This window comes from Anomaloglossus baeobatrachus, chromosome 2 (genome assembly GCF_048569485.1).
Source record: "Anomaloglossus baeobatrachus isolate aAnoBae1 chromosome 2, aAnoBae1.hap1, whole genome shotgun sequence".
In the NCBI taxonomy this organism is placed as follows: domain Eukaryota; kingdom Metazoa; phylum Chordata; class Amphibia; order Anura; family Aromobatidae; genus Anomaloglossus; species Anomaloglossus baeobatrachus.
In genome coordinates, this window is record NC_134354.1 from 336,167,118 (window position 1) to 336,406,193 (window position 239,076).

Sequence of the window (239,076 nt, forward strand, 5' to 3'; positions counted from 1 at the left end):
GCCAAAGAGGGAAAAAAAAAACCCAAAAAAACCAGAAAACAAGGAGAGCCAAGTACTGATCCCCTAGAAAATGAAACTTTGGCTATGCTAAAAAGTACGGCACAGGAGGATCACTTAGACAATTTTGGGGCAAGCGTTGCAAATAGATTGCGTCTCATAAATAATCGTTGCAAACAATCTACATGCATGACGGCCATTTGTTCACTGTTAGCTGGCTTTGAGGAAGATGTGCCCTTCCCAACAGGAGGTGAGCTTGCCTGTGCCATTGAAAATATTTTTCTACGAAAACAGGCAAAAACACCAAATGTAGCATCAACTACAACAAGTGCCACCTTCACACCATCTAGTGCCACCATTCCAACACCACCTGCCCCTTATTCCTTTGTTCGTCCCTCCCCCTACCCAGACTTTCCTACCGCATTTGGGGTGAGACCTGGCACCCCATATTATCAATCCCAATTAAGGCGTGAGGTTCCCCCAAAAAACATAGAAGCAAATACCCCTCAAATTACTGGACCATCACAAAGCTTGGAAGCCATGACCAACCTTTATTCGGAAGACTTTTTTAATCTGTAAATTAAAATTCCCCCAAAAATTTGATGCTTAACAGCTATGTTTAGACTGTAAATAAAAAAATAAAGGGTCCTATCCAAAAGAATTATTTAATGTTTGAAAAAAAAATCTTAAAAAATGTGTATGTTTATTTTTACACTGTCATGTTAAGAACACTGTAAAATAAAAAAATACTAGTTTTCAATTTAAACCTTTTTGTTAAATAAATTTTGAAAAACAGTTTTGACTTTGTGTGTGTGTGTTAACTTCTTATTTTGTTTCATCCAAATTGTGACACAGTAAATAATTACATCATTTTTCATTTAACACATATTTATTTCACATAACATAAACATAATATAAACATGTTGCATTTGAGGTATTAATTAGGGGTGACAAGATGTGCGTTCCATTGAGCGTGAAAAAAAAATCTTCAACATCTTGTCTTTCATTCGGGGTCCTGTCTTCTCTGCTGGTCTGGCTGCTCAACACCGACACTGGAGTATTGCCAGTGCACGGCACCTTCCGGGCTCATAAAGTAGTCAGTGAAGGTCTCTCTCACAGAGACACCAGAATTACTAGGCCGACCAGAAACGGTCAATACTGGCATAAAGCTTCGTGCCTGTGCTTCTTCAACTACATCACTGGTGTAGTGACGAGCAAAATTGTGGAGAGCACAGCACGCTTTTATGACAGCATCAACCGTGTTTGGTTTTAACTGGATGGCTGTGTGAAAGATTCTCCACTGACTACTCATGATTCCAAAGGTGCACTCCACATATCTACGTGCACGACTCAGCCGATAGTTAAAAATCCTACGCCGGTTATCCAGTCCCCTCCGTGGGTATGGGCGCAGCAGGTTTGTTCGTAAAGGGAAGGCCTCATCCGATACCATCACAAAGGGGACTGGATCTGTGGAGCCCGGCAAAGGTTGTGGGGCTGGGAGCGTTACGCAATCTTGAAGAATTTGCAGACCAATCTGTGATGTTCTCAACACCCGAGAATCCCCCGTACTGCCATAAGCACCAACATCGATGGCCACAAAGTTGCAATAGGCATCCGCCACCGCCATGAGGACCACAGAAAAATATTTTTTGTAATTAAAAAAATTGGATCCTGATCGCGGTGGCTTCTGCACTCTTACATGTTTGCCATCGACGGCACCTATGCAGTTGGGGAAGTTGGCCACAGTCTTAAAGCCTGCCGCAACCTGCAGCCAAGTCTCCTCGGTTGGGGAAGGCATCACTATGGGCTGCAACTTCTGCCAGATCACGTTGCATGTGCACCTCACAATTTCGGAAATGGTTGATTTACCAACCCGAAATTGAAGATGCAGGGATGCAAAACTCTCTCCAGTGGCCAGAAATCTGGAAAAGAAAAGAAAATGAAATGAAAACCAGTTTGGGACTTTTTTCAAAATTTACATACATTGCAATTTAATTAAACCAATGCGCAGCAGTGACCTCATTAGCGATCTCGCTGTGTGTGACACTGGGCAGCGATCTGGCCCCTGCTGTGAGAACGCTGTTCGTTACACACAGCTCGGCTTCATTTTTTAGTTGTTGCTCTCCCGATGTGAACCACACATCGCTGTGTGTGACAGCGAGATAGAAACAATCTGATTGTGCAGTGAGCCGGCCTCGGCGGACGCTGGTAAGCAAGGTAACTATCGGTGAACCAGCCTGGTTATCTGATATTTACCTTAGTTAATATCTTCCGCCGCTCTCACGTTGCCAGTGCCGGCTCACTGCACGCATCGCTGGAGTACACATCGGGTAAATAAGCAAAGCGGTTTGCTTATTAACCCGATGTGTACTCTGGCTAGGTGTGCAGGGAGCCAGCGCTAGGCGGTGTGCGCTGGTAAGTAAGGTAAATATCGGTTAACCAAGCGCTTGGTGACCCAATATTTACCGAAGTTACCAACCACAGCATAGCTGACACGCATCGCTGCTGGCTGGGTGCTGGTCAATGGTCGCTGGTGAGATCTGCCTGATTGACAGCTCACCAGCGACCATGTTGCGATGCACCAGCGATCATGACAAGGTACAAATCGCTGGTGTGATCGCTAGAGCGTTACTGGATGCGTTGTGACAAGACGACATTACATATAAAGGTGTTGGCTGTGCATTGTCCTCAAGTTCAGGCTGCATTGTGTAACCGCTATATTGACTTTAATGTTGCCATGTTTTTAGAGAAATTAAATTACGTGCAACATGAACATTTTCCAGCAAAACAAAATCTACGTAATTCCCAGTGTCACATGAGGAGTGTGGCCAAAATGCCGAGATTCATCATGAAAGGGTGCAGATTCCTGTAGCAGACACACAAAAAACCAAAAACATTGATTGGTATATATTACGTTACAACTTACCGCAAGGTGATGAGCAGCCTTTCCTCAGCTGAGATAGACCTTCGCATCACAGTGTCCTTGTATGTTAGGTCCGTTTTGACAATTGCTAGTAGATGATCAAAAGAGTTGATGGGGAGCCGACAAAAAGACATGAATTTGTCTGGATAACTATTTAAAAAAAAAAAATAAAAAAACAATAACAACCAGAGATGCATATAGAAATATGGTATAACATACACATATACATATGTAGCAACATAAAAAAAGTAGGTTTTGCTCACCGCCTTAAATCTCTGTACAGTGAGGCAAAATGGCCTTTCTCCTCACGTGCCATGACAAGAGGATGCACCCACATCTTTTTTGTCATTGCCTACAACATATTGTATTGGTTAATAGAGCACAACACCCAAAACATAAACATGATCAAATTTGGGGAAAAAGTTACCTGGCGTCTACGACGGCGAAGTAATAACAGTAGAATAATGAGCAGCCGACTTCGTTGGGCCCTGCGTAGACGTATCTGTCCTGTGGGGTGCGGCATTTTTTCAGCCAAGATCACACTGTTTCCACAATGGAGAATGTAGAGAATGTGGAGAAGAAGGAAATGACATCGCAGGTTTTTTTTTTCCCCAAGGTCTGTTTTCAACAAACTTTATTGAACAGTGTGTTGGAAAAGGTGCCATGGAAAACGCATGGAAAACGCATGGAAAACGCATGGAAAACGCATGCGTTTTAGATGCGTTTTTTTACTAAGACGCATTGTTTACAATTGCTCCCTCTGCCAGAGGGTGCGTTTTTTTCTGCACTGAAAAATACGCAACGTGCGCACATAGCCTAAGTGTTGAAGCAGGTCTCCCCCTGACCAAGGGCAGTATTTGGTGGGTAATCATGCTTGCTACTCTCTTACCAATTTAAACTTATTTACAATTCCCTTTTAGGTATTTCTTTACAAAGTGCTGCAGATATCAATTCTGCAAGGAGATGTTTATGTCACATCTGATGAATACTGTATTACATTAGAATAGCAAAGTCAAAGAAGGGAATTTTGTTTACTTACCGTAAATTCCTTTTCTTCTAGCTCCAATTGGGAGACCCAGACAATTGGGTGTATAGCTTCTGCCTCCGGAGGCCACACAAAGTATTACACTTAAAAGTGTAAAGCCCCTCCCCTTCTGCCTATACACCCCCCGTGCCTCACAGGCTCCTCAGTTTTGGTGCAAAAGCAAGAAGGAGGAAAAGTTATAAATTGGTTTAAAGTAAATTCGATCCGAAGAAATTTCGGAGAACTGAAACCATTCAACATGAACAACATGTGTACACAAAGAACAACAGCCCGAAGGGAACAGGGGCGGGTGCTGGGTCTCCCAATTGGAGCTAGAAGAAAAAAAATTTACGGTAAGTAAACAAAATTCCCTTCTTCTTTGTCGCTCCATTGGGAGACCCAGACAATTGGGACGTCCAAAAGCAGTCCCTGGGTGGGTAAAGTAAAACCTCGCAATAGAGCCGTAAAAACGGCCCCTTCCTACAGGTGGGCAACCGCCGCCTGAAGGACTCGCCTACCTAGGCTGGCATCTGCCGAAGCATAGGTATGCACCTGATAGTGTTTCGTGAAAGTGTGCAGGCTCGACCAGGTAGCTGCCTGACACCTGCTGAGCCGCAGCCTGGTGCCGCAAAGCCCAGGACGCACCCACGGCTCTGGTAGAATGGGCCCTCAGCCCTGAGGGAACCGGAAGCCCAGAAGATCGGTAAGCTTCGAGAATTGGTTCCTTGATCCACCGAGCCAGGGTTGATTTGGAAGCCTGTGACCCTTTACGCTGGCCAGCGACAAGGACAAAGAGTGCATCCGAGCGGCGCAGGGGCGCCGTACGAGAAATGTAGAGTCTGAGTGCTCTCACCAGATCTAACAAGTGCAAATCCCTTTCACATTGGTGAACTGGATGAGGACAAAAAGAGGGTAAGGAGATATCCTGATTGAGATGAAAGGGGGATACCACCTTAGGGAGAAATTCCGGAACCGGACGCAGAACCACCTTGTCCTGGTGAAACACCAGGAAAGGGGCTTTGCATGACAGCGCTGCTAGCTCAGACACTCTCCGAAGTGATGTGACTGCTACTAGGAAGGCCACTTTCTGCGAAAGGCGTGAGAGAGAAATGTCCCTCATTGGCTCGAAAGGTGGTTTCTGAAGAGCCATCAGCACCCTGTTCAGATCCCAGGGTTCTAACGGCCGCTTGTAAGGAGGGACTATGTGACAAACCTCCTGCAGGAACGTGCGTACCTGTGGAAGTCTGGCTAGGCGCTTCTGAAAGAACACAGAGAGCACTGAGACTTGTCCCTTAAGGGAGCCGAGCGACAAACCTTTTTCCAATCCGGATTGAAGGAAGGAAAGAAAAGTGGGCAAGGCAAATGGCCAGGGAGAAAAACCCTGATCAGAGCACCAAGATAAGAATATCCTCCACGTCCTGTGGTAGATCTTGGCGGACGTTGGTTTCCTAGCCTGTCTCATAGTGGCAATGACCTCTTGAGATAACCCTGAAGACGCTAGGATCCAGGACTCAATGGCCACACAGTCAGGATGAGGGCCGCAGAATTCAGATGGAAAAACGGCCCTTGAGACAGCAAGTCTGGTTGGTCTGGTAGTGCCCACGGTTGGCCCACCGTGAGATGCCACAGATCCGGGTACCACGACCTCCTCGGCCAGTCTGGAGCGACGAGGATGGCGCGGCGGCAGTCGGACCTGATCTTGCGTAACACTCTGGGCAACAGTGCCAGAGGAGGAAACACATAAGGGAGTTGAAACTGCGACCAATCCTGAACTAAGGCGTCTGCCGCCAGAGCTCTGTGATCTTGAGACCGTGCCATGAATGTCGGGACCTTGTTGTTGTGCCGGGACGCCATTAGGTCGACGTCCGGCATCCCCCAGCGGCAACAGATCTCCTGAAACACGTCCGGGTGAAGGGACCATTCCCCTGCGTCCATGCCCTGGCGACTGAGAAAGTCTGCTTCCCAGTTTTCTACGCCCGGGATGTGAACTGCGGATATGGTGGAGGCTGTGGCTTCCACCCATAGCAGAATCCGCCGGACTTCCTGGAAGGCTTGCCGACTGCGTGTTCCGCCTTGGTGGTTGATGTATGCCACCGCTGTGGAGTTGTCCGACTGAATTCGGATCTGCTTGCCTTCCAGCCACGGCTGGAACGCCTTTAAGGCAAGATACACTGCCCTTATCTCCAGAACATTGATCTGAAGGGAGGACTCTGGCTGAGTCCAAGTACCCTGAGCCCTGTGGTGGAGAAAGACCGCTCCCCACCCTGACAGGCTCGCGTCCATCGTGACCACAGCCCATGATGGGGGCAGGAAGGACTTCCCCTTCGACAGAGAAGTGGGAAGAAGCCACCGCTGAAGGGAAGCCTTGGCTGCCCGAGAAGAAGGGAATTTTGTTACTTACCGTAAATTCCTTTTCTTCTAGCTCCTATTGGGAGACCCAGACGATTAGCACTGCCTCCGGAGGCCACACAAAGCAATTACACTAAAAAGTGTAAGGCCCCTCCCCTTCTGGCTATACACCCCCAGTGGGATCACTGGCTCACCAGTTTTAGTGCAAAAGCAAGAAGGAGGAAAGCCAATAACTGGTTTAAACAAATTCTCTCCGAAATAACCTCGGAGAACTGAAAACCATTCAACATGAACAACATGTGTACCCGAAAAACAACCAAAAATCCCGAAGGACAACAGGGCGGGTGCTGGGTCTCCCAATAGGAGCTAGAAGAAAAGGAATTTACGGTAAGTAACAAAATTCCCTTCTTCTTCGGCGCTCCATTGGGAGACCCAGACGATTGGGACGTCCAAAAGCTGTCCCTGGGTGGGTAAAGAAATACCTCATGTTAGAGCTGCGAAGACAGTCCTTCCTACGGGGAGGCAACTGCCGCCTGCAGGACTCTTCTACCTAGGCTGGCGTCCGCCGAAGCGTAGGTATGCACCTGATAATGTTTGGTGAAAGTGTGCAGACTCGACCAGGTAGCTGCCTGGCACACCTGTTGAGCCGTAGCCTGGTGACGCAATGCCCAGGACGCACCCACGGCTCTGGTAGAATGGGCCTTCAGCCCTGATGGAACCGGAAGCCCAGCAGAACGGTAGGCCTCAAGAATTGGTTCTTTGATCCATCGAGCCAGGGTGGCCTTAGAAGCCTGCGACCCCTTGCGCTTACCAGCGACAAGGACAAAGAGTGCATCCGAACGGCGCAGGGGCGCCGTGCGGGAAATGTAGATTCTGAGTGCTCGCACCAGATCTAACAAATGTAAATCCTTCTCATACCGATGAACTGCATGAGGACAAAAAGAAGGCAAAGAGATATCCTGATTAAGATGAAAAGAGGATACCACCTTCGGGAGAAACTCCTGAATGGGGCGCAGCACTACCTTGTCCTGGTGGAAGACCAGGAAGGGAGCCTTGGATGACAGCGCTGCTAGCTCAGACACTCTCCGAAGAGATGTGATCGCTACCAGAAAAACCACTTTCTGTGACAGTCTAGAAAGTGAAACCTCCCTCAGAGGCTCGAAGGGCGGCTTCTGGAGGGCAACTAGCACCCTGTTCAGGTCCCATGGATCTAATGGTCGCTTGTACGGGGGTACGATATGACAAACCCCCTGCAGGAACGTGCGCACCTTAGAGAGTCGTGCTAGACGTTTCTGAAAAAAGACGGATAGCGCCGAGACTTGCCCCTTTAAGGGAGCCGAGCGACAAACCTTTTTCTAACCCAGATTGTAGGAAAGAAAGAAAGGTAGGCAATGCAAATGGCCAGGGAGACACTCCCTGAGCAGAGCACCAGGATAAGAATATCCTCCACGTTCTGTGGTAGATCTTAGCGGACGTGGGCTTCCTAGCCTGTCTCATGGTGGCAACGACCCCTTGGGATAATCCTGAAGACGCTAGGATCCAGGACTCAATGGCCACACAGTCAGGTTCAGGGCCGCGGAATTCCGATGGAAAAACGGCCCTTGGGACAGTAAGTCTGGTCGGTCTGGTAGTGCCCACGGTTGGCCGACCGTGAGATGCCACAGATCCGGATACCACGCCCTCCGTGGCCAGTCTGGGGCGACGAGTATGACGCGGCTGCAGTCGGATCTGATCTTGCGTAGCACCCTGAGCAAGAGTGCCAGAGGTGGAAACACATAAGGGAGCCGGAACTGCGACCAATCTTGCACTAAGGCGTCTGCCGCCAGAGCTCTGTGATCGCGAGACCGTGCCATGAAGGTCGGGACCTTGTTGTTGTGCCGGGAAGCCATTAGATCGACGTCCGGCCTTCCCCAGCGGCGACAGATTTCCTGAAACACTTCCGGGTGAAGGGACCATTCCCCTGCGTCCATGCCCTGGCGACTGAGGAAGTCTGCTTCCCAGTTTTCTACGCCGGGGATGTGAACTGCGGATATGGTGGAGGCCGTGGCTTCCACCCACATCAGGATCCGCCGGACTTCCTGGAAGGCTTGCCGACTGCGAGTCCCCCCTTGGTGGTTGATGTATGCCACCGCTGTGGACTTGTCCGACTGAACTCGGATCTGCTTTCCTTCCAGCCACTGCTGGAAGGCTAGTAGGGCAAGATACACTGCTCTGATCTCCAGAACATTGATCGGAAGGGTGGACTCCTGCTGAGTCCACGTACCCTGAGCCCTGTGGTGGAGAAAAACTGCTCCCCACCCTGAGAGACTCGCGTCCGTCGTGACCACCGCCCAGGACGGTGGTAGGAAGGATCTTCCCTGTGATAATGAGGTGGGAAGAAGCCACCACTGCAGAGAGTCTTTGGCCGTCTGGGAAAGGGAGACTTTCCTGTCCAGGGATGTTGACTTCCCGTCCCATTGGCGGAGAATGTCCCATTGAAGTGGGCGCAGATGAAACTGCGAAAACGGAACCGCCTCCATTGCCGCCACCATCTTCCCGAGGAAGTGCATGAGGCGTCTTAAGGAATGCGACTGACTTTGAAGGAGAGCCTGCACCCCAGTCTGTAGTGACCTCTGCTTGTCCAGCGGAAGCTTCACTATCGCTGAGAGAGTATGAAACTCCATGCCAAGATACGTTAGCGATTGGGTCGGTGACAGATTTCACTTTGAGAAGTTGATGATCCACCCGAACGTCTGGAGAGTCTCCAGTGCAACATTCAGGCTGAGTTGGCATGCCTCCTGAGAGGGTGCCTGGACAAGTAGATCGTCCAAATAAGGGATCACAGAGTGTCCCTGAGAGTGCAAGACTGCTACCACTGCCGCCATGACCTTGGTGAACACCCGTGGGGCTGTCGCCAGACCAAATGGCAGAGCTACGAACTGGAGATGGTCGTCTCCTATCACGAAGCGTAGAAAACGTTGGTGCTCTGTAGCAATCGGCACGTGGAGATAAGCATCTTTGATGTCTATTGATGCTAGGAAATCTCCTTGAGACATTGAGGCAATGACTGAGCGGAGGGATTCCATCCGGAACCGCCTGGCGTTCACATGCTTGTTGAGCAGTTTTAGGTCCAGAACAGGACGGAATGAGCCGTCCTTTTTTGGCACCACAAAGAGATTGGAGTAAAAACCTTGTCCTTGTTCCTGAAGAGGAACAGGGACCACCACTCCTTCTGCTCTTAGAGAATTCACCGCCTGCAGAAGGGCATCTGCTCGGTCGGGATGTGGGGAAGTTCTGAAGAACCGAGGCGGAGGACGAGAACTGAACTCTATCCTGTACCCGTGAGACAAAATGTCTGTTACCCACCGGTCTTTGACCTGTGGCAGCCAAATGTCGCAAAAGCGGGAGAGCCTGCCACCGACCGAGGATGCGGAGGGAGGCGGCCGAAAGTCATGAGGCAGCCGCCTTGGAAGCGGTACCTCCGGCTGCTTTCTTGGGGCGTGAGTGAGCCCGCCAGGAATCAGAGCTCCTTTGCTCTTTGAGTCCCTTTGGACGAGGCAAACTGGGGCTTGCCCGAGCCTCGAAAGGACCGAAACTTTGACTGCCACTTCCTCTGTTGAGGTTTGCTTGATCTGGGCTGGGGTAAGGAAGAGTCCTTACCTTTGGACTGTTTAATGATTTCCGCCAATTGCTCACCAAACAGTCTGTCTCCAGATAATGGCAAGCTGGTTAAACATTTTTTAGAAGCAGAATCTGCTTTCCATTCCTTTAACCACAAGGCTCTGCGCAAAACTACAGAGTTGGCGGAAGCCATTGCGGTACGGCTCGTAGAGTCCAGTACCGCATTAATAGCGTAGGTCGCAAACGCAGACATTTGCGTAGTTAAGGACGCCACTTGCGGCACTGCTGGACGTATGAAAGAGTCCACCTGTGCCAAACCAGCTGAAATAGCTTGGAGCGCCCACACGGCCGCGAATGCTGGAGCAAACGACGCGCCAATAGCTTCATAGACAGATTTCAACCAAAGGTCCATCTGTCTGTCATTGGCATCTTTAAGTGAAGCCCCATCCTCCACTGCAACTATGGATCTAGCTGCAAGCCTGGATATTGGAGGGTCCACTTTTGGACACTGGGTCCAGCGTTTGACCACGTCAGGGGGAAAGGGATAACGTGTATCCTTCAGACGTTTGGAAAAACGCTTGTCCGGATAAGCATGGTGTTTCTGGATTGATGCTCTGAAGTCAGAGTGGTCCAGAAAGGTGCTCAATTTACGCTTGGGATACAGGAAATGGAATTTCTCCTGCTGGGCAGCTGCCTCCTCTGCTGAAGGGGCTGGGGGAGAAATATCCAACAGCCTATTGATGGCCGCTATAAGGTCATTTACCATGGCGTCACCATCTGGCGTATCCAAATTGAGTGCGGTGTCAGGGCTAGACTCCTGATCACCCACCTCTGTCTCATCATATAGAGACCCTTCTCGCTGAGACCCTGACCCGCGTGATGACGTGGAGGGTCTCTCCCAGCGAGCTCGCTTAGGCGGCCTGGGACTGTCATCGGAGTCAGAGCCCTCAGCCAGTGATGCCTGAGACCCCCGTGAAGTACGGATTAGTTCCAACTGAGGGGGACCGGGGAACATAGGGACAGTAGTGTCCATGGTCTGAGCAACTGGCCTGGACTGCAAGGTCTCCAGGATTTTTGTCATAGTCACAGACATTTTATCAGCAAAGACTGCAAATTCTGTCCCCGTCACCGGGGCAGGGTTCACAGGCGACTCTGCCTGGGCTACTACCACCATAGGCTCTGGCTGACGAAGTGCCACTGGGACTGAACATTGCACACAATGAGGGTCGTTGGAGCCTGCTGGTAGATTAGCCCCACATGCTGTACAAGCAGTGTATACAGCCCGTGCCTTGGCACCCTTGCGTTTTGTGGATGACATGTTGTTGTCTTCCCAGAGCAATATAGGGTATACAGCCAAGAAGCGACCGTACAGTGCAGTATATATATAAAGATATCTGGTACAGGAAAAAGTACACCAATACACACTGTGGCACAAGAGGGGCCAGCACTAAAGTGCTGCTTACCGCCCGCTAAACGCGGGTGTGTGGTCGCCAGAAATCCCTAGTCTTGGGTCTCCCAGAGCCTGTGTCCGTCCTCCAGCCAGAACTGCATGCAGGAATGGCTGCCGGCGTCCTGTGGAGGGGGGGGGGGCGGGCCCTGGGCGTGCCAGACCAAAAGCGGGAAACCTGCGTCCCACTGTGCCAAGTGAGAGGGCTGGAGCATGTAAATAAGGCTCCAGCCCTCGGCGCTGAGTAAACGTACAGCGTCTCTCCCCTTCCCTGATTGACAGGGAGGGGGCGGGAACGAAGCGGAGCTAGGCCGCAAAAGCCGGGGACTAAATTTATAAGCGCCGCCGCCGTAAAAGCGCGGTCGGCGCTAAGTCCCCGGCGCACTACAAGTCCCAGCCGCGCCGCCGCTCCGAGAGTGGCCGGCGCGGTAGTTCCCAGCAAATGAAGTCACACAGCTAAGCTGCTGTGACTCAAACCCCAGCGTTACTGTCCCCGGCGCACTAACACACCCAGCAAGTCTGGTGTGTGCGTGCCCGCCTGAACGGGGACACAGAGTACCTGAAAGTTGCAGGGCCTTGTCCCTGAATGGTACACAGCTCCTTATCCATCAGGTTCAACTGGGTCTGTGGATGGAGCCCGGCCTCAGGGCTTGGGGGCCGGTAAGATCCCACTTCCACAGAGCCCCTCAGGGGGATGGGGAAGGAAAGCAGCATGTGGGCTCCAGCCTCCGTACCCGCAATGGGTACCTCAACCTTACGAACCACAAGTGGGGTAAGAAGGGAGCATGCTGGGGGCCGTATATGGGCCCTCTTGTCTTCCATCCGACATAGTCAGCAGCTACTGCTGACTAAACAGTGGAGCTATGCGTGGATGTCTGACCTCCTTCGCACAAAGCAGAAAACTGGTGAGCCAGTGATCCCACTGGGGGTGTATAGCCAGAAGGGGAGGGGCCTTACACTTTTTAGTGTAATTGCTTTGTGTGGCCTCCGGAGGCAGTGCTAATCGTCTGGGTCTCCCAATGGAGCGCCGAAGAAAGGGAGACGTTCCTGTCGAGGGACGTCGACTTCCTGTCCCATTTGCGGAGAATGTCCCATTGAAGTGGACGCAGATGAAACTGCGCAAAAGGAACTGCCTCCATTGCTGCTACCATCTTCCCTAGGAAGTGCATGAGGCGCCTCAAGGGGTGTGACTGGCCTTGAAGGAGAGATTGCACCCCTGTCTGTAGTGAACGCTGTTTGTCCAGCGGAAGCTTCACTATCGCTGAGAGAGTATGAAACTCCATGCCAAGATATGTCAGTGATTGGGCCGGTGTCAGATTTGACTTTGGAAAATTGATGATCCACCCGAAACTCTGGAGAGTCTCCAGAGCAATGTTCAGGCTGTGTTGGCATGCCACTTGAGAGGGTGCCTTGACAAGCAGATCGTCTAAGTAAGGGATCACCGAGTGTCCCTGAGAGTGCAGAACTGCTACTACTGTTGCCATGACCTTGGTGAAGACCCGTGGGGCTGTCGCCAGGCCGAAAGGCAGTGCTACGAACTGAAGGTGTTCGTGCCCTATGGCGAAACGCAGGAAGCGCTGATGCTCTGGAGCAATCGGTACGTGGAGATAAGCATCTTTGATGTCGATTGATGCTAGGAAATCTCCTTGGGACATTGAGGTGATGACGGAGCGGAGCGATTCCATCCGGAACCGCCTGGTTTTTACGTGTTTGTTGAGCAGTTTTAGGTCCAGAACAGGACGGAAGGATCCGTCCTTTTTCGGCACCACGAACAAGTTGGAGTAAAAACCGTGACCCTGTTGCTGAAAAGGAACAGGGATCACCACTCCTTCTGCCTTCAGAGTGCACACCGCCTGAAGAAGAGCATCGGCTCGCTCGGGGGGCGGAGATGTTCTGAAGAATCGAGTCGGAGGACGAGAGCTGAACTCTATCCTGTAACCGTGAGACAGAATGTCTCTCACCCAATGGTCTTTTACCTGTGGCAGCCAGGCGCCGCAAAAGCGGGAAAGCCTGCCACCGACCGAGGATGCGGTGTGAGGAGGCCGAAAGTCATGAGGAGGCCGCTTTGGGAGCGGATCCTCCGGCGGTCTTTTTTGGACGTGACTTAGACCGCCATGAATCGGAGTTCCTCTGATCCTTCTGAGGCCTTTTGGACGAGGAGAATTGAGACCTGCCCGCGGACCGAAAGGACCGAAACCTCGATTGTACCTTCCGTGGTTGAGGTCTGTTTGGTTTGGACTGGGGTAAGGATGAGTCCTTTCCCTTGGATTGTTTAATGATTTCATCCAATCGCTCACCAAACAGGCGGTCGCCAGAAAATGGCAAACCGGTTAAGAACTTTTTGGAAGCAGAGTCTGCCTTCCATTCACGTAGCCACATGGCCCTGCGGACTGCCACCGAATTGGCGGATGCTACCGCCGTACGGCTCGCAGAGTCCAGGACAGCATTAATGGCGTAGGACGCAAACGCCGACGCCTGAGAGGTTAAGGACACCACTTGCGGAGCAGACGTACGTGTGACTGCATTAATCTGCGCATGACAAGCTGAGATAGCTTGGAGTGCCCATACGGCTGCGAATGCTGGAGCAAAAGACGCGCCGATAGCTTCATAGATGGATTTCAACCAGAGCTCCATCTGTCTGTCAGTGGCATCTTTGAGTGAAGCCCCATCTTCCACTGCAACTATGGATCTAGCCGCCAGTCTGGAGACTGGAGGATCCACCTTGGGATACTGAGCCCAGCCCTTGACCACGTCAGGGGGGGAAGGGATAACGTGTATCCTTAAGGCGCTTGGAAAAACGCTTATCTGGACAAGCTCAGTGTTTCTGGACTGCCTCTCTGAAGTCAGAGTGATCCAGAAACGTACTCAATGTACGCTTGGGAAACCTGAAACGGAATTTCTCCTGCTGAGAAGCTGACTCCTCAATTGGAGGAGCTGGGGGAGAAATATCCAACACCTGATTGATGGACGCTATAAGGTCATTCACTATGGCGTCACCTTCAGGTGTATCTAGGTTGAGAGCGGCCTCAGGATCAGAATCCTGATCTGCTACCTCCGCTTCATCATCCAGAGAGTCCTCCTGCTGAGACCCTGAACAGTGTGATGAAGTCGAGGGAATTTCCCAGCGAGCCCGCTTAGGCGACCTGGGACTGCGGTCCGTGTCAGAGACCTCACCCTGGGACCTATGGGTCACCCCAGGAACACTTTGCTGCTCCAACTGAGGGGGGCCTGGGGTCAATGATTCAACATTGCCCGGGGCCTGAGTCACCCGTCTGGACTGTAAGGCTTCTAGTATCTTAGCAGACCATTTATCCATACTCGCAGACAGTTTGTCAGCAAATACTGCAAACTCCGTCCCTGTCACCTGGACAGTGGTAGCAGGTGGTTCCACCTGGGCCACCAGTAACAGAGGCTCCGGCTGAGTAAGTGCCACAGGGGCCGAGCATTGCACACAATGAGGATCGGTGGAACCTGCCGGTAGTATAGCCGCACATGAGGTACAGGTTGCAAAGTAAGCCTGTGCTTTGGCACCCTTGCTTTTTGCGGACGACATGCTGTTGTCTCCTCTGAGTACAATCCAGGAGGGTATATAGCCAAAAATCAACAGTGCGACCGTACAGTGTAAATGTATAGTGTATATATATATATATATATATATATATATATATATATATATATATATATATATATATATATATATATATATATATATATATATATATATATATATATATATATATATATATATATATATATATATATATATATATATATATATATATATATATACACACTTCGGCACTCAGTGGGGCCAGCACCACAGGTGCTGCTTACCGACCGCTCAAAGCGGTTGTGTGATCACCAGATTCCCTGCCTGGGCCTCCCAGAGCCGTGTTGTCTCTCCTCTCCAGCGTCAGAAGTGCTGACAGGAATGGCTGCCGGCGTTCTGTGGGGAGGAGGGGGCCGTGGGCGTGCCCTAGAAAGTGCGGGAATCTGATGCCCCACTGTGCTGAGTGAGGGGGGAGGAGGCTACAAAGTATGCTCCAGCCCTCAGCGCTGACGTCCTGTGCAGCGTCCCTCCCTTCCCCTGACTGGCAGGCCTGGGGGCGGGAATATGCGATACTAGGCCGCAAAAGCCGGGGACTAAAGTTATAAGCGCGGCCGGCAAATAAGCGCGGTCGGCGCGGTAGTCCCCGGCGCACTAACACACCCAGCAGTGCTGCAGTGTGTATGGCACAAGCGCTCCATGCGCGGTCCCCCAAGGGGACACAGAGTACCTCACAGTAGCAGGGCCTTGTCCCTGACGATACCCGGCTCCTGTCCAGCAGATTCCCCAGGGGCTGCGGAGGGAGCACTGTCCCAGTGCCTGGAGACCGATTAGGATCCCACTTCACCCAGAGCCCATTAAGGGATGGGGAAGGAAAACAGCATGTGGCTCCTGCCTATGTACCCGCAAGGGGTACCTCAACCTTAACAGCCCCGCCGACCAGAGTGGGGTGAGAAGGGAGCATGCTGGGGGCCCTGTTATGGGCCCTCTTTTCTTCCATCCGACATAGTCAGCAGCTGCTGCTGACTAAGATGTGGAGCTATGCGTGGATGTCAGCCTCCTTCGCACAAAGCATAAAAACTGAGGAGCCCGTGAGGCACGGGGGGGTGTATAGGCAGAAGGGGAGGGGCTTTACACTTTTTAGTGTAATACTTTGTGTGGCCTCCGGAGGCAGAAGCTATACACCCAATTGTCTGGGTCTCCCAATGGAGCGACAAAGAAATTGGAGTTTACATGGCCGACAAAATATATAGAGAGGTTGAAAGAACAAATGCAATATGTCCTGCAGTGTTTTGCTATAATTTAAGTTCCATAATAAAAATTACCTTTGTTTCACAATCTGTAAGGCCTGAACGTTGCACTTTGTAGGTGTATAAATATTTCGATATAAGATCAATGGTTAAGAGTTCTTTAAATCACTATACAGAGTGTCCACCCATATCTAGTCCAATGCCATTATCATGAGAACGGTGGCAGCTATAGGCATAGAAGTGGTGTCTAGGTATTGTAAAGTAGCCATGCGCTGCGCAATGAAACCACCACCTGGTGGAAAACAACGGAGTTAGCATTTTTATCTTGAGAACGGAACGAGAGAGAAAAAAAGTGAATTATAAAGTTGTTGGGCATCATCAATTCAACACGAATCGACACCTTGCATACAGAAATTTTATGATTAGAACGTGTAAAAAACTCACAAGGCTGCGGACGTGAAGCGATACCTCATGGGGACCTTCCTACAAGTCATTGGGTATGGTGGCTGCATGGAGTGGCCTCCACGCTCACCTGACCTGACCCCATTGGACTTCTTTCTGTGAGGTCACATCAAACAACAGATGTATGCGACACCCTCCACCAACATCTCAGGACCTACGACGACGTATCACAGATGCTTATGCAAACGTGGCACCTACCATATTGCACAACATGCAGCAAACTACAGTATGCTGTGCAGATGTGCATTGCAGCTGACAGTGGCCACTTTGAGCATGATCATTTAATGATGCCCTACAACAGTGATGGCGAACCTATGGCAGAGCCCATTCTGTTGGCACGCGTGCTGTCGCCCGATCCTGCAGTTTTGGTCTGCTAGTGCAGTCGCGCCGGCAGATCAAATCTGTGTTGGAGCGGAGGAGACATTTCTCCTCCGCTCTGACACTCCTCCTCTCCCAGGCTGCAGGTGTGTTGCCTAGGAGACGGAGGCGCGTCAGAGCGGCGCCAGCGCCGTCTGCTGGCCGCGTGGGAACTGAGCAGCGTGCAGCAAGGTAAGTTGTGTGTTGCTTTTTTTTTTTTATAACTCGTGTGCGGCAGCGCCAGCATGGGGTGGGGCAACGCACATGGCAGCGTGGGGCGGGAGAGGGGCAACGCACATGGCAGCGTGGGGCGGGAGAGGGGCAACGCACATGGCAGCGTGGGGCGGGAGAGGGGCAACGCACATGGCGGGGCGGGAGAGGCGCAACGCACATGGCGGGGCGGGGGTGGGGGAACGCACATGGCGGGGTGGGGGAACGCACATGGCGGGGTGGGGGTGGGGGAATGCACATGGCGGGGTGGGGGTGGGGGAACGCACATGGCGGGGTGGGGGAAACGCACATGCCAGGATGGAGGAAACATGCATGCCAGGATGGAGGAAACATGCATGCCAGGATGGAGGAAACATGCATGCCAGGATGGAGGAAACATGCATGCCAGGATGGAGGAAACATGCATGCCAGGATGGAGGAAACATGCCACGATAGGGTACATTTACCAGGAAGGGGTACATTTACCTGGATGGGGTACATTTACCTGGATTGGGAACATTTACCAGGAACGGGGTACATGCCGGGATGGGGGAACATTTACAAGGATGGGCAATATGTCAGGATGGGGTACATTTACCAGCATGGGGGAACATGCCAGAATGGGTAACATTTACCAGGATGGAGGACATTTACCAGGATGGGCCCATGATGGGGACAAATATACCAGAATGTAGAAAATATATATCAGGATGGGGGACATGTTTACCAGGAAGTGGCCCAGGAAGGGGGACAGAACTACACAATGAAGGGGAGGGGAGCCACTCGTACATCTTTATGGGATTTCAAGATGTTCAGACTTTGAAATGTAGATGTGGATTACAGGGTGAAATCTGATTGCATTCCAGGCTAAAATCTCTGTCTAATATGCTGCAATTTTTTTCCAGAAAGATCAATCCAACTGCTGTGTCTGGAAAGGGCAGGGGCTCAGCTCCAATGTGTGGTAAGCATGAGCGTGATGCCCCCTGCTGAAGAGAAGACGGCAAAGGTAAGATTATAATCAATTCTTTATATAATAGGATTGGTTGGCACTTCGGAAAAAAAAATTGGGTTTAGGGCTACAGTTTGGGCACTCTGTCTGTAAAAGGTTCGCCATGACTGCCCTACAACAACTTTTTTTCTCTCTCGTTCGGTTTAAGATAAAAATGCTAACTCCGTTGTTTTCCACCAGGTGGCGCTATAAGTGGTTTCATTGCGTAGCGCATGGCTACTTTACTAGACCTAGACACCACTTCTATGCCTATAGCTAACGCCGTTCTCAAGTTAATTGTGGTGGACAGGATATGGGTGGACACACTGTATTTTGCCGAATATGCAGCATGATAAATTTTAGGCCTATTAAGCAATTACAAATGATCATTACATTGCTCAGATACCAAATTTCACAAAGAATAGTTATGTAACCGTAGATTCACAAGTGGCTTGGCCTAGAAAATGCTGCACACTGCGCTCCTCATGACATCTACAAGTGTCACAAGACCATGCTTTTCACCTCCATGTCTTCTAATCATACCAAATGATGTGAAGCTGTACAGATTGCATAACTCGTATTTCAGCTCACCTTTTCTCAATACAAACATGTTAATTTCTCATTTAAAAGTTGTCCACTACTCTTACATTGATAACCTATCCTTAGGATAAATAATAGAACATTCAGCTCACCAACTTCAGATCTCCTTACCGCGTCACAGACGAAAAACCGGGCAGCCTCAAACAATCATAGAATGGTGTCCAGCACAGGAAGAAAGGCATTCACCAGGAAAGGATTTCCATGTGTACGAAGTATATACAACGTGGATAACAGACAGCCCCTAAACAGGGGGAAAAAAAAAAAAAAATACATCTTTTAACCGAATCACTTGGTCTTAGTCATGTAACGAACTAATACAAACATCGGGCTTAAGTAAAACCTTCCACTCACTAGTAATTAGCACTATATGTGTAATGACCCCTGGTGCAGCTCCTGTTAACACTCTACAGTTTACATTTAAAACCTGCATTAACCGGAATCCAAAAAAAACTGAAGATTAGAAACATTATGCTAGAAGAATAATTATAAACAAGCTCAATTTGTTAGAATACAAATTTGTTAAAACTGTAATCTACTACATCGTATTAATACCAGTCACCTTCATGTCGGCACGGCAGAAGGACATGACCTCAGGTGAATTTCTGTTCAAATAAACATGTGCTGTATCATTATAACATAGCAGAGAGCAATGAGCATACAAACTGCAATCAGCCCTCACTACACCAAATACCAATGAGCCATTACTACATGATCATTGTACATTCCACTGATATCCATACTTAGAAATTCCCATCTATTAACCTGTACTATACTATACATACACACATTTTTATAAATATATATATATATATATATATATATATATATATATATATATATATATATATATATATATATATATATATATATATATATATATATTTTATAAAAATGTGTGTATTATATATATTACACACACACACTGTTTTTGCACTTATGAGTGATCACTAATTGGGGCTTAGTTTTATAAAATAATTTCATATACTTGATATAATAGTTATAAAAATGTGATAAGTGCAACAAAGTAACCCATATAAATATAGTCCCTTCCTAAATTTATGCAACTTGTTATTAAACTGTTGCTATGTGGGTATACATATTCTTATAGATCTCAATTGTATTAATTTCCTACTACCACACACAATACTTAATGTTTATTTTTAGTTATACTCATCTTTGGCATATTTTTGATACTATATAATCAGAGTCCTCCTTATCTTACTTAGGATACATATTTATATGTAGCTACTAGTCCCTTACCTTGTTTGTACAATATGTATCACCCTAACCCCATTAAACCTCATCAATACACTTAGCAATTTGTGAATTTTAGACAAAAATTTAAAAGGTTTAAATTAGGGGCTGTCTGTTATCCACTTTGTATATACACTTAGTACACATGGAATAAAGTCACATGGAAATCTTTCCCGGAGAATGCCTTTCTTCCTGTGCTGGACACCATGACTATCCTTAGGATAGATTACCAATGTCTGATTGGCTGGGGTCCAACACCCCGCCGATCAGCCATAATCTGTGTCGGCGGCAGGCAGCCAGAAATACTCAGTTCCAGAGCGGCCCAGTTATCCGATAGCGGCCAAGATCGGGTACTGATTTCAATGTGAGGCGGATGTGCAGTAACCGGCCGAAGCCACTACCAGTTGACGGGGGAAATCCGGATCTCAGCATTTCTGACTGCCTGCCGCCAGCACCAATAACGGATGATTGACAGGGGTGTCCGACCCTGGCGGATGAGACATAGAGGACAGGCTATCAATGTAAATGTAGTGACAACCTGTAAGGATTAAATCAGATATGGTGTTAAATCAAAAGAAAGATCTGTTTATACTGAAGAAAGAACAGCTTATGAAAAGAAAAAAAAAAAAAAGGTTTATTCCAAAAGACATTTTCTTTAAAAGATGTTTCACATCCATCTCAGGTAAAATCAATTCAAACATTGATAGCAAATGACATGAAAAATTTTATATAGTCATGCACACCCATACCACACTTATAAAAATAAAGCAATTTGCTCTTTATGACTTTGGGTATTAAAAAATAAAATTATTTTTCACAAGTATAAGTCTGAAGAACAGTGCATGGAACAATGGTTTGGAATTCGTAAGCAATATGTTAGTGCCAAGGGGTAGACTCGAAATAAGGGATCAAATGTATTAAAATATATAGGAGGGAGAAGTGACTACAGGCAGATCATGTTTATGAACTTCAATACACAGGAAAGTAGAACACATGAATACAGCAAAAGGAGATCCCAAACTTTCCAGGAAGGATGCTAATACATTATGGAACCAATTAAGTCTTCTAAAGTGGCAACGAGGTAAATTCTGTTTTCATACAGCCAACCGATGATCAACACTGTCCCGAAGCTCAGAATGTTAGCTACGATCTTTAACTAGAAGAACAGTGTGCTGTCCTCCACTGGACACAGACAAGACTTCTCTGTTCTCCAACTGCTTCCCAGTCATTTCATAGGGGCTCCAAACATCATCCTCTTCACCTGTGCCTAGTTGCTGGTTGGTGCCCATACCCCAGGAGAAGACTCGGCCTAGTAAAGAAATAGAATCCAAGATTAACAACAGGGTAAAGCATAAGGTTACTCCAAATACTAGCACAAAACCTTCATTTTAATTTAGTGCGGTCCTCGTTTATTAGTTTCCTCAACACAGGATTAAAAGAAGAGTTTTCAAATTCAATTCAATATGATCTCCAGCAGACAAACAAATACCTACCGTCTTTAGCTACAGCATAGCTGACCGAAGCTCCACAGGCCACAGTAGCAATCTTTGGTAACTTAGAAATAAGAGTAGGCTCGTTTCTCTCAATAGCATTCTCTCCAAGGCCAAGCCTTCCATATTCAGCACGGCCAAGACTATATGCATTTCCTTTAAAGAAGAATCAATAAAATTAGACATTTGGTATCAAGGCCTGGCACCTGTAGCAAATATTTAAAAAGTGTTTTAGTACGAACCTTCAGAATCGACACAAACTGTGTGATGCTGCCCTCCAGAAAAGCCCACCCAGGATTTCGTGGAGTTTTTGAATGATGTCAAGTTCTGGGGTGCATAGCAAGCGTTAGTAGTTTTCGTCCCTGTTAAAAGTAAGTTACATGATATTGAGGTGGGAAGAAAAAAAAAAAAAAAAAAAAACCCACGAAAAGAAGGGAATTTTGTTTACTTACCGTAAATTCCTTTTCTTCTAGCTCCTATTGGGAGACCCAGACAATTGGGTGTATAGCTTCTGCCTCCGGAGGCCACACAAAGTATTACACTTTAAAAAGTGTAACGCCTCCCCTCTGCCTATACACCCTCCCGTGCATCACGGGCTCCTCAGTTTTGGTGCAAAAGCAGGAAGGAGGAAACGTATAAATTGGTCTAAGGCAAATTCAATCCGAAGGATGTTCGGAGAACTGAACCATGAACCAAAAGAACAATTCAACATGAACAACATGTGTACACAAAAGAACAGCCCGAAGGGAACAGGGGCGGGTGCTGGGTCTCCCAATAGGAGCTAGAAGAAAAGGAATTTACTTACCGTAAACAAAATTCCCTTCTTCTTTGTCGCTCCATTGGGAGACCCAGACAATTGGGACGTCCAAAAGCAGTCCCTGGGTGGGTAAAAGAATACCTCGATAAAAAGAGCCGAAAAAACGGCCCCCTCTTACAGGTGGGCAACCGCCGCCTGAAGGACTCGCCTACCTAGGCTGGCATCTGCCGAAGCATATGCATGCACCTGATAGTGTTTCGTGAAAGTGTGCAGACTCGACCAGGTAGCCGCCTGACACACCTGCTGAGCCATAGCCTGGTGCCGCAATGCCCAGGATGCACCCACGGCTCTGGTAGAATGGGCTTTCAGCCCTGAAGGAATCGGAAGCCCAGAAGAACGGTAGTTTTCAAGAATCGGTTCCTTGATCCACCGAGCCAAGGTTGACTTGGAAGCCTGCGACCCCCTACGCTGGCCAGCGATAAGGACAAAGAGCGCATCAGAACGGCGCAGGGGCGCCGTGCGAGAAATGTAGAGCCGGAGTGCTCTCACTAGATCTAACAAATGCAAATCCTTTTCACATTGGTGAACTGGATGAGGGCAAAAAGAAGGTAAGGAGATATCCTGATTGAGATGAAAAGGGGATACCACCTTAGGAAGAAATTCCGGGACCGGACGCAGAACCACCTTATCCTGGTGAAAAACCAGGAAGGGGGCTTTGCATGACACTGCAAGCTCAGACACTCTCCGGAGTGATGTAACTGCCACTAGAAAGGCCACCTTCTGCGAAAGACGTGATAGAGAGACATCCCGCAGTGGCTCGAAAGGTGGTTTCTGAAGAGCCTTTAGCACTCTGTTAAGATCCCATGATTCCAGCGGCCTCTTGTAAGGTGGGACTATGTGGCAAACTTCCTGCAGGAACGTGCGGACCTGCGGAAGCCTGGCTAGACGCTTTTGAAAAAACACGGAAAGCGCCGATACTTGTCCCTTGAGAGAGCCGAGAGACAAACCCTTGTCCATTCCGGATTGCAGGAATGAAAGAAAAGTGGGCAAGGCAAACGGCCAGGGAGTAAAACCCTGATCAGAGCACCAGGATAAGAAGATCCTCCAAGTCCTGTGATAGATCTTGGCGGACGTTGGTTTCCTGGCCTGTCTCATAGTGGCAAAGACATCTTGAGATAACCCTGAGGACGCTAGGAGCCAGGACTCAATGGCCACACAGTCAGGTTGAGGGCCGCAGAATTCAGATGGAAAAATGGCCCTTGAGACAGCAAGTCTGGTCGGTCTGGGAGTGCCCACGGTTGACCCACCGTGAGGTGCCACAGATCCGGGTACCACGACCTCCTCGGCCAGTCTGGAGCGACGAGGATGGAGCGGCGGCAGTCGGACCTGATCTTGCGTAACACTCTGGGCAGCATCGCCAGAGGAGGAAATACATAAGGCAGTCGAAACTGCGACCAATCCTGAACTAATGCGTCCGCCGCCAGAGCTCTGTGATCTTGAGACCGTGCCATGAATGCCGGGACTTTGTTGTTGTGTCGAGACGCCATGAGGTCGACGTCCGGCACTCCCCAGCGGCGACAGATCTCTTGAAACACGTCCGGGTGAAGAGACCATTCCCCTGCGTCCATGCCCTGGCGACTGAGAAAGTCTGCTTCCCAGTTTTCTACGCCCGGGATGTGAACTGCGGAGATGGTGGAGGCTGTGGCCTCCGCCCACAGCAGAATCCGCCGAACTTCTTGGAAGGCTTGACGACTGCGTGTGCCGCCCTGGTGGTTGATGTACGCGACCGCCGTGGCGTTGTCCGACTGTATGCGGATCTGCCTGCCCTCCAGCCACCGATGGAACGCCATTAGGGCTAGATACACTGCCCTTATCTCCAGAACATTGATCTGAAGGGAAGACTATCGGAGTCCAGGTTCCCTGAGCCCTGTGGTGGAGAAAAACCGCTCCCCACCCTGACAGACTCGCGTCCGTCGTGACCACAGCCCAGGATGGGGGCAGGAAGGATTTTCCCCTTGACAAAGAAGTGGGAAGAAGCCACCAATGAAGAGAGGTTTTGGTTGCCAGTGAAAGAGATACGTTCCTGTCTAGGGACGTCGACCTCCTGTCCCATTTGCGGAGAATGTCCCATTGAAGTGGACGCAGATGAAACTGCGCAAAGGGAACTGCCTCCATTGCTGCCACCATCTTCCCTAGGAAGTGCATGAGGCGCCGCAAGGGGTGTGACTGACCCCGAAGAAGAGATTGCACCCCTGTCTGTAGCGAACGCTGTTTGTCCAGCGGAAGCTTGACTATCGCTGAGAGAGTATGAAACTCCATCCCAAGGTAAGTCAGTGATTGGGTCGGTGTCAATTTTGACTTTGGGAAATTGATGATCCACCCGAACCTCTGGAGAGTCTCCAGAGCAATGGTCAGGCTGTGTTGGCATGCCGCCCGGGAGGGAGCCTTGACTAGGAGATCGTCTAAGTAAGGGATCACCGAGTGGCCCTGAGAGTGTAGGACCGCCACCACGGATGCCATGACCTTGGTGAAGACCCGTGGGGCTGTCGCCAGGCCGAAAGGCAGTGCCACAAACTGAAGGTGTTCGTCCCCGATGGCGAAACGCAGGAAGCGTTGATGCTCCGGTGCAATCGGCACATGGAGATAAGCATCCCTGATGTCGATTGATGCTAGGAAGTCTCCTTGGGACATCGAAGCGATGACAGAGCGGAGAGATTCCATCCGAAACCGTCTGGTTCTCACGTGTCTGTTGAGCAGTTTGAGGTCCAGAATGGGACGGAATGATCCGTTCTTTTTTGGCACCACGAACAAGTTGGAGTAAAAACCGTGACCACGTTCTTGAAGGGGAACGGGGATCACAACTCCTTCTGTCTTCAGAGTGTTCACCGCCTGAAAAAGTGCATCGGCTTGCTCGGGGGGCGGGGATGTTCTGAAGAAACGAGACGGAGGACGAGAGCTGAGCTCTATCCTGTAACCGTGAGACAGAATGTCTCTCACCCATCGGTCTTGGACATGTGGCCACCAGGCGTCGCAAAAGCGGGAGAGCCTGCCACCGACTGAGGATGCGGTTTGGGGAGGCCGAAAGTCATGAGGAGGCCGCCTTGGAGACGGTGCCTCCGGCGGTCTTTGGAGGACGTGACTTAGACCGCCATGCATCAGAGTTCCTCTGGCCCTTCTGTGGCCTGTTGGACGTGGATGATTGGGACCTGGCTGAGGGCCGAAAGGACCAAAAAAGGGAATTTTGTTTACTTACCGTAAATTCCTTTTCTTCTAGCTCTAATTGGGAGACCCAGACAATTGGGTGTATAGGCTATGCCTCCGGAGGCCGCACAAAGTATTACACTCAAAAGTGTTAAGCCCCTCCCCTTCTGCCTATACACCCCCCGTGCTCCCACGGGCTCCTCAGTTTTGGTGCAAAAGCAAGAAGGAGGAAAAAGAATTATAAACTGGTTTAAAGTAACTTCAATCCGAAGGAATATCGGAGAACTGAAACCATTCAACATGAACAACATGTGTACACAAAAAAACAGGGGCGGGTGCTGGGTCTCCCAATTAGAGCTAGAAGAAAAGGAATTTACGGTAAGTAAACAAAATTCCCTTCTTCTTTGTCGCTCTATTGGGAGACCCAGACAATTGGGACGTCCAAAAGCAGTCCCTGGGTGGGTAAAATAATACCTCGTAAGAGAGCCGTAAAACGGCCCTTTCCTACAGGTGGGCAACCGCCGCCTGAAGGACTCGTCTATCTAGGCTGGCATCCGCCGAAGCATAGGTATGCACCTGATAGTGTTTCGTGAAAGTGTGCAGGCTCGACCAGGTAGCCGCCTGACACACCTGCTGAGCCGCAGCCTGGTGCCTCAAAGCCCAGGACGCGCCCACGGCTCTGGTAGAATGGGCCCTCAGCCCTGATGGAACCGGAAGCCCAGCCGAACGGTAAGCTTCGATAATTGGCTCCTTGATCCACCGAGCCAGGGTTGATTTGGAAACCTGTGACCCTTTACGCTGGCCAGCGACAAGGACAAAGAGTGCATCCGAGCGGCGCAAGGGCGCCGTACGAGAAATGTAGAGTCTGAGTGCTCTCATTAGATCTAACAAGTGCAAATCCTTTTCACATTGGTGAACTGGATGAGGATAAAAAGAAGGTAAGGAGATATCCTGATTGAGATGAAAGGAGGATACCACCTTAGGGAGAAAATTCGGAACCGGACGTAGAACCACCTTGTCCTGGTGAAACACCAGGAAAGGGGCTTTGCACGACAATGCTGCTAGCTCAGACACTCTCCGAAGAGAAGTGACTGCTACTAGAAAAAACCACTTTCTGCGAAAGTTGTGAGAGGGAAATATCTCTCATTGGCTCGAATGGTGGTTTCTGAAGAACCATCAGAACCCTGTTTAGATCCCAGGGTTCTAACAGCCTCTTGTAAGGTGGAACGATGTGACAAACCCCCTGCAGGAACGTGCGTACCTGTGGAAGCCTGGCTAGGCGCTTCTGGAAAAACACAGAGAGCGCTGAGACTTGTCCCTTAAGGGAGCCGAGCGACAAACCCTTTTCCAGTCCAGATTGAAAGAAGGACAGAAAAGTGGGCAAGGCAAAAGGCCAGGGAGAAAAAACCCTGAGCAGAGCACCACGACAGGAAAATTTTTCACGTCCTGTGGTAGATCTTGGCGGACGTTGGTTTCCTAGCCTGTCTCATAGTGGCAAAGACGTCTTGAGATAACCCTGAAGACGCTAGGGTCCAGGACTCAATGGCCACACAGTCAGGTTGAGGGCCGCAGAATTCAGATGGAAAAAACGGCCCTCGAGATAGCCAGTCTGTTTGGTCTGGTAGAGTCCACGGTCGGCCGACCGTGAGATGCCACAGATCCGGGTACCACGACCACCTTGGCCAGTCTGGAGCGACGAGGATGGCGCGGCGGCAGTCGGTCCTGATCTTGCGTAACACTCTGGGCAACAGTGCCAGCGGAGGAAACACATAAGGGAGCTGAAACTGCGACCAATCCTGAACTAAGGCGTCTGCCGCCAGAGCTCTGGGATCTTGAGACCGTGCCATGAACATTGGTACCTTATTGTTGTGCCGGGACGCCATGAGGTCGACGTCCGGCACCCCCCAGCCGCAACAGATCTCCTGAAACACGTCCGGGTGAAGGGACCATTCCCCTGCGTCCATGCCCTGGCAACTGAAATAATCTGCTTCCCAGTTTTCCACGCCTGGGATGTGAACTGCGGATATGGTGGATGCCGTGGCTTCCACCCACATCAAAATCCGCCGGACTTCCTGGAAGGCTTGCCGGCTGCGTGTGTCGCCTTGGTGGTTGAAGTATGCCACCGCTGTGGAATTGTCCGACTGAATTCGGATCTGCTTGCCCTCCAGCCACTGCTGGAACGCTTTCTGGGCAAGATACACTGCCCGTATGTCCAGAACGTTGAACTGAAGCGAGGACTCTTGCTGGGTCCACGTACCCTGAGCCCTGTGGTGGAGAAAAACCGCTCCCCACCCTGACAGACTCGCGTCTGTCGTGACTACTTCCCAGGATGGGGGTAGGAAGGATATCCCCTTCGATAATGAAGTGGGAAGGAGCCACCACCGAAGGGAAGCTTTGGTCGCCTGAGAGAGGGAGACGGTCCTGTCGAGGGACGTCGGTTTCCTGTCCCATTTGCGTAGGATGTCCCATTGAAGGGGACGCAGGTGAAACTGCGCGAAAGGGACTGCCTCCATTGCTGCCACCATCTTCCCCAGGAAGTGCATGAGGCGCCTCAAGGAGTGTGACTGGCCTTGAAGGAGAGATTGTACCCCTTTCTGTAGTGACTACTGCTTGATCAGCGGAAGCTTCACTATCGCTGAGAGGGTATGAAACTCCATGCCAAGATATGTCAGCGATTGGGCCGGTGTCAGATTTGACTTTGTAAAATTGATGATCCACCCGACACCCTGGAGAGTCTCCAGGGAAGCGTCGAGGCTGCGTTGGCATGCCTCTTGAGAGGGTGCCTTGATCAGTATCCAAGTACGGGATCACCGAGTGACCCTGAGAGTGGAGGACCGCTACTACAGTAGCCATAACCTTGGTAAAAACCCGTGGGGCTGTTGCCAGGCCAAACGGCAGTGCCACGAACTGCAGGTGTTCATTTCCTATGGCGAAGCGCAAGAAGCGCTGGTGCTCTGGAGCAATCGGTACGTGGAGATAAGCATCTTTGATATCGATCGACGCAAGGAAATCTCCTTGGGACATTGAGGCGATGACGGAGCGGGGGGATTCCATCCTGAACCGTCTGGTTTTTACATGTTTGTTGAGCAGTTTCAGGTCCAGGACCGGGCAGAAAGACCCGTCCTCCTTTGGGACCACAAACAAGTTGGAGTAAAAACCGTGGCTCAGTTGCTGAAGAGGAACCGGGATCACCACTCCTTCTGTCTTCAGAGTGCGCAGCGCCTGCAGAAGAGCCTCGGCTCGCTAGTGAGGCGGGGGATGACCTGAAGAATCGAGTCGGGGGACGAGAGATGAACTCTATCTTGTAACCGTGAGACAGAATGTCTCTCACCCAGCGGTCTTTTATTTGTGGCAGCCAGGTGTCGCAAAAGCGGGAAAGCCTGCCACCGACCGAGGATGCTACTAGAGGAGGTCGAAAGTCATGAGGAAGCCGCTTTGTTAGCGGCGCCTCCGGTGGCCTTTTAAGGACGTGACTTAGACCGCCATGCATCAGAGTTCCTTTGTACTTTCTGAGACCTTTTGGACGAGGAGAATTGGGACCTGCCCGCGCCCTGAAAGGACCGAAACCTCGACTGCCCTCTCCTCCGTTGGAGTATGTCCTGTTTGGACTGGGGTAAGGATGTATCCTTTCCCTTGGATTGTTTGATGATTTCATCCTGACGCTCGCCAAACAGCCTGTCGCCAGAAATTGGCAAACTGGTTAAGCGCTTTTTGGAAGCAGAATCTGCCTTCCATTCCCGTAGCCACAAGGCCCTGCGGAGTACCACCGAATTGGCGGCCGCGACCGCCGTACGGCTCGCAGAGTCCAGGACAGCAATAATAGCGTAAGACGCAATTGCCGAGGTCTGGGTGGTAATGGATGCCACTTGTGGCGCGGCCGTGCATGTGGCTGCTTCAATTTGTGCTTGACCTGCTGAGATAGCTTGTAGCGCCCATACAGCTGCGAATGCTGGGGCAAAAGAAGCTCCGATAGCTTCATAGATGGATTTCAACCAGAGCTCCATCTGCCTGTCAGTGGCATCCTTGAGCGAGGCCCCCTCGTCCACTGCAAGAATGGATCTAGCCGCCAGTCTGGAGATTGGAGGATCCACTTTGGGACACTGAGTCCAACCTTTAACCACGTCAGGGGGAAAAAGATAACGTGTATCCTTAAGGCGCTTAGAAAAAACGCTTATCTGGACAAGCATGATGAGTCTGGACTGCCTCTCTGAAATCAGAGTGGTCTAGAAACATACTCGGTGTAAGAGAAGCTGACTCCTCCGCCGGAGGAGCTGAGGGAGAAATATCCAGCATTTGATCGATGGACGCACTAAGAACGTTCAGTATGGCGTCCCCGTCTGGAGTATTAAGATTGAGAGCGCCCTCAGGATCAGAATCCTGATCAGCTGTCTCCGCATTATCACCAGAGATTCCCCCCGCTGAGACCCTGAACCATATGATGTCGAGGGAAATTCTAAGCGAGCCCGCTTAGTCGGTCTGGGGCTGGGGTTTAAGTCAGAACCCTCAGCCTGGGATGTATGAGATACCCCGGGAGGACATTGTTGGTCCAACTGAGGGGGGCCAGGGAACAATGATTCAACAGAGTCCCTTTGCTGAGATACCGGCCTGGACTGCAAGGCTTCTAGTATCTTAGCCGTAGTCTCAGAGAGTTTTGCAAACTCCGTCCCCGTCACTAGGACAGTGTCAACAGGTGGCTCCCCCTGGGCCCCTCTTAGCAAAGGCCCTGGCTAAAGAAGTGTCACCGGGGCCGAACATGCACACAATGAGGGTCAATGGAACCTGCCGGCAGCTGGGTCGTACAAGCGCCGCAGGCAGCATAATAAGCCTGTGTTTTTGGCACCCCTGCCTTTTGTGGGCGCCATGCTATTGTTTTCCCTGAGTAACACACTAGGGTATATAGCCAGAATGAACTGTGCTCCTACAGTGTAAAATATATACTAAAAACAAATAATGTATCAGTACACTGCAGCACCATGAGGCTAGCACCACAGGTGCTGCTTACCATCCGCCTAAAGCGGTTATGGAGGCCACCAGAGACCGTGTCTGGGTCTCTCAGGATTTGTCCCTCTCTGCAGCGTCGTAGGAGCTGACAGGAAATGGCTGCGGCGTCCTGACGAGAGGAGGGAGCCGTGGGCGTAGCCGAGGTGCTCACACTGTGCACAGTGAGGGGGGTGGAGTATGGAAATCATATTCCAGCCCTCAGTGCTGCTCTTCCGTGCAGCGTCCCGCCCTTCCCCTGCCTGTCAGGGCTGAGGGCGGGAGAAAGGGAAACTAGGCCGCAAGCCAAGCCGGGGACTCGAGTATAAGCGTGGCCGCCGTAAAAGCGCGGCCAACGCCGAAGTCCCCGGCGAACTACAAGTCCCAGCCGCGCCGCAGTGTCCCATGGCAGTGGCGGTTAGCGCGGTAGCCCCTACATATAAACACACTCAGCGACGCTGAGTGTGTAATGGCACAGTTTAACCCGGTCCCCCAGTGCACTAGCACACCCAGCAAAGCTGAGGTGTTGCCGTGCGCGGTCCCCACAGGGATACAGAGTACCTTCACGTAGCAGGGCCATGTCCCTGAACGGTACCCGGCTCCTATCCAGCAGTCTCCACAGGAGTTGTGGATGAAGCACGGTCTCAGTGCCTGGAGACCGATAGGATCCCACTTCACCCAGAGCCCTGAGGGGGATGGGGAAGGAAAACAGCATGTGGGCTCCAGCCTCCGTACCCGCAATGGATACCTCAACCTTAACAACACCGCCGACAAGAGTGGGGTGAGAAGGGAGCATGCTGGGGGCCCTATATGGGCCCACTTTTCTTCCAACCGACATAGTCAGCAGCTGCTGCTGACTAATCTGTGGAGCTGTGCTGTGCGTGTCTGCCTCCTTCGCACAAAGCAAAAAACTGAGAAGCCCGTGGGAGCACGGGGGGTGTATAGGCAGAAGGGGAGGGGCTTAACACTTTTGAGTGTAATACTTTGTGCGGCCTCCGGAGGCATAGCCTATACACCCAATTGTCTGGGTCTCCCAATAGAGCGACAAAGAAACCTCGATTGAATTTTTCGTTGCTGAGGTCTGTTTGGTTTGGACTGGGGTAAGGACGAGTCCTTTCCTTTGGATTGCTTAATAATTTCATCCAATCGCTCGCCAAACAAACGGTCGCCAGAAAATGGCAAACCGGTTAAGAACTTCTTGGAAGCAGAGTCTGCCTTCCATTCGCGTAGCCACATGGCCCTGCGGACTGCCACCGAATTGGCGGACGCTACCGCTGTACGGCTCGCAGAGTCCAGGACTGCATTCATGGCGTAGGATGAAAATACCGACGCCTGAGAAGTCAAAGACGCAACTTGCGGAGCAGAGGTACGTGTGACCGCATTAATCTCAGACAGATAAGCTGAGATAGCGTGGAGTGCCCACACTGCTGCAAAGGCTGGGGCAAAAGACGCACCTGTGGCTTCATAGATGGATTTCATCAGGAGTTCTATCTGCCTGTCAGTGGCATCCTTGAGCGATGAACAATCTGCCACTGATACTACGGATCTAGCCGCCAGTCTAGAGACTGGAGGATCCACCTTGGGACATTGAGCCCAACCCTTAACTACGTCAGAGGGGAAGGGGTAACGTGTGTCATTAAGACGCTTAGAAAAGCGCTTGTCCGGAAATGCTCTGTGCTTCTGGACAGCATCTCTGAAGTTAGAGTGATCGAAAAACGCACTCCATGTACGTTTGGGAAACCTGAACTGGTGTTTCTCCTGCTGAGAAGCAGACTCCTCTACAGGTGGAGGCGGGGGAGATAGATCTAACACCTGGTTGATGGACGCTATAAGGTCATTTACTATGGCGTCCCCTTCCGGTGTATCAAGATTGAGAGCAACGTCAGGGTCAGAGCCCTGAACTGCGACCTCCGCTTCATCCTCAAGTTGAGACCCCGAACAGTGTGATGAAGTCGGGGAAGGTTCCCAGCGAGCCCGCTTAGCCGGTCTGGGACTGCGGTCCGTGTCGGAGTCCTCCCCGTGAGACCTAGGTGTCACCCCAGGAGCACGCTGCTGCGCAGACCGAGAGGGGCCTGGGGGCGATGAACTCACAGTGCCCGAGGCCTGTGTAATAACCGGTCTGGACTGCAAGGTTTCTAGTATCTTAGCAGACCATCTGTCCATAGACTGAGCCATGGATTGTGAAAGCGACTCAGAGTTTCTCAGCCAAAACTGCAAACTCTGTCCCTGCCACCTGGACAGTGGAAGCAGGGGGTTCTACCTGAGCCGAGGGTCCCACCAGTGCCCGAGGCTCCGGCTGAGCGAGTGCAACAGGGGCCGAGCATTGCTCACAGTGAGGGTAGGTGGAACCTGCAGGTAACATAGCCGCACAAGAGGTACAGGTTGCAAAGAAGGGAATTTTGTTTACTTACCGTAAATTCCTTTTCTTCTAGCTCTAATTGGGAGACCCAGACAATTGGGTGTATAGGCTATGCCTCCGGAGGCCGCACAAAGTACTACACTTAAAAGTGTTGAGCCCGTGGGAGCACGGGGGGGTGTATAGGCAGAAGGGGAGGGGCCTAACACTTTTAAGTGTAGTACTTTGTGCGGCCTCCGGAGGCATAGCCTATACACCCAATTGTCTGGGTCTCCCAATTAGAGCTAGAAGAAAAGGAATTTACGGTAAGTAAACAAAATTCCCTTCTTTTTCGCTCTATTGGGAGACCCAGACAATTGGGACGTCCAAAAGCAGTCCCTGGGTGGGTAAAATAATACCTCGTAAGAGAGCCGTAAAACGGCCCTTTCCTACAGGTGGGCAACCGCCGCCTGAAGGACTCGTCTACCTAGGCTGGCATCCGCCGCAGCATAGGTATGCACCTGATAGTGCTTCGTGAAAGTGTGCAGGCTCGACCAGGTAGCTGCCTGACACACCTGTTGAGCCGTAGCCTGGTGCCTCAAAGCCCAGGACGCTCCCACGGCTCTGGTAGAATGGGCCTTCAGCCCTGAGGGAACCGGAAGCCCAGCCGAACGGTAAGCTTCGATAATTGGCTCCTTGATCCACCGAGCCAGGGTTGATTTGGAAGCCTGTGACCCTTTACGCTGGCCAGCGACAAGGACAAAGAGTGCATCCGAGCGGCGCAGGGGCGCCGTACGAGAAATGTAGAGTCTGAGTGCTCTCACCAGATCTAACAAGTGCAAATCCTTTTCACATTGGTGAACTGGATGAGGATAAAAAGAGGGTAAGGAAATGAAGGGAATTTTGTTACTTACCGTAAATTCCTTTTCTTCTAGCTCCAATTGGGAGACCCAGACGATTGGGTGTATAGCTACTGCCTCCGGAGGCCACACAAAGCATTACACTAAAAAGTGTAAGGCCCCTCCCCTTCTGGCTATACACCCCCCGTGGGATCACGGGCTGATCAGTTTTAGTGCAAAAGCAAGAAGGAGGAAAGCCAATAACTGGTTAAACAAATTCAATCCGAAGGAACATCGGAGAACTGAAACCATTCAACATGAACAACATGTGTACCCGAACAAACCAAAAATCCCGAAGGAAACAGGGGCGGGTGCTGGGTCTCCCAATTGGAGCTAGAAGAAAAGGAATTTACGGTAAGTAACAAAATTCCCTTCTTCTTCGGCGCTCCATTGGGAGACCCAGACGATTGGGACGTCCAAAAGCAGTCCCTGGGTGGGTAAATGAATACCTCAAGTTTGGACTGTAAAAACAGCCCTTCCCTACATGGAGGCAACCTCCGCCTGCAGGACTCATCTACTTAGGCTGGCATCCGCCTAAGCGTAGGCATGCACCTGAAAATGCTTGGTGAAGGTGTGCAGACTCGACCAGGTAGCCGCCTGGCACACCTGCTGAGCCGTAGCCTGGTGCCGTAATGCCCAGGACGCACCCACGGCTCTGGTAGAATGGGCCTTCAGCCCTGATGGAACCGGAAGCCCAGTAGAACGGTAGGCTTCAAGGATTGGTTCCTTGATCCATCGAGCCAGGGTGGATTTTGCAGCCTGCGACCCCTTGCGCTGACCAGTGACAAGGACAAAGAGTGCATCCGAGCGGCGCAGGGGCGCCGTGCGGGAATGTAGATTCTGGGTGCTCTACACCAGATCCAACAATGGAAAGTCATTACATATCGATGAAATGGATAAAAGGAAGGTAAGGAGATATCCTGATTGTGATAAAAAGGGGATACCACCTTAGGGAGAAACTCTGGGATCGGGCGCAGCACTAGCTTATCTTGGTGAACACCAGGAAGGGAGCTTTGGATGACCGCGCTGCTAGTTCGGACACTCTCCGAAGAGACGTGACCGCTACCAGAAAGGCCACTTTCTGTGAAAGTCGAGAAAGTGAAACATCCCTCAGAGGCTCGAAGGGCGGCTCCTGGAGAGCAATTAATACCCTGTTCAGATCCCATGGGTCTAACGGCCTCTTGAACGGAGGGACAATGTGATAACCCCCCTGCAGGAACGTGCGTACCTGAGGAAGTCGTACTAGGCGCTTCTGAAAGAATACCGACAGCGCTGCGACTTGTCCTTTAAGGGAGCCGAGCGACAAACCTTTTCCCAATCCAGATGCAGGAAGGGAGGAAAAAGGAGACAATGCAAATGGCCAGGGAGACACTCTCTAAGCAGAGCACCAAGATAAGAATAACTTCCACGTCTTGTGGTAGATCTTGGCAGACGTCGGCTTCCTAGCCCGTCTCATGGTGGCAATGACGTCTTGAGATAATCCTGAAGACGCTAGGATCTCGGACTCGATGGCCACACAGTCAGGTTCAGGGCCGTAGAATTCAGTGGAAAAAACGGCCCTTGGGACAGTAAGTCTGGCCGGTCTGAGTAGTGCCCACGGTTGGCCGACCGTGAGATGCCACAGATCCGGGAACCACGACCTCCTCGGCCAGTCTGGGACGACGAGGATGGCGCGGCGGCAAGCGGAGCTGAGCTTGCGTAGCACTCTGGGCAACAGTGCCAGAGGTGGAAACACATAGGGTAGCTGGAACTGCGACCAATCCTGAACTAGGGCGCCTGCCGCCAGAGCTCTTTGCTCGTGAGACCGCGCCATGAAAATCGGGACCTTGTTGTTGTGCAGAGACGCCATTAGGTCGACGTCCGGCATCCCCCAGCGGCTACAGATTTCCTGACACCATTCTGGGTGCAGAGGCCATTCCCCTGCGTCCATGCCCTGGCGACTGAGGAAGTCTGCTTCCCAATTTTCTACGCCCGGGATGTGAACTGCGGAAATGGTGGATGCTCTGTCTCCCACCCACATCAGAATCCGCCGGATTGCCTGGTAGGCTTGGCGATGCGTGTTCCGCCTTGGTGGGTGATGTATGCCACCGCTGTGGAATTGTCCGACTGAATTCGGATCTGTTTTCCTTCCAGCCACTGCTGGAAGGCTTGCAGGGCAAGATACACTGCCCAGATTTCCAGAACATTGATCTGAAGGATGGACTCCTCTGAAGAGAGTCCTTGACCGTCTGAGAAGGGAGACGTTCCTGTCTAGGGACGTCGACTCCCCAACCCATTGGCAAAGCATGTCCCATTGAAGTGGACGCAGATGAAACTGCGCGAAAGTGACTGCCTCTGCATGAGGCGACTTAAGGGGTGTGACTGGCCTTGAAGGAGAGACTGCACCCCCGTCTGTAGTGAACGCTGCTTGTCCAGCGGAAGCTTCACTATCGCTGAGGGAGTGTGAAACTCCATGCCCAGATATGTCAGCGATTGGGTCGGTGCCCGATTTAACCTTGAAAAGTTGATGATCCACCCGAAACTCTGGAGAGTCTCCAGCGCCACGTTCAGGCTGTGTTGGCATGCCTCTTGAGAGGGTGCCTTGACAAGTGGATCGTCCCAGTAAGGATCACAGAGTGACCCTGAGAGTGCAGGACTGCTCCCACTGCTGCCCTGAACTTGGTGAAAACCCGTAGGGCTGTCGCCAGACCGAAGGGCAGGGCTACGAACTGAAGATGCTCGTCTTCAATAACGAAATGTAGCAAACGCTGGTGCTCTGGAGCAATCGGCACGTGGAGATAAGCATCCTGATGTCTATTGATGCTAGGAAATCTCCTTGAGACATTGAGGCAATGACGAAGCGGAGGGTTACATCCGGAACCGCCTGGCCTTCACGTGCTTGGTGAGCAGTTTTAGGTCCAGAACGGAACGGAAAGAGACACCCTTTTTTGGCACCCCAATCAGATTGGAGGAAAAAACCGTGTCTTGTTCCTGAAGAGGAACAGGGATTACCACTCCTTCTGCCTGCAGAAGAGCATCGGCTCGGTGGGGGGGGGGGGGGGGGGAAGTTCTGAAGAATCGAGCCGGAGGACGAGAACAGAGCTCTATCCTGTACACGTGAGACACAATGTCTCTCCCCCACCGGTCTGTGACCTGTGGCAGCTAAATGTCGCCAAGCGGGAGAGTCTGCCACCAACCGCGGATGCGGAGAGAGAGAGCTGAAAGTCATGAGGAGACCGCCTTGGTAGCGGTTCCTCCGGCTGCCTTCCTTGGGCGTGATTGAGCCCGGCCGGAATCTGAGCCCCTCTGAGCCTTTTGAGCCCTTTTGGACGAGGACAATTGGGACCTGCCCGAGCCTGGGAAGGACCGAAACCTCGACTGTCCCCCCAGGACAGCATTACTAGGGTAAGTCGCAATGCAGACATTGCGAGGTTAAGGACACCACCTGCGGCACAGATGTACATGTGCTCAAGACCAGCTGTGCAAGACCAGCTGAAATAGCTTAGAGTGCCCATACGGCTGCGAATGCCGGAGCAACCGACACGCTGATAGCTTCACAGACAGATTTCAACCAGAGGTCCATCTGTCTGTCAATGGCATCTTTAAGTGAAGTCCCATCTCCACTGCAACTATGGATCTAGCCGCAAGCCTGGAGATTGGGGGATCCACCTTTGGACCCTGGGTCCAGCGCTTTACCACGTCAGGGGGAAGGGATAACGTGTATCCTTAATACGTTTGGAGAAAACGCTTATCTGGTAAGCGTGGTGTTTCTGAACTGCTTCTCTGAAGTCAGCGTGGCCAGAAAAGTACTCAATATACGCATGAGATACTGAAAAAGGATTTCTCCTGCTGTGAAGCTGACTCCTCCACTGGGGGAGCTGAGGGAGAAATATCCAACATTCCATTGATGGACGCTATAAGATCATTCACTATGGCGTCACCATCCGGTGTATCCGGATTGAGAGCGGTGTCAGGACCAAAGCCCTGATCAGCTACGTCTGCCTCATCATACAGAGAGTCCTCCTGCTGGGACCCTGACCAGTGATGAAGCCGAGTGCCGCACCCAGCGAGCTAGCTTAGGCTGTCTGGGACTGTCGTCCGTGTCAGAGCCTTCACCCTGGAATGCCTGGGACCCCCCCGGAGCACTGATTATGTTCCAAATGAGGGTGGCCAGGGAGCATTAATCAAGATTGCCCATGGCCTGTCTGGACTGCAAAGTCTCTATCCCATGACAATCTATCGGCCGAAACTGCAACTCCGTCCCTGTCCCTGGACAGGGTTCACAGGTGGTTCCTTTGGCCACCTCTAGTAGAGACCCCGGCTGACCAAGTGCTACAGGGGAGCATTGCACACAATGGGGGTCAGTGGAACCTGCCGGTGGAACAGTATCACATGCAGTAAAAGCAGCATAGAAAGCCTGTGTTGCTTTTTTGCTGCTGTATTCTAACCATCTATGCAATGTATAGCATACAAGCATAAACACTTCAGCACATGCAATACAAGCAGCATAGAAAGCCTGTGCCTTGGCACCCTTGCTTTTTTGCTGCTGTTGTCCAGCCCTCTAGGAGAATATAGCCAAGAGTAGCGACCGTACAGTGCAATGTATAGCATACAAGCATAAGTACAAATGAACACTTCAGCACATGCAATACAAGCAGCATAGAAAACCTGTGCCTTAGCACCCTTGCTTTTTTGCTGCTGTTATCTCGCCATCTAGGAGGGCATATAGCCAAAGATAGCGACCTACAGTGCAGTGTATAGCATACAAGCATAAAATACAAATGGACACTTCGGTATTTAGTGGGGTCAGCACTTCAGGTGCTGCTTACCGCCCGCCTATAACGCGGGTGTGTGGTCGCCAGAGCCCTGTGACTGGTTGCCCAGAGCATGTCTCCGTTCCCCAGCTCGGACTGCGTGCAGGAATGGCTGCCGGCGTCCTGTGAAGAGGGGCGGGCCGTGGGCGTGCCCCAGACAAGAGCGGGAAACTGGCGTCCCACTGTGTCCAGTGAAGGGGGCTGGAGAATGCAAAGCAGACTCCAGCCCTCGGCGCTGACTGTCTGTACAGCGTCCCGCCTCTCCCCTGACTGGCAGGGCTGGAGGCGGGAACGAAACGAAAACTAGGCCGCAAAGCCGGTGACTCGAGTAATAAGCGCGGCCGTCCATGTGCACGGCCAGCGCGGAAGTCCCCGGCGCACCACAAGTCCCAGCCGCGCCACAATGTAAAAAACACCCAGCAGTGGCCGGCGCGGCAGTTCTCAATACATAAAGTCACTCAGCAAAGCTGTAGTGAATAATAGCACGAGCGCTCCGCGCTGTTGCCCCCGGCGCACTAACACTCCCAGCAATGCTGGTGTGTGTGTGCGCGCTTGCCCGGGGACAAAGAGTACCTTAATGTAGCAGGGCCTGTCCCTGACGATACTCAGCTCCATATCCAGCAGGTTCTCTGGGTCTGTGGATGGAGCCCGGTCTCAGTGCCTGGAGACCTGTAAGATCCCACTTCGCCCAGAGCCCTGAGGGGGGATGGGGAAGGAAAACAGCATGTGGGCTCCAGCCTCCGTACCCGCAATGGGTACCTCAACCTTAACAAACACCCGACAAAAGTGGGGTGAGAAGGGAGCATGCTGGGGGCCCCATATGGGCCCACTTTTCTTCCAACCGACATAGTCAGCAGCTGCTGCTGACTAAAAACAGTGGAGCTATGCGTGGATGTCTGACCTCCTTCGCACAAAGCTTGAAAACTGATCAGCCCGTGATCCCACGGGGGGTGTATAGCCAGAAGGGGAGGGGCCTTACACTTTTTAGTGTAATGCTTTGTGTGGCCTCCGGAGGCAGTAGCTATACACCCAATCGTCTGGGTCTCCCAATGGAGAGCCGAAGAAATCCTGATTGAGATGAAAGGGGGATACCACCTTAGGGAGAAATTCCGGAACCGGACGTAGAACCACCTTGTCCTGGTGAAAAACCAGAAAAGGGGCTTTGCACGACAACGCTGCTAGCTCAGACACTCTCCGAAGAGAAGTGACTGCTACTAGAAAAACCACTTTCTGCGAAAGTCGTGAGAGAGAGATATCTCTCATTGGCTCGAATGGTGGTTTCTGAAGAACCATCAGCACCCTGTTTAGATCCCAGGGTTCTAACGGCCGCTTGTAAGGTGGAACGATGTGACAAACTCCCTGCAGGAACGTGCGTACCTGTGGAAGTCTAGCTAGGCGCTTCTGGAAAAACACAGAGAGCGCTGAAACTTGTCCCTTAAGGGAACCGAGCGACAAACCCTTTTCCAGTCCAGATTGAAGGAAGGACAGAAAAGTAGGTAATGCAAATGGCCAGGGAGAAAAACCCTGAGCAGAGCACCACAACAGGAAAATTTTCCACGTCCTGTGATAAATCTTGGCGGACGTTGGTTTCCTAGCCTGTCTCATAGTGGCAATGACTTTTTGAGATAACCCTGAAGACGCTAGGATCCAGGACTCAATGGCCACACAGTCAGGTTGAGGGCCGCAGAATTCAGATTGAAAAACGGCCATTGAGACAGCAAGTCTGGTCGGTCTGGTAGTGCCCACGGTTGGCCGACCGTGAGATGCCACAGATCCGGGTACCACGACCTCCTCGGCCAGTCTGGAGCGACGAGGATGGCGCGGCGGCAGTCGGCCCTGATCTTGCGTAACACTCTGGGCAACAGTGCCAGCGGAGGAAACACATAAGGGAGCTGAAACTGCGACCAATCCTGAACTAAGGCGTCTGCCGCCAGCGCTCTGGGATCTTGAGACCGTGCCATGAACGTTGGTACCTTGTTGTTGTGCCGGGACGCCATGAGGTCGACGTCCGGCACCCCCCAGCGGCAACAGATCTCCTGAAACACGTCCGGGTGAAGGGACCATTCCCCTGCGTCCATGCCCTGGCGACTGAGAAAGTCTGCTTCCCAGTTTTCCACGCCTGGGATGTGAACTGCGGATATGGTGGAGGCCGTGGCTTCCACCCACATCAAAATCCGCCGGACTTCCTGGAAGGCTTGTCGACTGCGTGTGCCGCCTTGGTGGTTGATGTAAGCCACCGCTGTGGAATTGTCCGACTGAATTCGGATCTGCTTGCCTTCCAGCCACTGCTGGAACGCTTTCAGGGCAAGATACACTGCCCGAATTTCCAGAACATTGATCTGAAGCGAGGACTCTTGCTGGGTCCACGTACCCGGAGCCCTGTGGTGGAGAAAAACCGCTCCCCACCCTGACAGACTCGCGTCCGTCGTGACCACCTCCCAGGATGGGGGTAGGAAGGATTTCCCCTTCGACAATGAAGTGGGAAGAAGCCACCACCGAAGGGAAGCTTTGGTCGCCTGAGAGAGGGAGACGGTCCTGTCGAGGGACGTCGGCTTCCTGTCCCATTTGCGTAGGATGTCCCATTGAAGAGGACGCAGGTGAAACTGCGCGAAAGGGACTGCTTCCATTGCTGCCACCATCTTCCCCAGGAAGTGCATGAGGCGCCTCAAGGGGTGTGACTGGCCTTGAAGGAGAGATTGTACCCCTGTCTGTAGTGACCGCTGCTTGATCAGCGGAAGCTTCACTATTGCTGAGAGGGTATGAAACTCCATGCCAAGGTATGTGAGCGATTGGGCCGGTGTCAGATTTGACTTTGGAAAATTGATGATCCACCCGACACCCTGGAGAGTCTCCAGGGTAGCGTCGAGGCTGTGTTGGCATGCCTCTTGAAAGGGTGCCTTGATCAACAGATCGTCCAAGTACGGGATCACCGAGTGACCCTGAGAATGGAGGACCGCTACTACAGTAGCCATAACCTTGGTGAAAACCCGTGGGGCTGTTGCCAGGCCGAATGGCAGTGCCACGAACTGCAGGTGTTCGTTTCCTATGGCGAAGCGCAAGAAGCGCTGGTGCTCTGGGGCAATCGGAACGTGGAGATAAGCATCTTTGATATCGATCGATGCAAGGAAATCTCCTTGGGACATTGAGGCGATGACGGAGCGAAGGGATTCCATCCGGAACCGCCTGGTCTTTACGTGTTTGTTGAGAAGTTTCAGGTCTAGGACAGGACGGAAAGACCCGTCCTTCTTTGGGACCACAAACAAGTTGGAGTAAAAACCGTGGCCCTGTTGATGAAGAGGAACAGGGACCACCACTCCTTCTGCCTTCAGAGTGCCCAGCGCCTGCAGAAGAGCCTCGGCTCTCTCGGGAGGCGGAGAAGACCTGAAGAATCGAGTCGGGGGACGAGAGGTGAACTCTATCTTGTAACCGTGAGACAGAATGTCTCTCACCCAGCGGTCTTTTATTTGTGGCAGCCAGGCGTCGCAAAAGCGGGAGAGCCTGCCACCGACCGAGGATGCTACTAGAGGAGGTCGAAAGTCATGAGGAAGCCGCCTTGTTAGCGGTGCCTCCAATGTTCTTTTTAGGACGTGACTTAGACCGCCATGCATCAGAGTTCCTTTGTTCTTTCTGAGACCTTTTGGACGAGGAGAATTGGGACCTGCCCGCGCCCCGAAAGGACCGAAACCTCGCCTGCCCTCTCCTCTGTTGGGGAATGTTCTGTTTGGGCTGGGGTAAGGATGTATCCTTTCCCTTGGATTGTTTGATGATTTCATCCAGACGCTCGCCAAACAGCCTGTCGCCAGAAATTGGCAAACTGGTTAAGCGCTTTTTTGGAAGCAGAATCTGCCTTCCATTCCCGTAGCCACAAGGCCCTGCGGAGTACCACCGAATTGGCGGTCGCCACTGCCGTACGGCTCACAGAGTCCAGGACAGCATTAATAGCGTAAGACGCAATTGCCGAGGTCTGGGTGGTAATGGATGCCACTTGTGGCGCGGCCGTGCAAGTGGCTGCTTCAATTTGCGCTTGACCTGCTGAGATAGCTTGCAGCGCCCATACGGCTGCGAATGCTGGGGCAAAAGAAGCTCCGATAGCTTCATAGATGGATTTCAACCAGAGCTCCATCTGCCTGTCAGTGGCATCTTTGAGCGAGGCCCCATCTTCCACTGCAAGTATGGATCTAGCCGCCAGTCTGGAGATTGGAGGATCCACTTTGGGACACTGAGTCCAACCTTTAACCACGTCCGGGGGGAAAGGATAACGTGTATCCTTAAGGCGCTTAGAAAAACGCTTATCTGGACAAGCATGGTGATTCTGGATTGCCTCTCTGAAATCAGAGTGGTCTAGAAACATACTCTGTGTCCGCTTGGGAAACCTGAAACGAAATTTCTCCTGCTGAGAAGCTGACTCCTCCGCCGGAGGGGCTGAGGGAGAAATATCCAGCAACTGATGGATGGACGCAATAAGATCGTTCACTATGGCGTCCCCGTCTGGAGTATTAAGATTGAGAGCGCTCTCAGGATCAGAATCCTGATCAGCTGTCTCCACATCATCAACCAAAGATTCCCCCCGCTGAGACCCTAAACAATATGATGTCGAGGGAAATTCTAAGTGAGCCCGCTTAGTCAATCTGGGGCTGGGGTCTAAGTCAGAACCCTCAGCCTGGGATGTAGGAGATACCCCGGGAGGACATTGTTGGTCCAACTGAGGGGGGCCCGGGAACAACGATTCAACAGGGTCCCGTTGCTGAGATACCGGCCTGGACTGCAAGGCTTCTAGTATCTTAGCCATAGTCTCAGAGAGTTTAGCAAACTCAGTCCCCGTCACCTGGACAGTGTCAACAGGTGTCTCCCCCTGGGCCCCTCTTAGCATAGGCTCCGGCTGAAGAAGTGGCACAGGGGTCGAACACTGCACACAATGAGGGTCAGTGGAACCTGCCGGTAGTGGGGTCTTACAAGCGGCGCAGGCAGCATAATAAGCCTGTGTTTTGGCACCCCTGCCTTTTGTGGGCGCCATGCTATAGTTTTCCTTGAGTTACACAAAAGGGTATATAGCCAGAATGCACTGTGCTCATACAGTGTAAAGTATATATGATACACAAATAATGTACCAATACACTACAGCACCATGGGGCTAGCACCAACAGGTGCTGCTTACCAGCCGCCTAAAGCGGTTGTGAGGCCACCAGAGACCGTGTCTGGGTCTCCCAGGACTTGTCCCTCTTCTGCAGCGTCGGTGGAGCTGACAGGAATGGCTGCGGCGTCCTGACGAGATGAGGGCGTGGCCGAGAGAGCGCGAACTGGTGCTCACACCGTACACAGTGAGGGGGGTGGAGTATGTAAATCATACTCCAGCCCTCAGAGCTGCTCGCTCCGTGCAGCGTCCCGCCCTTCCCCCTGCCTGTCAGGGCTGAGGGCGGGGGAAAAGTAAACTAGGCCGCAAGGAAGCCGGGGACTCTAGTAATAAACGCGGCCGCCGTAAAAGCGCGGCCGGCGTGAAAGTCCCCGGCGAACTACAAGTCCCAGCCGCGCCGCAGTGTCCCATGGCAGCGGCGGTTAGTGCGGTAGCCCTTACATATAAAACACACTCAGCGACGCTGAGTGTGTAATGGCACATATAGACCCGGTCAGCGCCACGGTCCCCGGTGCACTAGCACACCCAGCAAAGCTGAGGTGATGCCGTGCGCGGTCCCCACAGGGATACAGAGTACCTCCAAGATGCAGGGCCATGTCCCTGAACGATACTCGGCTCCTATCCATCAGGCTCCACAGGAGTTGTGGATGGAGCACGGTCTCAGTGCCTGGAGACCGGTAAGATCCCACTTCACCCAGAGCCCAGAGGGGGATGGGGAAGGAAAGCAGCATGTGGGCTCCAGCCTCCGTACCCGCAATGGACACCTCAACAACACCGCCGACAAGAGTGGGGTGAGAAGGGAGCATGCTGGGGGCCCTATATGGGCCCACTTTTCTTCCATCCGACATAGTCAGCAGCTGCTGCTGACTAATCTGTGGAGCTGTGCTGTGTGTGTCTGACCTCCTTCGCACAAAGCAAAAAACTGAGCAGCCCGTGGGAGCACGGGGGGTGTATAGGCAGAAGGGGAGGGGCCTAACACTTTTAAGTGTAGTACTTTGTGCGGCCTCCGGAGGCATAGCCTATACACCCAATTGTCTGGGTCTCCCAATAGAGCGAAAAAGAAATAACCCTGTGTCTTGGCACCCTTGCTCTTTGCAGACGACATGCTGTTGTCTCCACGGAGAGTGATCACTGAGGGTATATAGCCAAAAGCAAAACAGTGCGGCCGAACAGAGAAAATGTATACATATATATATATATATATATATACACACACACACACACTTCGGCACCCCAGGGGGACCAGCACCGGGTAACCGGTGTGGCTTACCGACCGGCCAAAGCGGTTGTGTGTCCACCAGATTCCCTGCCTTGGGCCTCCCAGAGCTACAGAGCTCGTTCTGAAATCCTCCACCGGCAGAAGTGATTGTAAGAATGGCTGCCGGAGCTCTCAGGGGAGGAGGGAGCCGTGGGCGGCGACTAATAAAGTGCGGGAATCTGGTGCCCCACAGTGATCAGTGAGGGGGGAGAACACCTAAGTATGCTCCAGCCCTCACTGCCGACGTCCAGTCGACCGTCCCGCCCTTACCCCTGACTGGCAGGCCCGGGGGCGGGAGTTATGGTACTAGGCCGCATGAAGCCGGGGACTAAAGTTAATAACGCGGCCGGCAAACAGGCGCGGTCGGCGCGGTAGTCCCGGTCGTCACAAAAAAACAGCAGCCGCTGCAGCGTCTGTGACACAGGCGATCCATGCACCTTCCCCAAGGGGACACAGAGTACCTTTAGATGGAGGGCCTTGTCCCTGATGATACCAAGTCTCCTGTCCGGCAAATTTCCCCAGGGGCTGCGGAGGGAGCCCGGTCCCAGTGAATGGTGACCGGATAGGATCCCACTTCTCCCAGAGCCTCTAAGGGATGGGGAAGGAAAACGGCATGTGGCTCCAGCCTCTGTACCCGCAATGGGTACCTCAACCTTAACAGCACCGCCGACTCAGTGGGGTGAGAAGGGAGCATGCCGGGGGCCCTGTGGGGGCCCTCTTTTCTTCCATCCGATACAATCAGCAGCTGCTGCTGACTAAAATGGGAGCTTGAGTGAATGTGTGCCTCCTTCAACACAAAGCATAAAACTGAAAAGCCCGTGATGCACGGGAGGGTGTATAGGCAGAAGGGAGGGGTTACACTTTTTAAAGTGTAATACTTTGTGTGGCCTCCGGAGGCAGAAGCTATACACCCAATTGTCTGGGTCTCCCAATGGAGCGACAAAGAAATGCAGACTTTGTACCACTGCTTGAGCCACGGGTCTTGTAAAAGCCAACAGTAGGTTTGGGAGATGATCTCAAGTTTAAAAGGTCAAACAAGCTCAACTTTATTAAATACTAGCTCATAGCTGGCATGCGAATCGACATGGAGGTCTGTGCACATTACTGAGCTAGCCCCAGGCTCATCCATACAGTCTTAAAAAGTCATGCATCTCATCAGTAGAAAAAACAAAAACAAAACTGATCAGATATTTCTTGGTCCAGTCTTGATGTTTCTACTTGTGTCTGCCCAATACTTTTGCACATCTTGAGGCCTACCCCATTATAATGCCCTGAGGTGTCATCCAATAAGCATTCAACTTTGTAAAGCTTGTAGTTCAAAATCTCCATAAAATAAATGCTATGGTTAAAATACTCACTTGCCCAATTGTGCAGTGTAACTTGTAAGACAAAAACAACTCACCTAATTGATGATAGTTGGAAAGGCCAAAACCATAAACATGGCCCTCTTGTGAGATGGCAAAAGTAAAGTATGCACCACAGAATATGTCCTGGAAAAGAACTCGCCCACACCCTTTAGCCTTCAAATAGACACACTGAGGCATTAATAGCCGCTCTGCAGGAAGACAATATTGGTTAAATACATAAAAATCATCTGGAAGTGAATTGGAAGTTATGTAGAAGTCAAAAGAAAACAGATACACAATATCCAGAGTAGAAGAGCTCTTCTAAACACCATTAATGAAGAGGCAACCAACCAAAAATATACAAGACGGTACCAAATAGAACAACCAGCATATAAAAGAAGGGAATTTTGTTTACTTACCGTAAATTCCTTTTCTTCTAGCTCCTATTGGGAGACCCAGACAATTGGGTGTATAGCTTCTGCCTCCGGAGGCCACATAAAGTATTACACTAAAAAGTGTAACCCCTCCCCTCTGCCTATACACCCTCCCGTGGATCACGGGCTCCTCAGTTTTGGTGCAAAAGCAGGAAGGAGGAAAACTTATAAATTGGTCTGGGGTAAATTCAATCCGAAGGATGTTCGGAGAACTGAAACCATAACCAAAAGAACAATTCAACATGAACAACATGTGTACACAAAAGAACAACCAGCCCGAAGGGCACAGGGGCGGGTGCTGGGTCTCCCAATAGGAGCTAGAAGAAAAGGAATTTACGGTAAGTAAACAAAATTCCCTTCTTTGTCGCTCCATTGGGAGACCCAGACAATTGGGACGTCCAAAAGCAGTCCCTGGGTGGGTAAAAGAATACCTGAATAAAAGAGCCGAAAAAGACCCCTTCCTACAGGTGGGCAACCGCCGCCTGAAGGACTCGCCTACCTAGACTGGCATCTGCAGAAGCATAGGTATGCACTTGATAGTGTTTTGTGAAGGTGTGCAGACTAGACCAGGTAGCTGCCTGACACACCTGCTGAGCCGTAGCCCGGTGTCGCAATGCCCAGGACGCACCCACGGCTCTGGTAGAATGGGCTTTCAGCCCCGAAGGAAGAGGAAGCCCCGAAGAACGGTAGGCTTCAAGAATTGGTTCCTTGATCCACCGAGCCAAAGTTGACTTGGAAGCCTGTGAACCTTTACGCTGGCCAGCGACCAGGACAAAGAGCGCATCTGAACGTCGCAGGGGCGCCGTGCGAGACACGTAGAGCCGGAGTGCTCTCACTAGATCTAATGAATGCAAATCCTTTTCACACTGGTGAACTGGATGAGGGCAAAATGACGGTAAGGAGATATCCTGATTGAGATGAAAAGGAGATACCACCTTAGGGAGAAACTCCGGGACAGGACGCAGAACCACCTTATCCTGGTGAAAAACCAGGAAAGGGGATTTGCATGACAGCGCTGCAAGCTCCGACCCTCTTCGGAGTGAGGTAATTGCCACAAGAAATGCCACCTTCTGCGAAAGACGTGATAAAGAGACATCCCGCAGCGGCTCGAAAGGTGGTTTTTGAAGAGCCTGACAGCAGGTCTGTGCGGTCTGGAAGCGCCCACGGCTGACCCACCGTGAGAGGCCACAGATCCGGGTACCACGACCGCCTCGGCCAATCTGGAGCGACGAGAATGGCGCGGCGACAGTCGGATCTGATCTTGCGTAACACTCTGCGCAACATCGCTAGAGGAGGAAACACATAAGGGAGTCGAAACTGCGACCAATCCTGAACTAACGCGTCCGCCGCCAGAGCTCTGTGATCTTGAGACCGTGCCATGAAGGTCAGGACCTTGTTGTTGTGCCGTGATGCCATGAGATCGACGTCCGGCGTTCCCCAGCGGCGACAGACCTCTCGAAACTCGTCTGGGTGAAGAGACCATTCCCCCGCATCCATGCCCTGACGACTGAGAAAGTCTGCTTCCCAGTTTTCTACGCCCGGGATGTGAACTGTGGAGATGGTGGAGGCTGTGGCCTCCGCCCACAGCAGAATCCGCCGGACTTCCTGGAAGGCTTGACGGCTGCGCGTGCCGCCCTGGTGGTTGATGTACGCGACCGCCGTGGCGTTGTCCGACTGTATGCGGATCTGCCTGCCCTCCAGCCACCGATGGAACGCCTTTAGGGCTAGATACACTGCCCTTATCTCCAGAACATTGATCTGAAGGGAAGACTATCGGAGTCCAGGTTCCCTGAGCCCTGTGGTGGAGAAAAACCGCTCCCCACCCTGACAGGCTCGCGTCCGTCGTGACCACAGCCCAGGATGGGGGCAGGAAGGATTTTCCCTGCGATAGAGAAGTGGGAAGAAGCCACCACTGAAGAGAGTTTTTTGGCTGCAAGGGAAAGAGACGTTCCTGTCGAGGGACGTCGACCTCCTGTCCCATTTGCGGAGAATGTCCCATTGGAATGGGCGCAGATGGAACTGCGCGAAGGGCACTGCCTCCATTGCTGCCACCATCTTCCCCAGGAAGTGCATGAGGCGCCTCAAGGGGTGTGACTGACCCCGAAGAAGAGATTGCACCCCTGTCTGCAGAGAAAGCTGTTTGTCCAGCGGTAGCTTGACTACCGCTGAGTGAGTATGAAACTCCATCCCGAGGTAAGTCAGTGATTGGGTCGGTGTCAACTTGGACTTTGGGAAGTTGATAAGCCACCCGAACTGCTGGAGAGTCTCCAGAGCGACGGTCAGGCTGTGTTGACACGCCACCCGGGAAGGTGCCCTGACTAGGAGATCGTCTAAGTAAGGGATCAGCGAGTGGCCCTGAGAGTGTAGGACCGCCACAACGGATGCCATGACCTTGGTGAAGACCCGTGGGGCTGTCGCCAGGCCGAAAGTCAGTGCCACGAACTGAAGGTGTTCGTTCCCGATGGCGAAACGCAGGAAGCGTTGATGCTCGGGTGCGATCGGCACATGGAGATAAGCATCCTTGATGTCGATTGATGCTAGGAAGTCTCCTTGTGACATCAAAGCGATGACCGAGCGGAGAGATTCCATTCGAAACCTTCTGGTGCTCACATGCCTGTTGAGCAGTTTGAGGTCCAGAACGGGACGGAATGATCCGTCCTTCTTTGGCACCACGAACAAGTTGGCGTAGAAGCCGTGACCATGTTCCTGAGGGGGAACGGGAATCACCACTCCTTCTGACTTCAGAACGCCCACAGCCTGAAAAAGTGCGCCGGCCCGAGATGGGGGCGGAGATGTTCTGAAGAAACGAGTCGGAGGACGAGAGCTGAGCTCTATCCTGTAACCGTGAGACAGAATGTCTCTCACCCATCGGTCTTGGACATGTGGCCACCAGGCGTCGCAAAAGCGGGAGAGCCTGCCACCGACCGAGGATGCGGCTAGGGGATGCCGAGAGTCATGAGGAGGCCGCCTTGGAGGCAGTGCCTCCGGCGGTTTTTTGGGGGCGTGACTTAGACCGCCACGCATAAGAGTTCCTCTGGCCCTTCTCTGGCCTGTTGGACGAGGAGGATTGGGACTTGGCTGAGGGCCGAAAGGACCGAAACCTCGGTTGCATTTCCGTTGCTGAGGTCTCTTCGGTTTGGACTGGGGTAAGGACGAGTCCTTTCCCTTGGATTCCTTAATAATTTCATCCAATCATTCGCCAAACAATCGGTCGCCAGAAAACGGCAAACCGGTTAAGAACTTCTTGGAAGCAGAGTCTGCCTTCAATTCGCGTAGCCACATGGCTCTGCGGACTACCACCGAATTAGCGGATGCTACCGCTCTACGGCTAGCAGAGTCCAGGACGGCGTTCATGGCGTAGGACGAAAAAGCCGACGCCTGAGAAGTCAAAGACGCAACTTGCGGAGCAGAGGTACGTGTGACCGCATTAATCTCAGACAGACAAGCTGAGATAGCTTGGAGTGCCCACGCGGCTGCAAAGGCCGGGGCAAAAGACGCACCTGTGGCTTCATAGATGGATTTCACCAGGAGCTCTATCTGCCTGTCAGTGGCATCCTTGAGCGATGAGCCATCTGCAACTGATACTACAGATCTAGCCGCCAGTCTAGAGACTGGAGGATCCACCTTGGGACATTGAGCCCAACCCTTAACTACGTCAGAGGGGAAGGGGTAACGTGTGTCATTAAGGCGCTTAGTAAAGCGCTTGTCCGGAAATGCTCTGTGCTTCTGGACAGCATCTCTGAAGTTGGAGTGATCGAAAAACTCACTCCGTGTACGTTTGGGAAACCTAAACTGGTGTTTCTCCTGCTGCGAAGCCGACTCCTCTATAGGTGGAGTTGGGGGAGAGAGATCCAGCACCTGGTTGATGGACGATATAAGGTCATTTACTATGGCGTCCCCTTCAGGTGTATCAAGATTGAGAGCAACGTCAGGGTCAGAGCCCTGAGCTGCGACGTCCGCCTCATCCTCCAGAGAGTCCTCAAGCTGAGACCCCGAACAGTGTGATGAAGTCGGGGAAGATTCCCAGCGAGCCCGCTTAGCCGGTCTGGGACTGTGGTCCGTGCAGGAGTCCTCCACGTGAGACCTAGGGGCCACCCCGGGAGCACGCTGCGGCGCAGACCGAGAGGGGCCTGGAGGCGATGATCCAACAGTGCCCGGGGCCTGTGTAAGGACCGGTCTGGACTGCAAGGCTTCTAGTAGCTTGGCAGACCATTTGTCCATAGACTGAGCCATGGATTGTGAAAGCGACTCAGAGTTTCTCAGCAAAAAACTGCAAACTCTGTCCCTGCCGCCTGGACAGGGGAAGCAGGAGGGTCTGCCTGAGCCGAGGGGCCCACTAGTGACCGAGGATCCGGCTGAGCAAGTGCAAAAGGGGTCGAGCATTGCTCACAGTGAGGGTAGGTGGAACCCGCAGGTAACATAGCCCCACAAGAGGTACAGGTTGCAAAAAAAAAAAAAAAAAAAAAAAAAAAACAACCCTTTGCCTTAGCGCCCTTGCTCCTTGTGGACGACATGCTGTTGTCTCCTAGGAGAGTAATCACTGAGGGTATAGAGCCAAGCAAACAAACCGGCCGAACAGAGAAAATATATACAAATTATATATATATATATATATATATATATATATATATATATATATATATATATAATATATAATATATATATATATATATGGAATTGGTCGGTGGTTGACCTCCACCTTGCTATGCACCCCAATTTGGGATGTATTCCATCTGTCTGGATTTTGGCGGTTGGTGACTGTTCACATTAAGTCATCAGGCTTTGTCCACAGGCTATTTACTTCATGCAGCATTTGCTTGGACCTGTCCCGCCCACAGCCATGACTCAGTCATGGGTACGGGATTGAAATAGACCAGGTGAGTGCTGCTAAGAGCAGTTCTACTATTCATATGTGAGGCCGTATGGCACATTTTATAAAAATATTTTAGTGTAGGACTGCTTCAAATGAGATTTGCCGTGACGTGGCGAAGCAGCTCAAGAAATTGCAATTTTTTGCCAAAAATCTCAAAATTTTTAAAATAAGTACAGTTTGGAATGTTTAGTGCCGCAGTGCACATTTGGTGCTGGCTTTTTGTTTTTTCTTCATTGAATTGGTCGGTGGTTGACCTCCACCTTGCTATGCACCCCAATTTGGGATGTATTCCATCTGTCTGGATTTTGGCGGTTGGTGACTGTTCACATTAAGTCATCAGGCTTTGTCCACAGGCTATTTACTTCATGCAGCATTTGCTTGGACCTGTCCCGCCCACAGCCATGACTCAGTCATGGGTACGGGATTGAAATAGACCAGGTGAGTGCTGCTAAGAGCAGTTCTACTATTCATATGTGAGGCCGTATGGCACATTTTATAAAAATATTTTAGTGTAGGACTGCTTCAAATGAGATTTGCCGTGACGTGGCGAAGCAGCTCAAGAAATTGCAATTTTTTGCCAAAAATCTCAAAATTTTTAAAATAAGTACAGTTTGGAATGTTTAGTGCCGCAGTGCACATTTGGTGCTGGCTTTTTGTTTTTTCTTCATTGAATTGGTCGGTGGTTGACCTCCACCTTGCTATGCACCCCAATTTGGGATGTATTCCATCTGTCTGGATTTTGGCGGTTGGTGACTGTTCACATTAAGTCATCAGGCTTTGTCCACAGGCTATTTACTTCATGCAGCATTTGCTTGGACCTGTCCCGCCCACAGCCATGACTCAGTCATGGGTACGGGATTGAAATAGACCAGGTGAGTGCTGCTAAGAGCAGTTCTACTATTCATATGTGAGGCCGTATGGCACATTTTATAAAAATATTTTAGTGTAGGACTGCTTCAAATGAGATTTGCCGTGACGTGGCGAAGCAGCTCAAGAAATTGCAATTTTTTGCCAAAAATCTCAAAATTTTTAAAATAAGTACAGTTTGGAATGTTTAGTGCCGCAGTGCACATTTGGTGCTGGCTTTTTGTTTTTTCTTCATTGAATTGGTCGGTGGTTGACCTCCACCTTGCTATGCACCCCAATTTGGGATGTATTCCATCTGTCTGGATTTTGGCGGTTGGTGACTGTTCACATTAAGTCATCAGGCTTTGTCCACAGGCTATTTACTTCATGCAGCATTTGCTTGGACCTGTCCCGCCCACAGCCATGACTCAGTCATGGGTACGGGATTGAAATAGACCAGGTGAGTGCTGCTAAGAGCAGTTCTACTATTCATATGTGAGGCCGTATGGCACATTTTATAAAAATATTTTAGTGTAGGACTGCTTCAAATGAGATTTGCCGTGACGTGGCGAAGCAGCTCAAGAAATTGCAATTTTTTGCCAAAAATCTCAAAATTTTTAAAATAAGTACAGTTTGGAATGTTTAGTGCCGCAGTGCACATTTGGTGCTGGCTTTTTGTTTTTTCTTCATTGAATTGGTCGGTGGTTGACCTCCACCTTGCTATGCACCCCAATTTGGGATGTATTCCATCTGTCTGGATTTTGGCGGTTGGTGACTGTTCACATTAAGTCATCAGGCTTTGTCCACAGGCTATTTACTTCATGCAGCATTTGCTTGGACCTGTCCCGCCCACAGCCATGACTCAGTCATGGGTACGGGATTGAAATAGACCAGGTGAGTGCTGCTAAGAGCAGTTCTACTATTCATATGTGAGGCCGTATGGCACATTTTATAAAAATATTTTAGTGTAGGACTGCTTCAAATGAGATTTGCCGTGACGTGGCGAAGCAGCTCAAGAAATTGCAATTTTTTGCCAAAAATCTCAAAATTTTTAAAATAAGTACAGTTTGGAATGTTTAGTGCCGCAGTGCACATTTGGTGCTGGCTTTTTGTTTTTTCTTCATTGAATTGGTCGGTGGTTGACCTCCACCTTGCTATGCACCCCAATTTGGGATGTATTCCATCTGTCTGGATTTTGGCGGTTGGTGACTGTTCACATTAAGTCATCAGGCTTTGTCCACAGGCTATTTACTTCATGCAGCATTTGCTTGGACCTGTCCCGCCCACAGCCATGACTCAGTCATGGGTACGGGATTGAAATAGACCAGGTGAGTGCTGCTAAGAGCAGTTCTACTATTCATATGTGAGGCCGTATGGCACATTTTATAAAAATATTTTAGTGTAGGACTGCTTCAAATGAGATTTGCCGTGACGTGGCGAAGCAGCTCAAGAAATTGCAATTTTTTGCCAAAAATCTCAAAATTTTTAAAATAAGTACAGTTTGGAATGTTTAGTGCCGCAGTGCACATTTGGTGCTGGCTTTTTGTTTTTTCTTCATTGAATTGGTCGGTGGTTGACCTCCACCTTGCTATGCACCCCAATTTGGGATGTATTCCATCTGTCTGGATTTTGGCGGTTGGTGACTGTTCACATTAAGTCATCAGGCTTTGTCCACAGGCTATTTACTTCATGCAGCATTTGCTTGGACCTGTCCCGCCCACAGCCATGACTCAGTCATGGGTACGGGATTGAAATAGACCAGGTGAGTGCTGCTAAGAGCAGTTCTACTATTCATATGTGAGGCCGTATGGCACATTTTATAAAAATATTTTAGTGTAGGACTGCTTCAAATGAGATTTGCCGTGACGTGGCGAAGCAGCTCAAGAAATTGCAATTTTTTGCCAAAAATCTCAAAATTTTTAAAATAAGTACAGTTTGGAATGTTTAGTGCCGCAGTGCACATTTGGTGCTGGCTTTTTGTTTTTTCTTCATTGAATTGGTCGGTGGTTGACCTCCACCTTGCTATGCACCCCAATTTGGGATGTATTCCATCTGTCTGGATTTTGGCGGTTGGTGACTGTTCACATTAAGTCATCAGGCTTTGTCCACAGGCTATTTACTTCATGCAGCATTTGCTTGGACCTGTCCCGCCCACAGCCATGACTCAGTCATGGGTACGGGATTGAAATAGACCAGGTGAGTGCTGCTAAGAGCAGTTCTACTATTCATATGTGAGGCCGTATGGCACATTTTATAAAAATATTTTAGTGTAGGACTGCTTCAAATGAGATTTGCCGTGACGTGGCGAAGCAGCTCAAGAAATTGCAATTTTTTGCCAAAAATCTCAAAATTTTTAAAATAAGTACAGTTTGGAATGTTTAGTGCCGCAGTGCACATTTGGTGCTGGCTTTTTGTTTTTTCTTCATTGAATTGGTCGGTGGTTGACCTCCACCTTGCTATGCACCCCAATTTGGGATGTATTCCATCTGTCTGGATTTTGGCGGTTGGTGACTGTTCACATTAAGTCATCAGGCTTTGTCCACAGGCTATTTACTTCATGCAGCATTTGCTTGGACCTGTCCCGCCCACAGCCATGACTCAGTCATGGGTACGGGATTGAAATAGACCAGGTGAGTGCTGCTAAGAGCAGTTCTACTATTCATATGTGAGGCCGTATGGCACATTTTATAAAAATATTTTAGTGTAGGACTGCTTCAAATGAGATTTGCCGTGACGTGGCGAAGCAGCTCAAGAAATTGCAATTTTTTGCCAAAAATCTCAAAATTTTTAAAATAAGTACAGTTTGGAATGTTTAGTGCCGCAGTGCACATTTGGTGCTGGCTTTTTGTTTTTTCTTCATTGAATTGGTCGGTGGTTGACCTCCACCTTGCTATGCACCCCAATTTGGGATGTATTCCATCTGTCTGGATTTTGGCGGTTGGTGACTGTTCACATTAAGTCATCAGGCTTTGTCCACAGGCTATTTACTTCATGCAGCATTTGCTTGGACCTGTCCCGCCCACAGCCATGACTCAGTCATGGGTACGGGATTGAAATAGACCAGGTGAGTGCTGCTAAGAGCAGTTCTACTATTCATATGTGAGGCCGTATGGCACATTTTATAAAAATATTTTAGTGTAGGACTGCTTCAAATGAGATTTGCCGTGACGTGGCGAAGCAGCTCAAGAAATTGCAATTTTTTGCCAAAAATCTCAAAATTTTTAAAATAAGTACAGTTTGGAATGTTTAGTGCCGCAGTGCACATTTGGTGCTGGCTTTTTGTTTTTTCTTCATTGAATTGGTCGGTGGTTGACCTCCACCTTGCTATGCACCCCAATTTGGGATGTATTCCATCTGTCTGGATTTTGGCGGTTGGTGACTGTTCACATTAAGTCATCAGGCTTTGTCCACAGGCTATTTACTTCATGCAGCATTTGCTTGGACCTGTCCCGCCCACAGCCATGACTCAGTCATGGGTACGGGATTGAAATAGACCAGGTGAGTGCTGCTAAGAGCAGTTCTACTATTCATATGTGAGGCCGTATGGCACATTTTATAAAAATATTTTAGTGTAGGACTGCTTCAAATGAGATTTGCCGTGACGTGGCGAAGCAGCTCAAGAAATTGCAATTTTTTGCCAAAAATCTCAAAATTTTTAAAATAAGTACAGTTTGGAATGTTTAGTGCCGCAGTGCACATTTGGTGCTGGCTTTTTGTTTTTTCTTCATTGAATTGGTCGGTGGTTGACCTCCACCTTGCTATGCACCCCAATTTGGGATGTATTCCATCTGTCTGGATTTTGGCGGTTGGTGACTGTTCACATTAAGTCATCAGGCTTTGTCCACAGGCTATTTACTTCATGCAGCATTTGCTTGGACCTGTCCCGCCCACAGCCATGACTCAGTCATGGGTACGGGATTGAAATAGACCAGGTGAGTGCTGCTAAGAGCAGTTCTACTATTCATATGTGAGGCCGTATGGCACATTTTATAAAAATATTTTAGTGTAGGACTGCTTCAAATGAGATTTGCCGTGACGTGGCGAAGCAGCTCAAGAAATTGCAATTTTTTGCCAAAAATCTCAAAATTTTTAAAATAAGTACAGTTTGGAATGTTTAGTGCCGCAGTGCACATTTGGTGCTGGCTTTTTGTTTTTTCTTCATTGAATTGGTCGGTGGTTGACCTCCACCTTGCTATGCACCCCAATTTGGGATGTATTCCATCTGTCTGGATTTTGGCGGTTGGTGACTGTTCACATTAAGTCATCAGGCTTTGTCCACAGGCTATTTACTTCATGCAGCATTTGCTTGGACCTGTCCCGCCCACAGCCATGACTCAGTCATGGGTACGGGATTGAAATAGACCAGGTGAGTGCTGCTAAGAGCAGTTCTACTATTCATATGTGAGGCCGTATGGCACATTTTATAAAAATATTTTAGTGTAGGACTGCTTCAAATGAGATTTGCCGTGACGTGGCGAAGCAGCTCAAGAAATTGCAATTTTTTGCCAAAAATCTCAAAATTTTTAAAATAAGTACAGTTTGGAATGTTTAGTGCCGCAGTGCACATTTGGTGCTGGCTTTTTGTTTTTTCTTCATTGAATTGGTCGGTGGTTGACCTCCACCTTGCTATGCACCCCAATTTGGGATGTATTCCATCTGTCTGGATTTTGGCGGTTGGTGACTGTTCACATTAAGTCATCAGGCTTTGTCCACAGGCTATTTACTTCATGCAGCATTTGCTTGGACCTGTCCCGCCCACAGCCATGACTCAGTCATGGGTACGGGATTGAAATAGACCAGGTGAGTGCTGCTAAGAGCAGTTCTACTATTCATATGTGAGGCCGTATGGCACATTTTATAAAAATATTTTAGTGTAGGACTGCTTCAAATGAGATTTGCCGTGACGTGGCGAAGCAGCTCAAGAAATTGCAATTTTTTGCCAAAAATCTCAAAATTTTTAAAATAAGTACAGTTTGGAATGTTTAGTGCCGCAGTGCACATTTGGTGCTGGCTTTTTGTTTTTTCTTCATTGAATTGGTCGGTGGTTGACCTCCACCTTGCTATGCACCCCAATTTGGGATGTATTCCATCTGTCTGGATTTTGGCGGTTGGTGACTGTTCACATTAAGTCATCAGGCTTTGTCCACAGGCTATTTACTTCATGCAGCATTTGCTTGGACCTGTCCCGCCCACAGCCATGACTCAGTCATGGGTACGGGATTGAAATAGACCAGGTGAGTGCTGCTAAGAGCAGTTCTACTATTCATATGTGAGGCCGTATGGCACATTTTATAAAAATATTTTAGTGTAGGACTGCTTCAAATGAGATTTGCCGTGACGTGGCGAAGCAGCTCAAGAAATTGCAATTTTTTGCCAAAAATCTCAAAATTTTTAAAATAAGTACAGTTTGGAATGTTTAGTGCCGCAGTGCACATTTGGTGCTGGCTTTTTGTTTTTTCTTCATATATATATATATATATATATATATATATATATATATATATATATATATATATATATATATATATATATATATATATATATATATATATATATATATATATATATATATATATATATATATATATACATATACAATATAATAATATATATATATATATATATATATATATATATATATATATATATATATATATATATATATATATATATATATATATAATATAATAATATATATATATATATATATATATATATATATATATATATATATAATATAATAATATATATATATAGATAGATAGATATAGAGATATATATATATATATATATAGATATAGAGATAGAGATATATATATCTATATCTATATCTATATCTATATCTATATCTATATACACTCCGGCACCCTAGGGGGACCAGCACCGGGTGACCGGTGTGGCTTACCGACCGCCCAAAGCGGAGTGTGTGTCCACCAGATTCCCTGCCTTAGGTCTCCCAGCTCGTTCCTGAAATCCTCCACCGGCAGAATGTTGTATAAAAATGGCTGCCGGAGCTCTCAGGGGAGGAGGGAGCCGTGGGCGGCGACTATTAAAGTGCGGGAATCTGGGGCCCTACAGTGATCAGTGAGGGGGGGGGGAGGAAACCTAAAGTATGCTCCAGCCCTCACTGCCGACGTCAGGTCGACCTTCCCGCCCTTACCCCTGACTGGCAGGCCCGGGGGCGGGAGTTATGGTACTAGGCCGCAATGAAGCCGGGGACTAAATTTAATACCGCGGCCGACAAACAGGCGCGGTCGGCGCGGAAGTCCCGGTCGTCACAAAACCAGCAGCTGCTACAGCGTCTGTGAAACAAGCGCTCCATGCACCGTCCCCATGGGGACACAGAGTACCTTTAGATGCAGGGCTCTGTCCCTGAGGATACATAGACTCCTGTCCGGCAGATTCCCACAGGGGCTGCGGAGGGAGCCCGGTCCCAGTGAATGGTGACCGGATAGGATCCCACTTCTCCCAGAGCCTCTAAGGGATGGTGAAGGAAAACGGCATGTGGCTCCAGCCTCTGTACCCGCAATGGGTACCTCAACCTTAACAGCACCGCCGACTTAGTGGGGTGAGAAGGGAGCATGCCGGGGGCCCTGTGGGGGCCCTCTTTTCTTCCAACCGATAAAATCAGCAGCTGCTGCCTAAAATGGAGATGGATGAGTGGATGTGTGCCTCCTTCCACACAAAGCATAAAACTGAGGAGCCCGTGATCCACGGGAGGGTGTATAGGCAGAGGGGAGGGGTTACACTTTTTAGTGTAATACTTTGTGTGGCCTCCGGAGGCAGAAGCTATACACCCAATTGTCTGGGTCTCCCAATGGAGCGACAAAGAAAGGGACTGTTCATACCAAGTACAGTGGAACCTTTGTTAACGAGAACAATCAGTTCTGGGAGTGTGCTTGTTAACCTAGTTACTCGTTCAGCAAAGCAATATTTCCCATAGGAAATCATTGCAATGGAGACAATTCGTTCTACACCTTAAATGTCCCATCCTGGTTCCCTATTGTGCCATCAGAGAGAGAGAGAGACACACACACACACACACACACACACACACACACACACACACACCTCACCTTCCGTTCCATCGCCGGTCTGCTGGCACTTGCAGTTCGTCGGTACAGGATGTGTTTCGGGTAACCATCGCGACGAGGGAGAAACTTCCACTGCCAGAGCGCTGACGTCAAAAGGCAGGAGCTCCTTGCCTCCGATTGGCCAGCGCACTGCCTTTGAGTAGCGGCTGACAGCAGAGGAACCATCGTTGCGATGGCTGCTGATACACATCCTGTAGCGGCGATCTACAAGAACCGGCCGGCAATGGAACAGAAGGTACACATATTAGGCTCACCTTCCCTTCCGTTCCATCGCCGGCCTCATGGTTCTTGTAGTTCACCGGTACAAGAGGTGTATCGGGTAACCATCGCAACGAGGGAGGAACTACCGCTGCCAGAGCAAGTTCCTACCTCGTCACGATGGGTACCAATACACATCCTGTAGCGGCGAACTAAAAGAACCATGAGGCCGGCGATGGAACAGAAGGTAGAGGTGAGCATTTGTTTGCGTGTGTTTTTGCGTGCTTGCGTGTGTTTGTGTGGACTGCAAAAGTGGGTTAGAGTGCGGTGGATGTACGGAACCGGAAGTGTGTGCAGTGAGTATTTTGCTCGTTCAGCAAAGTTTGCTCGTAAACAGAGTTGCCAATTTACAGCAAGCTTTGCTCGTTAAGCAAAATACTCGTTAACTGGGTTACTCGTTAAGCGACGTTCCACTGTACAGGTGCCCAGGGCATGCTTTAAGGTGCACCTTTCCACCTACAGTGGACCTTTGGATTATGAGTAACCCAGTCTGTGAGCGTTCCGCTAGACGAGCAAACCTTTTCACAGATTTGTAACTTTGTTTATGAGCAGGAACGCTCAATACTAGCAAATGCTTATTGCGCACACTTCCGGTTCCGTCCCTGCGCTCTGATCCACCCCGGCTCTGTGTAAACCTGGAGGTAACTTTCTGGTACCGTTGCTTCACCAGTGATATTTCCGGCTCAACTGTGTTACATTCCCGTGAGTGACTTTTGTTCTGCCCTGTACCATCCTGACCTCAGTCTTCCCTTAACCTCCATCTCCCTCCGGACCTGACCTGTGTCTACCATCTTGTCCTGGTCTCATCCTTCGTTCATTTGTCTCTTTGCCCATTTGCCTCTGACCTGTGTCCCCATTCTAGTCCTCATGCCCTCTAGTGGGCTTACCGGCTTACTCCTCTTAGGTGAGCTTCAGTGCTTCCCTTCAGGGCAGCGTTACATTAGACCAGGCTTGGTTTACTATCCTATTGCCCCCCCAGTGGTTGGTCAGGTAACTACTCCCTTAGTTAGCTCCAGTGTCTCCTCAGTATGTTACAATTCCATTGTACAGTACTGTATAGTATACACGATATTCTGTATACTATACAACAATTTGCATTTGTAGATACAGTACTGTACCTTCTGCTATTTTTTGAGTTGTGGAATGATCTGTTTGAGTTTCAATTATTTATGGGAAAATTCGCTTTGATATAAGAGTAACTTGATTTAAGAGCACACTCCCGGAATTAATTATGCTCGGGATCCAAGGTTCCACTGTACTAGAGGGTAGAGGGTAGAGGATAGAGATAGAGATATATACATACATACACACACACACACACACACACACACACCGTATTTTTCGGACTATAAGACGCACCCTGGTTTTAGAGGAAGAAAATAGGAAAATAAAAATTTAAGCAAAAAATGTGGTCATGACACTTATGGGGCGAGGATCTGCTGCTGACACTATTATGGGGGTAATGTCCCCAAATTCTCTGCTAAGGTACCCCATCCTGGTATATGCCCTCATCCTGCCATATGGCCCCATGCTCCCATATGGCCCCATGCTCCCATATGGCATGTATCCTGTATCACACAAAAAACGTTTATTAAACTCACCTTTCCTCGCTCCATGCAGCATCGCTCCTCCCCCGGTCTGTGGCGGCAGCAGCACCGCTTACTTCCGTGCAGCACACCATCTCCTCCTGTCTGCCGGTCAGCTGACCTGCGTGACTAGCAGCACACAGCGATGACATCATCGCTGTGCTCACTGCTTTCTACACAGATCATCCGACCGGCAGACTGGAGGAGATCACGGTGCTGCACGGAAGTGTCCGGTGAGTATGCCGTACTTATTCACTGCTCCCCGTGCTGATGGTGCACGGGGGGCAGTGAATACAGCGGCACATGATCACTCCAGACTGTAGTTGCCAGGGGTGATCACGGCCGGCTGTTAATTATGCGCGCACCCCCCGCCCATCACCCCGCCCTCCTGTCAGTGACAGCTGCAGCGCTGAGAGATGGGCGTGCATATGAAATGAGCGGGCCCACGTGGTCACGGCAGTGTGTCTTATGGTCCGAAAAATACGGTGTATATCTATCTATCTATCTATATATATATATATATCTATCTATCTCTATATATATTTATTATGTTCTCAGCACGGGAACAACTAAGATCCTGCGCAGAACCCTCAAACTCCCAGGCCTCTGGTAGAGGACCCGAGAATGAGGAAGGACAAAACCACCCACAGGGGGTGAGAAGGTAATTTTTTATTTATTTTTTTTCTAAAACATTAATAAATTATATATATATATATATATATATATATATATATATATATATATATATATATATATATATATATATATATATATATATATATATATATATATATATATATATATATATATATATATATATATATATATATATATATATATATATATATATATATATATATATATATATTACACACACACACAATTAGAACTTATATATGCAATTAGAATATTAACCCCTTAACGACCGCGGGCCGTAAAATTACGTCCTAAATGACATAATCTTACTGCCCGCGGTCCTCCGGCGGCAGCATGCCGCGATCGGCACATATCTCAGCTGATTTTCACAGCTGAGATGTGTGCCTGCTAGGCACGAGCAGAATCGTTATCTGCTCGTGCCGATTAACCCCTTATATGGCGCTGTCAATACATGACAGCGCCATTATAAGCGCAATCGCGGTAAAGTTTTACTTACCGCCGAAACCGGAAGTCACGTGACGCGATCACGTGACTCCCGATAGTTGTCATGGTAGTACAGGGTCATGTGATGACTCCTGTACTACACATGAATTGGTTTCACTTTCGCTGTGCCCGGGGCACAGCAAAAGAGAAAGACAGCGTATCTGCTGTTTACAGCCTTCCAGCTGTGATCAGCAGATACTGCAGAGCGATCGGAATGCTGATCGCAATAGCCCCTAGGGGGACTAGTAAAATAAAAAAAAAAAAAGTAAAAAAAAAAACAAAAAAACCTAAAAGTTCAAATCACCCCCCATTCGCCCCATTGAAAATTAAAGGGTTAAAAAAATAAAAAATATACACACATTTGGTATCGCCGCGTTCAGAAACGCCCGATCTATCAAAATATAAAATCAATTAATCTGATCAGTAAACGGCGTAGCGGCAAAAAAATTCCAAACGCCAAAACGACGTTTTTTTGTCGCCACAACTTTTGCGCAAAATGCAATAAGAGGCGATCAAAACGTAGCATCTGCGCAAAAATGGTACCGTTAAAAACGTCAGCTCGAGACGCAAAAAATAAGCCGTCATTGAGCCTAAGATCCCGAAAAATGAGAACGCTACGGGTCACGGAATATGGCGTAAAACGTGCGCCACTTTTTTTCGGACAAACTTCCGATTTTTTTTTAACCCCTTATATAAAAGTAAACCTATACATGTTTGGTGTCTACGAACTCGCACTGACCTGAGGCATCACACCCACACATCAGTTTTACCATATAGTGAACACAGTGAATAAAATATCTCAAAAACCATAGTGCTATCGCACTTTTTTTGCAATTTTTCAGCATTTGGAATTTTTTTGCCATTTTCTAGTACACAATATGGTAAAACTGATTGTTTCATTTAAAAGTACAGCTCGTTCCGCAAAAAATGAGCCCTCACATGACCATATTGACTGAAAAATAAAAAAGTTACGTCTCTCAGAAAAAGAATGGCGAAAAAAAAAACGGAAAGCGAAAAATCGGCCGGTCGTGAAAGGGTTAAAGAAGAAAAAAAAAAAAAAAAAAAAAAAAAAAAAAAACAAAAAACAAAAACCAATCATGTTCTCCTAAGGGTGTTACCGGCTGGTCTTCAGAGAAGCATTGTCATGACAAACTGAGTTTTCTGAGAATTTAGTGAGTTTTTTTTACCTCAATATTTGTAAGCTAAAACCAGTAGTGGTTAAATACAAAAGTGGTGACGCATTTCTATACCGTTCCTCTGTTTCACTCCTGGTTTTCACTACAAATACTCAAATCCTGAGGTAAAAATAAAAAAAAAAAAAACAAAAAAAAACCAAACACTTAATGTGTGAACATGGCATTACAGACATCACCTGCCTTTTTTGGAGCAAGTTCGACTTCTGATCCACGATGTACCATATTTTTAAGGATTATAAGACTCCCTTTCTTCGGCGCTCCATTGGGAGACCCAGACGATTGGGTGTATAGCTACTGCCTCCGGAGGCCACACAAAGCATTACACTAAAAAGTGTAAGGCCCCTCCCCTTCTGGCTATACACCCCCAGTGGGATCACTGGCTCACCAGTTTTCTGCTTTGTGCGAAGGAGGTCAGACATCCACGCATAGCTCCACTGTTTAGTCAGCAGTAGCTGCTGACTATGTCGGATGGAAGAAAAGAGGGCCCATACTAGGGCCCCCAGCATGCTCCCTTCTTACCCCACTTGTGGTATGTAAGGTTGAGGTACCCATTGCGGGTACAGAGGCTGGAGCCCACATGCTGTTTTCCTTCCCCATCCCCCTGAGGGGCTCTGAGGAAGTGGGATCTTACCGGCCCCCAAGCCCTGAGGCCGGGCTCCATCCACAGACCCAGTGAACCTGCTGGATACGGAGCTGGGTACCGTTCAGGGACAAGGCCCTGCAACTTTCAGGTACTCTGTGTCCCCGTACAGACAGGCACGCACACGCCAGACTTGCTGGGTGTGTTAGTGCGCCGGGGACAGTAACGCTGGGGTTTGAGTCACAGCAGCTTAGCTGTGTGACTTCATGTGCTGGGAACTACCGCGCCGGCCACTCTCAGAGCGGCGGCGCGGCTGGGACTTGTAGTGCGCCGGGGACTTAGCACCGACCGCGCTTTTACGGCGGCGGCGGCGCTTATAAATTTAGTCCCCGGCTTTTGCGGCCTAGCTCCGCTTCGTTCCCGCCCCCTCCCTGTCAATCAGGGAATGGGACAGACGCTGTGCAATCGTCAGCGCCGAGGGCTGGAGCCTTATTTACATGCTCCAGCCCTCTCACTAGGCACAGTGGGACGCAGGTTTCCCGCTTTTGGTCTGAGCACGCCCAGGGCCCGCCCCCCCCTCCACAGGACGCCGGCAGCCATTCCTGCATGCAGTCTGGCTGGAGGACGGACACAGGCTCTGGGAGACCCAGACTAGGGATTTCTGGCGACCACACACCCGCGTTTAGCGGGCGGTAAGCAGCACATTAGTGCTGGCCCCACTAGTGTCACAGTGTTGTATTGGTGTACTTTTTCCTGTACCAGATTATATATATATATATACTGCACTGTACGGTCGCTTCTTGGCTGTATACCCCTATATTGCTCTGAGGAGACAGCAACATGTCATCCACAAAACGCAAGGGTGCCAAGGCACGGGCTGCATACACTGCTTGTACAGCATGTGGGGCTAATCTACCAGCAGGCTCCAACGACTCATTGTGTGCAATGTTCAGTCCCAGTGGCACTTCGTCAGCCAGAGCCTATGGTGGTGGTAGCCCACTGTGACTATGACAAAAATCCTGGAGACCTTGCAGTCCAGGCCAGTTGCTCAGACCATAGACACTGCTGTGTCTATGTTCCCCGGTCCCCCTCAGTTGGAACTAATCCGTACTTCAAGGGGGTCCCAGGCATCACAGGCTGAGGGCTCTGACTCTGATGACAGTCCCAGGCCGCCTAAGCGAGCTCGCTGGGAGAGACCCTCCACGTCATCACGCGGGTCAGGGTCTCAGCGAGAAGGGTCTCTATATGATGAGACAGAGGTGGGTGATCAGGAGTCTGGTCCTGACACCGCACTCAATTTGGATACGCCAGATGGTGACGCCATGGTAAATGACCTTATAGCGGCCATCAATAGGCTGTTGGATATTTCTCCCCCAGCCCCTTCAGCAGAGGAGGCAGCTGCTCAGCAGGAGAAATTCCATTTCCTGTATCCCAAGCGTAAATTGAGTACTTTTCTGGACCACTCTGACTTCAGAGAATCAATCCAGAAACACCATGCTTATCCGGACAAGCGTTTTTCCAAACGTCTGAAGGATACACGTTATCCCTTTCCCCCTGACGTGGTCAAACGCTGGACCCAGTGTCCAAAAGTGGACCCTCCAATATCCAGGCTTGCAGCTAGATCCATAGTTGCAGTGGAGGATGGGGCTTCACTTAAAGATGCCAATGACAGACAGATGGACCTTTGGTTGAAATCTGTCTATGAAGCTATTGGCGCGTCGTTTGCTCCAGCATTCGCGGCCGTGTGGGCGCTCCAAGCTATTTCAGCTGGTTTGGCACAGGTGGACTCTTTCTTAAGTCCAGCAGTGCCGCAAGTGGCGTCCTTAACTACGCAAATGACTGCGTTTGCGACCTACGCTATCAATGCGGTACTAGACTCTACGAGCCGTACCTCAATGGCATCCGCCAACTCTGTAGTTTTGCGCAGAGCCTTGTGGTTAAAAATGGAAAGCAGATTCTGCTTCTAAAAAATGTTTAACCAGCTTGCCATTATCTGGAGACAGACTGTTTGGTGAGCAATTGGCGGAAATCATTAAACAGTCCAAAGGTAAGGACTCTTCCTTACCCCAGCCCAGATCAAGCAAACCTCAACAGAGGAAGTGGCAGTCAAAGTTTCGGTCCTTTCGAGGCTCGGGCAAGCCCCAATTCTCCTCGTCCAAAGGGACTCAGAAAGAGCAAAGGAGCTCTGATTCCTGGCGGGCTCACTCACGCCCCAAGAAAGCAGCCGGAGGTACCGCTTCCAAGGCGGCTGCCTCATGACTTTCGGCCGCCTCCCTCCGCATCCTCGGTCGGTGGCAGGCTCTCCCGCTTTTGCGACATTTGGCTGCCACAGGTCAAAGACCGGTGGGTAACAGACATTTTGTCTCACGGGTACAGGATAGAGTTCAGTTCTCGTCCTCCGCCTCGGTTCTTCAGAACTTCCCCACATCCCGACCGAGCAGATGCCCTTCTGCAGGCGGTGCATTCTCTAAGAGCAGAAGGAGTGGTGGTCCCTGTTCCTCTTCGGGAACAAGGACAAGGTTTTTACTCCAATCTCTTTGTGGTGCCAAAAAAGGACGGCTCATTCCGTCCTGTTCTGGACCTAAAACTGCTCAACAAGCATGTGAACGCCAGGCGGTTCCGGATGGAATCCCTCCGCTCAGTCATTGCCTCAATGTCTCAAGGAGATTTCCTGGCATCAATAGACATCAAAGATGCTTATCTCCACGTGCCGATTGCTACAGAGCACCAACGTTTTCTACGCTTCGTGATAGGAGACGACCATCTTCAGTTCGTAGCTCTGCCATTTGGTCTGGCGACAGCCCCACGGGTGTTCACCAAGGTCATGGCGGCAGTGGTAGCAGTCTTGCACTCTCAGGGACACTCTGTGATCCCTTACTTGGACGATCTACTTGTCAAGGCACCCTCTCAGGAGGCATGCCAACTCAGCCTGAATGTTGCACTGGAGACTCTCCAGACGTTCGGGTGGATCATCAACTTCTCAAAGTCAACTCTGTTACCGACCCAATCACTGACGTATCTTGGCATGGAGTTTCATACTCTCTCAGCGATAGTGAAGCTTCCGCTGGACAAGCAGCGGTCACTACAGACTGGGGTGCAGGCTCTCCTTCAAAGTCAGTCGCACTCCTTAAGACGCCTCATGCACTTCCTCGGGAAGATGGTGGCGGCAATGGAGGCGGTTCCGTTTGCGCAGTTTCATCTGCGCCCACTTCAATGGGACATTCTCCGCCAATGGGACGGGAAGTCAACATCCCTGGACAGGAAAGTCTCCCTTTCCCAGACGGCCAAGGACTCTCTGCAGTGGTGGCTTCTTCCCACCTCATTATCACAGGGAAGATCCTTCCTACCACCGTCCTGGGCGGTGGTCACGACAGACGCGAGTCTGTCAGGGTGGGGAGCAGTTTTTCTCCACCACAGGGCTCAGGGTACGTGGACCCAGCAGGAGTCCACCCTTCAGATCAATGTTCTGGAAATCAGAGCAGTGTATCTTGCCCTACTAGCCTTCCAGCAGTGGCTGGAAGGAAGGCAGATCCGAATTCAGTCGGACAACTCCACAGCGGTGGCATACATCAACCACCAAGGGGGGACACGCAGTCGGCAAGCCTTCCAGGAAGTCCGGCGGATTCTGATGTGGGTGGAAGCCACGGCCTCCACCATATCCGCAGTTCACATCCCCGGCGTAGAAAACTGGGAAGCAGACTTCCTCAGTCGCCAGGGCATGGACGCAGGGGAATGGTCCCTTCACCCGGACGTGTTTCAGGAAATCTGTCGCCGCTGGGGAAGGCCGGACGTCGACTTAATAGCGTCCCGGCACAACAACAAGGTCCCAACCTTCATGGCACGGTCTCGCGATCACAGAGCTCTGGCGGCAGACGCCTTAGTGCAAGATTGGTCGCAGTTCCGGCTCCCTTATGTGTTTCCACCTCTGGCACTCTTGCCCAGAGTGCTACGCAAGATCAGATCCGACTGCAGCCGCGTCATACTCGTCGCCCCAGACTGGCCAAGGAGGGCGTGGTATCCGGATCTGTGGCATCTCACGGTCGGCCAACCGTGGGCACTACCAGACCGACCAGACTTGCTGTCCCAAGGGCCGTTTTTCCATCGGAATTCTGCGGCCCTGAACCTGACTGTGTGGCCATTGAGTCCTGGATCCTAGCGTCTTCAGGATTATATCAAGAGGTCATTGCCACCATGAGACAGGCTAGGAAGCCCACGTCCGCTAAGATCTACCACAGAACGTGGAGGATATTCTTATCCTGGTGCTCTGCTCAGGGAGTGTCTCCCTGGCCATTTGCATTGCCTACATTTCTTTCTTTCCTGCAATCTGGGTTAGAAAAAGGTTTGTCGCTCGGCTCCCTTAAAGGGCAAGTCTCGGCGCTATCCGTCTTTTTTCAGAAGCGTCTAGCACGACTTTCTAAGGTACGCACGTTCCTGCAGGGGGTTTGTCATATCGTACCCCCGTACAAGCGGCCGTTAGATCCATGGGATCTGAACAGGGTACTAGTTGCCCTCCAGAAGCCGCCCTTCGAGCCTCTGAGGGAGGTTTCACTTTCTAGACTATCACAGAAAGTGGCTTTTCTGGTAGCGATCACATCTCTTCGGAGAGTGTCTGAGCTAGCAGTGCTGTCATCCAAGGCTCCCTTCCTGGTCTTCCACCAGGACAAGGTAGTGCTGCGACCCATTCAGGAGTTTCTCCCGAAGGTGGTATCCTCTTTTCATCTTAATCAGGATATCTCTTTGCCTTCTTTTTGTCCTCATGCAGTTCATCGGTATGAGAAGGATTTACATTTGTTAGATCTGGTGAGAGCACTCAGAATCTACATTTCCCGCACGGCGCCCCTGCGCCGTTCGGATGCACTCTTTGTCCTTGTCGCTGGTAAGCGCAAAGGGTCGCAGGCTTCTAAGGCCACCCTGGCTCGATGGATCAAAGAACCAATTCTTGAAGCCTACCGTTCTGCTGGGCTTCCGTTTCCATCAGGGCTGAAGGCCCATTCTACCAGAGCCGTGGGTGCGTCCTGGGCATTACGACAAGAGGCTACGGCTCAACAGGTGTGCCAGGCAGCTACCTGGTCGAGTCTGCACACTTTCACCAAACATTATCAGGTGCATACCTATGCTTCGGCGGACGCCAGCCTAGGTAGAAGAGTCCTGCAGGCGGCAGTTGCCTCCCCGTAGGGGAGGGCTGTCTTCGCAGCTCTGACATGAGGTATTCTTTACCCACCCAGGGACAGCTTTTGGACGTCCCAATCGTCTGGGTCTCCCAATGGAGCGCCGAAGAAGAAGGGAATTTTGTTACTTACCGTAAATTCCTTTTCTTCTAGCTCCTATTGGGAGACCCAGCACCCGCCCTGTTGTCCTTCGGGATTTTTGGTTGTTTTCGGGTACACATGTTGTTCATGTTGAATGGTTTTCAGTTCTCCGATGTTACTTCGGAGTGAATTTGTTTAAACCAGTTATTGGCTTTCCTCCTTCTTGCTTTTGCACTAAAACTGGTGAGCCAGTGATCCCACTGGGGGTGTATAGCCAGAAGGGGAGGGGCCTTACACTTTTTAGTGTAATGCTTTGTGTGGCCTCCGGAGGCAGTAGCTATACACCCAATCGTCTGGGTCTCCCAATAGGAGCTAGAAGAAAAGGAATTTACGGTAAGTAACAAAATTCCCTTCTTTCCTCCCAAACATTTGAAAGGAAAATGAGCAGTATGTCTTATAGGGCTGCTTCTCACTTGCGAGTTTCTCGCAGTAGAGCAATGCGAGAAAAACTTGCATTGGAATCGGACACATGTTAGTGAATGATTCAGCTCGCATTTGCGATTTGTTTTCCTCAGTCCAAATCGGTGTGAGAAAAAAAAAAAATCACTGCATGCTACTTTTTTTGCGAGTTTCTCGAACCATTTTTCTCAATGATTCCCTATGGAAGCGGATTAAAAGTAGGATCACACACGCGCACCAGCGTTCACATTTGCGAGTGTGGCAGGAACTATGCTCATTAAATATTCAACAGATGAATGTGACATCACATTCCCAAAGGTAAATTAACTGACACATGTGTAATCACTTTTATCTAGTTAAGATGTTGCAGGAAACCAGCATCGCAAACGCGACACACACGGGTCGCACACGCAAGACAAATCATTAATTTATTCAGAAATAGCATCGCAGTTGCGTTGCACTCGCACCTAACGTGAACTAAAATCAGCCGAGTTTTTTTCAGTCCAGTCGGACCGATTTTACTCGCATAGATGTGTTTCCAGCCATAATCCAAGTGTTGCTTACTGGCAGTAGTTGAGAGGGGTAGCAGGAGAAATGCTGCGGGCCCTGTAGATGCCATCCTGAGAAGGACGGCGGACTTCAAATAATGGCGCCTAGAGTCAGCGTGTGCGCAGCTGGAGCTCTCAGCTCAAGATTTCATCTGTGAATGCATCACCCCCAGTCCATTGATCTCCCAGCAGCGGACTTAGAGAAAATGGCACCTGGAGGCGACGTGTGTGCAGATGAGATCTTGAGCCAAGAGCTCCATTTGCGCATGCGCCGACTCTGGGCGCCATTTCTTTGAAGCCCACACCACCGACTGTTCCTGTAAGTTGCCTATCTTAGCCCGTAGCATTGTCTTACTCCACCACCGCCCCTGCCTCCTGTGACCTCGCTCCACCACCGCCCGCTCCCAGTAAGACACAATCGGATTGTAAGACAGAACCCATTTTACCTCCCCCCCACCCCCCTCTAAATTTGGGGTGTGTCTTATAATCCAATGCATATCTCCCCTCTTCCCACCTTAATAAAAATATTTTAAATCAGCAGACCTAATTACAACAGAATTCACTGGAGGTTGCACGGCTGACCGCGTGCAATTGGGTCTTTCCACGCCCAATATCAAGCCCAATATCAAGGAAGGAGCCTGAAATAAAGCTTTTCAAAAACCCCTAGCTAGGGAATCAAGACACTCCCATCTTGGCCAATAGATTCATAATGCTAAACTAACCTAGGCCTTTACGTCCTCCTCGATTGGTGAATCTCTCCGGTACCCTGCCAAGTTGACCCTGCTCACCACAGCCAGATGTGTACAGATGCCCGTCTGAGGTAAGCATCACAAGATGATCATTCCCTTTAATTTTGGAAAGTTAAAAAGAAAACATAGTTAATACCAACAAACAGTAGAATACATAAGCAGACAACTATGGCATAGCGAATAATATAACAAAAGATGCTATGTGCAATACACTTTGCAGCAATGTAACCAGACTACTGAATTATGCCAATAGTAACCTTGGCCAGTTACTCTCCTGCAATCTTTAACAGTCACTCACCTGAGGCTATTTTGACAACTGGTGCATTTATATGAACTTGTATGGGCACCATACTTTTCTTCATTGGCTCCAATAAACCAATAACTCCATTGTTATCCTACAAGAAGAGTAAAGAATCAAACGCTCGATATACAGCAAAACACAGGGAATGGAGAAGAGCTACAGACTAAAGAGACGTTACACGACTACTGCAGCCGCTCTCAGCTCTGCCAACATTGTACACATCTGTTTAACAGGTTATGAAGGAAAAAAGGCATTTTTCCCCAAACATGCCTAATTTTTAGTTTTGTAAGCCATTGGGAAAAGCACCTTAAAATATTTTTTTGGAAACATTTGTATTTTTCAAAAGATAGTGTGCATGCATTTCTTAAAGGGATTTATCACTTTCTCAATAGTGCAGCTTTCCTCACAAACGGACCAGCACTTCTGTCCATAATATGGCTGCTGGTGGAGGAGCACGTGACCAGACCATCTTCTCCAACTGTAAGACATCTGGGAAAGCCGCTTTTTTGCGGATTGTCATGTGCTCCTCCACCAGCTGCCATTTCCTGGACAGTTTGAGAGGAAAGCAGCACTAACAGAAAGTGGACAACCCCGTTAAATGCACCATTGCCCATTCTGCCAACTGCCTTTTGAGCAAATGTAGTTTAGCAGATGTGTTGACTCCAATATCATTAGAAGTGTTGTGAATGGCACCAAACACCTGCAAAATGACTAACAATTTAGACCCTAAAGAAATTACACTAAATTTTCACTCTAGCTTACTTTAATTTTAAATTAAGTTTGATGTAGGATTAATTACTCTAATTGTCTGCATTCAGAATAGAAGTGTGAAGTGCACAGATCCAGCCCCCATAACCAGCGTGCAGGGAAGCAGGTCTACATTAGTACGTGCAGTCAGTGGAGCCGCACAGCGTTCTAAGGAGACTGTAGGCTTCATGCCCTCGGGTGGGCACTTGTAAGTAAAGAAGACACTATGGCCCCCGAAACAAGCAGGACTAGCTTTACAAGGCAGGATAGGCACTATGGGCATGTGGTGAATGGGACTGAATGAAGGCTACAATCACACACACAGCTCATGTGCTGGTTTTATGAGCGAAAAAAAGTGGGTCCAAAAAGAGAAGCAAAGCATCAGTCTTTAATGCATTGTCTCATCAAAGCCAGGGCTGCCAAGAATAAGAAAGTATAAGATTTGCAAAGAAAGAAGGGAATTTTGTTTACTTACCGTAAATTCCTTTTCTTCTAGCTCTAATTGGGAGACCCAGACAATTGGGTGTATAGCTACTGCCTCCGGAGGCCACACAAAGTATTACACTTAAAAGTGTAAGGCCCCTCCCCTTCTGCCTATACACCCCCCGTGGGATCACGGCTGCTCAGTTTTAGTGCAAAAGCAAGAAGGAGGAAAGCCAATAAACTGGTTTAAGCAAATTCAATCCGAAGGAATATCGGAGAACTGAAACCATTCAACATGACTAACATGTATACCCCAAAAAAAAAAAAACAGGGGCGGGTGCTGGGTCTCCCAATTAGAGCTAGAAGAAAAGGAATTTACGGTAAGTAAACAAAATTCCCTTCTTCTTCGTCGCTCTATTGGGAGACCCAGACAATTGGGATGTCCAAAAGCAATCCCTGGGTGGGTAAAATAATACCTCGTGATAGGCCGTAAAATGGCCTTTTCCTACATGGGGGCAACCGCCGCCTGCAGGACTCTTCTACCTAGGCTGGCGTCCGCCGAAGCATAGGTATGCACCTGATAATGCTTGGTAAAAGCGTGCAGACTCGACCAGGTAGCCGCCTGGCACACCTGCTGGGCCGAAGCCTGGTGCCGTAATGCCCGGGACGCACCCACGGCTCTGGCAAAATGGGCCTTCAGCCCTGAGGGAACCGGAAGCCCCGCAGAACGGTAGACTTCAAGAACTGGTTCGTTGATCCACCGAGTCAGGGTGGATTTGGAAGCTTGCAACCCCTTACGCTGACCAGCGACAAGGACAAGAGTGCCTCCGAGTGGCGCCGGAGCGCCATGCGGGAAAAGTAGGTTCTGAGAGCTCTCACCAGATCCAACAAAAGCAAATCCCGATCACATTGATGAACTGGATGACAAGACGGTAAGGAGATATCCCGATTGAGAAGACAGGGGGATACCACCTTAGGGAGAACTCCTGAATCGGGCGCAGAACCACCTTGTCCTGGTGAAAACACCAGGAAGGGAGATTTGCAAGACAGCGCTGCTAGCTTGGCCACTCTCCGAGGAGACGTGACCGCCACTAGAAAAGGCCACTGTCCGTGAAAGGCGAGTAAGGGAAACATCCCTCATAGGCTCGAAAAGCGGCTTCTGGAGAGCTATTAGAACCCTGTTCAGATCCCAGGGCTCTAACGGCTGCTTGTAAGGAGGGACGATCTGACAAACCCCTTGCAGGAACGTGCGTACCTGTTGGAGTCTGGCCAGGCGCTTCTGAAAAGACACAGAGCGCAGAGACTTGTCCCTTAAGGGAGCCGAGCGACCAACCTTTTTCCAACCTGGATTGCAGGAAGGAAAGGAAAGTAGTCAATGCCAATGGCCAGGGAGAAACGTCCTGAGCCGAGCACCAAGCTAAGAATATCTTCCACGTCCTGTGGTAGATCTTGGTAGAGCTTGGTTTCCTAGCCTATCCCATGGAGGCAATGACCTCTTGAGATAATCCTGAAGACGCTAGGATCCAGGACTCAATGGCCACACAGTCAGGTTCAGGGCCGCAGAATTCAGATGGAAAAACGGCCCTTGAGACAGCAAGTCTGGCCGGTCTGGTAGTGCCCACGGTTGTCCTACCGTGAGATGCCACATATCCGGGAACCACGACCTCCTCGGCCAGTCTGGAGCGACGAGGATGGCGCGGCGGCAGTCGGACCTGATCTTGCGTAGCACTCTGGGCAACAGCGCCAGAGGTGGGCACACATAAGGGAGCCGGAACTGCAACCAATCTTGAACTAAGGCGTCCGCCGCCAGAGCTCTGTGATCGTGAGACCGTGCCGTGAAAGCTGGGACCTTGTTGTTGTGCCGGGACGCCATTAGGTCGACGTCCGGCATCCCCCAGCGGCGACAGATCTCCTGAAACGCGTCCGGGTGAAGAGACCATTCCCCTGCGTCCATACCCTGGCGACTGAGGAAGTCTGCTTCCCAGTTTTCTACGCCCGGGATGTGAACTGCGGATATGGTGGATGCCGTGTCTTCCCCCCACGTCAGAAACCGCCGGACTTCCTGGAAGGCTTGCCGACTGCGTGTCCCCCCTTGGTGGTTGATGCATGCCACCGCTGTGGGGTTGTCCGCCTGAATTCGGATCTGCTTGCCTTCCAGCCACTGCTGGAAGGCTCGTAGGGCAAAATACACTGCTCTGATTTCCAGAACATTGATCTGAAGGGTGGACTCCTGCTGAGTCCACGTACCTTGAGCCCTGTGGAGGAGAAAAATTGCTCCCCACCCTGAAGACAATGAGGTGGGAAGAAGCCACCACCGAAGAGACTCCTTGGCCGCCTGAGAAAGAGAAACGTCCCTGTCGAGGGGACGTCGACTCCCCGTCCCATTGGCGGAGAATGTCCCCTTGTAGTGGACGCAGAAGAAACTGCGCGAAAGGGACTGCCTCTAATGCTGCTACCATCTTCTCTAGGAAGTGCATGAGGCGTCTCAAGGGGTGCGACTGGCCTTGACGGAGAGATTGCACCCCTGTCTGAAGTGAACGCTGTTTGCCCAGCGGAAGTTTCACTATCGGTGATAGAGTATGAAACCCCATGCCAAGATATGTTAGCGATTGGGTCGGGGTCAGAATTGACTTTGAAAAGTTGATGATCTACCCGAAACTCTGGAGAGTCTCCAGCGCAACGATCAGGCTGTGTTGGCATGCCTCTTGAGAGGGTGCCTTGACGAGTAGATCGTCCAAGCAAGGGATCACAGAGTGACCATGAGAGCGCAGGACTGCTACTACTGCAGCCATGACCTTGGTGAAGACCCGTGGGGCTGTCGCCAGCCCGAAAGGCAGGGCTACGAACTAAAGGTGTTAGTTTCCTATAACGAAGCGTAGAAACGCTGGTGCTCTGGAGCATGTCCATTGATGCTAGGAACTCTTGAGACATTGAGGCGATGACGGAGCGGAGGGATTCCATCCGGAACCGCCTGGTCTTCACATGCTTGTTGAGCAGTTTTTTAGGTCCAGAACAGGACGGAAAGACCCGTCCCTTTTGTGGCACCACAAACAAATTGGAGTAAAAACCGTGACCTTGGTCCTGGAGAGGAACAGAGATCACCACTCCTTCTGCCTTTAGAGAGCACCCGCCTGCAGACGAGCACCGGCTCGGTCGGGAGGTGGAGAAGTTCTGAAGAATCGGGTCGGAGGACGAGAACTGAACTCGATCCTGTACTCTTGAGACAGAATGTCTCTCACCCAACGGTCTTTGACCTGTGGCAGCTAAATGTCCCCAAAGCGGGCGAGCCTGCCACCGACCGAGGATGCGGAGAGAGGAGGCCGACAGTCATGAGGAAGCTGCCTTGGTAGCGGTTCCTCCGGCTGCCTTCTTTGGGCGTGACTGAGCCCGCCAAGAATCTGAGCTCCTCTGAACCTTTTGAGTCCTTTTAGACGAGGACAATTGGGCCCTGCCAGAGCCTCGAAAGGACCGAAACCTCGACTGTCCCCTCCTCTGTTGGGGTTTGTTAGGTTTGGGCTGGGGTAAGGAAGAATCCTTAGACTTGGACTGTTTAACGATTTCATCTAATCTCTCACGAAACAGTCTGTCACAGAAAATGGCAATTAAGCCCTTTTTTGGAAGCAGCATCTGCCTCCATTCCCTTAACCCCAAGGCTCTGCGTACAACCACGGAGTTGGCGGACGCCCCTACCGTACTGCTCGTAGAGTCCAGGACAGCATTAATAGCGTAAGACGCAAATGCAGACATTTGAGAGGTTAAGGACGCTACTTGCGGAACAGATGTACGTGTGACGATGTCAATCTGTGCCAGACCAGCTAAACTAATTTGTAGTGCCCATACGGCTGCGAATGCTGGAGCAAACGACGCGCCGATAGTTTCATAGATGGATTTCAACCAGAGCTCCATCTGTGTCAGTGGCATCTTTAAGGGAAGCCCCATCTTCCACTGCAACTATGGATCTAGTCGCCAGCCTGGAGATTGGAGGATCCACCTTTGGACACTGGGTCCAGCTCTTGACCACGTCAGGTGGAAAGGGATAACTTGTATCCTTAATACGTTTGGAGAAACGCTTATCTGGATAAGCGTGGTGTTTCTGAACTGCCTCTCTGAAGTCAGAGTGGCCAGAAAAGTACTCAATTTACGCTTGAGATACTGAAATGGAATTTCTCCTGCTGTGAAGCTGACTCCTCCACTGGAGGAGCTGAGGGAGAAATATCCAACATTCCATTGATGGACGCTATAAGATCATTCACCATGGCGTCACCATCCGGTGTGTCCGGCTTGAGAGCGGTCTCAGGATCAGAGTCCTGATCAGCTACGTCTGCCTCATCATTAGAGTCCTCCTGCTGGGACCCTGACCAGTGATGAAGCCGAGTGCCGCTCCCAGCGAGCTCGCTTAGGCTGTCTGGGACTGTTGTCCGTGTCAGAGCCTTCACCCTGGGATGCATGGGACCTCCCCGGAGCACTGATTTGTTCCAAATGAGGGTGGCCCGGGAGCATTGAATCAACATTGCCCATGGTCTGTCTGGACTGCAAAGTCTCTAAGATGTTAGTCATAGTCACAGACAATCTATCAGCCGAAACTGCCCCTCCGTCCCTTTCCCTGGACAGGGTTCACAGGTGGTTCCTTTGGCCACCTCTAGCAGAGACCCCGGCTGAGCGAGTGCTACAGGGGAGCATTGCACACAATGGGGGTCAGTGGAACCTGCCGGTGGAACGGTATCACATGCAGTACAAGCAGCGTAGAAAGCCTGTGCCTTGGCACCCTTGCTTTTTTGCTGCTGTTGTCTAGCCATCTAGGATAGTATATAGCCAAGAATAGCGACCGTACAGTGCAATGTATAGCATACAAGCATAAAGTACAAATGAACACTTCAGCACATGCAATACACGCAGCATAGAAAGCTTGTGCCTTAGCACCCTTGCTTTTTGCTGCTCTTGTCTAGCCATCTAGGAGGGTATATATCCAAGAATAGCGACCGTACAGTGCAGTGTATAGCATACAAGCATAAAGTACAAATGACCACTTCGGCATTAGTGGGGTCAGCACTTCAGGTGCTGCTTACCGCCCGCACAAAGGCGGGTGTGTGGTCGCCAGAATCCTGTGACTGGTTGCCCAGAGCTTGTCTCCCTTCTCCAGCTCGGACTGCATGCAGGAATGGCCGCCGGCGTCCTGTGAAGAGGGGCGGGCCGTGGGCGTGCCCCAGACAAGAGCGGGAAACTGGCGTCCCACTGTGTCCAGTGAGGGGGCTGGAGAATGCAAAGCAGACTCCAGCTCTCGGCGCTGACTTTCTGTACAGCGTCCCGCCCCTCCCCTGACTGGCAGGGCTGGGGGCGGGAACGAAACGAAAACTAGGCCGCAAAGCCGGGGACTCGAGTAATAAGCGCGGCCGTCCTATGCACGGCCAGCGCGGAAGTCCCCGGCGCACCACAAGTCCCAGCCGCGCCACAGTGTAAAACACCCAGCAGCGGCCGGCGCGGCAGTTCCTAATACATAAATTCACTCAGCTAAGCTGCAGTGAATAAAAGCACAAGCGCTCCGCGCTGTTGTCCCCGGCGCACTAACACTCCCAGCAATGCTGGTGTGTGTGTGCGCGATGTGTACGGAGACACAGAGTACCTTAATGTAGCAGGGCCCTGTCCCTGACGATACTCAGCTCCATATCCAGCAGGTTCTCTGGGTCTGTGGATGGAGCCCGGTCTCAGTGCCTGGAGACCTGTAAGATCCCACTTCACCCAGAGCCCTGAGGGGGATAAGGAAGGAAAGCAGCATGTGGGCTCCAGCCTCCGTACCCGCAATGGATACCTCAACCTTACAAACACCGCCGACAGAAAGTGGGGTGAGAAGGGAGCATGCTGGGGGCCCTAGTATGGGCCCTCTTTTCTTCCAACCGACATAGTCAGCAGCTGCTGCTGACTAAAAACAGTGGAGCTATGCGTGGATGTCTGACCTCCTTCGCACAAAGCATGAAAACTGAGCAGCCGTGATCCCACGGGGGGTGTATAGGCAGAAGGGGAGGGGCCTTACACTTTTAAGTGTAATACTTTGTGTGGCCTCCGGAGGCAGTAGCTATACACCCAATTGTCTGGGTCTCCCAATAGAGCGACGAAGAAAATACATTAAAATTCAATTCCAGCCTTAATGGGTTTGGCCATATTGTTATTATTAATGGCCTATCATAAGAATAGGATATCAATATCTGATGTGGGGGTGCAGAACCTAGCTCCCCTGCAAGTCAGCTGTTACCGGCACCAGCTGGAACAGAACACAGCAGCTCAGTCATTTCTATAGATCCAGCCCCTATTCACTTGCAGTACCTGGCTGTCATAGAAATGACTAAGCTGCTGTGGTCCAGCATCATCTGAAGACTTCCAGCTGGTGCCGGTAACCGCTAACTAGCAGGGGTGCTATTGTCAGGGGTACTAGGCGACCATCGGGGTACAATGTCACACACTCACATTAATAAAAGGCCATTGATATAAAAAAGGGGCCAAACCCTATAGCTTGGGTAATGGGGAGGGAACTCATGTCTAATTGAAGAGGCCCAATTCAATATAGGAGACTTATTTGCAAGGCAATGTTGCATGGAGAAAAAAGAAAAAAAAAAAAAAAACCAGCAAAGTAAATCATACTAGTAACTTTTCCCTCCAGCTTATAGCAACTGGAGAAATAGACATGAACCGCACAGCCAAAAATCATCAGTTGATCTAATGCCGCTAAGCACAAATGTATACACCTGAATGAGGTTCTTGGTTTAACATTCTGATCAGACTGTATGAACCCCACTGCCACATCACGGCGTGAGTCCCCAACTTATATGACACCTTAAAAAGCTGTGGAGCCCAGTGCTAACCACCGCCTCAGCAGGGCAGGTGACCTGGTGCCTCAACACCCATGCTGCAAGGATGAGCCCCCATGACTCCAGGCCAAGCGTTTTTAATTAGCAGATTTCAAGGCGTCCTTCTGTCTTTCTGCTCTCAGTTCACATATTGGCAGCTTTTGGAAGGTGATGGTGCTGTGTGGCGGCCACTGTTGTAACGGTTTTTGTGTGGGTGGGGTCTGGAGTCATGGGGACTCAGCCTTGCCTCATGAATGCTGTGAGGCACCAGGTCACCTACCCTGCTGGTGCACTGTCGCTTTGGTGGTGGTTGGCATGCAGCGCCGCACCTTTAAGTCTTCAAATAGGTTAGGGACCCACTCAGAGGGTCCCTAACCTCATATTCAGGTGCATACATTTTTGACTAGCGGCATTCGATCAACTGAGGATTGGCTGTGCAGGTCATGTATGTCTACAGTTATTGCATAAGGCTGGGTAAATGGGCTACACAAGAAATTCAGGCTTGTCAGGCTGCATTCTTCGCAGTACAGATGACATTTTCCGTGGTACCAGCTTTGTTTCTATACAATCTTTTGGTAGGTTTTTAATTTTAAGTAGCATTCATAATATGGGTTATGATACAGTTTTACACCTTGGGTAGTTACAGATAAGGCAATAAATGTGCACTTATTACTTTAGGTTGCACATAAAATTGCATTTTTGTGGCAAAAACACCTAGGTTACTTACCGGTAGCCGGTTTTTCCAGAACCCATGACAGCACCATGTGATTATATGGGTGCTGTCATGGGGGAGGGGAAAAACACCCAGGTTACTTACCGGTAGCCGGTTTTTCCAGAACCCATGACAGCACCACGTGATTATATGGGTGATGTCATGGGTGAGGGGAAAAACACCCAGGTTACTTACCGGTAGCCGGTTTTTGCAGAACCCATGACAGCACCCATATAAATCACGTGGTGCTGTCATGGGTGAGGGGAAAATACATATATGTATTTTTTTTTTTTAAATTACATTTTGTGTCCTATTTTATTGTTTGCCCATTGGCTCTATAAAGTAATATGGTCTTACAATTACCAACAAGTAGTAATTCTGACCAACACCTTGTAATAATTCCCCCCCCCCAAATCCTGACTCTCATTTTGTAGTCACATGCCGTCTGTGTTGGCTCGCTGATGTCAGCTGCTGGCCTCCAATTGGCCGGTATTTGTCTTGTTTTGAGGTGCAGAAAGCGGTCTGTGCACCACAATACACTTCAGTGAATGCGTGTTCAAGGACACATTCAACTTAAAAGAAGCTCTGGTGTCAGCAGCCCCATGGATCGGGCCATGATTGTGACAGGCGCTCTAGCACCTGCGAGACGCATGAAGCAGCCTCAGGGACTACGTGTGGTCTGTGTGTGTTTGAGACCCCTGATCTTGGTCATCTCATTCCGCCATTGAGTAACCTACTCAGTACTAATGGGCAAGAACCCAAAACAGTATTCTGCAAAACCTAAAACATACACATTAGCTTGTGCCACCTGATAAAAGGTCATGTAAACCTTATATGTCAGGCATCACGTTACAGCCCAGCTACCTAGAGTTTACATCCTTCAGGACAAGAGATAATGAACATTTTCCAGGCATTGCCTGCAAGACTGTCTACACAAGCCCGATATTGGCAAAGAGAAACAGCACCTTAGAAAGTCGAATCCGACTAAAGAAAATTCTGCAATGCAAGAATATTTATATTTGGAGAGAAAGTGGATTCCAGAAAGCAAGAAGTCATATCATGCAGACCAAACAAGCAAAAGTTACCCTGAAAGATCCAAAGATGAACACCCGTCCATCTGCCGTCAGTGCTGCAGTGTGACTGTCTCCTGCCGAAACCTGCACCACCTTTTCAGCCAAATCAACCTCTGCTGGTTGAGTTTCTGATCCTTCTTCTGTGGTGTCCCGGCCCAGTGCCCCTTCATCATTACAGCCAAAGGTATAAATCTATTTAAATAGATATACATTGCATAAATGTTAACCAAGTGACCTGGTTCAATAAAACTTTTATAGTAGCATTTTGATGTAAACTCACACTCCCAGACACTCCAAGACACACGGTGTGCATTCCTCCTGCTTCAGCCTGGACTATTGGCTCTGGAAGAGATACCAGTGCTGGCTTTTTTCGTTCCATGACATCTTCTCCTAAACCCAGCTGACCTACATCACCTTGGCCAAGGGTCAGCACAATGCCTCCTGCAGATTTGTGGGAGCTGTGAGTAACTACTGAAATAGAGAAAAAGAAAATTAAAACAAGAGTAAAAGCAACCTTTATTTTAAAGTCTCTATTCAGGTATACACTAGCACCTGATCAGATATGAAGTACTGTATTCAGAAAAGCAACAGCACACTGTGCAAAACTATGTCTGTATGACATCTAGCGTGGACCAAGTACATGTCCAAAGAATAAATCCCACCAGGAGCCATGCACTAAACTCCGTTGATTTGCTGACTTAACTATACAGCTGTGCCGCCACAAGCCAGCAAAGCCATCTGGAGAGACGCCTTAAAGGGAACCCATCGTGTGCAATATGCACCCAGGACCCACGAGCAGTTCTGTGTGCATATTGCTAATTCCTACCTAATTGTATACACTACCATAGATAAAGAGATCTTTAGAAAAAGGATTTGTAAAGATCCTTTATGAGATGCAAATGAGCACAAGGACTAGTCGCAAGGGTGTTGCTACCCTGTGGGCATGCTAAGAGGGCGGACTAGTTGTGAGAAGCAACACCCTTGCAACTAGTCCCTGCACTTATTAACATATCATAAAGGATATTTAGAAATAAAGAGATCTTTAGAAAAAGTATTTCTAAAGATCCTTTATGATAGGCTACTAAGCACAGGGACGGCGTTTCTTCCTTCAACTAGTCCGCCCTCTTAGCATGCCCACAGTGAAGTAATGCCCTTACCACTAGTCCCCGTGCTCATTAGCATAAGATATAAGATCTTTATAAATACTTTTTCTAAAGATCTCTCTCTCTCTCTCTATCTATGCTAGTGTATACAGGGACAGTTAGGCAGGGATTAGCAATATACACCCAGAACTGCTCATGGTTCTGGGTGCATATTGGACCTGACAGGTTCCCTTTAAACATTAGTGAGTGTCTTCCAGCAGATCTTACCATGTTACACCACTAACCACCAACTAATTTTCATTGCAGTTGAATGGCTGAGAAACTATTTCTAGTGTGCCATTTGTAAAATTAGCTGGCAAATGTGGTGAGCTTTTATCAATAAACCCTCCCCAACGTCTCCCATTTCATCCCTGCTGACAGATCTAGTGTGCCATTAGGCCACCATTTGTGCCACTGAAATCCAGCTCACATGCAATTACCCGAGTGACACGTCCCACTTGGGAGGGTTTGTGCCATTCTTGTTTACCAAGATTGGAGTGGTGGACTGTACATGATGAAATGGTATATAAAAAAAAAAGAGCAAGTTGTGATGTATTATTCATATTAAGACACTAAAATAGGGTCAATCATGATAAATAGGACTTAAATGATTATGGGCAAAAATCGCAGGACATATTAGAGAAAAAAAAGAGGAGAAAAAAGCGATCATAAGAGCCCAAAAGACCAATAGACAGGAATTACAGTACAATGTACTTTTTATTAGTATTTTATTATGTATTTTTCATATAAATACAACAAGTGTGAGTGTGGGCAGAAAAAACATACGCCGATATATACATACAGCGGTTCTGTCAATACAATTCATAACATAAGGCTGCACATTCCTGCAACTTGTATGAAATATTCAAAGGGAGGACTCTAGTACCTGTACATACAAGGCACTCCAATTAATATCATGTACATATACAAATCCAATAGCACGGTCCTTATAATATGTATATATATGCCAAGGATACATAGATAACCATATATTTTATATTGGAGAACCTAAAAGCATGCAAAAGCACAGAGTCCCCCATCTCATTCATGGTTACAACTCAAGGTTCATAAAGCAGTCATTTTACGGGACGCCACTAGGTGTCACTATAACCATGTGAGTGTATATAACTCTCACCTGGTTAGTAGTAGCTCCCCATCTAACACTAAGCGTATTTGCATCAATAGATACGATCAGTCAATATGGACCGGAGCTAACCACTAGATAATACACAGAAGAGCAGCCATAAAAAACAAACAATCTATTTACTTACAATGAGTAGATTCCCCGCTGATGGTGATAAGGCTCCCGACACGTATTTCAGTTCACTACCTTCGTCAGGGGGCGTATCTAATCAACCAAGAGGAGGCTTTTTATATCTCCCGCCTCCAATTACCAACAGATACTTCCGTGACGCACCCGTCGTCATGGCTACTTGCCGACGCCAGTCAGGCCGCCGCGTCACCAGCCATCCGGCCCAGGACACCACGTGGCCCGTGAACAGAAGACCGGTAGAGACGCAGCAGCCGGACCAGCGCCGGCAGCCAATGACGGCCGTGCGTACATGTATCGGGTAATAGTATACAAAGTGCAAAAATCGTGAAGTGCATAATTAAATATAAATGTGGACATATTAACACCATGGAGGGAATATACATATATAGATATAGACGGCCATCAGAAAGAACATCATTTTAGCAAAGCAGACACATGTGTGCATATATACACACACACATGCATGCCACTCATAATAAATGGCATGAACAAGGAAGAACAAGTATAGGTATAGCAAAAAATACAAAACAGCCAATAGTGAATTGAAAAATCACAATTAGGATGTAACATCTCATACTTCTGTCTCTCATCACTATGGCTGCCACTAAAGGTGCTGCTTAGCATCGCTCTTTCATCCAGGTAGCCAGATATTGCAGCCGTCCTCACAATTATATGTAAGAGTATGAACACAGGTCCTGTAGATCAATATAAGTACTACGTCCATAGGATCACCACACTTTGCACTTTGTATATTATTACCCGATACATGTACGCACGGCCGTCATTAGCTGCCGGCGCTGGTCCGGCTGCTGCGTCTCTACCGGTCTTCTGTTCACGGGCCACGTGGTGTCCTGGGCCGGATGGCTGGTGACGCGGCGGCCTGACTGGCGTCGGCAAGTAGCCATGACGACGGGTGCGTCACGGAAGTATCTGTTGGTAATTGGAGGCGGGAGATATAAAAAGCCTCCTCTTGGTTGATTAGATACGCCCCCTGACGAAGGTAGTGAACTGAAACATGTGTCGGGAGCCTTATCACCATCAGCGGGGAATCTATTCATTGTAAGTAAATAGATTGTTTTTTATGGCTGCTCTTCTGTGTATTATCTAGTGGTTAGCTCCGGTCCATATTGACTGATCGTATCTATTGATGCAAATACGCTTAGTGTTAGATGGGGAGCTACTACTAACCAGGTGAGAGTTATATACACTCACATGGTTATAGTGACACCTAGTGGCGTCCCGTAAAATGACTGCTTTATGAACCTTGAGTTGTAACCATGAATGAGATGGGGGACTCTGTGCTTTTGCATGCTTTTAGGTTCTCCAATATAAAATATATGGTTATCTATGTATCCTTGGCATATATATATACATATTATAAGGACCGTGCTATTGGATTTGTATATGTACATGATATTAATTGGAGTGCCTTGTATGTACAGGTACTAGAGTCCTCCCTTTGAATATTTCATACAAGTTGCAGGAATGTGCAGCCTTATGTTATGAATTGTATTGACAGAACCGCTGTATGTATATATCGGCGTATGTTTTTTCTGCCCACACTCACACTTGTTGTATTTATATGAAAAATACATAATAAAATACTAATAAAAAGTACATTGTACTGTAATTCCTGTCTATTGGTCTTTTGGGCTCTTATGATCGCTTTTTTCTCCTCTTTTTTCTCTATGATGAAATGGTAGAAGAGTTCAAGAGCACCACAGTGCACAAATCATACAAGGGAAGATAGACGTGTACACGTTTCACTCTGACATGTTCATTTTCCAAGAGGAGCCCCCCCGTCCTCCAAGAGGCTGACCAATATCCAGATAAGCGTCCCCCAACTACCCGCACATCAGAGATGCTTGCAGCTTCAAATACTAGGTTGTTTTTTTTTAATAAATTAGAAATCATGTTTGGGGGTTGACCAAGGCAAGCCATCTTAAGAACCATTCCAAGCTGTGCAGAGGTAATGTATGACCCCAATGTTTACCATGCACGTTTTCTCCACAGCTCCAGTTTGTTTATGTTCAGTAATCATCCATTAGAACGGCTCGAATAGCAATCTGTCGACTAAGCGACTGCAGACAATGGTTTGGTTTTTTTACATTGATTTCTTTTATGGAAAACAGATCCGTGAAGTAACAATGCGTTTTGCTTTCATTTTCAAAACAAAGCCCAGATGGCTGTTCTAATATACCAGTATATACAGATATATATCTATACACACACATACACATGAAATCATTTTTGTTAGCCAGACAAACATCTGGATTATGTGAATTTAGCCCTACACAGATCCAGACTTAGATTAGGGGATGACACGAAAGGCTCACATCCGCTCTGGTTAGTTAGGGGGGGGCGATAGTGGACCCCTGAGGTCACTACAACCAGTGAGCTTGGAGTGGCAGGCACATTAAGAGAGGTGTCCCCGTCGGAGTCTGTGTGATACCTCTTTATCCCACTTACACTTGGTTTTCTTGATCTCGGTTGTGCCATTACTTTCTTCAGCAGGAGCGCTCCTTTTCAGGTTTTTCTTTACTTTCATGTTAAATGTTCGGGTTTCTATGGAAGAACACAAGTTTAGTTTTTCCTGTATATAAGCCCACAGACATTTAGCAGACTTCCTATAATATAATGTTAGGGAGTGCCACCATACATTAGTCAGTGTTATGGCCTCCATGTTGGCCTAATATGGGATAAACATGTGTTTTTTTTTTGTTAAATGACTTATGAATGAACCATCATTTAAGCAGACAGATTTCATTAAAGAGTTACAAGTCTATAAATAGTTTTCTATTTTAGTTTGTGTTTTTTCAGTGTATGGCTGAACCTGTCTCATTCAGTGAGTGTTCAACCTTCCCACTAATGGGAATATCCACCATAAGGGCCCATTCACACAGGACTATAACAGCAGAAAGTGTTCAGAAGGGAGCTGCCTCCCACTCATCAGCCCGTGTAACCATGCTGCCAACGATGAGCAATATTAGCAGCTGAATGGACTGTTTTCCCCAGAGTAAACACCATTGTTGCAGACAGCACTTCGCCATGTGAGTACCAATAACATATACACTATGTGGGAAAAGAAAACCCAATACTATTACAGATTATTCTGTTCCCATAAAGTGGTCAGCCCATGTGAAAGCGAGCGATCACCTTGTATGTAGGTAACCGGGGCTTATTTATGTGGGAGTGTGCAATGTACTCGCACTCCTGGGGCTGTCATGTCACTTTCAAACTGATCACTTAATCACTCTTCTGCTTTTTCAATTACTACATTAGTCACCAATGCTGCTCCTGACTTAAACCAAGTGGGAAGTAAGCTACTTCTACAAAGTATTATAGTCACCAGTCATCAGCATTAAATCAGTACAGGTCCAACACCCCCACCAGTCAGCGGTGATAAGCTGCAACACCCAATGCACATTGATTGGAGATGCAACAGAGCAGCTCGATCCACATTTATATCAGGCCACTACCAGAGTGTGTACCAGCTAATCAGTGGCCATTCCATGTAGAAGACTACCACCAATCTGACATAGATAGCCTGACATATATATTTGGACAGGTCAACCACTTTAAAGGGCCAATATGACAGATTTATGACATTTGTTTACAAATGTCACTAGACAGAGTTATTCCAGAACCTAAGGCTTTTATTGCCAGTCTAATGTATTGGGAACCAGTAGTCTGATTGTCTGGAGAGAAGTCACTGCCCATGACTGATCTTAAGGTGGTGTCACACATAGCGACGCAGCAGCGATCACGACCAGCGATCTGACCTTACCAGGATCGCTGCTGCATTGTTACATGGTCGCTGGTGAGCTGTCAAACAGGCAGATCTCACCAGCGATTAGTGACCAGCCCCCAGCGACGCGTGGAAGCGTAACCAAGGTAAATATCGGGTAACCAAGGAAAGCACTTCTCTTGTTACCCGATATTTACCTTAGTTTACTAGCGTCCGCCGCTCTCACGCTGCCAGTGTCGGCTCCCTGTTCCCTGCACTCCTAGCCAGAGTACACATCGGGTTAATTACCCGATGTGTACTCCAGCTACGTGTGCAGGGAGCCGGCACTGGCAACGTGAGAGCGGCGGTGCTAGTAACTATCGGGTAACCAAGGAAAGGGCTTCTTGGTTACCCGATGTTTACCGTGGTTACAGGTTACCGCAGGCTGCCAGACGCCAGCTCCCTGCTCCCTTCAGTTCGTCGCTCTCTCGCTGTCACACACAGCGATGTGTGCTTCAAAGCGGGAGAGCAACGTCCAAAAAATGAAGCAGGACATTCAGCAATGACCGGCGACCTCACAGCAGGAGCCAGGTCGTTGCTGGATGTCACACACAGCGACGGGACGTCGCTGCTACGTCACATAAAATGGTGACTTAGCGATGACGACAACGACGTCGCTGCTATGTGTGACACCACCTTTAAGCTGGGGTCACACATAGCGACGCAGCAGCGATCACAACGGGCGACCTGACCTTATCAGGATCGCTGCTGCGTCGTTACATGGTCGCTGGTGAGCTGTCAAACAGGCAGATCTCACCAGCGACCAGCCATCAGCGACACACGGAAGCGATGCTGCGCTTGGTAACTAAGGTAAATATCGGGTAACGAAGGAAAGGACTTCTCTTGGTTACCCGATATTTACCTTAGTTACTAGCGTCTGCTCTCACGCTGCCAGTGCCGGCTCCCTGTTCCCTGCACTCCTAGTCAGAGTACACATCGGGTTAATTACCCGATGTGTAATCCGGCTACGTGTGCAGGGAACAGAGCCGGCACTGGCAGCGTGAGAGCAGCGGACGCTGGTAACGAAGGTAAATATTGGGTAACCAAGGAAAGGGCTTCTTGGTTACCCGATGTTTACCGTGGTTACAGCTTACCGCAGGCTGCCAGAAGTCTGCTCCTGCTCCCTGCTCGCTTCAGTTCGTCGCTCACTCGCTGTCACACACAGTGTGTGCTTCACAGCGGGAAAGCAATGAGCAAAAAATGAAGCAGGAGATTCAGCAACGACCGGCGACCTCACAGCAGGGGCCAGGACGTTGCTGGATGTCACACACAGCGACAGCGACGGGACGTCGCTACGTCACAGAAAATGGTGTCGTTGCTGTGTGTGACACCACCTTTAGGCTGAAAATTGCATTGTTCTCCTGGAAGTTAGCCGCTTGACTAATGGGGGACTGGGTCAGGGCACCTTGGCGCCCCGGCCACCCCCCAGGGTCAGGGCGCCCCGGCCACCCCCCAGGGTCAGGGCGCCCCGGCCACCCCCCAGGGTCAGGGCACCTCGGCCACCCCCCAGGGTCAGGTCGCCTCGGCAGTGTTACTTTGCACCCTTCCCAATGTTCAAGCATTGATATACCGTAACTCCATCTAGAGCCATGCGCAGTGCTCCTCCTCATGACAGCTGTCGCTCATGCCTGGATAAGGCACACAGCTCAGGACCCCGGCCTGTACATGGAGTAGAGGACAGTACAGCAGACCGGGAAACACCGTCGTTCAGGCCTCGGTACGTCCCTGCCCTGCTATGTCCGTGCCCCGCCCGCGGATTACCTGGCTGCCCACGCTTCTGTGCGCTCCGGCTCCCTGCTGCCACTTTATCGCGCCTGACTCCTTTAAGCAGCTGTTAGACACGTGCAGCGCTCCCGTGTGACGTAATACCGTGCGCGACTCTGGAGGAAGCGCGAAGCCGACAAGAATCTCCGCCCACGGCAGAAGCACGTGATCAGTATAGTGTACTAGTGATGGCGGCGCCGGCCCCAGGTAGCCCGTGGCTCTGCTGTTTGCACAGGGCCAGACATGATGTAACACATGCAGCCACTCCGCTGTATCCGTGCATTAGCGGCTGCAGTGTAACCCCCATACTGTGCCGCACAAGCAGGGGGTAGTGCCCTCCCCTGTACTGCCCGGATGTTAGGGGAGGGGGCGCTCAGCTCCAGTTTCCACCCCAACACGTGGGACCGGCACAATCGTCCACCATCTCTCAGCATCGTGTCTGCCTGGTGAGCTGCCATCTCCGACTGACACGAGCAGCTGGGGTAAGGGGCGCCGCAGGGGACATTGTATGGAGGGGATTGTATACAAGGGGCATTATATAGAGAGGAGAATGGCGGGGGACATTGTAAGATGGTGGAGAACACTGTATGGTGGGGGGACACTGTATGGTGGGGGGATTGTGTGGAAGAGCAACATTTTAAGGTGGTGGGAACACTATGGTGGGGAAGATTGTTCAGAGGGGACATTGTGTGGAGAGCATTTTATAGGGGGGCATTGTATGGCATAGGAGCTTCTATAGTGGGGATTGTATGGTAGAGGGGACATTGTGTGGAAGAGGAATATTGTAAGGTAATAGGAACATTGTATGGAGGGCTTTGTATAGAGGGGACATTGTGTGGAGAGCATTGTATAGGGGGGATTGTATATAGGGGACATTGTGTGGAGAGAATTGTATAGAGGGGACATTGTGTGGAGAGCATTGTATAGGGGGGATTGTATAGAGGGGATATTGTGTGGAGAGCATTGTATAGAGGGGATATTGTGTGGAGAGCATTGTATAGGGGGATTGTATAGAGGGGATATTGTGTGGAGAGCATTGTATAGGGGGATTGTATAGAGGGGACAGTGTGTGGAGAGCATTGTATAGGGGGGATTGTATAGAGGGTACAGTGTGGAGAGCATTGTATAGGGGGGCTTGTATAGAGGGGACAGTGTGGAGAGCATTGTATAGGGGGGCTTGTATAGAGGGGACATTGTGTGGAGAGCATTGTATAGGGGGGATTGTATATAGGGGACATTGTGTGGAGAGAATTGTATAGAGGGGACATTGTGTGGAGAGCATTGTATAGGGGGGATTGTATAGAGGGGATATTGTGTGGAGAGCATTGTATAGAGGGGATATTGTGTGGAGAGCATTGTATAGGGGGATTGTATAGAGGGGACAGTGTGTGGAGAGCATTGTATAGGGGGGATTGTATAGAGGGGACAGTGTGTGGAGAGCATTGTATAGGGGGGATTGTATAGAGGGGACAGTGTGTGGAGAGCATTATATAGGGGGATTGTATAGAGGGGACAGTGTGGAGAGCATTGTATAGGGGGGCTTGTATAGAGGGTACAGTGTGGAGAGCATTGTATAGGGGGGCTTGTATAGAGGGGACAGTGTGTGGAGAGCATTGTATAGGGGGGCTTGTATAGAGGGGACAGTGTGTGGAGAGCATTGTATAGGGGGGCTTGTATAGAGGGGACAGTGTGTGGAGAGCATTGTATAGGGGGGATTGTATAGAGGGGACAGTGTGTGGAGAGCATTGTATAGGGGGGCTTGTATAGAGGGGACAGTGTGTGGAGAGCATTGTATAGGGGGGCTTGTATAGAGGGGACAGTGTGTGGAGAGCATTGTATAGGGGGGCTTGTATAGAGGGGACAGTGTGTGGAGAGCATTGTATAGGGGGGCTTGTATAGAGGGGACAGTGTGTGGAGAGCATTGTATAGGGGGGATTGTATAGAAGGGACAGTGTGTGGAGAGCATTGTATAGGGGGGATTGTATAGAGGGGACAGTGTGTGGAGAGCATTGTATAGGGGGGATTGTATAGAGGGGACAGTGTGTGGAGAGCATTGTATAGGGGGGATTGTATAGAGGGGACAGTGTGTGGAGAGCATTGTATAGGGGGGATTGTATAGAGGGGACAGTGTGTGGAGAGCATTGTATAGGGGGGATTGTATAGAGGGGACAGTGTGTGGAGAGCATTGTATAGGGGGGATTGTATAGAGGGGACAGTGTGTGGAGAGCATTGTATAGGGGGGATTGTATAGAGGGGACAGTGTGTGGAGAGCATTGTATAGGGGGGATTGTATAGAGGGGACAGTGTGTGGAGAGCATTGTATAGGGGGGATTGTATAGAGGGGACAGTGTGTGGAGAGCATTGTATAGGGGGGATTGTATAGAGGGGACAGTGTGTGGAGAGCATTGTATAGGGGGGATTGTATAGAGGGGACAGTGTGTGGAGAGCATTGTATAGGGGGGATTGTATAGAGGGGACAGTGTGTGGAGAGCATTGTATAGGGGGGATTGTATAGAGGGGACAGTGTGTGGAGAGCATTGTATAGGGGGGATTGTATAGAGGGGACAGTGTGTGGAGAGCATTGTATAGGGGGGATTGTATAGAGGGGACAGTGTGTGGAGAGCATTGTATAGGGGGGATTGTATAGAGGGGACAGTGTGTGGAGAGCATTGTATAGGGGGGATTGTATAGAGGGGGCAGTGTGTGGAGAGCATTGTATAGGGGGGATTGTATAGAGGGGGCAGTGTGTGGAGAGCATTGTATAGGGGGGATTGTATAGAGGGGGCAGTGTGTGGAGAGCATTGTATAGAGGGGACATTGTGTGGAGAGCATTGTATAGGGGGGACAGTGTATAGAGGGGACATTGTGTGGAGAGCATTGTATAGAGGGGACATTGTGTGGAGAGCATTGTATAGGGGGGACATTGTATAGAGGGGACATTGTGTGGAGAGCATTGTATAGGGGGGACATTGTGTGGAGAGCATTGTATAGGGGGGGACAGTGTATAGAGGGGACATTGTGTGAAGAGCATTGTATAGAGGGGACATTGTGTGGAGAGCATTGTATAGAGGGGACATTGTGTGGAGAGCATTGTATAGAGGGGACATTGTGTGGAGAGCATTGTATAGGGGGGACAGTGTATAGAGGGGACATTGTGTGGAGAGCATTGTATAGAGGGGACATTGTGTGGAGAGCATTGTATAGGGGGGACATTGTATAGAGGGGACATTGTGTGGAGAGCATTGTATAGAGGGGACATTGTGTGGAGAGCATTGTATAGGGGGGACAGTGTATAGAGGGGACATTGTGTGGAGAGCATTGTATAGAGGGGACATTGTGTGGAGAGCATTGTATAGGGGGGACATTGTGTGGAGAGCATTGTATAGGGGGGACATTGTGTGGAGAGCATTGTATTGGGGGGACATTGTATGGAGGGTCCTGCCAGTGTTTTTGTAGGCACCTACCATGTACCGTAGTGGCACAGCGGGCACTATGACAGTATACACAGGTCCACTGTTGCCATTCTGATGATTCCCTGTTCCTTGTGCTGCGGAGCAGAGAGCCGTGTACAGTAAGGGTCTCTTGGTTTGGGGTGGTCCCTATCAGGCAGGCTGTGGCATGTTTAGCAGCGATTGCCCCCCCCCCCCCGTCACTAAGTGACTGCACGGCGTCTGATGAGTTTAGGCAGTTTCCTCGTATCCATTGTGTACAGTATGTCCTCCATCAGCCTCTGTCTAAGGCTACATGCGCACGCTGCGTTTTTTGCTGTGTTTTTGGCTGCAGTTTTGTTGTCAGAACTTTCTGACATATGACTTCCCAGCAAAGTCTATGAGGAGTCAGATTTGCTGCGCATATTGCAGTTTGTCAGCGTTTTATTTGTCAATAGTTTGTGACAAAAAAAAGCAGCATGTTCATTCTTCCTGCGTTTTTGTCAACATTTGTCACAAAAACGCATGATGTGAAAAACGCATCTACAACTACAAGCCTTTTTTGTGACATTTCCAGGCTCTCTCTGACAAGGTGCCGTTTGGGCTGCATTTTGCCTGCAGTTTTGGCTGCAGTTTGTGAACACAAAAAGATGCAGCGTGCGCATGTAGCCTAAGGCTTAGTTCCCACCATGAGTATTTGGAGTGTTTTTGATGCTGCGGATTTTCTGCAGTGTTATGTTTTGATTGCTGTATTTTCTTGTTCTTATGTCATGATGTAAATAAAGCTGCTGTGTTTTGGAAGCCTCTTGTCACTTAGGCTAAGTTCATACTTGCGTTGTTTGCATCAGTCACAATCCATCACCTTGAGGAATTACGGTATCCTGCAAAATATTTTGTAGGAATCCGTTTTTTTCCCCATAGACTTCTATTAGCGACGGATTGTTACTGATGGCCCTGCTTTGCATCCGCTGCGTGATGGATCAGTCGTTTACTGACCGTCAGGCGGGAGCAACACTAAATGTAACGTTTGTGTGCAACGGATCGTTATTTTGCAGCATCAGTCACATCAGTTGTGCCACTATCTGCAACACATCTGTTGCATCAGTCACTCAACTGATTGTGATGGATGCAAAACAACACAAGTGTGATCTTAGCCTTAGGCTCCTTTCATATTGCGTTTTTCCCTACGTCCACAGGTGCCGTCGGAGGATCCGTCCGAACCGCCCCTCCCCCACTCTGCAAAGCTTGTTCCGGACGCATGCGCCCGGCAGGGCCATTCACTGTAATGGAGAGCACTGCGTTAGCATGTGCTCTGTTTTGTGCCATTTTTGCACATATACGTTTTCTGCAGACGGACACCCGAACATAGTGGACTACGTTCGGGTGTCCGTCTGTAGAAAACGTATATGTGCAAAAATGGCACAAAACAGAGAGCACACGCTAACGCAGTGCGTTCCATTACAGTGAATGGCCCTGCTGGGCGCATGCATCCGGAACACGCTTTGCAGAGTGGGGGAGGGGCGGTTCGGACGGATCCTCCGACGGCACCTGTGGACGTAGGGAAAAACGCTATGTGAAAGGAGCCTTAGTTTGATAGTCATGTACAGATTTCCTGCATTTGTAGTGCGTAGTGGCTGCAAAAACACACTAAAATCGCTTGTACATTGTTTACCTGTAGCCTTTCTTTGTACATTGTTTACCTTAGTCTGTGGGTATAATCTGCAAATAAAACACCTTTAGGGTATGTGCGCACGTTGCGTACTAGCCCAGCACCGTAAAAGGTGCGCTTCAGAGCGCAGCTGAAAAGCTCCGTTCTGAAGCGCATGGTGCCGGCGAGAACGTGCGCTCTGCCTGCAGCTCCTCCCATAGACAGAGCAGGAGCTGCCGGCAAAGCGCACGGAAGAAGTGACATGTCACTTTTTGCGCAGCGCTTCGGCAGTAGCCGAAGCGCTGCGCTCTAAAACGCCACGTGCGCACGGCCCCTGCACAATCTCCATAGACTGTGCAGGGGACGCAGGACGCAAGCAGTTACGCTGCGCTGCAAAGCGCAGCGTAACTGCATGAATTTACGCAACGTGCGCACATAGCCTTACTGTCAGATATTGACATGGTGCAGATATAAAGCCCACCGCAGGCTAGTGTACGCTGCAGAGAGCCCTGGGGCGGGAGATTTCTACAACTGTAAGGCTACTTTCACACATCCGGTTTGAGCAGTGCGGCTCAATCCTGCTGTGAAACCTATGCAACGGATGCGGCGAAAACACCGCATCCTTTGCATAAGTTTTTACATGCGGCCAGTCTGTTTTTTTCCGGTTGCGGCATGCTACTGAGCACGCGCAGTGAAAGAAACCGCATGTGGCGGCCGGATGCGGTTATTTCCACATCGCACCGCATCCGGCGTCCATAGGCATGCATTGAAAAATGCGCCGCAGCGGTCGGATGCGGCGCGATGCGGTTTTTTTGCCAGAGCAAAAAACGTGCCAGGGAACGTTCCATCCGGCCACGGCATCGGCTAAATCTGCCGCATGCGGCAAAAACCGGACCGAACGCAAGCCCATGCGGCACAATACGGCACTAATGTAAGTCTATGCAAGAAAACCCGCAACCGGCGGCAAAAAAAACGGTTGCGGTTTTTCTGCAGAGCGCCGTATTGTGCCGCAGAGCAAAAACCGGATGTGTGAAAGTAGCCCAAGATGCAATGTTTTGGGGTTTTTTGTTTTTTTTATTATTATTTTGCTGATTGAAAGTCTGTGGCATAAAGTATTCATCATGGGAACATTAGAGCCCTGGGTGTAAGTCCCCATCCTGATTACTGCAAGTACCACAGGGTGCCGAATATTTCCATCATCGTTACATTATTCTTCATGTGTTACATTTGTTCTGCAGATTTTATAAATTCTTGGTAAATACCCACAGACCCTACATGGCAGCTTATGGTTTCTAGAGTTTTAGCAGCTTTTTCCAAAGGGAACCTGTCGGGGTGACCACTTCTGAGTTTAGTGGTGTGGTTACGGCTAGTTTCACACTTGCGTTGTTTTCCTTCAGTCGCAATCCGCCGTTTTGGAAAACAGCGGAATCCGTTAACGGATTCCGCTGCTTCCCATAGACTTGTATGGATGACTGATTGCGACTGATGGACCTGTATTACTTCCGCTGGCCGATGCTGCATTGCTTCCACCAGGTGGAAGGAACGCAGCATGTAACGTTTTTTGAGCAGCGGAATCCTTAGGATTTCGCTGCACATGCTCTCTCTGGCTCCTTGCACACGTAACCAGGGTACACATCGGATTACTAAGCAAAGCGCTTTGCTTAGTAACCCGATATTTACCCTGGCTATGTGTGCAAGGAGCCAGCGCTAAGCAGTGTACGCTGGTAACCAAGGTAAATATCGGGTAACCAAGCAAAGTGCTTTGCTTAGTTACCCGATATTTACCCTGGCTACGTGTGCAGGGAGCCCGACACTTCCCTGCTCGGCTCCTCCCCCTTCCACACTCCACTCCGCATGTACACACACTCACCTGTACCCAGCCATGCAGTCCTCGCAGCACTAATGTCCTCAGCGCCATGGCCCCGCTCGGCTCCACCCACCCCGCACACATTGTCGGCGGCCCAACGATCAGCTGATCACTTGGCGGCCGGCTGCTGTGAGTGATCAGCTGATCGTTCACAAAAAAAAGCAGATTCCGTTGTTTTGTATGATTTGTTGCATCTGTTGTGCCACTATATGCAAAACATCCGTTGCATCAATCAATCAACGCAATGCAACGGATGCCGTTCAATGCAAGTATGAAACTAGCCTAACAATAATACCGGTCGGGGTGACCACTTCTGAGTTTAGTGGTGTGGCTGTGTAGATCTGTAATAAATAGACCGGTCTTGTAGTAATCCCATGTGTTTGTGTGGATACTCTGCACATTGACACACCACCAATGCGGTTCCAGGCTATCCGTATGTGACTTCAAAGCTTATTTCTCAGTGAATTCCTACAAAAAGTGTGTCCTTATTGTTGCATTAGGACCTACACAGCCATACTTTCAATAATAGTTATGCGGACTGCTTCCCTTTAAACACAAGCCTGCATTTCTTTACTACCCCCAATCTCCTCTAGGAGCCATATATATAGTTCTTTATGTGCAGTGAGCAGAAAGTCACTGCACCTTGTTTCTGGAAGGTGAACCGTGCCTTCCTTGTTTACATAATTCTCCCTAAGTATGTATTGCTTTTATAATGAAGGAACATGCATCTTTTCATACATGAATGTGATTGATTGCAATACACACAGTAATGTGCACCTTAATGTTTTGTTTGTTCCTTCTTGTTGTTGACTTCCTAAGTGATTGAACAAGATGCTATAGTTATGTCATTAATGTTTCTTCACGTTTTCAGCCATTCTCATTTTCTGGGTTCACATTGCCCTGTTGTAGATAGAGAAGTTTCTCTATCTGTGTCCTGCAATTAGGCCTGCAAGAAATAAGCCATAAGGCCCTGTGCACACTAGCAAATGGAATTTTCTTAAGAAAATTCCGCACCCTCTGGAAGTATACAGCACCTGCGGTAAAAAAATGCAGCAAACCGCATGCATTTTTGCTGCGGATTTTCCGCAGGTTGGTCCCTGCGTTATTTTACCATTATCTATGGAAAAACCGCAGGTACCTGCAGAAAATAAGTGACATGCTCATTCTTTTTGCTGCAGAAATTCTGCTGAAAAAACCGTATAGTGCGCACACCATTTTTTATTTACCATAGGTTTTGCTGGGGAAGGACTGCAGAAAGGTTATGAACATTTTCTGCAGCAATTCAAGCAGCAAAACCACAGCAAAAACCGCAGCGTGCGCACAAGGCTTTAGACTGTTATTCATACTTGCATATGACACATAACCTGCTTTTTTTCCATGAAACTGATGCACCATGATGTTCGCACTGTGGCTGGACAGTAATGAGTATTATTGTGAATGCTCAGTACTACATGCACTGATGTGACTGTTCTTCCCAATAGATTGTCCTACGTCCTCATTTGACATCATGAAGTACATCCTAGTGACAGGTGGTGTGATATCTGGTATTGGAAAGGGAATCATTGCAAGCAGCATAGGGACGATCCTGAAATCCAGCTCCCTGCATGTCACTTCAATCAAGATTGATCCGTACATTAACATTGACGCTGGCACCTTCTCCCCTTACGAACACGGTATGTGGAATGGTTAACCCTTGTGACCCATAGTTAGCATCAGGCTGCATGTAGTACAGTTCACATGATAACCCTAAATATAAAGGGAACCTGTCACATCACTCACGCTGCCCAAACCATGCAGAGCGTGAATAAGGGCAGGCGGCACAATTGCGTATTTGTTGGGTGATCAGCAGTCAGTTTTCACTGCCTGACTATTGGGTAATGAGTGTTTATAGAAACCCACTTTCACAGCAAGTGGAAATGCACCTTAACCCCTTAACGACCGCGGGCAGTAATATTGCGTCGTAGCGGTCATAGTGTTACTGCCCGTGGTCTGCCACCGGCAGCATGCAGCGATCGGTGCACATCTCAGCTGATTTTTACAGCTGAGATGTGTGCCTGCCAGGCCCGAGCAGAATCGTTATCTGCCCGTGCCTTTTAACCCCTTAAATGGTGCTGTCAATTTGTGACAGCTCCATTGTAAGTGCATCAGCGGTAAACATTTACTTACCGGCCGATACCGGAAGTCACGTGATCCATAGAGTCCCCTAGGGGGACTAGTAAAATAAAAAAAAAAAGTTTTAAAAAAAACCCCTAAAGTTCAAATCGCCCCACTTTCGCCCCATTGAAAATCAAAGGGTTAAAAAATATACACATTTGGCATCGCCGCATTCAGAGATGCCCGATCTATCAAGATATAAAATCAGTTAATCTGATTGGAATTTTTTTGCCGCTACACCGTTTACCAAACGCCAAAATTAAGTTTTTTGGTTGCTGCAAGTTTTGCGCAAAATGCAATAACGGGCGATCAAAATGTAGCATCTGCGCAAAAATGGTACAGTTAAAAACGTCAGCTCCAGACGCAAAAATAAGCCATCACTTAACCATAGATCCTGAAAAATGAGAATGCTGCAGGTCACGGAATATGGCGTAAAGCGTGTGCCAGTTTTTTCGGACAAACTTCAGATTTTTTTTAACCCCTTACATAACAGTAAACCTATACATGTTGTCTACGAACTCGCACCGACCAGAGGCATCACACTGACACATCAGTTTTACCATATAGTGAGCACAATGAATAAAATATCTCAAAAACAATAGTGCTATCGCACTTTTTTTGCAATTTTTCCGCATTTGGAATTTTTTTGCCGTTTTCCAGTACACTACATGGTAAAACTCATGGTTTCATTTAAAAGTACAGCTCGTTCCACAAAAAATGACCATATTGACTGAAAAATAAAAAAGTTGTGTGTCTTGGAAGAACAATGGCGGGAAAAAAAAACGGAAAGCGAAAAATTGGCCGGTCGTGAAGGGGTTAAATTAGTTAAAGGAAACCTGTCAAGTGTAATATGCAGCTAGGACCGCAAGCAGTTCCGGGTATATATTGCTAATCAGTGCCTACCCGTCCCTGTAAACACTAGCATAGATAAAAAGATCTTTAGAAAAAGGATTTGTAAAGATCTTTTACCGTATGCTAATGAGTGTGGGGACTAGTTTCCTGGTGTTAGTTCCTCTGGCTAGTTGGCTCCATTAGCATGTTAGTACGTCCCTGTGGGTCCCTGTGGGAGTGCTATCATGCTAATGAATGTGCAGCATCACAGGATGATCTCACTCACCTCTCCGCCGCCATCACCGCCTGACTGGGAATTACGGCTCAGTGCGCATGACCCTGAAGTTTGGGTCATGCGCACTACTACAGTTTGAAGCCAGGACATGTACACCCAGCTTCACAGTGCACATGACCCAAACTCCGGAGTCATGCGCACTGAGCCGAAATCCCCCGTCGGGCGGCGGCGAAGTGAGTGAGATCATCATGTGACGCTGTGCATTCATTAGCATGATAGTACACCCCTGTGGGCATGCTAACATACTAATGGAGCCGACTAGCCGGGGAACTAACTCCCAGGGGGCTAGTGCCTCGCGCTCATTAGCCTACGATATAAGATCTTTAGAAATCCTTTTTCTATAGATCTCTTTATCTATGCTAGTGTATACAGGGACGGTTAGGCAGGGATTAGAGAGATGCATCCAGAACTGCTCATGGTTCTGGGTGCATATTACACCTGACAGGTTCCCTTTAACATCATTTTAGGATTTCTGGAATGAAAATGATTCAAGGTATGTTAGTTAAGGATGCCTGCACACACAGTGGTTAGTGCCATTTGATAAAAGATTGTAAGAGCCTTGCAGCTTTATTGAAGAATTATTATGGAGATAGTGACCTTATTCCAGCCAATGGGTCTTGAGCTATAATTGTGATTATTTAGCCTTTGGATATTAAAGGGAACCTGTCACCAGAATTTTCACTATTAAACTAAAAGAATCCCCTTCTGCATTCTATAAAGGTTCATCTTGCTACCGGCCCCCCTTTCATACCTAAATAACAACTTTATAAAATATTACCTTTTTCTATGGTAATGAGGTTTGCTGGCCCCGGAGGCGGGCTGTATTTCGTCTGTTATCCCCCCTCCTGCCGCTGTTCGCTGTCCCCCAGTGTTCATTTACATAGATGAGGCCGCCACCCTCATCTTCCGCAGTGCTTCGGAAGTCTCGCGCAAGAGCAGTGGCACTATCGTGGGACTGAGCACTGTTTTCAAAAAAAGGTAAACGGGGATGATAAAAATAAGCAATGGCCAGCACAAGCGCATAACGGTAGAGGCAGTGGTAAAAGCGCGGGCATGAGATTATGGACTGGTACTTGGATGACGCTGGTGATGACATTCACAGTGCCGCCCATAATCTCGCGCCTGCGCAGTAACCTCACCGGCGCTCGCGTTTTGAAAACAGTGCTCAGTCCCGCGATAGTGCCACTGCACATGCGCGAGACTCCTGGAGCACTGCGGAACATGAGGGCGGCGGCCTCATCTATGTACATGAACACTGGGGGACGGCGAACAGCGGCAGGAGGGGGAATAACTGACGAAATACAGCCCGCTCACGGGGCCAGCAAACCTAATCACCATAGCAAAAGGTAATATTTTATAAAGTTGTTATTTTAGGTATGAAAGGGGGGCCGGTAGCAAGCTGAACCGTTATAGAATGCAGCCCATGAGCTGCAGAAGGGGATTCTTTTAGTTTAATAGCGAAAATTCTGGTGACAGGTTCCCTTTAACCAAAGCAAGGTTCCTTTTGCATTAAAGGGAACCTGTCTCCAGTTTTTTGCCCTATAAGCTGCGGCCACCACCACTGGGCTCTTATATACAGTATTCTAGCATGCTGTATATAAGAATCCAGGCCGCGGGGTATAACCTAAAAAACACTTTATCATACTAGAAGGTCGCTCCGGTGCAGACTGGTTGGATAAGTGGCGCCGTTTTCCAGGACCGGTGCCTCCCCATTCGGCCATCTTGGTCTTCCTTATTCTGAAGCCTGGGTACATAACGCGTCTACATCATCCACACGCGCCGGCATTGAGGTCCTGCGCAGGCGCACTTTTATCTAAAGTGATTTTTACGTTCTACACAGCGGCCTGGGCTCTTATATACAGCATGTTAGAATACTGGTGGTGGCCGCAGCTTATAGGCCAAAAACCTGGAGACAGGTTCCCTTTAATGAGTTGCGTGCCCTTGCTTATAAAAACACACAATCAGCCAAACTGTACCACTCAAATTTCCCTCGGTTTAGAGAATTGCATAATTTGGCAGATTGACTCCTGTGTATAGCCCAATATATTGGGTGTATTTGGGTACTCGACATATTGGACACGTTCCTTGCTTTATAGCCTGTCATGACTAGTGTACTTGTATTTTATTATTATTATTATTTATTATTATTATAGCGCTATTTTTCCATGGCGCTTTACAAGTGAAAGAGTGTATACGTACAACAATCATTAACAGTACAAGACAGACTGGTATAGGAGGAGAGAGGACCCTGCCCGCGAGGGCTCACAGTCTACAGGGAACGGGTGATGGTACAATAGGTGAGGACAGAGCTGGTTGCACAGTGGTCTACTGGACTGAGGGTTATTGCAGGTTGTAGGCTTGCTGGAATACCAGCAATAACCTAAAGCAAACGCCATGCTCTCCTTGTTTGCTTGTGGGTGTAGTTGAATTGCAGTATATTTTGTGGTTAATCTCTAACAAGTAAGAACACAATAGTTTCAGAGTTTGCAAGATATTTTAGGGCCTTGAGATTTGCCCTCTCTACCAAGGTACAAGATGACAGATATAGGAGTCTAGAGCTGAATTTTTCCAGTAACTATTGGACTTATATGTGGAAACAGTAGTCTCTAGTAGTAATGGTGCTCACTACTGCTCTCATGATGCGACTTAAGTACTAAGTATAATATTTACTCATCTATACAGCGCCATTGCACAGTTAGCATGAACAACTAAAGGGTACTTTACATGCTGCGACATCGCTAGCGATCCCGTTAGCGATGTGAAATTCTAGATCGCAAGTGCGATCTTTCGAGATCGCACATGCGTAAAATGACCTATGTGCGATCCCGAAAGATCGCACTTGCGATCTAGAATTTCACATCGCTAACGAGATCGCTAGCGATGTCGCAGCGTGTAAAGTAGTCTTAACAAGCATTTAATAATAGCTCTCGCATATGAGGCCTTCCCATTTTATCCAAGAAAAAAAGATCTGTATATACCATATATAACTGTATAACCAACATGTTGTGCTTAGTGATAAGTGAGCACTACTGTGCTCAGTACTCATAACAAGCAGTTTGATGCTCCAAAAGACACCACTCGTTTACAGAGAATAATGGAAGTCAATGGGTAAGGCTGCTTTCACACATCCGGTTTGAGCGGTGCGGCTCAATCCGGCTGTGCAAACTATGCAACGGATGCAGTGAAAACACTGCATCCTTTGCAAGCGTCCGGTTTTTGCCGCTTGCGGCATGCTACTGAGCATGCGCAGTGGCAAAAACCGCATGCGGCAGCCGGATGTGGTTTTTGCCGCATCTGGCATCCATAGGGATGCATTGGAAAAAGCGCCGCATCGGCCGGATGCTGCGCAATGCGTTTTTTTTTTTTTTGCCGGAGCAAAAAACGTGCCAGGGAACGTTCCATCCGGCCGCCGCATCGGCTAAATCTGCCGCATGCGGCAAAAACCGGACGGAACGCGAGCCCATGCGGCACTAATTAAAGTCTATGCAGGAAAAACGCAACCGGCAGCAAAAAAAACCGGTTCCGTTTTTCCTGGAAAGTGCAGGATTGTGCCGCATTGCAGAAACCGGAGGTGTGAAAGCAGCCTCACTCTACCATTATACTCTATAAAGGAGTCTAGCACAGTGAGAATCAAACGGCTTGTGACGAGCACCCAAGCATGTTAGTGCTCACTCATCACTAGCTGCAATGTAATCTGTTGGCTATCAATCACTTCATTTGCCTCAAAGACCATATAACTGACTTCAGTCAACCTTCTGAGGTGTTACAGCTTGTGCCCACAGTGGAACACACACCTTGTTCTCAGCCATACTGCCTCCTAGATATAGCTTGTGCCCACAGTGGAACACACACCTTGTTCTCAGATTGCGTCCATACTGCCTCCTAGATATAGCTTGTGCCCACAGTGGAACACACACCTTGTTCTCAGCCATACTGCCTCCTAGATATAGCTTGTGCCCATAGTGAAACACACACCTTGTTCTCAGAATGCGGCCATACTGCCTCCTAGATATAGCTTGTGCCCATATTGGAACACACACCTTGTTCTCAGAATGCGGCCATACTGCCTCCTAGATATAGCTTGTGCCCATATTGGAACACACACCTTGTTCTCAGAATGCGGCCATACTGCCTCCTAGATACAGCTTGTACACAGTGGAACACACACCTTGTTCTCAGAATGCGGCCATATTGCCTCCTAGATATAGCTTGTGCCCATATTGGAACACACACCTTGTTCTCAGAATGCGGCCATACTGCCTCCTAGATATAGCTTGTGCCCACAGTGGAACACACACCTTGTTCTCAGAATGCGGCCATATTGCCTCCTAGATATAGCTTGTGCCCATATTGGAACACACACCTTGTTCTCAGAATGCGGCCATACTGCCTCCTAGATATAGCTTGTGCCCATATTGGAACACACACCTTGTTCTCAGATTGCGTCCATACTGCCCCCTAGATACAGCTTGTACACAGTGGAACACACACCTTGTTCTCAGAATGCGGCCATACTGCCTCCTAGATATAGCTTGTGCCCATATTGGAACACACACCTTGTTCTCAGAATGCGGCCATACTGCCTCCTAGATACAGCTTGTACACAGTGGAACACACACCTTGTTCTCAGAATGCGGCCATACTGCCTCCTAGATATAGCATGTGCCCGCAGTGGAGCACACACCTTGTTCTCAGAATGCGGCCATACTGCTTCCTAGGTATAGCTTGTGCCGATAAAACAAATCCAGAAATAACCTTGTCTGATATGGCAGATTTTTTTTTTGCAAATTATGGTGGAAAATAAGTATTTGGTCAATAACAAAAGTTCATCTCCATATTTTGTTATATATCCTTTGTTGGCAATGACAGAGGTGAAACGTTTTCTGTAAGTCTTCACAAGGTTCGCGCACACTATTGGTGGTATGTTGGCCTTTTCCTCCATGCAAACCTCCTCTAGAGCAGTGATGTTTTGGGCCTGTCACTAGGCAACACAGACTTTCAACTCTCTCCAAAGGTTTTCTATGGGGTTGAGATCTGGAGACTGGCTAGGCCACTGCAGCACTTTCATATGCTTCTTATGAAGCCACTCCTTCATTGCCCTGGTGGTGTGCTTGGGATCATTATCATGCTGAAAGACCCAGCCACGTTTCATCTTCAATGCCCTTGCTGATGGAAGGAGGTTTGCACTCAGAATCTCTCAATACATGGCCCCATTCATTCTTCCAAGTACATGGATCAGTCATCCTGGTCTCTTTGCAGAGAAACAGCCCCAAAGCATGATGTTGCCACCCCCATGCTTAACAGCAGGTATGGTGTTCCTTGGATGCAACGCAGCATTCTGTCTCCTCCAAACACGAGTTGTTGTGTTTCTAGAAAAAAAATTCTACTTTTAGTTTCATATGACCATATGACATTCTCCCAATACTCTTCTGTACAATCCAAATGCTCTCTAGCAAACGTCAGACGGGCCTGGAGATGTACTGGCTTAAGCGGGGGAACATGTCTGGCACTGCAGGATCTGAGTCCCTGGCGGCGTAGTGTGTTACCGATGGTATCCTTTATCACGGTGGTCCCAGCACTATGCAGGTCATTCACTAGGTCCCCTCGTGTGGGTCTGCGATTTTTTTTTTTTTTTTTTTTTTGCTCCCTGTTCTTGTGATCACTTTGACCCCACGGGGGGAGATCTTGCGTTGAGCCCCAGATCGAGGGAGATTATGGTCTTGTATGTCTTCCGTTTTCTTATTATTGCTCCCACAGTTGATTTCATCACACCAAGCTGCTTGCCTATTGCAGATTCAGTCTTCACAGCCTGGTGCAGGGCTACAATTTTGTTTCTGGTGTCCTTCGACAGCTCTTTGGTCTTCACCATAGTGGAGTTTGGAGTGTGAATTTTTGAGGTTGCGGACAGGTGTCTTTTCTTTATCGTTCCTTATGGGAGACCCAAACCATGGGGTGTATAGCTTCTGCCTCCGGAGGACACACAAAGTACTACACTCAAACGTGTAGCTCCTCCCTCCAGGCTATATACACCCCCTGGATGACAATCTACCTAGTTCAATGCTTTGTGTCAGGAGCATCACACACACATGCATTTTCTGATATTTTTTTTTTTCATTTTTATTTTAATTTTAAAGATTTGGAAGAAAAGCGGGTCCAGTCTGGACTCCCGGCATGTCCCTTCACACCCCACTCTGTCGGCGGTGCTGTTAAGGTTGACTTTATAAGGCTGGAGCCTTCACATGCCGCGCTCCTTCACATCCTCTGAGAGGCTCTGGGTTGAAGTGGGAGCCGTCACGGTCCTCTCTGCTTGCAGGAGACCGGTCTCCATCCGCAGCCCTGTCTGGTTCCTGCTGGAAGGAGCGTTAACCCCCACTCAGGGACTGGCCCTGCGTCTCAAAAGCTAAGTATTGAGACGTTTTTCAGGGGTCCCGGGTACTTTTATTAGGGGGACAGTATGTGTTTTATCGTTACTGTAAATTCCGGCCGGTTCCGGGGGTTTCCCCTGAGAACCGCGCCGAAGATGCCTGCTCGTCGGCCGCATTTTAAAATCTAGGCCCCGGCTTCAGTTTGGGCCTAGTTTCGGTTTCGGCTTCTCTGCATGTTTTGCATACAGCGCCGCCCACCGCCCGGCCAGCAGAGGGGAGGGCACTCCTCTCTGGGGAGATGTTCCCTCCCCTGTATCTCTCCCTGTATCTCTCTGCCCTCCGTTTTTCCCGCTCTTGGGCTTATACACGCCCCCCCTCCTTCTCCCAGCGCCATTTTCTCAGCATTCTTACACTGGAAGGCGCTGGATGCTGCAGCTGCATACTATTAGGAAGGCTGACTCTTCACTGGGGCTTTGAGCTGTGGAATCCGGAGGGCACACAGAGGGCGGGCTGGTAAGCCACAACCTTCGGTTGTGGACTTTTTATTACACTCTCAGGACATTCTACAGGAGTGTATTCTTGCTGCAGAGCTTCCACCTCAGCAGCATGTCTGTCACCCGAAGCAAGGCTGCAAACATGTACGCTATATGCACTGCATGTAAGCTCATTCTGCCAGAGCCAAGCACATACCCACATTGTGATGCCTGTGCTAACATGGTTGTGTCTCAGCCTGGAGCCTCAGGGGTCCCTCCGGCTGCTCCGGCCCCGGTGGCTGAACCCCCGGCTTGGGTAGCATCCTTTACACAAGCTATTTCCCAGTCTTTTGCCGACTCCATGGGGCAGCTGTCCCGGACACTGCTGACCATGCATCAGCCCCCGTCCCAGGGTGCTTCTGCTGCTCCTAGCTCTGCAGAGCTCTCAGAGCAGGTCCTAGGACCCCGTCCCCCTAAACGGAGACGCAGGGACCCTTCTCCTTCCTCTTCCCACGGCTCTGATTCACGTGCCGAGGTGCAGGGCGAGGAGGATTCGTTTACTGTGGGCTCAGACGCTTCCTCTATGTACCCCATTGACTTGTCTGAGGGGGATGCGGATGTTAGTGACTTGATTGCGTCCATTAACTCCGTACTGAACCTCAACCCACAAGAGTCAGAGGAACAACCCTCTCTGGTAGAAATACACCAGTTTACCTCACCTAAGAGAGCTATGAGTATGTTTTTTAACCACTCCAGCTTTCACACCACTGTTACCAAGCCCAGGGCCTGTCCTGACAAACGTTTTCCGAAGCGCAGTTCAGATGACCGTTTTCCTTTTCCACCAGAGGTGGTTAAGGAATGGGCCCAGTCCCCAAAGGTAGACCCTCCGGTGTCCAGAATCTCAGCCCGCACAGTCGTAGCTATGGCTGATGGCACTTCTCTTAAGGATCCCACTGACCGCCAGGTTGACCTTCTGGCCAAGTCTGTTTATGAGGCGGCAGGAGCCTCGTTCTCCCCGTCTTTTGCGGCAGTGTGGGCTCTTAAGGCAGTCTCTGCCCCTCTGGCGGAGATACATTCCCTCTTCAGGGACTCTATTCCTGAGACGGATGCCTTAACTTCTCAAGCTTCGGCTTTTGCATCCTACGCCATGTCTGCCATCCTGGAGGCTTCTCACCGCACGGCGGTGGCCTCCGCTAACTCCCTCGCGATCCGCAGGATCTTGTGGCTTCGAGAGTGGAAAGCAGACGCTTCCTCTAAGAAGTACCTTGCGAGTCTCCCTTTTGCTGGGTCCCGGCTGTTTGGGGAACAGCTGGATGACATAATTAAGGAAGCTACTGGCGGGAAGAGTACTTCCTTGCCACAAACTAAAGCCAAGAAACCTGTCCAGGGCAGGAACCAATCGAGGTTTCGTTCCTTTCGTTCCTCTAACTGGTCATCCTCTAAGCCCTCGACCTCGTCCACTACCGCAGCCAAGGATCATAGATCCAACTGGCGCGCAAAGCCGCGTCCTCAAAAGACCGGAGGAGCCGCTGCCACTAAGGCAGCCTCCTCGTGACTATCTGGCTGCGCCAGCAACGTCCTTGGTCGGTGGCAGGCTCTCCCACTTTGGCGACGTGTGGTTTCAACACGTCTCCGATCAGTGGGTGCGGGATATCATCTCCCACGGCTACAGGATAGAATTTTCTTCCAGCCCGCCAAACAGATTTTTTCTGTCCACCCCCCCCGGCTCCAAAGCCGCCGCCTTCTCTCAGGCCGTGGCATCCCTGCAGGCCAACGGTGTAATTGTTCCGGTTCCCGCCCGGGAACGGTTCAGCGGTTTCTACTCAAACCTCTTTCTAGTCCCCAAAAAGGACGGTTCCTTCCGGCCCATCCTGGATCTCAAGCTTCTCAACAAGCATGTTCAGGTGCGGCACTTTCGCATGGAATCTCTGAGATCGGTCATTGCCTCAATGACCCAGGGAGATTTTCTGGCATCCATCGACATCAGAGATGCCTATCTGCATGTGCCTATTGCGGTTTCACACCAGCGTTGGCTACGCTTTGCGATCGGAGAGGAACATTTCCAATTCGTGGCTCTCCCCTTCGGCTTAGCCACGGCCCCTCGAGTATTCACCAAGGTCATGGCAGCAGTGGTTGCGGTCCTGCACCTCCAGGAGTTGGCAGTGATTCCTTACCTGGACGACCTTCTAGTCAAGGCCTCATCCAGTGCAGACTGCCAGCGGAGTGTCTCTCTCACTCTCGCCACGCTAGTTCAGTTCGGGTGGCTTGTCAACCTGCCCAAGTCCACTCTGATCCCGACCCAGGTGCTTTTGTACCTAGGGATGCAATTCGAGACTCTGCCGGCACTTGTCAAGTTGCCCTTAGTCAAACAGCAGTCCCTTCGTCTGGCGGTGCGCTCTCTGCTGAGGCACCGCCGTCATTCCATCAGACACCTCATGCAGGTGCTGGGTCAGATGGTGGCGTCCATGGAAGCGGTTCCCTTTGCCCAGTTCTATCTGCGTCCCCTGCAGCTGGAAATTCTCCGCTGTTGGGACAAGCGGATCTCTTCCTTGCACAGGCTGGTGGCTCTGTCGTCACAGACCAGGAGCTCCCTTCAGTGGTGGCTTCGGCCCCTCTCTCTGTCACAGGGACGCTCCTTCCTGACTCCGTCCTGGGTGATCCTCACCACGGATGCCAGCCTCTCCGGTTGGGGAGCAGTATTTCTCCATCACCGAGCACAGGGCACTTGGACTCCGTCCGAATCAGCCCTCTCTATCAATGTGCTGGAGATCAGAGCTGTGTTTCTAGCTCTCCTAGCCTTTCACCACCTGTTGGCGGGCAGGCACATTCGAGTTCAGTCGGACAACGCGACAGCGGTTGCCTACATCAATCACCAGGGCGGGACTCACAGCCGTCTGGCGATGTTGGAGGTTCAACGAATCCTCCAGTGGACGGAGGACTCCAAGTCCACCATATCTGCAGTCCACATCCCAGGCGTGGAAAACTGGGAGGCCGATTACCTCAGCCGTCAAACCGTGGACAGCGGCGAGTGGGCCCTGCATCCGTCAGTGTTCAGATCAATCTGCCGCAAGTGGGGCACTCCGGAAGTGGATCTAATGGCATCCCGGCACAACAACAAGGTTCTGGTGTACGTGGCTCGCTCCCACGATCCTCAAGCCTTCGCAGCAGACGCACTGGTTCAAGATTGGTCTCAGTTCCGTCTGGCCTATGTGTTTCCCCCTCTAGCGCTCTTGCCCAGGGTTCTGCGCAAGATCAGAATGGAGGGCCGTCGAGTCATACTCATGGCTCCAGACTGGCCCAGGCGAGCTTGGTACCCAGACCTGCTCCGTCTGTCCGTAGAGGTGCCGTGGCATCTCCCGGACCGCCCAGACCTTCTCTCTCAAGGTCCGTTCTTCCGCCAGAATTCTGCGGCTCTCAGATTGACGGCATGGCTCTTGAGTCCTGGATCCTGACGGCTTCAGGCATTCCCTCTGAGGTCATCTCCACCATGACTCAGGCTCGGAAGTCTTCCTCGGCCAAGATTTACCACAGGACTTGTAGGATTTTCCTGTCCAGGTGTCGCTCTTCCGACCATGCTCCTTGGCCGTTTTCCTTGCCGACCATCCTGTCTTTTCTACAGTCCGGTCTACAGCTAGGACTATCCCTCAATTCCCTCAAGGGACAGGTGTCGGCTCTGTCGGTATTGTTCCAGCGGCGTATCGCCCGACTGGCTCAGGTGCGCACCTTCATGCAGGGCGCATCTCACATCATTCCTCCTTACTGGCGGCCCTTGGATTCCTGGGACCTTAATCTGGTCCTCACGGCCTTACAGAAACCCCCCTTTGAGCCTCTCAGGGAGGTCCCCTTGTTTAGACTTTCACAGAAAGTTGTTTTTCTAGTAGCCATAACTTCTCTCAGGAGAGTCTCTGATTTGGCTGCGCTCTCTTCGGAATCCCCCTTTTTGGTGTTTCACCAAGACAAGGTGGTTCTTTGTCCAACTCCGGATTTTCTCCCTAAGGTGGTGTCTCCTTTCCACCTTAACCAGGACATTTCATTGCCTTCTCTTTGTCCGGCCCCTGTGCATCGCTTTGAAAAGGCGTTGCATACCTTGGATTTGGTGCGGGCGCTCCGAATCTGTGTCACGCACCGCCGTTTTTAGGTGGTGCACCTCTCTTTTTGTGCTAACCACTGGTCAGCGCAAGGGTCTCGCTGCTTCTAAACCGACCCTAGCTCGTTGGATCAGGTCGGCTATCACCGATGCCTACCAGTGCTCTCAGGTGCCTCCCCCGCCAGGGATTAAGGCGCACTCGACCAGAGCTGTCGGTGCCTCCTGGGCTTTCAGGCACCAGGCTACGGCTCAGCAGGTTTGTCAGGCTGCCACGTGGTCCAGTCTGCACACTTTTTCGAAGCACTACCAAGTGCATGCTCATGCTTCGGCAGATGCGAGCTTGGGCAGATGCATTCTTCAGGCGGCTGTCGCCCATTTGTGAAGTTAGGTTTTGCCTACTTCTCAGTTTGGTTTATTCCCACCCATGGACTGCTTTGGAACGTCCCATGGTTTGGGTCTCCCATAAGGAACGATAAACAAAAATAGAATTTTGTTTACTTACCGTAAATTCTTTTTCTTATAGTTCCGACATGGGAGACCCAGCACCCTCCCTGTTGCCTGTTGGCAGTTTTTTGTTCCGTGTGTTTCACCGGCTGTTGTTAGTAGACAGAGTTCCGGTTATTCCGAGTTTTACTCTATCTCTACTTATGGGTGGATGTCCTCCTTCAGCGTTTGCACTGAACTGGGTAGATTGTCATCCAGGCGGTGTATATAGCCCGGAGGGAGGAGCTACACGTTTGAGTGTAGTACTTTGTGTGTCCTCCGGAGGCAGAAGCTATACACCCCATGGTTTGGGTCTCCCATGTCGGAACTATAAGAAAAAGAATTTACGGTAAGTAAACAAAATTCTCTTTTTTTATACTGATAACAAGTTCAAATAGGTGCCATTATTACAGGTAATGAGTGGAGAACAGAGGAGCCTCTTAAAGAAGTTACAGGTCTGTGAGAGCCAGAAATCGTGCATGTTTTTAGGTGACTACTTATTTTCCACCGTAATTAGCAAAAAAAAAAAATCTTCCGCAATCAGAGAAGGTGATTTTCTGGATCTGTTTTCTCTTTTTGTCTCTCATAGTTGTGGTCACCTATGATGTCAATTACAGGCCTCTCTCATCTTTTCTTCATCGTTCCTTATGGGAGACCCAGACCATGGGTGTATAGCTTCTGCCTCCGGAGGACACACAAAGTACTACACTAAAAGTGTAGCTCCTCCCTCCGAGCACATACACCCCCTGGATGACAAATCTAACCAGTTCAATGTTTTGTGTTCAGGAGGTCACACACACACATGCATTCTCTGATTTTTGATTTTTGATTTCAAAGATTTGGAAGAAAAGCGGGTCCAGTCTGGACTCCCGGCATGTCCCTTCTCACCCCACTGTGTCGGCGGTGCTGTTAAGGTTGACTTTACAAGGCTGGAGCCTTCACGTGCCGCGCTCCTTCACCATCCCCTGAGGCTCTGGCTTGAAGTGGGAGCCATCACGGTTCTCTCTGCTTTGCAGGAGACCGGTCTCCATCCGCAGCCCTGTCAGGATCCTGCCGGACGGAGCGTTTACCCCCCCCCCAGGGACCTGGCCCTGCGTCTCATAAGCTAAGTATTGAGACGTTATTCAGGGGTCCCGGGTATATTTATTGTGGGGAGAGTGTGTTTTGTCACTTTGCTGTGATTTCCGGCCGGTTCTCTGTTTTTTTCCTGAGAACCGCGCCGAAGGTGCCTGCTCGTCGGCCGCATGGAAAAATCTAGGCCCCGGCTTCAGATGCGGCCTAGTTTCGTTTTCAGTGCCCCTGCATGTCAGTCATGCAGGGGAACAGGGCGGCGCCGCCCACCGGCCGTTCAGCAGAGGGGAGGACACTCCTCTCTGAGGAGATGTTTCCCTCCCCTGTATCTCTCCTTGGCCCTCCGGTTCCCGCTCTTGGGCTAAAACCCCGCCCCCCCCCTCCTCACTCCGGCGCCATTTTATCAGCGTTCACTCACTGATCGGCGCTGGCTGCTGCAACTTCTGCATCTACTGGGGGTCCGAGCTGTGGAATCCGGAGGGCACACAAAAACCGGTCTGGTAAGCCACAACCTCTGGTTGTGGGCTTTTATACACTGACAGGGGGTCATTCTAAAGGAGTGTATTCTTTACTGCAGAGCCTCCACCTCAGCAGCATGTCTCTCACTAGGAGCAAGGCTGCAAGGCTTTATTCTATATGCACTGCATGTCAGCTCATTCTGCCTGAACCGAGCACATATCCACATTGTGATGCCTGCTCTAACATGGTGGTGCCTCAGCCTGGAGCCTCCTCAGGGGTCCCTCCGGCTACTCCGGCCCCGGTGGCTGAACCCCCGGCTTGGGTAGCATCGTTTTCTAGAGCCATCTCCCAGTCTTTTGCCGACTCCATGGGACAGCTGTCCCGGACTCTGCTGACCATGCATCAGCCCCTTTCTCAGGGCGCCTCTGCTGCTCCGACTCGCTCTGCAGAGCTAACAGAGCATGTTTTATCTGTTCCCGGACCCCGTCCTCCTAAACGGAGACGCAGGGACTCTTCTCCTTCCTCGTCCCACGGCTCTGATTCACGAGCTGAATTGCAGGGCGAGGAGGATACTTTTACTGTGGGCTCGGACGCTACCTCTATGTAAGGAGCTCTCTTCAGTGGTGGCTTCGGCCCCTCTCTCTGTCTCAGGGACGCTCCTTCCTGACTCCGTCCTGGGTGATCCTCACCACGGACGCCAGCCTATCCGGCTGGGGAGCAGTATTTCTCCACCACCGAGCACAGGGCACTTGGACTCCGTCCGAATCAGCCCTCTCGATCAATGTGCTGGAAATCAGGGCTGTACTTCTAGCTCTCGTAGCTTTTCACCACCTGTTGGCGGGCAAGCACATTCGAGTCCAGTCGGACAACGCGACAGCAGTTGCCTACATCAATCACCAGGGCGGGACTCGCAGCCGCCTGGCGATGTTGGAGGTTCATCGCATCCTTCAGTGGACGGAGGACTCCAAGTCCACCATATCCGCAGTCCACATCCCAGGCGTAGAAAACTGGGAGGCAGATTATCTCAGCCGCCAAACCGTGGACAGCGGCGAGTGGGCCCTGCATCCGGCAGTGTTCCGGTCAATCTGCCGCAAGTGGGGCACTCCGGAAGTGAATCTAATGGCATACCGGCACAACAACAAGGTCCCGGTTTACGTGGCTCGCTCCCACGATCCTCAGGCCTTGGCAGCGGACGCGCTGGTTCAAGATTGGTCCCAGTTCCATCTGGCCTACTTGTTTCCCCCTCTAGCTCTCTTGCCCAGAGTCCTGCGCAAGATCAGAATGGAGGGCCGTCGGGTTATAATCATTGCTCCAGACTGGCCCAGGCGAGCTTGGTACCCAGACCTGCTCCATCTGTCCGTAGAAATGCCGTGGCATCTCCCGGACCGCCCAGACCTTCTCTCTCAAGGTCCGTTTTTCCGCCAGAATTCTGCGGCTCTCAGATTGACGGCGTGGCTCTTGAGTCCTGGATCCTGACGGCTTCAGGCATTCCTTCCGAGGTCATCTCCACTATGACTCAGGCTCGGAAGTCTTCCTCGGCCAGAATTTACCACAGGACTTGTAGGATTTTCCTGTCCTGGTGTCGCTCTTCCGGCCATGCTCCTTGGCCGTTTTCTTTGCCGACCATCCTGTCCTTTCTACAGTCCGGTCTGCAGCTAGGACTATCCCTCAATTCCCTCAAGGGACAGGTCTCAGCTCTGTCAGTGTTGTTCCAGCGGCGTATCGCCCGACTGGCCCAGGTGCGCACCTTCATACAGGGCGCATCTCACATCATTCCTCCTTACCGGCGGCCTTTGGATCCCTGGGACCTTAATCTGGTCCTCACGGCCTTACAGAAACCCCCCTTTGAGCCTCTTAGGGAGGTTTCTTTGTTTCGACTTTCACAGAAAGTGGTCTTTCTGGTAGCCATAACTTCTCTCAGGAGAGTCTCTGATTTGGCTGCTCTCTCTTCGGAGTCACCCTTTTTGGTTTTTCACCAAGACAAGGTGGTTCTCCGTCCGACTCCGGACTTTCTCCCTAAGGTGGTGTCTCCTTTCCACCTTAACCAGGACATTTCATTGCCTTCCCTTTGTCTGGCCCCTGTGCATCGCTTTGAGAAAGCGCTGCATACTTTGGATTTGATCCCAACAGGAAGCAATATGAATTTTTTCATCCCAAAAAAGGAGTATATAATGTCTCAATAATTCAAAAATGATTTTATTGACATTCAAATATTAGAACAACACCACACAATAAAAATAGTAAATTGCAGTCAAAAGAGTGTGTGTATCAGGGTGTAGCGGTATCAAAATTGCACATAATGTCCAATAAAGTGTCCCGTGCTGAATCTGAATTTACCAGAAGATATCGTTTCAGATTCCTGGATAGTCAAGGTACTTTTGTGAGGCAGGCTTCAGCACAATGATAGCAATAATATCATTGCATATATTTGCATAGCTCCGGGATATTCAATGTTGTGCTGAAATGTGCCTATAGGCCCTCCTCCCATGCTGAATCAAGGTCACTCCATTCAATGTTGCCGCGTATGTGCATCATACAGTAATACTGCGTGTCATATGAAATAATTTATGTAGCAAACAAGGAGTGCAGTGAGCCGAATCAGCATGAGAAGGCGTATCGATTTCCTCCAATCAAATACAAAATTTGTTATAAAGCCCATAGGGATATGTGCTATATCCATATATACATAGTCAAAATTACATATCACCCCAAATTCTTGGTTAACCAATATAATCAGTGCGTATAGGCAAATATGATATGTAAAACAGAGCACAAAAAATCCCTATATTTGAGCTTTGTTGCCAACAGAAACCCCGGAGGTATTGATACTGTGCTGAAACATGCCTATCATAACCTTCCTCCCATACTGAATCGCAGTCGCTCCATCCAAGGTTGCTGTTTGTGTGTGAGGACACCCGTGCTCGACCACAGCGCACTAATGATAACAATTACAGCAAACAAGGAGTGGAGGGAGTCAGATCAGCCAGGAAGGTATGTAAATTGAATCCATCGGACACATAGGATTGTGTGCAAGGTTTCAAATGCTAGATCACAATGCCGCACTCCAGCCGCCACCTAGATGGCCGCTGTAATCACTGATGGGAGCCGGCAAAATGCAGGATCTCCACTATAACATGCTGGCATGACATCATGCAAATAAAGCAGAATTACCTTAATGCGTGCACCGCTAACACCCGATCCCCGACACGTGTTTCGCTCCCGGCTTCTACAGGGGGCATGTCGGGTCACGGTAGCCGCAGGGATTATATACGCTGAACCCACCTATCCGGGATCCTTTGGGCGCTTGCGTGAATCCGTCACCTCCTATCATGAAAGGAACTTCCTGCCAGGCGATAGTGGAACGCACTCTGCGTGTCAAGCACCGGATGTGTGCAGCGACGCAGGAGCGTCCCCCATTCATATGCCTATTATTCAGTCCGAGGAGGATTTTGCAAGCGCTCCGTCCCAAAAATATTAGTTATATCTATACAAGTAAATCATCCCTCCACTCCTTGTTTGCTGTAATTGTTATCATTAGTGCGCTGTGGTCGAGCACGGGTGTCCTCACACACAAACAGCAACCTTGGATGGAGCGACTGCGATTCAGTATGGGAGGAAGGTTATGATAGGCATGTTTCAGCACAGTATCAATACCTCCGGGGTTTCTGTTGGCAACAAAGCTCAAATATAGGGATTTTTTGTGCTCTGTTTTACATATCATATTTGCCTATACGCACTGATTATATTGGTTAACCAAGAATTTGGGGTGATATGTAATTTTGACTATGTATATATGGATATAGCACATATCCCTATGGGCTTTATAACAAATTTTGTATTTGATTGGAGGAAATCGATACGCCTTCTCATGCTGATTCGGCTCACTGCACTCCTTGTTTGCTACATAAATTATTTCATATGACACGCAGTATTACTGTATGATGCACATACGCGGCAACATTGAATGGAGTGACCTTGATTCAGCATGGGAGGAGGGCCTATAGGCACATTTCAGCACAACATTGAATATCCCGGAGCTATGCAAATATATGCAATGATATTATTGCTATCATTGTGCTGAAGCCTGCCTCACAAAAGTACCTTGACTATCCAGGAATCTGAAACGATATCTTCTGGTAAATTCAGATTCAGCACGGGACACTTTATTGGACATTATGTGCAATTTTGATACCGCTACACCCTGATACACACACTCTTTTGACTGCAATTTACTATTTTTATTGTGTGGTGTTGTTCTAATATTTGAATGTCAATAAAATCATTTTTGAATTATTGAGACATTATATACTCCTTTTTTGGGATGAAAAAATTCATATTTCTTCCTGTTGGGATTTAGTCTGATTATTGGAGTGTCCATAGATGGATTTGACCCATTGTGTGGTATTATACTTTGGATTTGGTGCGGGCGCTCCGGATCTATGTGTCACGCACCGCCGCTCTCAGGCGGTGCACCTCTCTTTTTGTGCTAACCACGGGTCAGCGCTAGGGTCTCTCGGCTTCTAAACCGACCCTAGCTCGTTGGATTAGGTCGGCCATATCCGATGCCTACCAATGTTCTCAGGTGCCCCCTCCGCCAGGGATTAAGGCGCACTCGACCAGAGCTGTCGGTGCCTCCTGGGCTTTCAGGCACCAGGCTACGGCTCAGCAGGTTTGTCAGGCTGCCACTTGGTCTAGTCTGCACACCTTTTCGAAGCACTACCAAGTGCATGCTCATGCTTCGGCAGATGCGAGCTTGGGCAGACGCATCCTTCAGGCGGCTGTCGCCCATTGCTTTGAGACGTCCCATGGTCTGGGTCTCCCATAAGGAACGATGAAGAAAAAGAGAATTTTGTTTACTTACCGTAAATTCTTTCTTATAGTTCCGACATGGGAGACCCAGCACCCTCCCTGTTGCCTGTTGGCAGTTCTTGTTCCGTGTGTTTTCACCGGCTGTTGTAGACAGAGGTTCCGGTTATTCCGGGTTTTACTCTGTCTCTACTTGTGGGTGGATGTCCTCCTTCAGCTTTTGCACTAAACTGGTTAGATTTGTCATCCAGGGGGTGTATGTGCTCGGAGGGAGGAGCTACACTTTTAGTGTAGTACTTTGTGTGTCCTCCGGAGGCAGAAGCTATACACCCATGGTCTGGGTCTCCCATGTCGGAACTATAAGAAAAAGAATTTACGGTAAGTAACAAAATTCTCTTTTTTAACTGGGAGAACTTGCACAATTGGTGGCTGACTAAATACTTTTTTTTTTTTTCCCCCACTGTAGAAGAATAAATTCACATGTGGGTTTGTAGTGCGGTTTCTGCAATTTCTGAACAATGAGGCAGTGTGCACACAGTGCGTTTGTGATGCAGATTTGTCACATATCTACATGTTTATCATTATGCCAGCAAAGTTAATGAGAATTTTTAAGTGTTGTGCACATGTTGCTTATTTTTTCCATGCAGATTTGGTGCAGAATATAATCTACAACGTGTCAATTGTTACGTTTTTCTCCTGCGATTTTTAGCCCTGCCATCCATTGACTTCATTAAGAAAAACGCACCAATAAAGCATTTTGGTTTTGGTGCGGTTTTCTGCCATAAGGTGCAGATTTAATGCAGACAATTTCTGCACCAAATACTCCTCATGCGCACAAAGCCTAAATGTCAGTAAAATATTGTAAATCTGCACAGAAATACTCGTGCCACATGCAAGTTCCATCCGAGGCCCTAGGAGACCCGCAGTGGCCCTGTACATGACCATTCACTGTGCGATGGCTCTTCATGCCTGTCAATGCTGTCTCTTTATTTTCTGTAGGGGAAGTGTTTGTGCTCGATGATGGAGGAGAAGTGGACCTGGACCTTGGAAACTACGAGCGCTTTCTGGACATCAGACTTACCAAAGACAACAATTTAACCACCGGAAAGATTTACCAGTCTGTCATTAACAAAGAAAGAAAAGGAGACTATCTGGGGAAAACTGTGCAAGGTGAGAGCATGCGGGGAGCGCTGCTAGTGCCTGTACATTGCGGGAATGCTGCGGTGTTCACTGACGTGCGGCTGATCTATAGCTCCCAGCACTGGGCACTGACACCCCTAATGAGCGTGTATCTCCAGTCTGCAGTCAGGGCAACTCTGGGGGCCATGCAGTGGATGACAATCTAGCTGATATTTGTGTCTTTGAGGAGGACGTCATGTTGGAGATGAGCAGTATGTGTGACATTTTGTGTTTGCAGTGGTCCCTCACATCACAGATGCCATCCAGGAGTGGGTGATACGGCAGGCATTGATTCCTGTAGATGAGGATGGCGCGGAACCAGAAGTCTGTGTAATTGAGGTACACAAAGGGTTTTCTTCTCACTTTTATTTCCTTTCTTAGTCTGACGCCATCTTTTCCACACTTTGTGACTGGCTCTGTGCAAACTAATCCCTTACTTTATGATTGATCTACGGGGCCAGTGAATCTGCAGGGTTAGGGTAGTTTTTCTGCAGAAATTGAGGCTTGTCCTCCGCTGACTTCTGATGGTCCTCAGACAGTTTGTAGATTGTCAGCTTGTGATTAGGAATTATTATAGGCCTAAAATGTGCATGTGGATTTGTTTTCTATCATAACCATGCTACAAGAGAATTGTAATAAAGGTGAGGCTTTTTTTGTACCTGGGAGGGTACACGTTAGAAAGCTGTCCACCGAACAGTGCTTCAGCTAGTGATTCATGTGACGGCCATCACCCTCATCCGAGAGAGACACCTCTCCGGCAGCGGCTTACTTCTTATAGATGGACTCCGTCTCTCCATGACATGATTTTCACAGGTGGCCAGTCCACATGCATTAGACAGTCAGCCAATATCAGCAGGTTCTGCAGACATGCGTCTAATGTGTACGGGTCCATAAAGGGAATCTGTCACCAGGCTTTTTGCTGCCCCATCTGAGAGCAGCATGATGTATGATCAGTGACTTGCTCCTGCTTTGATAAAATCACTATGTGATCCAGCAGTTCTCTGAATGCTGAGCTCTGTATAACCTTGCCCACATCATTGATTGGCAGCTTTCTTTCTACACAGAAAGTTGTGATGGGGGTGGGATTATAGAGAGCTCCTAAATATGGAGGACGACAGGGCAGCAGGTTTACCAGTCCTCTAGTGATAAAACTGTGATTGTATGGAAACTACAGCATGCAGCCTTCCCTGCAATCTGGGTCTCTGCCTCTACATTCCGCTGCTTTCATATTGGGTAGAAAAAAACCTGCCGCCAGTGTCTATAAATCTGGGTTTGGCATTGCATTTGCAGCACTTTGCTATGCAATATACAGCCGTACGGCATGTGATTAGCCTCTGTATTTGTTGTCTTCCAGCTCGGAGGGACCGTGGGTGACATTGAAAGTATGCCCTTTGTAGAAGCTTTCCGACAGTTCCAGTTCAAGGCTCGAAGAGAGAACTTCTGTAATATTCATGTCAGTCTTGTACCTCAGGTAAGATCACAAGTGACTGATGGCAGGGAGGGCTTTCTTTATAGGGCACATGTCGTTTTTTGTTTTTTTGTTTTTATTTTATACCCTGAATGTTTTTAGTCTTAAATGACAATAAACCTCTTGGGCATGGTACAAAAATGATGGTGTAATGGGCTAGATTTTGTTTGTTGGCAGCATTCTCTAGTGGGACACTGACTCCTTATGTTCTTTGATTGTGTTATATATGGTGATTGTTACGGAGACTGGTGACTTATCTATTTTCCTCTTCTGGGATCTTCACTTATTAAACATTTATGGTCCTATTTGGATTACATATAAATCGCCACCACCGCTGTTCAGGTGTATACATTTTTGCGTAGCACCATTAGATTTCTGGATGTGCGGTCCATGTCTTTCTCTACAGCTATGTCGCTTCTACAAAAGTGTGGTGTTTTGGGGTTTTTTTGTTGCCAGACACTGTACTTTGTTAGTGGTTAATTTAGGCTGAAATAATTTGCTTTTATTTACAAAAATTCAGTGGGTGAAATAAGTATTGAACACATCAATTTTCTAAATTAATATATTTCTAAAGGTGTGATTGACATGAATGTCTCACAAGATGCCAGTAACAACCCATCCAATCCACACAGGCAAAGAAATCAAACCATACATGTCCATAATAATCCATTTTTTTTTTTTTTAAATACTTCCAGCCAAGTGCCACTGGAGAGCAGAAAACCAAGCCCACTCAGAACAGCGTGCGGGAGCTACGTGGGCTCGGCCTGTCGCCAGACTTAGTAAGTAGGTGGTTACTGCTGCAAGTATGTTATAATCAGCAGAACTGTGTGGTTTTTGATTACTTACAGACTACACCAGGGGTGGGCAATTAATTTTCCTGAGGGGCCACATGAGAGACCGTGACGTGTGAAGGGCCAATACAATAAGCTGAAATTAATTCAGCTTAATATTATAATTTTATATTGTATGATTTAACAAGCAGAATTAAGTATGCTGACATCCCCCTATGTACTGTATGAGCACTCACGAAATCCCCTATATACACTATGAGCATCCACATGGCCCATCTATGTAAGTAAGCCCACACACAGCCCCTGTATATGCAGTATGAGCCCCCATATGCTCCTCCATATACAGTATGAGCCATCACATAGCCACACTATACAGTATAAGTCCCTCACATAGCCTCCTAAATAAAGCATGAGCCCTCACCAAGTCTCCAAAATACAGTATGACCCCTCACATAGCCTTCTCTATTTATATTATGAGCCCCCACACAGCCTCCTATATGCGGCACGAGCCCCCACACAGCCTCCTATATGCGGCACGAGCCCCCACACAGCCTCCTATATGCGGCACGAGCCCCCACACAGCCTCCTATATGCGGCACGAGCCCCCACACAGCCTCCTATATGCGGCACGAGCCCCCACACAGCCTCCTATATGCGGCACGAGCCCCCACACAGCCTCCTATATGCGGCACGAGCCCCCACACAGCCTCCTATATGCGGCACGAGCCCCCACACAGCCTCCTATATGCGGCACGAGCCCCCACACAGCCTCCTATATGCGGCACGAGCCCCCACACAGCCTCCTATATGCGGCACGAGCCCCCACACAGCCTCCTATATGCGGCACGAGCCCCCACACAGCCTCCTATATGCGGCACGAGCCCCCACACAGCCTCCTATATGCGGCACGAGCCCCCACACAGCCTCCTATATGCGGCACGAGCCCCCACACAGCCTCCTATATGCGGCACGAGCCCCCACACAGCCTCCTATATGCGGCACGAGCCCCCACACAGCCTCCTATATGCGGCACGAGCCCCCACACAGCCTCCTATATGCGGCACGAGCCCCCACACAGCCTCCTATATGCGGCACGAGCCCCCACACAGCCTCCTATATGCGGCACGAGCCCCCACACAGCCTCCTATATGCGGCACGAGCCCCCACACAGCCTCCTATATGCGGCACGAGCCCCCACACAGCCTCCTATATGCGGCACGAGCCCCCACACAGCCTCCTATATGCGGCACGAGCCCCCACACAGCCTCCTATATGCGGCACGAGCCCCCACACAGCCTCCTATATGCGGCACGAGCCCCCACACAGCCTCCTATATGCGGCACGAGCCCCCACACAGCCTCCTATATGCGGCACGAGCCCCCACACAGCCTCCTATATGCGGCACGAGCCCCCACACAGCCTCCTATATGCGGCACGAGCCCCCACACAGCCTCCTATATGCGGCACGAGCCCCCACACAGCCTCCTATATGCGGCACGAGCCCCCACACAGCCTCCTATATGCGGCACGAGCCCCCACACAGCCTCCTATATGCGGCACGAGCCCCCACACAGCCTCCTATATGCGGCACGAGCCCCCACACAGCCTCCTATATGCGGCACGAGCCCCCCCCACAGCCTCCTATATGCGGCACGAGCCCCCCCACAGCCTCCTATATGCGGCACGAGCCCCCACACAGCCTCCTATATGCGGCACGAGCCCCCACACAGCCTCCTATATGCGGCACGAGCCCCCACACAGCCTCTTATATGCGGCACGAGCCCCCACACAGCCTCCTATATGCGGCACGAGCCCCCACACAGCCTCCTATATGCGGCACGAGCCCCCACACAGCCTCCTATATGCGGCACGAGCCCCCACACAGCCTCCTATATGCGGCACGAGCCCCCACACAGCCTCCTATATGCGGCACGAGCCCCCACACAGCCTCCTATTTGCGGCACGAGCCCCCACACAGCCTCCTATATGCGGCACGAGCCCCCACACAGCCTCCTATATGCGGCACGAGCCCCCACACAGCCTCCTATATTAGAAAAACAGAGACCAAGTAGAGCGGACCTCATATTTGTTGTAATATACATGGACCCCATAGAATACATACAAAAACTTGTGAACAAGAAGGGGTATTTATCATGTTTTTTTTTCAGTAAAACTACTGTACCACAGTTGTGAAAAAGTATACAGTTTTTATTATTACAAAAAGTGCAAATATCAAAAATCACATGTGATGACAGTTAGTAGTTAGACATACATAGTTAAAATCCAATTAGATGAGAGAGAAAAAGGTCCCTGGGAGGGAGACAGACTACCCCTTAACTAAAACTGGTAAGAAAGTAGTATTACTATATCCCGGGGGGGCATATAAGTAACCAAAAGATATCAATAGTATACCCCCTGGGCTAGTGGAGTGATGGAATGTCCATACATTAAACAGTAACCAATAGGATAAGGTCCAAATCGGGGCCTGAGTACACCAGTATGTAACACCACCAGAATAATCTCAGAGAAAAAAAAGTCATACAGTGGTGGGTAAATTGGCACCTGAAGGACCTACCTGTGGTATGTATAGCACCCAGAAAGGGAGTCTGTCAGCCTCACATGTGGACCCGGTCCCAACACGTGTTTCGCATGTGCTTCAACGGGAGACCGTGGCCAGCAGTGTGCCGGCGGTGTATAAATAGAGGCAAGGGGTGGGGGACTCACTGTGATAATCACCCGCTGTGTCTGGACTCAGCTGAGCGAGCGTATCCCTCCGATAGCCGGCACTCGATATGGCTTCCGGGTTCCACTCTTAGTGTTCCTCCGTATTGGTATTTCTTATGCTGCAAGTCCTGACATTGGTTTTTCCTACAAGTAAAATATATCTTTGTACCGTGTTAGCCAGTAGAGATAAAAAAAATTGTTTAAAAGAACTGAAGTCCTCAGTGGTTGATACCTTTTTAATGGCTAACTGAAAAGATGGTAATAATTGCAAGCTTTCGAGACTACTCAGGTCTCTTCATCAGGCATGGTATAACACAAAATCTGAAGAGTCACATATTTATACACAACAGGACATAGAAAAGTGCAGTAAAAAAAAACAAAAAAAAAAAACAATTTATATAAAACAGAACTATCACTATGGCAGGGGGGCAAGCTGTTGTGGCCATAAATTTTGCTGCAGTTCAGTGTGAAAGTTTTATTGTCCTTTGATAAGGGTCTGGTCCGGGCTGTGACACGCTCGGATGGTCAGAGGAGCACATCTCTTAACTGATGTAAAAAGACATGAATCCATGAGACACATTCATTCTTGCTCTGAATGTGTCAAAGGTCATCATAAGTTTGTACTCCCATAGTCTCCTATCTCTCTGGGACTTGAAGTTTCCTTTCAATACCAGCAATTTCATGTCCATGATGCTGTGGTCTGGGTTACAGAAATGTTTGGCCACAGGTAGATCCATCCTTTTTTCTCTAATTGTGTGGCGGTGAGAATTCATCCTTGTCCTGAGCTGTTGTCCTGTCTCCCCTACATACAGACCCCCAGTTGGTCATTTGGTACTTATAATTAAGTACACCCTTTGGTTGTGGTGCAGCTGAAGGTACCTGGGATCTTGTAGTCCTGATGTGATCTGTGAATCTTTATCTTGTCCGTTATCAATATTAATGGACAGGTCTTACATTTTTTCTGGTTGCAGGGAAATGTTCCTGTTGGTGTTGGAGAGGACAGGGAGCTTCTGACAATGATGCTTCTTAGATTTGGGGGCTGTCTAAAACACAGAAGTGGGGGGTCTGGAAAAATAGATTTTAACCGGGCATCTTTTTGCAGTAATGGTTGTAGTTTCCGTGCAGCTCCTCTAAACACCTCCAGATGTGGATTGTAGGTGACTACAAGAGGGACCCGGTTGTTTTCTTCTTTGGTTTTATAATGTAGGAGATGGTTTCTTGATATTCTGGTGGCTCTTGTAATCTGGTTTTCAATTGTTCTTGGGTGGTAGCCTTGATTCAGAAAGGTCTTTCTGAGGCCCTCAAGGTGATTGTCTCTATCTGTACTGTTGGAACATATCCGATTGTACCTGATAGCCTGGCTGTATACAATAGAGTTTTTTATGTGTTTTGGATGAAAACTGTCCCATTTCTGGTATGTTGGACGGTCAATTGGCTTCTTGTACAGGGATGTCTCTATTTCATTGTTCCGTAGTTTAATGATGGTGTCCAAGAAGTTGATTTCCGTGCAGGAGTAGCTGAGTGTTAAGTTGATGGCGGGATGAAACTGATTAAAGTGTTCATGGAAGGTCTTCAGCTGCTGCTCAGACTCTGTCCAGATAATTAAAATATCATCAATGTAACGGTAGTAGGCCAGAGGCCTGATAGGACAAGAGGATAAAAAGTCACTCTCAAGCTTGGCCATGAAAAGATTTGCATATTGTGGTGCCATTTTGCTTCCCATTGCAGTCCCAGTCTCCTGTAGATATATTTCATTGTCAAATGCAAAGTAATTATGGGTGAGGATGAATTTTGTAAGCTTCACCACAGAATTGGCATCAGTTCCTGTATTTTCCAGGAAAATTTTGCAAGCATTTAATCCATCCTGGTGTGGAATATTCGAGTACAAGGATTCCACATCCATGGTAGCAAGGATGGTTCCCTCTGGAAGAGGACCTATTGCTGATAGTTTTTTCAATAGGTCAGTAGTGTCCTGGATGTAGCTGGTTGTATCCCTTACCAAGGGTTTAAGGATACCCTCTACCCATCCAGAGACTTGTTCAGTGAGGGTGCCCACACATGAAATGATGGGTCTTCTTGGGTTTCCAGATTTGTGAATTTTGGGAAGCATGTAGAATGTGCCTATTCTTGGACTCACCGGTATCAGTTCATCAGTTCTTATGGATATGTCAGGCAGACAAGAGGCCAACTTGTTAAGTTCCTTGTAATAGTCCTGTGTAGGGTCAGACTCCAATTTCTTATAGTAGCGTGTGTCCATCAGTTGTCTGTGTGCTTCCTTCATGTAGTCTGATTTGTTCATCATGACTATTGCACCCCCCTTGTCTGCAGGTTTAATGATGATTTCTTTGTTGGTTTTCAAAGATTTTATGGCCCTTCTCTCCTGGGCACTGATGTTGGATGGTTGCCTCCTGTGTGTGTCTAGGAAAGTGGATTTTACCAAATGTCTGAAACTGTCTATATAGTTATCCAGATGAGGGTTGCGTCCTGGTGGAGGTGTCCAATCTGATCTTTTCCTGGTTGTCAAGATCCGTATCTGCATCGCTAAAATATTCCCTCAGATGTAGTCTCCTGAAGTAATCTTCCATGTCGCTGCAGAGTTCAATTTTGTCTAGAGCTTTAGTAGGACAAAATGAGAGTCCTCTAGAAAGCACAGCAAGTTCCATTTTGTTTGGTTTGTAATCCGAGAGATTAATAACACAGTTAGATGCTTTTGTGCCTTCAATGGAGTGGTTGTCCAAGTTGTCAGGTTTTGGCTTTGTTCTCCACCTGTTTGTATTAAGTCCTGAATTGAGGCGCAGTCTATGTAGCTTCTTTTCCTTGTTGTGGATCAGAAGGGTTCGTAGTCTGTAGTAGTATTGTTGTACTTTTTGTTCTGTGCTTTCTGGTAGTGTCTTCCTTTGTGTTTCAAATTCTCTCTGGATTTTACTCTTGATGCTGTAGAAGACATGCAAAAGGTGGTTCCTTAGTCTCTCAGAAGTCCCGTGACAAAGGTTTTGTGTATAATGGGTATTGTAGGTATGTAGAACTGGGTTTGTAATCCAGAGTCCTTTGGGGATCAGATTCTCCTTTTTGCATTTGGATAAGAAAAATATGTCGCTGTCCAGTTGTGCGCGTTTCTTCAGAAGTGTCTTTAGTTCCATAAAGATGCGGTACATTCTGGTATCCTCCATTTTGATACAAGTAAAATATATCTTTGTACCGTGTTAGGCTAAGTTCACATTTCCGCTAAAATCTATCAGTCACAATCCGCTGCTCTTGTAAACAGCGGAATCCGTTTAGTGGATTCCGCTGCTCCCATAGACTTGTATGAGCAGCGGATTGTGACTGATGATGCTGCGTTGCACCCTCCGCCCGACTGATCAGTCGTGGAACGACTGACCGCCGGGCGGGGGGAACGCAGCATGTAACGTTTTTTGAGCAGCGAGATCCGTCGGATTTCGCTGCGCATGCTCTCTGGCTCCCTGCACACGTCACCAGCTTTGGTTGGTTACCCGATATTTACCCTGGTTACGGTGCAAGGAGCCAGCGCTAAGCGGTGTAGGCCCGTAACCAAGGTAAATATCGGGTAACCAAGGTAAACATCGGGTGCTTTGCTGTTACCCGATATTTAGTCTGGTTACGTGTGCAGGGAGGCCGACACTTCCCCGCTCGGCCCCGCCCCCTCCCGCACTCCGCACATGTATGTACACACACACACACCTGTCCCCAGCCATGCAGACAAGCACTGACACCCTCGTCTGGCCCCGCCCCCTGCTCGGCTCCGCCCCCTCCCGCACTTTGCATGTGCACACACACACATACATACATACATACATACATACATACATACATACATGCACATACACACACTCACTCACTCACACATACACTCACCTGTCCCCAGCCATGCAGACCGCAGCACTTCCACTGACATCCTCAGCGCCTGGCCCCGCCCCCCGCTCGGCTCCGCCCCCTCCCGCACTTTGCATGTGCACACACATACATACATGCATACATACACACACTCACTCACTCACAGATACACTCACCTGTCCCCAGCCATGCAGACCGCAGCACTTCCACTGACATCCTCAGCGCCTGGCCCCGCCCCCCGCTCGGCTCTGCCCCAGAACTCCGCCCCCCGCACACAACGGAATCCGACAAAGAATTCTGTTCTTTGTCATCCGTTGTACAGCGTTGAACAGCGCATCAGTCACATGCGTCAAGCGACGCATGTGACTGATACAAATCAACGGAAATGTGAACTTAGCCTTAGCCAGTAGAGATAAAAAAAATTGTTTAAAAGAACTGAGTCCTCAGTGGTTGATACCTTTTAATGGCTAACTGAAAAGATGGTAATAATTGCAAGCTTTCGAGACTACTGCAGCAAAATTTATGGCCACAACAGCTTACCCCCCTGCCATAGTGATAGTTCTGTTTTATATAACTTGTTTTTTTTTTTGTTTTTTTTTACTGCACTTTTCTATGTCCTGTTGTGTATAAATATGTGACTCTTCAGATTTTGTGTTATACCATACCTGATGAAGAGACCTGAGTAGTCTCGAAAGCTTGCAATTATTACCATCTTTTCAGTTAGCCATTAAAAGGTATCAACCACTGAGGACTCTCAGTTCTTTTAAACAATTTTTTTTGGTTTTTCCTATGCCTTCATTGTATACATTATTTTTAGCAGTGATCCATATTGATTCTTATCTTTGTATCTCTGTCTCATCTAATTGGATTTTAACTATGTATGTCTATCTACTAACTGTCATCACATGTGATTTTTGATATTTGCACTTTCTCTATCGTTTCATTGGGGGACACAGGACCATGGGTTATGCTGCTGTCACTAGGAGGCTGACACTAAGTAAACATAAAGTTAGCTCCTCCCTAGCAGTATACACCCCGAGCCGGAGGCGGGCTCAGATCAGTTTTTAGCTTAGTGTCGTAGGAGGCTGATGTGGGCCGTCTCGGCCCCCCTCAGCCATTTGTGTTTTTGCGCTTTTTTTCCTTTATTTTGGCGCCGCTCATCGCTCTCATACCTGTCTTCTTTTTCACTGCAGGTATTCTCTTCACTCATCCTCCGCAGCCCTGTGGGTACCACTCCCCAGGGTCGCAGGGGCTTGAGATTTCAGGCCCTCTCCCCCGTCCATCCCCGTGGTACCACTCCCGGGGTTGCGCGTGTGGGCAGGTTGTTGTGGGCACCCCTGATTCGCCCTGCGGTATCACCCCAAAGGGCATACAGGGGCATACAGCAGGGATGGAACCTCCGCAGCGTTTGTATTCCGATGGGGCCCTTTCACGCTGCCTTCTCCTGCAGGGGGGGGCTGCTTCCCCCATCATGATGTCCATTTCCCTGCCTCAGCACGCTCTCCCCCGGAGTCCTCAGTCTTCCTGGACGAGAGCACTGTACACAGGCAGGGGCAGGGCGCCCTGCCTGCACCGCATCCGTCGCTGGGCCGGCGCCGCCGATTACAGGTAGGACCGACCTCTCCTGCACCTTCCCCCCGGCCCTCTCCAAAAATTTAGGCCCCGGTCTCGGCCTAGTCGCTCCTGCGTCCTAGCCACGCCCCCGCTGCAGCGCTATTGGCCGCCGGTCGTCTGCCCCAGTCTCCTCCCACCGCTCAGCCTCCTGGCTTGTGGTGGGGGCTGTGGATCCTCCGTTTTTCGCGCCTGAACGCTGCTCCTCCCCCAGCTCCTCCAGCGTCCCCATCGCCATTTTAGCATGTGTCCGGTCCCCTGAGGCTGCAGCGCGCTGGCGTTCTTCCTCTCTGGCCAGCTCACTCCTTGACTCCCTCTTCTGGACTGGTGGGCAGCACACAGGACCTGGGTAAGCCCTGCTCCTAAGGAGTAGCCCTCACTAGGTAGCGTTCTCTGAGTTTAGGGACGAGTTAACCCCCACCTGTCTCCTTCCTAGCAGCCACCAGGGAGAGTACTTTTTTTCACCATGCCTAATGCTAAGTCCACCCAACCCAAGCAGGCCCCCTTTGCCTTATTTTTTGCATGCTCCTCCTGCAAGACCAAATTTACCCAAGGCCAGGACGCCCCACTATGCTCCGTCTGTTCTTCAGACTCTCAGCCGCCGCAGGACCCCTCGGCCGACGCTTCTGATACTGCAGACGCCACAGCGCCGGATGCTCCAGGCCCCCCCCCCGACTGGCTAGCATCCTTGTCCCAGTCCGTAGATTCCCTCTCTGAGGCTTCTCAGACCATCGCGCAAGCACTGCGCCTGCTGCCGTCGCTCGCCCAGACTCCCGCAGACCTGACGCAAACGCCTCCGGAGCAGGTGAGCCCCGTCGCAGGGACCTCCTCGGCTGCTCAGAAGCGGACCCGCCAGGTCTCGCCTTCAGCCTCTTCCCAGGTTTCACCTTCATCCCCAGGTCCAGACCATCATTCCTCCGGGGAGACTTCTGACCACTCCGATGATGATTCCGATGCAGCACTCCTGCTGGACTCAGAGCAGGCGGCTGATATTCGGCGTATGGTGAATAGCCTGATAGAAGCAGTAAACCAGACCCTAAAGGTACAGGTGGACTCCGTCTCCTCCCAGAGCACCCAGGTCTCGTTTAAGCGGATGAAGCGGGCCCAAAGCGCATTCAGCAGACATCCAGAATTCGCTGAGTTACTGCGCAGCCACAGGCAACAGCCGGACAAGGTATTTACCAGCGGTAAGTCCATTGATTTGCATTACCCCTTTCCTGAGGGTCTTCGAAAGGATTGGGCAGGCTCCCCTGTGGTCGACCCCCCCCCCCCCCCCCCCAATCTCCCGCCTGTCTTCTCACACAGTCCTTCCACTCACTAACGGTACGTCTCTCAAGGACCCCACGGACCGTACGATTGACAGGTTGGCCCGTTCCGCCTTCGAGGCAGCGGGCACATCCCTCTCACCGGCCTTTGCCTCGGTTTGGGTTGCCAAGGCACTGATGTCCTGGGCGGACACGCTACGTTGCGGACTCCGCGCCATTCCTGCCAATCCGGACCTGGTCCTCATCGCCTCGCAGATTTCCCTCGCGGGTGAGTACCTGCTCAATGCAGCCCTGGCATCTGCCAATTGCGCGGCCCAGGCCGCCAGCAACAATGTGGCCATCCGTCGAGCCCTCTGGCTCCGGTCCTGGAACGCAGATGCGGCCTCTAAGAAGTCACTGACTTCCCTGCCCTTCCTAGGGGAACGTCTTTTCGGAGATAAACTGGACCAGTTGATCTCCGATGCGACGGGAGGAAAGAGTACATCTCTCCCCCAGTTGCGCCCCAAGCGCTTCCAGAATCGGCGCCACACCGCTCGTTTCCGGCCCTTTCGCAGCTTCAACTCCAGTCCCCAGCCGCAAAAAAGCCGCTCTCCTCCGAGAGACAGGAGGACCCCGTCATTCAAGACCAATTCCGCCTGGCGTTCACGTCCCCGCCAGTCCACGAAATCCTCTTCCGGTTACCGCCGACGCTCCTCCAAGTGACTCGCGGTCGCCGCGCAACAGCGCCAGACTCGTGGGAGGGCGTCTGTCTCGTTTCCAGCATGTGTGGATCCCCCTGACCGCCGATGCCTGGGTCAGAGAGATCATCACCTCAGGCTACAAAATAGAATTTGAGTCAAAGCCACCGAGACGTTTTTCCTATCTCGCCCTCCCGAGTATCCCGCGCGGGCTCGCGCGTTCTTTCACTCCATAGACTCCATAGACTCCCTCCTCCAAGCCGGAGTCGTGGTACCAGTCCCACCCGCAGAACGTTTCAAGGGGTTCTATTCCAACCTTTTCGTGGTCCCAAAGAAGGACGGCTCTGTCCGCCCCGTCCTCGACCTAAAGCTTCTAAACAGGTTGGTGAGGCCTCGGCCGTTTCGAATGGAGTCACTCCGGTCCGTGATCGCGTCCATGGAGGTCGTTGAATTCCTGGCATCGCTGGATATTCAAGACGCCTATCTTCACGTCCCTATAGCCACCTCTCACCAACAGTTCCTCCGCTTTGCGATAACGGAAGATCACTTCCAGTTCACGGCTCTTCCTTTCGGCCTCGCATCCGCCACCAGAGTCTTTACGAAGATCATGGCGGCTGCCATGTCCGTCCTACATTCCAGGGGTGTTATGGTCATCCCGTACTTGGACGATATGTTGATCAAGGGTTCTTCTTTCGAAGACTGTCATCTTGGGGTTCAGGTCACGATCGACACCCTTTCACGGTTAGGGTGGCTGATCAATCGGAAGAAGTCCTCTCTGACCCCGGCCCGACTAATCACCTTTTTAGGCATGGTATTCGATACCACCCAAGGGCGAGTTTTCCTCACACAGGAGAAGATGTCCTCCCTGCAACGAGGCCTCCGCGCTCTCCGGCGTCAGCGCCAAGTTTCCATCAGGTTCGGCATGCGAGTCCTCGGTCGTATGGTGGCGGCGATGGAAGCGGTACCCTTTGCACAGTTCCACCTCCGGGCCCTCCAGCTGGCCTTGCTGAAGAAGTGGGACAGATCTCCCTTTTCTCTGGACCGCAGGTTTCATCTTTCGCCGGAGACCTGCCACTCCCTCCGTTGGTGGCTCAATCAACGCAACCTCGCGTCAGGAAGATCATTCCTCCCGCTCCACTGGAAGATAGTGACCACCGACGCCAGTCTCCAGGGCTGGGGGGCAGTGTTTTGGCATCACACAGTGCAAGGCCGATGGACACCGCTGGAGAGTTGTCTCCCGATCAACATTCTGGAGATAAGAGCCATCCGGCTAGCCTTGCAGCAGTTTCGGCACCTAGTACAGGGTTGCCCGGTCAGGATCCAGTCGGACAATGCGACGGCGGTGGCGTACATCAACCACCAAGGCGGCACAAGAAGTGTCGGGGCGATGCGAGAAGTCAGGAAGATTTTGCACTGGGCCGAGCGTCATCACTCCCTGATCTCAGCGGTACACATCCCAGGCGTGGACAATTGGGCGGCGGACTTCCTCAGCAGGGAAGGCCTCGCCTCCGGAGAATGGTCCCTCAACCGGGAAGTCTTCAACCAGATCTGCAACAGATGGGGAGTTCCGGATGTGGACCTAATGGCCTCCCGGTTCAACTGTCAGGTTCCGCAATTTGTAGCGCGGTGCCGTGACCGCTTGGCTTTAGGAGTCGACGCCCTCACCCTGTCATGGAGCCAGTTCAGTCTCCCGTACATCTCCCTCTGATCCCGAGGGTCCTCAAGAAGATCAAGGCAGAAGGAATACCAGTCATCCTAGTGGCTCTGGACTGGCCCAGGCGAGCATGGTTCGCGGAACTCACTCAGCTCCTCGCAGACGCTTCGTGGCGTCTTCCAGACCGTCCAGATCTCCTGCAGCAGGGACCTCTTTTCCATCAGAACTCACAGGTCCTAAATTTGACGGCCTGGCCATTGAATCCTGGGTTCTAGCTCAGGCTGGTTTTTCTTCAAGAGTGATACAGACAATGATTAGGGCCAGGAAGCCATCTTCATCAAGAATATACTACCACACATGGAAGGTCTTCTTCAGGTGGTGTGAAGAGCACAGTATTTCTTCTCCTCTCACCTTCTCCCTTCCTTCCCTATTGGCATTCTTGCAGTCAGGCCTAGATGCGGGTCTCTCGCTCGCAACACTAAAGGGCCAGGTATCGGCGTTGTCAATCCTGTTTCAGAAGCCACTGGCCTCTCGTCCACAGGTTAAAACCTTCATCCAGGGAGTGGCCCACCTGGCCCCGCCGTATCGTCGGCCTCTAGAACCGTGGGACCTTAATCTAGTCCTAGGGTTGCTTCAGGGTCCCCCCTTCGAGCCCTTGCGGGATTCTTCCCTTTCTCACCTGTCTTGGAAGGTGGTGTTCCTCGTTGCCATCACTTCTATTCGCAGGACGTCAGAGCTGGCAGCTCTCTAGTCGTGCCCCCTTTTTGATTTTTCACCAGGACAAAGCGGTTCTCCGGCCAGATCCCTCCTTTCTCCCAAAGGTGGTCTCCCCGTTCCATCTAAACGAAGAAATTGTCCATCCGTCCTTCTGTCCCGGCTCCTCTCACGGCTTGGGAAGGTCCTTGCACACCCTGGACCTGGTGCGCGCCCTTAGAATTTATGTCTCCAGAACTGCGCCGTTCCGTAAGTCGGATGGTCTGTTTGTCCTTCCTTCTGGTCCCAAGAGGGGTGAATCGGCATCCAAAGCCACAATTGACAGATGGATCTGTTCTGCCATATCTGAGGCCTATCGGATTCGGGACAAGTCTCCGCCGCGGGGGGTAAGGGCGCACTCTACCCGAGCACTGGGAGCCTCTTGGGCGATTAGGCATCAGGCGTCGGCCGACCAGGTTTGCAAGGCCGCCACCTGGTCCAGCCTGCATACCTTTACTAGGTTCTACCATGTTCACACCCAAGCATCGGCAGATGCTAGTTTTGGGAGAAAGGTCTTGCAGGCAGCAGTTGCACACCTGTAATAGGGTGACAGCATTCAATTATAGTTCAAGCCCGCCGAGGGAGGTCGTTGTTTTCTTCCTATCTGCGGTGCTTCTGTATTCCCGCCCAGGGACTGCTTTTGGACGTCCCATGGTCCTGTGTCCCCCAATGAAACGATAGAGAAAGTAGGATTTTTGTGTACTCACCGTAAAATCTCTTTCTCTGAGTCTTCATTGGGGGACACAGCACCCACCCTGCTTGGTTTTTTGGTTGTTAAATTGCATTTGCCTGCCATTTTCAGCGGTCTTATGTTCATAGACCTCTTGTACGCACGGCTGCATTATTTTAGTTATAACTTTGTTTTATGTATGGTGATTCTGGTACTCCTCCTACTGCTTGTGCACCAAACTGATCTGAGCCCGCCTCCGGCTCGGGGTGTATACTGCTAGGGAGGAGCTAACTTTTTATGTTTACTTAGTGTCAGCCTCCTAGTGACAGCAGCATAACCCATGGTCCTGTGTCCCCCAATGAAGACTCAGAGAAAGAGATTTTACGGTGAGTACACAAAAATCCTACTTTTTGTAATAATAAAAACTGTATACTTTTTCACAACTGTGGTACAGTAGTTTTACTTAAAAAAACATGATAAATACCCCTTCTTGTTCACAAGTTTTTGTACAGCCTCCTATATGCGGCACGAGCCCCCACACACGAAGAAAAAAAAGATGTGTCCTGCAGGCTGCACTTTGCCCAACCCTGGACTAGATCAATCCATGTCCCAATCAATGTTGTTTTTATTTGTAGGTGGTTTGTAGGTGCACCACACCTCTGGACACCTCTGTAAAGGAGAAGATTTCAATGTTTTGTCATGTTGAACCTGAGCAGGTAAGATTTGTAATACATGATCAGGACTTCTTTCAATAATGCAAATTGAGAAAAGAAAAAGCCTGGCACTGTCAGAACCTGTAGGACTTTTATGTAGAAAAGGACTCTCCCTCTTGCAAATGGATCCGGAGGTGCTCTGCTTAAATAAGTAATAAATAAATAAAAATAAATAAATAAAGTAAAGTAAATAATAAGTAAATAAAGTAAAGATACAAGTAAAGTAAAGATACAATAATAAATAAAGTAAAGATACAAGTCCAAAAATTCCAGAACGACACTCATAAATACAACTCTAAAAACTTGCTAAAGGATTTGCGGGCTCCGAACAGAAGACTTGTTTTGTGCTGTAACAAGTGCTTCTATGAGACCCGTGGAAGTGATTGTTGCTGTGCAGAATGGTCATGGTTTGCTTGAATCCCGCGATTCCCTTAATATATATGTTTGTGTTTTTTTTTCTTTTGTTTTATGAATGGTAAGTGCCGCTGTTCTGGAATTTCTGGTCAGGACTTGTTTTAGGTTGTCTTTCCAAACGAGGTTTATGCCTCAGTCAGACGTCCATGAGTCACGTACATATTCGAGCACATACCCATTATTGCTTATGGGATAGGTCACTTGTTCGTGTTTTGGGGGGGGTTGGGGGTACCTTTTGTGGACATTGTACTCTCAAAAATATTTCATTCAAGTCACAGATCTAAATTGCCAATGACAGTTGACAGGTCCATGAAAGTAACAGCACACCGCATCCATGTACAAGCCGTGGGATGGCCATGATTAACATGGCAAAGGATAGGAGCAAGTTTATGATGCATTTTTCATCCATACTAACAAAACACATACACACTGACCGTTTTTTGTGTGTGAAGAATCACTGCTGACCGAATTAGGCCTTAAATATCTCAATCAAGAGTTCTCAAAATGTTTTGTAATTTCTGTTGCTGTCAAAGCATTTTCAGTTTTTACAGGGAATCTGTCACCAGGTTTTTGCTCCCCCATCTGAGAGCAGCGTGATACAGAGACCCTGATTCCAGTGATATGTCACTTACTGAGATTGCTGTCCTTTTTGACAAAATCGGTTTTATCTGCTGCAGTTCTAGCAGTGCTCTGAATGCTGAGTTCTATATAACCCCATCCACACCACTGATTGGCAGGTTTTCTGTGTACATTGGCAGCTTTCTGTCCATGTACAATCAGTAGTGTTGGAGGGAAAATAAAGAGCTCCTGAATATGCGTGACTACCTGGCAGCACGCTTACTAATCCTCTAGTGATAATTTCCTGCTAAGTTGTTATTATTAAAACTACACGAAGCAGCCCAATGGTGGACGCATTGCTGGAATCAGGGTCTCTGTCTCTAGAAAATGCTGCTTAGATTAGGTGGGAAAAACCTGGGGACAGATTCCCTTTAACTCTAACGGAGGGGATTAACCCTTTTGGGACTGGCTAATTGGGTCATTCCGTGTCAAGTGGACCAGTTTTAAAAATCGTCCCCACTCGACGACCTCCGATTTTGCTGAAAATTTATAAGGATGTACATGTATGTTTGAAAAGAGGTTCTGTAAATTTTTAGGGCCAGATCTCAAATATATTGGGCACTGTTGACCTTTCACTGGAGGCCCCCCCCCCCCAAGGCTGCGGCTTCAGCTAAGAGGATTTTGCAAACTTTGGCACATAGCCATTAGAGTTCTATACTGGCTATGATGCTGAAATTTGGCATACTAGCTCAACTTTTGCTGCTAAACGCGATAAAATTATTACCGGCTATGACAAAACAATATTTCGGCCGCAATTTTGTGTCAAAGTAGCTTGCAAAACGCCTCGCATAAAATTTATGCCAAACTTTGCCCATATATAACTCAAGACCAAAAACCAATAGGAACTGGTGCTTTACCCTGTACACCAAACATCTACATGACTTTGCATTGCTGCAATATCACGGTCAAAGCATATGTATTTGTGGAAATATTCACACCCACATATGATGAAAAACTTAAAAAAACAAAACGAATTTTACCTATTTTTAGGTCAAATTTCCCAAAAAGGGTACCCCTAAAATATATTAATTCTGTTATCATTTGAAAGAACACATTTTTCTCTACAAGGATCATTGGGGTTTTTTTTGGAGTCTCTCCATTTAAGAAAAGAAAAATGCCACTGAACATGGTGTTATTTATTAATACGCAATGAATGGTAACTGCACTATTCAAACCCTTGCGTTGGTCCATGGTGGTTATACCACAACCAATTCCCTAAGAATTGGTATTTTAATCCTATTAAGAATTGTAATAATGCTGTCTTTCGAGAATTGGCAGCCCCATCGCCTAGGAGCCATGGCCGATAGCCGTGCAAGGCCAGCCGCGGGCGGTGTCTTTATCACAGGTTCCAAAGCCTGAGGGTGGGTGTCTTTGCCTAGGATCCCAAGCCTAATATTGGGTATCTTTCTTCATCGTTCCTTATGGGAGACCCAGACCATGGGTGTATAGCTTCTGTCTCCGGAGGACACACAAAGTACTACACTAAAAGTGTAGCTCCTCCCTCCGAGCATATACACCCCCTGGATGATAAATCTAACCAGTTTCAATGCTTTGTGTTCAGGAGGTCACACACACACATGCATTCTCTGATTTTTGATTTTTGATTTTTTTGATTTCAAAGATTTGGAAGAAAAGCGGGTCCAGTCTGGACTCCCGGCATGTCCCTTCTCACCCCACTGTGTCGGCGGTGCTGTTAAGGTTGACTTTACAAGGCTGGAGCCTTCACATGCCGCGCTCCTTCACCATCCCCTGAGGCTCTGGCTTGAAGTGGGAGCCATCACGGTTCTCTCTGCTTTGCAGGAGACCGGTCTCCATCCGCAGCCCTGTCAGGATCCTGCCGGACGGAGCGCTCAAACCCCCCCCAGGGACATGGCCCTGCGTCTCATAAGCTAAGTATTGAGACGTTATTCAGGGGTCCCTTGTACATTTATTGAGGGGGGAGTGTGTTTGTTAACCTTGCTGTGATTTCCGGCCGGTTCTCTGGGTTTTTCCTGAGAACCGCGCCGAGGGTGCCTGCTCGTCGGCCGCATGTAAAAATCTAGGCCCCGGCTTCAGTTGCGGCCTAGTTTCATTTTCAGTTCCCCTGCATCTCAGTCACGCAGGGGAACAGTGCGGCGCCGCCCACCGGCCGTTCAGCAGAGGGGAGGACACTCCTCTCTGAGGAGATGTTTCCCTCCCCTGTATCTCTCCTTGGCCCTCCGGTTCCCGCTCTTGGGCTAATCCCCGCCCCCCCTCCTCACTCCAGCGCCATTTTATCAGCGTTCTCACACTGATCGGCGCTGGCTGCTGCAGCTGCTGCATCCACTGGGGGTCCGAGCTGTGGAATCCGGAGGGCACACAAAAACCGGTCTGGTAAGCCACAACCTCTGGTTGTGGGCTTTATTATACACTCTCAGGGGGTCATTCTAAAGGAGTGTATTCTTTACTGCAGAGCCTCCACCTCAGCAGCATGTCTGTCACTAGGAGCAAGGCTGCAAAGTTGTTCTCTATATGCACTGCATGTCAGCTCATTCTGCCTGAACCGAGCACATATCCACATTGTGATGCCTGCTCTAACATGGTGGTGCCTCAGCCTGGAGCCTCCTCAGGGGTCCCTCCGGCTGCTCCGGCCCCGGTGGCTGAACCCCCGGCTTGGGTAGCATCTTTATCCAGAGCTATCTCCCAGTCTTTTGCCGACTCCATGGGACAGCTGTCCCGGACTCTGCTGACCATGCATCAGCCCCCTTCTCAGGGCGCCTCTGCCGCTCCGACTCGCTCTGCAGAGCTAACAGAGCATGTTTTAGGACCCCGTCCTAAACGGAGACGCAGGGACTCTTCTCCTTCCTCGTCCCACGGCTCTGATTCACAAGCTGAATTGCAGGGCGAGGAGGATACTTTTACTGTGGGCTCAGACGCTACCTCTATGTACCCCATTGATTTATCTGAGGGTGATGCGGATGTTAGTGACTTGATTGCATCCATTAACTCTGTTCTGAACCTCAATCCACCAGCGTCAGAGGAACAAGCCTCTCTGGTAGAAAAACACCAGTTTACCTCACCTAAGAGAGCAAGGAGTATGTTTTTTTTAACCACTCCAGTTTTCAGGCCACTGTTACCAAGCCCAGGGCCTGTCCTGACAAACGCTTCCCAAAGCGTAGTTCTGATGACCGTTTTCCCTTTCCACCAGAAGTGGTCAAGGAGTGGGCTCACTCACCAAAGGTAGACCCTCCGGTGTCTAGAATCTCGGCCCGGACAGTCGTATCTGTGGCCGATGGCACCTCTCTTAAGGATCCCACTGACCGCCAGGTTGACCTTCTGGCCAAATCTGTATATGAGGCGGCAGGAGCCTCGTTCTCCCCGTCCTTTGCAGCAGTGTGGGCTCTTAAGGCAGTATCTGCTTCTCTGGCGGAGATACATTCCCTCGCCAGGGACTCTATACCCGAGATGGTTGCCTTAATTTCCCAGGCTTCGGCTTTTTCATCCTATGCCATGTCTGCCATTCTGGAGGCTTCTCACCGCACGGCGGTGGCTTCCGCTAATTCCCTCGCGATCCGCAGGATCTTGTGGCTTCGAGAGTGGAAAGCAGACGCTTCTTCCAAGAAGTATCTTGCTGGGCTCCCCTTTGCTGGGTCCCGGCTGTTCGGTGAACAACTGGATGAAATTATTAAGGAAGCTACTGGCGGGAAGAGTACTTCCTTGCCACAAACTAAAACCAGGAAACCTGTCCAGGGCAGGAACCAGTCGAGGTTTCGTTCCTTTCGTTCCTCTAACTGGTCATCCTCTAAGCCCTCAGCTTCGTCCACTAACTCAGCCAAGGATCGCAAACCCAGCTGGCGCGCGAAGCCGCGTCCTCAGAAGAACGGAGGAGCCGCTGCCACTAAGGCAGCCTCCTCTTGACTATCTGGCTGCGCCAGCAATGTCCTTGGTCGGTGGCAGGCTCTCCCACTTTGGCGACGTGTGGTTTCAGCACGTCTCCGATCAGTGGGTGCGGGATATCATCTCCCACGGCTACAGGATAGAATTTTCTTCCAGCCCACCAAACAGATTTTTTATGTCCACTCCCCCCTGCTCCAAAGCCGCCGCCTTCTCACAGGCCGTGGCATCCTTGCAGGCCAATGGAGTAATTGTTCCGGTTCCCGCCCGGGAACGGTTCAGAGGTTTCTACTCAAACCTCTTCCTAGTCCCCAAGAAGGACGGTTCCTTCCGGCCCATCCTGGATCTCAAGATTCTCAACAAGCATGTTCAGGTGCGTCACTTTTGCTTAGAATCTCTGCGATCGGTCATTGCTTCAATGACCCAAGGAGATTTTCTAGCATCCATCGACATCAGAGATGCTTATCTGCATGTGCCAATTGCAGTTTCACACCAGCGTTGGCTACGCTTTGCAATCGGAGAGGAACATTTCCAATTCGTGGCTCTCCCCTTCGGGTTAGCCACGGCCCCTCATGTGTTCACCAAGGTCATGGCAGCAGTGGTTGCGGTTCTGCATCTCCAGGGGTTGGCAGTAATCCCCTACCTGGACGACCTTCTAGTCAAGGCCTCATCCACTGCAGACTGTCGGCGGAGTGTCTCGCTCACTCTCGCCACGCTTGTTCAATTCGGGTGGCTTGTCAATCTGCCCAAGTCCACTCTAACCCCGACCCAGGAACTTACGTACCTAGGGATGCAATTCGAGACTCTGCCGGCACTTGTGAAGCTGCCCTTAGTCAAACAGCAGTCCCTTCATCTGGCGGTGCGTTCTCTGTTGAAGCCCCGCCGTCATTCCATCAGGCGCCTCATGCAGGTGCTGGGGCAGATGGTGGCGTCAATGGAAGCGGTTCCCTTTGCCCAGTTCCACCTGCGTCCTCTGCAGCTGGACATTCTCCGCTTTTGGGACAAGCGGACCTCTTCCTTGCACAGGCTAGTGGCTCTGTCGCCACAGGCCAGGAGCTCTCTTCAGTGGTGGCTTCGGCCCCTCTCTCTGTCTCAGGGACGCTCCTTCCTGACTCCGTCCTGGGTGATCCTCACCACGGACGCCAGTCTCTCCGGCTGGGGAGCAGTATTTCTCCACCACCGAGCACAGGGCACTTGGACTCCGTCCGAATCAGCCCCCTCGATCAATGTGCTGGAAATCAGGGCTGTACTTCTAGCTCTCGTAGCCTTTCACCACCTGTTGGCGGGCAAGCACATTCGAGTCCAGTCTGACAACGCGACTGCAGTTGCCTACATCAATCACCAGGGCGGGACTCGCAGCCGCCTGGCGATGTTGGAGGTTCAACGCATCCTTCAGTGGACGGAGGACTCCAAGTCCACCATATCCGCAGTCCACATCCCAGGCGTAGAAAACTGGGAGGCAGATTATCTCAGCCGTCAAACCGTGGACAGCGGCGAGTGGTCCCTGCATCCGGTAGTGTTCCGGTCAATCTGCCGCAAGTGGGGCACTCCGGAAGTGGATCTAATGGCATCCCGGCACAACAACAAGGTCCCTGTTTACGTGGCTCGCTCCCACGATCCTCAGGCCTTGGCAGCGGACGCGCTGGTTCAAGATTGGTCCCAGTTCCGTCTGGCCTACGTGTTTCCCCCTCTAGCTCTCTTGCCCAGAGTCCTGCGCAAGATCAGGATGGAGGGCCGTCGGGTTATAATCATTGCTCCTGACTGGCCCAGGCGAGCTTGGTACCCAGACCTGCTCCGTCTGTCCGTAGAAATGCCGTTGCATCTCCCGGACCGCCCAGACCTTCTCTCTCAAGGTCCGTTTTTCCACCAGAATTCTGCGGCTCTCAGATTGACGGCGTGGCTCTTGAGTCCTGGATCCTGACGGCTTCAGGCATTCCTTCCGAGGTCATATCCACTATGTCTCAGGCTCGGAAGTCTTCCTCGGCCAGGATTTACCACAGGACTTGGAGGATTTTCCTGTCCTGGTGTCTCTCTTCCGGCCATGCTCCTTGGCCGTTTTCTTTGCCGACCATCCTGTCTTTTCTACAGTCCGGTCTGCAGCTAGGTCTATCCCTCAATTCCCTCAAGGGACAGGTCTCGGCTCTGTCAGTGTTGTTCCAGCGGCGTATCGCCCGACTGGCCCAGGTGCGCACCTTCATGCAGGGCGCATCTCACATCATTCCTCCTTACCGGCGGCCTTTGGATCCCTGGGACCTTAATCTGGTCCTTACGGCCTTACAGAAACCCCCCTTTGAGCCTCTTAGGGAGGTTTCTTTGTTTCGACTTTCACAGAAAGTGGTCTTTCTGGTGGCCATAACTTCTCTCAGGAGAGTCTATGATTTGGCTGCGCTCTCTTCGGAGTCACCCTTTTTTGTTTTTTTACCAAGACAAGGTGGTTCGCCGTCCGACTCTGGATTTTCTCCCTAAGGTGGTGTCTCCTTTCCACCTTAACCAGGACATTTCATTTCCTTCCCTTTGTCCGGCCCCTGTGCATCGCTTTGAGAAAGCGTTGCATACTTTAGATCTTGTGCGGGCGCTCCGGATCTATGTGTCACGCACCGCCGCTCTTAGGCGGTGCACCTCTCTTTTTGTGCTAACCACGGGTCAGCGCAAGGGTCTCTCGGCTTCTAAACCGACCCTAGCTCGTTGGATTAGGTCGGCCATATCCGATGCTTACCAATGTTCTCAGGTGCTCCCACCGCCAGGGATTAAGGCGCACTCGACCAGAGCTGTCGGTGCCTCCTGGGCTTTCAGGCACCAGGCTACGGCTCAGCAGGTTTGTCAGGCTGCCACTTGGTCTAGTCTGCACACCTTTTCGAAGCACTACCAAGTGCATGCTCATGCTTCGGCAGACGCGAGCTTGGGCAGACGCATCCTTCAGGCGGCTGTCGCCCATTTGTGAAGTTAGGTTTTGCCTACTTCTCAGTTCTGTTTATTTCCCACCCATGGACTGCTTTGAGACGTCCCATGGTCTAGGTCTCCCATAAGGAACGATGAAGAAAAAGAGAATTTTGTTACTTACCGTAAATTCTTTTTCTTATAGTTCCGACATGGGAGACCCAGCACCCTCCCTGTTGCCTGTTGGCAGTTCTTGTTCCGTGTGTTTTCACCGGCTGTGGTTGTAGACAGAGGTTCTGGTTATTCCGGGTTTTACTCTATCTCTACTTATGGGTGGATGTCCTCCTTCAGCTTTTGCACTGGACTGGTTAGATTTATTATCCAGGGGGTGTATATGCTCGGAGGGAGGAGCTACACTTTTAGTGTAGTACTTTGTGTGTCCTCCGGAGGCAGAAGCTATACACCCATGGTCTGGGTCTCCCATGTCGGAACTATAAGAAAAAGAATTTACGGTAAGTAACAAAATTCTCTTTTTTGTTGGTTCCCAAGCCATAATGTTCAGTCTAAGTAAGTGGTCTGGAATTGTTGCTGAATTTGCAACATAATCGGTTCAGAGAAGCTGTATTGTCGGCCTATTGCTGTTGCAGCTGGTGCTGGAATTATTGCAATGATCGACTGCTCGGGAATCCAGCATGTATCATTTCTCACAGGCCAGTGAAAGAAGCTAGCTGGTCCATGAGGATGCATAAAATGTATTAATGCATCATGGTCGTCGACTGAAATTTCAGAAATAATTCCAATCCACCAGTTCCTATCGTAAATGCAGGCAATGTATTACCCTGGCTGGAGGTTTGCAATTGGCACAAAAGGCATTTTTGATCTGACAGATCCATCTACATGGGCAATGAAAGATGAAGGGTCATTTGACACCCTTGAAATGCGAATCTTTTTGTCATCAATTGGCACAAACTGGTGATTTTCTCTTGTTCCAGCAATTGTATGTCCATCTTTGAACCTTTCCTCTTGAACTACCCGTATTTGAATTGTTCGCAAGGCCGATAGAGCACTGGGCCGATTCGTCATCAATTTCATTCTCCATCACTAAAAAATAAATAATATATGCATTAAAATGTAACAATAGTCAATAGGTTTATAGGTTTTTGATTATAATAGACATTGCTAGCAACAATACAACTCTGTAACATGTGTTAAGAATCTGAAAATCAAACAGAAAATCAATGCATTACGTGCATACATAACACCATGTTCAGTGGCATTTTTCTTTTCTTAAATGGAGAGACTCCAAAAAAACCCCCAATGATCCTTGTAGAGAAAAATGTGTTCTTTCAAATGATAACAGAATTAATATATTTTAGGGGTACCCTTTTTGGGAAATTTGACCTAAAAATAGGTAAAATTCGTTTTGTTTTTTTAAGTTTTTCATCATATGTGGGTGTGAATATTTCCACAAATACATATGCTTTGACCGTGATATTGCAGCAATGCAAAGTCATGAAGATGTTTGTTGTACAGGGTAAAGCACCAGTTCCTATTGGTTTTTGGTCTTGAGTTATATATGGGCAAAGTTTGGCATAAATTTTATGCGAGGCGTTTTGCAAGCTACTTTGACACAAAATTGCGGCCGAAATATTGTTTTGTCATAGCCGGTAATAATTTTATCGCGTTTAGCAGCAAAAGTTGAGCTAGTATGCCAAATTTCAGCATCATAGCCAGTATAGAACTCTAATGGCTATGTGCCAAAGTTTGCAAAATCCTCTTAGCTGAAGCCGCAGGCTTGGGGGGGGCCTCCAGTGAAAGGTCAACAGTGCCCAATATATTTGAGATCTGGCCCTAAAAATTTACAAAACCTCTTTTCAAACATACATGTACATCCTTATAAATTTTCAGCAAAATCGGAGAACGTCAAGTGGGGACCACTGGTCCACTTGACACGGAATGACCCAATTGTATTTTTGCGCTTTTCTTTTTTCCTTTCCTATAAAATATATCACATATAATTATATATCTTATGATTTATCAGTGAAACAAAATTGTCAAAGAGTTTTCTCGAGTGCTTCATTGGAGAACACAGGAACCATGGGCTGTATGCTGCTGCCACCATTCGGCTGAAACTCTGAATTACCACCTTTTAAGAAAATCCATAATTTCCTCATCGGGCTGCACCCACCCACTGGCAGTTGAGCAATTCTGTTTGGCTTATTGTCACCTCGGAGGGCAGGCATGGCTCTGGAGTTCCCAGACAGATATTATATATTGTGTATTGTTTTTATCTTTTTGTTTTTTATTGCTTTATCAGTCCGGTCTCCTCAAATAGGGTAACCGAGAGAGAATGGGTGAAGAGCACAGTTCTGCCAAGAGTCCAGCTGTATACTATCTTGCCTGGATGACAGGACTTTTTTTCTTTTTCTAACGCAGTATGCACTTGTGCTGCCAGTACGGATATGGCCCGGGCAAAACGCCTGCGTCAAGGCATCAGATCAGTGTCTCCATCATCCAAGCTAGCAGACCTCACAGACCCAATTGCCCATGCGGGTAATTATCTTTTCTCCTCTCTTAAAACAGCTGGTGGTCTGCTTAACCTTCAAGCAATATTCTAGTTTCTCTGACGCCTCATTGGTGGACACAGGACCATGGGACCATGGGTGTTATGCTGCCTATCCATAGGAGGACACTAAGTAGATGCAAAAGCATAGCTCCTCCTCTGCAGTATACACCCCCTGGCCAGGCCAGGCAGCCTCAGTTTTAGCTTAGTGTCTGTAGGAGGCACTTCCTTTCAAGGTATGTTATTTTTTGAGGGCGACTGTTTTTGTTTCCTTTTGGGACCGATCTCCCACTACAATCAACGGGCGGGAACGTGGAGTTTCTCCTCCACGTACCCCCTCCTGCGACGCTGGATCCTGGACTGGACGACGGGTTCCACAAACACCGATTTTCCAAAGCCCAGGGTAGAGGCCTATGCCCCTATAGCCCAATTCCTCAGCCCCTCTTTGCAGGCTCTGAGTTGAATATGGCACCGGCGTGACTGGACACAGCAAGCTGAATCTGCTATTTTCACTGCCTGGAAAGCAGTGTATAAGGTGAGATCCCCCTTGACTGGTTTCCCAGACAAAGGGAGAAATGACGCTGCAGGGAAGGACCCAGGACATCTATAGTATTTATTATGAGAAAGTCCCTTGCTGGGTGCAAGGAGGAGAGAAGGATCCTGAACACACAGGGTTAACTTTTCTCTAGCTTGCTGGCTGGAGGCGGGGGAAGTCACTCCTGTTTGCAGAGAATCTGCACAGATAATTTCCGGTGGCAGGGGGAGTGCACAGAGCTCAGGGACTCATGCTGTTTATTTGCTCTGTTTTATTGCTCTAGCAGAAAAGCCGGCTGATAACCACCAGTGAGAAGCTGTGTGCTGACTGGAGGGAGAGGAAGGAAAACTATCAGAAGCTCCCTTCCCGCCGTTTTTTACTACCCACAGCGGGGGGGGGGGGGGCACACTGATTTCATCTTCGCGCTCTTTTAGCGCTAAGCCCCGCGGCCGCGATAAGCCCCGCCCCCCTCAGGAATGCGTGCGAAGATCTCCATAGAGCTTCATCCTTCCTGAGGACAGGGCCATCAGCTGATTCGGGTAAGGTGCTTGCTTCACTTGCAGCTCTGCTGAGCATTGCTCCCCCTCCTGTCATACTCCTATTAGGAACATGCAGAATTCTAAGGGCACTAAGAGTGCTAAAGCCCACACAGTCTATTATTCAGCCTGCACTGCCTGCCACGCTGAGCTACCACGTAAACACACCTCTTCTCTCTGTGAGTCCTGTGTCCCTATAGCTCACCAAAACCCCCCCTGCCACCACCGCCGCAACCATCAGCCCAGAGCCTAGGGCTCCCAGCCCACCGGAATGGGCACAGTTTCTGTCTTAATCCATGGAAAAACTGTCACAGAACCTGGTGCTGGCTATGCAATGTCGTCCTCCACACCCTTCTGGGTCCCTGGACGGAACGCAGCCTGAGGATACCCCTATGGAGGATTATTCTGAGGTAATCCGGGCACATGCTTCACCGGTTGCAGGGATCAGGAAAAGAGCACACGGCCGGGTGTCTCCGGCGGGCTCTCCCTTGGGAGCACACAGGGCAGGCTCTCCCACACGCTCCACGGCTTCTGAAGAGATGGAGGAGGGAGAATGCTGTTTGTACCAAGATGATTCCTTGGTTTCACCCTCCCCAGATGATCAAACTGCACTAGACTCCCTTATAGGAGCAATCAACCAAGCTCTGCATGTGGAGGATCTCCAATCCACTACCACTGACCATGTGGTCTCCTTTAAGAGGGCAAGGAAACCCCAAAAGGTTTTCGCTGATCACCCAGAGTTTCAGGATATCCTCACAAAGCAAAGGGAGAAGCCTGACGGGCGCTTCGGTAACCGTAAACTCATGGAGTCCCGGTACCCTTTTGCCTCACCTGCCTCTAAGGGCTGGGCCGATCCGTCCTCGGTCGACCCCCCCCCCCCCCCCCATCCGGTCTCCCACCTTGCCACAAAAACGCTCCTGTCGTTACCCGATGGTTCCTCCATCAAGGACCCGACAGACAGGTGGAGCACCTCGCTCGCTCTGCTTTTGAGGCTGCGGGTTCCTCTCTCTCGCCCTCCTTTGCCTCTGTGTTGGTCGCAAAGGCGATTTCGGTCTGGGCAGAATCACTTCACACTTCGCTTGAGGAATCCCAGTTCCCTCATTCCGTCTCAGAGGTAACAGCTCAAATTGCCTCTGCAGCTGAGTACCTTATGCAGGCCTCCATTGATTCTGCTACCTGCGCAGCTTTTGCCGCCTCAAATACCATAGCCATCCGTAGGGCTCTCTGGCTCCGACAATGGCGAGCGGACTCTGCCTCCAAGAAGTCTCTCACGGGCCTTCCCTTTTTTCCAGACCGATTGTTTGGCGAACGGCTGGACAAGCTCATTTCTGACGCCACGGGAGGAAAGAGTACCTCTTTCCCCCAGCTGAAGTCCAGGACGACCTTCACCAGACGTCCACAGTCCTCGTTCCGCTCCTTTCGGAACTCCTTTGGTTGGTCGACATCCCGCTCTGCCCCCGCCACTAGCCGCGGACTACGCAGGGACCGACCTTCTCAGCTCTCCCCGAAACCCACTTCGTCATGGCAGCCTAGACCGAAACAGTCCAGGACTAGGGAGACTCGTCCACGACGCTTTCCCCCCCTCATGACTCCTTTGGTGCCCCGGAAGACACACTCATTGTAGGAGGGTCGACTGCGGCTCTCTTCAACACATCTGGGCTGCCGCCTCAGACGACAAATGGGTGCAAGACCTTGTGTCTTCCGGTTACCACATAGAATTTCGGACCAGACCCCCGAGTCGGTTCCTTCTCTCAAATCTCCCAAAGACTCGAAAACGACGCAAGGCCTTTTTCTCAGCAATCCACTCGCTCCAAACAGCAGGCGTGATAATACCCATCTCGGACGATGAGAAGTTCAGGGGTTTTTATTCCAACCTCTTTGTGGTCCCCAAAAAGGATGGGGTCTGTTCGACCCATCCTGGACATCAAACACCTGAACAAACATATGCACGTGCGGAGATTCAGAATGGAGTCCCTAGGGTCCATTATTGCGTCCATGGTCGAAGGGGAATTCCTCGCCTCCATAGATATCAAGGACGCGTACCTGCACATACCCATCGCTCCAGATCACCAAAAGTTCCTCCGCTTCGCAGTTCAGGACTCCCATTTTCAATTCGTAGCCCTACCCTTCGGCCTTGCCACCGCACCAAGGGTCTTCACCAAAGTCATGGCTGCCATGAGCGTCCTTCACGCTAGGGGAGTAGTCGTTCTCGTTTACTTGGACGACTTCCTCATCAAGGCCCCTCCTTCCGCGACTGCTCAACCAGCGTACAGATCACCTTGGACACCCTATCCCGCTTAGGGTGCCTACTGATTCTAGACACATCATCCCCGGTCCCAGCACGATCCATCACCTTCCTGGGCATGTCCCTGGACACCCGTCGGGGCTTGATTTACCTCCCTCAGGACAAGGCGATCGCTCTTCGACAAGAGGTATGCTGCCTTCTACGTCCTCCGTCTCGCTCCATTCGATTCAGCATGAAGGTGCTCGGCAGGATGGTGACGGGAATGGAGGCAGTACCTTTTGCTCAACTGCACCTCCGCCCATTGCAGCTAGTCCTTCTAGCTGCCTGGGACAAGAGCCCCTTCTCCCTGGACAAACATCTTCACCTGGCTCCTTCAGTCAGGTATGCGCTCCGCAGGTGGCTTCGCTCCTCATCCCTATCGAAGGGGAGATCTTTTCTCCCAGTGAACTGGCTGGTCCTGACCACGGACGCCAGCCTCCTAAGCTGGGGAGCAGTGTACCTGCACCACACTGCTCAAAGATTTTGGACACCCCAGGAGTCTTTCTTACCCATAAACATCCTGGAAATCCGCGCGATCTTCCTCGCGTCCAGGGCGTTCTGCCCTCTGCTAGCGGGTCGTCAGATTCGAGTCCAATCGGACAATGCGACAGCTGTAGCCTATATCAATCGGCAGGGGGGCACCCGCAGCAAAGCGGCTTTTCTTGAGGCCCACAAGATCCTCAGCTGGGCCGAGTCGACAGGGTCAGTGATATCAGCGGTACACATACCGGGAGTAGAGAACTGGGCAGCAGACTTTCTAAGTCGCCAAGGCCTGGCCGCCGGAGAATGGTCTCTCCACCCAGAAGTGTTTCTACACATCTGCACTCGCTGGGGCACACCAGACATGGATCTAATGGCCTCAAGGTTGAACGCAAAGGTACCCGCGTTCATAGCCAGGTCACGCGACCCGCAGTCCATCGGCGCGGATGCTCTAGTCTGCTCCTGGCACCACTTTTGCCTGCCTTACATATTTCCACCTCTACCCCTGCTGCCGTGGGTAATCAGGAAGATCAAGGCAGAGGGAGTCCCGGTGACATTGATAGCACCGGACTGGCCCAGGCGCGCCTGGTACGCCGAATTAGTACAAATGCTCGCAAATGTACCGCAGCGCCTTCCAGACATCCCAGTCTTGCTGACCCAAGGGCCCATTTCCCATCAGAACTCCAGAGCCCTGAAGCTGACTGCATGGCCATTGAGACCTGGGTATTAACAAGAGCGGGATTCTCCCTCGCGGTTATTTCCACCATGATCAGCGCCCAAAAGCCTGCTTCATCACGCATTTACCACCCTACGTGGAAAATCTTCCTTTCATGGTGCAGAGCAACTAAAGTCCAGCCTATTCCTCTGGCCATCCCTAGAATTCTCGACTTTCTACAGTCTGGCTTGCAAGCGGGGTTGGCTCTCAGTTCCCTTAACGGGCAGGTCTCAGCGCTCTCAATCTACCAATGCCGCCTGGCTCAAAAACCGCAAGTCAAGACCTTCCTCCAGGGCGTTTCCCATCTAGTTCCCCCGTACAAACGGCCGCTGGACCCATGGGACCTCAATCTCGTTCTGGGCGTTCTCCAGAGGTCTCCCTTTGAACCTCTCAAGGAATCCTCCCTTGCTCTTCTGTCCTGGAAGGTAACATTCCTGGTGGCAATTACGTCCATCAGACGGGTTTCGGAGCTGGCAGCACTCTCTTGCCGTGAGCCTTTTCTGATCTTTCACCAAGACAAGGTGGTTCTGCGCCCCCTTCCGGATTTTCTTCCAAAGGTTCCTACCCCGTTTCATTTGAACGAGGACATTGTTCTGCCTTTCTTTTTGTCCACACCCAGTTCATAGGGTGGAAAGGTCTCTACATTCGTTAGACCTCGTCAGAGCTCTCAGATATTACATATCCAGGACAGCCCCCTTTTTAGGAAAACGGACTCTTTGTTCGTCATTCCTGAGGGGCCTACGAAGGGACAGGCAGCTTCAAAGGCAACTCTGGCTCGCTGGATTTGCTCTGCGATCCAGGAAGTCTACCGCTTGCAACTCAAGCCCATTCCTAGTGGGCTGCTGGCTCATTCCACGTGAGCAGTTGGTGCTTCGTGGGCCATTCTGCATCAGGCTTCAGTGGAACAGGCGTGTTAAGGCTGCGACCTGGTCTAGCCTACATACTTTTTCAAAGCATTACAGAGTCCATACCCAGTTTTCAGCTGAAGCAAATCTGGGTAGGAAAATTCTGCAAACGGCAATAGAGCACCTCTCTGTAGGTGCTCCAGGCTGTCTGGGACTGGTTCCTAGTCCTTGGGTTGCGTTATCTTGTTTTCTCTATCGTTTTATTGGGGGACACAGGACCATGGGACACAGGACCATGGGTTATGCTGCTGTCACTAGGAGGCTGACACTAAGTAAACATAAAAAGTTAGCTCCTCCCTAGCAGTAGACACCCCGAGCCGGAGGCGGGCTCAGATCAGTTTTAGCTTAGTGTCGTAGGAGGCTGATGTGGGCCGTCTCGGCCCCCCTCAGCCATGTATGTTTTTGCGCTTTTTTCTTTTATTTCGGCGCCGCTCATCACTCTCATACCTGTCGTCTTTTTCTCTGCAGGTATTCGCTTCACTCATCCTCCGCAGCCCTGTGGGTACCGCTCCCCAGGGTCGCAGGGGCTTGAGATTTCGGGCCCTCTCCCCCGTCCATCCCCGTGGTACCACTCCCGGGGATGCGCGTGTGGGCAGGTTGTTTTGTGGGCACCCCTGATTCGCCCTGCGGTATCACCCCAAAGGGCGTACAGGGGAGTACAGCAGGGATGGAACCTCCGCAGCGTGTGTAATCGATGGGGCCCTGTCACGCTGCCTTCTCCTGAAAGGGGGCTGCTACCCCCATCATGATGTCCACTACCCTGCCTCAGCACGCTCTCCCCCGGAGTCTTCCTGGACGAGTAGCGCTGTACACAGGCAGGGGCAGGGAGCCCTGCCTGCACCGCATCCGTCGCTGGACCGGCGCCGCCGAGTTCAGGTAGGACCGACCTCTCCTGCACTTTCCCCCGGCCCTCTCCATAAATTTAGCCCCCGGTCTCGGCCTAGTCGCTCCTGCGTCCTAGCCACGCCCCCGCTGCAGCGCTATTGTCCGCCGGTCGTCTCCCTCTGTATCCTCCCACTGCACTGCCTCCTGGCTGATGGTGGGGGCTGTGGATCCTCCGGTTTTTCGCGCCGGAATGCTGCTCCTCCCCCAGCCTCCTCCAGCGTCCCCTCGCCATTTTAGCCTGTCTCTGGTCCCCTGAGGCTGCAGCGCGCCGGCGTTCTGACTCTTCTGGCCAGCTCTCCTGGACTTCCCCTTCTGGACTGGTGGGCAGCACGCAGGACCTGGATAAGCTCTGCTCCTAAGGAGTAGCCCTCACTAGGTAGCGTTCTCTGAGTTTAGGGACGAGTTAACCCTCTCCTGTCTCCTTCCTAGCAGCCACCAGGGAGAGTACTTGTTTTCACCATGCCTAAGGCTAAGCCCACCCAATCCAAGCAGGCCCCCTTTCCACTATTTTTTGCATGCTCCTCCTGCAAGTCCAAATTTTCCCAGGGTCAGGACGCCCCACTATGCTCCGTCTGTTCTACAGACGCGCAGGACTCCGCGGCCGACGCTTCTGATACCGCAGACGCCACAGCGCCATATGCTGCAGGGCCCTGCGTCCCGCCCCCCCCCGACTGGCTAGCGTCCCTGTCCCAGTCCGTAGATTCCCTCTCTGAGGCTTCTCGGACCATCGCGCAAGCACTGCGCCTGCTGCCGTCGCTCGCCCAGATTCCCGCAGACCCGGCGCAATCGCCTCCGGAGCAGGTGAGCCCCGTTGCAGGGATCTCCTCTGCTGCTCAGAAACGGACCCGCCAGGTCTCGTCCTCAGCCTCTTCCCAGGTTTCACCTTCATCCCCAGGTCCAGACCGTCAGTCCTCCAGGGAGGCTTCTGACTGCTCCGATGATGATTCCGATGCGGCACCCCTGCAGGACTCAGAGCAGGCGCCTGATATTCGGCGCATGGTGAATAGCCTGATAGAAGCAGTAAACCAGACCTTGAAGGTACAGGTGGACCCCGTCTCCTCCCAGAGCACCCAGGTCTCGTTTAAGCGGGTGAAGCGGGCCCAGAACACATTCAGCGGACATCCAGAATTCGCTGAGTTACTGCGCAGCCACAGGCAACAGCCGGACAGGGTATTTGCCAGCGGTAAGTCAATCGATTTGCATTATCCCTTTCCTGAGGGTCTTCGAAAGGATTGGGCAGGCTCCCCTGTGGTCGACCCCCCCCAATCTCCCGCCTGTCTTCTCACACAGTCCTTCCACTCACTAACGGTACGTCTCTCAAGGACCCTACGGACCGTACTATTGACAGGTTGGCCCGTTCCGCCTTCGAGGCAGCGGGGACATCCCTCTCTCCGGCCTTTGCCTCGGTTTGGGTTGCGAAGGTCCTGGGCGGACACGCTACGCTGCGGTCTCCGCGCCATTCCTGCCAATCCGGACTTGGTTCCCATCGCCTTGCAGATTTCCCTCGCGGGTGAGTACCTGCTTAATGCAGCCCTGGCGTCTGCAAGTTGCGCGGCCCAGGCCGCCAGCAACAATGTGGCCATCCATCGAGCCCTCTGGCTCCGGTCCTGGAACGCGGATGTGGCCTCTAAGAAGTCACTAACTTCCCTGCCCTTCCTAGGGGAACGTCTCTTCGGAGATGAGCTGGACCAGTTGATCTCCGATGCAACGGGAGGAAAGAGTACATCTCTCCCCCAATTGCGCCCCAAGCGCTTCCAGAATCGGCGCCCCACCGCTCGTTTCCGGCCCTTTCGCAGCTTCAACTCCACTCCCCAGCCGCGGAAAAGCCGCTCTCCTCCGAGAGACAGGAAGACCCCGTCATTCAAGACCAATCCCGCCTGGCGTTCACGTCCCCGCCAGTCCACGAGATCCTCTTCTGGTTACCGCCGACGTTCCTCCAAGTGACTCGCGGTCCGCGCGCAACAGCGCCAGACTTGTGGGAGGGCGTCTGTCTCGTTTTCAGCATGTGTGGATCCCCCTGACCGCCGATGCCTGGGTCAGAGAGATCATCACATCAGGCTACAAAATAGAATTCGAAGCAAAGCCACCGAGACGTTTTTTCCTATCTCGCCCTCCCGAGTCTCCCGTGCGGGCTCGCGCGTTCTTTCACTCCATAGACTCCCTCCTCCGAGCCGGAGTCGTGGTACCAGTCCCTCCCGCAGAGCGTTTCAAGAGGTTCTATTCCAACCTTTTCGTGGTCCCCAAAAAGGACGGCTCTGTCCGTCCCGTCCTCGACCTAAAGCTTCTAAACAGGTCGGTGAGGCCTCGGCCGTTTCGAATGGTCACTCCGGTCCGTCATCGCGTCCATGGAGATAGGCGAATTCCTGGCATCGCTGGATATTCAAGACGACTATCTTCACGTCCTCATAGCCACCTCTCACCAACAGTTCCTCCGCTTTGCGATAGCGGAAGATCACTTCCAGTTCACGGCTCTTCCCTTCGGCCTCGCATCCGCACCCAGGGTCTTTACGAAGATCATGGCTGCTGCCATGTCCGTCCTACATTCCAGGGGTGTTATGGTCATCCCGTACTTGGACGATATGTTGATAAAGGGCTCTTCCTTCGAGGACTGTCGTCTTGGGGTTCAGGTCACGATCGACACCCTTTCACGGTTAGGGTGGCTGATAAATCGGAAGAAGTCCTCTCTGACCCCGGCCCGTCGGATCACCTCTTTAGGCATGGTATTTGATACCATCCAAGGGCGAGTTTTCCTCACACAGGAGAAGATGTCCTCCCTGCAACGAGGACTCCGCACTCTCCGGCGTCAGCGCCAAGTTTCCATCAGGTTCGGCATGCGAGTCCTCGGTCGTATGGTGGCGGCGATGGAAGCGGTACCCTTTGCACAGTTCCACCTCCGGCCCCTCCAGCTGGCCTTGCTGAAGAAGTGGGACAGATCTCCCTTTTCTCTGGACCGCAGGTTTCATCTTTCGCCGGAGACCTGCCACTCCCTCCGTTGGTGGCTCAATCAACGCAACCTCGCGTCAGGAAGGTCTTTCCTCCCGCTCCACTGGAAGATAGTGACCACCGACGCCAGTCTCCAGGGCTGGGGAGCAGTGTTTCGGCATCACACAGCGCAGGGCCGATGGTCACCGAGGGAGAGTTGTCTCCAAATCAACATTCTGGAGATAAGAGCCATCCGGCTAGCCTTGCAGCAGTTTCGGCACCTAGTACAGGGTTGCCCGGTCAGGATCCAGTCGGACAATGCGACGGCGGTGGCGTACATCAACCACCAAGGCGGCACAAGAAGTGTCGGGGCGATGCGAGAAGTCAGGAAGATTTTGCACTGGGCCGAGCGTCATCACTCCCTGATCTCAGCGGTACATATCCCAGGCGTGGACAATTGGGCGGCGGACTTCCTCAGCAGGGAAGGCCTCGCCTCCGGAGAATGGTCCCTCAACCGGGAAGTCTTCAACCAGATCTGCGACAGATGGGGAGTTCCGGATGTGGACCTAATGGCCTCCCGGTTCAACCGTCAGGTTCCGCAATTTGTAGCGCGGTGCCGCGACCGCTTGGCCTTAGGAGTCGACGCCCTCACCCTGTCATGGAGCCAGTTCAGTCTCCCGTACATCTTCCCTCACTGTTCATGTAAATCGCACAGCCTGTCAGGGAGGTTACATCCTCATATAAGCATGATCCTTGATATATGACCCTGAACTTACTTCAGATCTACATTTCATGACGTTTTTGATATAAATATCACTTTTGAGCCATTTTATGACCCTTGGGCATTTACCCTGAACATTAACGGTGACTACAATATTGTATGAAACATTCAAGTCATTTGGGACTTCCTTTATGCAACATAAGCACGGACCCACTAAGGTTCCCCCTTGGTGAATAAGATAACACTCTCTAGATCTTAGGCCCACCGATCTACATACACAAGACGGACTTGGTCCTTTTCTTCTCCATATCCTACCACTTTGCTTGATGACTTGACACCTTGTAAGCAACAGCGTAATTCTGACTTAAGAATCTCCGTATCTACCTGATACACCTGGGTGCTCCTCTGAAAACCTATTCAGAAAAATGTTTACTCTAATTTGACATAGTCCTTGAAGAAAACCTTCGGGTTGAAACGTTGGACGGTGAACACTATAAGAATACAAAATAATAAAAATGAATTTTTGAGCACCATTTTGGACTTCTCTCATATAATTCTTTCAGTGTGCCGGAGTATATTTGCTATTGTATTGTTATTTTTTTCTCCAGAGCACCTATTGACAGTAGTGGTCGAGCCAGGTCCTTTTTGTACAAAATCCTAGTGGCTCCGGACTGGCCCAGGCGAGCATGGTTCGCGGAACTAACTCAGCTCCTCGCAGACGCTCCGTGGCGCCTTCCAGACCGTCCAGATCTCCTGCAGCAGGGACCTCTTTTCCATCAGAACTCACAGGTCCTAAATTTGACGGCCTGGCCATTGAATCCTGGGTTCTAGCTAAGGCTGGTTTTTCTTCAAGAGTGATTCAGACAATGATTAGGGCCAGGAAGCCATCTTCATCAAGAATATACTACCGCACGTGGAAGGTTTTCTTCAGGTGGTGTGAAGAGCATAATATTTCTTCTCCTCTCGCCTTCTCCCTTCCTTCCCTATTGGCATTCTTGCAGTCAGGCCTAGATGCGGGTCTCTCGCTCGCAACACTAAAGGGCCAGGTATCGGCGTTATCAATCCTGTTTCAGAAGCCACTGGCCGCTCGTTCACAGGTTAAGACCTTCATCCAGGGAGTGGCCCACCTGGCCCCGCCGTACCGTCGGCCTCTAGAACCTTGGGACCTTAATCTAGTCCTAGGGTCGCTTCAGGGTCCCCCCTTCGAGCCCTTGCGAGATTCTTCCCTTTCTCACCTGTCTTGGAAGGTGGTGTTTCTCGTTGCCATCACTTCTATTCGCAGGACGTCCGAGCTGGCAGCTCTCTCTTGTCGTTCCCCCTTTTTGATTTTTCACCAGGACAAAGCGGTTCTCCGGCCAGATCCCGCCTTTCTCCCAAAGGTGGTCTCCTCGTTCCATCTTAACGAAGAAATCGTTCTTCCGTCCTTCTGTCCTGGCCCCTCTCACAGCTTGGAGAGGTCCTTGCACACCCTGGACCTAGTGTGCGCACTTAGAATTTATGTCTCCAGAACCGCGCCGTTCCGTAAGTCAGATGGTCTGTTTGTCCTCCCTTCTGGTCCCAAGAGGGGTGAATCGGCATCCAAGGCCACAATTGCCAGATGGATCCGTTCCGCCATATCAGAGGCCTATCGGGTTCGGGACAAGTCTCCGCCGCGGGGGGTAAGGGCGCACTCTACCCGTGTAGTGGGAGCCTCTTGGGCGATTAGGCATCAGGCGTCGGCCGACCAGGTCTGCAAGGCCGCCACCTGGTCTAGCCTGCACACCTTTACTAGGTTCTACCAGGTTCACACCCAAGCATCGGCAGATGCTAGTTTCGGGAGAAAGGTCTTGCAGGCAGCAGTTGCACACCTGTAATAGGGTGGAAGCATTCAATTATAGTGCAAGCCCGCCGAGGGAGGTTGTTGTTTCTTCCTATCTGCGGGTTTCGGTATTCCCACCCAGGGACTGCTTTTGGACGTCCCATGGTCCTGTGTCCCCCAATGAAACGATAGAGAAAGTAGGATTTTTGTGTACTCACCGTAAACTCTCTTTCTCTGAGTCTTCATTGGGGGACACAGCACCCACCCTGCTTGGTTTTTTGGTTGTTTAATTGCATTTGCCTGCTATTTTCATCGGTCTTATATTCATAGACCTCTTGTTCGCACGGCTGCATTGTTTTAGTTACAACTTGTTTTTATGTATGGTGATTCTTGTACTCCTCCTACTGCTTGTGCACCAAACTGATCTGAGCCCGCCTCCGGCTCGGGGTGTATACTGCTAGGGAGGAGCTAACTTTTTATGTTTACTTAGTGTCAGCCTCCTAGTGACAGCAGCATAACCCATGGTCCTGTGTCCCATGGTCCTGTGTCCCCCAATGAAGACTCCAGAGAAAGAGATTTTACGGTGAGTACACAAAAATCCTACTTTTTACTTTTCCCACCCATGGACTGCTTTAGGACGTCCCATGGTCCTGTGTCCCCCAATGAGGCGTCAGAGAAAAACTGATTATTGTGTACTCACCGTAAAATCGTTTTCTCTTAGCCATCATTGGGGGACACAGCACCCACCCTGTTGCCCTGTTGGGCCTTGGTTCTCTCAGTACCTTATTTGGTTATGACTCTTCTTTTCTCTTGTTCCTCTGTTGAGAAGTTTTTACTGTTGTTTTTTGTTTTGTTTTTTTTTCCCTCCTACTGCTTGTGTACTAAAACTGAGGCTGCCTGGCCAGGGGGTGTATACTGCAGAGGAGGAGCTATGCTTTTGCATCTACTTAGTGTCCTCATATGGATAGGCAGCATAACTCCCATGGTCCTGTGTCCCCCCCCAGTGATGGCTAAGAGAAAACAATTTTACGGTGAATACACAAAAATCCGTTTTTTCCGCTGTATCCTCTGGGTCAAAGTGTAGAATGCTGACCGTGCATACAAAGTTCCCTCACAAGGCTTTCTTTTCTGCGCAAAGCATGACTAGGTCATTTCGGTCACCCCAGATGGGCAGAGCACCCTGCTCCTATAAACAAGACCTACTCAATCTTTGATCAAACGATCGCCTGATGAATTTCGCTCATTTAGTCAGTTACCATTTGGAAAGAGTGACCTACCATCCTTTTAATCTAATTCTTTCTTGGCATCAACGCAACGAGACTGCCAAGTCTTTTGAGACCAGAAACAAGACGTTTTCCACCCCAGGTGGATAGCCATTTCCTCCTACTCTGGGGCGTCTGGCTCCCCACAGTTAACAATGCCTAGATCAGTGAAATTGTCTCCTCTGGATAGAATTGTCCACTCCTCCACAAGATTGTGGGCTTTTTTTCTATCCCATCCTCCAAGGCCCATTTCTGACAGCCATCAGTTTCCAAGCAGTTTCCTCTTTTCTTCAGTCAGACGTCATTTTTCCAGTTCCACCTCAGGAATGGTTCAAAGGTATTTATTCAGACATTTTTGTCGTGCCCAGAAGGGACGGCTCAGATTGTCCCATTCAGGACCTAAAATTACTGAACAAGCGTGCCCGGCTTCACTGCTTAGAATGGAGTCCCTTCTCTTTGTTGTTGCCTCTATGGAACCTCATCCTCATTTTTCAGTGCACCAGGATTCTCCACTTTTCTTTCATTGAGTCTCATGTGCACTTTGTGGCCCTTCCCATCGGACTGCGTGGACAGCATTCTTGCCAAGGCTCCCTATTACGCTGAGAAAGGTCAGTCTGCAGATCACACTTGACACGCTGTCTCACTTCGGATGGATAGTCCATCATTCAAAGTAATCTCTGAGCCCTGCTCTTTCTGGGATTACTTTTGAACACATTTCATGCAAACATTTTCTTTCCAGAGGACAAAATGTCAGCTTTACAAAACTTTGCCCCCACTCTTCTCAGTCGTTCCTTACTCACAATTCATTGGTAGATTGTGATGATGGATGCAAGTTTTCTCAGTTGGGGAGCAGTTTTACAGACATTAACAGTGCAGGGTTAGTGGAAGAGTAACAAAGTTCCTTCTTACCGTCAAAGTCGTAGAACTTGGAGCAATTTGACAGGCACGTTTACATTTACAGAACCCTATGCACATCTGTTGCTCAAGAAGATAGTCAGTAGAAATCCCTGTCATCCTTGTGGCCCCTGACTGGCCCAGAAAGTCAACCTACTTGCAGATGTTCAATGTAAACTTCCAGATCCACCAGACCTTCTCTCTTATGGTCCTATCCTGTACCTGAATTCCAAGTTCCTTAATTTAACAGAATGGCTATTTAAAGAATATGATCTAAGATTCTCAGTGTTTTTCTAATGAAGACTAGACCATAACAAAGGCACAGAAGCAATCCTTGTCTTGTATCTACCATCGTACCTGAAGGCCTTCATTCACTGGTGCGAATCTCTTCTCACATTCCTGCCTTGAAGGCTTAGGGTCTTGAGTCTGCCTTATCCTTAAGCTCCCTCATGGGCCAGGCTCAGCCCGTCCATTCTCCTCCAGAAACTTCTGGCTTAAAAACCACAAATCATGTTTTTTCTTAAAGTGAAGCTGTCAGGTCCAATATGCACCCAGGACCACGAGCAGTTCTAGGTGAATATTGCTAATCCCTGCCTAACTGTCCCTGTATACGCTAGCATAGACAAAGGGATCTTTAGAAAAAGTATTTCTAAAGATCTTATATCGAATGCTAATGAGCGAGGGGACCAGTCCCCTGGGCATTGCTTCCCATGCTAGTCGGCTCCATTAGCATGTTAGTACGCCCCTGTGGGTGTGCTATGATGCTAATGAATACGCAGCGGCAGAGTATGATCTCACTCACTTCTCCACTACCATCGCCACCTGACACTGGATTTCGGCTCAGTGTGAATGACCCCGGAGTTTCGTTCATGTGCACTATGAAGCTGGGTGTACGCGTCACGGCTTCAAACTGAAGTAGTGCGCATGACCGGAAGTCCGGGGTCATGCGCACTGAGCCGAAATCTAGCATCTGTGCATTGATGGCAGCGGAGAGGTGAGTGAGATCATCCTGTTACACTGAGTATTTACCATGCCCACAGAGGTGTACGGACATGCTAATGGAGCCAGCAAGCCAGGAGAACTAACACCAGGGAACTAGTCCCCGCACTCATTAGCATATAATGAAGGATCTTTAGAAATCCTTTTTCTAAAGATCTCTTTAGCTATGCTAGTGTATACAGGGACGGTTAGGCAGGGATTAGCAACTCAGAACTCACAGATTATCCTTTGTTTGCTTTGTTTATTTGCTCTAACTGCTGCTCTGATTGCAGAAAGCCGGCAGAGATTATCCTTTGGTGACAAGCTGTGTGCTGACTGTAGAGAGATGTCACTGAAGCTCCCTTCCCGCCGTTTTTTTGCTACCGACAGCAGGGGGGGCACACTGACTTATTCTTGGCGCTCTTTTAGCCCCCCCCCCCCCAGGGAAGCGTGCGAAGATCTCCACAAGCTTACTCCTTCCTGAGGACACAGGGCCATCGGCTGATTCTGGTGAAGTACTTGCTTCACTTGTAGCTCTGCTGACCATTGCTCCCCCACCTGGCATACTCCTGTTAGGAACATGCGGAATTCTAAGGGCACTAAGAGCGCTAGGGCTCAAATAGTCTATTACTCAGCCTGTACTGCCTGCCATGCTGAGCTACCACGTAAACACACCTCTTCTCTCTGTGAGTCCTGTGCCCCTATAGCCCCCCAAAACCTCCCCCCGCCACCACCGCCGCAACCGTCAGCCCAGAGCCTAGGGTTCCCAGCCCACCGGAATGGGCACAGCTTCTGTCCCAATCCATGGAAAAAACTGTCACAGAACCTGGTTCTGGCTATGCAATGTTGTCCTCCACACCCTTCCGGGCCCCTGGACGGAACGCAGCCTGAGGATACCCCTATGGAGGATCCTTCTGAGTTAATCCGGGCACATGCTTCACCGGTTGCAGGGATCAGGAAAAGAGCACACGGCCGGGTGTCCCCAGCACTCCCTCATGACCCCCAGGGCTCTCCCTCGAGAGCACACAGGGCAGGCTCTCCCACACGCTCCACGGCTTCTGAAGAGCTGGAGGAGGGAGAAGGCTGTTTGTACCAAGAGGATTCCTTGGTTTCAGCCTTCCCAGATGATCAAACTGCAATAGACTCCCTTATAACCGCAATCAACCAAACTCTGAATGTGGAAAATAACCCATCCACTACCACTGACCATGCGGCCTCCTTTAAGAGGGCAAGAAAACTCCAAAAGGTTTTCGCTGATCACCCAGAGCTTCAGGATATCTTCACAAAGCAAAGGGAGAAGCCTGACAGGCGCTTCGGTAACCGAAAACTCATGGAGTCCTGGTACCCTTTTGCCTCACCTGCCCCTAAGGGCTGGGCCGATCTGCCCTCGGTCGACCCCCCCCCCCCCACCCCCCCTGGTCTCCCGCCTTGCCACAAGGACGCTCCTGTCTTTGCCCGATGGTTCCTCCATCAAGGACCCGACAGACAGATAGGTGGAGCACCTCGCCCACTCTGCTTTTGAGGCTGCAGGTTCCTCCCTCTCGCCCTCCTTTGCCTCTGTGTGGGTCGCAAAGGCGATCTCGGTCTGGGCAGAATCCCTTAACACTTCACACTTTGCTTGAGGAATCCCAGTTCCCTCATACCTTCACAGAGGTAACAGCTCAAATTGCCACTGCGGCGGAGTACCTCATGCAAGCCTCCATTGACACTGCTACCTGCGCAGCTTTTGCCACCTCAAATACCATAGCTATCCGTAGAGCTCTCTGGCTCCGACAATGGCGAGCGGACTCTGCCTCCAAGAAGTCTCTCACGGGCCTTCCCTTTTTTCCAGACCGATTGTTTGGCGAATGGCTGGACAAGCTCATATCTGATGCCACAGGAGGAAAGAGTACCTCCCTCCCCCAGCTGAAGTCCAGGACGACCTTCACCAGACGTCCACAGTCCTCGTTCCGCTCCTTTCGGAACTCCTTTGGTTGGTTGACATCCCGCTCTGCCCCCGCCACTAGCCGCGGACTACGCAGGGACCGACCTTCTCCGCTCTCCCCGAAACCCACTTCGTCATGGCAGCCTAGACCGAAACAGTCCAGGACTAGGGAGACTCGTCCACGATGTTTTCCCCCCTCATGACTCCTTCGGCGCCCTGGAAGACACACTCATTGTAGGAGGTTGACTGCGGCTCTTTCAACACATCTGGGCTGCCGCCACAGACTACAAATGGGTGCGAGACCTTGTGTCTTCCGGTTACCACATAGAACCAACTCGGGGGTCGGGTCCAATATTCTTTCTCTCAACCCCCCCAAAGACTCAAAAACGACGCAAAGCTTTTTTCTCAGCAATCCACTTGCTCCAAACAGCAGGAGTGATAACTCCTGTCCTGGACGACGAGAAGTTCAGAGGTTTTTATTCCAACCTCTTTGTGGTCCCCAAAAAGGATGGGTCAGTTCGACCCATCCTGGACATCAAACACCTGAACAAACATATGCACGTACGGAGATTCAGAATGGAGTCCCTAAGGTCCATTATTGCATCCAAGGTCGAAGGGGAATTCCTCGCCTCCATAGACATCAAGGACGCGTACCTGCACATGCCCATCGCCAGATCACCAAAAGTTCCTCCGCTTCGCAGTTCAGGACTCCCACTTTCAATTCGTAGCTCTACCCTTCGGCCTTGCCACTGCACCAAGGGTCTTCACCAAAGTCATGGCGGCCGCCATGAGCGTCCTTCACGCCAGGGGAGTAGTCGGTCTCCCTTACTTGGACGACCTCCTCATAAAGGCCCCCTCCTTCCGCGACTGCTCAACCAGCGTACAGATCACTGTGGACACACTATCCCGCTTAGGGTGGCTAGTGAATCTAGACAAATCATCCCCGATCCCATCACGGTACATCACCTTCCTGGGCTTGTCCCTGGACACCCGTCGGGGCTTGATCTACCTCCCCCTGGACAAGGCGATCGCTCTTCAACGAACGGTACGCTGCCTTCTACGTCCTCAGTCTCGCTCCATTCGATTCAGCATGAAGGTACTCGGCAGGATGGTGGCGGCTATGGAAGCAGTACCCTTTGCTCAACTGCACCTCCGCCCACTGCAGCTAGCCCTTCTAGCTGCCTGGGACAAGAGCCCCTTCTCCCTGGACAGACATCTTCACCTGACGCCTTCAGTCAGGTACGCACTCCGCTGGTGGCTTCGGTCCTCATCCCTATCGAAGGGGAGATCTTTTCTCCCAGTGAACTGGCTGGTCCTCACCACGGACGTCAGCCTCCTAGGCTGGGGAGCAGTGTACCGGCACCACACTGCTCAAGGACGTTGGATGCCCCAGGAGTCTTCCCTACCAATAAACATCCTGGAAATCCGCGCGATCTTCTTCGCGCTCAGGGCATTCTGCCCTCTGCTAGCGGGTTGTCAGATTAAAGTCCAATCGGACAATGCGACAGCTGTAGCCTATATCAATCGGCAGGGGGGCACCCGCAGCAAAGCGGCTTATCTCGAGGCCCACAAGATCCTCAGCTGGGCCGAATTGATGGGGTCAGTGATATCAGCGGTACTCATACCGGGAGTAGAGAACTGGGCAGCAGACTTTCTAAGTCGCCAAGGCCTGGCCGCCGGAGAATGGTCTCTCTACCCAGAAGTGTTGCTACACATCTGCACTCGTTGGGGGTACACCAGATGTGGATCTAATGGCCTCAAGATTGAACGCAAAGGTACCCGCATTCATAGCCAGGTCACGTGACCCGCAGTCTATCGGAGCGGATGCTCTAGTCTGCTTCTGGCACCACTTCCGCCTGCCTTACATATTTCCTCCTCTACCCCTGCTGCCGCGGGTAATCAGGAAGATCAAGGAAGAGGGAGTCCCGGTGATACTGATAGCACCGGTCTGGCCCAGGCGCGCCTGGTACGCCGAATTAGTACAAATGCTCGCAGACGTACCGTGGCGCCTTCCAGACATCCCAGACTTGCTGACCCAAGGGCCCATTTCCCATCAGAACTCCAGAGCCCTGAAGCTGACAGCATGGCCATTGAGACCTGGGTATTAACAAGAGCGGGATTCTCCCCTGCGGTTATCTCCACCATGATCAGCGCCCGAAAGCCTGCGTCATCCTGCATTTACCATCGTACGTGGAAAATCTTCCTTTCATGGTGCAGGGAAACTAACGTCCAGCCTATGCCTCTGGCCATCCCCAGAATCCTCGACTTTCTGCAGTCTGGCTTTCAAGCGGGGTTGGCTCTCAGTTCCCTTAAATGGCAGGTCTCAGCGCTCTCAATCTACCAATGCCGCCTGGCTCAAAAACCGCAAGTCAAGACCTTCCTCCAGGACGTTTCCCATCTAGTTCTCCCGTACAAACGGCTGCTGGACCCATGGGACCTCAATCTCGTTCTGGGCGTTCTCCAGAGCTCTCCCTTTGAACCTCTCAAGGACTCCTCCCTTGCTCTTCTGTCCTGGAAGGTAACATTCCTGCTGGCAATTACGTCCATCAGACGGGTTTCGGAGCTGGCAGCACTCTCTTGCCACGAGCCTTTTCTGATCTTTTACCAGGACAAGGTGGTTCTGCGCCCCCTTCCGGATTTTCTTCCAAAGGTTCCTACCCAGTTTCACTTGAAAGAGGACATTGTTCTGCCTTCCTTTTGTCCAAACCCAGTTCATAGGGTGGAAAGGTCTCTGCATTCGTCAGAGCTCTCAGATATTACATATCCAGGACAGCCCACTTTAGGAAAACGGACTCTTTGTTCATCATTCCTGAGGGGCCTAAGAGGGGACAGGCAACTTCAAAGGCAACTCTGGCTCGCTGGGTTCGCTCTGCGATCCAGGAAGTCTACCGCTTGCAACTCAAGCCCATTCCTAGTAGGCTGCAGGCTCATTCCACGTGAGCAGTTGGCGCTTCGTGGGCCATTTGGCATCAGGCTTCAGTGGAACAGGTGTGTAAGGCTACAACCTGGTCTAGCCTACATACTTTTTCAAAGCATTACAGAGTCCATACCCAGGTTTCAGCTGAGGCAAATCTGGGTAGGAAAATTCTGCAAACGGCAGTAGAGCACCTCTCTCAGTAGGCGCTCTAGACTGTCTGGGACTGGTTCCTCGTCCTTGGGCTGTGTTGTCTTTCTTTTATTTTTCCCACCCATGGACTGCTTTAGGACGTCCCATGGTCCTGTGTCCCCCAATGAGGCGTCAGAGAAAAACGGATTATTGTGTAAACACCGTAAAATCGTTTTCTCTTAGCCATCATTGGGGGACACAGCACCCACCCTGTTGCCCTGTTGGGCCTTGGTTCTCTCAGTACCTTATTTGGTTATGACTTTTTTTTTTTTTCTCATGTTCCTCCGTTGAGATAAGTTCTTACTATTTTTTTTTTTCTTTTCTCCTACTGCTTGTGTACTAAAACTGAGGTTGCCTGGCCCGGCCAGGGGGTGTATACTGCAGAGGCGGAGCTAATGCCTTTTGCATCTACTTAGTGTCCTCCTATGGATAGGCAGCATAACACCCATGGTCCTGTGTCCCCCAATGATGGCTAAGAGAAAACGATTTTACGGTGAGTACACACAAATCCGTTTTTTTTTTCTCTTGGCGGCCGAATGATCAGCTGATCACCTGGCAGCTGGCTTTTGTGAGAGATTAACTGATTGTTCACAGTAGCTGGCCAATCAGCTGATCGCTTGGGTGCTCAGCTTTTCGTTCACAATAGCCTGCCGTCGGAAAAAAAGTGTAAAAAAAAAAAAAAAAAATTTTTTTTTTTTTTTTTTTTGCAGTATCAGTCACATCAGTTGTGCCACTATCTGCAACACATACGTTGCATCAGTCACACAACTGATTGTGACAGATGCCGCACAACGCAAGTGTGAAAGCAGCTTTAGTCATTTTTTTGTCTCCTGCTTTCCTTAGTAGGTGGGTGTTTCTTGCCGAGGAGGAGTCGACTTTTTTCTTAAGGTTATAATCCTTATTGTAAGGGTGACATGACTGTAGATTCTCAAATCCGAGACAATTTGGTTAATACTGCCAATGACATTCGGAACAAACTCTGATCAGAATTTGATCCGAGCATCCGCATAGTGTGCTCAAGTTCTCTTCGGGTACGTGCCCACGATCAGTGTTTGCAGCGTTTTGGATGCTTCATGTTTTCGCTGCATCCAAAACACTGTGATGTACAGTACAAGCACAGTAGATGGATTTCGAGAAATTTTATGCCCACTGTGTGTATACGGCTTGCAGCGAAAACTGACCTGCAGTGCGGCTTTCCGAGCCACAGGCATGTCACTTCTTTGCTGTGGAGTTGCAAGCATCCTCTGTAGGGAGAACAGAAGCGAGAGACCGCAGCGCACCGATCTCTGATCATGGGTACAAGCAGCTGTGGTCTCCTGCGGAAGAGACTCACAGCCCCGCAAGTCAGCACGCTGTGGGTACATACCATGGTCATGTACCCTTAGATGTGAGAATTGAAGCACACTGAGGGGAAGATGGAGATCAAAATCTCTGAATCTTTTCCATCTTGCCAGTGTGTGGAAATCGAACTGCACTCAGATGTCATCAGAGTGCAATCCAATGATTTCATGCACACACAGATTTAAATGAGTGAGTCTCATCCGATTTCCGAGTAAAATCACATTGTGCTGACAGGTTCTGTCATTAAACTGCCATCAGCACTGCTCCATTGAATAATGTTGGTCCAAGTGCTGTCTGATAGATAAAAAAATAAAAAAAAAGCAGATGGCACTTGTCCAGTTTATACAGTGGTGTGTGCGAGTTGTAAGCCTCCTGGCGGCAGCAGTCTACACTCCATGATTTCATGTCTCCTTCAGTGAAGCGCCCAATAAATTGATTTTACGGCTAGTCTCTCAATTCTCTTGTTTTTGTCTCAAACCCCTTTTAATGCTGCTATCAATCTCTCCGAAGGCGCCATATACAGTATGCAATATTAGGGATGGGGGTGCCTATTAATGGGAATACAGGGTTCCCCATGATCGCGGGCTGACGACGCTTTGTAATTGCAGGACTGCAATGACATTAATGTGAAAACCAGCCTGTAGTGAATGTAACTATACTGTATACTGCAATACAATGGTAATGCATTAAATAATATGAGCAATCAGATGGGTCTCCTAGGGAGACTAAAAACCTTGTTAGAAATAAATATATTTTTAAAAACTACATTTTAATCCCATCCTTGCACCTTTTCTGTTGTTCCTTTTTTTTTCCTTTTAGTTTCTCTGCAACGTCAGAAAAAATGCGTCATATCAACCCCAAAGGGTAATCCACAAAAGTGACCTCGCCACACAAAAAAATAAACATACGGCTCACACTCGCCAGTTCACAGACAGGACACAATGAGCATATACCCTGCAGTAGGTATATAGGGATAATACATATAACATGGGGTGCGTGGTAACACTAGATGAGGAGGTAATGCTAGAGGTTAGTACCATCCCGATTGCGTACACATTGGTGGGATGACATTAATGCTTTATCAGTGTTACTAATTACCCTATGTTATCACTCACTGCAGGCTATATACTCATTTGGTTTCCATCGTAGGCTTTTTCAGCACAATGAATGCTGAGAAAAGAAAATCTGGAAAACTTGCTTAATTGCGTCCTAATTGATAATTTGCTGTACTTGGAAATGTTTTCCATTTTACAGCACAATGGTAAAATAAATGTCGTCCAAAGCTACAAAATGTTCACAAAAAACAAGCGTTCATACAGCTGTGTCACTGGAAAAGTGTAACGTCATGGCACTTGGAAGAGGGGAGGAAAAAGCACCCATAGTGCTCAGGACTCCTGATGACCGCAGGATACTAGCAATCCTCTATTCTGTGGCAGGGTGATGCATTTATTTTTAGTGTTAAAACTATTGTAATCCGTGATATTTGTGGAAGAGCTTCTCTATTGTAAGTCTGTATAAGCCGTATTTGTGGATGTCCATCTCCTAGGCATGGTCTCATCTAACGCAGCTCTAAACCTTCCAGGTGATCTGCGTACATGACGTCTCTTCTATATACAGAGTGCCACTGCTGCTGGAGGAACAAGGTGTGGTGGAATATTTTCGGAAACGATTAGATCTTCCAATTGGACGCCAGCCTCGCAAGATGCTTCTGAAGTGGAAAGAAATGTCAGATAGGTAAGGAATGAAAACGCAGCAGTGCATAGTACTTGGGATGCCGTGAGCCCCAAAGCCACAGGGAAAACAGGATTTCCCCCCACTAAAGGCCACGTCTCGCTAAGCGACATCACTAGCGATATCGCTGCTGAGTCAGTTTTTGTGACGCAACAGCGATCTTGCTAGCGATGTCGCTGTGTGTGACATCCAGCATTGACCTGGCCCCTGCTGTGAGGTCGCCGGTCGTTGCTGAATGCCCTGGACCATTTTTTAGTCGTTGCTCTGCCGCTGTGAAGCACACATCACTGTGTTTGACAGCGGGAGCCAACGATCTGAATGTGCAGGGAGCCGGCTTCTGGCAGCCTGCGGTAAGCTGGTAACCAAGGTACATATCGGGTATCTAAGCAAGGCGCTTTGCTTAGTAACCCGATGTGTACCATGGTTACGAAGCACAGCGTCGTTACACAGGTCGCTGGTGGCTGATCTCTGATCGCTGTGGAGATCTGCCTGATTGACCGCTCACCAGCGACCATGTATCAACGCACCAACGATCCCTGCCAGGTCAAATCGCTGGTGGAATCGCCGGTTGCGTCGCTTAGTGTGACGGTACCCTAAACCCTTTAGGCACAATTCACACCACGTAGGAGGAGTACTAAGTGTCCTCAAAGATAACTGAAAGAGTAGTCTGGCTTCTTGCATCACAGAGGATCCATTTCTTTCTGTAGCTAAATATTGAGGTATGATGTACATCTAGATTATGTACTGTGGCCATCAGTCAACCATGGTACACCAATGTCAGAAAATAAATGTAATGCTGGACTTTAGGATCATTCTAAACATTTAGTCTTTTGTTCTTACATCTGAGCACTGTCGCTTTGTAGTTTGGGGGTCTTGGGTTCAAATCCCACCAAGGACAAAATCTGGGAAAACATCACTATAGTGTGAACTTTTTACGTTTTAGATAGATTTCACCCGACACCCAAATATCCCCAACTTTTTGTGAGTGTTGTTGATGTTAGAAAATACTCATGTTTTTTTTCATTGCGCAAATAGAATGTTTTAGACTAGTAGGAAAGCTCCAATGTTTTGAGTGGCGTTTATAAGTTATCCACCTCCTGGCCAGATTGCGTCTTGTGTGGAGGACTAACCTATTCTCCTGGTGCAGGTATGACCGTCTGCTGGAGTCCTGCAGCATTGCTTTGGTGGGAAAATACACCAAGTTTTCTGATTCTTATGCCTCTGTTATCAAAGCTTTGGAACATTCTGCTCTGGCCATAAATCACCGCTTGGAGATCAAGGTAAATGCCTATCATTGTGCAGCACTTCTCTGATATCCAATTGTTCAGCTGGAAACCCTCAGGTGTGTAAATTAGAGAAGATCATATGATCGGATTTATGATGGTGTTTATGCTGGATATATAGCATTGATCAGTAGAGAATAGCGCTTTTGTTCTATGTACACAGGCTTTGCCTAACTGGATAAGGGGTTATACTTGATCCTACTTGACTTTTTCAGAAGCTTCTTCCTACCCAAGTGAGAACTTTTATGCATATAGTATAAAACAGCTCTCCAAAGAAGGCTTTTTAAAGGTAACCTGTCAGGTCCCCTATGCCCTCCAACCCAGCAGCATTCATACCTGTATGCCCAAATTCCCTCCATAACCAGCCCTCTATAATGCTATTCACTAATATGAATGGTTTAAAAAAGCGACATTAAAACTTGACTGTCGATATGCCAGTTAGGGCCTGGACTAGTTGAAAGGGCAATGTGTCCCCAGACTAGTCAGCCCTCTTCCCATGTTATGATACCGCCATCTTCTGGAAATGTAGCGTATGCGCGCTACTTTGCTCACTTACAACCAAACTCAAAGGTTCAATGGATGCCTCCCGGCTTTAGGGAGGCGCACAAGCTGAGATATCCCCAAGCTGGCGGTGACACCGACTCATAGAAATCATGTCATCTCGCCCACAGGGCCATAACATGGAAATAGGGTTGACTAATCTGGGGAAACAATGCCCCTTCAGCCCTTCAAAGCCCTAATCAGCGTAGGGACAGCGCAGTGTAGAAGTTACAATAAATATGAATTGGACACCGGCGCAAAGTCCTAGTGGAGCTGCTCCCCAACTGTCCTGTGTTCCGACAAGCTAAAAATGTGTTTATACAATTGCTGCTTGGTACCACTTAGGCCGTGCTTCATCTTGTATTTGCCCCTTACCTAACAAATTCTATTGGATGCACAGTAACCAAACAATTTTATAAAGCAGTTTATAAGGTTTTTTTTTTTTTGTGAATAGCATTATACAGGACTAGTTGGGTAGGGAATTTGGGCATACAGGTATGAATTCTGCCGGGTTGGAGGGCATAGGGGACCTGACAGATTCCCTTTTAAACTGGACTAATGGGATTGTCTTAAAGCGCTGTTCTTAAGCAATCCAAGCAGGAGTGACCCTGTGATGTCCACAGTCTTTAAAGGGAACCTGTCACCAGATTTGGGGCCTATAAGCTGCGGCCACCACCAGTGGGCTCTTATATACAGTATTCTAACATGCTGTATATAAGCCCAGGCCGCTGTGTAGAACGTAAAAATCACTTTATAATACTCACCTAAAGGACATTGAGGTGTAAACGGGTCGGATAGGTGTCTCTGTTACCGGAGCCTCCTCTTTCAGCCATCTTTGTAAAGCTTCTTCTGAAGCCTAGGTACATAACGCGTCCTACTTTATCCACACGTGCCGGCATTGAGGCGCACTACAATACCTTGACCTGTCCTGCTCAGCGCAGATCAAAGTGCAGATAAACTGCTGAACAGAAGTTCTGTTCTATACGTCGTGAGCCGATGGCCCCAGTGTAAAGTCCACACAGGCAAATCCATTATAGATATCACTTAGCTTGCAGATTACTTACTGGCCTTCAGATACCATGCACATCTGAGTAAAGGCTACTTCTGCTGGCTTTGACAAGCGCTGTCTTGTGTTTATGGACACTTCAAAAGGAAACTGTATTTTCACCAACTTTAAATCAAAAGTATAAAACTTTGTAATCTATTTTATCTGAGAATTGTTTTTTATGAGCCACTCCTTCCCTTAACTCGCCATCCACTCTGAAAAAAAGAGCTCCACTCCTTCTTGCTCAAGTGTCGTTTTAATTTTTATTTAACCTATAGTACTCATGAAAATAAGCAACTGATCAATGGTGATGAGTGAGCACTACCAGTCAGACAGCAGTGACTCTTCTACCGAGTATAATGGAAGTCCATGGGAACTCAAGCATTTTTCTGAGAAATCTTCTGGAAAAATGTTCAAGTTTCCCTTAACTTCCAGTATACTCGGTACATGAGTCCCACCCATCTGAGCGGCCAAGTGCTTGTTATGAGTACTGAGCACCCCAGCATGCCTCGTGTGCCTCTCGCTGCCTCGTGCGCCTCTAGCTGCCTCGAGCGCCTCTCGCTGCCTCGTGCGCCTCTCGCTGCCTCGAGCGCCTCTCGCTGCCTCGAGCGCCTCTCGCTGCCTCGAGCGCCTCTCGCTGCCTCGAGCGCCTCTCGCTGCCTCGAGCGCCTCTCGCTGCCTCGAGCGCCTCTCGCTGCCTCGAGCGCCTCTCGCTGCCTCGAGCGCCTCTCGCTGCCTCTAGGGTCCTCCCTTCTCCTGTCATCATAGAATCTCATTAGTAACCGCCATCTCCTATCTCAGTAATGGGAAAGTCTTCACTGAATTCAGATTTTACCTCAGAACTGAGAATTTTGATAATGACTGATCAATTCTGGCAGAGAAAGAAGCAGATTTGTCTTATAAGATATATTACAAAATTGGATATTTTCATGATTTATGTAAAAAAAAATTCAAATTTTGGTTATGCTTTAAGTGACCCTGTTGTTTTTTCTTTGTGTGTGCAGTATATAGACTCTGCTGATTTGGAGCCCAGCACTCTGCAGCAGGAGCCTGTGCGGTACCATGAAGCCTGGCAGAAACTCTGCAGCTCAGAGTAAGAAAAATTGGCTTGTTACTTTCTTGCAGGAGCCAAAATAAATAGGGTGCTTTTGAGTCTAATCTGTTTTTTCTCTTTTAGCGGTGTACTGGTTCCTGGAGGATTTGGTGTTCGAGGAACAGAGGGCAAAATCCAGGCAATCTCTTGGGCACGCAAGCAGAAGAAGCCATTTTTGGGTGAGAGATTATGGTGACAGCTAGTAATAACCAACCAATTATGGTATCTGTGGCTTCATGGTATGATGTCTACTTTCAGGAGTGTGTCTGGGGATGCAGTTGGCTGTTGTGGAGTTTGCCAGAGAAATTCTAGGATGGAAAGGTAAATCGTTTTTCCAACACTAAGTGATATGCTGTATGGGAGCCATAATCGTTTATAATGCCTATATTGTTAGCCTGCTGATAAATTCCCTTAAGTGCTCGCCATCATTCAGGGGCCTTCAACTCCCAAGCTATACATTTATATGTGCATGTAGATCTTTCAAAGACAAGTCCAGCAATTCCTCCATTATTGAGAACACAGAGTTCTAGTTGATATTCAAATGAGGCTTTGTATTTGCAGTTTCATTGTTATGGGCTCTCTTCTCTGTCCAGTGCTTCCACCTTCTGTTTGTTTGACAGCCTCTAAGCTATGTGACTTCAGGCAAAGAAGCAGTTTAACAAGCAGGAGCAGGGTGCCGCTGGGCGGGGAATAGAGCTGGAGTGACAGAGGCTTCCAAGTTACAACCTCATTTGCATCTCAAGTCAAACCCTGATTTCTCAGTAATGGAAGAACGGACCGGTCATGTAGATTTTGTTTTTGTTTTTTTCACATTCCTAGACTTATTTTGGTGTGAATTTGTGAATTAATACAGTTATGATGGTATTCTTTTCTGCATTAATCACGCATATATTTTCATAAACAGATGCCAATTCTACAGAGTTTAGTCCCCAAACCAATCATCCTGTAGTGAGTATGAAGTCTGCTACTTATTTCTTTCTTCTTTTTCTTTTATCTTCACAGATCCTAATTTCTGTGACTTGTTAATTCTAAATATGTTTAAAGGGAACCTGTCACAAGTTTTTTTTTTTCACTACGAAACCAAAAATGTCACCTTCTGCAGCTCCTGGGCTGCATTCTATGAAGGCGCACCTTCATAGAATAGAATAGAATTCTATGAAGGTGCACCTTCATAGAATAGAATTGTAGTGCGCTTTCTCTGAAAGCAGAGTTACCCAGAGCAGTTGACTAAAAGGTATGAAATACCTAGTCCTGTAGTGATAATCTCCTGATGATAAAACACTAATTTTTATTAAGAAAGAGTTTACCCACTACTAGGACCAACCCCTTCTAGTTTCACATGTTTCCCCCAGGTAAAATAAAAAAGCCTATACTCACCTCTGCGGCTGGTGCAGTTCCAGCGGTGTCAGGGCTCACATCACGTTGATATCACGTGTGTCCCAATCGCCAGAGGCTTCTGTCTCCCCGCCTTTGGACACAGGAGCAATCAACAGGAAGTGAGCGGAATCGGAAGGGGTTGTCCTAGTAGTGTATAAGGCCATGTGCGCACTTTGCATTTTTTTTTTTTCTGCGTTTTGGCTGAGTTTACAACTGCACAGTGTCATTGACAAAATGCATGCGTTCTGATTCCCCAGCAAAGTCTGAGAATCATGCAAAATCTGTGCGCACTATGCTTTTTGAAACGCAGCGTTTTGATTGTCAAAAATTTGTCAACAACCCATGCGTTTGAAGAAGAAACATGTAAATTGTTTTTGCCATTTTGGCAGCGTTCTATACCCATTGAAATCAATGAGTTGTAGAAAATCGCTGCCAAAATGTGAAGCAGTGCATTTACATTGCATTATTGTTGCGATCAGCATGTTTTTTGTGGCGGCTTATTCTCTTTTGAAAATGCCGGGCGCTCATTATTCCATCTCGTATTCCCTGCTTCCCCCACCCTCCGGCGCCTATGATTGGTTGCAGTCAGACACGCCCCCACGCTGAGTGACAGCTGTCTCACTGCAACCAATCACGCCGGTGGGCGTGTCTATATCAAGCAGTAAAAAAAATAAATAAATTGTAAAAAAAACAACGTGCAGTCCCCCCAATTTGGATACCGGCCAGGGTAAAGCCACACGGCTGAAGGCTGGTATTCTCACGATGGGGAGCTCCACGTTATTGGGAGCCCCCCAGACTAACAGTATCAACCAGCAGCTGCCCGGGAATTGCCGCATCCGTTAGATGCGACAGTCCCGGGACTTTACCCGGCTCATCCCTAATTGCCCTGGTGCGGTGGCAAACTGGGTAATAAGGAGTTAATGGCAGCACCCCATAGCTGCCACTAAGTCCAAGGTTAATCATGACAGGCGTCTCCACGAGATACCTTCCATGATTAACCTGTAAGTTATAGAAAATAAACACACACATCCAAAAAATCCTTTATTTGGAATGAAAGACAAAAAAACACCCTCTTTCACCACTTTAATAACCCCTCAAAAACACCTCCAGGTCCGACGTAATCCACGCAAGGTCCCACGACGCTTTCAGCTCTGCTACTTCGGAAGCTGACAGGAGCGGCAGTAGAACACCGCCGCTCCATACAGCAACTGAAGTGAGTCGCGCAATCAGCTCTGCTGTCACTGAGGTTACCCGCGGCCACTGCTCTTAGGTGGAGGACTGCAGCTGTGGCCGCGATTTACCTGAGTGAGAGCACAGCTGATTGCCCGGCTCACTGCAGTCACTCAGGGGATTTGCGATCACAGGTGAGTCCTTCACGTGTGACCTCAAATCAAGCTGCGGCACATGCACAGAGCCGCGCGATCACAAAGAAGTCTGATGAAGTTCATCCGAGTTCATTCTGATCGCGCGGCTCTGTCTCACAGCCAGCCATGCTCTTTGACAGTGCGGTCCCACTCTACTCTGCTGAAAGTCTTTGGGGAGCCGAGTGGGACCGCACTGTGAAAAATGGGCATTCTGGATGCTTTTCCTACTCTATGGCAGAGAAAGCATCCAGAATGCATGAATTCTCCAGGAATGTGCGCACGTTGCGTTCTGCCGAATGCGTCGCAGACGCAGCTTTTCTTTATCGTTCCTTTGGGAGACCCAGACTATGGGTGTTTAGCTTCCTCCTCCGGAGGACACACAAAGTACTCCACTTAAAAGTGTAGCTCCTCCCTCTGAGCTTATACACTTCCTGGTAGCCAGTCCTAGCCAGTTTATTGCTTTGTGTCAGGAGGCATACATCCACACATGCATTCTCATCTGATTTGTTTGACTTTTGGAAAGAGTTTGAAGAAAAGCGGGTCCATGTCTGGACTCCCGGCATGTCCCTTCTCACCCCACTGTGTCGGCGGTGTTGTTAAGGTTGATTTACAAGGCTGCAGCCTTACATGCCGCGCTCCTTCACCATCCCTTCTGGGCTCTGGCTTGAAGTGGGAGCCAGCACGGTCTCCATGCCTGGCAGGAGTCCGGTCTCCATCCACAGCCCCTTGAGGATTCTCTTGGACCGGAGCACTCATCCCCAGGGGCATGGCCCTGCGTCTCAGCAGCTAAGTACCTGAGACGTTTATGTTGGGGGTCCCGGTTCTTGTAAGGGGAGAGTATGCTGTATGTGATTGTTTTAACTTTTCCGGCGGGTTCTCTAGCTTTTGCCTGAGAACCACGCCGATGGTGCCTGCTTGTCGGCCTCGCCGCTTAAATTTAGGCCCCGGCTTCGCCGGAGGCCTAGTTTCATTTTCCTGCCCTCGCATGTCACTCATGCAGAGGGACAGGTTCGGCTCCTCCCGGCGGCCGTTCTACACAGGGGAGGGACACTCCCCATTGCTGGGGCGTCCCTCCTTCCCTGCAGGTCTCTATATCCCTCCAGTTCCCGCTCTTTTATAGGAACGCCCTCTTCTCAGGCAGAGTTCACTCTGCTCTGGGACATCCTGCATTCTGCTTCTCTGCTGAGGTGCTGCGACTGGGGGACCGGGCTTCGGGATCTGGAGGGCACACAACACCGCGCTCAGCGGTCTGGTAAGCCACAGCCGGCCTCCGGTTGTGGACCTCTGTATATTCTCCCTGGGGTTCATTCTCTGCAAAGCCCCCACTCCAGCAGAATGTCTCACACAAGGAGCAAGGCTCCAAAGCTTTATTCTGCATGCACTGCATGTAAGCTCCTGCTGCCTGAGCCGAGCACCTATCCACATTGTGATGTCTGCTCTAACTTGGCGGTGCCACAGCCTGGGGTCTCACCCCCAGTGGTCTCTCAGGCTGCTGCTGCACCTGTGATTGAACCCCCGGCCTGGGTAGAGTCCTTTTCTAGGTCCATATCCCAGTCATTTGCTGAGTCCATGGGGCTTTTGTCTAGGACTTTGATGAATATGCATCAGCCCCCCTCACAGGGTGCCTCTAATACTCTTGACAGATAACTCCTATCCTCTGACCTCCGTCCATCGGAGCTCACGGAGGATTCATCATCTGATCCCAGACCCCGTCCTTCTAAGAGAAGGCGCAGGGTTTCCTCCCCCTCCCCATCCCACGGCTCTGTCTCAAGACCTGACTCTCAAGATGAGGAGGATGCCCTCACTGGGGGCTCGGAGGCTATGTATCCCATCGATTTCTCTGAGGGTGACTCAGATCTTAGTGATTTGATTGCTTCTATTAATTCTGTGCTGGATCTCAATCCGCCAGTGTCAGAGGAGCAACTCTCTTTGGCAGAAAAACATCAGTTTACCTCGCCTAAGAGAGTGAAGAGTGTGTTCTTTAACCACTCCAGTTTTCAGACCGCTGTGACCAAACCCAGGGCCTGCCCTGACAAACGCTTCCAAAGCGTGGTTCTGATGACCGGTTTCCATTTCCACCTGAGGTGGTCAAGGAGTGGTCTCACTCCCCAAAGGTAGACCCTCCGGTGTCTAGGCTATCAGCCCGGACCGTTGTGTCGGTGGCTGACGGCATCTCACTTAAGGATTCCACTGACCGTCAGATTGACCTTCTGGCCAAATCTGTGTATGAAGTTGCGGGGGCCGCGTTTTCCCCGACTTTTGCAGCAGTGTGGGCTCTCAAAGCCATCTCTGCTTCTCTAGAGGAGATGCATTCCCTCACCAAGGAATCTATGCCTGAGATGGTTACCTTAACTGCTCAGGCTTCAGCTTTTTCATCCTATGCCATGTCTGCCATGCTAGAGGCTGCTCACCGCACTGCGGTGGCTTCAGCTAATTCTCTTGTTATCCGCAGGATTTTGTGGCTTCGAGAGTGGATGGCAGATGCTTCTTCCAAGAAGTTTCTTGCTGAGCTCCCTTTTGCTGGTTCACGGCTGTTTGGTGAACAGCTGGATGAAATCATTAAAGAAGTACTTCCATGCCACAAACCAAGACCAGGAAACCCGCCCAGGGTAGGAATCAATCGAGGTTTCGTTCCTTTCGTTCCTCCAACTGGTCATCCTCTAAGCCTTCCGCCTCGTCCGCTAACTCAGCCAAGGATCAGAAATCCAACTGGCGCCCAAAAGCGCGTCCGCAGAAGACCGCAGGAGGTTCTGCCACTAAGGCAGCTTCCTCATGACACTCGGCCCGCTCCAGCCACGTCCTTAGTCGGTGGCAGGCTCTCCCACTTTGGCGACGCTTGGTTAAAGCAAGTCTCCGATCAGTGGGTGAGAGACATCATATCTCATGGCTACAGGATAGAATTCTCTTCCAGCCCTCCAAACAGATTTTTTTTCTCTCAACTCCCCCCTGCTCCAAGGCCGCCGCCTTCTCGCAGGCCGTGGCGTCCTTGCAGGCAAACGGAGTGATTGTCCCAGTTCCCGCTCAGGAACGGTTCAGAGGTTTTTACTCAAATCTCTTCCTAGTTCCAAAAAAGGACGGTACCTTCCGGCCCATCCTGGATCTCAAGCTTCTCAACAAGCATGTCCGGGTGTGGCATTTTCGCATGGAGTCTCTGCGATCAGTCATTGCCTCTATGACCCAAGGGGAGTTCCTGGCGTCCATCGACATCAGAGATGCCTATCTACATGTGCCAATCGCAGTGTCAAATCAGCGTTGGTTACGTTTTGCGATAGGAGAGGATCATTTCCAATTCGTGGCTCTCCCCTTCGGATTAGCCACGGCCCCTCGGGTATTCACCAAGGTCATGGCGGCAGTGATTGCGGTCCTGCACCTCCAGGGGTTAGCAGTGCTTCCTTATCTGGACGACCTTCTGGTAAAGGGTACATCCAGCGCAGACGGTCAGCGGAGTGTTTCGCTCACTCTCGCCACCCTAGCCCAATTCGGGTGGATTGTCAATCTTCCCAAATCCACTCTGACTCCGACCCAGAGTCTCACGTACCTAGGGATGAAGTTCGAGACTTTGCCGGCACTCGTGAAGTTACCCTTAGACAAACAGCTGTCACTCCGGTTGGCGGTGCGCTCTCTCCTGAGGCCCCGCCGTTATACCCTCAGGCGTCTGATGCAGGTGCTGGGTCAAATGGTGGCCTCCATGGAGGCGGTTCCCTTTGCCCAGTTCCATCTGCCTCCTCTGCAGCTGGACATTCTCCGCTGTTGGGACAAGCGGCCTTCCTCCTTACAGAGGTTAGTGGCTCTGTCGCCACGGACCAGGAGCTCTCTTCAGTGGTGGCTTCGACCCCTCTCCCTGTCCCAAGGGCGCTCCTTCCTGACTCCGTCCTGGGTGATTCTCACCACGGATGCCAGCCTATCCGGCTGGGGAGCGGTACATCTCCACCAGAGAGCACAGGGCACTTGGACTCCGTCCGAGTCAGCCCTTTCAATCAATGTGCTGGAAACCAGAGCTGTGCTTCTAGCTCTCCTAGCCTTTCACCACCTGTTGGCGGGCAGGCACATTCGAGTCCAGTCAGACAACGCGACAGCGGTTGCCTACATCAATCACCAAGGCGGGATATGCAGCCGCCTGGCAATGTTGGAGGTCCAACGCATTCTTCAATGGGCAGAGGACTCCAAGTCCACCATATCCGCAGTCCACATCCCTGGCGTAGAAAACTGGGAGGCAGATTATCTCAGCCGTCAATCCGTGGACGGTGGCGAATGGTCCCTGCACCCGGCAGTGTTTCAGTCAATCTGCCGCAAGTGGGGCACTCCGGATGTGGACCTAATGGCATCCCTTCACAACAACAAGGTTCCGGTTTACGTGGCTCGCTCCCACGATCCTCAGGCCTTCGCCGCGGACGCTCTGGTTCAAGACTGGTCCCAGTTTCGTCTGTCCTACGTGTTTCCCCCTCTTGCTCTCTTGCCCAGAGTCCTGCGCACGATCAGAATGGAGGGCCGTCTAGTCATCCTCATTGCACCGGACTGGCCCAGGCGAGCTTGGTATCCGGACCTGCTCCAACTGTCCGTGGAGATGCCGTGGCATCTTCCGGACCGTCCAGACCTGCTCTCGCAAGGTCCGTTTTTCCGCCCGAATTCTGCGGCACTCAAATTGACGGCGTGGCTCTTGAGTCCTGGATTTTGACAGCTTCTGGTATTCCTCCTGAAGTCATCTCCACTATGACTCGGGCCCGTAAGTCTTCCTCCGTCAAGATCTATCACAGGACTTGGAAAATTTTCCTGTCCTGGTGTCGCTCTTTCGGCCATTCTCCTTGGCCATTCTCGTTGCCGACCCTTCTGTCTTTTTTTACAGTCCGGTCTGCAGCTAGGACTGTCCCTCAATTCTCTCAAGGGACAAGTCTCAGGTCTATCAGTGCTGTTCCAGCGGCGTCTCGCCCGGCTGGCTCAGGTCCGCAACTTCATGCAAGGTGCGTCTCACATCATTCCGCCTTATCGGCGGCCCTTGGATTCCTGGGACCTTAACTTGGTCCTCACGGTATTGCAGAAACCCCCTTTCGAGCCCCTTAGGGAGGTTTCTTTGTATCGTCTTTCTCAAAAGGTGGCCTTTCTAGTTGCCATAACTTCTCTCAGGAGAGTCTCTGATTTGGCTGCGCTCTCCTCGGAGTCACCTTTTTTGGTTTTTCACCAAGACAAGGTAGTTCTCCGTCCGACCTCGGACTTTCTTCCTAAGGTGGTCTCTCCCTTCCACCTTAACCAGGATATTTCCTTGCCTTCCTTCTGTCCGGCCCCTGTTCATCGCTTTGAGAAAGCGCTGCATACTCTAGATCTGATGCGTGCTCTCCGGATCTATGTGTCTCGCACGGCTGCGCTTAGGCGGTGCACCTCTCTTTATGCTAACCACAGGGCGGCGCAAGGGTCTCTCTGCTTCTAAGCCGACCTTGGCCCGTTGGATTAGATCGACCATTTCGGACGCCTACCAGAGTACTCAGGTGCCTCCCCCGCCGGGGATCAAAGCACACTCGACCAGAGCTGTCGGTGCCTCTTGGGCTTTTAGGCACCAGGCTACGGCTCAACAAGTCTGTCAGGCTGCCACTTGGACTAGCCTGCATACCTTTTCGAAGCACTACCAAGTGCATGCTCATGCTTCGGCAGATGCGAGCTTGGGCAGACGCATCCTTCAGGCGGCTGTCACCCACTTGTGAAGTTAGGCTCCGCCTACTTCTTATTTTTTTCTGTTTATTCCCACCCAGGGACAGCTTTGGAACGTCCCATGGTCTGGGTCTCCCAAAGGAACGATGAAGAAAAAGAGAATTTTGTTACTTACCGTAAATTCTTTTTCTTATAGTTCCGTATCGGGAGACCCAGCTCCCTCCCTGTTGCCTGTTGGCAATTTTCTTGTTCCGTGTGTTATCACCGGCTGTTGGCGTGGACAGAGTCTCCGGTTGTTCCGGTTCTTACTCGGTTCTACTTGTGGGTGGCTATTCTCCTTCAGCTTTTGCACTAAACTGGCTAGGACTGGCTACCAGGGGGTGTATAAGCTCAGAGGGAGGAGCTACACTTTTAAGTGTAGTACTTTGTGTGTAATCCGGAGGCAGAAGCTAAACACCCATGGTCTGGGTCTCCCAATACGGAACTATAAGAAAAAGAATTTACGGTAAGTAACAAAATTCTTTTTTCAGCTGCGTTCTGAGATGCACAGGCAGTGACTTACACGCTGCGGAATTGAACGCAACGTGCGCACATAGCCTAATTCCTTTTAAATGGCAACATGCATCACAGTTACTGACACATTTCTGGAATCAGGGTCTCTGCCTCTACATGATGCTGCTCTTAGATTAAATATCAAAAAAACCTGCTAACAGATTCCCTTTTTTAAAAGAAGACTTATTTTGTGGGGAAAATTGCTGCAAGTGATCTTGGTGCCTATCCTGTTACTCCATAATGGTACATGTTATCAGTTGCTCTAATGCACTTCTCTGCACATAATACTCCTCTTGGACGTCTGCAGGTCATTGACATGCCTGAACACAACCCAGGACAGATGGGGGGAACCATGAGATTGGGAAAGAGGAGAACAATCTTCCACTCCCAGAATTCCATCTTGAGTATGTTCATACCTTCACTATTGTTTTTAATTATATGTGGATATACCTTGTGATATTTGTTGTGTGACTCATGCCTTTAACCAATCAATGGAATATAGCATATATAAATACAGGTAGCCATCATTGACTTGTAAGGAAGTCATGAACTATTTCAGTATTCTTTTATTTCCTTTCTTCACTCCAGGAAAACTTTATGGTGGTCAGGAATTTATAGAAGAAAGACATCGGCACAGATATGAGGTACTGGGCTTAATGTTTCTTTGCCTTCCCATTATTACTCATCACTTGGCTTTAATATTCTTAAATTAGGCTTTTTTTTCTACTTTGAAGCTATCTGATGGGGGGAGGGGTTATTAAAAAAAATCAGTATATCCCAGTTGAACATTGGTCAATCTTGCTAACCTTTAAACCAATCATTACTCAGACACAGCCATACACATGTTAGTCCATAGTGTCTGTCCTAGGCTTTCAGCCTTGCCAAACTTAAAGGGAACCAATCACCAGGATTTTCATATATAACCTAAAGCCAGTGCTATACTGGCACTATCTGGCAGGTTCTCTACATACCTGTAGTGGTCGGCTCCGATGTGTAGGTTTTGAAATCCAAGAAAGTAAAGTTAATAAAATGAGCAGCTTCTTGAGTGACAGCAGCTGAGGATCAGATCATATCTGGGGGGGTATTCATAGTTATCCCCTCCCACTGTTAGAATTAGCATAAGTCTTATACAATCCATTTACTTTTTTACCCTTTCTGGTCACATGGGTATGATCTCACCACAGGTCCTGCAAGTAAAAGTAAACTGTTGGTATAATACTTATGCTAATTCTAGCAGGGGGAGGGGATAAGTATGAATACCCCTAGATATTATCTGATCCTCAGCTGCTGTCACTCAAGAAGCTGCTCATTTTATAAACTTTACTTTCTTGGATTTTAAAATCTAAACATCCTTGCTGACCACTAAAGTAGAATCAGCCTGATAGTACCAGTATAGCACTGGCTTTAGGTTATATAGGAAAATCATGGTGATTGGTTCCCTATAAAGTGTAACCATCATCTTAATATTTATTTCATAAATCAATAGTACACATGAAAATAAGCAGCTTTGTAATACTTCTTATCAGACAAATCTGCTTCTTTCTCTGCCAGAATTAATCTGTCATTATCAAAATTCTCAGTTCTAAGGTAAAATCTGAATTCAGTGAAGACTTTCCCATTACTGAGATAGGAGATGTTTGATTCGTTGAAATCGTACATTTTAATCAACGAATACCTATAAGCACCATCATAGTCTCAGAAATCTAGTTTGTGTATGCAGATGTATCGTGAATGCAAACATGAGCCTGAATCTGCTCTTACATTCACTCGTCACCTCTGTTTTATTCTGTAGCGATTAGTAACATAGGACAAAGTTGTTTATTTAGGATTTTTTTTTTTGGGAAGGTCAATCCAGAACTTCGACGTGAGCTTGAGTCTCGAGGTCTGGCTTTTGTTGGTCAGGATACAGAAGGAGAAAGGATGGAGATTGTTGAGTTAGAAGGTAAGAAGATATATTTAGCGGTTAATTAATGGGGTTGTCACAATAGATATTTATCACCAGTACACTGAATGGGTGTATGTCTCTTATCAGTAAAATGGGGTACAGGATCCAGTTTTAGACAAGTGCAGCTCTACGCAATGATCCTACCAGGCTGCAACCTGGAGCACCGAATCATCCCTGCCAAAACGTATAAAATACACAAGGAGGATAGTGCAGCTTCAGAAGTGTGCAGCCTCCATTATTGAATGAACATCATACATGGCCAATGTGTAGCATTCTGTGCATTTCAGATATCAGACTTTGTCATGTCTACGGATGCTGACATCCGAGACACATAGGATGCCATACATTGCAGGGATGGGCTATGTAATTCCATGAAGACCTCTGCACCCTTGTGAAGCTGTTACCCTCCTTCTACAGCAGCTAGTTCCTTCTCCCTGCCGACCTGCAGTGAGAAATGAATAAAAGTGCACAGCAGTCAGCGTGCACCCTCACTGCAGTGTCTGCACGCTGCCTTCTCCTTCAGTACCATGAACATAATAAGAATGGCACGCCAGCATGCATTTTGCCACTCCATGTGAAGCGTTTCTCACCGATTTCTACAGTGACATGAAAATGTGGCTGCTGAACCCCATTCTAGTAATTGACCAATTCCCAGCCATGAAACACTTGTGGACGGGATATAGATGTGCGTTTTGAAAATATTTGACACTGATACGTTGCAAAGTAGTCAGTATACAGGTTGTATAAGGCCTTGTGCCCACATGGCATTTTTTAATGTGTTTTTCCGTGCTTATTTTTATCAATAAAACCAAGGAAAAAGGATCCCAGCAAAGTCTTTGAGAATCATGACTTGTGCACACGCTGCTGCTTTTTTTTTTTTTTTCGAAAAGATTTTGTTGCTGGTAAAAGAAGCAGCATGTCAATTGTTTCTGCGTTTTATTTTATCAGTTTCTACAATCCCCTGCAATACTTTATCACTACAGGGGATTATATCTCAGCACTTCACCTCACATACCGTGCATACAGCATGAGGCTCTAGCTTAGTAACCCGGGATAGTCATTGTGACGACCCAGGGTTACTATTGCAGCGATCGGGTCCCGATCCCCAGGGAAAGGTAAGCGATTCCTCTCCTTGCCTTCTGAATGCTGCGATCACAGTGATTGCAGTATTCAGGGAGGTTAAATTGCCGGAAGCGGCGCGGGCACCACTCCTGGCACTGAGAGCTTGTCCCCGGCTGTAACATCAGCCAGAGACCCGGCGGGGGTACAGCACCTGAACCCCATGATAACTGTGACTAAAAAAAAAAAAAAAAAAAAACAAAAACACAGAAGCATGTAAAAACACAAAAAAACGCGCAAACGCAATAAAAAATGCACGTTTTTTTCTGTTTCGTTTTTTTTTTGCCAAAACATGCTTCATGTGCACATAAAAAAGCAACATGGGCACATAACCGAACAGTGTAAATTTGGTGTGCTTTCCAAATAACACAACACACAGCCATTGATGTCTAAACCACTGGCAACACAAGTGAGTACACCCCTAAGTGAAAATAAAAAAAATGTGTTCAATTAGGCAATTGCCCTTCCCAGTTTCATTAGTGTTACAAGGTCTCAGGTGTCAATGGGGAGCAGGTGTGTTATATTTGGTGTTATCGCTTACACACTCTCATACTGGTCACTTTGGAAGTTCAACATGGCCCCTCCTGGCAAAGAATTCTCTGAGGATCTGAAAAAAATGTTACTCTGCATAAAGACGGCCTAGGCTATAAGATGATTGCCAACACCCTGAAATTGAGCAGCAATATGGTGGCCAAGACCATACAGCAGTATAACAAGACAGGTTCCATTTGCCTCGCCATAGTTGACCAAAGAAGTTGAGTGCTCGTGCTCAGCATCATATCCAAAGTTTGCCTTTCTTCAGCGCTCTATTGGGAGACCCAGACGATTGGGGTATAGCTACTGCCCTCTGGAGGCCACACAAAGCACTACATTAAAAGTGCAAGGCCCCTCCCCCTCTGGCTATACCCCCCCCGTGGTATCACGGGTTCTCCAGTTTTAGCTTTGTGTGCGAAGGAGGTCAGACATTCCATGCATAGCTCCACAGATTTTAGTCAGCAGTAGCTGCTGACTATTTCGGATGGAAGAAAAGAGGACACATATAGTGTCCCCAGCATGCTCCCTTCTCACCCCTGGATGGTGTTGTAAGGTTGAGGTACCTATTGCTGGTACAGGGCTGGAGCCTGACATGCTGTTTTCCTTCCACATCCCCTTGTAGGGCTCTGTGGAAGTGGGATCCTGCCGGCCTCTCAGCTCTGATGCCGGGCTCCATCCACAGACCCATTAGAACCTGATGGAGACGGAGCAGGAGTACGATCAGGGACAGGCCCTGCATCATACAGGTACTCTGTGTCCCCGGCAGGCACAGACACACTCCGGGCTGGCTGGGTGTTGTAGTGCGCCGGGGACCGCAACGTGGAGTTGGTGTCCCTACAGATTACTGGGGGATTGTTTGTGTTTGGGAACGCAGCGCCGACCCCCTCTGGACCGGGCGGCGCTGCTGTGACTTGTGGTGCGCCGGGGATCCGCCGTCCGCGCTTTTACGGCGGCGGCGGTTATAAATTTAGTCCCCGGCTTTTTGGGCCTAGGACGCCGGCAGCTCCGTTTCGTTCCCGCCCCCACCCTGTCATTCAGGGTAGGGGAGAGACGCTGTTCGCTAGCAGCGACGAGGGCTGGAGCCTGATTTACATGCTCCAGCCCTCACACTATGCACAGAGGGAAGCAGGCTTCCCGCTCTTGGCCAGGAACGCCCAGGGCCCGCCCCCCTTCCTCTCTAGAGACGCCGGCAGCCATTACATGCATGCCTGGCTGGAGGAAGGACGCAAGGCTCTGGGAGACCTGGACTAGGGGCTATCTGGCGACCACACACCCGCTTTTTAAGCGGGCGGTAAGCGATTTTTCTGTGCTGGTCCCTCTAGTGCCTCACTGTGTATCAGTGTACTGGGTACAGATATATAGATATTGTATTTCTTGCACTGTGAGGTGCGCTTCTGGCTGCATATCCCAGATCGCTCTGTGGAAGCAGCAACATGTCATCCTCAAAACGCAAGGCGGCCAAGGCAAAAAGGGCTGTGTATACTGCGTGTGCTGCATGTGGGGCTAATCTACCAGCAGGCTCCGATGACCCCCATTGTGTGCAATGCTCCGACCCGGTGCTGCTTCGCCAGCCGGAGTCAGGAGAGGTAGTGACCCAGGCTGAGACGCTTGTAAGTTCTGCCCCGGTGACAGGGACGGACTTTGCAGTTTTTGCAGATAACATGTCTGTATCTATGGCAAAAATCCTTGAAACCTTGCAATCTATGCATGGGGCTCAGTCTCTGGGCACGGAGAGGCCTCTGTCCTCAGGTCCCCCTTACTTGGAATGTATCCAGCCCACAGGGGGGTCCCCGGCTTCACAGGCCGAGGATTATGACTCAGATGATGGCCCCAGCCACCCTAAGCGAGCTCGCTGGGAAAGACCCTCGACGTCTTCACACTGCTCAGGGTCTCAGCGCAATCAGTCTCCCTGTGATGTGTCGGATGAGAGTGATCAGGAATCCACTCCTGGAACCCCTCTCAACCTGGATACCCCGGATGGGGATGCCATGGTAAACGACCTTATCTCAGCCATCAATAGGCTGTTGGATATTTCTCCCCCAGCCCCTTCAGCAGAAGAGGCGGCTGCGGAGCAGGAAAAGTTTCGTTTCCTTTATCCCAAGCGTAAATTGAGTGCTTTGTTAGATCACTCTGACTTCAGAGAATCAATCCAGAAGCACGACGCTCACCCAGAAAGGCGTTTCTCTAAACGATCTAAAGATACGCGTTTCCCTTTCCCCCCTGAGGTGGTCAAGCGCTGGACACAGTGTCCAAAGGTAGACCCCCCGATTTCCAAACTTGCAGCTAGATCCATAGTTGCAGTGGAGGATGGCGCTTCACTTAAAGATGCCAATGACAGACAGATGGACCTTTGGTTAAAATCTGTCTATGAAGCTATCGGCGCGTCGTTTGCTCCGGCATTCGCAGCCGTATGGGCACTCCAGGCTATTTCAGCTGGCTTAGCAAAAGTGGATGCTATCATGCATCCAGCAGTGCCGCAAGTGGCGCACCTTACCTCGCAGATGTCGGCGTTTGCGTCTTACGCTATCAATGCGGTCCTAGAATCTACCAGTCGCACCTCAATGGCGTCCGCCAATTCGGTAGTTTTGCGCAGAGCCTTGTGGTTAAAGGACTGGAAAGCAGATGCTGGTTCCAAAAAATGTTTAACCAGTTTGCCTTTGTCTAGAGATAGACTGTTTGGCGAGCCATTGGCTGACATCATTAAGCAGTCCAAGGGTAAAGACTCCTCTTTACCACAACCCAGAACATCCAAACCTCAGCAGAAAAAGTGGCAGCAGAGGTTTCAGTCCTTTCGAGGTTCGGGCAAGACACCGTTTACCTCGTCCAAAGGGACTCAGAGGACGCAAAGAAACTCAGATTCGTGGCGGACTCACACACGCCCCAAGAAAGCAAATGGAGGTACCGCTTCCAAAGCGGCTACCTCATGACTTCCAGCCCCCCCCCTCCGCATCGCCGGTCGGGGGCAGGCTCTCCCGCTTTTCCGGCATTTGGATGTCACAGGTCAAAGACCGGTGGGTGACGGACATTTTGTCTCGCGGGTACAGAATCGAGTTCAATTCTCGTCCTCCAGCTCGGTTCTACAGAACCTCCCCACGTCCAGACCGAGCAGATGCTCTGCTGCAGGCGGTGGGCTCCCTAAGAGCGGAAGGAGTGATTATCCCAGTCCCTCCTCAGGAACAAGGGCAAGGATTTTACTCCAATCTCTTTGTGGTTCCAAAAAAGGACGGCTCGTTCCGTCCTGTTCTGGACCTAAAACGGCTCAACAAACATGTGCACGCCAGGAGGTTCCGGATGGAAACCCTCCGCTCTGTCATTGCCTCAATGTCCAGAGGAGACTTCCTTGCCTCAATAGACATCAAAGATGCTTATCTCCACGTGCCAATTGCTACAGAACATCAACGTTTTCTACGTTTTGTGATAGGAGACGACCATTTTCAGTTCGTAGCTCTGCCATTTGGTCTGGCGACAGCCCCACGGGTCTTCACCAAGGTCATGGCGGCGGTGGTAGCAGTTTTGCACTCTCAGGGACACTCGGTGATCCCTTACCTAGACGACTTATTGGTCAAAGCTCCCTCTCAGGAGGCTTGTCAGCACAGCCTGAATGCTACGCTGGAGACTCTACAGTCTTTCGGATGGATCATCAACTTTCCAAAGTCGATCCTATCACCGACTCAGTCACTAACGTATCTTGGCATGGAGTTTCATACTCTAGCAGCGATAGTGAAGCTTCCGCTGGACAAGCAGCGGTCACTACAGACAGGGGTGCAATCTCTTCTGCAGGACCAGTTGCATCCCTTGCGGCGCCTCATGCATTTCCTAGGGAAGATGGTGGCAGCCATGGAAGCAGTTCCCTTTGCGCAGTTTCATCTGCGCCCACTTCAATGGGACATTCTCCGCCAATGGGACGGGAAGTCAACGTCCCTGGACAGGAAAGTCTCGCTTTCCCAGACGGCCAAAGACTCTCTACAATGGTGGCTCCTTCCCACATCATTGTCTCAGGGAAGATCCTTCCTGCCCCCATCCTGGGCAGTAGTCACGACAGATGCGAGTCTGTCAGGGTGGGGAGCAGTATTTCTCCACCACAGGGCTCAGGGGACGTGGACTCCGCAGGAGTCCACCCTTCAGATCAATGTTCTGGAGATCAGAGCAGTGTATCTTGCTCTACTGGCCTTCCAACAGTGGCTGGAAGGAAAGCAGATCCGAATCCAATCGGACAACTCCACAGCGGTGGCATACATCAACCACCAAGGAGGGACGCGCAGTCGGCAAGCCTTCCAAGAAGTCCGGCGCATTCTAATGTGGGTGGAGGACAGAGCATCCACCATATCCGCGGTTCACATTCCAGGCGTAGAAAACTGGGAAGCAGACTTCCTCAGTCGCCAGGGCATGGACGCAGGGGAATGGTCCCTTCACCCGGACGTGTTTCAGGAAATCTGTCGCCGCTGGGGAGTGCCGGACGTCGATCTAATGGCGTCTCGGCACAACAACAAGGTCCCGGCATTCATGGCGAGGTCGCGCGATCAAAGAGCTCTGGCGGCAGACGCCTTGGTTCAAGATTGGTCGCAGTTTCAGCTCCCATACGTGTTTCCGCCTCTGGCGCTCTTGCCCAGAGTGCTACGCAAGATCAGATCCGAGTGCAGCCGCGTCATACTCGTCGCTCCAGACTGGCCGAGGAGGTCGTGGTATCCGGATCTGTGGCATCTCACGATCGGTCGACCGTGGTCACTGCCAGACCGACCAGACTTACTGTCCCAAGGGCCGTTTTTCCATCAGAATTCTGCGGCCCTGAACCTGACTGTGTGGCCATTGAGTCCTGGATCCTAGCATCTGCTGGATTATCTCAGGAAGTCGTTGCCACAATGAGACAAGCTAGAAAGTCGAATTCGGCTAAGATCTACCACAGAACGTGGAAGATTTTCTTGTCCTGGTGCTCTGCTCAGGGAGTGTCTCCCTGGCCATTTGCATTGCCCAAGTTTCTTTCCTTTCTGCAATCGGGGTTAGAAAAGGGCTTGTCGCTCAGCTCCCTTAAAGGGCAAGTTTCGGCACTATCCGTGTTTTTTCAGAAGCGTCTAGCACGTCTTCCTAAGGTGCGCACGTTCCTGCAGGGGGTCTGTCATATTGTGCCCCCGTACAAGCGACCGTTAGATCCATGGGATCTGAACAGGGTACTAGTTGCTCTCCAGAAGCCGCCCTTCGAGCCTCTGAAGGAAGTTTCCTTTTCTCGGCTGTCGCAGAAAGTGGCGTTTCTTGTTGCGATCACATCGCTTCGGCGAGTGTCTGAGCTGGCAGCTCTGTCATCTAAGGCTCCCTTCCTGGTGTTCCACCAGGACAAGGTTGTGCTGCGCCCCATTCCGGAGTTTCTTCCTAAGGTCGTATCCTCTTTTCATCTTAATCAGGATATTTCCTTGCCTTCTTTTTGCCCTCATCCGGTTCACCGGTATGAAAAGGCCTTACGTTTGCTAGATCTGGTGAGAGCACTCAGAATCTACATTTCCCGCACGGCGCCCATACGCCGTGCCGATGCACTTTTCGTCCTTGTCGCTGGTCCGCGCAAGGGGTTGCAGGCTTCTAAAGCCACCCTGGCTCGATGGATCAAAGAACCAATTCTAGAGGCCTACCGTTCTGCGGGGCTTCCGGTTCCTTCAGGGCTAAAAGCCCACTCCACCAGAGCCGTGGGTGCGTCCTGGGCATTACGCCACCAGGCTTCGGCTCAACAGGTGTGCCAGGCAGCTACCTGGTCCAGTCTGCACACTTTCACCAAGCATTATCAGGTGCATACCTATGCTTCGGCGGATGCCAGCTTAGGTAGAAGAGTCCTGCAGGCGGCAGTGACACCCCCGTAGGGGAGGGCTGTTTTGCAGCTCTAACATGAGGTATTTATTTACCCACCCAGGGACAGCTTTTGGACGTCCCAATCGTCTGGGTCTCCCAATAGAGCGCTGAAGAAGAAGGGAATTTTGTTACTTACCGTAAATTCCTTTTCTTCTAGCTCTTATTGGGAGACCCAGCACCCGCCCTGTTGTCCTTCGGGATGTTTTTTTGTTGTTTGCGGGTACACATGTTGTTCATGTTAAACGGTTTTTCAGTTCTCCGATGTTATTCGGAGTTAATTTGTTTAAACCAGTTATTGGCTTCCTCCTTCTTGCTTTGGCACTAAAACTGGAGAACCCGTGATACCACGGGGGGGGTATAGCCAGAGGGGGAGGGGCCTTGCACTTTTAATGTAGTGCTTTGTGTGGCCTCCAGAGGGCAGTAGCTATACCCCAATCGTCTGGGTCTCCCAATAAGAGCTAGAAGAAAAGGAATTTACGGTAAGTAACAAAATTCCCTTCTTTCAAAATAGACATGAGTGCTGCCAGCATTACTACAGAGGTTAAAGGGATGTGGGGGTCAGCATGTCAGAGCTCAGACCATGCGCCACAGCCTGCATCAAATTGTTCTGCATGGCTGTCATCCCAGAATATTGGTTCAGATGGTGTCAAGCGTGTGTGTGGGCAATCAGGTTAGGAATAAACAAGAGTGTCTTGTATACAGTCAAGCATGGTGGTGGTAATGTCATGATTTAGAGCTGCACGATTGCTGCAGGGAGCTACAGTTCATTAAAGGAGCCATGAATGTTAACATACACCGTGACATACTGAAACAGAGCATGATGCCAGTTTCCAAAGACACCTCCAAGACAACCACTACCTTGCTAAAGAAACTGAGGATAAAGGTGCTGGACTGGCCAAGCATGTCTCCAGACCTAAACCTTATTGAGCATCTTTGGGACATCCTTAAAGGGAAGGTGGAAGAGCGCAAGGTCTCGAACATCCACCAGCTCCGCGATGTCGTCATGGAGGAGTGGAAGAGGATCCAGTGGCTCCTGTGAACTCAATGCCCAAGACAGTTTAAGTCAGTTCTGGAAAATAATGGTACTCACTTTTGTTGACAGTGGTTTAGACATTAACGGGTGTGTGTTATTTAGAGGACACAAATTTCCATTGTTATCCAAGCTGTACAGTGACTACTTTGCATCGCATCCAAGTGTCATCTCTTCAGTGTATTGTGTGTGTCTGTGTGTGTGTGTGTGTGTGTGTGTGTGTGTGTGTGTGTGTGTGTGTGTGTGTGTGTGTGTGTGTGTATATATAGATAGATATAGATAGATATAGATAGATAGGAATATATATGTGCATATTCCCTGGCTATGGGGGCTAATGACATTAGCAGCAGTTACTGACTCTGAGCATGTCTAATCTGGACTAAGGTCATTGTGAAGGGAGAGACAGCAGGTAGATGCTGTGTTATGTGCTGCACATAGACTTGCTACCAGTCGAGATGAGCGAACCCAAGGTTTGGTGTTTGTACCAAACGCAGACATTAAAAACAAAATAAAGAAAACTGAATTTAGATGCTTTAGTATGCAAACCAGTTGCTTGAGCATCGGTGTGCTCGGGTATGCGATCTATGTCCTCAGCCCAATGCAAGCTGCTTGAGGTGTTTTAATGGCGCACACTGGGGGTAACAACTGCGTGACCGGATGTAGTGTGCACCAAGCAAACAAACAAAAAAAAATGGAAAAACCCTTCCATTGAAGTGTTCTGTTTATGGCTGGCTGCATGAGGACGGAGACCCGAACTGACCAATTAGTGACTTCCATTGAGGTTTAGGTCAAGTCCGGGTCCAAAACCAAACTTTACCTAAAGTCCAGCTGAACCCTCCGAATCGAACCTAACAGGTTCACTTATCTCTTGTTACTAGTGATTGGCGACCCTAAACTGTAAAGTTTGTTCTGTACCGGGCACCTAGTGTCCGTGCACGTACTCTGCACAGTGACTTCTCAGGGAAGTCTGTCACTGTTTGAGTGGAGCCTCGCTGACAAACATTAAAAAAATAAGTTAAAAGACAGCAAAATCGAGATTAAAACAGGACAGTTAGGGTAAGTTCACACAGTGCGTTTTTCGCGGCGTTTTTGCGCGTTTTTCCGGTGCGTTTTTGGCCTCAAAACTGCATGACTTTGCTTCCCCAGCAAAGTCTGAATTATCATTTTTGCTGTCCGCACACAACTTTTTTTTTTTTTTTTTTTAAGCTGCGTTTTTGAGCTTAAAAAAAAAATGGACATGTCAATTCTTTCCTGTGTTTTTCTGCGTTTTCCCCCCATGCAATGCATTGGAAAAATGCAGAGATCAAAAACGCACCAAGTTTTTTTGCTGCGGGTGCGTTTTTGTGCAGTTTTTAGCGGCGAAAAACGCACAAAAACGCAGCGGCAAAAAAATGCAGCGTGTGCACATAGCCTTATTCTTAATGAGTTTCCACAGGGATGTCGCACTGCTTCCGGGTTCGCTCAGTAGCGCTCATGCATATTCACAGCTTTCCCTACCCACCCTGTCACAGCATCTGTGATTTTTACTGTGTGTTTTGTCTTTACTTCTTTTTACTTAGTGTTAGTATTGGGGGTGTCTCGTAGACCCCTCTCCATTTTAATTATTTAAATTTGTTTTAAAAAAAAAAAAAAAAAAGCCACATGGGATCCCTTGTATCTTGATACACACAGTGTGCACAGCTGGCGGCTGCAATCTGAAGCTGTCTTCTTTATCTGCACTGGTTATCAAAATACAGGGGACCCTACCCCATTCTTTTTCAAATTTTTTTTTTTTTTTTTACATTGCACAACAAATCAGGTGACGGCAGACTCACTGCAACCAATCACAGACTCTGGAACAACAATTGATACACAAAGGCACCAGGGTTCAGGATGATAAATAACTTGGCATGGACCTTGATTAGTGCGAATAATATAAATTTTATTATACATGGGGTGAAAAAACACTCACATTTAAAATCATTTAAAAACAGACATACCAAATACTGTTTCCTGCATGGTTCAAACCTGGCACATGTTCAATAATTCAGGGTAAACATATATAATCCAAGATGGGGAATGGACTCTGTCCCATAGGGAACTCTAAGTACTCTATATATGCATCCCATATACAATCAAGTGTGCCTGCATTGCACCTACTGGTTTTGAAAAGCCCGAAGACTACCACCAAGTAATATAAATCACAGCTGAAATAGCCAGATTTAAGTCTAAATAATGACTATACAGGATTACCCAGGCAGCAATGCAAGGTGCAGGAAACTCGGTACAGGACCCGACGCGTTGCGCCAGTCAAGCTGGCTTCATCAGGAGAATAGAAGCAGTAGTGAATATGCATGAAATTTAATGAGCAGATCCGGACATAGTGTGACAGCCGCATGGGAGACTCTTTAAGTATAATAGGCCTGCTCTAATCCCCATTTAACACCATTTTACAGCACACAGGTTCGGGTCCCCATAGGTGTGTGTGTGTGTGTGTGTGTGTGTGTGTGTGTGTGTGTGTGTGTGTGTGTGTGTGTGTGTGTGTGTGTGTGTGTGTGTGTGCGCGCGCGCGTAATATACATTTTTACATAAGTCCAGTCTGTCAAAATGTAGCATTAATTAACCCTCTCAATAAACAGCACATTTTTTCCCCATTGTTTATAGCCCCTTGCCTTATACTCACTCTCTACAGTCTTAATAATTTTTTTCGCGTTGCTCCTGTCCTGTGGAGCCATCTTGTGACTCTAATTTCTGACTGGCCGAAAGTCAGAAGTTATGAAACAAGCTCCCAATGCAACTCTGAGAGTCAGAAGGAGGCTCTCATAGACTTGTATTGCGTTGTAACGAGCGCGATTCATGAAACACTGGAACTATTGGAAGGTCACATTGCCAGAGATCAGCGGGAGCAATGTTGGAACAAGGTGAAGACAGCGGCAGGTAAATATAAGATAGGAGAAAGGGAACCTAGATTTCTAGCAGCACTTCAGTGGAGTGGTGCTTAAAGGTCCTTTCACTCGTTTCAGCATGATAAACTGATTACATCATGGAATAATGGAGAACTCCCAAGCCCCCCACCACCGCTCTACTTGTTTAGTGCAGAACATTATCTAGCATGTCCGTTTTATACTGGCAGGTCTGCTTTTTAGACAATGCAATTGCATTATCTCTTCGGCTTTGATATGTGGCACACCAGTTGTCGTCATAACCATGTGTTCTTAGTTGTACTGTTGGGAGATGTAGTGATAGAGCGAACGATCTGCTCAGTGGTGACTCTGACTTGCATCACACACTGCCCATGCTTAATCCTGGCTGATTCATCCTTGCTAGCATGGTGAACTGACCTTCGGTAGATAGCGTGAGTTCCAGGACCACAATCTCGGGATGAATAATCTCTGCTTTTTCACTTCCTGAAGTGGACAGTGGCACATCCATTAGAACATGGGAAAACAGTGATATGATGGGGATAACTGATTTTACTATTTTATTAAGTACTCCTCTTTTGTATTGTAGATCATCCATATTTTGTTGGTGTTCAGTATCACCCAGAGTTCACATCCCGACCAATCAAACCTTCTCCTCCATACTTTGGTCTACTCTTGGCGTCTGCAGGAAGATTATCTCAGTACCTTGACAGAGGATGCAGACTTTCTCCCAGGTGAGATTATGACATGCATGTCCCGGGCCAAGGTAAGATAGAGGCCCCAGCTGCTACATGTTCATATTCTTTCTGTATTCTAGTTTTTCCCAAGTATCCCTGCTGCATTCTTTTGCATGTGTCCTTTGGCTTTTTGGGGGGAGGGAAGGTGCCCATAAGAGCTTAGAAGTTGTCTTGCTCTTTTAAAAATAAAAGGTGAGTTTTGGTGTACCGCCCCGCGCTCGGCTGCAGCCGAGCCGCTTGTATCCGGGCTCGTTGGTGGGTGGCTCGAGCGCCCTCGGACCCTGGGTCACTTCGCTCTGAAAGGGGATGCTGGCGCTTTTGGTGGGGGGTTAGGTAGGTGCACGGCCGGAGCCGCACTTGAGTTCGTGACGCCACCCACGGGATGTGGTGAAGGTAGACACCACCGCTGCGGGGGACCCGGGGGAGATGGCAGTGCAGCAAGATGTTAACCCCTCAGTGGGCAGGGATGGTGGCCCCGGGACCCGTTGGGAGTAGCTGGGGTTATTGACACACACAAGTCTCTGGTAAACAAAGTTGATGGTGGTCGGTGCCCGCAGCCGGCTGTGTCTCGTACCCCACCCGATTCGGTGGTCTTGGCGTTCTTGGCCTTTCTCCTGCACCTTGTTGTGTATTTGGGATGCCTGCGCTTCAGCGACAGGAGTCTGCTCCCCAGCTTTGTGGATGTTGGGAGAGCCCTTTTTGCCCGCAGACACTGGCCAGTGGGATCTCTCTGCCTGTGCGGTGGCTTTCTATCCCCCTCGTTGGGCTGTTGTCTTCAGTCGGGACTAGGGTGGGAAAGGACCTATAGTCCAGACCGCAATCAGTTAATTAACTCAGTCCAGTGGATTCTGGACCGCGTTTCAGGGTCTGAGTACCCCCCTGTGTGCTCCGGTTTCCGAGTCGGTTCCCCGGGTTGGTACCGGTGGGCCACTACCCTGTCCCGGTCCACCACGGTTCCACCAAGCCGTCTTCCCGGCTCCTGCAGGCTAAGGCCACCGTATGCCTCCTAGCCAAGGTACCAGGGCTCCGACCCGGCATCTGTCAGACTGTCACAGGCCTGTCCACCTCTACTACACTCTCAAACTAATCTGACCTTTGTGTTTCCTGCCTCAGGCCCTCTAAACTCCTCGGTGGGTGTGGCCAACCGCCTGGCTCCACCTCCTGGTGTGTCCATCGAGCACTGAGGGAGGTGACTAAGTTTTACTGGTTGGCTGATGTTACCTTATTGGGGGACAGGTGTAATGCAGGGGTATACCTGTGACTACCTGGCTAGTTCAGGGCGTCAAACTGGCAAAATCACAAATTAATTTTTCCTTAACCTCAAAAACATCAGCACCAACATTACAAAATTTGAGCCATGCAACTGTCTCCTCTCTCCTTGCAACATGTGGCACTTGATTTTTCAGACTATAAGACACATCTTACCATACAATTTAGGCAGCAGACCTAAAGCTATTGTTAGGGCTAAGCCACACGGCGAGAAAATCGGTGCGAGTGGAGTGCGATAAAACATCGCATTCCCCTCGGACCAATTCTAGCCTGTGTGTCAGCACACATGGGCGATTATTTTCTCAGCCCTAATCGGACTGAGAAAACAATCGCAGCATGCTGCGATTGTAATCCGAGACTCTTTCTCTCGCACCCATTCAAGTGAATGGGGCGAGAGAAAAATCGCACTGCACTCGCGGTACACCGGTGTACCGCTAGTGCAGTGCGAGAATGGCAATAGCCGACTACGCAGGAGAGAGGGAGAGAAATCCCTCCCTCCCCTCCTGAGTGCCGGCCCGCCCCCCGCAGCTGAGGTCTGCTCGCACGAACGGACCTCAGTTGCAAGGACACAAGCATGAGACTCGGCTCTGCTGTACTGCCAGCACGAGCCGAGTCTCATGCAAGGGGATCGCAGTAGTGCCCGTGTGGCCCCAGCCTTAGTGGGGGGGTTTTCTGCAGTATGTACTACACACAGCTCTACTAATATACACATAGATACAGTTTTGCTAGATACACATGGATACTCACAGCTCTACTACATATACACATGGATACACACAGCTCTACTACATATATATATATAGATACACACAGCTGTACTACATATACACATGGATACACACAGCTCTACTACATATACATAGATACACACAGCTGTACTACATATACACATGGATCCACAAATCTTTGCTACATATACATATGGATAAACAAATCTTTACTACATATACGCATATACAGTTATACTACATATACACATATATACACACAGCTCTACTACATATACACATGGATCCACAAACCTTTACTACATATACATAGGGATACACAAATCTTTACGACCTATGGATACACAAATCTTTACTACATATACGCATATAGAGACACACAGCTCCACTACATACACATAAATACAAACCGCTCTACTACATATACACATGGATACACACAAATTTACTTCATATACACACAGCTCTACTACATATGCACAAATAGGCACACAAACTATAAATTACCACATCATCTTCTGGATTGGTCCTGTGATTTGAAAGGTCCTTGAGTAAAGGGTACTTTACACGCTACGATCTCGCTAGCGAGATCACTAGCAAGTGTACCCGCCCCCGTCAGTTATGCGTCACGGGCACATCGCTAGGAACAGTCACACATACTTATCTGCCTAGCGACGTCGCTGTGATCGGCGAACCGCCTCCTTTCTAAGGGGGCGGTTCGTTCGGCGTCATAGTGACGTCACTAAGCGGCCGCCCAATAGAAGCGGAGGGGTGGAGATGAGCGGGACTTAACATCTCGCCCACCTCCTTCCTTCCTCATTGCCGGCGGCCGCAGGTAAGGAGATGTTCCTCGTTCCTGCGGTGTCACACATAGCGATGTGTACTGCCGCAGGAACGAGGAACAACCTAGTTACTGCACATACAATGATTTTTGGTAAATAAACGACCTCTCCAAAACCAACGATTTTTACCTCTTTTGCGATCGTTGAAGGTCGCTCGTACGTGTCACACGCTGCGATGTCGCTAAGGACGCCGGATGTGCGTCACAAACACCGCGATTCCGACAAATCGCTAGCGATGTCACAGCGTGTAAATGACCCTTAAATCAGAGCACGCACGGTGTATATATAATACATTTATTAGTGTGCATGTTTATGAAATTGACAGGCAGGACATTGTCAGATAATGTTAAATCTTTTGCAACATTACCATGTTTACTAGTACAGTCTTTCCACTCTTGATATATGGAGTTGGATCCAGATTTTAGCCTTTGGTGTGAGAACTTCGTAAAAGAAACCTGTCATGCTATTTATACCCTTCTAAACTGCGCACTCAGTCCTCCCCTCTTCTCACCTCCCACCCTCCATTGCTGTATAGGTTATTTGACATGCACCCCTAGAAAACTAACCTGTCATTCTAAAGCTACAATTCCTAGTCTACAATGAAAGGAACCCCATTTAATGCTTACCTTCCCATCCTCCAGCCATATCAGTGGTGCTGGATTTGGCTTGTCAAGTTCCTCTGGACACTATTCGCACCCTCCTTATTTCGATCGATGTGCTGGATGACGTGACACTAATGTCCACGAAAATATTGTGCTGGCAGCCAGGTTCCCATGCATGTATGTGATTGGAAACGATGCGTACGTCCCCAGCTTTCTGTCATGGTACTGAAGCTCCTGGTTAGTCGCAGTCTTCGTGCATGCTGTGAGCACGCATTGCTTACACCAGTCCGCTCCCGGCACAGCATGCACCATGTCTGTAACAACCAGCAGAATCAGGGGATGCACACCTGTGCACTATTTCCACAGACCTCAGCATGACGTCGGGGCTGTCCAGCATGTTCCTCACAATGAGGAGGATATGAGTAGTGTATGGAGGACCATGCCTGAAGCGACATCCAGCACCACCCATGTAGACTGGAAGTCCAGGCAATAAGTTTACATTTAAGTGTTTTTTCTAATGGTAGGCTCGAACATTTTGGCTTTAGAGAAACCTGTTACAGCCTATACGGCAATGGGGGCAGCTTAGTAGGGATAAATGACATGAACGTTTCCCTTTCACTTCAAACTTTATCTTAACCCTTTGTTGATCAGACTTCACCTCCAGTTATGGCGTCAACTTTTCAATGTGTTTCCCTAGATTTCTCTTTGCCCCTCGTTGGGCTTGTTGTGCTGCATATAAACATTCACCGTGGTTATTAGCAGGAATCAATTTGATATTACTGCTTGTTTTTTAGAGATACATACAGCGACAGAAGTGGGAGCAGTTCTCCAGACACGGAAATTGCAGAACTCAAATTACCGATGATAAATCATGACTGACGCTAGGTAATGACCACTTATATACTGTATACACATACTGCGACTATGCATTGTCACAACATTCAGCCACTGAATGGAAGGCTTCTACAGGCTTTCTTTTCACAGCATTTATCGGCTGGTACTAAGGTACCATTCACATCTGCATTGAGTTTTGTTTTTAACCCCTTAAAGGGAACCAGTCATGAAAGAAGAGTGAAAAACACAAACAAAACACTATTAACCTGCAGATATGGGGTTAAAATGCAGGTTTATAGCGTTCTGAAGTTGCCCAGTGCACATGCTGCCAAGAGGAAGTTAACTTTATACCTCCCAGCAGTCACGGACTTTGTCATAGAGGTGGGCCAAGAGCCATAGGGAAAGAGTGCACAGCCTAGTCAGGGGTCTCAAACTCTGTTAAGTATTCGGGCCGCACGTAAAAAAAAAAAAAAAATTATTTGGGGGCCACATTCTTTACTGGACCCAGCGACCTTTTTAGTGATCGCATATTTTTTCTATACATCTTTTGGATCATGTTTTTTGAACATTTTTCGCTCATTTATTATAACAAATGTGCATTTTTTTATTTCAAGTTATATATAAAAAAAAAAGTATTTTTAATGGGGAAAAATTTTTTTTATTTTTTACATTTTATCCCCTTCTTGGAAGTAATGTTGTTTTACAATTACCACCTTTTATAGTAATTTTGGTCAACATTTTGTAGTAATATTTCCATCCTGATTCTCATCTTTTATTAATGCCCCACATCCTGTGGTAATGTGGCCATGTTGTCCCTTGTGGTAATGTGGCCATGTTGTCCCCTTGTGGTAATGTGGCCATGTTGTCCCCTTGTGGTAATGTGGCCATATTGTCCCCTTGTAGTAATGTGGCCATATTGTCCCCTTGTAGTAATGTGGCCATATTGTCTCCTTGTAGTAATATGCCAACATCCTGTAGTAATACCCCCTATTATGACGTTCACATACACAAAAAAGAGATATTTTTCTCACCTTTCCTCCTTTCAGTGCTTTCCTTACCTGCCTGCAGGCTAGACCCCATGACTAATGCTGTCCGGTACACGGGGCCGCCGCCATCTGCGTTTTCCTATTGGGGAACTATTTGCAGCACTGTTCTCCTCACATCTTTTCTATCGGCAGCCGCCAGCCAATCAGAATAGACTCACATTAGCTGCTGGCCTCTGATTAGCATGGTGCTGTAAATTTTATATTTCTTCGTCGCTCTATTGGGAGACCCAGACGATTGGTGTATAGCACTGCCTCCGGAGGCCACACAAAGCAATTACACTAAAAAGTGTAAGGCCCCTCCCCTTCTGGCTATACACCCCCAGTGGGATCACTGGCTCACCAGTTTTCTGCTTTGTGCGAAGGAGGTCAGACATCCACGCATAGCTCCACTGTTTGTAGTCAGCAGTAGCTGCTGGCTATATCGGATGGAAGAAAAGAGGGCCCATATGGGGCCCCCAGCATGCTCCCTTCTCACCCGCGGTGGTGCTTGTAAGGTTGAGGTACCTATTGCTGGTACAGAGGCTGGAGCCCACATGCTGTTTTCCTTCCACATCCCCTGGAGGGCTCTGTGGAAGTGGGATCTTGCCGGCCCCCAAGCCCTGGGGCCGGGCTCCATCCACAGACCCAGAGAACCTGCTGGATTTGGAGCGGGAGTGCCGTTCAGGGACAAGGCCCTGCAACTTTCAGGTACTCTGTGTCCCCGGCAGGCACGGACACTCTCAGGCTTGCTGAGCGTTATAGTGCGCCGGGGACAGTAGCGCTGTGCGCCGGGGTTAGGTCACTGCAGCTTTGCTGAGTGACGTTTCATGTTGGGAACTACTGCGCCGACCGCTCCTGGAGCGGCGGCGCAGCTGCGACTTGTAGTGCGCCGGGGACTTTGCGCCGACCGCGCTTTTACGGCGGCGGCGCTTCTAACTTTAGCCCCCGGCTTCTGCGGCCTAGTGCCGCTTCGTTCCCGCCCCCACCCTGTCAATCAGGGTAGGGGAGAGACGCTGCTCAATTAACAGCGCCGAGGGCTGGAGCCTTATTTACATGCTCCAGCCCTCTCACTAGGCACAGGGGGAAGCAGACTTCCCGCTCTTCGTCGGTGTACGCCCAGGGCCCGCCCCCCCTCTCCACAAGGACGCCGGCAGCCATTACACATGCGGCTGGCTGGGGAAAGGCAGCAGGCTCTGGGAGACCCAGACTAGAGGGATTTCTGGCGTCCACACACCGCTCCTAAGCGGGTGGTAAGCAGCACAGTAGTGCTGGCCCCACTAGTGCCTCAGTGTTATATTAGTGTACTTTTTTCTTGGTACCATATATATATATATATATATATATATTTATATAGTGCACTGTAAGGTCGCTTCTTGGCTGGACACCCTGTACTGCTCTGAGGAGGCAGCAACATGTCATCCGCAAAACGCAAGGGTGCCAAGGCACAGGCTGTGTACACTGTTTGTACTGCATGTGGGGCTGATCTACCGGCAGGCTCCAAAGACTCACATTGTGGTCAATGTTCAATCCCAGTGGCACTTCGTCAGCCAGAGCCTAATGTGGTGGTAGCCCAGGCTGAGGCGCCTGTGAACCCTGCCCCGGTGACGGGGACAGACTTTGCAGTTTTTGCTGATAAAATGTCTGTGACTATGGCAAAAATCCTGGAGACCTTGCAGTCCAGGCCAGTTGCTCAGGCCATGGACACTGCTGTGTCTATGCTCCCCGGTCCCCCTCAGTTGGAACTAATCCGTACTTCAAGGGGGTCTCAAGCATCACAGGCTGAAGTCTCTGACTCAGATGACAGTCCCAGACAGCCTAAGCGAGCTCGCTGGGAAAGACCCTCCACGTCCTCACACTGTTCAGGGTCTCAGCGACAAGAGTCTCTCTGTGATGAGACTGAGGAAGGTGACCAGGATTCTAATCCTGAGGCCCCTCTCAATCTGGATGCCCCTGATGGTGACGCCATGGTTAATGACCTTATATCGGCAATTAATAGGCTGTTGGATATTTCTCCCCCAGCCCCTTCTGCAGAGGAGGCAGCTGCACAGCAGGAGAAGTTCCATTTCCTGTATCCCAAGCGTAAATTAAGTGCTTTTTTGGACCACTCTGATTTCAGAGAATCGATCCAGAAACACGACGCTCATCCAGACAAGCGTTTCTCTAAACGTTCTAAGGATACCCGTTATCCTTTTCCCTCTGAGGTAGCCAAACGCTGGACCCAGTGTCCAAAGGTGGATCCCCCAATTTCCAAGCTTGCGGCTAGATCCATAGTCGCAGTAGAGGATGGCGCTTCACTTAAAGATGCCAACGACAGACAGATGGACCTTTGGTTGAAATCTGTCTATGAATCTATCGGCGCGTCGTTTGCTCCTGCATTCGCGGCCGTGTGGGCACTCCAAGCTATTTCAGCTGGTTTAGCACAGGTGGATGCTTTCATACATCCAGCAGTGCCGCAAGTGGCGTCCCTAACTTCGCAAATGTCTGCGTTTGCGACCTATGCTATCAATGCTGTCCTAGAATCTACGAGCCGTACCGCTATGGCGTCCGCCAATTCTGTGGTTTTGCGCAGAGCCTTGTGGTTAAAGGACTGGAAAGCAGATGCTGGTTCCAAAAAATGCTTAACCAGCTTGCCATTATCTAGAGACAGACTGTTTGGTGAGCCATTGGCTGAAATCATAAAACAGTCCAAGGGTAAGGACTCTTCCTTACCACAGCCCAGAGCAAGTAAACCTCAACAGAAAAAGTGGCAGTCGAGGTTTCGGTCCTTTCGTGGCTCGGGCAAGGCCCAATTCTCCTCGTCCAAAAGGACTCAGAAAGAACAAGGGAACTCAGATTCCTGGCGGGCTCACTCACGCCCCAGGAAAGCAAATGGAGGAACCGCTTCCAAAGCGGCTACCTCATGACTTTCGGCCTCCTCCCTCCGCATCCTCGGTCGGTGGCAGGCTCTCCCGCTTTTGCGACATTTGGCTGTCTCAGGTCAAAGACCGGTGGGTAACAGACATTCTGTCTCGCGGGTACAGAATCGAGTTCAGTTCTCGGCCTCCACTTCGGTTCTTCAGAACCTCCCCACACCCCAACCGAGCAGATGCCCTGCTGCAGGTGGTGGACTCTCTAAGAGCAGAAGGAGTCGTGATCCCTGTCCCCCCTCTCGAACGGGGGCGAGGATTTTACTCCAATCTCTTTGTGGTTCCAAAAAAGGACGGCTCCTTCCGTCCTGTTCTGGACCTAAAACTACTCAACAAGCATGTGAATGCCAGGCGGTTCCGGATGGAATCCCTCCGCTCAGTCATTGCCTCTATGTCTCAAGGAGATTTCCTAGCATCAATAGACATCAAGGATGCTTATCTCCACGTGCCGATTGCTACAGAGCACCAATGCTTCCTACGCTTCGTGATAGGAGACGACCATCTTCAGTTCGTAGCTCTGCCATTTGGTCTGGCGACAGCCCCTCGGGTGTTCACCAAGGTCATGGCGGCAGTGGTAGCAGTCTTGCACTCTCACGGACACTCTGTGATCCCTTACTTGGACGATCTACTGGTCAAGGCACCCTCTCAAGAGGCATGCCGACTCAGCCTGAATGTTGCACTGGAGACTCTCCAGGCGTTCGGGTGGATCATCAACTTCCCAAAGTCAAATCTGTCACCGGCCCAATCACTAACGTATCTTGGCATGGAGTTTCATACTCTCTCAGCGATAGTGAAACTTCCGCTGGACAAGCAGCGGTCTCTACAGACTGGGGTGCAGGCTCTCCTTCAAAGTCAGCCGCACTCCTTAAGACGCCTCATGCACTTCCTCGGGAAGATGGTGGCGGCAATAGAGGCGGTTCCGTTTGCGCAGTTTCATCTGCGTCCACTTCAATGGGACATTCTCCGCCAATGGGACGGGAAGTCAACATCCCTGGACAGGAAGGTCTCCCTTTCCCAGACAGCCAAAGACTCTCTGCAGTGGTGGCTTCTTCCCACCTCATTATCACAGGGAAGATCCTTCCTACCACCGTCTTGGGCGGTGGTCACGACAGATGCGAGTCTGTCAGGGTGGGGAGCAGTCTTTCTCCACCACAGGGCTCAGGGTACGTGGTCTCAGCAGGAGTCCACCCTTCAGATCAATGTTCTGGAAATCAGAGCAGTGTATCTTGCCCTACTAGCCTTCCAGCAGTGGCTGGAAGGAAGGCAGATCCGAATTCAGTCGGACAACTCCACAGCGGTGGCATACATCAACCACCAAGGGGGGACACGCAGTCGGCAAGCCTTCCAGGAAGTCCGGAGGATTCTGATGTGGGTGGAAGCCACAGCCTCCACCATATCCGCGGTTCACATCCCCGGCGTAGAAAACTGGGAAGCAGACTTCCTCAGTCGCCAGGGCATGGACGCAGGGGAATGGTCCCTTCACCCAGACGTGTTTCAGGAAATCTGTCGCCGCTGGGGGGTGCCGGACGTCGACCTAATGGCGTCACGGCACAACAACAAGGTCCCAACCTTCATGGCACGGTCTCGCGATCAAAGAGCGCTGGCGGCAGACGCCCTAGTGCAAGATTGGTCGCAGTTCCGGCTCCCTTATGTGTTTCCACCTCTGGCACTCCTGCCCAGAGTGCTACGCAAAATCAGATCCGATTGCAGCCGCGTCATACTTGTCGCCCCAGACTGGCCGAGGAGGGCGTGGTATCCGGATCTGTGGCAGCTCACGGTCGGCCAACCGTGGGCACTCCCAGACCGACCAGACTTACTGTCCCAAGGGCCGTTTTTCCATCGGAATTCTGCGGCCCTGAACCTGACTGTGTGGCCATTGAGTCCTGGATCCTAACGTCTTCAGGATTGTCCCAAGGGGTCGTTGCCACCATGAGACAGGCTAGGAAGCCCACGTCTGCTAAGATCTACCACAGAACGTGGAGGATATTTTTATCCTGGTGCTCTGCTCAGGGAGTGTCTCCCTGGCCATTTGCATTGCCTACCTTTCTTTCTTTCCTGCAATCTGGGTTAGAAAAAGGTTTGTCGCTCGGCTCCCTTAAAGGTCAGGTCTCGGCGCTATCCGTCTTTTTTCAGAGGAGTTTGGCACGCCTTCCTAAGGTGCGCACGTTCCTACAGGGGGTTTGCCATATCGTACCCCCGTACAAGCGGCCGTTAGATCCATGGGATCTGAACAGGGTACTAGTTGCCCTCCAGAAGCCGCCTTTCGAGCCTCTGAAGGAGGTTTCACTTTCTAGACTATCACAGAAAGTGGCTTTTCTGGTAGCGATCACATCTCTTCGGAGAGTGTCTGAGCTGGCAGCACTATCATCCAAGGCTCCCTTCCTGGTCTTCCACCAGGACAAGGTTGTACTGCGTCCTATTCAGGAGTTTCTCCCGAAGGTGGTATCCTCTTTTCATCTTAATCAGGATATCTCTTTGCCTTCGTTTTGTCCTCATGCAGTTCATCGGTATGAGAAGGATTTACATTTGTTAGATCTGGTGAGAGCACTCAGAATCTACATTTCCCGCATGGCGCCCTTGCGCCGTTCGGATGCACTCTTTGTCCTTGTCGCTGGTAAGCGCAAAGGGTCGCAGGCTTCTAAAGCCACCCTGGCTCGATGGATCAAAGAACCAATTCTTGAAGCCTACCGTTCTGCTGGGCTTCCGGTTCCATCAGGGCTGAAGGCCCATTCTACCAGAGCCGTGGGTGCATCCTGGGCATTACGACACCAGGCTACGGCTCAACAGGTGTGCCAGGCAGCTACCTGGTCGAGTCTGCACACTTTCACCAAACATTATCAGGTGCATACCTATGCTTCGGCGGACGCCAGCCTAGGTAGAAGAGTCCTGCAGGCGGCAGTTGCCTCCCCGTAGGGGAGGGCTGTCTTGCAGCTCTAACATGAGGTATTTCTTTACCCACCCAGGGACAGCTTTTGGACGTCCCAATCGTCTGGGTCTCCCAATAGAGCGACGAAGAAGAAGGGAATGTTGTTACTTACCGTAAATTCCTTTTCTTCTAGCTCTTATTGGGAGACCCAGCACCCGCCCTGTTGTCCTTCGGGATTGTTGGTTTGTTTGCGGGTACACATGTTGTTCATGTTGAACGGTTTTCAGTTCTCCGATGTTACTCGGAGAGAATTTGTTTAAACCAGTTATTGGCTTTTCTCCTTCTTGCTTTTGCACTAAAACTGGTGAGCCAGTGATCCCACTGGGGGTGTATAGCCAGAAGGGGAGGGGCCTTACACTTTTTAGTGTAATTGCTTTGTGTGGCCTCCGGAGGCAGTGCTATACACCAATCGTCTGGGTCTCCCAATAAGAGCTAGAAGAAAAGGAATTTACGGTAAGTAACAAAATTCCCTTCATTCACCTGAAGGAAATCGCTGACGACGGCGGCCCAGTGTACTGGGCCACAATAGTTACGGGGTCTAGGTGTCTGCGGGCCGCAAGAAGCAGCCTCAAGGACCGCATGCAGACCGCGTGTTTACATCATAATAGTAAATTGATAGCCAGAAAGGAAAAAGAAAGAAAAAACAAAGCATATAAGATGTGTACACCTAAATAAGGTACAAACATAAATGTACATATCTTAATTATGTCAAGAAAGCACAAAATAACAGCTGCTTCTAAGAGACAACCACTGGTATAACCATAGAGTCAACAATACGGACACACCTCAACAGAGAGCAATAAATCACATAACAATTAGGATATATATATAAATTTATATTATTATGGATATCAGTGTATATAAAATGCAGGGATATAATCCAGCCAAGATGTAACCATATAGACTCTAATAAGAAAGAAGCGACGTTTCTATGTATAGGCCGGAGCAATGAGAAACACATGTAGTACTTGGATTATAGATCCTGTCCTAATCTAGGTGCCACCACTGATAATAGATAATACAGTATATTATGGAAGTGTAGGTATACGATCTAGTAAGGAGAACCAAGAGTTCTACCTAGCGGCTGCATCAGTAAGAGACCTAACGGTGCAGATGTAGAGATCACCTGGAGCAACCAGGGTGTCCGCAGGGAAGGGCCCTACGCGTATCGCTGTTATCAGAACAGCTTCATCAGGGTAATGGTAGAGGTGGGCTGGCTCCGCTTCAGTCACCACAGTAACTGTGCCCCAACACGGACTGCCAGCCAGAGCCCAGACTGGAATCCAATTGAAAACCTTTGCGTTGAGCTGAAAAGGGCTTCACACAGGAGAAGTCCTCACAATCTGACAGAAGTGAGCGCTACTGCAAGGAAGAGTGAGCAGATATTACCACTTCGAGATGTGCTAATAGGCTCCTGCCCAAAAAGATTGAATGCCTTCATAAGTTAAAGTATTAGTGTAAGGCTCCTTCCTACCTGACCATGTTTGTTCAGAGCCCAGAGAACATACAGGGATTTCTCAGCCATGAGCTCTGCAGTGATATCTGAGCCGTGATGTTGTAAAGCAGGGATAGGGAACTTGCGGGCCTCCATGACCTTTTCTGCGGCCCCTGGGCAGATTCACAAGGGTGGAGGTGCTCCAGCCGCCGCACCAAGGATCTCTCTCGCTGTAAGGTGCCAGCGTACTCAAGACTTTATGGGCGAGTTTAGCGCTCTGCGTTCCGTCCCACTGCAGTTTCACTGCTTCCAGCATTGTGTGCCCACTTTCCAGATGCTTGTGCCCCCCCCCTTGGTGATGCCTGTGCCCCCCAGTGATGTCTGTGCCTCCTAATATCTGTGCCCACCTAGTGATGTATGTGCCCTCTGTGCCGCCCTGCAATGCTTATACCTCCCAGTGACCTAGTAAAGTCTGTTCCCCAGCCCCTGCTGTCTTGTATATGCCCCCAGCGTTTCCTGTGATTTGTAGGACGCTGGGGCATATACATCACATTGGAGATGCTGGGGCTATACATCTCACAGGAGGGGCTGGGAGTATATACCTCACAGGAGTGGATGGAAGCACATTAATCACAGGAGGGACGTGTGATGTGTGTGCCCCCAATGTCTCCTGTGATGTATATACAGCAGTCTCAGTGTCTCCTATGTGATGTATATGCCAACAGCCCCTTCAGTCATGTATGTGTCTCCTGTGATTATATACAGCAGTCCCTGCGTCTGTTATGTGATGTATATGGTCTACCAATCTAAATATCACAAAGAGTTGACTGCACTCCAGACCGAGACAAATCTGGAAAAGCAGCTGTGAGAAGCAGCATACGTATCACCCGAACATCACAGCCGCACCAAACAGAAGCAGATCCAACCATCACAATAGGGTTGAGTTAATTGTTTGACCAAATACAGCCGGTTCATTTTCACATTGATAATTTTGTGCGGCCCCCGAAGGTTGGCAGAAATTTCCAAATGACCCCCAGCAGAAAAAAAAGATTCCCCGCCCCTATTGTAATGGGTCTGATTGGTGATTCTCGGCAGTTAGGAAGGGAGACTACATTGCAGACATCACACAGAACATGTGATCTTGGCTACTTTCAGCTTGCAGCACCATCCCTTCTGGATAAAGCTGCAAATATTAGAGCAAATTATTACACTATACAAGAGGAGGATTGCATGGCTTATAAGCAGAGATGAGTGGACTTGTGGAAGTTCTGCTCAGCGGCCTCATCCGGACATTAAAGTTCTGTTCTGACCGCCCAGATGCAGGCAGCCATAAACAGACTTCCGGGGGCGGGTTGTTTTTTTTTTTTTATGGTCCCTTTATTATACTTCCTACATGCTGTTGCTGACCCAGTGCGAGCCGTTCAAATACTGCAAGCGGCTCACATTAGGCTGAGATATAAAGGTTAGGACCCTGCTTCACCTTGTAGGTGCTCTGGAGAAAAAAAATTAATCAAGAAAAAGACAACTCTGGCACAATACCCCAGATATAAATATATATATGTGTGTGTATATATATGTATGTATGTATGTATGCATGCATGTGTGTAATAAATAAATAAATATATATATATATATATATATATATATATATATATATATATATATATATATATATATATATATATATATATATATATATATATATATTTTATATATCTCAGTACAGACCAAACGTTTGGACACACCTTCTCATTCAAAGAGTTTTCTTTATTTTAATGACTCTGCAAATTGTAGATTCACATTGAAGGCATCAAAACTATGAATTAACACATGTGGAATGAAATACTTAACAAAAAATGTGTGAAACACCGTAAAATATGTCTTGTATTCTAGGTTCTTCAAAATAGCCATCTTTTGCTTTGATTACTGCTTTGCACACTCTTGGCATTCTCTTGATGCGCTTCAAGAGGTAGTGTTACGTCACCGCCGGAGTCTGCTCCAGCGACTTCTGCTCCGATCGCCAGGTGACGCAGTGTTCCAGCCGTGGATGGTGCTGGTGATGGGAGAGGAGTCGATGCCAGCGGCACCGGTGGGTGCAGGCTCCGATCATCCACAGGGCTGGGTTATCTTGGGATCTGCAGTACCACTGGCTGACTGTGGGTGGCGTCTGTCTTCCAGCTGAAGTTGCCAGCTTTCAGCTACAGCCAATGGGAAGACACCACACTCTTCTTATTCCCCCACCTGTCACATGACCACTGCCAGAGATAGTTCTGATTTCCTGGCTCCTGGTCCACCCTATTCTGTTTTGCGATTCCTGTGTGCTGACTTCTGCGTGTTTTCTGACTACCCTTCTGCCTGCTGTTTTTGTACCTCGCTGCCCGACCCGGATTTGACCTCTGCTCCATTTTCTGATTACGTTTTTGTCTGCCGATTCTGTCCCTGTTCTGCTATTCTTGGTTTGACCCTGCCTGACTACTACTCTCATCGGACTACAGCCTTCCACAGGTAGTGATCGCCAGGACCCTGTGTAATTCCAAATCCCTGTATAGGGGTTAAAGGGTTTCAGGTTTCTGGGGGTCCTGCTTGGTGAGTGGCTTCCCTCTAGTCTGACCATTACATCCCCCCCGGAGTCTGTTGATCCAGGCAGGCGTTACAGGTAGTCACCGAAAATGGTCTTCCAACAGTCTTGAAGTAGTTCCCAGAGATGCTTAGCACTTGTTGGCCCTTTTGCCTTCACTCTGCGGTCCAGCTCACCCCAAACCATCTCGATTGGGTTCAGGTCTGGTGACTGTGTAGGCCAGGTCATCTGGCGTAGCACCCCATCACTCTCCTTCTTAGTCAAATAGCCCTTACACAGCCTGGAGGGGTGTTTGGGGTCATTGTCCTGTTGAAAAATAAATGATGGTCCAACTAACGCAAACCAAATGAAATAGCATGCCGCTGCAAGATGCTGTGGTAGCCATGCTGGTTCAGTATGCCTTCAATTTTGAATATATGCCCAACAGTGTCACCAGCAAAGCACCCCCACACCATCACACCTCCTCTTCCATGCTTCACGGTGGGAACCAGCCATGTAGAGTCCATCCGTTCACCTTTTCTGTGTCGCACAAAGACACGGTAGTTGGATCCAAAGATCTCCAATTTGGACTCTTCAGACCAAAGCACAGATTTTCCACTGGTCTAATGTCCATTTCTTGTTTTCTTTAGCCCAAACAAGTCTCTTCTGCTTGTTGCCTGTCCTTAGCAGGGGTTTCTTAGCAGCTATTTTACCATGAAGGCCTGCTGCACAAAGTCTTTTAACAGTTGTTCTAGAGATGTCTGCTGCTAGTACTCTGTGTGGCATTGACCTGGTCTCTAATCTGAGCTGCAGTTAACCTGCGATTTCTGAGGCTGGTGACTTGGATAAACTTATCCTCCGCAGCAGAGGTGACTCTTGGTCTTCCTTTCCTGGGGCGGTCCTCATGTGAGCCAGTTTCTTTGTAGCGTTTGATTTTTCCACTGCACTTTGGGACACTTTGAAAGTTTTCCCAATTTTTCGGACTGACTGACCTTCATTTCTTAAAGTAATGATGGCCACTCGTTTTTCTTACTCAGCTGCTTTTTTCTTGCCATAATACAAATTCTAACAGTCTATTCAGTAGGACTATCAGCTGTGTATGCACCAGACGTCTGCACAACACAACTGATGGTCCCAACCCCATTTATAAGGCAAGAAATCCCACTTATTAAACCTGACAGGGCACACCTGTGAAGTGAAGACCATTTCCGGTGACTACCTCTTGAAGCTCAAGAGAATGCCAAGAGTGTGCAAAGCAGTAATCAGAGCAAAAGGTGGCTACTTTGAAGAACCTAGAATGAGATATTTCAGTTGTTTCACACTTTTTTTGTTAAGCATTTCATTCCACATGTGTTAATTCACAGTTTTGATAACTTCAATGTGAATCAACAATTTTCAGAGCCATGAAAATAAAGAAAACTCTTCGAATGAGGTGGTGTGTCCCAACTTCTGGTCTGTACTGTGTATATACTGTGTGTGTGTATATGTATGTGTGTGTATATATGTGTATTATATATATATATATATATATATATATATATATATATATATATATATATATATATATATATATATATATATATATATATATATATATATATATATATATACAGCCAAATAAGTGCTAAAGCATTGGCATGTGTGCATGTGTGTGTGGTAATACTGTAGTTGTAATGCCCATTACCTAAGAACCATTGTGCAGCAGGAGTATTTCTAGAACAGATTGTTTTCCAGTGTCGACTTCTCTAACGCTGACTTCTCTCCTTTTGTCTGCAGGTGATCGCTCCCAGCCATCTGGTGTCAATTGTTTGTTTTTTAGGTTTGTTTTTCCTGTTTAATTTCCTAAATGATGAAGATACTGAATCATTTAGTTTATTGTTTTGTTTTCTTTTATGGCAGATGATTCTTTATGCGCTCTTATACCTTCCAAAAATGGCCTCCTGTGGCATTACCAGTATTATTTCCAGCGTTGTTCTTTAGGAGCTCCTACGCTCTTTCCTGCTGCACAAGACGACACTTGCCAGCTTTTCCGAGGCATTGTCCACAACGTTCTTTTTCTGCACACTGAAGCAATTTTTACATAAATGATTTTCCATTTTAAGGACTGATGTGGGCACCACACCTGCTTAAGAGACTGGCACTGGCTGGTCCGGAACGTGTGACCGGTAATGAGTCCCTGTCATTAACGTCTCAGTCCATATGACAGCTTTAGGACATTCTATCTTCCAGGATAACGGGAGGTTCTCAGGAGATTGTGTATATACTTCTCACGCCCAGCAGAACTGTCTTCTGTATATTATTTTGTTGCACTGTAATGTCACTAATAAAGAAGTTTTCTAATGGGTTATGCCGTTTCCTAATTTATTTCTTGCGGAGAGGAAGCCTTTGGTTCCATTTTGCTTCTTGATCTTTCCATTGAGATGTTTGGAAACTGATCTCACTTGGCTTCCTTTTATGGTGTTACACTGACCACTCATAAGAAAATGACCTATTGAGTAACGTTCAGGTTTTTGTGTTAAATTAACCCTTTAATGACCAAGCCACATTTTTCAAATCTGACAAGAACTCTAGAATGTTTAAGCTTATCCCAGTAATTTTGACATTGTTTTTTATTCTTGACACATTATACTTTTAGTGGTAAATTTAGGCCAGTATGTTTGATATTTTTTTATAAACACAAAACATTTGACAAAAATTTGCCAATTTCAAACTTTGACTATTTATACCTTTTTATTATAAACATTCATTCCACATAATAGTTAATACTGGTGATCGGCGAATAGTAACTATTCGTGTTCGGATTATTCGTAACAAATCTCAAAGTGCTATTCCGGTATTCGTTACGAATAAGAAACCTAATGCAATTCAATGGGAAACCTGAGCAGTTTTCTTGAAGATTTCTTGAAGGTTCCCCATTAACTTGCATCGCGTTCGCTATTCGTGACGAATAATCCAAACATTGATACTATACGCTCATTACTATAAGGGTACGGTTCCACTTGCGTATGATTCATGCGAGTCTCGCGTCTGTATCACCCGGCACGGCCTGACGTTCTCCGGACAGGGGTGCCTCGGCTACATAGAAACACATGCAGCCGACCCGCTCCTGTCGGAGTGTGCAGCCTTGCCAGGCGATACCGATGTGAGACTTGCACGAATCATATGCAAGTGGAATCATACCCTTAATAACATTTACCTTGTGTATGTATGTATTAGCACCATATGTGAAGGTGCAGAAGCGCTCTACTTCTGCAACTAGAATTAACCCTTTGTGGCACAGCTTGCCCTCTCATCAGGCATTGTTTTGTACCATAATCCTTTCATCAGGAACACACATGGAAATTAACCCCCACAGTGACTATATTAACCCCTTCACGACCATGGACTGATATATCAGTCATGGAGCGTGTCCCGTTAAGCCCCGCCCCCTGCCGCTGGCAGGCGGCGGTGGTCGGCACACATCAGCTGTTTTCAACTTAGCTGCTTCCACCCGCGGCCATTAACCCCTTAAATCTTGCTGCCAAAGTCTGGCAGCAAGATCTAAATGCGCGCGGCCATGTTTTTTACTTGCCGCCCCCACCGGAAGTCACGTGCGTGATCACGTGACTATCGGTGGTTGCCATCGTAGCACAGGGTCATGTGATGACGCCTGCAGCTACGAAGTTTCACTTTCGTTTTTCCTCGGCCGGGAGCAGAGGGAAAAAGAATGACTATTTCTGCTGTTTACAGCTGTATAGCTGTAATCAGCAGACAGCGATCGGATTGCTGATCGCTATAGCCCCCTAGGGGGACTAGTAAAATAAAAAAAAGTAAAAAAAAAAAGTTTTAAAAAAATTAAAACAAAAAACCTAAGTTCAAATCACCCCCCTTTCCCACCCATTGAAAATTAAAGGGTTAAAAAATAAATAAATATACACATTTGGTATCGCCGCGTTCAGAAATGCCCGATCTATCAAAATATAAAATCAATCTGATTGGTAAACGGCGTAGTGGCAAAAAAATTCCAAACGCCAAAATTACGTTTTTTGGTCGCCGCAAGTTTTACGCAAAATGCAATAACAGGCGATCAAAACGTAGCATCTGCGCAAAAATGGTAGCATTAGAAACGTCAGCTCGAGACGCAAAAAATAAGCCGTCACTGAGCCAGAGATCCCAAAAAATAAGAACGCTACGTGTTTCGGAAAATGGCGCAAAACGTGCGCCACTTTTATTGGACAAACTTGTGAATTTTTTTTAACCCCTTAGATGCAAGTAAACCTAAACATGTTTGGTGTCTACAAACTCACACCGACCTCAGGCATCATACCCACACATCAGTTTTACCATATAGTGAACACCGTGAATAAAACATCCCAAAAACTATTGTGCCATCACACTTTTTTTGCAATTTTTCCGCATTTGGAATTTTTTTGCTGTTTTCCAGTACACCATATGGTATAACTTATGGTTTCATTTAAAAGTACAACTTGTCCCGCAAAAAACAAGCCCTCATATGGCATGATTGACGGGAAAATAAAAAAGTTACGGCTCTCGGAAGAAGGGGAGCAAAAAACAAAAACGAAAAGTGCCCTGGGGCTGAAGGGGTTAATAAGACCATGTAAAAGGTTGAAATGTTATCTTGGTCGCTTCAACCCTTAGTATATATATATCTTGTACCTTCCCATGATTTGATGTGTGCGCCTGCACTTGGATATAACATTTGCAATCTATACAAGAAGTGACCTGCGATTTTTTTTTTTTTTTTTTTTTTTTTTTTTTTTTTTTTTTTTTTTACAAAGATGATTTATGGGCCCACGACCGCCTTCCAGTTTCTTTTCACTAAAATTCCCTGTCTAACCAGTCCTGTTTAATATTATTCACTGAAATCGGTGTTTTACTGTCGACAGGTTTCTGGACTGAACTGCTTATATTGGAAAACCCTTAAAGGGGTACTCCCATCTCCATTATCCTATTCTAATATGTAGTAGTTATAAGAATACTAGCGAATACCTCCAATTAGAAATGTAGTCTAATCCCCCTGATTTAGCTAGGTCTCCTACCTCCTATGCAGGGCATTGCAGCTTAGATATCCATGGTTGCGACCACACATATAGTGAAAGTTGATTGGGGTCATAATCATGAATACCCCTAAGCTGCTGCAATGCCTTTCACATGAGGTAAGTGACGTAGTATAGTTCTCCCGATAAGCTATCTTATTGGAGATATTTGCTAATATTACTACACCTACTACATATTGGGATAGGATCTTGGTGAAGGAATACCCCTTTTAAGGCTGTATGCCCACAATGATTTTTGTTTATTGCAAATTTTTGCTGCATGAAAAATGAGGGGGTTTGTTTTTTTTTTTAACCTCAGTATTTGTAGCGAAAACCAGGAGTGGAACAATCAGAGGAAAAGTGTAATAGAAACACGGGCACCACTTCTCTATTATTTACCCACTCCTGGTTTTGGCTACAAATACGGAGGTGAAATACTGACCGAATAATCACTGTGTGCACGTGGCCTTAGTTTCTGCATAGTGGATGGCATTTATAGAAATCTCCTGCCCACCGTGCTTCTTTTTACTCCACATAAACTGACCTGCGGTGCGTGTTTCAAATCCGCAACATGTCAGATGCCATAGACTTGCATTAGATGCAAACATCTGCACATGCGTTTTTGGCACTGCAAAATGTGAATATCGACCCTTACCACATGATTTAGGATAAGTCATCTCCTTACTCCAGCTTGGCACACTCTACAAAGAGAAACGTTCCACCCGTAGACACGGTCAGAAGTCTTTCATCTAGCCAAATCAAATCTCCTGCTTTGCACCCAGGAAGACCAACACCTTGAAACACATGTCTAGAAATGGAGTTACTGGATTGGCTAGTTATCCTTAACAAGTCTCCCTACATGACTAAGGGGCCAATATTGAGTTTTAGGATCGCTACAGGCAATAGTCGGTGCAATAGACCAAGCCCTCTTCCTTCTGAGGAGACTATTGCATATCAACTTGTAACTAAACTTTTTATTTTATTCCTTTATTGTATCCAAATTGCAAAGTTAATCAAGGTTATAACTTACTATTTTAGGCAATTTTGTTCCTTTGCTGTTTAAAACTATGATTAGATTGGTGTCTAGTCAATTAGCTTTATCTAAGCTTCTCTTAACTTATGCAGCATCTTTACTCCCCCTCTATGTCATTGGAGTATGGATTGTGTCTGTTGACAGGGCGGCAGTTCTGGAGTGTACTTACTCCTTAGGGATATCATGCTCGGATGTATAGCCTCCTCTGAGCGCGCTACTCTTTACTGTGTCCTTCATTATGGCATCGCGATATGAGTGGGATGCCGATATAGTACCAGAGAGGAGCACCGGATAAACAGAAGCATGCTCCTCTCTTGCTGCTGTGCCGTTGACCCTCTCACTCATAGGGCTTGTGCAAACATCCATATTTATGGTGCATGTGTTATTCGTCAAAAAAAAACAAATTACACTTGGACCAATGTTATTCAATACCCAATTTTTCTCTGACTCCTCATTGGGGGACACAGGACCATGGGTGTTAGTGTCCTCCTATGGATAAGCAGCATAAGTAGATGCAAAGATGTTAGCTCCTCCCCTGCAGTATACACCCCCTGGCCCAGCCAGGCTACTTCAGTTTTAGCTTAGTGTCTATAGGAGGCACATCTCTACAGACTACTGCAGCAAGAATTTTTTGTTTTTAGAGGGCGACTGTTTCCTTCAGGGACCGATTTCCCAAAACCATCAACAGGGGGGAACGTGGAGTGTCGCCTCCCCGTACCCCCTCCTGCGACGCTGGATCCTGGGCTGTTACTCACTGGACGATGGGTCTCAACCGATTTTCCAGAGCAGATGACAAACTTCCTCAGTCCCTCTTGCAGGCTCTGAGTTGATACACGCCCCACACCAGTGTGACCAGGCAGCAGGCATCAGACTGCCATCTCCACAGGAGTTGAGGTGAGATCATTCTGATTTTCCAGAGCAGATGAAAAACTTCCTCTGGCAGGGTCTGAGTTGATACACGCTCTGTGACCGGGCACAGCAGGCGTCAGAATCTCCAAATTGGAGCAAAGGTCACACTGACTGGAAGCACATGGGCTGATTGCAGACTTGCACAGCATTCCACCTGTGGTGGGGGGAGGGGAGAGCCCCCAGGAATCAGTCCAGCTGCGGTACACTTAGAGGTTTTTTTCTGTCCACCATTGTTGTGCAGGGCTGGAGGGGGAAGGGGAGTCCCTTCCCACCATTTTTCTTGTTTATTATATTTTCTCATGCTTTCTTGTCAGAGCTTAGCCCCGCCCCCTCTGACACTCTAAGCCCCGCCCCCTCACAAAAGCACGCGTAACTCTCCTCACAGGATCTGAAGAGCATTGCTCCCTCTTATTGTCATAAGAGCCTGTGGGTGTCTCTCAGAGCTGGCTTCCTCCTTCCCACAGGAACTGGGACACAGGAGCAGGGGTGAGGAGCCATCAGGGTTCTGGGTGAGTTATATCCTCACTTGTTTTTTCACATTAGCTGTGCAGAGCATTGCTCCCTCATTACAATCAGAGTTTGTGGCTCATCAGCCAGAGGCTGCAGTCACATGTTTTATGCCCTGCACAACTACAACAACAACTATAAGACTTTTAATGTATCCTGCCACGCTGAGCTACTAGGGGATGATAGCACCTCTTCCTTCTGTGAGTCCGGTGCCCCTGTAGCTTGCCCTCCGCCACCACCGCAGCAACCGCCGCTGCCAGCCCAGAGCCTACGGCTCCCAGTCCTCCGGAATGGGCACAATTCCCAGAACCTGGTGCTGGCTATGCAACATCGTCCTCACAACCCTCGGGGCCCCTGGACAGAACGCAGCCTGATGACACCTCTATAGAGGGTCCTTCTGATAAGAATCAGCCCTCTGCTTCAAAGGTTGCAGATCAGAAAAAGGGCATTAACCTCATGGTTCTCTCTCTGGGGTACACAGATGCGGTTCTCCAACATATTCCCCGGTCTCTGAGGAGCCGGAGGAAGGGGAATGATGTTTGTACTGGGATGATTCCTTGGTTTCAACCTCCCCAAGCGATCAAGCTGCGATGGACTCCCTTATTGCAGCAATCAACCAAAACTCTGCATGTGGAAGATCTCCCATACACTACTACTGACCCTGCGGTCTCCTTTAAAAGGGTGAAGAAACCTCAAACAGAAAAAAAAAGTTTTTTGACACTGCTTCAGTATCTGTAAACTCATGGAGTCTCGGTACCCCTTTGGCTTAGCTGTCTCTAAGAGCTGGGCCGATCCGGCCTCAGTGGACCCTCACCCGGTTTCCGCCTGCCTGAAGGACCCTCCTGTCTTTTACTTGATGGATCCTCCTTCAAGGACCCGACAGAGAAGTGGAGCAGCTCGATCGCTCCGCCTTGAGGCTGGGGGTTCCTCTCCCCTTCCGTAGTTTCCCTCAGACCCTCACAGATGTAACAGTTCACATTGCTGCGGCGGCAGAGTACCTCATGCAGGCCTCCCTCGACGCTGCTACCTGTGCAGTTATTGCCGCCTCACATACCATAGCCATCTGTAAGGCCCTCTGGTTCTGATAATGGAGAGCGAACTCTGTCTCTAAGAAGCCTCTCACAGTACTCCTTTCCAGACCGATGGTTTGCCGATCATCTGGACAGGCTCCTTTTTTGTCTGACGCCACGGGAGGAAAAGTGTACCTCCCTCCCCCAACTCTTGGCCAGGATGTTTTTTACTAGACACGCAGGGCCCGACCTTCTCAGCCCTCCCCGAGTCCACCTCGTCCTGGCAGTCTAGACAAAAACCGAGGAGTCTTGTCCTCCATCTTGCCTGCCGCCTCAGACCACAAATGGGTGCGATACCTTGTGTCTTCTGGTTACCACATTGAATTCCGGACTCAACAACCCCCCCCCCCCCCCCCAAGGCTCCAAAACACCGCGAGGCCTTCTCCTTAGCGATCCACTCCCTCCAAACGGCGGGGGTGATGGTACCTGTTCCGGACGCCGAGAGGTTCAAGGCCTTCTATTCCAACCTCTCGTGGTCCCCAAAAAGGGACGGGTCAGCTCGACCCATCCTGGACCTCTAACACCTGAGCAAACGTGCACGTAAGGAGATTCAGAATGGAATTCCTAGAGTGGCTGTTCTGCCTTGCTTGGATGACCCCCTCATCAAGGGCTCAACCAGCGTGCAGATCTCTGGGCACCCTATCCCGCTTAGGGCGGCTTCTGACTCCAGTCAAATCATCCCCGGTCCTGTCAAAATCCGTCACCTCCCTGGGCATGTCCCTGGACACCCTTCGGGGCTTGATATTTCTCCCTCAAGATAAGGCGACTGCTCTACAACAAGCGGTACACTGCCTTCTACAAACTCTTTTCGCTCCATACGATTTCAGTATGAGAGTGCTACGTAGGATAGCGGCGGCTATAGAGGCAGTGCTGCTCGCTTAGCCACACCACCGCCCACTGCAGCTTGCGCTTCTAGCTCCTTTTCCTTGGACAAACTTTGCACCTGACACCTTCAGTCAGGTATGCGCTTTGCTGGTGACTTCAGTCCTCTTCCATATCGAGAGGGAGTTTTTTCTTCCCCAAGTGGACTGGCTACTCCTGACCACGGCGCCAGCCTCTTAGTCTGGGGAGCAGCGTACTGGCTCCACACTGCTTGGGGACATTGGATGCCCCAGGAGTCATCCTGAAAATGAGCGCGATCTTTCTCGCGCTCAGGTCATTCCCCCCTCTACTAGCAGGTTGTTTGATTCGAGTCCAATAGGATAATGCAACAGCTGTGGCCTATGTCAATCGGCAGGTAGGTACCAGCAGCAAGACAGCTTATCTTGAGCTCCTCAGGATCCTCACCTGCGCCGAATCGGCGGGGGTCTGTGTTTTCAGCGGATCTTCTAAGTCGCCAAGGCCTGGCCGCCGAAGAGTGGTTTCTCCACCCAGAAGTGTTCCCACACATCTGCACTCGCTGGGGTTCACCAGACGTGGATCTAATGGCCTCAACGTTGAACGCAAAGGTACACGCGTTCTTAGCCAGGTCACGTGATCCACAGTCCATCGGCGCTGATGCTCTAGTCTCCTGAAGTCGCTTCTGTCTACCTTACATGTTTTTCGCCTCTGCCCCTGCTGCCGCGAGTAATCCGGAAGATCAAGGCAGAAAGAGTCCCGGTGATACTAATAGCACCGGACTAGCCAGGTGCGCCTGGTATGCCGAATTAGTACAATTGCTCATGGCGGACGGATCTGTGCCCATCCAACACCCCAAAGACACAGCTGCTGTGGGATAGCTGCCTCTGCAAGAGACTCCCTTTGAAAAAGCTGGGTGAGAGACAGATTGAGGGTCTGGCAGATGCACTGGGGTAGAGACCGGAGGATCCCCTGACCCAGGACTCCTGCTGTGGAGACTGCTGCTGCTATCCCTCGCTCCGGTCAGATTATAGTGAGGAATACAGAACACAGCAGTGCTGTGCTGGAGTCTGCTATTAAGAGCTGAGGCCAGAGACAGAGACTGAATCAGGGGTAAGTCGGGGTGGTCCACGCTCCCCCCCCCCCCCCCCCCGCTCGGGTAGCACAGATCACTGAACTGCTGGTTGAGGTCACCACTGGTGTCCCTGTGCCCCCATAGACTGTGCTAAGTAGTGCCCTCACCTGTGCTGGAAAGAGAGTCCTGTGCTGGAGATCTGGATGGCAGAGATAGCTGCATAGTGAAGTTTTCTGGGCGGAAAACCTCCATTTTTTTTTTTTTACTTTTTCTCTTTGAAAACTCAGACTGCTGGATCCCCGGGAAGCAGGAAGTGAGACATCAAGTGGGTGAAACAATATAGTGCATCTCACACAGAGCCATCTGCAGGATACTGCCTCCCTCTGGTGGCCATCAAACAGAACTGCATCTTGCAAATTGATTGCTGGCTTCTGAAGCAGCTGAAAGTAAGCCACTCATATGCTAAGACCCTCACACTACAATTTATGGTCTCCCCTCGTTAAAGGGACAGTGCTTTTGCAACTTACAGACCTGTGATTTATGGAGCAGTACCTCCTACGTAGTGCACACAAAATGGACTACTCTCGCGTAAGAGACAGGGCCAGCAGCGAAGGGGAGGAAGAAATGGCACCGAGCCCCCTGGAAGAACAAGCCCCTGTTGATATATCTCAACTGCTTCACAATGCCTATGAGTGAATCTGCCGAACACTCTAATGATAGCAACAAAGAAGTTGACACGTACATCCAAACGGTAGACTTTAAAACAATGGCAACAGAGGTTGCAGCTAATATCATGTCAGAGATCCAGAAAATCATAGAGAAATCTATCCAGAATGCCCTCCACAACTTTCAGGGGCAATTAAACAAACATAAAGGACAGATAGAGGAGTTGGAACAGAGCGTATCGTCCCTGGAAGAAGATAACAAGCAACTGTCCTCACAGTTAGAGGAAACGGTCGCAGAAATGAAACGCCTAGCAGACAAGGTTGAAGACCTCGAGAATAGGTCCAGGCGGAGCAACCTGAGAATGGTAGGGCTATCTGAAGCGGTTCCCGTAGCCGAACTTCAACGCTTATGTGAAAGAGATCTCCCGGCGGCTCTGGGATTAATAGAGGCTGTAGAGTCGAAAGGGCTCACAGGGTGGGCCCAGACTTGCGCTCCCATGCCCAAAAATCTGGTGATCAGACAAGACCACGCCAAGTGATCATGACATTTTTGGACTACAACGACAAGTTTGACATAATAAGGGCCTATAGAAAAAGGACCCAACCATTGATCATAAGAGGAATGAAACTTCTTCTGTTCGAGGATTATTCTGCAGATGTGGCCAAGCGAAGAAGAGCTTTCAGCAAAATATGTGTGTCTCTGCATCAAGCTAGGAAGAGCTTCACACTTCAGTACCCAGCATTACTGAGGATTTTCCAAAAAGATGGTGTCAACATTGTCTACAACTCGGCAAGGGACGCCAAAAGAGACATTGAAAAAATACTGCAAACGGCAAAAACTGCAGAGAGAAGAGGAGACCGAGAGGGGGACAACCGAACAATGTCACCGAAATCCCAGAGGTCAACCGGTCGTAATAGGTGAAGCAACCCAGTGATAACTTGTGAATGGTGATGTAGTATATACCCTTACCTACTTTCCCTTTAAAACGGTCTGGACTCTTATCTGAGCTGTTTGTGAGATGATACCAAGACAATAAATGAATTAACTTTTTTTTTTTTGGGGAGGAGAGGACGTGGGGGTTGGTGGGGGAGGGGCCAGGAATGGGTTATGTCATGTCATGTGGAGCCTGCCATGACAGAGGACGCTTGTTCACATCATCTCTATCTCCATCTGGGGATGTGTCCTGTGGTTTGGTGGGGGAGGGGGTGGAGTGGTCTGTTTAGACAAATTGTGAGGGGATAGTTGGGGGATACGGATGTCGTCCTGATTGATATTCCCTACATTTCATGTGGTGCAGGTTGAGTTTCTCTAATATGCTTGTGTAATCAACCACTTTCCCAATCTCAGAAAAAAGTGAAGTCCATAGCACTTCTGGTGGTGTGTGCAGTTCGGAACACACCACCGTGCATTTCGAATTTAGAGTTATTGTTGCCCTGGGATATTTTTCCTTGTTGTGTATTTCTTGTTCTTTTTTTTTAACACCTTTCTTCTTTCAGGAGTCACAGACTCCACATGCTGTTTTAATCCTTCCACAAGTATCAAGTATCTGATAACAGATAGTAACCCAAACTAAGGGTACCTTCACATGTTAGCGATGCAGCAGCGATCCGACCAGCGATCTGACCTGGTCAGGATCGCTGCTGCATCGCTACATGGTCGCTGGTGAGCTGTCAAACAGGCAGATCTCACCAGCGACCAGTGACCAGCCCCCAGCCAGCAGCGACGTGCAAGCGACGCTGCGCTTACACGGAGCCGGCGTCTGGAAGCTGCGGACACTGGTAACTAAGGTAAACATCGGGTATGGTTACCCGATGTTTACATTAGTTTCCAGCGCACACCGCTTAGCTGTGTGTGCAGGGAGCAGGGATCCGTGCACACTGAGCGCTGGCTCCTTGCTCTCCTAGCTACAGTACACATCGGGTTAATTAACCCGATGTGTAATGCAGCTACATGTTCAGAGAGCAGGGAGCCGCGCACACTGCTTAGCGCTGGCTCCTTGCTCTCCTAGCTACCGTACACATTGGGTTAATTAACCTGATGTGTACAGCAGCTACATGTGCAGAGAGACGGAGCCGGCAGCACAGGCAGCGTGAGAGCGGCGGAGGCTGATAACTAAGGTAAATATCGGGTAACCACCTTGGTTACCCGATGTTTATCTTGGTTACAGCTTACCGCAGCTGCCAGACGCCGGCTCCTGCTCCCTGCTCGCTTCATTTGTCGCTCTCTCGCTGTCACACACAGCGATCTGTGTGTCACAGTGGGAGAGCGCCTTTGAAGAAAACGAACCAGGGCTGTGTGTAACGAGCAGCGATCTCGCAGCAGGGGCCAGATCGCTGCTCAGTGTCACACACAGCGAGATCGCTAATGAGGTCACTGCTGCGTCACAAAAAGCGTGACTCAGCAGCGATCTCGGCAGCGAGCTCGCTGTGTGTGAAGCACCCCTAACAGGGACTCCTGTGATTGTTATTTCCTGGAATGTAAAGGGTCTACGATCTCCGAACAAAAAGTCTAAGATATTGAGGCACCTTAAACGATTCTCCCCAGACATTGTCCTACTTCAGGAGACTCACTTAAAGCTTAATAAATTCTGGGTGGGGACAGTAGTGGGATCAGCAGCACAGGGTAGACATGCAGGGGTAGTGATTTTGTTCCATCGCAACTTCACAATGCGAAGTTCGATTCGATTTTAAATTATTGTCTCAGGAGTATGATGACCAGGGGAGATGGGTATGGGTCACTATAGACCATGGAGGAGAGACCTACCTACAGCTAGAGTACACACACCAGGATTCCTCTCTGATTCTTTTCACTTGCACAAGGGGAACAGACAGGGATGTCCAATGTCACCATTGCTGTTCAACCTGGCCATGGAACCCTTTGCTAGATTTATGGAGGAGTCAGATCTATTTGACGGAATCAGAGTAGGCAAAGATAAAGTTAAGATTGCTCTATTTGCGGATGACGTCATACTTTTTTTTGTCAAGACCACTAGAGCAGCTGAGGAGGATCTTTCACTTTATTCAGAAATTCAGTGAATATTCGGGGTACAGGATTAACATCAACAAAAGTGAACTTCTAGAATTAGGAGTCAAAATACCTCAGGAGCAATGGGTCAAGGTAGGTCTGGACCTACGTATCTCAAAGTCATACATAACGTATTTGGGGATAAAGATAGGGAGGAGACCAGATCAACTCTATTCCCTTAACTACACCGCCCTAATAGGTAAAATATTGGGGGAACTACAACGGTGGCATAAGTTACCAATATCTCTTTGGGGTAGATGTCACTTGGTTAAAATGATTAGCTTTGCCAGGCACCTATACCCCTTGCAAACGCTGCCCTTGATTTTAAAACATTTAGACATAAATAGACTGAAGAAGGCCTTTACACATTTTATTTGGACAGGTAAAAGACCCAGAATAGCACTAGAAAAACTGATCCTACTGAGAAGTGAGGGTGGGGTTAATTTCCCAAATATACATGCTTATAATATCGCCTCTTTATTTAGACATGTAGTGGACTGGTTACATGACACTAGTTGCTACTCAAACACCCATCTAGAACGACAGTTAGCCGCTCCTTGGGATCTGACCGCTCTTATCCACACTAGACAAACTAAACTGCCACATATAGTGAGATCCTCCTTTTTACTAAGGGACACCATAGTATGTTGGAAGATAGTGAGGAAGGCCTTTCAGCTTCCCTTTCTGGTTTCCAAACATATGCCAATATTTGGTCACCCCGAGTTCCCCCAGGGAGCTGAAATTAAGAGGGTTATTGATCAGAGCTGTGACCAGTTGCAGACAGCGGGGTCCATTATGTGACGGGAGGAAAAACGGTGGATGTCTCCACAAGAAATTATGGACAAATTCAAGATACACGGGAAACATTTCATACAGGTCCTGCAGCGTCATTCTTTTTGTCAGTCCAGACTCAGAAAGTTGGAGAGGGAATCTGTCTCTCATGCCTTAGATGACAGTATAGGCCCGCACACCCAAACCGCGAGTATCACCTAAATGTACAGCACCATGATGCACAAATTTGTTAAATTAAAACAGAGCAAAATGTTCAGGACATGGGAGAGGTGGACAGGAGATGAGGAGATAGCGAAGACAATATTACAAGGGTGGGAACGAGTGAGAAAATCCATCTTGTGTGAGAGATGGAGGGAGACTTATTTAAAGCTCATGCACACAGCGCTGTATGGCTTTAACATCCCGCCTTCCCATAGCTGTCCTGACCGGATTACAGCGTGTCCTAAGTGTGGGGTGCCCTTTACGAATCTGTGGCATGGGGTGTGGGAGTGCACAGAAGTAACAACATATTGGAAGCAAGTAAGGGACCAGATTCAAACATGTTGGGGAACGAAACTTCCACAAACACCACAGACTCTGCTCTTCCACCAATTACGCCCCCCCCCGAATCTGAATCTCAGAGTATGGTACACAAAGTAAAGATTCCTAGAAACATCCACACATTTTTAGTGGTGGCTCTTCGGGCTTTGTTTAGTAAGTGGCTTAAACCAAACACTCCATCAATGGGAGCAATAATATCTCAAATGAAACAACTATTGGGACTGGAACTGATAGAAGCAGAAAGGAGTAAAGAAAAGTCATCAGGAAAAGTTTTTCCGCTGTGGAAAAAATTCATTGGTTTTCATTATAGTCCTCAGGAAATCCTGAAAATAATTAGCCCTTTCCTCCATACAGAATGGTATTGTCTGGAAGACCTGGGAGGGACTTTGGGGGTTTTGGGACCATCGTTAGACACTTAGCATGTACCATATGGAGATGGTAGTCGACACCATAGCAAGAACATAATTGTGGAAGGGCTCACACTCACATTCTTATTCTTTGTTTGTGATACTACCTTTTATTTTTTCTTCCTTTACAAGGTTTACAGTTGCATTGACGAACAAATCAATCTTGTGTATGCTGATGTTTACTATTTGACCATGGAACTGACTGTTTAATTTTTTTTTTGTTATGTTTAAAAATTTGAATAAAAAAGATGTTTTAAAAAAAAAAAAAAAAAAAGATCAGATGACATATCTGAGTTTCACACACAGACAGAATGGAGGGCATGGAGAAACTTTTTTTCCTTTTTTATTCTCCACTCCTGAGGAAAAGCAGATCTCACACTGATCAAAGTCTGACCAGAGTCTGAATAGCATCATCTGATCGGTCTTCTCGGAAAAATACACAGCCTTATTTTGATGCCAGAATGCCGACAGAAGGTATTATACTGCCTTCACATGTTCCGCTTCTTGGGGATATTTTTGCCACAATGTTAGAAAATCACAGTAAAATGATACGTTATTTACATTATTGCTACAGCAATTGATGAACGCAGCATTATCTCACTTGGTATCATGCTGCTGCGCTAATCTCATTCACAGTGCAATGCAGGGCCGCAATAGCTCACCTGGGGGCAGGCATTGGGGATGACTTTTTTTTCACCCTCACTCTTTGCAGACTTAATCCATTACAAATAATGTTGCACAATATTAAGATAAAGATAGGGGTTTGGATGTCACTTTGATATTTTAGGAAACAAGTCAATTTGCCTAAAGACGTCAGCTACAAACATTCAGAATGTTGTTAGGTTAGCTACTCCCTAAATGTATTGTGTGAATGTATAAATTAGTCTGCTGTAAACATGATTTACCACGTATTTCAGAATGCAGAGCTGCAGGAATAATCAAATGAAAGTATGGTACTGTGCAAACGTTTTAGGCAGAAGTGAAAAAAATGCTGCAAACGGTGAATGTCTTCAAAATACAAGTGTTAAGGCTATGTGCGCACTTACCGGATTTTGCCGCGGATTTTTCGCGGATTTGCTGCATGTTTCGCTGCAGAAAATGTTCATAACATCTCTGCAGTGAATCACCAGCAAATCCTATGGAGAAAAAAAATCCTGTGCGCACTGGGCGGAATTTGACAGCTGCATGTTTTGCTGCGGGAATCCCGCAGCAAAAACAAGTGCATGTCAATTCTTTTCCGCACATCGCTGCGGGATTTCACTCCATTGACTCAATGTTAATCGTGAAATCCCGCAGGGAATAACGCAGGCAGCAAATTCTGTGCGGTTCACTGCGTTTTCCTGCGTTATTCCCTGCGGTATTTCGCGGTTTACCTCCGGTAATGTGCATCACTTGCTTGCGGTTTTGCAGGGAAGTGTGTCATTACAGGAAGAGGAAGCCGTGCAGAGAGTAAACACAAACACATCACAGACACAGAACACATCACAGACATAGAACACAGACACAGACACATAGAACACACATAGAAAGAAAACGGAAATATAGAAAAAAAAGAACGTGGGCTCCGCTGCATATTTACCTTCCAGCCGAGGTAAGCACACAGCGGCGGCCCGGTATTCTCAGGCTGGGGAGGGAGAGGGGCAGGGTTAATGTCCCCCGCCTCACTCCCCCTCCGGCAGCCGAGAATATCAGCCGCAGCTGCCCCGGCACTGTCGCATGCAATATGCGACAATGCCGGCGTGTCCTCGGCTCTTCTTGCCACCGTGTAGCAGTGGTGGCAAGGTAATACAAGGGGTTAATGATGGTGGGGGACCACCGCCATTAACCCCAGGCTTGATCATGGCAGCGTCTATGTGACAGCTGACATGATCAACCCGTAAGTAAAGTGAAAAAGACACAGACACCGAAAAATCCTTTATTTTAAATAAAACCAACAAGCCTCGTTCACCCTTTTATTAACCCCTCCCGCACCAAAGCTCCGGCGTAATCCACAGGGTCCTGCACTGCTGACATCCAGCCGCGACTGTCACAGACAGGCTGAATGCAGCAGACAGCAGAGGTAATTACCGGTCATTTCCCACGGCCGGTAATGTGAACTCACTGCCGACCGTGGGAAATGCAGCGATCTGTCATCTATCTATCCTTCTATCTATCTATCCCTCTATCTATCTGTCTATCTATCTATCCCTCTATCTATTCTTCTGTCTATCTACTATCTCAGAATTAAAGGACTTTTTTTTTTTTTTTTTCTTCAATGTGCTTTATTGCATTGAATGCAATAAAGCACATCCCAACCCGCACGCGGCAAAACCGCGGCAATACCGCGAATAATACCGCGGTAAAACCACGGCAAACCGCATGCGGTTTTCGGATGCGGTTTCCCGCGGTTTTTTACCGCGGGTGCGGTAATCTTTGAGGACATGCGGAATTTTCACAAGAAAATTCCATTTCCCAGTGCGCACAGAGCCTAATAGTTGTTTGGTGTTTGCATTTTGTTCATTGGTAAAAAAAAAAAAAGTGAATAAACAGAAATGTAACAACTGCTTGGTGTGACGACCCAGTTTGGTTTTATTTATTTTTCAGAACTCTGCAGGAAGGTTGTGCCAAACATCTTGTAGAACTAACCAGAGATCTTCCATGGATGTAGGGATTTGCACAAACCTCCCTCATAGCATTATACAGTGTGTCCACCCATATCCTGTCCACCGCCATTAACTTGAGTACTGTGGCAGCTATAGGCATAGCAGTGGTATCTAGGTATAGTAAAGTAGCCATGCGCTACGCAATGAAACCACCTATAGCGCCACCTGGTGGAAAACAACGGAGTTAGCATCATCTCAAACGGAACGAGATAGAGGGAAAAAAAAGTGAATTAAAAAATTGTAGGGCATCATCAATTCAATACGAATCTACACCTTGCATACAGAAATGCTATGATATGAAACCCATGATCTCCCACCCCCAAAAAACATTGAATGTTGGTCACGCATATGGCGCTCATTTAACTTTGATGCTCAAAGTGGCCACCGTCAGCTGCAATGCACATCTGGACTCTGGACAGCATACTGTAGTTTGCTGCATGTTGTGCAATATGGTAGGTGCCACGTTTGCACAAGCATCTGTAATACGTCGTCGTAGGTTCTGCAATGTTGATGGAGGGTGTCGCATACACCTGTTGTTTGATGTGACCTCACAGAAAGAAGTCCAATGAGGTCAGGTCAGGTGAGCGTGGAGGCCACTCCACGCAGCCACCATGCCCAATGACTTGTAGGAAAGTCTCCATGAGGCATCGCTTCACATCCGCAGCCTTGTGAGTTTTACACATTCTAATCATAGCATTTCTGTATGCAAGGTGACGATTCGTACTGAATTGATGATGCCCTACAACTTTGTAATTCACTTTTTTTTCTCTATCTTGTTCCATTTTCGAGATAAAAATGCTAACTCCGTTGTTTTCCACCAGGTGGCGCTATAGGTGGTTTCATTGCGTAGCGCATGGCTACTTTACTATACCTACACAACACTTCTATGCCTATAGCTGCCGCCGTTCTCAAGCTAATGGCGGTGGACACACTGTATAATGGGTAAGTATATGCCTTTAATGGAGGACATCAAGAAATGGGCAAAGTTGAGGACAATGAAACTTGGTGCAGCGACAGACACATGCTTACTTCTAATTGAAATTGTAAGATGTCCAGCAGTGCCTTCAGCTCAGGGCTTGCAGCAAGCTGTGGAACCAGCTACACAAGTTTGCTGTTTGGAGAAGTCTGACCAGAAGTGGTCTCATGCACAAATTGCAGCTGAAAGCCGTATGGCGTTTAACAACGCCAAGAGACTCAACTGTGTGAAGAAAAAAAAAAAAAAATATAGAACTGTGGTGCAGAGTAGGTGTTCTGCAGCTATCAGTCAAAATGTGAAATATGTGGCTGTAACAGAAGATCATTTGTGTGACTGGAGAGCGGTACAATAATGTATGTGCAATCAACGAATATAGCATGGTGGCGGTTCCTTGCAAGTTTTGGGCTGCATTTCAGCAAATGGAGTTAGCAATTTGGTCAGGATCAATGCTGATAAATACAGGCAGATACTCTGAGAGGAGTGTGCTTGGCTCCAAATTTATTCTGCAGCTGGAGATGACCCCAAACATACAGCCAATGTCATTAAACAAGGTGACCTGGAAGTGATAATATGGCCCCACAAGACACTGATCTCAACACCATGGCGTCTGGGGTCACATGAAGAGACAGAAGGATGAAACAGCAACTCATCAGATCCGTTCTACTTCTCCAAGATTTTAGGAGCAATGTCTGTGCCAAGCTCTTTCTAAGGCTGGACTCACACGGACGTATGAAAAAACAGTCCCATTCTCATCCAGGAGAGTAGGACGATTTTTTTCTCAATTGTCATCAGTGTGCTTGCTGTCAGTGTGCTCTCAGCATGCAATCTGGTTTTTTTTTTCTCAGCAGTTATTAGTCATTTATACTGTAGTGTCTTACAGAACCATTTACAGTGTTCTCTGCTACATGATAGTAATGTATCCATAAAAATGGATGTCACTACGATGGTCTGTGTGGCGTCTGTTTTTCTCTATCGCTTTCATTGGGGGACACAGGACCATGGGTGTATGCTGCTGTGACTAGGAGGCTGACACTAAGTAGACATAAAAAAAGTTAGCTCCTCCCTAGCAGTGTACACCCCGAGCCGGAGGCGGATCCCTGCCAGTTTTTTGCTTAGTGTCGTAGGAGGCTGAAGTGGGCCCATATCTCTGTGGGCCAACCTCAGCCCCTAGGCTATTCCTTTTTTTCCGTTTTTTTCATGCTATACGGCGCCGCTCAGCCTTCTCATCTTTTTACATTTTTTGTCTCTTCTGCAGGGTTTTAGGCCCTGCATCAGAGAGAAACCTTGCCTGCTCTTTCCCTAGGGGTGTCGTCCCCAGGGTTCCTTGAGGATCGAGACACCAGCCCTTATCCCCCTCCGGCCCCATGGTACCACTCCAGGGGCTACTTGGGGTCCCACACGTTTATTTTTTATGGGCTCACTCCCCGTCGACCCCTATGGTACCGTCCCAAGGGGTGTTTCGGGTGGAGACGGCGAGGACGCTCTTCACCGGGATCAGGATCGCAAGCGCAGGAGCGCCCACAGCACCAGGCCTCCCCCAGTGTTCTTCCCTGATTCACTGGGCCCAGGCAGAGGATCTGACACTGCAGCGCAGGAGCGCTCTGCAGTCTCCCCCACAGCCCCCCAGCAACCCTCCCCTGGCACTTGCTAGCAGCAGCCTGCACTCACCGGGGGCCGCAGCATGCAGGATGGGACCCGTGGATCTGGGCGCCGCGCATGGACGCAGGTAAGATCTGCTCCGCGCACAGCGCTGCGCTCCCGGCGACCGCAGCTCACTAATTTAGTCCCCGGCTTGGGCCTACCTCGGGCCGGAGCGCTCCACCCCCTGTTTGCGCGCGTGCGCGTTTTTACGGCCACGCCCCCCCCTTTTTCTGCCCGGAGAAAGCTTCCCAGCGTCCCCTAAGTGACAGACCCCAGGGGGAGGATCACAGCTGCAGCGCAGGAGCGCTCTGCATCTCCAGGACTCCCCAGCGTTCACTGCTTCCCTGGGCCCAGGCAGGGGATCGTGATCACACAGTTCTCCCCAGGCAACTCTCTGGCAGGCAGGATGGGGCCGAGGATCACAGCGACACCGGCAGAACGCAGGCAAGACTGCTCTGCGCGCAGCGCTGCGCTCCCGGGGGCCGCCCACTACTCTAGTCCCCTGCTTCGGCATCATTCAGACCTCAGTCCTCCGTCTCACCGCTTGCGCGCGCGTGTTTTTTCCCAAGCAGACCCCTGCAGTTCCTGCCCGGTCCCAAAACCAGCCAGCCCCCCTACTATAAAAAAAAAAAAAAAAAAAAAAAAGATTTTTCTTCAGCAATGCTGTCCCCGCAGTTTCTGAGACCTCTGCTGACCTGGGTGGGACACAGGACCTGGGTGAGGGCTGCTCCTGCTTAGGAACAGACTATAGCTTCCTTCCCCTTTTTTATTATTTTTCCTAATTTTTTCACTCTTTTCTCCTGTCTCCCCCCTAGCGTCACTAGTGTTTTTTTTCCTAAGCGCCATGGCTAACGCTAGTCTCCCCATACAGACCGGCCCCCTTTATAGCCTTTTTGAGGCTTGCACAGCCTGCTAGGTAAATTTCTCCCAAGCCAGGCTTCGCCCCCCCGCTCGGCTTGTGCCACAAACCACCCTGTCACCGCCAGCACCCGACCTCAGCTGCACTCCCTTAACCAGAGGGGTAGAACCCCTATCCCAGTCTGTGGGCTCTCTCCCAAGGGCGTCTATGACCATCGCACAGGCGTTGCAGTCGCTCCCTACGCCCGGCCATGCTCCCCCGGTCCAGCTGGCTCTGGGCAACAGTCGGTCTGATCCAGACCCTACTGCAGAAGGGGACCTGCGGGGTCTCCTCTCAAGCCCTCCCGGACATCTCTATCACCTCCAGACTCCGAGTTCTCCTCGGTTCCGAGACCAGCCGACCCCCTGTTTCAGGAGAAGAGTCGGATGCAGCCTCGATGCTGAGTCCAGATCAGAGGGCGGATGTCAGAGGCAGGGTGGATAGTCCGGTCAAAGCGGTAAGTCGTACGCTAGAGCTGCAGATGGACTCTGTGTCTACCCAGTGCTTGCATGTATCATTCAAACAGGTTAAGCGGGCACACAGGCAATTCGGTGACCATCCAGAATCTGCGGAAATTCTATACAAGCACAGACGACAACCGGTCAAGATATCCAACAATGGTAAGTCGTTTGATTTACTTTTTCCCCTTCCCTGAGGCTCTCAGGAAGAAATGGCCAGGCTCGCCTAGGGTCGCCCTTCTGTTTTTTTCCATCTGTCATCTTCCAATACTATCTCTCCCGCACGGGGCATCACTCCGAGTCGCCACGGATCAAGACACCGAGAGAGTGGCCCGTTCAGTTTGTCTTCAGACGGCAGGCACGGTACTCCTACTGTCTTCGCCGCCATCTGGCTGGCAGCATCCATGATGTCCTGGGCCGCTACCTCCACAGCGGTCTTCGTGCGGGATCGAGCAATCTGGAGTTCTCGTCACGGCTACACAGATCGCTCTGGCGGGTGAGTACATACTCATCGCATATCTGTCAGCAGCCTACTGCGCAGTGCAAGCGGCTGGCAGCACGGGGGCCATCTGTCGGGCGATCTGGCTCAGAACCTGGTATGCGGACGCGGCTTCTAGGATATCACTTACAACCCCCCCCCCTTTACAGGAAGTCGTCTGTTTGGGGACTGGCTGGATCAGATATCGACGAGATCACAGGAGCTTCGATTCCACACACAAGAAAACCAGGCCTCCGCAGAGGAACAGGAAGTTCCTGTCCTTTTATACATGCTTTTTCTGGCGTTTCTCAGCCACGCCAGCCATCAAAGACGACGTCCGGTTCACAGCGCCACCCCGCTGATGACTCTTGGTCGTTGCGCGCAGGCGCAGACTAGGTGGAGGGGGAGGCGCATGTCTCTTCTCATTCACGTCTGGCGGACTTGGATCACGGACGCCTGGATCGGAGAGATACTGGACTCAGGGTACATAGTAGAGTTTTCGGCAAGTCTATCGTCGGACATACAGGTCGCACCTAACTTGACAACAGCACAGATCCTTCTGCGTCTCGCAATAGCAGACGATCATTTTTGGTGTTTCCGCACCTGGGCGCCTTGTTGATCAGGGTTCTTCAATTGTCTCCTAGGTGTTCAGGTCACCATTGATATCCTGTCCCGACTCGGCTAGCTCATCAAGCGGAAGAAGCCATCTCTGACTCCGGCCAGCAGGATTACCTGTCTAGGCATGGAGTTCGATACCATCCAAGGACGCGTGTCCTTACAAAGAGACCGCCAGATCCTCCGTCACTCCAAGCCGGAGAGTACTCAGTCGGATGGGGGCGGAAATAGAGGCGGTTCCGTTTGCCGCTTCCGCCTTTGTCTCCTTCAGCTGACTTGGCAGAACAGATGGGACAATTCTCTATTTACCTTGAATCGCAGGATCCAATTGACTCCGGGAACCCGCCGCTCGTTTTTGTGGTGAACCAGCGGCCCTCATCAGTCCAGTGAAATGTCTTTCATACCAGTACACTGGCAGGCAGTCACCACCGATACCAGTCTTCTGACTGGAGAGCGGTGTTCCGAAACACACGGCTCACGGTCGGTAGTCCTCCCAGGAGAGCCGTCTGCCTATCAATTTTTTTTTTGAGATCAGAGTTTTTTCTCCAAGCCCTACAGATTTTTTTCAGCCTTGCATACAAGAATCGCCATCCAGAATCCAGTCGGACATCACCTGGGCGGAACAAGGAGCGTCACGGAGGTGACATAGGTGAAGAAGATCTTACAGTGGGCATAGCTTCACAACTCCAGATTTTGCCCGCAATCATTTTTCCCCGCCGCAGATAATTGGGCAGCAGACTATATCAGCAAGGTCTGGCGGCAGGCGAATGATCCCTCAATAGAGAGGCTTTCGAATGGATCTGCCACAGATGAGATATTTCGAATGTGGACCTGATGGCTTCTCGATTCAACAATCAAGTCACGGGAGTCCTCAAGCAACTCAGAGCAGAGGGCATACCAGTGACTCTCATTGCCTGGGTTAACCCAGGCAAGCGTTGTTCGCAGAGCTCACGCAGCTCATCAGACACCCCAGGGTGGCTTCCAGATCGTCTGAACTTCCGGTCGCAAAGTCCTCTTTTCCATCAATATTCAGGGGTTCTCAATTTAACCGCATGGCTGTGGAACCATGGCTACTAGCCCAGGCAGGCTTTCTCCCACAGGTGTTACAGACCATGGTCAGAACTCAGAAGCCTCCGTCTTCAAACATCTACTACCGCATCGGATAGATCTCCTTTCAAGAGTGTGAGGTCAACGTCAACTCATCTCCACTGGATCTGTCACTCCCAGTGTTACTGGCCTTCCTACAGTCAGGCTTGCAGGCGGGTCTCTCGCCAGCAACCTTCAAAGGGCAGATGTCGGCTCTATCTGGCTTTTCTAGAGAAATCTTGCATTTCTGCCGAAAGTCAGGACATTCAGCCAAGGAGTCCTCCATCTGGCACCGCTAGGTTGTTCCCCGCTAGAACCATGGAACCTCCAGCTGGCTCTAGGGTCTCTTTAATTAGCCCCGTTCGATCCGCAATCTCTCGCCTATCCGGGAAGGTGGCTTTGTTTAGGGCAGTCACTTCAATCAGAGGAAGGTCTGTTCTGTCAGCCCTCTCATGCGGGTCACTTTGTTTCTTGTGTTTTTCACCAAGACGAAATTGTTCGGCACCAGTCTCAGGTTTTTTTTTTCCTACCGGATGTAGTATCTGAATGAAATGATGGCGGCGCCATCCTTCGTGCCAGCCTCCATTCATTCCTTGGAGAGGTCACGGCTTACACCGGATCTAGTGCGAGCTCGGAGCTTGGACGGCCTAATCGTCCGGTCTACTGGACTCAGGAGGGGCATACCGGCGCCCCAAGGCTACCATGGCAAGTTGGATCAGGCACACCATATCAGAGGTCTGCAGGAATAGAGTCAAGTTTACCCCGAGGGGTGTAAAAGCCTTTCCACCTGTGCAATTGGGGCGTCTAGGACAATCAGATGCCACGCGTCAGCCAAGCAAGTCAAGAGCCGCCGCGTAGTCAAGCTTTTCATACCTTTTCCAGGGTTTCCTGGATACAGCAAGCGGCTGTCACACACTATGATAAGCCGGTATATTTTTGCAACGAGCATTCCTACAGAGTTTGGATATGTTTTTGAATCTGCAGGATTACTCCTGTACCCACCCAGGGACTGCTTTTGGACGTCCCATGGTCCTGTGTCCCCCAATGAAAGCGATAGAGAAAGAAGGATTTTTGTGTACTCACCGTAAAATCTCTTTCTCTGAGTCTTCATTGGGGGACACAGCACCCACCCTATTTGGATATTGGGTTGCTCTTTGTTGCCGGATGTTACTGGTTCCTTATGGAAACACGTTCTTTCTTACCCGGCGTATTTATGTTTTTTATATGTATATTTATATACAGTATAGGTTTAGATAAGATACTGTGTGTTTCTTGTTATTTACCTTGAATAGTTATGGTTGTTCAGTTTTCTCCTACTACTGCTTGTACACTAAACTGGCATAGTTCCGCCTCCGGCTCAGGGTGTACACTGCTAGGGAGGAGCTAAGTTTTTTTATGTCAACTTAGTGTCAGCCTCCTAGTCACAGCAGCATACACCCATGGTCCTGTGTCCCCCAATGAAGACTCAGAGAAAGATTTTACGGTGAGTACACAAAAATCCTTCTTTTTCTCGCACCCATTGACTTGTATTGGTGAGACTGCTACAATTGACAACAAATGGCAGCATGTTGCGACTTCTCTCATCCAGAATCTGGATGAGAAAAAAGCTGACCAACATTGGTCCGAGTGCAATGCGAGATTTTCTCTCATTGCACTTGTGCGAGTCATACGCTCATGTGAGCGTACCCAAAAACTGTGAGAGTACCTCGAAGAATTGATGCTTTGATGTTTTGAAGGCAAAGGGTGGTCACACCAAATATTGATTTCACTTTTGTTTAGTCACTTTGCATTTTGGTAATTAAAAAAAATAAACTATTTACACTTCTGAATTGGAGAACATTCTTACCTCTCACAATTTTTCCACACCACACACTTTTGCATATTGCTTTGATGATTTTTTTTTTTTAAACCAATCTTTTAAAAGTAAAACCCAGTGCAACTTTCCTTTCACACAGAATCTATAGGAAAGAATGGTCTTGCTGTACTTATCCCCCACTCAAATGTAAAACAATTTTTGGTGCACATAGCCGCCTTGTGTCCAAGAATTATCAGTTTCCACGCTCTGTAGTTGTCAATTTGTTTGAGTGGATTGTTTTTCTTCATCCTCTTATGCAGAATAAGCACTATAGATCCTGAAACATCTGCCTCTCTCATGCTGTGACTGTAGGATAGCAAGGGTTAGGGGGCTCCTATACTGTCCCTCACACTAGGGTACCCTAGGCTATCACTAACTTCTAGATTTCACCTGATGGTGGAGATGCTCCACTCTATGCCATACTATTTTCCTAAACAAAACTAAACTGTTCCCCTTCTTCCTTCCCCCCCAGGGAAGGAAGAGGCAGGAGTGTGATGGCAACACAGATATAGTCAGAAAGGGAAAAAACAATAGTTAGACATACTGCAAACTCACAGGAACAAATCATAAGAAACTAAGGAGAAAAGCAAAACATTAAGACAGCAACAAAATGACACTAAGGGTTTACACCACAAGCACTCACAGCAATAATAATAATAATAATAATAATAATAATAATGCACTACAGCCACCAGTAAAGGCCGTTTCAGATCAGCGTTTTTCTGCCGCACTCCCAGATCCGGCACAAGGGCAGTACAGTACAATACAGTTTACTGGCAAGCTCCGGTCACATGCGGTCATGTGACCGGACCTTGTGACAGCATGTGACCGGGCCTTGCCGCACTGTCTGTGAACTGTAATGTACTGTACTGCCCTTGTGCCGGATATGGGAGTGTGGCAGAAAAACGCTGATCTGAAACGGCCCTAAGTCTGGATCACAACACCTCACCAGACCAGTATAGAAATGTTATAGCTGGCATTAAAGTAAGTGTTCAGCCAGCATACATAGAAGGAGAGCAAATGTGACTGGCTCCCCCACAGCATTTGATCAAAAGAGAGTAACAAGCAGCCCAGCAGAGATTAATTCTTGCCAGGCTGCCTATGAACTGCAAGTCTGTGGGTCAACGCCTGAGTCTCCCTGCGCTGATCATAGACATCTGAGAAGTTAGCAGGCAAAGTGCCAGAATCTCTAGTCTCCAGAGATCCTGATGCCGCCATGACAGTCAGCAATGTTTGTAAAAAAATTTTTTCCTGAAATCCATCTGGTGCCACTGCTGCTAGACACAGATTACACGTGACTAAAGGAAGAGGACAGCTAGTTAGAAGGGCGTTACTTAGTGGCTGGCACTACCAAGTGAAGAAGTTGCTCAATGGTATCTAAAGCATATTTCTTAACAAGAACTAAGGTGTTGACAATTATCTATTAGAGTAAAGATCAATAATGGGCATGGTGAGATAGGGGTGTACATAAAACCCTAGTGTGTAAGTGAAGAAGCTGAAAAGAAAAAAAGGGAGAGGGGGCGAGTTCACTTCAGACACAGTTCCCTGATTGACTACAGGCTGTATTTGCTACTGTCATCCTTCCCCAATCAAGACAATGAAGTTGGTCTGTCCATGAACAAGAGTGGGGAATATCACTAAGCATTATGCCTTAAATGTTGCTCTTGGAGTCTGTTGGTCCTGCACTGGTGATGTCATGTCAATCAGTCATGTGACATTTACATGTATGTATTTAACTCGCTTATATAGTGCCATTAATTCCAAATCACTTAATAGACATGTATGAAATATGACCATTAAAGCCTGTAACGGGTCACAGTGGTCACAAGAATGATAGAACAGTGATGCTGGATTCAATGGACAAGTGATGAATAGTTTTTATTTTATAACATTCCCTATTGTATGGTAACATTTGAAAACTCCACACAACCTTTAAGTTACAGAGAACCTTTCGGCATGATTTAGTAATGTACATTAAAGACAGAGCTGTAATTGCACTATAATACTTGTTAAACTGATTCCTTTGGTGAAGAACTCCACTTTGTGGTTCTGGTTTAATCAGCATAGGAAGTTTTCTTCCAATGAGATTTTGGTGCGCAGAGGATGGATGTCTATGACACTATGTCTTCTCCTCTCTGTCTTTGATTCCCTAGGCCCTTCGCCTTCCTCCAGTCTCTGAATGACAAGACTCCTCCATTTGAAAATTCAGCAGTGACCTATCAATCAAAGACTGTAAACAGACGGGAGGGCAGGGAATCACAGACAGGGAGGAGAAGACTCAGTTTACAGTCCAGCCCCAGTGCAACAAAATGTAATTATTAGAAAATGCAAGTGTTGATTTAAAAAATAAAAAAAAGTGAATATCTTCACCAAAGGTATCACTATAATAAGTATTACAGTGGCATTGCAGCCATGTCTTAACTTACAGATCGTGCTGTCAGGTTAAGTAATCAGTTAAATATTACCCTTTTACATTTTAATGG

The 239,076-nt window shown here is 49.4% G+C and overlaps 2 protein-coding genes across 8 annotated transcripts; one reads left to right on the forward strand and one right to left on the reverse strand.

Annotated features, from left to right (window-relative positions):
- Positions 1–20,621: 20,621 nt before the first annotated feature.
- On the reverse strand, positions 20,622–89,449 carry RCC1 (regulator of chromosome condensation 1). The gene is made up of 10 exons (XM_075335945.1): positions 89,266–89,449; positions 86,187–86,282; positions 81,583–81,773; positions 81,315–81,494; positions 71,506–71,602; positions 71,181–71,303; positions 46,252–46,404; positions 21,741–21,860; positions 21,502–21,654; positions 20,622–21,317 (listed from the first exon to the last, which is right to left on the reverse strand). Exons 2-10 carry the CDS (start codon positions 86,263–86,265, stop codon positions 21,148–21,150), a joined length of 1,266 nt encoding a protein of 421 aa, XP_075192060.1. The 5' UTR covers positions 86,266–86,282; positions 89,266–89,449; the 3' UTR covers positions 20,622–21,147.
- Positions 89,386–212,382, forward strand: CTPS1 (CTP synthase 1). 7 transcript variants are annotated; one of them, XM_075335939.1, is made up of 20 exons: positions 89,386–89,475; positions 97,693–97,884; positions 118,235–118,405; positions 118,653–118,753; positions 119,769–119,885; positions 120,578–120,661; positions 134,515–134,595; positions 167,785–167,936; positions 169,081–169,213; positions 171,806–171,894; positions 171,979–172,073; positions 172,153–172,215; positions 172,799–172,842; positions 181,135–181,231; positions 181,416–181,471; positions 182,673–182,769; positions 194,777–194,921; positions 199,160–199,250; positions 211,825–211,867; positions 211,948–212,382. In XM_075335939.1, the coding sequence occupies exons 1-18, from the start codon at positions 89,457–89,459 to the stop codon at positions 199,242–199,244; spliced, it is 1,821 nt and encodes a 606-aa protein (XP_075192054.1). In that variant the 5' UTR covers positions 89,386–89,456; the 3' UTR covers positions 199,245–199,250; positions 211,825–211,867; positions 211,948–212,382. The 7 variants fall into 7 exon arrangements, with proteins under 7 accessions (XP_075192054.1, XP_075192052.1, XP_075192058.1 ...); XM_075335937.1 differs by having other exon boundaries at positions 211,825–212,382; XM_075335943.1 differs by lacking the exon at positions 199,160–199,250.
- Positions 212,383–239,076: the final 26,694 nt, after the last annotated feature.

Coding starts and splice junctions, on each gene's coding strand:
- RCC1 (XM_075335945.1), bottom strand. CDS start 86,265: ATGAAAGTAAAGAAAAACCTGAAAAGGAGCGCTCCTGCTGAAGAAAGT. Junction 81,774..86,186: donor CGAGATCAAGAAAACCAAGT/GTAAGTGGGATA, acceptor TCTCTATTTCAG/TAGTTACTCACAGCTCCCAC. Junction 21,655..21,740: donor AGTTTGTGTCGATTCTGAAG/GTTCGTACTAAA, acceptor TCTTCTTTAAAG/GAAATGCATATAGTCTTGGC.
- CTPS1 (XM_075335937.1), top strand. Junction 119,886..120,577: donor ATGTCAGTCTTGTACCTCAG/GTAAGATCACAA, acceptor AAATACTTCCAG/CCAAGTGCCACTGGAGAGCA. Junction 181,232..181,415: donor CTCCCAGAATTCCATCTTGA/GTATGTTCATAC, acceptor TCTTCACTCCAG/GAAAACTTTATGGTGGTCAG.